This window comes from Ambystoma mexicanum, chromosome 4q (assembly GCF_040938575.1).
Source record: "Ambystoma mexicanum isolate Mex_15411 chromosome 4q, UKY_AmexF1_1, whole genome shotgun sequence".
NCBI classification, from domain to species: domain Eukaryota; kingdom Metazoa; phylum Chordata; class Amphibia; order Caudata; family Ambystomatidae; genus Ambystoma; species Ambystoma mexicanum.
The window spans coordinates 1,288,896,851-1,289,185,032 of NC_090928.1; the positions used below are offsets into that span (position 1 = coordinate 1,288,896,851).

A 288,182-nucleotide genomic window follows, 5' to 3' on the forward strand; every position below is an offset into this window, starting at 1 on the left:
CTGCCCTAGTACTGACTCTCCTCTGACCCTCTGTGTGCTTAGGTCTAGTCTAAGTCTTCCCTGGCAACCTGCCCTAGTATTGACTCTCCTCTGACCCTCTGTGTGCTTAGGTCTAGTCTAAGTCTTCCCTGGCACCCTGCCCTAGTACTGACTCTCCTCTGACCCTCTGTGTGCTTAGGTCTAGTCTAAGTCTTCACTGGCACCCTGCCCTAGTACTGACTCTCCTCTGACCCTCTGTGTGCTTAGGTCTAGTCTAAGTCTTCCCTGGCAACCTGCCCTAGTACTGACTCTCCTCTGACCCTCTGTGTGCTTAGGTCTAGTCTAAGTCTTCCCTGGCAACCTGCCCCAGTATATACTCTCCTCTGGACCAGCGGCTCTCTGTGTTGCATGGTACACCACCTTTCTAGGACACTGGTATTCCTCTGGAGTCAATAAAGAACGGAGACGACAAGCAGGAAATACATCAAATCTAAAAGTGTATTAATGTGAGCGTGATACACATCACAAAGGGCAAAGAGGGACTATACACAGACACTTGTGCAGCATGGACTGTGGCCCTCCCCAGGTCTGAGGCTCCACCTCCTGCGGAAACATCTGGCAGGTACTGGCATCACTCCAAGATCAGGCTCTGGTGTCTGTCGGAAAGTGAGGTGCTCCGAGGGTCACCCTAGAAGGGAGAGAGGAAGAGAGCTTAGCACCAGAACACAGCCCGCTGTAAGACAGAAAGCCATAACTGTGGAAACTTGTATGCATAGTAAGGTCAGCAGAGACTGTACTGGTGCACAGTTCAGTACGCGAGAGCCCCAGTGTTGCCTTCAGATCATGTATCCTTGTCATATGGCTACACCTTTTTGTCCTAGAGCGTGAAGTCTCTAGGGCTGTACCTGGGGCTTTGTTTGAGGATAGACTTAATATATGTATTACACAGCCACGGAAGTGGCTGTGTAGTTATGGTTAAGTTGCTAATCCCATAGGAAGAGCACTTTTTGGGCGCCTTATAACTTCGCTCCCCCGGACGAATCCTCACCAAACTTGGCCCACTCTGAATTGTTTTGCAAAGTTTGGTGAGGTTTGGTCCACGGGGGGCAAAGTTATAGGGGGGATCCCAAAATGTCTTTTTTTCCCATAGACTGAATGGGGAAAAATCTTTGCTCACGCCTACAGCCCAAACTGCTGGACGGATTTTCACCAAATTTGCGGCAGGAGCTGCGGCTTGGTCCCCAAAGCGTGCTTTTGTAAATTTGGTGAAAATCCGTCCAGTAGTTTTTAAAAAAATGACCAAAAGGTAGGTCATAAAAAATTAGTGATATCTATGTCCGCGTCACAGACACACTTCCCTGTCCGCTCCGCAGACAGGACACCAATTGGTTAATCGGCTTGCGTCATGTCTGCGGACATGCAACGTTTCTGCTGATTGGATGGTGAAGAGCGTGAAGTGTGTCAGATTTTTGGAAACGTCCACCATCTTGGATTCGCGGACATCTGCCGGTGTCCACGAACATCGCAGTAAAAACATATTAAAAAACCGAACATTGCACTTGTCAAACTTATCAAATAATCTCTGGGAAGGTGAGGGGTGTTTAGGATGGGATGGGATGGGATATGGCTGCAAGAAGTAAAAAAGCGGGTGTTTTTTGCCGAGAAAGTCTGCAAAGAGTTCAGATGTTCGCGAACAGTCCTGTGAAAGTTCGCGGACACCTCTGCATTACTGGTTTGGAGAAAAACAGTTCTTGGGTGGCTTATAACTTTGGCGCCACTTAATGGAACTGCATGTAATTTTGCAATTATATTCCTGACCTGATCCGGAATTAGTTTGTTAAGTTTGGTGGGATTCTGTTAAGAAGGGGCAAAATTAGAGGGGTGGTCCCAAAATAATGTAAAGGCTTATAAATGAGGTGCCATTTGACAAATATACACTTAATTTGGAAAACTGATAATACATATAGATATAAATGTTTTTGCGGAATTTGGTGAGATTTTGTCAAGAGGGGGCAACATTAGAGGGGGGTCCCAAAATAGTGTAAAGGCTTATAAATGTGGTGCCATTTGACAAATATACACAAAGGTTTGCAAAAAGATTAAAGATCTAGATGTAAATCTTTTCGTAAAGTCTGAATGGATTTTGTCAAGTGGGGGCTAGGTTATATGACGATTGTATGTGCATACATTTGGCACTTTTGAAAAAATAAAACGGGTGGATTTCCAGCAAACTTGCTTAAGGAGCATTGCCTAGGACCTACAAGCATGGTTTTGGAAATGTGTCAGTGTTTTATTTTTTGACAAGTGTCATAATGTAGCTACAAAAAATAGCAGTATACCTTTAGTGACTGAGGGGTAGCCTGTGGCCATGGGCAGTGGCCAGATTGTCTGGGTCATGGAATAAGGTCATGATCCGGACAATCTGGCTACTGGCCATGACCACAAGGAAAAAAAACATAGGATTAAAGAGGCCATGTCCACCTGGGACTGGCTTTGGGTAAAGTTATTCGAAATTAGGATAGATTTAAAAGGGTAGAAAATGTGCTTGTGGTAATATGGTCATAGGGTTCTCTTTTTGCCTTCTGCAGGCTGCCATGGAAAGCGAAGAGGGGCCCTGTATGGAACCCCCGCCTTCCCTTTCCATGGTGGCCATCTTCGAAAATGATGTTCCTTCCTACACCGGGACACCACAGGCCACAGGCGTCCCGGTGTAGGAAGAAAAATCCTCTTTTTTAGTACCCCGGGTTCCCGCTTTGGGAACCTAGGCTGCTAATGGCCTTCATCCCCCATTTCAGGGGCTGGAATGGGGGGATAATGGTCCAGAGACCTCGTTATCCACCCTCGCTTCGCTTGGGCTGATAACTTGGGCTGCTGGGCCGGTATCCACTGTTCCAGTCCCTGGAACGGAGGATGAACGCCACAATATTCCCATTAGCATAACACAAAATGCAAATGGAAATGTTGGAAAATCTTATTGAGTCCATGTACTTTACTGAGAAATATAAAGTAGATGGAGTCTATATGTTTCTTTTTTAGTTCTATTTTTTAACTTGAAAGGTGGTTCCTAAAGGAACATTTATTTTGCATTTATTTTGGCAGGAGAGCTTAGAACGAAAGGTGGGGAAGGAAATGAGGGAAGAGGCACCAAACACTAATATGGTGGGGCAGGTGGACGGGGGAAAATGTTGCGCGTGTGTTATTTCTAAGCAGTTTTGCTAAAAGTATGTACTATGTACTAGATTGTTAATGGATGAGTAGGAATAGGTGTAGGAGCTGTGCAAGGGAAATTTTGAATTTGAAAGTTCCTAGATCAGTAGAAAATGCAGTTCAGAACTGTCCGCGAAGCACAGATCTTATCGTGAAGTGCGTACGGGTTCTCGGACACGTCATCATGCCGCGCGCCAGCATATGGTCATGTGGCACTCTCCGGAAGGTCTGCAATGAAGTCAGATGTTCGTAGACATTATGGTTAAGTTGCACTAATAAAAACCTATGAAATTCAATGAAAAAACTTTAAGGGGACGTTATGGTTAAGTTGCACTTATAAAAAACAATGAAATTTACTAAAAAAACTTTGTTAAAGGGACATTATGGTTAAGTTGGACTCATAAAAACCTATGAAATTCAATGAAAAAACTTTGTTAAGGGGACGTTATGGTTAAGTTGCACTAATAAAAACCTATGAAATTCAATGAAAAACTTTGTTAAAGGTTATGGTTAAGGTGTGCTACTAAAAACCTATGAAATTCAGTGAAAAAACTTTGTTAAAGGGACGTTATTGTTCCAAGTAAAACCGAAAACCCCCTGAAATTCGCCAGTTATGGTAAGCTAAGCAACCATAACTCGCGCCACCACCGTATGTGTATATATATATATATATATATATATATATATATATATATTTCCAATCCTTTCACTCCGACTACGCGGAGTGATGTTGAGCCACACTCACGGAGTAGACTTCCGACTGCAGGCTCCCAGCTCAAATCCACAAACTGCACCAGAATCCAAATAGAATAAAAAGTTTGGCTTTATTTATCAAAAAAATTGGGTTTAAAAACAATTTCATAGGAGAAACCTCCAACCCTCGCCCAGCCGAGCAAAGGCGCTCCACAGATGAAGCGTTTCGCTACAACTTGTAGCTTGGTCACATGATATATATAGTTTTGGCTGGAAGAGCCTCCTTCCTCATCGGCCAGAGTACACGTCTGTGTATGTTGGGGAGAGCTATGTGTATTGAGACCCTTCACCCAGTATTACCAGTGTCCTACTGTTCCTGGAGGCTCGACTCCTGTTCACGAACTTTCAAAGTGCTAAATCGTCTGCGGTTTATGAGGCGCCGATGCAATGCACTACACCCCATGATGTTCCAATGCAATGCACTACAGCCCATGATGCTCCGATGCAATGCACTACACCCCATGATGTTCCAATGCAATGCACTACACCCCATGATGCGCCGATGCAATGCACTACACCCCATGATGCTCCAATGCAATGCACTACACCCCATGATGCGCCAATGCAATGCACTACACCCCTTGATGCTCCAGTGCAATGCACTACACGCCATCGTGCTCCTATACAATGCACTACACCCCATGATGCTCCAATGCAATGCACTACACCCCATGATGTTCCAATGCAATGCACTACACCCCATGATGCGCCGATGCAATGCACTACACCCCATGATGCTCCAATGCAATGCACTACACCCCATGATGCGCCAATGCAATGCACTACACCCCATGATGCGCCAATGCAATGCACTACACCCCTTGATGCTCCAGTGCAATGCACTACACGCCATCGTGCTCCTATACAATGCACTACACCCCATGATGCTCCAATGCAATGCACTACACCCCATGATGCTCCAATGCAATGCACTACACCCCATGATGTTCCGATGCAATGCACTACACCCCATGATGCGCCGATGCAATGCACTACACCCCATGATGCTCCAATGCAATGTACTACACCCCATGATGCGCCAATGCAATGCACTACACCCCATGATGCGCCAGTGCAATGCACTACACCCCATGATGCTCCAGTGCAATGCACTACACCCCATCATGCTCCTATGCAATGCACTACACCCCATGATGCTCCAATGCAATGCACTACACCCCATGATGTGCCAATGCAATGCACTTCAGCCCATGATGCTCCAATGCAATGCACTACAGCCCATGATGCTCCTATGCAATGCACTACACCCCATGATGCTCCAGTGCAATGCACTACATCCCATGATGCGCCAATGCAATGCACTACACCCTATGATGCGCCAATGCAATGCACTACAGCCCATGATGCGCCAATGCAATGCACTACACCCCATGATGTTCCAATGCAATGCACTACAGCCCATGATGCGCCAATGCAATGCACTACACCCCATGATGTTCCAATGCAATGCACTACAGCCCATGATGTTCCAATGCAATGCACTACAGCCCATGATGCGCCAATGCAATGCACTACACCCCATGATGCTCCAGTGCAATGCACTACACCCCATGATGCTCCTATGCAATGCACTACACCCCATGATGCTCCAGTGCAATGCACTACACCCCATGATGCTCCTATGCAATGCACTACACCCCATGATGCTCCAATGCAATGCACTACACCCCATAATGCTCCAGTGCAATGCACTACACCCCATAATGCTCCAGTGCAATGCACTACAGCCCATGATGTTCCAATGCAATGCACTACAGCCCATGATGCGCCAATGCAATGCACTACACCCCATGATGCTCCAGTGCAATGCACTACACCCCATGATGCTCCAGTGCAATGCACTACACCCCATGATGCTCCTATGCAATGCACTACACCCCATGATGCTCCAGTGCAATGCACTACACCCCATGATGCTCCTATGCAATGCACTACACCCCATGATGCTCCAATGCAATGCACTACACCCCATGATGCTCCAGTGCAATGCACTACACCCCATGATGCTCCTTTGCAATGCACTACACCCCATGATGCTCCAATGCAATGCACTACACCCCATAATGCTCCAGTGCAATGCACTACACCCCATGATGCTCCTATGCAATGCACTATGAGCCATGATGCTCCAATGCAATGCACTAGACCCCATGATGCTCCAGTGCAATGCACTACACCCCATGATGCTCCAATGCAATGCACTACACCCCATGATGCTCCTTTGCAATGCATTACGGCCCATGATGCTCCAGTGCAATGCACTACACCCCATGATGTTCCTATGCAATGCACTATGGGCCATGATGCTCCAATGCAATGCACTACACCCCATGATGCTCCAGTGCAATGCACTACACCCCATGATGCTCCTATGCAATGCACTATGGGCCATGATGCTCCAATGCAATGCACTACACCCCATGATGCTCCAGTGCAATGCACTACACCCCATGATGCTCATTTGCAATGCACTACACCCCATGATGCTCCAATGCAATGCACTACACCCCATGATGCTCCAGTGCAATGCACTACACCCCACGATGCTCCAGTGCAATGCACTACACCCCATGATGCTCCTATGCAATGCACTACACCCCATGATGCTCCAGTGCAATGCACTACACCCCATAATGCTCCAGTGCAATGCACTACAGCCCATGATGTTCCAATGCAATGCACTACAGCCCATGATGCGCCAATGCAATGCACTACACCCCATGATGCTCCAGTGCAATGCACTACACCCCATGATGCTCCTATGCAATGCACTACACCCCATGATGCTCCAGTGCAATGCACTACACCCCATGATGCTCCTATGCAATGCACTACACCCCATGATGCTCCAATGCAATGCACTACACCCTATAATGCTCCAGTGCAATGCACTACACCCCATGATGCTCCAGTGCAATGCACTACACCCCATGATGCTCCAGTGCAATGCACTACACCCCATGATGCTCCAATGCAATGCACTACACCCATGATGCTCCAGTGCAATGCACTACACCCCATGATGCTCCTTTGCAATGCATTACGGCCCATGATGCTCCAGTGCAATGCACTATGGGCCATGATGCTCCAATGCAATGCACTACACCCCATGATGCTCCAGTGCAATGCACTACACCCCATGATGCCCCAGTGCAATGCACTATGGGCCATGATGCTCCAGTGCAATGCACTTCACCCCATGATGCTTTTGGGGGGGCTGGAGAGGGGTAAACTGAAGAATAAATGGATGTGGGTGTGGAGTGGGGTTGGTGTGAAAATGTTCAAAACTGAGTAGAGCCCTCATCGGGTTGAGGCCATGGCTGCGCACAGGAAAGATCGGGCATTGTGCAAAGTCCACTGCAGGCGCCACCAGCTTTTTTATTATTAAGCGTATTCCTGGATCAAAATAAATCTTATACATAATAACATAACAATGTTCAATTCTATGTAAAAAAAGAAAATGTTCACACACTAGAGGCATATTACACTGAAGCCGTTCTCTCTTTCCATAAATACTTTTTGACATAAACAAATCTAGAATTGTAATCTAATTTGAATAAAAAGCCAACATGTTCCACAGCAGGAATCGGGCTAATTTGTTTCCCACACATACAGCGGGACCAAAATGTCTCAGCTCCCAGAAAACCCTCATCCTCCTGCAAACCTCCCAAAGCACTACTGCATAATCTCAGTAATCGCCGGGCACGACAACACAATGCGTTTCACTGACTTTAAAGCCGTTTGGTCTTTAGAAGGTCTACATGCAGGATTCATTTTAGGGAATTTTATTCGATTTTATACTTTAATCTGTTTTAGTGAAAGACTTTACACATAAAAGGAAAAAAGAAACACAAAAGAAATAAACAAAATAGATATATAGATATACGATATACTACAGTGCACACAATTTACAAAATTGCAGCATTTAAGAAATTAAAGAAACTTCCTAATTGTAAATACCATAAAACCATTACATAAATGTTAAGGAGGAGATTATTTGGGGGAAAGGATCCCTACTTTGGAGCGACTGAAGTGACGCCATAGACACCCAGAGGAGCAAGTTATGAGCAGGGTATGTATTTGGCATCGAGGGCGAATGAGATAGAAAACGCCAGTGTGGTCCTATTTTCTGTGTTCCCTCGCTTCACCCCATGTCATCCGGCCAGGGTAGACTTATGGCAACACTTGCCCAAATGATAACCATGCAGGATATAGGGCCAGCTGTGATTGGCTATTATTTGTGTTCAGGCAGCCAGCGGAGCCAGAAGGCACTCTGGCTGATTGAAGACAAACCGGGTACGTATCCAGCCAAATCTGATTTAATAGGCGTAGCCATGGAAGGGCGCTCGGCACCAGGCGCGGTAGAATCGTTCACTATGCTTCACTGGCCGTGCCAGTCCAATGTCGCCCAGGACTGGCAGCCTATTCATTCGGAGCAGCCACATAAACCTACAGAGATGTCTTGATGGGCATAACATGAGATAGCCCTGTGCTACTCCCGGGGTGTAAATAATACATGATGTAAACTGCTATTATTTCAACCTCTGTAGGTGTATGTGGTCTTTTATCCTGTCCCAATCTAGCATTTTGATCTTAAACTCCTTTCGGAGCTTCCAGTATGCAAACTCCAAGTTTGGTGATCAATTAATTAGCCCAAACTGGTCTAATATTGATTTGACATATGGAGAAGAGAATCCTCTCTATTCTCCATGTCCAGGCCCATGTGTTTTAGTAATGGACACTGTAAGGCCTGTATGTATAGCGGGATAGGCCTTAACAGGATGGATGTTTCCTTTGAACAGAGCCTCAGTTCAAGGCGTGTGACATCGATTGCGATACAGGTTGTTAGTCTGAGGATTTGTCGCCAAAAACATGCCCCACTCCTGGCGACCCAGGGCATATCCGTCAACGTAAGGGATTCCAGGCCATATATCACAGCAGGACAAACCATTCCCTTCAGGCCGTTCCCCGCGGTGCTCTCGCTGAAAGCAGCAATCAAGGCAGACAATTGCTCTGCTTTCCTTTCCCTGGCAGCTTCACACACCGGACAGGTCAGTTTGTGCTCCAACTCCACCCCCAGATATTGATAGCTGTCGGTGTAATCAGTTCTTTTTTTTAAACTTCTCTTTATTGAATTTAAAACATGTTAACAGCATAACGGAACTCCCACCCCCTGCCCCCTCCCCCCTGGGCGGTCAAAATTCATACATTTCAGAGTCTCTCTCGCACTGTGTCAAAAGGAGTGCCTCAATACAGGTCCAGTAGTTTCAGATGTTGGGGGCACCACGTCATCCTGAAATCATCCCTTGAAAAAGCCAGCATCTCCCCCCCAGTCCCCAGCACATTTCAGCAGTTCTCCTTTCATAGCATAAGACGCCCACTCCAGGGCCACCGTTTCCCACACTTTCCGTAACCAGTCATGAATTGAGGGCGTGTTGGAGCTTCTCCAGTTTTGGGTGATCGAGGACATGGCTGCAAGCGTCAACATTGTTCTTGCACGTTCTCTGCCACGTGGTTCCCCCAGTTCGTCACCTTCTTGCAAGCCCAAAAGTATCAATTTCGGAGGTCTGCTCCCTCCTACCCCGAATGCCTGGTTTTCAGACACCTCCAAATATGCTCAGCCGTCCCTTCGGGGCCCACACCCCCTCCAACAGGCCCCAGAGACATCCGGGTACATCCTATGCAATGAGGCTGGCATACAATGCCAACCATATATTATTTTATACCACCCTTCTTGCAACTGTGTGGCCTTGGCCAGTTTAGGGATTTTCCTTCATAATTTTGACCACTCTTCCGTCTCCATGACCCTTCCCAACACCCGCTCCCATCTTTTCACAAAAGGCCAGCTTGTACGAGGAGACGATCCATCGAGAATCCTATAGAAATTGGAGAGGAGACCCTTATCACCGGCATTTGTGAGCAAAAAGTTCTCAAAAAGGGTGACCTCTCTGGTGGCCGCGTATTTATTCGGCGGTTGCAACAGCCAATGGTGTAACTGGGAATAACGAAACCACTCCAAAGGCTTCCTTACACTCCCTAAAAGTGAGAATCTCGCCGTTCTGGAACATGTCCCAAAATCTCATGCACCCCCCCTCCTCCCATTTCGTAAATGCTCCCTTCTTGGTTCCGGGGGTAAATTCAGGATTATTAAATAGCGGGGAGAACGGGGACGGAAAGGATGTGATACCCTTCTGTTTAACCAAGCGATCCCAAGTGTCCGCCATTAACCCCGAGTTGGAGCTTTCATGCATATGCTTAGGCCTTTGTTCCCTCCTCAACCATAAAACCTCCCCTAGATTAAACTTAGTCACTGCTCTATCCATGTCAACTCATATCTGCCCCCCTGTCTCCGCAGCCACTCCTTGATAATCCGCAACTGGGCCGCCTCATAGTACTGCCTGAAGTTCGGCAAGGCTAGTACCCCCTTCCTCCTGGTGGCCTCTAATAGATGCCTATATACTCTAGCCCTCTTCCCCTCCCAGATGAAATCTTTAGTTATGGACCGAAGGTCCTTAAAAAACCGCGCCGGGACCGCTTGTGGTATAGCCTGAAAAAGATAAAGCAAGCGTGGCAACGTTACCATTTTAATAGCTGTGATGCGCCCCATCCACGACAGGCGTAGATTTAGCCATTTCCGAAGGTCCTTCTTTATCCCTTATAAAAGGGGGAGGTAATTTGCCACGTACCATCCCTTTAGCATAGGGGTAACCCGGACACCCAGATATTTTATCCCCCCAGGGGACCAGACGAAAGGGGTCTCGCTTTGGAGACTAACACTGACATCTTTCCCTAAGGATAGGCCCAACATGTCTGATTTACCCAAATTTATGCGAAGGCCAGAGGCCTCGGCAAACTCCACCAGAACTCCCTTGACCGCATCTATCGATTCTATGGGGTTAACCAAGGAGAGCAACATATCATCAGCGAATGCCGTTACTTTATGCTGCTTCACGCCAAAAGGGACGCCCCGAATCTTGTCCATCTGTCGTATCGCTTGTAGAAGGGGCTCTAAATATATCGCGTAAAGCAATGGTGAAAGGGGACATCCCTGTTTCGTGCCCCTGGTCAGTCTAAAGGAACGCGAAAGAGTACCGTTCACTAGAATCCGAGACTTTGGTTCTCGGTAATTAGCTCTCACCATTCAGAGGAAGTTACCGCCCAGACCCATCTCCTCCATGGTGCGGAACAGATACGACCACTCCACGCGGTCAAAAGCCTTCTCAGAGTCCAAAGAGAGTAGGACCGCGGGAGTATTCGTTTTTTGCGTTTGTTCAACCAAATATGAGCGATTCGCCTAATATTATCTGCAGTCTGCCTCCCCCTAATGCACCCGGACTGATCCCGATGAATCAGGTCCGGGAGCATTCCCTCGAGTCTATTAGCCAACACCTTTGTGTAGATTTTCGCGTTGGTATTAATCAACGTGATTGGCCTGTACGATTTCCTCTCTAACGGGTCTTTATGAGGCTTAAGAATCAGCGTCATCTTGGCCTCTTCCATAGATGGGGTTATGCGCCCTGAGATCTTGAACGCATTGAACAGGCTGGTTAGGGGAGATGTTAAAAAGGCCGCAAAGGTCTTGTAGAAAGCCGCGGATAAACCATCCGGACCTCGAGCTTTTCCTAGAGGAAGGTTAGATATCACACGACTGACCTCTTCCACGCTAATCTCTTGATTCAAGAGTTCCTGAGACGCCTTGCTGATTTTGGGTAGAGTGACTTTCCCAAGAAATTCCTCCTGAGACTGGGCCGTAGGGCACTGAGATGCGTAAAGCTCCTCAGAAGGTAACCAGAAGTTTCTGAATATCCTCGTTGTGTGTTACCGTCTCTCCCCCCTCCGTCCTAAGCCCTCCTATCATATTTCTTGCCACTTCCCACCTCAATAGGCGAGCGAGAAGACCTCCCGCTTTGTTTGCCTTAGCGTAGAACTTCTGACGCACGTAGCTGTCCCTCAGCCCTTCTGTACATCCTCAAAGTAGCTCTACTTGGTTTCAGTTCCGCCCCGTGCAGGGCCCTTTCCACCTCCCCCTCCAACCGCCTCTCCAGCTCACCCATCTGTCTATCACGATTGGCCTTAAGCGCTATAAGCTCCCCTCTGATTGTTGCTTTAAACGCGTCCCACCTTATACTTTCCGAGGTATCTTCTTTCTTATTTTCTTCCATAAACTGCTTCATTTTCCTTTCCACTACCTCCCTAACCACCGGGTCCCTCATAAGGGAAGCCGGGTATCTCCAACTCCACATCTCTCTTTTCCTCTCCTCCAGTTCTAGGTGCATGGAGACAACATTATGATCTGCTATACCAAGGGGTCCCAACTTTACCTCCTTTACCCGACCCAGAAGGGTCGCAGACACCCATATGTAATCTATTCTAGATTGGGTACCGTGCATCAAAGAGAAGAACGTGAAGCCATCCGCTACCCTGTTAGTTCCCACCAAACATTCCAGGCTAGGTTAAAGTCCCCCATAAGAATTACGGGGCCTCTCGCTGTGTTCAAGAAAAGATCCCAGAAACTGTTCCTGCCCAGTGTTTGGGGCGTATATGACCGCTATTGTGTGGACCGCCCCCGCACACCTGCCCCAGACAATGAGATATCTACCCCCTTTGTCTCGGACGAATCCCTCCGTCTTAAATTGTACAGAGTTCTTAATGCCCAAGGCCACTCCAGCCGTTTTCGTGATGGTGTAATCAGTTTTAATTCCCTCGATCAGAAGTGCAGGGTGGCCTACTCTCTTCTGATTGAATAACATTAGCTGCGTCTTTTGCAGATTGATTACTAAATGGTTTTCTGCAACATATCTCCATAGACCCTCAGCAAGCTTTCTCATACCAGTGAAAGTCATATCCATAAACACCAAGTCGTCGACGTAGGCCAAATATTTAATATGCGCAGATGCGATCTTAGGCGGGCATGTTTCCAGCCCCTCTAGATATTCTGGTAGATTTGCCAAATGCATATTAAACAGAAATGGTGCCAAGCCACACCCCTATTTTATCCCCTAGAGTTCGCCATAGGTCGAGACAGAGTCACCTCATTGTCTAACTTGACCTGTCCGGTGTTATTAGTATGAAGCAATTTTACAATGTATGGCCAGACTGGTGGACATACCAATACTTCAAGCTTTAACCAAAGTCTCGATTTAGGGACCAGGTCGAAAGCAGACGTGAAGTCCACAAGAAGCGCTTTCAGGCCATGGCCACTTTTATTCCTTGTGCCCTCAATCAGCAAGTCCATAGCCCTGAGGTTGTGGGTTGTAGAGGAGCTTGCTTCAGACCATTTTTGCAAGCGATCCAATATGAAGAAGGCAAACAGCTTCCCAGAGACGTTGAGCATGGCCAATAGGCGGTTAGTTTGTGACAAGCATTCTGTTGCATTTCTTAGAAACTGTAACTAATATTGCCGGGACCCTGCCTTCTCTCATCACTTTCTCAAACAGTATTTCTAGGATTATCGGCCAGTGTGCCTGGGCGTTCTGTATCACTACTGCAGCCAACCCATCCGGGTCCGGGGATTTGCATGGTTTACGTTTAGGTTAAATTCTTAATTTTAAGGGCTATAAAGCGACCGTCTCGCCAGTTCCCTCCTTCAGTGGACAGCGTTTCTATATGGCCAATCCATTGCGCTTCGCTCACTGGATTGCCAACGTTTTTACGTACATTCCCCTTAGCTGTCCCCAGTGCTTGCCAAATCTTCCTCGTATCCCCCGAGCTCTGTACTTTATCCCTTTTGCCACCCTTTCCGTTTTAAAGAGTAGCGCCACCATCTGACCAAACTTCGGTATCGGTTTTAATTGCTTTAATTTGCGAGAGAGCATTTAAGGTGCAGTTCTTATTTTCTACTTGACAGATCTCCCGTCTGATTCCTCTTTTCCGATCTCTAAGCCTTTTATTAAACTGATGGTGCTTATCAGAGTCAAATATTGCACATGGGCTTTTACTCTGCGGGGCCTTTAATATAGTAGCTGAAATCCACTCCTCTATCTCGTCTACCATCATATTGGCCAGATCTACAAATACTTAGTTGCTGATGGTATATAGGTCATTATTAACCCACTGAATGTTTCTCTCTGTCCAATTTACACGGTTGCCAGCATGGTTTACCCGCAACTCTCCAGCTGATGAATAGGTATTGACAGTGGCGTTCAAGGCAACCTCTAAGGTTAGGATGGCGTGGTCACTCCTGTCATTAAACTGTGTCCTCATTTGGGCAGCGTGTTGTGTTAGGGTTGGGTTAGCAAACAGGTAGTCTAAAGTGGCTTGTTTTCTGCTGCCCATTGTGCGACCATCCAGCATATACAAGCTCCAGTAACCATTTCCTACCTTGTACATTTCGCTTTTGGTTAGCCATTTTAGACTCACTGACAACATTATCATAAAGGGTAATGCTATAAGGGCAGCTACGTCGGGTGTTAAAATCCAGCCCCAACAAGAATGAGGCCACCCTTATTTACCCACTTCCAACCAGCGGAAACGTTAGTCAGTGCATTCAAAGTGTTATTAGTGTGTACTCCTGTTACTAGTGTGTAGTGGGGTTATATAGACAGACGGCCAATAAACATGTATCAATATCCCTCACCTTGACCTCAACCTCTACCACAAGGACGTGATCCAAACACTCAGTGAGCACAGTTCTAAGCAGTTTGAGAGGATGCCTAACGCCAATCAAGAGGCCCCCATATGGGCGCCTGTGTGTCCCTTTTTTCTTGCAAACACCTGACTGATGTCAAAGCCATCAACAACATATTGATCCTGCATCCAAGTCTCTTGTAGCATAAACAGGTGGTTGGCCGCTGGGCATTTCAATGAGTCTTCACTGAGAGGGAATATTAATCTAGGAACAGCCGCCTCTAAGGTGTCTAATAAACTACTTTCTCATGTAACATTTTTTGTTACCCTCACTACTTTAAATGGCTGATAGCAGTGGTTTAATTCCTACTAACCGTGTGCTTTTTTTTACCGCCGTCTGAACCCTCAGTGTACAGCACCCAGGGGTGTCCATTTTGTCAAAATTGCCCCTGTCTTCTTTTTTCACCATTTTCTGTTTGTGAGGTCTTTCTTGGCTTTTACTCTGTGTGTTCAGACAGATTTGAGCCCTTTGTGTGTTTTGCCTTTGGCAGGCTTCAGCCCTGAAGCCCACCCCTGGCTCCATTGTGTCTGGAAGGGCAGGAAGTGAGGGAGGTTTCCGAAACTCCCCTGTCCTTTGTCTCTAGGAGTGCCTGATCGAACTAGTCCTGATTGGCCTACTGGCAGTCCTTAAAGTACAGCCACCTTGCTGTGTGATTGACAGTCTAGGCTGTGAATGAATGGGAAACTGAATGGGAAACTTGTTTAAAAGGCGAGGGTTTTGGGACTAGAGGCTGAGTCGACCACTGGAAGAAACATCTGAAGCAGAAATCGTGAAGAGAAGCTTGCTGCAACCTCCTGGACCTTGAAGTACCAGTGAAGCCCTGCTGCTGTGCTGACCTCCTTTTTCATATTGACAGAAAAGCTCCAGATGGAACGACTTCCCGACTTGCTGCACCTCTCCATTGCTGCAGAAGCCCAATGCCAGGGGTCGAGTGTCCATGACCGAGTGCAGCGTCTGCTGCTGAAATAATCCGCCCAAAAGATCCAGAAGCCTCCTAAGGACACTCCAGAAGCAGGAAATCACAATCCAGAGTCCCCTCACCAGAGTCCAGAGCCGAGGGAGCAAGGAAAGTCAAAACAGAGATAGTCGATCTGCATCAGTGATGGTTGCGAGGCGCTCAAACCGCAAAGTGCCGCTGAATCAAAGAGAGCCCCTAGCTGCCAAAGTCCTTCCCGAGCACTGCCGCAGGAGCCCTCCAAAAATCCTCCCTCTTGTCCCCATGACCGAGGCTCAGGAACCAGGGCCAGCTTGGCTGTAGCATGACGACATTCAGCTGGACCACTTTTCTTCAAACCAGAGGTACTTTTTGGGCTTCGGGTACTTACCTTCTCGCCTGAAATTGTGCTTTCTCACTTGAAAATTGCATTTGCTTAACTTTCTGAGTTGTTTTCAACTCCCCTTGCACAGGCCTAACAGCTTGTGTTCCTTCAGTGATTCTATTTGTGAAAGAATTTTATCCACGAAGTGCATCAGAACTATAGACTTTGTCCAATTGACTTTGGCTGTCCTGGCTCCCTAAAGGCACCTTTCTGAATCCATTGAATTTGGCATTGCTTATCCCTCATAGGTTGTAATTTGTTGAACATTTTTACTGCTGGGAAAGGCTTACCTACATTTCATTCGAGGATTCCAACTGTCTTACTCTCATAGGAAAGTATGTTCTAACCTTTCTATTTTCCCTTTAACCCTTCCTTCCAGAAACCCAGATTCTAAAAGGTATACTGGTGTTATATATAAATGCAATACTTTGCTTGGTTTTGACGTCACTTCCGGGTGTAGGAGAAATGTATTAGCATATCCAAAGAGTATTCACCAACTGTATTGACTGCTGAAAAGTTCTTCCAAAGTTTGCTTGACTGTTACAAACAATTGCCTTTTTTAAAGAAGGCTTAACTAAAACTTGGTGTGCAAATAAATAAATATATTTATAACTGAAACCATGGGAGTGTCAGTGTTACTTTTTTACTTGTATTGGTGGATTTCATTGCTACAGCTCACATTTACCCCTCTTGAGATAGGCCTGGCTGCTCAGTCACACTACCAACGTGTGTAGTACAGACCTATACCAAAAGGTGGGCTATCTAATACCAAGCAGATAAGTCTTGTGTAGTCTCACACAGTGTGACTGCACTAATTCTTACCTAACACCCACACAGCTCTTCTTCCCCCATCTCACCCCTCCACCCCACCCATCTGACAGCATTTCAAACAAAAAGGGACATTTGAAAAGAACAAAGAGGAAACAGCAAAAAGAAAGAACGCTTTAGTCATCTATGGGAACCTCGGTGTGATCGCCTGCTACACTCTAGATGGCAGATTCACATGGTCACATTAAGAATGACTTTATTAATAAGTGGAGAAAAAGAGTAGTACTGAACATAATAATGTTCAGAATAATAGGTGATCATTGCCTGAGTTGGAAAAAATACATTGTTGCATCTTAACCAAAATCCAGGAAGACTGAAAAAGCCTGCAGGTGGGGAGACCACTACCAAACAATATGGCCACCTAGAAGAAGGGCTCCGGTGCCAGCGCACATACTTGCGGGAACAGCAGCCCTGAATCCCGAGCAATCGGTGCCCTGCCTACGGCAGAGGGTCCCGGAACGTCCAGGCCCCAACCAGAGACGAGTTGGGGTCAGAGGGTGACCTCCGAAGTGTGAATCCCTGGAGCCTCTCAGAAGGTGGGAGAAGGCCGCCTCGGGAGGAAGAGCACAGCGAAAGCAGACCACGCGGCCCCATCTTCATGGTGGGGTGTGGAGGGCGCCGGCAGGCCGGGAACAGCTGCCTGGAGCAGTTCGAATATAGTGGCTTGTGCAGGAGTGGCCCGGGCACCAGAGAAGTCCAGCGACTAGCGAAGGGGGCGAAGTGCGAGCTACAGTGCCCCGGCAAGGAGGCAGTGACTACTGGGCCAGATTGAGTCCAGAAATTAACAGTGCAAGCCATGCTGGAGTGAAGAAGAGAGGCCCCGCCAGGCTGGCCCAGGAAGAGAAGCAGGAGCCTGCGAGGAAGTGCTCTGCGGCGTGAGCCAGGAAAGAAGGGGCTTCTTGCGGAGAAAGGTGGGTTGGCTCCCTGTGGTTGCCCCGCCAGCACGATAAAAGGACTCGGCTTCCCCAGAAACAGTAGAAGTGAGAGCAGGCACAAGTAGGCCAAGAGACACCTGAAAATGTGGGCTTTGGGCAGCAGCAAAGTGGTTGAACAACGGGCCCGCGGGAAGGGCTAAAGAGGAGTGAGGCCGCCCTACCATCAACTGGAGTTAAAAACTGTGTATGTACTGTAGAAGTCCATGGAGTATCATTGGGGAGCCGCAACTGGTGGGGACTCACCTGAGCATCCCAGCGGCGGACTGCAGGTGAAGGGGAACCATACCACGAGCAGGTGGTGTTAGTTATCACAGCATCGCAGTGGGAAGGCCCCCTCCGCCGCCCACATAAAGTGGGACCCAGAGTCTGGAGGCACCAACAAGGCTATACTACGAAAACCGTAATGACTACGGAGGGGCGCACACCGGTGGAGGTGGGTGGCCTGGACGATATGCAGCAGGACATCCAAAGCATTCTAGCACAGCTGAAGGCATTCGGGGCAGAAGTGCAGTACTCTCTGGGAGCTATTTGAGAAAGAGTGGTAAAGGTGGAAGAAAGAGTGGAGGCCCTAGAAAATAATCAACTTTTGGCAGATGTGATGGAAATCAAGCTAGAGATGAGAATTAATTAACTGGAAATCAGAGCGAAGGAGGCTAGAAGGAAGCTTGGCGATGGAAATCAAGCTAGAGAAGAGAATGAATGAACTGGAAATCAGAGAGAAGGAGGCTAGAAGCAAGCTTGACGATGGAAATCAAGCTAGAGAAGAGAATGAATGAACTGGAAATCAGAGAGAAGGAGGCTAGAAGCAAGCTCGACGATGGAAATCAAGCTAGAGAAGAGAATGAATGAACTGGAAATCAGAGAGAAGGAGGCTAGAAGCAAGCTTGACGATGGAAATCAAGCTAGAGAAGAGAATGAATGAACTGGAAATCAGAGAGAAGGAGGCTAGAAGCAAGCTTGACGATGGAAATCAAGCTAGAGATGAGAATGAATGAACTGGAAATCAGAGAGAAGGAGGCTAGAAGCAAGCTCGACGATGGAAATCAAGCTAGAGAAGAGAATGAATGAACTGGAAATCAGAGAGAAGGAGGCTAGAAGCAAGCTCGACGATGGAAATCAAGCTAGAGAAGAGAATGAATGAACTGGAAATCAGAGAGAAGGAGGCTAGAAGCAAGCTTGACGATGGAAATCAAGCTAGAGAAGAGAATGAATGAACTGGAAATCAGAGGGAAGGAGCTTAGAAGCAAGCTTGACGGTGTCGAAAATAGGAGAGGAGAAACAATCTGCGAATCAGAAGGATGGGGAATCCCTAGGGAACTGGAAAATGTGTTGGGATAAGTCCTTAAGAAGCTCCTGGGCCCGACACATAACAGAGAAATACACTTTGAGAGGAGCGGGATCAGGAACAGATCTGTGCCCAGTCATGGTGAAATTTCACTATTATAGTGATAAGGAAGAAATACTCCGGAAAGCATTAGAAGTAGACATTGTAGGGTGGGAGCGGGCCTCTGTAAGATTGTTCTTCTTATACCCTGGATCAACTGTGAAAGTGCAGGTTATTAACAACATGAATGCAAGCGAAAGGTGTGAGATACCGATGGAGGTTCCCCTTCGCCCTTACATTTGAGTATGGAGTAGAACGGTATGATGAAAAACAAGGGTAGGAGGCGGACCTCCTACTCTAGACGCTGCAGAAGGAAGAGGCGGCCCAAGAACAAGGACAGCGTCAACTGCAGGAGCGGTTCAAAAGTGTATTTGCTCAGTCAAGTGGCCGAAGGAGGGACACTGGGGCCAGGAGGCCCAGAAAGATTACTGCCTCACAATCGAAGAGCTCATGGTGGTCTGTTTTTCTATTCTTGAATGCAAAATGACTATATTTCCGAGGTGTCTGTGATTATTTAAGGCCACTGTTGATCTCTCACAGCACCATTGTTGTTGCTGAGGCAATGGGTACCCCCGACTGCTTTGCCTAGTTCACACACTGATCTTCACCCACGCCCCAACAGTAATGCCATCAAGTTGGCCGGGTGGAAGAGGCACACCATCAGTGCGGTATTCATGTGCCAGTGTTGTACAAACCATCATTGGCTAACCACACTTCCACCATTGCAGCTGGGGGATGTTGATGGTTATGACATGGGAGTGGGCCAGTTGCATCATCTGGGTGCGCCGATTGGCAGATTGGTCATCTGTATATTTTACAGGTTGAAAGAAGTAGCTACATTTACAAGTCCCAGCCATTTCCGCTAGATTACAGAACTGCTGCCCAAATCTGCACTTCATGCTTAAGTAGCTACTATATAGTGTATATTTATGAAATCCAGCATGTGGCATATACGGCTTCACTGGAATTATTGTAACAAGCACCCCCAAGTAGCATTGCTTATAATAATGTATTTGCCATATAGCGCTGCTCACCCATAGGTCTCTGAGCGCTGAAATAACAGAAGACATTATTATCCCACAGAGTGGTACTCATTGTATCAACCTCGGAAGGATGAAAGGCTGAGTTGACCCTGCCGGGATTCGAACCTGCCAGAGCAGGCTGCGCACAGATATCAGGGGCAAGCACTTAGCTCACTGTGCTATTTGACCAGCTTGGATGGCAATGGCTAGCTGGCGTGTCTGTGGGCTGGGCAGTAGGAACTGAATCCCAGCACAATAGTAAGTGACGTCATTGAGGGTGTTACTGTATGGCTCTCAACAATTGGTTGGCTTTCACAAAATAACATTGAGAAAAGTAATCGGAGATCATTGAACACATGTATTCCTGTTTTAGGTGCCAAGTGTCATGGAACCAGCACCTCATCATTGAAGCCTGGGAAGTGTTTGCAATTGTCAAGAACCAAGAGTGGACCCTACGTGGCACCTCAAGAACTGCCCCAATTTGCCATTGTAGGTTTCCGTGTTGCGGATCTAGTGGCCACATGTATTCTATTAAGAGAAACATTTCTTCTAAAAAACAAGTGGAAGTCCAGCAAAGGACACAGAGACAGAACTCTCTGGTCCATTTAAATATTCCAACACAATTGTAAATTGCTATGCAAATGCAGCAATCAATCTTCTGTTCCAATTGCCACCAATTGTTCAAAGCATTTACTTGAACGGCTCAGACCAGTTGTGTTTGCAAATAGAAATGCCACAAATAATCCTGACGACACTTACAGTGTCTCAGGAATAAGGTAAGACTTGGACGACTGTGCAGGAATGATAAGATTCACCATAAACACACAGGCAGATCCACAGGAATTTCTAATGTACTTACTGCAAGTGCTTGAAAGCAAAAATATACCTATAAACGAAATCTTCCGGATTCAATACAGATGGAAGAAACATACAGGCACTCATGCAACCATGTTTCACAAGAACACATTCCTAATGAACGATTTGTGTATGTATCTATACCAAATTGTGAATCCATTTCCTTTCATCAGCTGGTGCAAAATGCAAGTCATGCCATATTATGCGCTTTTTGCAATTCAGACAATCGTACCATCTTGCACATAAACTCACATAGGCGGTCATTACGACCTTGGAGGTAACCATGCCGCAATTTGAGGAATGGTTACCCTCTTACCGGGTACCGGGTCCTATGAATGAGGAATTACCGGGCCATTCCAACCTTGGAGGACCCGGTAATTCCTCATTCAAGGAACCCGTACCCGGTACATCCCCATTCCCATTGAGCCCTTATAGGGCCCTCATAGGGCTCAATGGGAATGGGGAGGAAGCTGAAAACAGACCCGTTAATAACGGGCCTGTTAGCTCCCTGGTCTGCAAGCGGGACCCGCTAAGGGCACCTGGTTTTTACAGGCGCCCTTTGCGAGTCCCGCGAGCAGACTCCTAATGGGGCGGTAAGGGGTTGACGGCTCCGGCACCATTGCCGGCGCCGTTAACCCCTTACCGCCAAGGTCGTAATGACCCCCATAGCCAAAATGTAATACTAATGCTTTCAAGATACAATGCAGATGGTACCAAAAACAGCTGCAAGTTTACTAGCTTCACACACGGGAAAGTATCTCTTGGCAAGAAAACCTTCACAACAGTAGGCATAATCTACCGCACGGGCGCCACAACCACTGCAGGTCACTATGCTGCACACATTAAAAAAAGATGTGGTTGGTTTGAATGCAACAACACTTCTGTTACTATAAAACAGAGATTATCAGCAAATCTAACAAATGCCTACTTAATATTTCTTAAACCTAAATTGTGTTACTGACCTGTGAAACTATCAATTGTTAGTGCACTTTAAACATTCCCTTAAGTACTGTACACTTCTAACAAACATAATGTGAAAGTTAAACTCACATTAATGTAATACAGTTTATTTATGCTGTATAGATCTTATTTTCCCAATGATTATTCAAACAGAAACAAGAACTGTGCAGAACACACAGTAAAGTTGTTTCACACATAGTACTTCGAATGTACTGATTATGATGGTCTACAAAGTTTAGTCACTGACCTGTGAATCCACAGTTCAAATACGCCAAGTCATTTCTAACGGCAGCCATAGTACTCCAATGCTACTTTTGAATAGCAAAATAGCTAGAATGCACCAACAGGTATCGAACTGCTTCCAAAAATACCCTTCAAAAGTATAAAACTATCAACAGTTAGAATACGCCAACTGGTCTCTAACTGCATCCATAATACTGCAATGTTACTTTTGAATACCAAAATAGTTAGAATACGCCAACAGGTATCTAACTGCTTCAAAAATATCCTTCATTACACTACATTGCAAATACACCATTACGATTCTTACTACTGCAACACTGCTTGTAACAACAAATACACTTATTTCTACACTTAAAACAAACATACTGTGAAAGTTAAAGTCACATAAATGTAGTAGTTCTTTTTTTTAACCTGTATGGATTTCTTTTCCCAATGATTATGCAAACAGAAACAGAAACTGTGCAGAACGCACAGTAATGTTGTTTCAAACATACTACTTGGAATGTACTAATTATGAGGGTCTAAAAAGTACATGAATATGTGGGATTGTATCCAATGAGACATTGTACACTATCATGCCCAACATATTGTACTGTGGTTTTGTTTCACAGAGAAAGAAGCAAATATTACTTCTTCGTTACCATGTACAACAAAGTCAACCTGTACCCCCAATGGTACAGCAATAATAAGCACTATTTGTGCTTCAATTGTATGTCACCATGTTACAAATACTGTATACAGCCCGCACACTATCTGTAATTACTATACACGTATTATTATACTGGTTCTATGCAGTGGCCAGATTCAATTTCTATACCCATATTATTATAATGGTTGTGGTCAGTGGCCAGATTCTTGGGTGCATGGCCCTATTATGCTGTGGTGGTGGCCACAACCACCACAGCATAATACGCCCTTGCACCCAAGAATCTGGCCACTTGGCACAACCACCACAACACACTACACAACTTGCCCTGAACCTCCCAATTGAAATTACATCTGCAGACATTGAAATGGACTGCCAACCCTCTTTTTCACCTATGAAAATATCCCCATGTCATCTAGATTCCTGTCCCCTACCCTGACCAAGACCTTGTTCAGTCACCAAATAACCCCAAATGTGTGTCTCAAGGTGTCCACCCAAGACTCTGCCCGCTGTCTTCTGTGGTGTCTGCGGACTTCTGCGGTGTCTGCCCAAAATGTTTTTTCCAGACTTTCCCCCCACTGATCTGTCTGTGGTCATTGTGGCTGTCTGTGGATCCAACATGGTGGGCGTTTCGGAAAATATTACACACCTGATGCTTTTAAGCATCCAATCAGTGGGCGTGTCCGATGTTTGCAGACCTCACGCCGGCCCCTCACGCCACTTGGCAAATCAGAGGCACGTCCGCGGACCGAACAGGGAAGTGGGCCCGCCGACCGAACCCAGGTATCACAAATTTCTTATTACCAACTTTTGGCCCGTTTTAAAAAAACGACCAGACAGATTTACACCAAATTTACACAGGCATGCTTCCGGGACAAAGCTGCCACTCCTGCTGCAAATTTGGTGATAGTCCGTCCAGCGGTTTGGGCTATAGGTGCGAGTCTATGGAAAATACAGAAATGCTGGGCCCCCCTACAACTTTGCCACCACTTGACGAAACCTCATCAAACTTTGCAGAATCAATCCTACAGGCCATATACTTCTTTTGCAGAGTTTGGTAAAGAATCATCAAGGGCGGCAAAGTTATAAGCCACCCAAAAGGTGCTCTTCCTACGGGCTGGGAAACTTAACGATAACTACAGGGCCGCTAACGCAGGCCCTGTAATATATATATATATGAGATGAAACCCATGACCCCTAACTTAATCTTACCTAACCAGAGGGCGGGGCACCCTGACCTACCATGTCCACATACCGCTAATCCACAGAGGAAATTTAGGTAGATAAGGACCCCACAAGGGATGGGCAGGGAGGGATGAGAATCCTCTAACCTAACCATCGCCAACCCCAGGGCGGGAGAAACAGGCTTCCATCAACCATGTACACATACCAGTAGAGTACTACAGAGGAAAGCTGCCACCCCGCAACGTGCCTGCCAACTAGGCGGCCAAACAACAATTCCAATCACACAGGATAATCCTAGATGTTGAGCACAGAAACGCAAAGCTAAGAGGGAAGAAATAAACCTGCTAACCTAACTCTAAAACCTCAATTTTCTGCATACACCCTCATACAGAAACTCACACAACCACTTCTCTGCACAGCAATCCGCATGTACTAGACCACACTGCAACAACATACAAACAACACATGATCGGGTACAACAGTACATGGGAGTTCACACCAACCTGAAAACCACAATTAAGCCCAGCGAACGCTGCAAACCGAACTGAAGCTGCAAACAGGACATCACAACCCTTACTATTCCCACTACACCCTACTAACCCCACCACACCGCCCCCCCTTTTTTCACACCCTCCTTTTCAGATCCACCACAGCGCCTTGGGACCAATCCGGTGTTGATGGTGCGTAGATAGTCTTGCCACTTTTCAAAGTTCAGTTCCTGCTAGAGGATCAGCTCTCTTTTCCTTTTATTTTATGCAACTCTGTCTCCCCAACCATTAATAATATGAATTATTTGTTTACTATAAAGAGACCAACACCCATTCTGATACTTGCAGCCCTCAAATGATACTGGGAAAATCCATAGTACTAGTTGTTGCTGGACGAACCCCCCGAGAATGGAATGGGGGCATGTTGGCGTGTGTGGACACTGGCCTGCATGAGCACTGGCCTGCGCCCAAGAATGTTTTCATTAGTCTAGACTTGCAGATTTGCTCAGTTTGATAGTGGCTAGGTGACCGGTGCGCATGGGGAGCGCGCTGCGGCATGCACTGCAGCCCCTCCACCTGTTGAAAAGGACTGCTCCACCACCAGATGGTTGGTGTTCTTTTATTGTACAACCCCTCCTGTCGTTAATAAAAAGGCTTACTCATGTGTGTTTGTTTGTGTACTGCTGCTTCTATAGTGCTTTACAGCAACGGGCTTCACAATAGTTAACACAACAAACATGAAACGACGAGGAAACTAGAAAAGACAGAGCAAGAAGAATGAAAACCTTGTAGCAAGAAGAAAATGATGAGGATGAATCAATGAAGAGGTCAGCTGAAAGTCCAGCAATAACATGCGAGCGCAGGACCCAGATCAGGCGACCCCACACAAACCTAGGTGACCACTATGGTAGGGGGGGATCTAACAAATACTAAAATTCTGCAAGCCTGCACACCCGGACTGCAAGAAGGCCGACATTTAAGAATATCTCCAATGTCTGAGCATAAAAGTCCCAGCAGTTCATGCCCACATCAGAGGGGAAAAGTGTCCCGCAGACACCTGCAATGATGGACGCAACTCCTCAAGCCACTCGACTTCCACTATGCCAACCTGTAGGGAGGGCACACAACCCAGAGTCCAGCCAGTCCATGACCCTGAGGGTGCAACCCTAGGCAACGAGCACACAACGCAGACACAGCATGGTGGCAACACATTTCACTTCTCTTCCTCCACCAGATGGTATCATAGCAGCCTCCGGGCCCGCAGTCTGGTGAGACATGGTATGCGCTCTGCCAGCTCTTTTGGCAACTCCTCATAATCCATGCTGCAGCGCGGACCGCAGAGCGTCTCGCCAACACCACAACAGCACAGGGAGCAATTTGCTTTGTGCTGAAGCGGCACGAGGAAGATCAGCATGTCATCGGCTGTGGTCCTTCACATGCCGAGGTCCCTCAAATTGTTTTGTTTCTGACATGAGGTAGCATGAAGTGTAACGGGAGTACAGATGTAATAAAGCAGATAAGAGTAGATAAACCAGAAAACATCTATGCACCTTATACAAAACAGGGGAGGAAGGGTGGGCACATGTGAATCTAAGCAGATACAAGCATCAGAAATACGATTACAGAGAGTAATGTATCCCTTCTGAGGCTTGTGGATCTGCTTAGATCACATGCTATGCTTTTGCTTAGTGAGCAGTGTCTGGAGAAGGTGGTGGTTTGTGAGAAGGTACAGCAGCAAATAGATGTTTTAGCACCACTTGTCCAACCTGCGAATCTGCTTTAGAATGTGTGTCAATGCAGTAGTGCTGAGTAAAAGTATGTATAGAGCTCCATGTAGCTGCTTTGCAAATGGCGTCCAGCGGGACGTTTGCAATAAAGGCCACGGTAGCTCCTATACCCCTTGGTGTGAAAGGCAAAGTTGTGTTTGATAGAGAGTAGCAGAGCTGATGCATTTCACTATCCATTTGGAGATGGTGTTTTTTTAAATGTGATCATCTTCCCTGACAGGTGCTATGGAGACAAACAGTTGGTCGTTTTTATTTGTCGTGGCTTTGGTTTGTTTACATAGTAAAGAATCCCCCTCCTTACATCGAGTGCATGGAGGTTATTCTCAGCTGCGTTTGAAGGGTTTTGAAAGAAAGCGGGTAGTTCGTGACATGGACCTTAGATATGAATTTAGATGAAAACCTAGGGTGTGTTCTTAGTACCAACTTGTGTTTGTGGATAGCAAAGAAAGGGTCTTGCACTGACAAAAAGCTTGTAGCTCACTGACTCTTCTTATGGAGGTGATGACCACCAGAAAAGCGGTTTTATTTGTTAGCTGTTTAAGGCAGGACTTGTGCATAGGCTCAAAGGGAGGACCTATGAGCTTTGCGAGTACCACATTTAGATACTACCCTGGAGGCGGGTTTGAAATGGGGGGGTAAAGCCTTTTTACTCCTTCCATGAATGCCTTAATGACAGGGACTTTCCACCATGACACCTTGCTTTGAGAAGTGGTGTACGCGGATAGTGCCGCTAGGTGAACCTTGATGGAGTTGAATACTAGACTGGAGTCTAGTAAGTGGAGCATGTAATGAAGAATGTGTGATGGCATACATTCGATCGGGTTAACCTTTTTGGACTGAGACCATATTACACATTTTTTCCATTTGTTAATATAACAGTGTCTGGTGTTTGGTTTGCCTGCCTCCTTGAGGATTTCCATACACCGTTCAGGTAGCTTCAGAAGCCAAGCTTCCAAGTTCATGGATTGAGGATGTGGGTGTAACGTTGACCTCCCGTGCTGGGTGAGCATGTTGGAAGTGCACAGGAGTTTGATTGGATCACATATCGCCAGTTTGCACAGATGTGGAAACCAAGGTTGTCTCGCCCACATAGGAGCAACCAGGATTAGCGTCACTTGTTCCTGGTGTATTTTGTTCACTATCCTGCTCAGAAGCGGCGTTGGGGGAGGGGGAAGCATAAGCCCATTTCCCTGACCAGTTCATCCACAGGGCGTTCCCCTAGGATCCGGGTTGGATAAACCTGGATGCGAAGTCTGGGCATTGTGTGTTTTGGCTTGTGGTGAACAAGTCTAAGGGAGGATAGCCCCAGAGGGAGAAAATATCATCTGAGATGTTTCTGCTGAGCTGCCACACGTGCTATTCGGGTAGAGGATCTCTGCTTAATAAGTCTGGCATAGAATTGAGTTCCCCTGGATCATGTTGCGACCCTAGGAACATATTCTGCTTGAGTGCCCACTTCCACATTTTTTTTGTGCTAGCCTGGACAGACTTGGAGAGTATGTGCCTCCCTGCTTGTTCATGTAAAACATGGCAGTGGTGCTGTCCGTGAGGATTTGTACTGTTTGGCCTGCCAGATGCACTTGAAAAGCTTGTTATTTTGGGCTGTGATATGGGTCTACAGGCCATGCGCCATGTGGTGAAGGTAATGGGCTCCCCACCAGGTGAGAGATGCGTCTGTAGTCAAAATCACTTGCACTGTAGGGTTGTGAAAAGGTTTTCCCTTTAATATATTTTCCTTTGTCTACCAGCATAGCACTTGAACTAGGGTTAGCAAAACAACCACTAGATCGTCCCACTGACCGCTTGCCTGAGACCACTGTTTCGCTAACCATTCTTGCATTGGGCGAATGCGCAACCGTGCGTGCGGGACCAGGTAAACGCATGAAGCCATCATACTGAGCAAGCGCATTACTTTGCGTACATTTATTTGCCGACCGGCTAGATACTGAGGTATTTGCAGTAGTATGTTTTGCACTCTTTCGTTTCATGGAAAGACTAAACCTTCTTCTGTCTTTATGACAGCTCCTAAGAACTGTTTTGTTTTACTTGAAATGAGACTTGATTTTTTTCTCTTTGATTGAGAATCCCAATTGGAACAGAAGATTGATTGTTCTTTGGGTATTTTGATTTCAAATTTGGGGGGATTCCACTGTTATCAGCCAGTCGTACAGATAAGGGTACACTGGGATTGATTCTCTGCATAGGTGCGCTGCCACTACCGCTAATACCTTGGTGAATACCCGTGGAGCGGAGGCTATGCCAAAGGGTAGCACATGGAATTGGTAGTGTTGGTTCGCTATTTTGAAGAGCAGGAATCTTCTGTGTACTGGGAACATTGAAATATGAAAGTATGCATCTTTCATGTCAAAGGTTGCCATGTAGTCCCCCTGCTTTAGCAGTGGGATCACTTCCTGTAGCATTGTCATGCAGAGTTTTTGTGGCTTGACATAGATGTTCGCAGGGAACAGCTCTAGGACAGGGCGCATTGTTAGGTCTTTTTCCGGCACAAGGAAGTACATTGAATAAATATCCTTGTTTACCTGGTCTGTTGGGATGATTTCTATGGCGTCCTTTAGTAGCAGTGCTTTGACTTCTTCTAACAGGATGCATTGTTCTTTTCTATGTAAGTTTGTCTTGGTGGCTGATTGGCTGGTGTTTGTATTAGCTCTATGCAATAGCCCCCCGCCACTGTGGAAAGTACCCACTTGTCTGACGTTATCCTCTCCCATGCTTAGGTAAAGTGAGAAATGCGACCTCCTACTGGAGAGGCATGGGAGGGAAGCTATAGCGGTTGGTCATTGCTTAGGAGGGGTGGATCCCTATTTTTTGGAGGAGGATCTGCCCCTACTTCTGGACCTTCTTTGGCCCCTTTGAAAATTCTGTTGGGAAGAGTGCCACTGCACACCCTGGTTGTAACTGGAGGACCGCTGGAGTTCTGTTCTCTAAACCGGTGTGTATTTGAACCTCCTCTCTGCCCAAAGTGTCTGTTATTGAGTTGTCCCAGGGATTTGAGGGTGTCGTATTCCTGCTTTGCACTTTTTAGTGCGTCCACAACCGCTTTGCTGAATAATGCGTTGGGCTCAATTGGCATGTTTAAAAGGGTAGCCTGTGTCTCTAACTTGAAACCCGATTGACAAAGCCATGCATGGCGTTTGATGAGAGTACCTTCTGTTCTGCCACAATTCGCCCTGCATTGTCTACTGTGTCTAAGTTACTTTTAAGAATGCAGCTTGCTACTTGTCTCCCTTCAACAATAGTGTGTGAGAGCTGTGTCTTTAGGGGCCCTGGAAACAAGTCTATTTGTTGTGTGACCTTGTCCCACTTGTGGCAATTATAGCTGGATAATAGAATAGTGTTGTTAGCTATTCTCACTTGATAGGCAGCCGAGAAAGCTACTTTCCAGCTCAAGGTGTAGATCTTCTTACTCTCCTTGTCGGGAGGGGCTTCAGCAGAGGCTACAGGTGTCCCTGCTCTCTTTCTTGTGGTGGGGACTACTAGAGAGTGGGCTTTAGCTGCACCCTAACGTATAAAGGGTCCGAGGGGGCTGGTCTGAACATTTTTTCATTACGTGGGTTGACTGCCATTGTGAGATTGGGGGTAAGTAAAGAAGGCTGAATACGTGTCTGGACAGATTGAAGCAGTGAATGCACTGTGCTGCAGATCTCTTAACCCCAAGGATGTCCTCTACAAAGTCCTTATCGACTTGAGCTTCCTGGGTATCTATCTTAAAGTGTTCTTCAGCCTTTAAGAGCAAGTCATTGTACTGCAGCTGGTTGTCCCCCGGGGAATCAGCCACTGGTTGGTCGGTATGGTCTGGGGATTGGATGATGTATACCTCATCATCGTCATCATCATAGTATTGGTCTAGGTCCCCTGTGTCCCCTTGGTCTTCTGGGTCTGTAAATGAGCCAGAGTCTTGTAATCCTTGAGTGTCATAATAATATGTGTCCTGACATACGTCTTGATATGACAAGGTGCTTGTTTGTGAAGTGTCAAGGCGGGCTCTTTTGGCGTCGGGCTATTTGCTAGCAACTTCGCCTTGAGGGGGGCCTGAAGGCTGGGAAGTTGATCTGGATGTTGATCAAAGACATTTGCAAAACTAGACATTCTTCTCATGACCATATCTAACTGTTCTGGGTCCACATGGAGGAGCATTGCAACACTGAGGGAGCAGGTGTAGGTAGAGCCTCTGGAGCAGGGGCCTGTTTGTGATGCATTACCCCTGAAAGGGTGTCCTCAGGGGTAGAATAATCCCTATCTTTGAACCTTGTGATTTTGAGGCTTGGGGCGTCAAGGATTTTGAGTTTTTCAACATTCTGGCCTTCAGTAGTGTGTCAGGGATGTGTTTTTTAATTAAGTTGTTCATTTAAGAGCTTTTTGCAGGGGCCGTTGATCTACGGAACCCGAGGACTTTCCAGCTTTGGATGCGGTGTCGGAAACAGACTTTGGCATCTGTTTCGGGGGCCTGTCATGTTGTGATCATGACCAGGATGGCCCATAGGACAGGGATTGTTCTGACCTTCCCTTCCACTCTGCGTGTGGCTTATCGGTCGATGATGTGGTCGACTGTCGGCCATGGGGGATGTGCTGATGTGGCGTGTCATAGAGGTGCTTGAGCCACATGGCGTTGTCTCAGTAGCGGAACCGCCGGCCTGCCTGTTGGAGTCAGGGTTTCGCACGTGGGAATCCATTGGATTCCGATCGTCCTCAGCTTCACTTAGGACGCCGACGCAGCCATTGCTGGAAGTTCCCTCGACGTCCGGTGGGCCCAGTGTTTAGTCTTTCAGTCCTTTAAAGTTTTTGGCCTAAACAGTTTGCAAGACTTGCATGGTTTTTTCGGTGTGGTCCCTAGGGAGGCAAAGGTTACACACTTGGTGTGAATCTTTCCAGGGAAACTTCCTGTTACAGGAAGGACAGAATTTAAAAGGAGTATTTTCCATAGTGTATAAAGATGGCAGCCTGGTGGAATACAAGAAGGTATAGGGGAATATGCATTCTTTAAGTGAGATGGAATATGAACCTCCCCCCACTCTCCCTAGATAGGCCGCAGACAAAGTTTGTCGAGACGGGAGTCGTTAACGTCGACGGTTGTCCTCGAAAGCAGTTGCTGGAGATCTTACGGTGTATGGTTGTCGAAAGGACAGAAAGAAAGTCTAACTTTAAACTTTTTCTAAGTAATGGTGTCAGCCTAGAGGGAACTCTGCGATATGTGTCCGACTACGATGGCAGAAATAAACAATCTGAGGGGCCTCGACGCTTGAAGGACTATGGGTACAGTGGACCTCACACTAGGGATAGTATTACTGGCACGCCCTGTCGACATCCCTTTTCGAGTTTCGAAAAACAAAAAATGTAATACTCCACCGACTACCACTAAATGTCGGCCTATGCATAGCATGTGATCTAAGCAGATCCACAAGCCTCAGAAATATGTCTATATATTTTTTCCTTTTTTTTTACTATGTTTTTGTTGCTGCCTACATACATAATGGTAATTATTGTGTGATGTCACTTCCTGTGATGTTCCTTCCTGTGATGTTATCAAATGCAAATTAAGGGGACCACACTTAATTTGCCGCACTTGGCCCCGCAAATCCTAGGGCCGGCCCTGGAAAGGACCCAACACCTGCAAAAGTCGAAACGAAAGCAGCTGTCATGCTTCCCTGCATCCGCTCACCGTCTCCCAGCACCTCCCTTTGTGCCTCACTGCTAAGTCCAATATGTACAGGCCGGGCCTACATTTCGGAATGGCGTCCTTTTGAACACACTAGATAACACCCTGTTTTGTCCGTTCACATACCAACACACGCCATTGTCTCTGTTCCTGCACACCAACGGGTCCTGCTTTCCAACATAAAACTCCACCATGCAGGCAGCCCACTCCATTCTCCAGCAGATCTCCTGTTCAGCCTTTTAGCGTGTGTGGATATAGGCAGCGCAATAGTATCCAAAACTGTGCCGCTCACGCGTGATCCACCTCAGCACCCCAGTGAGTGTGCCCACAGACCCAGGTTTCACCGTCACATGTGAGTTTCGGCATTTAACTCCTCCTGCCTCCGACTCAGACAGACTCCATGGCGCCAATCAGCCCAGGCGTATCAGACACGCATGATTGTGCATTCACGTAGCGCTGCAGGCCTCGCACACAGGTCTGATTTCTAGGCCCCTACAGGCTTGTTTGCACCCAAATCCACACCAGCACTTTCTGGGAGTTTTATGCTACCCCCAAGATCCTCAGGTCGATCTCCCGAAGAGTGCAGGTGGTCACATTATGGGTCAGTTTTCTCACCAGGTCTGGATCATCACAGAAATCAGCCATATTCTTTGGGCTCAAGAGCACTCCCCTCTTAAATGTTTTGATATCCAAAAATCAGGTAGTATATAGGAGTCTGTTTTCTAAAATAAAATACCCAGCAAATAAATCAGCAGATGTTCGCGCCTTGGTAATGGGGCTTCATCAGGGCTTTACATATCATGGGGGCTGAAACTGACAACGATGAGCCGGTGACTCGCTTACTGGTAATCTTCATTACTCCTAGTCCTACCCTTCCCTGTCACAGTACTTACTTGTGAGGTCCCAGCCTCCCCATCCGCAAGCCATTCCATCTTTTCAATATGAAATACATGCCCCATCCCTTTCTACTGAAAGCATAACACTCCAGCCACCACAAAGTATCAGTAACACATCATTGCCTTTTTTACTCCCCACTAGGGTGGGAGAGTCCGGTGGCACATACTGTGACAAGGAACAGTAGGATTAGGAAGGATGAAGATTACTCCTTTTCCCTCTTCCTCATCCCAGTACTTACTTGTGAGGCATACCAAATATAGTGATGAAACATTATCCATGAATAAAAACACAGACCAACCAGAGTGCTGCGTCAACACCCCATCACCAATTTATTTTCAGGCACAAGAACAAAGCTTCCTTGAACATGTGTGCCAGCACTCAACACCCCTGCCTATTCAAGTGGAGTTGATAGTGTCTGATGAAAACATTCTGGTCAGCCCAGGTTGTCGCACTGCACATGTCCTGAATGGAAACACCCTGCACCCAGATACCACCATTCCTCTAATTGTGGCCGGCAAGGGAACCTGTGCCACCGAAAAGGCTAAAGCAATTGCTTTCCAAATCCATCGCTAACAGTAGGGATTGATGCCCACATGGCAGGCTTGAGACCTGTGATAATTCCGATGGTGTAATCACTACTTTCCCAGCAGTAAGCTCTCCCCATGTGGCCAGGGGATGGCAGCCACTATCTGATCCTGACCCTGGCGGTGGCTATGTGAGAGAGGATCACATGGGAGGGACAGCCTTCAGGAGAGTATTAGGGCACCATCGGACGAAACATGGTATCGTCCTTCTTTTGAGGATACCCCACCCATGCCCAGTGTCTTAATGGCAGGTTCTTCTACCTCCCCTCATCCACCTAGGAAGGGTACTGAAGACCTTTTCACAAGATCTGTATGCAAGCCGTCAAAATCTGACTTACCTTTTAAGACTCCTGAATACACCTTCTCAGATTCTACCTACAAGTCATCCAGAGCTCACTTGCCCTTAAAGATCACTGAGAACATTTAAGCAGACTTTACATGCTAATTGTCAAGAATGGACACCCATTCCCATAACTACAAGAATACTGTGATGAAGAAGATTAGCCGAGTAATGCAGATCAAATAAGGCCAAGAGCACAAATTGGGCTCTAGTGGTTGCGAGCGCATACCTGTGGCTGAAACAGGCAAAGTAGCTGACGGAAGTATGCTGCTGGCAGGAGAAAGCTGCTCCTCTCGGTACAGACCGAGAGACCGTGGGGTTGGAGACAGTTGCGTGAAACCAACCGGCTCAAAGAAAAAGGCAGCTGACCGTGAGTGAATATACAACAGAGTGAAGAGAAATCCAGGGGAAGGGAAACACCCTCTGGATCAAGGAACTTTATTCTTCTGGAATCTTCGTGTTGGAGTTACGCATTTTCCTTTTTGAACATTTAGAAACTACTCAAGGCCAAAGACATTACCCTTTTCACCTTAGAGTTAATTTGGTTTGAATGTGTGTTCCAGAATAGTACTTTGGACATGGGGCGGTTTTGCTTGGACATTCTGTAATTGACAGACCCTTCGTTTTGGTTGTAGGTAGGGAAACACCTCTTAGAGCAGGGACAGAGAGGCATTTCCCCATTTTAGTTTAAATAAGTCATTGACCAAAACCATGACTTCCCTGTGTCCGAGTCTCGTTCCTGCCTCCTCACAGACACCAAAGCTAACTAACTGTCCGACTGCCTAATAGAATCTGTCCTGTCCAGATAAGTCAAGACCGACCTCTTGACATCCAACTTCTGCCACTGCGCCTTCTCCAGAGATGCTGGATTGGGGGGGTGGGGGGGCAGAACAATATCCTGCGTCTGGTGAAACTTAGAGACAACATTTGGAAGAAACGGGCGGATAAGCAAATCCAACTGGACTCGCAGGAATGGAGCCGTGCCCCAACCTGCGGGCATATGAATTAGCTCCTAGAAACATGGGCTTCCATGCCAGGAACTTCATGTCCACCACTCCTATACGTGGAAGACGCTCTCAGAGCTGCAGGGCCATATCCCATGGCTATCTCCCTGCCTAGCAACATAGTGCTGGGCTGCGGTAGGTCCCCTAGTCTGGACACGCAGATATGTTTAGACACTCACCTCTTTCCTGTTATGAGCTGCGGTGCTCCAACCTTTGCTCGCTGATAGGTTCAACTACCTGCATGTGACTTTGCCTTCTGTTACTTCGAGTTAAACCTGACAGGTTACCGGAATGACAAACTGTATTATGTTTGTTCAACCTCCTGACCTAAAAGGTTCTCTTAAAGGGATGGTGTCGAAAGAGGTCCTCTTGGGGCACAGTCGAGGTAGCCATTCCTTCCCCCATGCCACCTCCAGCATCAGGCAGCTAGTGGCGACACCCAGGGCCCTTGGTGACCACACCATCCACCTCCAAGCTCAGGCAGGGGATTTCACCATAAGTGGCATCGGGACCCCTTTGAAGAAGATCTGAACGGCTGGGATCCACAAATTACTAAGAACGCTAAGAACAAGCAAAGTGCTTGATGCGATCTGCGATTCTATCACCCCCCAACTGATATGAACTTTCACAAAGGGAGAGAACTTGGTTAGCAAATGGCATATGATCCTCTGAGCACCTGAGAGAAGTCTACTGCAGTATGCTAAGAGTAGGCGATGCGTCTCTCTCCCCCCAACTGATGTTAGGCCTTACAGAGGAAGAGAACCAAGTAACATAGGTTTAGGTGTTTGACTGAAAAGAATTGACCTTTATCTATTTGACCGAATTCTTCGGGGTCGTTTTATTGTTTGAAATTGAGGGGGGGGGGCCTGCATGCCCCCCACCACTTCTCCCACCTCAACCTATTCCCCTTACCCCACCCCCCATATATAATTGTTTTATTTTGACAAGATTTCAACAAAGAAAACTATCAAAATAATTTGGTCAAATAGGAAAGGTCAATTTTATTTCGACCAAGTATGCTAATACTGTCAAATAAGTATGACCCAGTGATAACATGGAACAGCCTATGAAATAAAGTGGGGCACACTAAGGACAGAAGAAGTGCCTTGTCACACCCCAATGAATGCTAAGATGCATAGAGGAAATGAACAAAGTGAAAGATGCATGGCATGTTGATAGCCCGAGTGACGTCAGTGATGCACTGAGAAAAGGTGCACAACCAACAAATGCTTAGTCCAATTAGAAACAAGCGACAAGAGAGTGGAGGACTGCCAGTCTGAATGAACTATCTGATGGCGGTTGGGGTTCTATCGCTCCCCAACAAATGATCAAATCAAATAGAACCAAGAGTAAGGATGTGGTCCAGTGCCAGGCCAAGCGCAATACCCGATGAGAGCTGTGGTTCTAACACCCCCCCCCCAATGAATGGTGAACCCAAAGAGGAGCAAGAAAATAATATGGTGCAGAACCAGCCCAAGCGCATTAACCAAGGAGATTAGCAGTTCTAACACCCCACCAATGAATGGTGAACCCAAATCGAACAAAGAGTAAGGATGTGGTCCAGCCTCTGGCCAAGCGCAATACCCGATGAGAGCAGTGGTTCTAACGCCCCCCCCCCAATGAATGGTGAAGCCAAAGAGAACCAAGAGTGAGAATGTGGTGCAGCACCAGCCCACACGCGATACCCAAGGAGAGTTGCAGTTATAACACCCCCCAATGAATGATGAACCTAAAGAGAACCAAGAGTGAGAATGTGGTGCAGCACCAGCCCACACGCGATACCCAAGGAGAGTTGCAGTTATAACACCCCCCAATGAATGGTGAACCTAAAGAGAACCAAGAGTGAGAATGTGGTGCAGCACCAGCCCACACGCGATACCCAAGGAGAGTTGCAGTTATAACACCCCCCAATGAATGATGAACCTAAAGAGAACCAAGAGTGAGAATGTGGTGCAGCACCAGCCCACACGCGATACCCAAGGAGAGTTGCAGTTATAACACCCCCCAATGAATGATGAACCTAAAGAGAACCAAGAGTGAGAATGTGGTGCAGCACCAGCCCACACGCGATACCCAAGGAGAGTTGCAGTTATAACACCCCCCAATGAATGATGAACCTAAAGAGAACCAAGAGTGAGAATGTGGTGCAGCACCAGCCCACACGCGATACCCAAGGAGAGTTGCAGTTATAACACCCCCCAATGAATGATGAACCTAAAGAGAACCAAGAGTGAGAATGTGGTGCAGCACCAGCCCACACGCGATACCCAAGGAGAGTTGCAGTTATAACACCCCCCAATGAATGATGAACCTAAAGAGAACCAAGAGTGAGAATGTGGTGCAGCACCAGCCCACACGCGATACCCAAGGAGAGTTGCAGTTATAACACCCCCCAATGAATGATGAACCTAAAGAGAACCAAGAGTGAGAATGTGGTGCAGCACCAGCCCACACGCGATACCCAAGGAGAGTTGCAGTTATAACACCCCCCAATGAATGATGAACCTAAAGAGAACCAAGAGTGAGAATGTGGTGCAGCACCAGCCCACACGCGATACCCAAGGAGAGTTGCAGTTATAACACCCCCCAATGAATGATGAACCTAAAGAGAACCAAGAGTGAGAATGTGGTGCAGCACCAGCCCACACGCGATACCCAAGGAGAGTTGCAGTTATAACACCCCCCAATGAATGATGAACCTAAAGAGAACCAAGAGTGAGAATGTGGTGCAGCACCAGCCCACACGCGATACCCAAGGAGAGTTGCAGTTATAACACCCCCCAATGAATGATGAACCTAAAGAGAACCAAGAGTGAGAATGTGGTGCAGCACCAGCCCACACGCGATACCCAAGGTGCGTTGCAGTTATAACACCCCCCAATGAATGATGAACCTAAAGAGAACCAAGAGTGAGAATGTGGTGCAGCACCAGACCACACGCGGTACCCAAGGAGAGTTGCAGTTATAACACCCCCCAATGAATGATGAACCTAAAGAGAGCCAAGAGTGAGAATGTGGTGCAGCACCAGCCCACACGCGATACCCAAGGAGAGTTGCAGTTATAACACCCCCCAATGAATGATGAACCTAAAGAGAACCAAGAGTGAGAATGTGGTGCAGCACCAGCCCACACGCGATACCCAAGGAGAGTTGCAGTTATAACACCCCCCAATGAATGATGAACCTAAAGAGAACCAAGAGTGAGAATGTGGTGCAGCACCAGCCCACACGCGATACCCAAGGTGCGTTGCAGTTATAACACCCCCCAATGAATGATGAACCTAAAGAGAACCAAGAGTGAGAATGTGGTGCAGCACCAGACCACACGCGGTACCCAAGGAGAGTTGCAGTTATAACACCCCCCAATGAATGATGAACCTAAAGAGAGCCAAGAGTGAGAATGTGGTGCAGCACCAGCCCACACGCGATACCCAAGGAGATTAGCAGTTCTAACACCCCGCCAATGAATGATGAACCTAAAGAGAACCAAGAGTGAGAATGTGGTGCAGCACCAGCCCACACGCGATACCCAAGGAGAGTTGCAGTTATAACACCCCCCAATGAATGATGAACCTAAAGAGAACCAAGAGTGAGAATGTGGTGCAGCACCAGCCCACACGCGGTACCCAAGGAGAGTTGCAGTTATAACACCCCCCGACAGATGGTGAACCTAAAGAGAGCCAAGAGTGAGAATGTGGTGCGGAGCGAGCCCAAGGGCAATAGGCAAGGAAAGTTGCTGTTCTAACAGCTACCAAAGCATTAGCAACCCAAAGAGGCCCAAGAGAAAGGTTGTGCTGCGCTGCCAGTCTACTAGACGGGAGCTGCGACTCCATCCATTCCCAAAGGGTAATCAATGGTTGAAACCATAAAATAGAACCTGGAAGAAAGAGGGTGGGGCACCAGTCTAAGTGTACTGCGAGTTGGGAGTTGTGGTTTGAAAACTCAACAGTGAGCGCTAGAAGAGTCAGAACCCTTGAGAAACACTATAGCCACATAGACTCGAACCAAGACTTAGGGAAGTTTCCAGGCCAATGCAGCATTAAGAAGTTGCCCAGATTGTTCCCGAAATGCTTATCTATGCTGGATGCATACATACCCACAGATGATTGAATTACTTACCGGTAATCTTCCTTACTCCTAATCCCACTCTTGCTCGTCCCAATACTTACCTTGGAGCGGCCCCACCTCCATCCAGGAACGTTTTCCAAAGCTTTTCTCTTCCTGTTGGCTCTGGAGGTATAATCTTGAGGCTCCAGTTTCTATATTAAAGCTATGTCATGTGACCCTTCCCCACCCTGGGTGAAGAAGGATGTTTGTACTGGGGCGAGAAAAAGTAGGACTAGGAGTAATGAAGATTACTGGTAAGTAATCCAATCATGAACTCCACGCCCCTCTTCCACATCCCAGTACTCACTCACCTGTGAGATGTACCAAAGCCAAGGCCCTTGGGAAGGGGGCAATGACTTGAAGAAACACTCCAGATACCAAACATCCTGCTTAGTCAGCCCATCACCAATGTATTGTGCTGTGAGACCATAGTGAAAGTGCAGAGCCCTAGACTGCAATACTTCAACCTCAAATGTATAGACCTAGGACCCTCCAAATTCAATTGTTAGTGCCCGATAAATGTGTTGGGTTTGGCCCATGTGGCAGCCCTACAAATGTCCTGCAAAGACACACCCGGCACATTGGATCAAGGGGTATTCACCCGCTAGCAGATCTCCCCATAATCGGGCCACTTCCCCCAATCCCAAAAGTTTTTCGTTTTCCTATTGGAGTTAATGCAATCAAGGTATTCAGACTTGCCCTCTTCACATCGAGGTATGCCATGCCTGTTCCTCTGGAGAAGTAGGCTCATGAAAGAAGTCTGGTAAAACCACCTCTTGAGACCTGTGAAATCTCAAGGAAGCTTTGGGAACAAAGGAGGGTTCACGTCTCAAAACGAGAGACTTCTCACAGACCTTACAAAAAAGGAGTCCTGCACAGAAGTGCTCTGATTTCTCCTGGCTCAGGTGACAGTGACCAAAACTGTAGTTTTCAAGGTCAGACATTTTAAATCAATTGATTCATTAGGCTCAAAGTGAGCCCTCTGCAGCATGGTCACCACCAAGGTTAAGTCCCAGGGGAGGTCACCCGATGGTTCCACTGGCCTTGAGACTGTTGCGTTCCTAAGGAATCTTGATGCCTGCTCTCCGCTTCCTGGAGGAGGGGACCAATGTTCTCTAAATGCATGAATTGCAGCCCATTGTGCCTACAAGGGTTGCACCGCAAGTCCTATCAGAGCCCCTTCATGCCGGAACTGTAAGATGACTGGAATCCTAGACTCCAAGGCCGAAAGACTCTCCCTGCCACACCAGGCCACAAAGTTAGCCAAGTGACAGTCATATGACGGAAGTGCAGAAGACCTGCGTGCCCTCTGGAACACCTCTCAACCAGAAGGGAAAGTCCTAGTTTTTGCAAGCCCCTCCTTTTAGACTCCTCACCTGCCATTGAATTGAATGGACTGAGGACTGCACTATCCCTTCCCACCTGGATAGTAACCACGGGGAACTCGACTGTAGCTCGATCAGTACTTGGTACCAACCTCTCCTGAGCCAGAAAGACACCACCAATATTGTTTTGACTTGGCTCTTTCTGATCACCTGCAGAATGAGGGGAGTGGGAGGGTAGGCATACACCAGGTTCTTGGTTAGTCGATTATCAGGGCATCCACGCCTCATTCCTCCTGCATTGGGAACCTGAAGCAAATCCTGGAAATCTGCACATTTAGAGGAGACGTAAAGAGGTCTATCCATGGATTGCCGATTCTATTGCATATTTCCTAAAGTATGGAGCTTTAGATAGTCATTTCCCCTGCTGTTGGGAAGACCCGGCTGAGCCTACCGGCCCTTGCATTGTCCATCCCCCAGACGTGGATCGCATGTAGAGATGCCAGGTGAGTCTTCGCCCAGCGAACAATGGACAATGCTAGGTTCCCCAGAGACCGGGACCTTGCACCACTCTTACGATTCACATAGGTCAGAGACATGGTACTGGTTGTCTGAATTACTACCGCCTGGTTATGAAGCAGAGTCTTAAAGAACACCGGCGCCTTGCCAATGGCTGCAAGTTCTCTCCAATTGGAGGAGTGTCTCTGCTTTTGAGACCACTTCCCCTGATGGTCTTGGTCCAGAAGGGTTACCCCAAAGCAGGCTGTTGGCGTCAATAGTAGGAGTGATCTGACAGCTCTGGGTCAGGTCCACTCTTCTGCGTAGGTGCGATAGGCAGGACCACCGGAGGAGATCCCTCCTGGACGAGTATGTAGTTGGGATCCAGAAGTCATAACTCCCCGATGTTGGGTCACAAAATAAGTGACGATGTCGAACAAGAGGTTGCAGATAAAGTGTTGCCCCACGAAGGCATGAAAACACATGAAGCCTTGTGTTCCTGTCCGTCACATATTGCTTTCTTAGAATGTAGTGTAGTAAAGCCCATGACTGAAAGCCCTGTCCAGCAGAAGACAGACATTCCCTTCCTTCGTACAGAACTGTTCTCTGATGAATTGAAGAGGCCATGAGGAAAACAGTTGAGATTTTGGGATATTGATCCGAAATCCCAAGGTGGTTAGAGATTAGAAAATCCTCTGTAGGTGTGCACAAAAACTGTCTTCCTTTTTTGGCCCTGACCAACCAATCATCTAAGTAAGGGTAGAGCTGAAACCTTCTTGATACAGGGCTGCTACCAAAGCGGGCAATAGCTTTGTGAAGACTCTGGGTGAAGACTTTAGGCCGAACGAAAGGATTCGAAACTGATAGTGCATTTCCCCTACTACAAATTTCTTTAAGTGCAGTGATGACTTCTGAAGATAGGCATCCTGGAGATCTATTGACACTAGCCAGTCTCATCTTCGAAAACCCGGAATGATTTGTTGTAGTACCTTCATCCTGAATGTCCTGGTCGTCAAAGTTGTTCAGCGCCATCAGATCTGTAACCAGACTTTATTTGTTGTCTCCCGGATTGGGCTCCAGGAATATTCTGGAGTAAAATCCCAGACTTTTCAGAGACTGAGGCACCCCCACGATTGCCTTCTTGTGCTGCAGTTCTTGAAAATCTGAAAGCATAGTCTCCTTCTTGTGGACTTCAATCAGCTTGGTCCATAGCATCTCTGATGTTGGTGAAGGAGAGCTGAACTACACTCTGTACCCCAGTCGTACCGTGCTGCGTGCCCAGACGTCTGAGACCAATTGACCACATATCTTTGAAAAGTAAAGCAGCATTCCTTACACCGGGTGACAGTGATTGCCAGGACTTCTGTCCTTTGAGCAGGGATCTGTGCTTCCTGACTGGAATTAGAAAGCCAGACATCTTCGGCTCGTCTCTTTTGGTTTCCTAAATTGCCTTCATATATCCCACCCTCACTGACCTGATGAACTACCCGGATTGATTTGTTATAGTCGAGGTGGAACCGGTACAAAGAGGGGCACATGACTTCCCGGGTCCTCCGGTGAAAGAGGGGACTGGTGCCAGAAGGAGCCTTGCATTCCATCCATATCTTGTATTATTGTTATCACTGAAACACACAAGATTTCTGTAGATACAGGTTCCTCCCAACCCATTGCCCCCAAAATGGGCGAAAACAACCTAGGAAGATGAAACATCTGAATTTGAAGAAAGTCGATTCAAACTCATCTAGAAAATTCCTTAGGAATTTGAGTTTACCTGAGAAATCTATGGTGGTATTTAAGAAAGTTAAGGGGGGTCAGACCAAAGGAGATCGGGGAGACCCTGGAACAAGTACCTGAGAAAGAGATGGGCACTATGATACACTTAATGGGGAGAAGCTACAGCAGGTCTGGCTTAGATTTTAGAGAGTCAATTTAAACAACATAAAGTGCTAATTGAGGAGTCTATGAGAGCAGTGGGGAGGGCACATTTGTGTAATGAGGGGTTGTTTGGGGGACAGGGGAGTGTTGAGGTGTCCATCCCTATAGATACAGTGGAAGTGGTTGGAAGAGTAGGAGGGTTGTTGGATCATTTCGATGGTTGCTCCTCCTACAGGACCCTCCCATTCAACATACAACAATTAAGGTCACCTCCCTCCCTACAATTGGGTTTAACAGGGAGAGAGGGGGGCAAGGTCGGATGATTCTGACAATCTGAAACAATGTCCATCATGTGTAGCACATTGTTTTAATCAAGAGGGTCCGGCCCCCAAATGTAAGGATACGGTCAAGGTATTCAGTGTCCGGAACATCCACGAGCCCAGACTGGTGGAACGGACTGTAAAAGGGTTAGTAATCTGTCCTGATACAAATGGGTCGGGTAAAAGGGTTACCTCTTTACAGGGCAGAATAAACTGTTGTTTGAATTTGTTGGGAAGGGTGGAGGCTCTTTCCAGCTAAATAGAAACAATATTTGTCATGATGCCTGCCCCCGGGAAACCAGACCAGGCCCAGCAACCCCAGAAGCAGGCATCATGCCATTTGGAGCAAGCCCAAAAACCCCAGCTAGGGGCTGTTTGGGTGCAGTCCTGGCGCCTATGGCGCCAGGCTCATAGTAGAAAACCTACCTGATGCAGACCATGCTGCAAGAAGCCACAAGCCAAATGAGGCTTAGGAGGGACTATTTTACCTAAGGGACTACTTTTTACTCGGGTGGGGCTGTGGAAGAATACTTACCTGGGACTACTTCCAAGGCTATTTAAACCACGCCAGGACAGCAGCACACGCTTCGCGTTATTCTGCATCCAGCAGCGTAACGCTCACCGTGCCTGCAGCAGCTTCCAGTCTTCAGCCACGCCCGCCTCGAGTCCGGAGCTCCTGGAAACAAGAAGAAAGAAGAAGGAAAGGTCAGAACAGGAGTTTTACCTTTAATCCTTACCTGAATCCTGATCCATCACGCCACGGAGCTGGAGAAGAAATCTTTAGAAACGCCCTACTTCGCATCCTGCAGCGCTGCGCTATTCTCACCTGCCTTGCAGCACTTCAGCATTCCATCACGCTCTTCTCCATCTCGCGGCCGCTCTCCGACACCTAAGGAGACAAAAACAGCAAGGTGAGCCAAGGGGATACTCTAAGACTGTACAAGCTACCCCCCAAGACTTACCTGATTTACCATAGGGGGTACTTACCTCATTTCGGGTCGGCGCAGCCTCCGCTGCATCTCCACTGTGCCCCGGCCCCTATGGGGAAACAACCGAACAGCAAGGCGCAATAAGGGGAAACCGATTTTTTCCCCAATAGACTTACCTGGTTTTACCGCTGGAGGCATCAATCCCCCAGACCTCATACCACATCAGCGCCTGAATGGCGAAAAGCCACATGTTATACATTGACACCATTTTATCGAACTGAGCCAGATAATATTAACCCTTACCTGCATTTTACCGGTGGAACTCTTCATAAGGGCAATACAGCAACCTAAAAGGAATTGGACAGAGTGAAGGTCAGACGTGTTTTGAACTCTTAAGAACTACAGACTTACGGCGTCTCGCCGGCATTCTTTGAATCAATACCATTCTGGAACTCCCCAACTCCTCCACGCCAGTGAAGAAACTGGTCATCTACGCGCCCCTGCGCTCGAAGCAGGATGGAGAGCTCATCTTTCCAAACCATCAGGTGGGAGCATAGAGGGAATCCAAAAGTGGCCTGTGGGAAGAACTACGGGAGAGGGGAAGGTGGGGTAGCGCTCGAACTCCACAGGTGGTTAATTCCCTTTCTCCATTACAGAAAGATATTCCTAGGAGTCAAACAAACGAAGCTGGGTGGGCCAGTCCAGTCCATCATCTCGGCACTACGCGTCTCACTGGTGGAAACAACAGCTGGCCAGTTCAGATCGACGCCCCGTGGGAGCCAGGTGAGCGTAATAATATTCTGGCCTTATTCGCTGAACTGCTCAGGCTGAGACCCATTATATCCAGGGATTTGGAGAGGATACAATTTGCAGATGAAAATAGAATTGACTTAGTAAGGCTCAAAACAGTATCAGGGATCGTAAAAATGAGTTAATTCTCTCTGAGACTGAAACACTCAGTTTGGAATGTTAGTCTCAGCCTGTTCACATAGTGGGAAGGGATCCCGCGGTTTGGAGATAGGTAAACAGAACTGGGGCTGTGGCAACGTACCTATTAGTCTCAATAAATGGAATGAGGTTGGGCACAAGGTCTCATGGGCTCCGACTAGTATTCCCATGCAAAGGGGGAAAATTGACTGGTCTTGGATCGGGTCTTCTCTAAACAATAAGGGTGAGGCTCATTGTCTTTGACACTTCCAGTTCTGGGGATAAATTGAACTTGATTTCTTGGAGTTCTAGGGGAAATCGACAATTATTTACAAATCCAGATCTGGGGAACTATTTAAAGGATTTCGTTATTATTCTTTTACAAGAAATGTGACTTTTGAATAACCGTGCTTTTGACTGCTAAACGTTTTCTTCTCAATGTTCCATGATCCGTCAGCAAGGACGCCCGTCGGTGGGTCGTTTAATTGCTATTAAGTCTAGCCTCCTGGTCTCATGCTAAATAAAATTGATAATCCAGACAGGGGCCATGGGGGTGGTGATCCCTTTATTAGTAGAAGGTACGGCCTCCTGTTGCATAATTTTACATATTTATTGCCATGCGGGTATCACCCCTCTGTCTGAGTTGTTAGATAAGCTTGATACTTGGGTCTTGGATTGGTTAGATGTGGAGGGGAATACATTTATAATATTAGCAGGCGATATAAACTGTGATTAGATCCGGACGGATTGTTTGTGAAGTGTCCTCCCTCTAAGAAAGCGATTCAGGGGTTGGCCTGGAATCATTTGATGGAATCCTGGGGTCTGACCATGTTAAATGGTCAAGTCAATGGGGATTTTCCTAAACCCCCCGCTCCTCTGTCCCCAGGCCACCTGGGTAAATGGTGTTGTAAACTCAATTATTGATTATGTATTTGTGGACCTTGTTTTACTTGAATGTTGCATGGGTATTAAAGTTGTAGGTACTATTTTGAGTCACCATAATAATATGTTGATGGATGATTTTATGATTTTTAATATTAGCTGTGAAAAGATGTTGGTTGCACCTGTAAGAGTGAATATGGCAGGAACCAGGGTGTACATGTCAAACCATGCGAGGGATATTCTTAATGATAATCATCTGTGCCACTGGCTCACAACTTCTTATGAATGGAAAATGTCTACCTTTGATGATATTTTCTTCAATGAATATGTGAGGGAGAACATAGACAAGGTAGTGAGCAGTTGTATGGCCTCTGTTGGGACAAAACCATCAAGGGAGAGGCATACGCAGCACTTTGATCCCCTTTAGGCATTAGGTTCCTCCATTCGGAGAATAAAGACAAGTGGGATTAGGCTGTTGACCAAGCTAGAAGAAATCGGAGTAGCTAAATGTAACTATAAAAAGGGTTCTATAATGCTGCAATATGATGGTGGAGCCATCTTAAAACTATTGAAATCGGAGGACCTCATCTGCTTTCTGGCAGGTTGTGAATGCCTTGCAGAATTCTCAAGCCTCTATTCAGCTGACTGCTATCCCTGAGATACAATGGGTAAAACATTTGAGACCATCTATAAAAGGGAAGGGGAGGTGTATGCCGCCCAGAAGGGGGGAGGAGGTTGAACTAATAAAGAATGATTAGGAGTAAGCTTGTCAAGGGCAGCAGGGCACAATGGGTCGAATAATCATTTGTTTAAGACTCCCCTGGCCCTATGGGCGAATATATTGAAAATTTTGTTTTCACAACTTCTCGATTCTATTGTGATACCCAACTCCTGACATACTTCTTATGGTTTACCAATTTATAAAAAATGGGGAGCGGGTGAATCCTTAGAATTACAGGCCTATCATGATTATGGATACTGATCAAAAAATATTTGCATCCATAATCTTGCAGCACTTGGAGGCCTGGTCAAAGATTTTAAAAACCACAGGTCGCCTTCGGAAATTTCAAGGGACGGCCATGAATGGATTCATAATTAGATTACTCCAAGACTTTGCACTCATATCTTCATTGCCTCCATGGATCTCTGGGCTGCCTTTGATTCTGTTAAAAGAAATCTTCTTTGGCATAAATTGGCGAGCCGGGGGATCTCGGGGGGACTGTTGAGACGAATTGTACTTCTACCTACTAACACGAATATCCAGGTCAGGCTAAATAACAGGGGCTACTCCCAAAGAAGAGTGTGATGGATACAGGCTTCAGGCAGGGGTGCATCATTGCCCCCTGCCTTTTTAACCTCTATCTGTCAGATATTGAGGAAGAGATATACTCGGCTGCTTTCACCTGGCCGAGAATAGCTACAGTGACGTTTTTTGGGAGGGTGTATGCGGATGATATATTGCTGTTCGATTGTACGCAACGAGGGCTGCAGAACTTACTCTCTGCATTCGCCATCTACACCGAGAAAAACATTTTAGCCATTAACCCTCTGACGACAAAGAAAATAAACCGGAAAATTATTCTTTACACAAAAGTTGCAAGTCTCAGACAGTTTTATATATTTGGGTTTCCCTGTCTTTAATTAGAGATGAATGGTATATCTGAAAAATAAGGCAGCGTGTTTAGGCTCTCAGATGCACCTGATCAATAGAAAATATGGGACATTTTCGGTTAAATCTTTGATTTGTTTTTATGTGGGTTAAGCGGTGCCAACATGATTGTACTGTTTAGAGGAGATGCAGCAGTGTGTAGTCAGAAAATTATACTACCTGGTGGGTATAATTTGGAGGAAGGCATTAAATATTCAGAATTGTGTCCAGATACATCGGGCCTCATTATGACTACGGCGGCAGCCGTGCTGGTAAAAACAGCAGGCTGCCGCCGGAGTCCAGTTTTTTTTCCTGGGGCTGAAAAAAGAAACTCCACATTCCCATTGATTCCCATAGGACTCAATGGGAATGGGGAGGACGGATGCACCGGCAATGTGTGCAACAGTGCCGGTGCATCCGTCAAAGTCTGCGGACGGGTGCCGTTCTGCTGGCCAGGGCAGACCTGCCGGGCGGGAGGCCATCCCGCCCGCAACTGTTCTCTGCCGGTCCAGTAACAACGGTGCCGGTAGCTCACCAGCACTGTTGTTACCGCGACTGGCAGGGTTATAATGAAGCCCATTGCATCAGACATGAGTTGGGCTTAATTCTCGAGTGGAAATATTTGTCTCTAATATGGAAATGTTTAGATCCAATGAAACATTCTCTATATGAGGATTTGGGTTATCTGATAGAAAAGGGTAATAATCATAGCCTGATCCACTTTGTGAAACTGCAAAGGAATAGTAGAGAAACTGGGCTATATATTTGAAGATATTCCCTCGAAAATAATGTTAATTAAAAAAGCCCTGTATGTTGGGGACTGGAGCAATACAATAGAGAAGCTTCACAGTTATGCCTCTTTGAAACAACTTGGTCTCGAACATAAAAAAAGTTGGCACCCTCCCTACATATTTAAGTTTATTTCCAAATAGTAGAGGGCCAGATCTGTGTTCAAGGTTCCGCTTAAATATTCTTTTAACAAAGGAAGTTTAAGTTCGAAGGAGGATGTTGCCAAAGGAACTTAGAAAGTGTAGGTTTTGTAATGAGATTAATAATGGAGAAACACTAAGGCATCTTGTGGTAATTTGTCCAATGCTGCATTGTAAACCATAGTTGAATTTTAGACATCTCATTTATAATACGGATTTGATAGATTATAAGATTTAATGTTTTATTTGCCGTCTGGTCACTCAAATAATGGAATTCTCTCACTTTTACACTTTTTAAATGCTGTTAACTTAGGTGGGGGTGGTCTTTGTGTACTGCAGATGTTGGGTTTTTGTTGAGTGGACACACATTTTACCAAGTTTCTTTGTCCCCTTTTCTTTTTTAGTTTCCTTCTCTATGTTTCTCCTACTGATGTGAATTCTTGTTTTTCCCTGTTCTTTATTATGGAAATGTTTTTCTCTTTTTTAAGGTGTTATGTATTAGTGCATGTTATGTACTATATACAATTAATAAAAAAATAAAAAAAAATATTGTCTTCATTGCAGGGAACTAGAGGAGGAGGATTTTTTTCTTCAACTTATCTGCATGCTTGTTTGCTTTGAAACCCTTATGGAGCTTGTTGTCCAAAGCATCACCAAACAGTTGACAGTCTTCGAAAGGGAGATTTAGGGGTGCAGAATTCCCTATTGCTCATGTGGCACCTCCCTTAGATGGTAGCTCCCATGGCCATCGCAGTTCCTCGGACCTCATCGTAGAACAGGTCATACATAAATTCCACCTGTTTTTGCATGTCCATCAGAATCTGTCCACAGAGTGCGCCTCCCTCTGGGACTGTTGGAGTTTCCTAAAGCCAGCCAACACCGTGTCAGCAGCATAGGCCTGATCGGTGTTGCATCTAAGGGCCAGGTGAGATCCTACATAGGACTTCTTCGGGGCCAAGACAGCCATTCCGTTTACTGACTCATTGATGGCTGCTTCTTCTGCTGACAATAAGGAACGTCCTACTAGACTGGCTAAGATATCCTCCACTTTCACTGCACTGGTAGGTTGGTCTATTGTCCCTTGAGTGGGTACGATTTTGACACGAACCTTGGCATAAAAATATTTTCCTTCCTTCCCTTCTTCTGTTTACACACTAGGAATTCCTTGAAGAGAAACGTCACCTCTTTCCTGGCCATAGAGCCCTTGTCCTCCTCCGTGGAATGCATATTCTGTACTGCTCCGGAGACACACACCCTGCACCCTCGCCCTTTGTTGACAGCCTTTAAAGTGGGGGCAATTTGTTGATGATGGCTCATTCAACAAGCCATTGTTCTTACAGAATATGTGCTTAACATTTTAGTGTTAAGCAATGAACATGGGGATTTTTTTTTCTGAAGGCCAGCACAACGCATCTGTTAGCTGACCAAACCCATGCATTCTTCCAAGAGAATGAATGTGCCACACAGAAAAGGTTTTAAACTATGTTCTTTGTTTTCATGTCTTTTTATTTGACACACCAAAACTTTTTTTGTATATACCTTTTTAGTTACATATGGCGCATCCCTGTCATTTCCTTGCTTCAGCATTCTAGTGGCGGCTTTGGGATATGGACTAAATGCATCCGCTCAGCCTTAAAGGTCTTTTCATTTTCTTAACAAGCCACTGCCTAGCGCACATACCAGATGACTCCTCAATGTGACTTGGCACACGATTAGGAAAGCATGGGTCACCATGCAGACAGTAGTCCATGGCAAATCAATGCAGGGATTTGTGTGCAGCAATGATGTCTGCGCTGCACAATTCACCACCCCGTTTGGTAATGGCATCTATGTGGTGCTCCTCTATGTGACAGTACCTAGGCCTGTTTTTGTCTCATGTGCCTCATGTCATACACAAGCACACTGGAAGGCTAGCATGCTATAATGTGTCCACACTTAAAACCATAAAGCAATTAAATAAGTTGCCTCCAGTTGTAAATGCACTAGGCCAAATGTCCTTTCTACACTGCCACCCCATGATTCTCACTAGCTGCAGACCAGCACTAATGAGAGATGCTAATGCCAGCTCTGTTAGATAAAGCATGGGCCCGCTCTTCGCTCTTTTTTTTGCAGAAATACCCCCTGAGGCCTGCATAATGGCGAGGAGGTAGTGGTTGAGGAACTGGGGATCCATTACCATGCATTAGAAGCTAGCTTTGCTAAAAACACTTAATCAGATTATTACTGGTCAGGCTAAAATTTGTAAGAGGTACGATATTTTCTGTGTATACTTCCTGTGTACTGTTTATTGGGTGTCTCTTGTAGGGTGTCCTTTCATGTCTATAGATATGATTCCCTAAAGATGTTTCTGTATTGGGGAGTGTGCATGCTCACAATGAGACTCAGCCCCTCCTCATCTAAAATTCCCCAGAAACAGCCCCATGTGAGTGGCTGATATTGCAGCCCTTTTATACTTGCATCCAAAAACGTAAGCTGTCCGAATGAGTATGTATGGTTCATGGTTACAAAATGTCAATGTTAGGGTGAGTGTTGAGAACAATGATGTGAGCACCAAGCCATGTTTCCATTATGTATTTAGAGATTCACACATAAAACCTTTTTATTTAAGACTTTTTTTTATCAAATAAAGAGATCTCTGATCACTGTTATATTCTGGAAATGCTCTGTAATTTAATGCAAAGCAGACAAGAACACTCATTGGTGCTATTTATCCTATTTCCCACTCTCACAGAGGTATTTTGAAAGAGCACAATAAGCATGTACCAGACTGTCCACCTTGGAATGATAACCTTCTATTAGAAAATAATGCATATGGTTAGTCTAGTATGGCCCCTTGCGAAATACAAGATAGATGGTACAAACAGAATTCCTGAAACATAGGGCCAGTGGTCCGTGGGCCCTCAGACCCCGCTAGGCTGGTCACACCGCAGTATGCCAGTACTGACAGTTTGAAACTGCTTGCTCTCCTCGCTGAGGAGTCCCTATTGCCAGGAGGTTGTTGTTCGAGACTGGTCCCTTTGTCCAACCTGACTGTTCTTCTGCTTTTCGTTGCATAATCTTTATAGTATGTGCGTGTTACAATTATAATGTATAAATTGAATTGTTTATGGTCATGTTTTGCTAAAGGTCTATCCGCATAAAGCTTTCAAAAGGAAAATGAAACTGCATTCAGGCAAGGCCTTCCCTAAGAGCAGGTGACAGAAGAACCGTTTACTTGGGCAGCAACAGCTGCGTTTTCACATTAGATTTCTTCTGTAAAGCACTTAAATTACAATGTAATGAAACCAGTTTAATTGGTATAGCAGTGATTTATTCATATTGAGGAGGGGATTTGTTCTGCGACAGAGATGTGTAGTTTGGTAGTGACGTCTGCCAGTAAGGGGGGTGGCGCATTCTAGAGTTTCACCCTGGGCACAAAGTTGACTAGAAAATGCACTGTGCAGGGTAACCTAGCGGACAAGGGTCAACAACTGGTGCTCCTCCATGCCTTGCACGGAGAGGAAGCTTGTCTCCTTCCTTCCGGGAGGAACGAAGAAAGACTGGAGCATCATGGGAATGGAGGTTATACTTCCAGATGAGGGATGTAACCAGCAGGAATAGAAAAGGTTGGAAAAACGTTCCTGGAATGAGGCAGAGCCTCTCAAAGGTAAGCATTGTGATGAGGAAGATGGTCGCAGAATGGCGCCAAGTGTTGTGGCCTCTCAAAGATCATTCTGACACCTTTCTGGTGTGACACTGCCTTTATTGCCATCCGAGTAATACAGCTGACACACAGTTGCTTCAATGTGATGTTTCTAGTTCATGGCTTATTTAATGAGTATCTATGAGGTTTATAATAGGGGGTGAAGGCTGGCATAAGGATGGGGCCAGACTTGCTGGTCAGAGCACTGGGGCTGCGGTCCAGTCCTTAAGCAGCCGGTGCCCTGAATGTCTCTTGCGTGCCCCACGCTTTTTTTCTCGTTCTGTCTTCTCGCGAGATGTCGGGTGATCTCTTGCGAGATTACGCTCCACATAACTCCTTTTGTTAGAAGACGAGAGCGTGTGGTGTTACTCCATGACATAGTCTGCATATCGTGTTAGTTTCTTTTTCTCCCACTGTGGTCGACCTTCTCAGCTCTCTTTTCTTTCTTGCATGACTTCTGCTTCCTGCTTCTTCCCCACGGGCCGTTCGCGCATCCTGGGTTGTCTGGCTACATTCTTTCTGTTCCTCCCGACTCCCTGTCATTTCCTTGCCCGGCGTTTGTGGTCCTGTGTCAGTCCTTCTTTCTTCTCCCTTCTCCTTACTCTCGTGCACCTGGTCTCGAGCAGTGGGGCCTGGTGTTTCCTTGGAACTTCTCTCAAACAACGCCACTCGTTCCAGGTTCCACCTTCTTTCGCCCTGGGTGTGCACGTGATTAGTCCCCCTTTTGCACACCTGGATGGGTCTGCTGAATTTGGACCCTGTAACTGGGTCTCTCTGTGTCATCTTTATCTTTACCCAGTCTTCTTCTCGAATTCCGCTGCCCTGGGGCGCCCTTCTGTTGTCATTCCACTCCTTCATGAGAGCCTTGCTCTTCTACATTCTCCATACCAATACTTCCATGTTGACTTCATCGTCTTCCCTTAATTGTGGTATCCAGGGAGGGACCAATGTGGACGCTGCCCTGCATCCTCTTAACATCCCATTGGGGCTGCTACTGCTTCCGTGACTGTAGAAAAGGGATCCATCCCTGACGCTGTGGCTAGTTGCATCATTCCCTTGATGAACCTTTAGGCCGTTCCACCAAGCCATTTGCTTGGGGGTGATACAGTGCCGCTTTTACTTGATGGATATTGTTTTCCCTCAGGAGTGGGTCCATCTCGTGAGAGACTAGTTGGACACCATTGTCGGTGACCAATTGGTTTGGGCAGACCTTCTCTCTGGAGGATGTTCTTCAACACTTCTATTACTGTGGAATGCGTAATGTCTGGGCCAAACTCCACTTCCACCCACTTTGACAGGTAGTCTATTAGCACAATGCCATTGGTTCCAGTGGGCCTATGAAGTCAAGTCCTAGCTTCTGCTACACTCTTTCTTGGATCTCTGTTGGATGGATAGGTGCTTGCCTCACTTTCAACCTCTTGACGCTGTTGAGACACTCATGGCATCTTTCAGTCATCATTCTTATGTCGGAGTCCATTCCCGGCCACCAGTACGACTCTCTCACTCTTCTCCTTGTCCTGTTGCTCCCCTCAAGTGCCCTGCGTGGGACCTGCACATGATATTTCTATTCAACGCAACAGGCGGGATGGCTTGGTCGCCTCATATCAGCATGCCTTGATCCTCAAATATCTCATCTGATACTTTCCAGTACGGTCACAGGCCTTCTGCGATCACTCTTTCATCCGGCCAGCCATTTCACACCCATCGTGTGAGTTTTGCAGTGGTGGCATCATTGGCTGCTTCCTCTCGCAAGTGTTTCTCGCTTATCTCCAGATATTCTTTGCTCCGGAGATCTCCCAATGAAGCTATGGCACACTCATCCTTCAGGAAGTTCTCGTTTAAGCTGTTCCGCTCTGGTAGTCAGTCTGGACATTCAGTCCGCTTGTGCATTTCACCATCCGGGGATATGTACCACTTTGTATGCATATTCTTGTAGTTTTGCTGCTTCTGCGGGCAAGGCGAGGGATGGCCGTTCTCGTCCATCTGGGCTAAGCATGTGTACCGATGGCTTTTGGTCCATCACCAGTTGGAATTGGTGCCCCAGACGTATGTCCTGAAGTAATCGGCAACCCATGCACAAACCAGCATTTCTTTTTCAATTGTCGAGTAGTTCATCTCTGCTCGTGACAGTGCCTTGAAGGAAAACGCTACTACCTGCTCCACATCGTCCTACCTTTGAGTCAATGTCGCTCCTAGGCCATAGGAACTGGCATCTGTGGTTATGATGGTCTTCCATTGTGGGTTGAAAGACTGTAGGCAGGGGGCATGTGTGATGCAATCATTCACCGTTTTAAATGCCTTGTGCTGCTCTGCCCCCCACTTGTACTCAGACCCCGAGGTACACACCCCGAGGCGGACGATGACACCTTCCAAACAGCATGCGGGTGAACTGGCATGTGCCGAATGGGGTTATGAATGCCGCCAGGCACCTCGACTCTTTGTGTATGCCAATTTGATGGTATGCATCCCTCATGTCAAGTTTTGAGAAAACTTTGGCCTCTTTCATTAGGAGGAGTAATTAATTGATGCTGGGGAGTGGGTAGCTGTTTGTTACCACCTTGACGTTCAGGCTGCAGAGATCTATGCATATGCGCAGGTCGTTTGAGTGTTTCTTGATCAGGACCACCGGGCTCAACCACTCGGACAGCTCTACAATTTCTATTGTCTCGTCTTTGAGCATCTTGGTTAGCTGTTCCTGTAGTGCTTCTCTTGCCGGGGCAGGGACTGGCCTCACTTTATGTCTGACTGGGACGGCTCCATGCTTCAGCTTTATTTTATGCACAAAGTTCCTGTTTTTTCCTGGCTCGTCAGAGAACTGCTCGCAAAAATCTTCTCTGGATACTGGTGGGCCTTCTGCGGTGGTCCATGCGCGCTGGCATCTAGTCGCATCTGCAAATTTGCTTAATTGTCCCAACCCAGCACGGCTCGTCCTCTTTCGGAAAGGTATACTTTGCTCTTTGTTGCCCTCCCTTTAAATTCAATGGCACTTCTTATGTAGCCTAGCAAGTTTACTGTTGCTCCACCAAAGACAGTTGGTCTGTGCTTAGTCATGCGCACTTCCACTCGGTCTTTCCCTACCATGTGTCCAAATCTGTGGCACTTTGAGCACTCCTTGTTCCTGGTCGAACACTCCTTGTCATTGGCATGGTGACTGGTGCTAGCACATCTGTAGCATTTGGGCGGTTCTCTTCTCCCTGATCTGATGTCTTTGGTGTCTGGCTGCCATCGCTCTCTTCTCCCTTTGAATTGTAGTGTTTGTACTTCCGGCTCGGGGCAGCTCCTCCCCAAATTCTTTTCAACTGCTGGAGGTTCCTCCACCGCTCTTGCTAATTGTATTGCCTTATCCAGTTTTAGTGTATTTTCCAAGATGAACTTATCCTGTAGGTTGCAGCTGTTGGTGTGCAAGATGAACATGCTGCGTATTCTTTCCTCCGACGCATCCCCAATGGCACACAGTGCAGCCAGTTTCCTCAGCTTTGTAACATAATCATACACTGGCTCAGCCGGCTCTTGCTTCTTACTGTAAAACCTAATTCTGTGTAGCATGACATTCTCGCTCTGTGAAAACCTCTTTAGGATTCGCCTCACCGCCTCTTTATAGACGTTGTCGTCATCACCTCCTTCCGCCTTGGTATTCAATCCTGCAAAGATTCTCTAGCCTTCCACCCCCAATACGTTCAGTATAATGGCCCTCTTCCTGGCTGCTGCGAAGTTGGCACCACTCAATGCCTCCACGTACGTCACAAACATGGGTTCCCACTGCGGCCATGGTTTGTTTGGCCTACCTGGGGAATGGAGAAATGCTGGTGTTGGTGTGACGCCTTGCAGGATATCTGCTGTGGGTCTTCACTTCTGTCCTGGTCGCCAATTTATGTTGTGGCCTCTCAAAGATTACTCAGACACTTTTCTGGTGTGACACTGCCTTTATTACCAACCGAGTAATACAGCTGAATAATAGAGGTTGAAGGAGGCTGGCATAGGGATGGGGCCAGACTTACTGGTCAGAGCGCTGGGGCTGCGGCCCTGTCCTTAAGCAGTCCGCGCCTTGAATGTCTCTTGCATGCCCCATGCTTTTCTTCTTGTTCTGTCCTCTCGTGAGAGGTCAGTGAACTCTTGCAAGAGGTTGGGAGATCTCTCACGAGTTTACGCTCTACACCAAGGCTTGGCAATCAGCTAGGCAACTGTGAATTCCTAGACACAAGCGGCTATGGGAAGGGCTTGGTGTTTGGATGGTGATGGGTCCAATGTGGAGATTGCGAGGTGCATCTGTGCGCTCCGGGGCACCAGCATGGTAGTGTGGGGGTATCAGAGCTGTATTTCTAGGAGCAACCACAGAAGGGGTTTGTGGCCCTGAGTGTGAATGGGGAATGCTAGGTGTCTTTTCAGTGATAGAAAGAGGGCATGATGCTGCAGTGAAACGCTATCTGTCATTTCGGACTGATACCGTTCCATGATGGCCAAAGTATGTGACGTTGTTACAACTATTGCCTGTTCTAACATGGCTGCTTTTTGCATACACCCTTTCCCTGTCATTGGCTTTTGTTTCATTTGTGATCAGCCAGTGATGGGACAGGGGACATTGCAAGGCTATCGCTTCTCCATGTTGCTGTTGGTTGCCGGCATCATGACCCGGCTGTAAACATATCATCCACCTCTGCTGGAGCACTATGAACCCTCTACCTCTAAGCGCCATATGTCACCCAGTTTGCTTCACTCAATGATACATGCTGAGTGCTTTGTGTTCTAGCTGTTAAGAGTCTCTCGCTGTAGATCCCAAGGATTGTCTAGCATTGCATGCTCTTATGTGGTCCTGCTTCCTCGCGCAGATTCCTGCTTCATAGTCTCTGTTCCCTTTCCGTCACAGTACAAGTCAATGATTGTGGCTCTGGGCCGGTCCTGGGGAGCTCTGCTTGCTCCCTTACTCTTATGAAACCCCCTGTCCTGTGGTGCCAGGGGATAAGCTAAACTTTTTGAAGCCTGAGCAGAGATTCCATGTGTTTCCTTGGGCAGAGTTGTATCCTACCTTCTGTACAGGGTCTCCCCTTGTATGACTTCACCCACCTCCTGTGCCTAGTATTCTACAGTGATGCTGATAAGGCCCCTTAGCCTGGTATGTGCTGGCCCCTCACACTGCATAACTGTTCTGTCACTCGTAACTGTACTCCAGACCTGGTGGATGGGTGTCCGGAGTCCTTTGGCTTGTGCGCAGAGTATCCAGCCTTTTATATTCCGTGGTAAGGCTTCTTGGAGTCACCACGTGCTTGTGTGCGTGCAGGTTTGCTTGTGGCTTGCTCTCAGTGTATGTGATGGATCCAGTGGAGTTATCACTGATCCCACGGTGGTCACCTCGTCCCATGTGGCCAGGGGACGGCAGCCGCTACCTGATACTGACCCTGGGGGCAGTTATATGAGGGAGGAGACAGCCTCCAGGGAGATGCCGTGGCTCCATAGGATGAGACAGTGTATCCCCCATTTTCCCTTGAAGATAACATCCCATGTCTGAAACCCTTATGGCCTATTGTCATATATCCACTCCTTTCCCTATAAAGAGCAGAGAAACCCCTTTTTACCAAAAACATCGATCAATCTTCCAACCTTGGTCTACCTTGTCCATGTGATGAAATCACCTTTTTCAATTCCACTTGTTAATCAATCATAACTGACTTGCCATCAAAACCTTTTAAAACTACTCATCCCAATTCCATAAATCAATGCTTCACAATGGACTTCTGTTCCCAGAAATCACAAAACACTGGGGCGAAGAAGGATAGAGGAACGTGGACCAAAAGAAAATGCAAACCCAGTAAGCACTCTAGTGTTTTCTGGCACACACCTGTGAAATTGTGGGAAATGTAAGCAGCCCAAACAGAGAATGGGACACAGCTACTGTGGTGACTGGCGAGAGAGGGATGCACCACTCCAGGAGGAGCGGTGAGCCAAGAAGCCAGGACTGGCGTGGTGGAGGAAGAAGAAGGAACTGCTGAACCGAGAGACACTGCGGAAATGCCAGGAACCAGTGAATTCCGGGGCTTTTGCAGATGAAGGAAATCAGCATTTCGTTTACCGAAGCCGAGTGAACAGCAGGCGTGTCGAGTGGAAGCAACAGAGGTCCAGCAAATGACAGAAAGGGGGCCGCGAGAGAAAAGCAGACGAGAGTCCTTCACCGGCCGACTGCGACATAAGATACCAATGCCTACAGAAACCGGTGACCCCTCCGAAAATCCACAAGGACACCGGGGCACGACAGTGAACACGGCAAATGCGGACAATTGAAAGCTGCTTACCTGAGATAGAGAAGAGAAGAACAAGTTACTTTTTACCTTGTAACGTTCTTTCGATGGGATGTTCCTCCGACGTATTCCTTATCTTTGATGTTATCCATTCCAGCTTGCTGGCCTCAGACATTTTTTCAGTAGAGGGCGCTGCGCATCGACGTCCCTCGAGTTGGTGTCCCTCGACAGCCTCCATATCGGCGCCAACGTCATTGTGCATATAAATAGACTTGCACAACGTCTGTTGCTCATTTCAATTTTGAAGCTTAAAATTAGCTGTGCATTAATTGGTTATTGACCTTGAAGGAGAGTAAGCTGCAACTACAAGGGAAGTTTTACTGCGGGGATGGATGGCAGGGACGATACAGAATACGTCAGAGGAACATCCCATCGAAAGAACGTTACAAGGTAAGAAGTAACTTGTTCTTCGAAGGGATTGTGTCCTCCGACATATTCCTTATCTTTGATAGCCTCCCATAGCAGTGATGTAAAGAGGAGGTGGGAGTAAAATTGGAATATTTCCCTTTAAGAATGTACAGAATGTAAAACAGCTTTCCCAAATCTTGTCTCTTGGCTAGAGTAGGAATCCAGGCTGTAATATCTTGTAAAGGTATGTGCGGACGACCATGTGGCAACCGCACACATGAATCGAATCGGAACCCCTCTTTGGAGAGCCGAAGAGGCTGCAATACCTCTTAGTGAATGAGCACTAGGATGTTGAGGGGGTTCTTTCCCTGCCAATTTGTAGCATTCTAGAATGGTTAAAATAATCCATCTTGAAATGGTTTGTTTCTTGATTGGCAATCCTAATTTGAGTCCTGCATAACCTACAAACAATTGGTCTGCTTGCCTTATCCTAACAAGTCTGCTGATATAAAAACTCAAGGCACGCCTTGGATCCAGCCTAAGTAACCTCTTTTCCTCTTTCCGTGGGTGGGGAGGAGGATAGAATGAAGGTAAAGTTATTTTCTGCGTATTATGGAATTCAGAAACTACCTTTGGGAAAAAATTAGGCTTCACTTGTAAAACAACCTTGTGTTTATGAAAGGTTGTATGAGGAGGTTTGCAAGATAGAGCTTGTAATTCGCGGACTCTTCTGGCAGATGTTAAAGCCACTAAAAATATTGTTTTAAGAGTCAGAAACCTTAATGAACAAGAATGGAGTGGTTCAAAAGGAGTATCCATCAGAAAATGTAAGACTAGATTTGGGTCCCACAATGGAACTTGAAAAGGCTTTGGGGGATAAACATTAGTTAATCCTTTCAGAAATTGGATTACCAGGGGTAATTTGAAATATGAAGGCTCCTCCGCAGTGCGCTTAAAGATTGACAGCGCTTCGAGGTAACCCTTGATTGTAGCAACTTGAAGACATGAATTTGCTAAGTAAAGCAAGAAAGATAACACCATTGGTGTACTGCATGAGAAGGGTTCGATATTCTTTTCTCTACACCAGCTGCAGAATTTGTTCCAACGGCAGCGGTATAAAGTCTTTGTTGTTGGCCTTCTAGCTGAAAGCAACACCTCCATGATGTCATCCGGGAGATCCCAATCCTCGTATCTTAACCTTTCAGAAACCAAGCGTGAAGGTTGAGGGTTCTGATATCTGGATGGAGAACCTGACCTTCCTTCTGCGAGAGAAGATCCCCCCTTTGCGGTAGACGAATTGGAGGGCAGATGGAAATGTCCAGAAGGTCCGGGTACCACGTTCTCCTGGCCCAATCCGGGGCAATTAGGATAATAGTTTTCCGGAATCTTCTCAACCTCCTGATCATTTGAGGAATGACAGGGACTGGAGGAAACGCGTACAGAAGTGGAAATTCCCAGTCTACTACGAACGCGTTCCCTAGAGCTCCTCTCGGGGGAAATTCCCTTGAACAGAACTGAACGTACTTCCTGTTGATGCTGGTGGCGAACAGATCCACTTGAGGGGTTCCCCAAAGGGCGAAGATCTCTTGAAGGACTTCTTGAGCTAGCTCCCACTCGTGGGAGACTGTTCTCTGCCTGCTCAGAGAGTCCGCCGTCAAGTTCTTCTCCCTGGCTAGGTGAATTGCCGATAAGATTCCTTCTTGAATTGCCCAAAACCAAAGCTGCATTGCCTCTCTGCACAGTGGCAGTGACCCTACGCCTCCTCTTTTGTTGAGGTAGTGCATGGCCACTGTGTTGTCCATCATTATCAGAACATTTTTCCCCTGTACTGATGGCAGAAAAGCTTTCAGCGCTAGTCTGATTGCTCTCCGCTCCAATAGGTTGATATGTAGTCTGGATTCCGATGGAACCAACGACCGCTGATGGTCAAGTTGCTGGCATGGGCTCCCCACCCCGGGAGTGAGGCATCCGTGACTACTATTATCTCTGGCCATGGTTGCCAAAACTGTTCTCCTTTCAAAATGTTCTCACGAGAGGCCTACCACTGAAGGTCTCGAGCCACTTTGTCCGGGACTTGAAGGAGATCTGTCATTCTTCCTGAGAATTTCCACCTCTGGGTTCTTGGATCCCACTAGAGGGATCTCATTCTCAGGCGAGCCTCTGGCACTAGGAAGATGCAGGATGCCATGAGGCCTAGCAACCTCAAAAAGCCAAAGGCTGGGAGACGTTGGGCATTTTGAAACTGTTGACCATCTGCAGAATATCTTGAGCCCTCACCTCCGGTGGCGAGGCTTTCCCCAGGGAAGTGTCCAGGACTGCTCCAATGAACTGGAGTCTCTGTGATGGTATCATCTGTGACTTCTTTAAGTTGAGGGAGAAGCCCATCTTGTGAAGGAAGTGGCAGACATAATCTAGCTGAATCTGAGCTTGTTCCGAAGATACTGCTCTGATCAACCAATCGTCCAAGTAGGGGTAGACATGGATCCCTTCCCTCCTTAGACTTGCCGCCACTACCGACATTAGCTTGGTGAAGACCCTCGGGGCGGAGGTCAGCCCAAATGGCAGAACTCGAAATTGATAGTGAGAGTTGCCAATTGCGAACCTCAAGTATTTCCTGTGTTTGAGATGGATTGGCACATAGAAATAAGCATCCTGAAGGTCTAGAGATACCAACCAGCCCTGATGCTGGAGGGCCTGGAGGATCTGAGAAAGAGTTACCATCTTGAACTTGTCTTTCCTGAGGGAGAAGCCCATCTTGTGAAGGAAGTGGCAGACATAATCTAGCTGAATCTGAGCTTGTTCCGAAGATACTGCTCTGATCAACCAATCGTCCAAGTAGGGGTAGACATGGATCCCTTCCCTCCTTAGACTTGCCGCCACTACCGACATTAGCTTGGTGAAGACCCTCGGGCGGAGGTCAGCCCAAATGGCAGAACTCGAAATTGATAGTGAGAGTTGCCAATTGCGAACCTCAAGTATTTCCTGTGTTTGAGATGGATTGGCACATAGAAATAAGCATCCTGAAGGTCTAGAGATACCAACCAGCCCTGATGCCCTGATGCTGGAGGGCCTGGAGGATCTGAGAAAGCGTTACCATCTTGAACTTGTTCAATTCTCGCAAGTCCAAAATGGGTCTCAGTCCTCCGTCCTTCTTTGGTACTAGGAAGTAGAGGGAATACCAACCCTTGTTCCTCTCTGCTACAGTTGTTCCCCGGTGGATGACTCTGAGGGGTGTGTAGGAAGGGCAGGCAGTAACCTTGGGCAACTTTCTCCAATGCCCAAGCATCTGACGTAATAGCCTCCCATTCTTCCAGATGTTGAGTTAACCTGCCCTCTACTGGTATCTTGTGAGGGGAGACCTCAGAGGGGTTTTGAAGCGGCTGACGCAGATGCTGCGGGTAAAGTGGCACCTGCTGCTGCGGCTTTTGTATCTTTTCCCCGTCCACCACAGGTGAATCTTTTCTGGCCCCTTTGAGCTGGCTGTCCTCTGCCTTTTCCGAATGTGGATTAAAAGCGAAAGAACCTACCCCTGCAAGGAAGCTCCTGAGGGGCGATTCGGAGTCTGCCGGATTGCAGCCCCAAGAGATTTCGCTGCTGCCTTGGATGTTTGTAATCTGTCCAGGCTGTCATCAGCCTTCTTACCAAATAAAGAAGTGCCGTCAAAGGGCATGTTCAAAAGTCTAGCCTGTACATCTGGAGAAAAACCAGACTTCCGCAACCACGCAAATCTGCGGATTGTGGTACTTGCCGTCATGGCCCTGCTGATACTGTCAGCAGAATCAGTGCCTGTTTGAAGGGATTTGCACATTGCATCCTTTCCATCCCTGATGATGTTTAAGAATGTTTCCCTTTCCTCTCCTTCTGGGAGGTAGTCAGCCGCAGATGAAGTACACTCCCAAAGTGTATGGCTGAATCTTGCTAGCGTGCAAGTGGCGTTAATAGATTTAAGCGCCATGCTACATGCCGAGAAGACCTTCTTTGACATGGCATCAAATCTTTTATCATCCCTGTCCTGTGGAATAGTAGGGTATGCAGACCTACTATTTGATGAAGTTGCTGCCTGTACAACTCACACCGTGGGTAATAATAAGCAGCGCTCAGATACCTGAGGGTTCGTAGTGCTATATAAATGCCAAATTATTATTTATTATTAACTAAATCCTATGGAGTTGGATGCTTGCTTAAATATTCTGGATCTGAAGCAGATTCCCTGTATTTAGCAGAAAGTTTCTTATTCACTGCCGGGATAACTTCAGGAGTTTCCCAATTGCAGAGATTTTTCTCTGCAGGGCAGTATGAAAGGGAACTACAGGATCCTCCTGAGGACCTTTATCTAAAATATCAGTAAGGTCATCCTGTTGGAAAGAAGATGTAGGTGTAGCCCACCCGATGAATTCAACTATTCTGGTCATCGGAGCCTTATAAGGGGTCTCAGCATGCTCCCCAAGGTCTGGTTTAGCAAACTCTACTTCTGGAGAAGTATCTAAACCACTTGCCTCATGTAGAGAGTCCTGTAGGTCCTTTAACCTGTTCTCTTCAGAGATTAATTCCTCTGGCATGGGTGTTGTAGTCCTTTGTAAACCAAAGGGTCTCTCATGGTCGGAATCCTCCCCTTCCTCATATATAGAGGACAAGGCTCTAAAATAGTCAGACCTAGGATATGGTTTAAAACCCATTTCTAAAGCAGAAGGAGCCAAACTCGTTATCACTGGCTGAGAAAACGTTGAGGTTGTCGACGTGGAAGTCAAAGGCTTCGACAAACCCGAAAAGGGCGTTGAAAAAGTTTGAAAAGACCTCGATGTACTAGAGAGGATCGGGATCCTACTCAGTGTCGTCGAAATTGTCGACGGCATCCTCGATGTAATGGTCGAAAACCTCAACACCTCTAATGTCTGAGATGTAGTGACAGTTGTAGGTCTGTCTTTCATTAGAGTCGACAGTGGCGTCGAAGACGGCGTCGATGTAACCGATTTATGCGTCGAAGGGCCCTTCGACAAAGGCGTTGATGGCGCAGATATATGCGTCGAGGCAACCTTCGACGATGACATCAATGACGCGGTTTTACTGCCTTTACTCGAGGGTTCATGACGCCCACGGGCAGTTTCTCTCGCCGGGTTCAACGGCTCGCGGCGTTTTGACTTTTTGGGCTTTTCACCCAGGGTATCACCTTTAGACATCTCCGAGGGGGTCGAGGCCACTTTCTCGAAGACGCTAAGCATTTTCTTATGGAATTCCTCCCACTTAGCTGGAGAGCTGTGTTTCGTGGGGCAGGTGACCCTTTCTGGGGAGGTAGAGAAAGAAGAAGAAGAGGGAGATCTACGACGCCTCTTCTTAGAGTGTTTTGATCTTGAAGACTGATGGGAACCGCTTCGAGACCTTGAACGGGAATGTTTCTTGTGACGACGAGGAGACGAATGTCTCGACTCTGCCGAAGAAACTTTCGAGGGAGTAGAAGCTTTAAGAGTCTTACCTCTTTCTAGCTTCCACTTACGCTCCTTCAAGGCTTTTGCCGTCATAGAAATACAGTCCTCGCATTCCGAACAGTGAGGCTCCGATCCTAGTCACCCCAAACAGATCCTGTGAGGATCCGTCAACGACATTTTCTTCCCATAGTCATGACACTTTTTGAAACCGGACCGTGGGGTCGATGGTTCGGATGAAGGAGCCATCAAAGTATATGATATCTTCGAAGAATAAGAAGAATCTTCCTGAGGAAAAGAACTGAGCGACACATTTCCGTGGCCCACGAAGCGCGGAAAAACGGAACTGAGCAACGGACGCTGCGCAAGTCTATTTATACGCACGATGACGTCAACACTGATACGGAGGCTGTCGAGGGACACCAACTCGAGGGATGTCGACGCGCAGCACCTTGTACTGAAAAAATTTCCGAGGCCAGCAAGTTGGAATGGATAACATCAAAGATAAGGAATACGTCAGAGGACACAATCCCTTCGAAATGGACATTTTGGGAAAAGGGAACTTAAGTCACAAACAAACACTTTTGTAATGTGTAATTATAAACAGTGCCAATACGAGGAAATCAGAGAGAAGATAATACATCAGGAAGATACATTATCCAATACTATATACAAGCAACCATTGGAGCGGGCGAAAACCCCAAATTAACATCAGGGGAGTATACCAGTCAGTCACAAGTGTGTGGACATTAGAATTTCTGGCAGGGGAATACACCAGGCAATCTCATGTGTATAAATCAGGCGTCTTTGCAGGAGAGTACACCAGGCAATCTCAACTGTGCAAATCAGAAGTCCGTGCAGGAAAGTACACCATGTAATTTAAACTGTGTAAAACTGAAGTCCCGGCAATGGAGTATACCAGGCAATTGAAAAGGATTGTGTTAAACAAGAAGGATTGTGTTAAACAAAAAAGAAGACAAACATGGTTTGTGCGCAAGTGTTGCACTTGGCCAAGAGAGGCCCAAAGAGCTGTTGTGTTGAAAACCTCAAGGAATAAAGAGAATCCAGGGGAAGGGAACTACCCTCTGGAACCAAGAACGTTATGCTTGAATAAACTTTTGTTTAAGTCATTTATTCCTTATTTATGAACACTGTTTCAAATCACTCTAGGTTAAAGACACTTCCACTTTTCACCATTGAGTTAAGTTTATAGTGTGATGGTCAGAATTTAACTTTGGACACAGAACAGTTTTGTTTCTGACATCCTAACACGGACAGAGCCTTCCTTTTGGTTTAGATAGGGAAACACCTCTAGAGTAGGGACAGAGAGGCATTTCCCCAATCCCCCTTTTCTTTAATAAAAGTCTTTAATCTAAACATGGCAAACCTGTGTCCGAGTTTCATTCCTGACTCCTCACATATAGCACAGCCGCGTAAGGATAGCCCAAGCAACAACGTGCTCGCCTTGGAAACAAGACGGCACGAAGCAACACAGGTTCGATCCCTGGGTCCGCGCTTAGAAACCTTTGGGTATTAAGCGCGTTATAAATACGCAACTAAGACATGTTCCTGTAACAGCGCCTCGATGCCCCCAGGCTGTCTGAGCACTTTAAAAATGCAAATAAATAAATAAATGACTAGAGCGTGTCACGCTCTCATAGGCAGGTCTTTTAAACTGTAAAGAAGTACACCATCTCTGACAGCTCTTGGTGGCTACCTTTGCAGTTACACAACCTCTTTTACCGCTTACGTGGCCTTTGCTACTTTGGTTCGCTTCATCCTTTTCCTCCTCATGAGAGTGACCTGCGGCCGCTTTAACCCTGCGATGAACAGGAGCAATCTGGGCCTTGACTTCGTTAGCCAACTCCGCAGTAGAGTTCCTTTAGGCAACCTGCAGATAAAAGAACAACATTTAATATACCGACCAGAGAAGATAGGCCATTTCATGCGATCACAGCGTGAACCACAATGGCATCATCTTCTTATATCAAATGTATGTCGCACCTCCAGCACTCCCAACCCCAACACTGTTCTGTACAGTGCTATAAAGCCCACGTCCAAGATTCCTGCACCCTTCTGTACAGTGCTCCTTCCAATATTAAACTCTGCGGCTCCCATACACCTACCACACTATGGGATATACAGAGCCATTTCCTTCACTTCTACACCCTTCTGTACAGTGCTTGGGATCCTGATCCTGCCTCCCATACACCTACCACACTATGGGATATACAGAGCCATTTCTTTCACTTCTACACCCTTCTGTACAGTGCTTGGGATCCTGATCCTGCCTCCCATACACCTACCACACTATGGGATATACAGAGCCATTTCCTTCACTTCTACACACTTCTGTACAGTGTTTGGGATCCCGCCTCCCATACACCTACCACACTACGGGATATACAGAGCCATTTCCTTCACTTCTACACCCTTCTGTACAGTGCTTGGGATCCCGCCTCCCATACACCTACCACACTATGGGATATACAGAGCCATTTCCTTCACTTCTACACCCTTCTGTACAGTGCTTGGGATCCCGCCTCCCATACACCTACCACACTATGGGATCTACAGAGCCATTTCCTTCACTTCTACACCCTTCTGTACAGTGCTTGGGATCCCGCCTCCCATACACCTACCACACTATGGGATATACAGAGCCATTTCCTTCACTTCTACACCCTTCTGTACAGTGCTTGGGATCCCGCCTCCCATACACCTACCACACTATGGGATATACAGAGCCCTTTCCTTCACTTCTACACCCTTCTGTACAGTGCTTGGGTTCCCGCCTCCCATACACCTACCACACTATGGGATATACAGAGCCATTTCCTTCACTTCTACACCCTTCTGTACAGTGCTTGGGATCCCGCCTCCCATACACCTACCACACTATGGGATATACAGAGCCATTTCCTTCACTTCTACACCCTTCTGTACAGTGCTTGGGATCCCGCCTCCCATACACCTACCACACTATGGGATATACAGAGCCCTTTCCTTCATTTCTACACCCTTCCGTACAGTGCTTGGGTTCCCACCTCCCATACACCTACCATATTATGGGATATACAGAGCCATTTCCTTCACTTCTACACACTTCTGTACAGTGCTTGGGATCCCGCCTCCCATACACCTACCACACTATGGGATATACAGAGCCATTTCCTTCACTTCTACACCCTTCTGTACAGTGCTTGGGATCCCGCCTCCCATACACCTACCACACTATGGGATATACAGAGCCATTTCCTTCACTTCTACACCCTTCTGTACAGTGCTTGGGATCCCGCCTCCCATACACCTACCACACTATACAGAGCCCTTTCCTTCACTTCTACACCCTTCTGTACAGTGCTTGGGATCCCGCCTCCCATACAATTACCACACTATGGGATATACAGAGCCCTTTCCTTCACTTCTACACCCTTCTGTACAGTGCTTGGGTTCCCGCCTCCCATACACCTACCATATTATGGGATATACAGAGCCATTTCCTTCACTTCTACACCCTTCTGTACAGTGCTTGGGATCCCGCCTCCCATACACCTACCACACTATGGGATATACAGAGCCATTTCCTTCACTTCTACACCCTTCTGTACAGTGCTTGGGATCCCGCCTCCCATACACCTACCACACTATGGGATATACAGAGCCATTTCCTTCACTTCTACACCCTTCTGTACAGTGCTTGGGATCCCGCCTCCCATACACCTACCACACTATGGGATCTACAGAGCCATTTCCTTCACTTCTACACCCTTCTGTACAGTGCTTGGGATCCCGCCTCCCATACACCTACCACAGTATGGGATCTACAGAGCCATTTCCTTCACTTCTACACCCTTCTGTACAGTGCTCGGGATCCCGCATCCCATACACCTACCACAGTATGGGATCTACAGAGCCATTTCCTTCACTTCTACACCCTTCTGTACCGTGCTTGGGATCCCGCCTCCAATACACCTACCACACTATGGGATCTACAGAGCCATTTCCTTCACTTTTACACCCTTCTGTACAGTGCTTGGGATCCTGCCTCCCATACACCTACCACACTATGGGATGTACAGAGCCATTTCCTTCACTTCTACACCCTTCTGTACAGTGCTTGGGATCCAGCCTCCAATACACCTACCACACTATGGGATGTACAGAGCCATTTCATTCACTTCTACACCCTTCTGTACAGTGCTTGGGATCCTGCCTCCAATACACCTACCACACTATGGGATATACAGAGCCATTTCCTTCACTTCTACACCCTTCTGTACAGTGCTTGGGATCCAGCCTCCAATACACCTACCACACTACGGGATATACAGAGCCATTTCCTTCACTTCTACACCCTTCTGTACAGTGCTTGGGATCCTGATCCTGCCTCCCATACACCTACCACACTATGGGATATACAGAGCCATTTCTTTCACTTCTACACCCTTCTGTACAGTGCTTGGGATCCCGCCTCCCATACACCTACCACAGTATGGGATCTACAGAGCCATTTCCTTCACTTCTACACCCTTCTGTACCGTGCTTGGTTTCCCGCCTCCAATACACCTACCACACTATGGGATCTACAGAGCCATTTCCTTCACTTTTACACCCTTCTGTACAGTGCTTGGGATCCAGCCTCCAATACACCTACCACATTATGGGATTTCCTTCACTTCTACACCCTTCTGTACAGTGCTCGGGATCCTGCCTCCCATACACCTACCACACTATGGGATATACAGAGCCATTTCCTTCACTTCTACACCCTTCTGTACAGTGCTTGGGATCCCGCCTCCCATACACCTACCACACTATGGGATATACAGAGCCATTTCCTTCACTTCTACACCCTTCTCTACAGTGCTTGGGATCCCGCCTCCCATACACCTACCACACTATGGGATATACAGAGCCCTTTCCTTCACTTCTACACCCTTCTGTACAGTGCTTGGGATCCCGCCTCCCATACAATTACCACACTATGGGATATACAGAGCCCTTTCCTTCACTTCTACACCCTTCTGTACAGTGCTTGGGTTCCCGCCTCCCATACACCTACCACATTATGGGATATACAGAGCCATTTCCTTCACTTCTACACCCTTCTGTACAGTGCTTGGGATCCCGCCTCCCATACACCTACCACACTATGGGATATACAGAGCCATTTCCTTCACTTCTACACCCTTCTGTACAGTGCTTGGGATCCCGCCTCCCATACACCTACCACACTATGGGATATACAGAGCCATTTCCTTCACTTCTACACCCTTCTGTACAGTGCCTGGGATCCCGCCTCCCATACACCTACCACACTATGGGATCTACAGAGCCATTTCCTTCACTTCTACACCCTTCTGTACAGTGCTTGGGATCCCGCCTCCCATACCCCTACCACAGTATGGGATCTACAGAGCCATTTCCTTCACTTCTACACCCTTCTGTACAGTGCTTGGGATCCCGCCTCCCATACACCTACCATAGTATGGGATCTACAGAGCCATTTCCTTCACTTCTACACCCTTCTGTACCGTGCTTGGGATCCCGCCTCCAATACACCTACCACACTATGGGATCTACAGAGCCATTTACTTCACTTTTACACCCTTCTGTACAGTGCTTGGGATCCAGCCTCCAATACACCTACCACACTACGGGATATACAGAGCCATTTCCTTCACTTCTACACACTTCTGTACAGTGCTTGGGATCCCGCCTCCCATACCCCTACCACAGTATGGGATCTACAGAGCCATTTCCTTCACTTCTACACCCTTCTGTACAGTGCTTGGGATCCCGCCTCCCATACACCTACCATAGTATGGGATCTACAGAGCCATTTCCTTCACTTCTACACCCTTCTGTACCGTGCTTGGGATCCCGCCTCCAATACACCTACCACACTATGGGATCTACAGAGCCATTTCCTTCACTTTTACACCCTTCTGTACAGTGCTTGGGATCTAGCCTCCAATACACCTACCACACTATGGGATGTACAGAGCCATTTCCTTCACTTCTACACCCTTCTGTACAGTGCTTGGGATCCAGCCTCCAATACACCTACCACACTACGGGATATACAGAGCCATTTCCTTCACTTCTACACCCTTCTGTACAGTGCTTGGGATCCTGATCCTGCCTCCCATACACCTACCACACTATGGGATATACAGAGCCATTTCTTTCACTTCTACACCCTTCTGTACAGTGCTTGGGATCCAGCCTCCAATACACCTACCACACTATGGGATATACAGAGCCATTTCTTTCACTTCTACACCCTTCTGTACAGTGCTTGGGATCCAGCCTCCAATACACCTACCACACTATGGGATATACAGAGCCATTTCTTTCACTTCTACACCCTTCTGTACAGTGCTTGGGATCCCGCCTCCCATACACCTACCACAGTATGGGATCTACAAAACCATTTCCTTCACTTCTACACCCTTCTGTACCGTGCTTGGGATCCCGCCTCCAATACACCTACCACACTATGGGATCTACAGAGCCATTTCCTTCACTTTTACACCCTTCTGTACAGTGCTTGGGATCCAGCCTCCAATACACCTACCACACTATGGGATGTACAGAGCCATTTCCTTCACTTCTACACCCTTCTGTACAGTGCTTGGGATCCAGCCTCCAATACACCTACCACACTATGGGATGTACAGAGCCATTTCATTCACTTCTACACCCTTCTGTACAGTGCTTGGGATCCCGCCTCCAATACACCTACCACACTATGGGATGTACAGAGCCATTTCATTCACTTCTACACCCTTCTGTACAGTGCTTGGGATCCTGATCCTGCCTCCCATACACCTACCACACTATGGGATATACAGAGCCATTTCTTTCACTTCTACACCCTTCTGTACAGTGCTTGGGATCCAGCCTCCAATACACCTACCACACTACGGGATATACAGAGCCATTTCCTTCACTTCTACACCCTTCTGTACAGTGCTTGGGATCCTGATCCTGCCTCCCATACACCTACCACACTATGGGATATACAGAGCCATTTCTTTCACTTGTACACCCTTCTGTACACTGCTTGGGATCCTGATCCTGCCTCCCATACACCTACCACACTATGGGATATACAGAGCCATTTCTTTCACTTCTACACCCTTCTGTACAGTGCTTGGGATCCAGCCTCCAATACACCTACCACACTACGGGATATACAGAGCCATTTCCTTCACTTCTACACCCTTCTGTACAGTGCTTGGGATCCTGATCCTGCCTCCCATACACCTACCACACTATGGGATATACAGAGCCATTTCTTTCACTTCTACACCCTTCTGTACAGTGCTTGGGATCCTGATCCTGCCTCCCATACACCTACCACACTATGGGATATACAGAGCCATTTCTTTCACTTCTACACCCTTCTGTACAGTGCTTGGGATCCAGCCTCCAATACACCTACCACACTACGGGATATACAGAGCCATTTCCTTCACTTCTACACCCTTCTGTACAGTGCTTGGGATCCTGATCCTGCCTCCCATACACCTACCACACTATGGGATATACAGAGCCATTTCCTTCACTTCTACACCCTTCTGTACAGTGCTTGGGATCCCGCCTCCCATACACCTACCACACTATGGGATCTACAGAGCCATTTCCTTCACTTCTACACCCTTCTGTACCGTGCTTGGGATCCCGCCTCCAATACACCTACCACACTATGGGATCTACAGAGCCATTTCCTTCACTTCTACACCCTTCTGTACAGTGCTTGGGATCCTGATCCTGCCTCCCATACACCTACCACACTATGGGATATACAGAGCCATTTCCTTCACTTCTACACCCTTCTGTACAGTGCTTGGGATCCTGATCCTGCCTCCCATACACCTACCACACTATGGGATATACAGAGCCATTTCCTTCACTTCTACACCCTTCTGTACAGTGCTTGGGATCCTGATCCTGCCTCCAATACACCTACCACACTATGGGATCTACAGAGCCATTTCCTTCACTTCTACACCCTTCTGTACAGTGCTTGGGATCCTGATCCTGCCTCCCATACACCTACCACACTATGGGATATACAGAGCCATTTCCTTCACTTCTACACCCTTCTGTACAGTGCTTGGGATCCTGATCCTGCCTCCCATACACCTACCACACTATGGGATATACAGAGCCATTTCCTTCACTTCTACACCCTTCTGTACAGTGCTTGGGATCCTGATCCTGCCTCCCATACACCTACCACACTATGGGATATACAGAGCCATTTCCTTCACTTCTACACCCTTCTGTACAGTGCTTGGGTTCCCGCCTCCCATACACCTACCACACTATGGGATATACAGAGCCATTTCCTTCACTTCTACACCCTTCTGTACAGTGCTTGGGTTCCCGCCTCCCATACACCTACCATACTATGGGATATACAGAGCCATTTCCTTCACTTCTACACCCTTCTGTACAGTGCTTGGGATCCCGCCTCCCATACACCTACCACACTATGGGATCTACAGAGCCATTTCCTTCACTTCTACACCCTTCTGTACAGTGCTTGGGATCCCGCCTCCCATACACCTACCACACTATGGGATATACAGAGCCATTTCCTTCACTTCTACACCCTTCTGTACAGTGCTTGGGATCCTGCCTCCCATACACCTACCACACTATGGGATCTACAGAGCCATTTCCTTCACTTATACACCCTTCTGTACAGTGCTTGGGATCCCGCCTCCCATACACCTACCACACTATGGGATATACAGAGCTATTTCCTTCACTTCTACACCCTTCGGTACATTGTTGGGAACCCACCTCAAACATTCCTACAACCGTCAGTGCAGGTTTGGTATCCGGGCTCCAACATTCCTACAGAATTCTGTACTGTGCCAGAGATGTAGGCACCAACAAATATACATCATTGTTTACAGAGGCCCGGGTCACCGCCACCACTCCAACACTGTTCTGTGCACTTCAACCTACCTACACATCACTCCCATACTATGTGGGGTATTATCTGCAACCTCATGTAGTAATACTTTTGGAATCCTGCCTCCAACACTCCTATGTCGTTCTGTGAAGTTGTGATGCCTCATTCAACATTCTGACACTACCCGGTACAGCACTTGGGCGATGCCGTCTCCAGCAACCCTTCCCCAATCTGTACAGGGACCTAGCTCGAGCCTTCAACAGTTCTACAACCATTTTACCTCCACCTCCCCTGCACTATTCGGTACAGTGTGCTATGGCTCCTACCTCCGACACTCCTGCACCAATCCAGGCAGGGTTTGGGATCCCACCTCCAACAATTCCACACTCTGCTACAAAGTGCTTGAGATCTTGCCTACAACATTCATACAGTGCTTGGGTTCCCACCTGCACCATTCCTATCCTGTTCATTCCCTTCCAACACTATTCTGCACAGTGCTTGAGATCTTGCCTACACCATGCCTACAGTGCTTGCTATCCCACCTGCACCATTCCTATCCTGTTCGTTGCCATGCTCGGGGCACTTCCAACACTATTCTGCACAGTGCTTGAGATCTTGCCTACACCCCTCCTACAGTGCTTGGGTTCCCACCTGCACCATTCCTATCCTGTTCAGTACCATGCTTGGGGCACTTCCAACACTATTCCGCACAGTGCTTGCGATCTTGCCTACACCATTCCTACAGTGCTTGGGATCCCACCTGCACCATTCCTACCCTGTTCATTCCTTTCCAACACTATTCTGCACAGTGCTTGCGATCTTGCCTACACCATTCCTACAGTGCTTGGGATCCCACCTGCACCATTCCTACCGTGTTCATTCCTTTCCAACACTATTCTGCACAGTGCTTGCGATCTTGCCTACACCATTCATACAGTGTGTGGGATCCCACCTGCACCATTCCTATCCTGTTCGTTGCCATGCTTGGGGCACTTCCAACACTATTCTGCACAGGGCTTGAGATTTTTCCTACACCCTTCCTACAGTGCTTGGGATCCCACCTGCACCATTCCTACCCTGTTCATTCCTTTCCAACAATCCGGTTATGCTATGTGATGCTTGTAGAGCGCATCATTCAGCCAAGGTGGGCCTCTTGGCACTGGTATCCAGGTTCAAGAGAGAGGTAGGAGCCTGTCGGGTTGAGCTGGGTTTGGAGTTTTGGGGGGAGAAGACATGGATCTGAGTTCCAAGATGTCCAGGAGGGAGGAGAAGGGTCTCCAGCCTGACCGAGTCTGATTGCACATGGACATTTCCAGTAGAAAGGAGTTTGAGGACATGGGAAGGAGCATAACAATGGAATCGATTTGCTATGAACGAGGGAGCATTGTCATGCACAGACTTGAGAATAATGCACATTGCCTTGAAATTAATTGAATTACTCACCGGAAGCCAATGGGGGCTGTGTTGGGATCCTGTATGAGAAGCTTGGCATGGACTCTTTGGAGTATTCTGGGCTCCCGCTCTGGAAAGGATAGGATGTATTTCGGGAGTCCACGATACACTGCATTTGCTCTATCAACCCTGAATGTGACCAGTGCCACACGTTGTGGTTGATCCAAATAGTAGAACAGTGTTCTTAGGTAGAACCACATGTTCGGACCTCAGTGTTGGGGTGCATTTAGCACTCCTGCATCGTTCTGTAAAGTGTTTGGGATTTCACCTTCATACAGGGCGAGGAACCCCACCTCCAACACTGTGCTTGGGATGTCTCATCAACACTGCTTCACCATTATGTGTAGTGCCTGGGCTACCACTGCAACACTCTCCCATCATTATAACCAGCCCTCCCAACAGTGTTGCATATTCACCCCCTAAGTTTTAATTTATATTTGTCAGATTTAGAAGCAATGCTTAAAAAAGATCCCAGGCTCCCACATAAAATGGGGGATAATCATTTGTTATTTTCATGCTATGCCGATGACCTTATACCTTATGAGAGAACTCCCATCGTTCCACAGCGGGCCCTAAACACTTTGGAAAGCTATGCCAGAAAAAATCATTTAATTATAAATTCTTCCAAAACTAAATTATTATGTTTTCAAATAACTCATACAGAAGCCTAAATCTATCTGGTTTGTGAACAGTTATCTATTGGAGTTTGTAAGAGAAATAAATATTTGAGCTTAGAGACATTCTCTTCTTTCTCTAAACTGTTGGCCTTTTTTGAAAAAGCTATGGTCCTCGGGGCGTGTCTCAGTGAACTTGAGAGGAAATGGGGTGACTACCCTCTAATTCCTATTACCCCATATAAACATGAATTCCTGCAGTTACTTATAGCTTGGAGGTTCTCATATCATCGATTGAAGGTTCACTTGATTTAATCAGGGGTAGATTCTGGCGACCTATATTCAGTGTTCCCCGGAATACCTCCATGCCTTTCATCAGGTTGGAATTTGGTTCAATAAAGCAAACAACGGTCCTACTAGGGTGTGGGGTTAAGTGCTATTAGGTCCCCCAGGGGGAAGTGCAAGAGGTGGCTATTGAGAGGGAGGGCAGCAGGTAAGTGCATGGGTGGAGGCCCCAAGTGAAGAGGTAAAGTCAACCGCTCAACAGGTAAGTGCAGGAACAACACTCTCTGAGGTGGGTTTGGGCCCAGAGGGCAGTTCTGGGGGTCAGGGAGGCAGGAGTGGAGGAGGCAGGCGACAGTGCAGAACCACCAGACAGGTGGGTGTGGCCTTTGAGGGCTGTGAAAGGGGGGTGTGGGTGGAGATTGGGTAGAAGGCCTGGACCCAATTGGACTCTTGAGGGACCGGGCCGCCAATCTCAGCGACAGAGGGCGACAGAGGGGAAAGGTTAGCAAGGGGGGAGGAGAGGGAAGGAGGAGGAGGAGGAGAGAAAGGTGGTGATTGGGTAGAAGGCCAGGGCCCAATCGGACTCTTGAGGGACCAGGCTGCCAATCTCAGTGACAAAGCAGAAGATTAGCACGGGAGAGGGAAGGTGGAGGAGAAGAGAAAAGTCTGGAGTTGTTTGCGGAACTTGAGGTGGTCCAGTTCAAGACAGAGAGAGGAGAGGGAGACTGTTCCAGAGGAGGGAGACAACTGAGGAGAGAGATCTGCCACCAGCTCTCTGCTTGGAAAAGATTTGATCAGTAGAGAGTCAGAGCCAGAAGATCGAAGGGATCTGGAAGGAGAGTTTTTAGTGAGAGAGTTGCAAGTAGCGTGGTTCCAGGCCCCAGACAGCCTTGTGGAGGATGCACAGGGTCTTGAATTTCATCCTTGCAGACACCTGGAGCCAGTGGAGAGATTTTAGAGCTGGAGAGATGCGGTCCCAGGGCTTGAGGCTAAGGATAAGTCTGTCAGCCCTATTCTGGATTAGTTGAAGAGGATGGAGTGTGGAAAGAGGAAGGTTGAGGAAGAGGCTGCTACAGTAATCCAGCCTGGAGAGGGCCAGGGGAAAGGTGAGGAAAGGGAGAATGCCTCTGAGACGGTAAAGTTGAAAGTGGGCCTTCTTGGCAAGGTCCAAAATGCGAGTGACGAAGGAGAGGAGTCGAATATGACCCCGAGGTTTCTGGTTTCAGTGGAGGGAGAAGCAACAGAGCCCATAGAAGGTGGCCAGAGTGCAGGGGGAGGGGTAACAGGTGTTCCGATAGGAAGAATCTCAGTGTTACTGGCATAAAGACAGAGATCATTGGAAGTGCACCATGACTGGATAGCAGACAGGCAGTCAGGGATGATAGAGGAGGAAGAGGAGGAGGGGAGCTTGAAGAAGAGTGGAGTGTCATCTGCGTAACACTGCAAGGCAAGAGGATAGAGCTCTGGGGAACACTACATGTAGAGAGAGTGGTGGTGGAGAAGGAGAAAAGAAGCACCTGAGAAGGACGATCAGTGAGTAAGCAGGTCAACCAATCCAGTGCCAGTCTGCAATGCAAAGGGTATCTTGGAGCCGCTTTATGAGGAAAGAATAGTTAACCGTATCAAAGGTGGGGGAGAGGTCAAGGAGAATGAGAACAGCAGGAGAGTTAGAGTCAAGATTTGCGAGCAATTCTTCACAGGTGTTCCTGGGAGCAGTTTCTGTGCCTCTAGATGCTTGGAACCCAGATTGATGGTCATGTAAACAGCCGCAAGCTCAGTGTGTTGGGTCAGTTGGGGCAAGACCAACTTCTCCAGGAGTTTCCCATGGAAGGGTGTAGTACAGATAGGACGGTAGTTGGCCGAACACGAGGGGTCAGCTGAAGGCTTTTTTAGGAGTGGGTACACCAGGGAGTGCTTGAGGAAAGCAGGGAAAGAGCTAGATGTTAAGTAGTGGTTGCAGAAGTCAGCAAGAGCCGGAGCAAGGGAGGAGATGTTGACTTTAATGGCTCTGGAAGAACAGGGTGAAACCTGTTTGGATGAGACCTTCATAGAGCGGACTACTGTGTCCGGTTAAAGTTGAGAATTCAAAAGGTTCAAATGCAATAGGACCGAGTACATTTGCTCGAAAACAAAAGGTTTGAATTTCCTTTTTTAATTATATTTTTTGGGGGGGTTTTCGTTTTGGCAAAAAAAGTGGATTTTACCACAAAAACAGGGGTTGGGGGGGACCCCACCCCCAAAAAAAAAAATGTAAAAAAAAACATTTTCGAACCTTTTGTTTTTGAGAAAATGTACTCGAACCTATTGTATTTCGAACCTTTTGATTCGAAACTTTAACCTATAACCGCGGACTACTTTAGAGATCTCGTCTGTTGTGATGCGTTAGGAGGAGAGAGTGGGTGAGTGTGGAAGAGAGGCCAAGGGAGGAACCGAGGAAGGGGGACAGGGGGTCAAGTGGTCAAGTGGAGGAAGGGGAAGAAGAGAGAGAGGTCAAAATGTCCTGAGTTTGGGAGTTGAAATTGGTGGCCAGTGCAGTGCAGAGGGCCTGAGAAGGAAGAGGTGAGGTGGAGACTGCAGATGGACTGGCTAGTTCCTTGCAGATTTTGAAGAGTTAGGCCGTGTTTTCAGAGGCTCCAGCGATACAGGTCTGAATGTGGGGCCTCTTTTTGGAACGGCTAGAGAGACGGTATTGCATTTGGAGTAAGGCGACAGGCCAGTTTGTCAGAGGATGAGCCTGAGGCCTGCCACTTCCGTTCAGCAACTATGCACTTGCGTTTCAGAGTGGCTAGATCGGAGTCTCACCAGCTGTTACTACGCTTTGAGGCAGGTACCGAAGGGGGGTGGTACACCCATCGGGGATGGTGAAGGAGGTGCAGAGAGGAAGGAGGAGTAGCAGAAGAATGGAGGAATCTGATGAGGGCTGGCAGACACTGGTCAAAGAGAAAGAGATTGGGTTGAGGACCCTGGGCCATGACAGCGCCATTGTGATAGATGTTCATGATGCACCTGGAGGATGAGAAGGCGCCAAGATTACTTCCCATCTAGTGCCGCCATTAATTGGTGAAGACGAAAAAGGGCAGAGGGTTGAGATCAGATGTGAGGTCCATAGGGCTGGAGAGGAGACAGAGAAGAGGATATCAGTGATAGTCTGTCTGGAAGTAGCACTAACATAGGTGTCAGCGATAGGTAGGCCAGGATTAGAGGCCAGGAGATCTTTGTGTAATTTTTTTCCAGGATTTTTGAGGGAGGAGGGATAGGTGATAGAGTAACAGTTACAATAGATGGGAGGGATAGAGTGCCATTGAGGTGTCAGAAAAAGAGATAGTTGGACAGGCTGCACAATGCACGGGCCAACTCACCAGGCAGATTAGCAGCCGAGGGAGGTAGGAAGATGCACAGTTGTGAGGCACACCTAAATTCGACTTTCTCAAAAAAACACTAAAAAGCAGCACCAATTGGAGGATGCACAGTTGTGAGGCACACCTAAATTCACAAAAAACACAAAAAAGCTTCACAAAATGGAGGACGCACAGTTGTGAGGCACTCCTAAATTGTACCGATTGTATTTTTTGTACTGTAAAGTATGTATTTGTATTAACATTCTTATGTTTTTTCCTGCGAAAGCATTAGGTTGCATTTTTTTAAAATTGAGATTATGGGCTTGATTCCTGGAATTTTCGGCGCTGTAAATTGGTGCTGTAAATAGGGATTTTGTGCACCAAACGGTGCACGAAATTCCATTTGTCAATTCATGGAATCGACTGCGCAGGACTTTTCGTACTCTGCGGGGAATTTGCACAGGCTCGGCATGTCTCAGCGAGACACCTCACAGAGCAAAGCTTGTGCATAGACCGGAGTAGAGGCAGAAGTTGCAAAATGGGGAAGAACAAGGGAAAATGTGAGCGTTTCGAGGGATGCTCTACGCGAGGCGATCACACGCCCACAGCTACGCTGGTAAAATCGTATTCATTGATCTGACCACGCAACGCCACATCGGGGAAATGACCACGCAAAGCTCTCGATGTAACCGCTACTCGAAGGCAGGCGTATAGATACTTGCGCATAGGAATCACTGCGTATAGGAATCACTGCGTAGAGGTAAGATAGAATTTTGTATTTAGGGGTGCGTGGACGTAGCCAGGGGTTCTGATAGAGGTTAGGGGTGCATGTAAGCAGTGTAGTGGGGCAGGGACGGTTTACCAGGACATTTTTACTTTCACGATACATGCTACGTATGTTGATGGGGTGCTGGGAATAGTTATGGGCGACCCTGTGCAGTGTCTGCGAGGTGCAGACCTGGTTGCTGGGGACCCCATGCGCTGTTTCAAGGGTGCATGTGTTCACGCCCGAGGAGCACGCAAAGCAAGCTGTCTCTCGCTCTTTTTGCTTTGCAAGGGGGCGTGTCTGTCGAAGGGGGGGGTGTTCTGGGCCTTTACAGTATATGCAGATGGAGTTGGCTGTATTTCGCAATACAGCTGCAGAGTTGCCCGGCAGGGGCTCTGCTAACCTGGGCTCAGGAGGGACAGTGTTGCCCAGCAAGGGCACTGTCATGGTAGAGGGCCTTGCAAAGAAGGCCCTGAGCCTGCAAACGTAGTGCCAGGACTGCGCTGCAAGAACCTCACTTGAGGCATCAGTTTGGTGGTGCTAACTGGTGTGCGGGGAAACCGCTCGTGCCTTTTATTAACATGGGCACGTGGTCAAAGACATGTGACCTGTGCACGAGCCCTCTTGTCCTTAAAGGGGCAGCCCATCACACTACTGGCTATAGCTTGTTTTCGGACATATATTTTCCGAAGACTTAATCAAGTACTAATATGAATCTTGGGTAGGAAAATGGGAGCATCTTTGGGTGGGTTTGGTATTTTACTTATGTAATGAGCGTGTTTAAGCTGATTGGTTGTCAGACTAGATGCCAGGGGAGTAGCTAGGTCTGGAAAAGACCTGGGGTTAAGCTGATGTCGGAACTGTTGGGACTGGGGGCTAGCTAGTCTTTTGGCTGTAGCTCCTGAGATTCTATCCGAGGCTACAACCAAAAGATCAGGGGCTATAGCCCCCTTACCCGCCCCCCCTAGCAACGCCCCTGCTAGATGCCTTCGGAAACGCATTACTGGACGGGTGAGAATAGGCGGTGTCCACTTACAGAGGGACCGTGGCAAACCACAGATGGTGGAGCCTGTAGGGTGAGAATGGAGATGCACCCATACCCCCCCTATATCTTGCTGGGAGTGACTATGTGTAATACATGAGTGGAGATGCTGACACGGCAGGGACTGGTGACATGGGAGGCCTATTTGTCGGCGACGATTTTAAACATATGATGGTTTGAGCAGGGATCGGGAGCTGGAGAAAGGGCGTTTCCTGCACTATGCGGGATGGACGGGTAGAAGATGCAGGATGTGGGAGGGCCTTCCTGATTACCCTGAGAGTAGTCGATTATTGGGATGCTTGTTGCACTGCATGGAGGATGGGAGGAGACCGGTTTCCATGACATATAATGTCCTTTTGGAGAGCAGAAGAAAGATACAGATTAAAGTGAGAGGGGACTGGGAACGCAGGACGTGGTTGTACCCCCGGAAGAGGACAAATGGGAGACAATTTGCAATTATACAAAAGGTGTGTCGCGTAATGCATCTCATTACAACATACTGCATAGAACATGCCTCCCCCAGTAAGGTGGCGTAGCATGAACTCCGCCAGAAGCAGAGTCCCACATACTGCATAGAACATGCCTCCCCCAGTAAGGTGGCGTAGCATGAACTCCGCCAGAAGCAGAGTCCCACATACTGCATAGAACATGCCTCCCCCAGTAAGGTGGCGTAGCATGAACTCAGCCAGAAGCAGAGTCCCACATACTGCATAGAACATGCCTCCCCCAGTAAGGTGGCGTAGCATGAACTCCGCCAGAAGCAGAGTCCCACATACTGCATAGAACATGCCTCCCCCAGTAAGGTGGCGTAGCATGAACTCTCCCCCCAGTAAGGTGGCATAGCATGAACTCAGCCAGAAGCAGAGTCCCACATACTGCATAGAACATGCCTCCCCCCAGTAAGGTGGCGTAGCGTGAACTCTCCCCCCAGTAAGGTGGCGTAGCATGAACTCAGCCAGAAGAAGAGTCCCACATACTGCATAGAACATGCCTCTCCCCAGTAAGGTGGCGTAGCATGAACTCCGCCAGAAGCAGAGTCCCACATACTGCATAGAACATGCCTCCCCCAGTAAGGTGGCGTAGCATGAACTCAGCCAGAAGCAGAGTCCCACATACTGCATAGAACATGCCTCCCCCAGTAAGGTGCGTAGCATGAACTCCGCCAGAAGCAGAGTCCCACATACTGCATAGAACATGCCTCCCCCAGTAAGGTGGCGTAGCATGAACTCTCCCCCTAGTAAGGTGGCGTAGCATGAACTCAGCCAGAAGCAGAGTCCCACATACTGCATAGAACATGCCTCCCCCAGTAAGGTGGCGTAGCATGAACTCCGCCAGAAGCAGAGTCCCACATACTGCATAGAACATGCCTCCCCCAGTAAGGTGGCGTAGCATGAACTCCGCCAGAAGCAGAGTCCCACATACTGCATAGAACATGCCTCCCCCAGTAAGGTGGCGTAGCATGAACTCAGCCAGAAGCAGAGTCCCACATACTGCATAGAACATGCCTCCCCCAGTAAGGTGGCGTAGCATGAACTCCGCCAGAAGCAGAGTCCCACATACTGCATAGAACATGACTCCCCCCAGTAAGGTGGCGTAGCATGAACTCCGCCAGAAGCAGAGTCCCACATACTGCATAGAACATGCCTCCCCCAGTAAGGTGGCGTAGCATGAACTCTCCCCCCAGTAAGGTGGCGTAGCATGAACTCTCCCCCCAGTAAGGTGGCGTAGCATGAACTCCGCCAGAAGCAGAGTCCCACATACTGCATAGAACATGCCTCCCCCCAGTAAGGAGGCGTAGCATGAACTCCGCCAGAAGCAGAGTCCCACATACTGCATAGAACATGCCTCCCCCAGTAAGGTGGCGTAGCATGAACTCCGCCAGAAGCAGAGTCCCACATACTGCATAGAACATGCCTCCCCCAGTAAGGTGGCGTAGCATGAACTCCGCCAGAAGCAGAGTCCCACATACTGCATAGAACATGCCTCCCCCCAGTAAGGTGGCGTAGCATGAACTCAGCCAGAAGCAGAGTCCCACATACTGCATAGAACATGCCTCCCCCCAGTAAGGTGGCGTAGCATGAACTCAGCCAGAAGCAGAGTCCCACATACTGCATAGAACATGCCTCCCCCAGTAAGGTGGCGTAGCATGAACTCCGCCAGAAGCAGAGTCCCACATACTGCATAGAACATGCCTCCCCCCAGTAAGGTGGCGTAGCATGAACTCAGCCAGAAGCAGAGTCCCACATACTGCATAGAACATGCCTCCCCCAGTAAGGTGGCGTAGCATGAACTCCGCCAGAAGCAGAGTCCCACATACTGCATAGAACATGCCTCCCCCCAGTAAGGTGGCGTAGCATGAACTCAGCCAGAAGCAGAGTCCCACATACTGCATAGAACATGCCTCCCCCAGTAAGGTGGCGTAGCATGAACTCCGCCCGAAGCAGAGTCCCACATACTGCATAGAACATGCCTCCCCCAGTAAGGTGGCGTAGCATGAACTCTCGCCCCAGTAAGGTGGCGTAGCATGAACTCCGCCCGAAGCAGAGTCCCACATACTGCATAGAACATGCCTCCCCCCAGTAAGGGGGCGTAGCATGAACTCAGCCAGAAGCAGAGTCCCACATACTGCATAGAACATGCCTCCCCCAGTAAGGTGGCGTAGCATGAACTCCGCCAGAAGCGGAGTCCCACATACTGCATAGAACATGCCTCCCCCCAGTAAGGTGGCGTAGCATGAACTCAGCCAGAAGCGGAGTCCCACATACTGCATAGAACATGCCTGCCCAAGTAAGGTGGCGTAGCATGAACTCAGCCAGAAGCGGAGTCCCACATACTGCATAGAACATGCCTCCCCCCAGTAAGGTGGCGTAGCATGAACTCCGCCAGAAGCGGAGTCCCACATACTGCATAGAACATGCCTCCCCCAGTAAGGTGGCGTAGCATGAACTCAGCCAGAAGCAGAGTCCCACATACTGCATAGAGCATGCCTCCCCCCAGTAAGGTGGCGTAGCATGAACTCCGCCAGAAGCAGAGTCCCACATAATGCATAGAACATGCCTCCCCCAGTAAGGTGGCATAGCATGAACTCAGCCAGAAGCAGAGTCCCACATACTGCATAGAACATTCCTCCCCCAGTAAGGTGGCGTAGCATGAACTCCGCCAGAAGCAGAGTCCCACATACTGCATAGAACATGCCTCCCCCCAGTAAGGTGGCGTAGCATGAACTCCGCCAGAAGCAGAGTCCCACATACTGCATAGAACATGCCTCCCCCAGTAAGGTGGCGTAGCATGAACTCAGCCAGAAGCAGAGTCCCACATACTGCATAGAACATGCCTCCCCCAGTAAGGTGGCGTAGCATGAACTCCGCCAGAAGCGGAGTCCCACATACTGCATAGAACATGCCTCCCCCCAGTAAGGTGGCGTAGCATGAACTCAGCCAGAAGCGGAGTCCCACATACTGCATAGAACATGCCTGCCCAAGTAAGGTGGCGTAGCATGAACTCAGCCAGAAGCGGAGTCCCACATACTGCATAGAACATGCCTCCCCCCAGTAAGGTGGCGTAGCATGAACTCCGCCAGAAGCGGAGTCCCACATACTGCATAGAACATGCCTCCCCCAGTAAGGTGGCGTAGCATGAACTCAGCCAGAAGCAGAGTCCCACATACTGCATAGAACATGCCTCCCCCAGTAAGGTGGCGTAGCATGAACTCAGCCAGAAGCAGAGTCCCACATACTGCATAGAACATGCCTCCCCCAGTAAGGTGGCGTAGCATGAACTCTCCCCCCAGTAAGGTGGCGTAGCCTGAACTCCGCCAGAAGCAGAGTCCCACATACTGCATAGAACATGCCTCCCCCAGTAAGGTGGCATAGCATGAACTCAGCCAGAAGCAGAGTCCCACATACTGCATAGAACATGCCTCCCCCAGTAAGGTGGCATAGCATGAACTCAGCCAGAAGCAGAGTCCCACATACTGCATAGAACAAGACTCCCCCAGTAAGGTGGCGTAGCATGAACTCTCCCCCCAGTAAGGTGGCATAGCATGAACTCAGCCAGAAGCAGAGTCCCACATACTGCATAGAACATGCCTCCCCCCAGTAAGGTGGCGTAGCATGAACTCTCCCCCCAGTAAGGTGGCGTAGCATGAACTCAGCCAGAAGAAGAGTCCCACATACTGCATAGAACATGCCTCCCCCCAGTAAGGTGGAGTAGCATGAACTCCGCCAGAAGCAGAGTCCCACATACTGCATAGAACATGCCTCCCCCCAGTAAGGTGGCGTAGCATGAACTCCGCCAGAAGCAGAGTCCCACATACTGCATAGAACATGCCTCCCCCAGTAAGGTGGCGTAGCATGAACTCTCCCCCCAGTAAGGTGGCGTAGCATGAACTCCGCCAGAAGCAGAGTCCCACATACTGCATAGAACATGCCTCCCCCAGTAAGGTGCGTAGCATGAACTCCGCCAGAAGCAGAGTCCCACATACTGCATAGAACATGCCTCCCCCAGTAAGGTGGCGTAGCATGAACTCTCCCCCTAGTAAGGTGGCGTAGCATGAACTCAGCCAGAAGCAGAGTCCCACATACTGCATAGAACATGCCTCCCCCAGTAAGGTGGCGTAGCATGAACTCCGCCAGAAGCAGAGTCCCACATACTGCATAGAACATGCCTCACCCAGTAAGGTGGCGTAGCATGAACTCAGCCAGAAGCAGAGTCCCACATACTGCATAGAACATGCCTCCCCCAGTAAGGTGGCGTAGCATGAACTCAGCCAGAAGCAGAGTCCCACATACTGCATAGAACATGCCTCCCCCAGTAAGGTGGCGTAGCATGAACTCCGCCAGAAGCAGAGTCCCACATACTGCATAGAACATGACTCCCCCCAGTAAGGTGGCGTAGCATGAACTCCGCCAGAAGCAGAGTCCCACATACTGCATAGAACATGCCTCCCCCAGTAAGGTGGCGTAGCATGAACTCCGCCAGAAGCAGAGTCCCACATACTGCATAGAACATGCCTCCCCCCAGTAAGGTGGCGTAGCATGAACTCAGCCAGAAGCAGAGTCCCACATACTGCATAGAACATGCCTCCCCCAGTAAGGTGGCGTAGCATGAACTCCGCCAGAAGCAGAGTCCCACATACTGCATAGAACATGCCTCCCCCCAGTAAGGTGGCGTAGCATGAACTCAGCCAGAAGCAGAGTCCCACATACTGCATAGAACATGCCTCCCCCAGTAAGGTGGCGTAGCATGAACTCCGCCAAAAGCAGAGTCCCACATACTGGATAGAACATGCCTCCCCCAGTAAGGTGGCGTAGCATGAACTCCGCCAGAAGCAGAGTCCCACATACTGCATAGAACATGCCTCCCCCCAGTAAGGTGGCGTAGCATGAACTCAGCCAGAAGCAGAGTCCCACATACTGCATAGAACATGCCTCCCCCAGTAAGGTGGCGTAGCATGAACTCCGCCAGAAGCAGAGTCCCACATACTGCATAGAACATGCCTCCCCCCAGTAAGGTGGCGTAGCATGAACTCAGCCAGAAGCAGAGTCCCACATACTGCATAGAACATGCCTCCCCCAGTAAGGTGGCGTAGCATGAACTCCGCCCGAAGCAGAGTCCCACATACTGCATAGAACATGCCTCCCCCAGTAAGGTGGCGTAGCATGAACTCTCGCCCCAGTAAGGTGGCGTAGCATGAACTCCGCCCGAAGCAGAGTCCCACATACTGCATAGAACATGCCTCCCCCCAGTAAGGTGGCGTAGCATGAACTCAGCCAGAAGCAGAGTCCCACATACTGCATAGAACATGCCTCCCCCAGTAAGGTGGCGTAGCATGAACTCCGCCAGAAGCGGAGTCCCACATACTGCATAGAACATGCCTCCCCCCAGTAAGGTGGCGTAGCATGAACTCAGCCAGAAGCGGAGTCCCACATACTGCATAGAACATACCTGCCCAAGTAAGGTGGCGTAGCATGAACTCAGCCAGAAGCGGAGTCCCACATACTGCATAGAACATGCCTCCCCCCAGTAAGGTGGCGTAGCATGAACTCCGCCAGAAGCGGAGTCCCACATACTGCATAGAACATGCCTCCCCCAGTAAGGTGGCGTAGCATGAACTCAGCCAGAAGCAGAGTCCCACATACTGCATAGAGCATGCCTCCCCCCAGTAGGTGGCGTAGCATGAACTCCGCCAGAAGCAGAGTCCCACATAATGCATAGAACATGCCTCCCCCAGTAAGGTGGCATAGCATGAACTCAGCCAGAAGCAGAGTCCCACATACTGCATAGAACAAGACTCCCCCAGTAAGGTGGCGTAGCATGAACTCTCCCCCCAGTAAGGTGGCATAGCATGAACTCAGCCAGAAGCAGAGTCCCACATACTGCATAGAACATTCCTCCCCCAGTAAGGTGGCGTAGCATGAACTCCGCCAGAAGCAGAGTCCCACATACTGCATAGAACATGCCTCCCCCCAGTAAGGTGGCGTAGCATGAACTCCGCCAGAAGCAGAGTCCCACATACTGCATAGAACATGCCTCCCCCAGTAAGGTGGCGTAGCATGAACTCTCCCCCCAGTAAGGTGGCGTAGCATGAACTCTCCCCCCAGTAAGGTGGCGTAGCATGAACTCAGCCAGAAGCGGAGTCCCACATACTGCATAGAACATGCCTCCCCCCAGTAAGGTGGCGTAGCATGAACTCAGCCAGAAGCGGAGTCCCACATACTGCATAGAACATGCCTCCCCCAGTAAGGTGGCGTAGCATGAACTCTCCCCCCAGTAAGGTGGCGTAGCATGACCTCCGCCAGAAGCAGAGTCCCACATACTGCATAGAACATGCCTCCCCCCAGTAAGGTGGCGTAGCATGAACTCAGCCAGAAGCAGAGTCCCACATACTGCATAGAACATGCCTCCCCCCAGTAAGGAGGCGTAGCATGAACTCCGCCAGAAGCAGAGTCCCACATACTGCATAGAACATGCCTCCCCCAGTAAGGTGGCATAGCATGAACTCAGCCAGAAGCAGAGTCCCACATACTGCATAGAACATGCCTCCCCCAGTAAGGTGGCGTAGCATGAACTCCGCCAGAAGCAGAGTCCCACATACTAGCATGAACTCCGCCAGAAGCAGAGTCCCACATACTGCATAGAACATGCCTCCCCCCAGTAAGGTGGCGTAGCATGAACTCAGCCAGAAGCAGAGTCCCACATACTGCATAGAACATGCCTCCCCCCAGTAAGGTGGCGTAGCATGAACTCAGCCAGAAGCGGAGTCCCACATACTGCATAGAACATGCCTCCCCCAGTAAGGTGGCGTAGCATGAACTCAGCCAGAAGCGGAGTCCCACATACTGCATAGGACATGCCTCCCCCCAGTAAGGTGGCGTAGCATGAACTCAGCTAGAAGCGGAGTCCCACATACTGGATAGAACATGCCTCCCCCAGTAAGGTGGCGTAGCATGAACTCCGCCAGAAGCGGAGTCCCACATACTGCATAGAACATGCCTCCCCCCAGTAAGGGGGCGTAGCATGAACTCCGCCAGAAGCAGAGTCCCACATACTGCATAGAACATGCCTCCCCCAGTAAGGTGGCATAGCATGAACTCAGCCAGAAGCAGAGTCCCACATACTGCATAGAACATGCCTCCCCCAGTAAGGTGGCGTAGCATGAACTCCGCCAGAAACAGAGTCCTACATAATGCATAGAACATGACTCCCCCGGTAAGGTGGCGTAGCATGAACTCTCCCCCCAGTAAGGTGGCGTAGCATGAACTCCGCCAGAAGCAGAGTCCCACATACTGCATAGAACATGCCTCCCCCAGTAAGGTGGCGTAGCATGAACTCAGCCAGAAGCAGAGTCCCACATACTCCATAGAACATGCCTCCCCCAGTAAGGTGGCGTAGCATGAACTCCGCCAGAAGCAGAGTCCCACATACTGCATAGAACATGCCTCCCCCCAGTAAGGTGGCGTAGCATGAACTCAGCCAGAAGCAGAGTCCCACATACTGCATAGAACATGCCTCCCCCAGTAAGGTGGCGTAGCATGAACTCAGCCAGAAGCAGAGTCCCACATACTGCATAGAACATGCCTCCCCCCAGTAAGGTGGAGTAGCATGAACTCCGCCAGAAGCAGAGTCCCACATACTGCATAGAACATGCCTCCCCCCAGTAAGGTGGCGTAGCATGAACTCCGCCAGAAGCAGAGTCCCACATACTGCATAGAACATGCCTCCCCCAGTAAGGTGGCGTAGCATGAACTCTCCCCCTAGTAAGGTGGCGTAGCATGAACTCAGCCAGAAGCAGAGTCCCACATACTGCATAGAACATGCCTCCCCCAGTAAGGTGGCGTAGCATGAACTCCGCCAGAAGCAGAGTCCCACATACTGCATAGAACATGCCTCCCCCAGTAAGGTGGCGTAGCATGAACTCAGCCAGAAGCAGAGTCCCACATACTGCATAGAACATGCCTCCCCCAGTAAGGTGGCGTAGCATGAACTCAGCCAGAAGCAGAGTCCCACATACTGCATAGAACATGCCTCCCCCAGTAAGGTGGCGTAGCATGAACTCCGCCAGAAGCAGAGTCCCACATACTGCATAGAACATGACTCCCCCCAGTAAGGTGGCATAGCATGAACTCCGCCAGAAGCAGAGTCCCACATACTGCATAGAACATGCCTCCCCCAGTAAGGTGGCGTAGCATGAACTCCGCCAGAAGCAGAGTCCCACATACTGCATAGAACATGCCTCCCCCCAGTAAGGTGGCGTAGCATGAACTCAGCCAGAAGCAGAGTCCCACATACTGCATAGAACATGCCTCCCCCAGTAAGGTGGCGTAGCATGAACTCCGCCAGAAGCAGAGTCCCACATACTGCATAGAACATGCCTCCCCCCAGTAAGGTGGCGTAGCATGAACTCAGCCAGAAGCAGAGTCCCACATACTGCATAGAACATGCCTCCCCCCAGTAAGGTGGCGTAGCATGAACTCAGCCAGAAGCAGAGTCCCACATACTGCATAGAACATGCCTCCCCCAGTAAGGTGGCGTAGCATGAACTCCGCCAGAAGCAGAGTCCCACATACTGCATAGAACATGCCTCCCCCCAGTAAGGTGGCGTAGCATGAACTCAGCCAGAAGCAGAGTCCCACATACTGCATAGAACATGCCTCCCCCAGTAAGGTGGCGTAGCATGAACTCCGCCAGAAGCAGAGTCCCACATACTGCATAGAACATGCCTCCCCCCAGTAAGGTGGCGTAGCATGAACTCAGCCAGAAGCAGAGTCCCACATACTGCATAGAACATGCCTCCCCCAGTAAGGTGGCGTAGCATGAACTCCGCCCGAAGCAGAGTCCCACATACTGCATAGAACATGCCTCCCCCAGTAAGGTGGCGTAGCATGAACTCTCCCCCCAGTAAGGTGGCGTAGCATGAACTCCGCCCGAAGCAGAGTCCCACATACTGCTTAGAACATGCCTCCCCCCAGTAAGGTGGCGTAGCATGAACTCAGCCAGAAGCAGAGTCCCACATACTGCATAGAACATGCCTCCCCCAGTAAGGTGGCGTAGCATGAACTCCGCCAGAAGCGGAGTCCCACATACTGCATAGAACATGCCTCCCCCCAGTAAGGTGGCGTAGCATGAACTCAGCCAGAAGCGGAGTCCCACATACTGCATAGAACATGCCTGCCCAAGTAAGGTGGCGTAGCATGAACTCAGCCAGAAGCGGAGTCCCACATACTGCATAGAACATGCCTCCCCCCAGTAAGGTGGCATAGCATGAACTCCACCAGAAGCGGAGTCCCACATACTGCATAGAACATGCCTCCCCCAGTAAGGTGGCGTAGCATGAACTCAGCCAGAAGCAGAGTCCCAAATACTGCATAGAGCATGCCTCCCCCCAGTAAGGTGGCGTAGCATGAACTCCGCCAGAAGCAGAGTCCCACATAATGCATAGAACATGCCTCCCCCAGTAAGGTGGCATAGCATGAACTCAGCCAGAAGCAGAGTCCCACATACTGCATAGAACATTCCTCCCCCAGTAAGGTGGCGTAGCATGAACTCCGCCAGAAGCAGAGTCCCACATACTGCATAGAACATGCCTCCCCCCAGTAAGGTGGCGTAGCATGAACTCCGCCAGAAGCAGAGTCCCACATACTGCATAGAACATGCCTCCCCCAGTAAGGTGGCGTAGCATGAACTCTCCCCCCAGTAAGGTGGCGTAGCATGAACTCTCCCCCCAGTAAGGTGGCGTAGCATGAACTCCGCCAGAAGCAGAGTCCCACATACTGCATAGAACATGCCTCCCCCAGTAAGGTGGCGTAGCATGAACTCTCCCCCCAGTAAGGTGGCGTAGCATGAACTCTCCCCCCAGTAAGGTGGCGTAGCATGAACTCCGCCAGAAGCAGAGTCCCACATACTGCATAGAACATGCCTCCCCCAGTAAGGTGGCGTAGCATGAACTCTCCCCCCAGTAAGGTGGCGTAGCATTAACTCTCCCCCCAGTAAGGTGGCGTAGCATGAACTCCGCCAGAAGCAGAGTCCCACATACTGCATAGAACATGCCTCCTCCAGTAAGGTGCATAGCATGAACTCAGCCAGAAGCAGAGTCCCACATACTGCATAGAACATGCCTGCCCAAGTAAGGTGGCGTAGCATGAACTCAGCCAGAAGCAGAGTCCCACATACTGCATAGAACATGCCTCCCCCAGTAAGGTGGCGTAGCATGAACTCCGCCAGAAGCGGAGTCCCACATACTGCATAGAACATGCCTCCCCCCAGTAAGGTGGCGTAGCATGAACTCCGCCAGAAACAGAGTCCTACATAATGCATAGAACATGACTCCCCCAGTAAGGTGGCGTAGCATGAACTCAGCCAGAAGCGGAGTCCCACATACTGCATAGAACATGCCTCCCCCCAGTAAGGTGGCGTAGCATGAACTCAGCCAGAAGCGGAGTCCCACATACTGCATAGAACATGCCTCCCCCAGTAAGGTGGCGTAGCATGAACTCTCCCCCCAGTAAGGTGGCGTAGCATGACCTCCGCCAGAAGCAGAGTCCCACATACTGCATAGAACATGCCTCCCCCCAGTAAGGTGGCGTAGCATGAACTCAGCCAGAAGCAGAGTCCCACATACTGCATAGAACATGCCTCCCCCCAGTAAGGAGGCGTAGCATGAACTCCGCCAGAAGCAGAGTCCCACATACTGCATAGAACATGCCTCCCCCAGTAAGGTGGCATAGCATGAACTCAGCCAGAAGCAGAGTCCCACATACTGCATAGAACATGCCTCCCCCAGTAAGGTGGCGTAGCATGAACTCCGCCAGAAGCAGAGTCCCACATACTAGCATGAACTCCGCCAGAAGCAGAGTCCCACATACTGCATAGAACATGCCTCCCCCCAGTAAGGTGGCGTAGCATGAACTCAGCCAGAAGCAGAGTCCCACATACTGCATAGAACATGCCTCCCCCCAGTAAGGTGGCGTAGCATGAACTCAGCCAGAAGCGGAGTCCCACATACTGCATAGAACATGCCTCCCCCAGTAAGGTGGCGTAGCATGAACTCAGCCAGAAGCGGAGTCCCACATACTGCATAGGACATGCCTCCCCCCAGTAAGGTGGCGTAGCATGAACTCAGCTAGAAGCGGAGTCCCACATACTGGATAGAACATGCCTCCCCCAGTAAGGTGGCGTAGCATGAACTCCGCCAGAAGCGGAGTCCCACATACTGCATAGAACATGCCTCCCCCCAGTAAGGGGGCGTAGCATGAACTCCGCCAGAAGCAGAGTCCCACATACTGCATAGAACATGCCTCCCCCAGTAAGGTGGCATAGCATGAACTCAGCCAGAAGCAGAGTCCCACATACTGCATAGAACATGCCTCCCCCAGTAAGGTGGCGTAGCATGAACTCCGCCAGAAACAGAGTCCTACATAATGCATAGAACATGACTCCCCCGGTAAGGTGGCGTAGCATGAACTCTCCCCCCAGTAAGGTGGCGTAGCATGAACTCCGCCAGAAGCAGAGTCCCACATACTGCATAGAACATGCCTCCCCCAGTAAGGTGGCGTAGCATGAACTCAGCCAGAAGCAGAGTCCCACATACTCCATAGAACATGCCTCCCCCAGTAAGGTGGCGTAGCATGAACTCCGCCAGAAGCAGAGTCCCACATACTGCATAGAACATGCCTCCCCCCAGTAAGGTGGCGTAGCATGAACTCAGCCAGAAGCAGAGTCCCACATACTGCATAGAACATGCCTCCCCCAGTAAGGTGGCGTAGCATGAACTCAGCCAGAAGCAGAGTCCCACATACTGCATAGAACATGCCTCCCCCCAGTAAGGTGGAGTAGCATGAACTCCGCCAGAAGCAGAGTCCCACATACTGCATAGAACATGCCTCCCCCCAGTAAGGTGGCGTAGCATGAACTCCGCCAGAAGCAGAGTCCCACATACTGCATAGAACATGCCTCCCCCAGTAAGGTGGCGTAGCATGAACTCCGCCAGAAGCAGAGTCCCACATACTGCATAGAACATGCCTCCCCCCAGTAAGGTGGCGTAGCATGAACTCAGCCAGAAGCAGAGTCCCACATACTGCATAGAACATGCCTCCCCCAGTAAGGTGGCGTAGCATGAACTCCGCCAGAAGCAGAGTCCCACATACTGCATAGAACATGCCTCCCCCCAGTAAGGTGGCGTAGCATGAACTCAGCCAGAAGCAGAGTCCCACATACTGCATAGAACATGCCTCCCCCAGTAAGGTGGCGTAGCATGAACTCCGCCCGAAGCAGAGTCCCACATACTGCATAGAACATGCCTCCCCCAGTAAGGTGGCGTAGCATGAACTCTCCCCCCAGTAAGGTGGCGTAGCATGAACTCCGCCCGAAGCAGAGTCCCACATACTGCTTAGAACATGCCTCCCCCCAGTAAGGTGGCGTAGCATGAACTCAGCCAGAAGCAGAGTCCCACATACTGCATAGAACATGCCTCCCCCAGTAAGGTGGCGTAGCATGAACTCCGCCAGAAGCGGAGTCCCACATACTGCATAGAACATGCCTCCCCCCAGTAAGGTGGCGTAGCATGAACTCAGCCAGAAGCGGAGTCCCACATACTGCATAGAACATGCCTGCCCAAGTAAGGTGGCGTAGCATGAACTCAGCCAGAAGCGGAGTCCCACATACTGCATAGAACATGCCTCCCCCCAGTAAGGTGGCATAGCATGAACTCCACCAGAAGCGGAGTCCCACATACTGCATAGAACATGCCTCCCCCAGTAAGGTGGCGTAGCATGAACTCAGCCAGAAGCAGAGTCCCAAATACTGCATAGAGCATGCCTCCCCCCAGTAAGGTGGCGTAGCATGAACTCCGCCAGAAGCAGAGTCCCACATAATGCATAGAACATGCCTCCCCCAGTAAGGTGGCATAGCATGAACTCAGCCAGAAGCAGAGTCCCACATACTGCATAGAACATTCCTCCCCCAGTAAGGTGGCGTAGCATGAACTCCGCCAGAAGCAGAGTCCCACATACTGCATAGAACATGCCTCCCCCCAGTAAGGTGGCGTAGCATGAACTCCGCCAGAAGCAGAGTCCCACATACTGCATAGAACATGCCTCCCCCAGTAAGGTGGCGTAGCATGAACTCTCCCCCCAGTAAGGTGGCGTAGCATGAACTCTCCCCCCAGTAAGGTGGCGTAGCATGAACTCCGCCAGAAGCAGAGTCCCACATACTGCATAGAACATGCCTCCCCCAGTAAGGTGGCGTAGCATGAACTCTCCCCCCAGTAAGGTGGCGTAGCATGAACTCTCCCCCCAGTAAGGTGGCGTAGCATGAACTCCGCCAGAAGCAGAGTCCCACATACTGCATAGAACATGCCTCCCCCAGTAAGGTGGCGTAGCATGAACTCTCCCCCCAGTAAGGTGGCGTAGCATTAACTCTCCCCCCAGTAAGGTGGCGTAGCATGAACTCCGCCAGAAGCAGAGTCCCACATACTGCATAGAACATGCCTCCTCCAGTAAGGTGCATAGCATGAACTCAGCCAGAAGCAGAGTCCCACATACTGCATAGAACATGCCTGCCCAAGTAAGGTGGCGTAGCATGAACTCAGCCAGAAGCAGAGTCCCACATACTGCATAGAACATGCCTCCCCCAGTAAGGTGGCGTAGCATGAACTCCGCCAGAAGCGGAGTCCCACATACTGCATAGAACATGCCTCCCCCCAGTAAGGTGGCGTAGCATGAACTCCGCCAGAAACAGAGTCCTACATAATGCATAGAACATGACTCCCCCAGTAAGGTGGCGTAGCATGAACTCTCCCCCCAGTAAGGTGGCGTAGCATGAACTCAGCCAGAAGCAGAGTCCCACATACTGCATAGAACATGCCTCCCCCAGTAAGGTGGCGTAGCATGAACTCCGCCAGAAGCAGAGTCCCACATACTGCATAGAACATGCGTCCCCCAGTAAGGTGGCGTAGCATGAACTCAGCCAGAAGCGGAGTCCCACATACTGCATAGAACATGCCTGCCCCAGTAAGGTGGCGTAGCATGAACTCAGCCAGAAGCAGAGTCCCACATACTGCATAGAACATGCCTCCCCCCAGTAAGGTGGCGTAGCATGAACTCAGCCAGAAGCAGAGTCCCACATACTGCATAGAACATGCCTGCCCAAGTAAGGTGGCGTAGCATGAACTCAGCCAGAAGCGGAGTCCCACATACTGCATAGAACATGCCTCCCCCCAGTAAGGTGGCGTAGCATGAACTCAGCCAGAAGCGGAGTCCCACATACTGCATAGAACATGCCTGCCCAAGTAAGGTGGCGTAGCATGAACTCAGCCAGAAGCGGAGTCCCACATACTGCATAGAATATGCCTCCCCCCAGTAAGGTGGCGTAGCATGAACTCAGCCAGAAGCGGAGTCCCACATACTGCATAGAACATGCCTCCCCCAGTAAGGTGGCGTAGCATGAACTCTCCCCCCAGTAAGGTGGCGTAGCATGACCTCCGCCAGAAGCAGAGTCCCACATACTGCATAGAACATGCCTCCCCCCAGTAAGGTGGCGTAGCATGAACTCAGCCAGAAGCAGAGTCCCACATACTGCATAGAACATGCCTCCCCCCAGTAAGGAGGCGTAGCATGAACTCCGCCAGAAGCAGAGTCCCACATACTGCATAGAACATGCTTCCCCTAGTAAGGTGGCATAGCATGACCTCAGCCAGAAGCAGAGTCCCACATACTGCATAGAACATGCCTCCCCCAGTAAGGTGGCGTAGCATGAACTCCGCCAGAAGCAGAGTCCCACATACTAGCATGAACTCCGCCAGAAGCAGAGTCCCACATACTGCATAGAACATGCCTCCCCCCAGTAAGGTGGCGTAGCATGAACTTAGCCAGAAGCAGAGTCCCACATACTGCATAGAACATGCCTCCCCCCAGTAAGGTGGCGTAGCATGAACTCAGCCAGAAGCGGAGTCCCACATACTGCATAGAACATGCCTCCCCCAGTAAGGTGGCGTAGCATGAACTCAGCCAGAAGCCGAGTCCCACATACTGCATAGGACATGCCTCCCCCCAGTAAGGTGGCGTAGCATGAACTCAGCTAGAAGCGGAGTCCCACATACTGGATAGAACATGCCTCCCCCAGTAAGGTGGCGTAGCATGAACTCCGCCAGAAGCGGAGTCCCACATACTGCATAGAACATGCCTCCCCCCAGTAAGGTGGCGTAGCATGAACTCCGCCAGAAGCAGAGTCCCACATACTGCATAGAACATGCCTCCCCCAGTAAGGTGGCATAGCATGAACTCAGCCAGAAGCAGAGTCCCACATACTGCATAGAACATGCCTCCCCCAGTAAGGTGGCGTAGCATGAACTCCGCCAGAAACAGAGTCCTACATAATGCATAGAACATGACTCCCCCGGTAAGGTGGCGTAGCATGAACTCTCCCCCCAGTAAGGTGGCGTAGCATGAACTCCGCCAGAAGCAGAGTCCCACATACTGCATAGAACATGCCTCCCCCAGTAAGGTGGCGTAGCATGAACTCAGCCAGAAGCAGAGTCCCACATACTGCATAGAACATGCCTCCCCCAGTAAGGTGGCGTAGCATGAACTCCGCCAGAAGCAGAGTCCCACATACTGCATAGAACATGCCTCCCCCCAGTAAGGTGGCATAGCATGAACTCAGCCAGAAGCAGAGTCCCACATACTGCATAGAACATGCCTCCCCCAGTAAGGTGGCGTAGCATGAACTCCGCCAGAAGCAGAGTCCCACATACTGCATAGAACATGCCTCCCCCCAGTAAGGTGGCGTAGCATGAACTCCGCCAGAAGCAGAGTCCCACATACTGCATAGAACATGCCTGCCCAAGTAAGGTGGCGTAGCATGAACTCCGCCAGAAGCAGAGTCCCACATACTGCATAGAACATGCCTGCCCAAGTAAGGTGGCGTAGCATGAACTCCGCCAGAAGCAGAGTCCCACATACTGCATAGAACATGCCTGCCCAGGTAAGGTGGCGTAGCATGAACTCCGCCAGAAGCAGAGTCCCACATACTGCATAGAACATGCCTGCCCAAGTAAGGTGGCGTAGCATGAACTCCGCCAGAAGCAGAGTCCCACATACTGCATAGAACATGCCTGCCCAAGTAAGGTGGCGTAGCATGAACTCCGCCAGAAACAGAGTCCTACATAATGCATAGAACATGACTCCCCCAGTAAGGTGGCGTAGCATGAACTCTCCCCCCAGTAAGGTGGCATAGCATGAACTCAGCCAGAAGCAGAGTCCCACATACTGCATAGAACATGCCTGCCCAAGTAAGGTGGCATAGCATGAACTCCGCCAGAAGCAGAGTCCCACATACTGCATAGAACATGCCTGCCCAAGTAAGGTGGCGTAGCATGAACTCCGCCAGAAGCAGAGTCCCACATACTGCATAGAACATGCCTCCCCCAGTAAGGTGGCATAGCATGAACTCCGCCAGAAGCAGAGTCCCACATACTGCATAGAACATGCCTCCCCCAGTAAGGTGGCGTAGCATGAACTCTCCCCCCAGTAAGGTGGCGTAGCATGACCTCCGCCAGAAGCAGAGTCCCACATACTGCATAGAACATGCCTCCCCCCAGTAAGGTGGCGTAGCATGAACTCAGCCAGAAGCAGAGTCCCACATACTGCATAGAACATGCCTCCCCCAGTAAGGAGGCGTAGCATGAACTCCGCCAGAAGCAGAGTCCCACATACTGCATAGAACATGCCTCCCCCAGTAAGGTGGCATAGCATGAACTCAGCCAGAAGCAGAGTCCCACATACTGCATAGAACATGCCTCCCCCAGTAAGGTGGCGTAGCATGAACTCCGCCAGAAGCAGAGTCCCACATACTAGCATGAACTCCGCCAGAAGCAGAGTCCCACATACTGCATAGAACATGCCTCCCCCCAGTAAGGTGGCGTAGCATGAACTTAGCCAGAAGCAGAGTCCCACATACTGCATAGAACATGCCTCCCCCCAGTAAGGTGGCGTAGCATGAACTCAGCCAGAAGCGGAGTCCCACATACTGCATAGAATATGCCTCCCCCAGTAAGGTGGCGTAGCATGAACTCAGCCAGAAGCCGAGTCCCACATACTGCATAGGACATGCCTCCCCCCAGTAAGGTGGCGTAGCATGAACTCAGCTAGAAGCGGAGTCCCACATACTGGATAGAACATGCCTCCCCCAGTAAGGTGGCGTAGCATGAACTCCGCCAGAAGCGGAGTCCCACATACTGCATAGAACATGCCTCCCCCCAGTAAGGTGGCGTAGCATGAACTCCGCCAGAAGCAGAGTCCCACATACTGCATAGAACATGCCTCCCCCAGTAAGGTGGCATAGCATGAACTCAGCCAGAAGCAGAGTCCCACATACTGCATAGAACATGCCTCCCCCAGTAAGGTGGCGTAGCATGAACTCCGCCAGAAACAGAGTCCTACATAATGCATAGAACATGACTCCCCCGGTAAGGTGGCGTAGCATGAACTCTCCCCCCAGTAAGGTGGCGTAGCATGAACTCCGCCAGAAGCAGAGTCCCACATACTGCATAGAACATGCCTCCCCCCAGTAAGGTGGCGTAGCATGAACTCCGCCAGAAGCAGAGTCCCACATACTGCATAGAACATGCCTGCCCAAGTAAGGTGGCGTAGCATGAACTCCGCCAGAAGCAGAGTCCCACATACTGCATAGAACATGCCTGCCCAAGTAAGGTGGCGTAGCATGAACTCCGCCAGAAGCAGAGTCCCACATACTGCATAGAACATGCCTGCCCAGGTAAGGTGGCGTAGCATGAACTCCGCCAGAAGCAGAGTCCCACATACTGCATAGAACATGCCTCCCCCAGTAAGGTGGCGTAGCATGAACTCTCCCCCCAGTAAGGTGGCATAGCATGAACTCAGCCAGAAGCAGAGTCCCACATACTGCATAGAACATGCCTGCCCAAGTAAGGTGGCGTAGCATGAACTCCGCCAGAAGCAGAGTCCCACATACTGCATAGAACATGCCTGCCCAAGTAAGGTGGCGTAGCATGAACTCCGCCAGAAACAGAGTCCCACATACTGCATAGAACATGCCTCCCCCAGTAAGGTGGCGTAGCATGAACTCCGCCAGAAGCAGAGTCCCACATACTGCATAGAACATGCCTCCCCCAGTAAGGTGGCGTAGCATGAACTCAGCCAGAAGCAGAGTCCCACATACTGCATAGAACATGCCTCCCCCCAGTAAGGTGGCGTAGCATGAACTCCGCCAGAAGCAGAGTCCCACATACTGCATAGAACATGCCTCCCCCAGTAAGGTGGCGTAGCATGAACTCTCCCCCCAGTAAGGTGGCGTAGCATGAACTCTCCCCCCAGTAAGGTGGCGTAGCATGAACTCCGCCAGAAGCAGAGTCCCACATATTGCATAGAACATGCCTCCCCCAGTAAGGTGGCGTAGCATGAACTCAGCCAGAAGCAGAGTCCCACATACTGCATAGAACATGCCTCCCCCAGTAAGGTGGCGTAGCATGAACTCCGCCAGAAGCAGAGTCCCACATACTGCATAGAACATGCCTCCCCCCAGTAAGGTGGCATAGCATGAACTCCGCCAGAAGCAGAGTCCCACATACTGCATAGAACATGCCTCCCCCAGCAAGGTGGCGTAGCATGAACTCCGCCAGAAGCAGAGTCCCACATACTGCATAGAACATGCCTCCCCCCAGTAAGGAGTCCCTAATATGCTGTGTTCAGGTGTGAAACTGAGAGTTTTGGGAAGGAGTAGTGGACAAACTGCATACGATGGGAGCCACATGGCAAGAACCAAGGCCAATGTCGTGTCTCTTGGGGGCAATTCTCTGGGGAAAAATAGGAAACAACTAAATACAATGTTTGATCTGGCACTGGCCCGGGCAAAAAGACGCATAGCAATGTGCTGGTTTAAAACAGAGGGCCCCAGAATAAAGGAATGGAATAATGGCATGGTGAAATGGGCTTCTGCAGAACTGGTGGGACTAACTAGACTGGGCATGATGGTGAAATGGGCTTCCGCAGAACTGGTGGGACTGGCTAGACTGGGCATGATGGTGAAATGGGCTCCTGCAGGACTGGTGGGACTGGCTAGACTGGACATGAAGGTGAAATGGGCTTCCACAGAACTGGTGGGACTGGCTAGACTGGGCATGATGGTGAAATGGGCTCCTGCAGGATTGGTGGGACTGGCTAGACTGGACATGATGGTGAAATGGGCTCCCGCAGCACTGGTGGTACTGGCTAGACTGTACATGATGGTGAAATGGGCTTCCGCAGGACTGGTGGGACTGGCTAGACTGGACATGATGGTGAAATTGGCTTCCGCAGATCTGGTGGGACTGGCTAGACTGGGCATGATGGTGAAATGGGCTCCCGCAGCACTGGTGGGACTGGCTAGACTTGACATGATGGTGAAATGGGCTCCCGCAGCCCTGGTGGGACTGGCTAGACTGGACATGATGGTGAAATGGGCTCCCGCAGCACTGGTGGTACTGGCTAGACTGGACATGATGGTGAAATGGGCTACTGCAGAACTAGTGGTACTGGATAGACTGGACATGATGGTGAAATGGGCTCCTACAGCACTGGTGGGACTGGCTAGACTGGACATGATGGTGAAATGGGCTCCCGCAGCACTGGTGGTACTGGCTAGACTGGACATGATGGTAAAATGGGCTCCCACAGGACTGGCGGTACTGGCGAGAGTGGACATGATGGTGAAATGGGCTACTGCAGAACTGGTAGTACTGGCTAGACTGGACATGATGGTAAAATTGGCTCCCACAGGACTGGTGGTACTGGCTAGACTGGACATGATGGTGAAATGGGCTACTGCAGAACTGGTGGGACTGGCTAGACTGGACATGATGGTGAAATGGGCCCCCGCAACACTGGTGGTACTGGCTAGACTGGACATGATGGTGAAATGGGGTCCTGCAGAACTGGTAGTACTGTCTAGACTGGACATGATGGTGAAATGGGCTCCCGCAGCACTGGTGGGACTGGCTAGACTGGACATGATGGTGAAATGGGCCCTCACAACACTGGTGGTACTGGCTAGACTGGACATGATGGAGAAATGGGCTACCGCAGAACTGGTAGTACTGGCTAGACTGGACATGATGGTGAAATGGGCTACCGCAGGACTGGTGGGACTGGCTAGACTGGACATGGTGGTGAAATGGGCTCCCACAGTACTGGTGGGACTGGCTAGACTGGACATGATGCTAAAATGGGCTCCTGCAGAACTGGTGGTACTGACTAGACTGGACATGATGGTAAAATGGGCTCCCGCAGAACTGGTGGTCCTGGCTAGACTGGACATGATGGTGAAATGGGCTGCTGTGGAACTGGTAGTACTGGCTAGACTGGACATGATGGTGAAATGGGCTCCCACAAGACTGGTAGTACTGGGTATACTGGACATGATGGTGAAATGGGCTGCTGCAGAACTGGTGGTACTGGCTAGACTGGACATGATGGTGAAATGGGCTCCCGCAGGACTGGTGGTACTGGCTAGACTGGACATGATGGTGAAATGGGCTACTGCAGAACTGGTGGTACTGGCTAGACTGGACATGATGGTAAAATGGGATCCTGCAGAACTGGGGTACTGGCTAGACTGGACATGATGTATGTAAATGCGTCAAATAGGACGGAATGGGTGATTTTACTTGAGGGATTGTTGTACCCTTGGGACACTCGACCACCTTGAGGATAGCGTGGAGGTGAGAACACTGTATGGGTGGAAAGAAGAACTATTGTGGAACCACGAGAAAGTGGGGTACAAGGTCACATTTCAGTGTTCTGGAAGTTGTAAAATATGCGTTGAATGTATTCATGTTATTATCATTGTTTTAGTGTGTTATGCTTTTGTATTAAAACCTTTCACAAATACAGAAAATTAAAAACTCTTCGAAGAACACAATACATTTCATAAGCAGTAAAGAATAAAAATAATCACACCTGCATATTAAAACAGGAAGCGTCCCACTTTAACCAAACAGTCTAAAACATAGTACATAATATGATCATTATAAAACCATCCTTAATCACCTATGCTCAAAAATTCATTTAGTTAGACTCGGGATGTCACCTAACAATTTAAAAGTCTCAACTGAAAATGCAACCACGGCAATAGATAAAGATCAAGGTTTTGTGCTCATCAAACGGTTCCATACATTATCAGAAAACCCAGCTGAGGTAGAATGAATGAAACCCAGCTGAGGCAGAATGAATGAAACCCAGCTGAGGCAGAATGAATGAAACCCAGCTGAGGTAGAATGAATGAAACCCAGCTGAGGCAGAATGAATGAAACCCAACTGAGGCAGAATGAATGAAAACCCAGCTGAGGCAGAATGAATGAAACCCAGCTGAGGCAGAATGAATGAAACCCAGCGGAGGTAGAATGAATGAAAGCCCAGCTGAGGCAGAATGAATGAAACCCAGCTGAGGCAGAATGAATGAAACCCAGCTGAGGTAGAATGAATGAAAGCCTAGCTGAGGTAGAATGAATGAAACCCAGCTGAGGCAGAATTAATGAAACCCAGCTGAGGTAGAATGAATGAAACCCAACTGAGGCAGAATGAATGAAACCCAGCTGAGGCAGAATGAATGAAACCCAGCTGAGGCAGAATGAATGAAACCCAGCTGAGGCAGAATGAATGAAACCCAGCTGAGGCAGAATGAATGAAACCCAGCTGAGGCAGAATGAATGAAACCCAGCTGAGGCAGAATGAATGAAACCCAGCTGAGGTAGAATGAATGAAACCCAGCTGAGGCAGAATGAATGAAACCCAGCTGAGGCAGAATGAATGAAACCCAGCTGAGGCAGAATGAATGAAACCCAGCTGAGGCAGAATGAATGAAACCCAGCTGAGGCAGAATGAATGAAACCCAGCTGAGGCAGAATGAATGAAACCCAGCTGAGGCAGAATGAATGAAACCCAGCTGAGGCAGAATGAATGAAACCCAGCTGAGGCAGAATGAATGAAACCCAACTGAGGCAGAATGAATGAAAGCCCAGCTGAGGCAGAATGAATGAAAACCCAGCTGAGGCAGAATGAATGAAACCCAGCTGAGGCAGAATGAATGAAACCCAGCTGAGGCAGAATGAATGAAACCCAGCTGAGGCAGAATGAATGAAACCCAGCTGAGGCAGAATGAATGACACCCAGCTGAGGCAGAATGAATGAAACCCAACTGAGGCAGAATGAATGAAACCCAGCTGAGGCAGAATGAATGAAAGCCCAGCTGAGGCAGAATGAATGAAACCCAGCTGAGGCAGAATGAATGAAACCCAACTGAGGCAGAATGAATGAAAGCCCAGCTGAGGCAGAATGAATGAAAGCCCAGCTGAGGCAGAATGAATGAAACCCAGCTGAGGCAGAATGAATGAAACCCAGCTGAGGCAGAATGAATGAAACCCAGCTGAGGCAGAATGAATGAAACCCAGCTGAGGCAGAATGAATGAAACCCAGCTGAGGCAGAATGAATGAAACCCAGCTGAGGCAGAATGAATGAAACCCAGCTGAGGCAGAATGAATGAAACCCAGCTGAGGCAGAATGAATGAAACCCAGCTGAGGCAGAATGAATGAAAGCCCAGCTGAGGTAGAATGAATGAAACCCAGCTGAGCCAGAATGAATGAAACCCAGCTGAGGTAGAATGAATGAAAGCCCAGCTGAGGTAGAATGAATGAAACCCAGCTGAGCCAGAATGAATGAAACCCAACTGAGGCAGAATGAATGAAACCAAGCTGAGGTAGAATGAATGAAACCCAGCTGAGGTAGAATGAATGAAACCCAGCTGAGGTAGAATGAATGAAAGCCCAGCTGAGGTAGAATGAATGAAACCCAGCTGAGGTAGAATGAATGAAACCCAGCTGAGGCAGAATGATTGAAAGCCCAGCGGAGGTAGAATGAATGAAACCCAGCTGAGGTAGAATGAATGACACCCAGCTGAGGCAGAATGAATGAAAGCCCAGCGGAGGTAGAATGAATGAAACCCAGCTGAGGCAGAATGAATGAAAGCCCAGCTGAGGTAGAATGAATGAAACCCAGCTGAGGTAGAATGAATGAAAGCCCAGCTGAGGTAGAATGAATGAAACCCAGCGGAGGTAGAATGAATGAAACCCAGCTGAGGCAGAATGAATGAAAGCCCAGCGGAGGTAGAATGAATGAAACCCAGCTGAGGCAGAATGAATGAAAGCCCAGCGGAGGTAGAATGAATGAAACCCAGCTGAGGCAGAATGAATGAAAGCCCAGCTGAGGTAGAATGAATGAAAGCCCAGCTGAGGTAGAATGAATGAAACCCAGCTGAGGTAGAATGAATGAAAGCCCAGCTGAGGTAGAATGAATGAAACCCAGCTGAGGTAGAATGAATGAAACCCAGCTGAGGTAGAATGAATGAAACCCAGCTGAGGCAGAATGAATGAAAGCCCAGCTGAGGTAGAATGAATGAAAGCCCAGCGGAGGTAGAATGAATGAAACCCAGCTGAGGCAGAATGAATGAAAGCCCAGCGGAGGTAGAATGAATGAAACCCAGCTGAGGCAGAATGAATGAAAGCCCAGCTGAGGTAGAATGAATGAAACCCAGCTGAGGTAGAATGAATGAAAGCCCAGCTGAGGTAGAATGAATGAAACCCAGCTGAGCCAGAATGAATGAAACCCAACTGAGGCAGAATGAATGAAACCCAGCTGAGGTAGAATGAATGAAACCCAGCGGAGGTAGAATGAATGAAAGCCCAGCTGAGGCAGAATGAATGAAACCCAGCGGAGGTAGAATGAATGAAACCCAGCTGAGGTAGAATGAATGAAAGCCCAGCTGAGGCAGAATGAATGAAACCCAGCGGAGGTAGAATGAATGAAAACCCAGCTGAGGCAGAATGAATGAAACCCAGCTGAGGCAGAATGAATGAAACCCAGCTGAGGCAGAATGAATGAAACCCAGCTGAGGTAGAATGAATGAAACCCAGCGGAGGTAGAATGAATGAAAGCCCAGCTGAGGCAGAATGAATGAAACCCAGCGGAGGTAGAATGAATGAAAGCCCAGCTGAGGTAGAATGAATGAAACCCAGCTGAGGCAGAATGAATGAAACCCAGCTGAGGTAGAATGAATGAAACCCAGCGGAGGTAGAATGAATGAAAGCCCAGCTGAGGCAGAATGAGTAAAAGCCAGCTGAGGTAGAATGAATGAAACCCAGCGGAGGTAGAATGAATGAAACCCAGCTGAGGCAGAATGAATGAAATCCAGCTGAGGCAGAATGAATGAAACCCAGCTGAGGTAGAATGAATGAAACCCAGCGGAGGTAGAATGAATGAAAGCCCAGCTGAGGTAGAATGAATGAAAGCCCAGCGGAGGTAGAATGAATGAAACCCAGCTGAGGTAGAATGAATGAAAGCCCAGCGGAGGTAGAATGAATGAAAGCCCAGCTGAGGTAGAATGAATGAAACCCAGCTGAGGCAGAATGAATGAAAGCCCAGCTGAGGTAGAATGAATGAAACCCAGCTGAGGCAGAATGAATGAAAGCCCAGCTGAGGTAGAATGAATGAAACCCAGCTGAGGCAGAATGAATGAAAGCCCAGCTGAGGTAGAATGAATGAAAGCCCAGCTGAGGTAGAATGAATGAAACCCAGCTGAGGCAGAATGAATGAAAGCCCAGCTGAGGTAGAATGAATGAAACCCAGCTGAGGCAGAATGAATGAAAGGACCAAGTGGTGCAGCGGTCCTACCTGTGATGTACAAGGCCTGCATGTCCTGCTGTTAGTATGCACAAGCCCCCAGTACCTCCAAAGTCAGAAGACCATTCAGCCGAAAACTAAATAGGGCGGACCTAAAAGACTGTGATGGTCCCTTAACAACATACGGTTGGGCACCATACACAGTGCCCTCCGCACAATACACATATGCCCACACTGCTTCAATTTACTAAGATGGATCACATTTTCAACTCGATCCCACGCTCTTCATTTTATCTGTATTGTGCGTGGGTCTAAATCCACAGATATAGACCCCGCCCCCCAGTAGGCAAGCACTCACACACATTCATAAAGTCAAGGAGCACTCTGTCTGTCTTGCCACTCAGGGAGTGCCCAATTTTGAGAACAAACTCTGAACAGCCTGCACTTTAATCTTAAAATACAGTGCAAGTTTGTTCCACTTAAATAAAAATCACCATGAGCTCAGACTCAATTCACAGCAGATTGCTTCAATAGGGACAGACGGGGTACATTTAAAACGTTATGCCATATTTTCCCTTTGTAAGTATCTAACCCTTTCCTTATAGAGATTGGAAGGACCTCCAGGATATTCAAGACCGCAGGAGTAACTTTAGCTGTATAAAAATGGAATTACAGGGAGTAGTGAATAAAAACGGAATTACCTTCATATGGAGAGTAAAGGCTTCAATTTTAGCATCGAGTTTCCTCTTCAAATATTTCAAGTGGCTCTTAGCAAACACATACTGAAATACATACAATTATCAACCACTTCAATTCTCTTTGTGTTAATACACCATTCTGACCTTTTACCCCTAGTAGGGGCATTATAACACAAAACATGTGATTTGTCCGGATGTGTTGCTAAATTATTTTCCTTCACATAGACAGCAATCCTCCCTAACCTCCTTTGGAGCCCAATGGGTGTCGCATCAGAGAGGACTAGGTCATCAGTGTAAGATAGCCACCCTACTTCTATATTTCCAGGATTAGGTCATCAGTGTAAGCTAGCCACCCCACTTCTGTATCTCCAGGATTAGGTCATCAGTGTAAAATAGCCACCCTACTCCTGTATCTCCAGGATTAGGTCATCAGTGTAAACTAGCCACCCTACTTCTATCTCTCCAAAATGAGTCATCAGTGTAAGCTAGCCACCCTACTTCTGTATCTCCAGGATTAGGTCATCAGTGTAAGCTAGCCACCCTACTTCTATCTCTCCAAGATTAGGTCATCAGTGTAAGATAGCCACCCTACTTCTGTATCTCCAGGATTAGGTCATCAGTGTAAGCTAGCCACCCTACTTCTGTATCTCCAGGATTAGGTCATCAGTGTAAACTAGCCACCCTACTTCTATCTCTCCAAAATGAGTCATCAGTGTAAGCTAGCCACCCTACTTCTGTATCTCCAGGATTAGGTCATCAGTGTAAGCTAGCCACCCTACTTCTATCTCTCCAAGATTAGGTCATCAGTGTAAGATAGCCACCCTACTTCTGTATCTCCAGGATTAGGTCATCAGTGTAAGCTAGCCACCCTACTTCTGTATCTCCAGGATTAGGTCATCAGTGTAAGCTAGCCACCCTACTTCTGTATCTCCAGGACTAGGTCATCAGTGTAAGCTAGCCACCCTACTTCTATCTCTCCAAGATTAGGTCATCAGTGTAAGATAGCCACCCTACTTCTGTATCTCCAGGATTAGGTCATGTAAGATAGCCACCCTACTTCTGTATCTCCAGGATTAGGTCATCAGTGTAAGCTAGCCACCCTACTTCGGTATCTCCAGGATTAGGTCATCAGTGTAAGCTAGCCACCCTACTTCTGTATCTCCAGGATTAGGTCATCAGTGTAAAATAGCCACCCTACTTCTGTATCTCCAAGATTAGGTCATCAGTGTAAGCAAGCCACCCTACTTCTGTATCTCCAGGATTAGGTCATCAGTGTAAACTAGCCACCCTACTTCTGTATCTCCAAGATTAGGTCATCAGTGTAAGCAAGCCACCCTACTTCTGTATCTCCAGGATTAGGTCATCAGTGTAAAATAGCCACCCTACTTCTGTATCTCCAGGATTAGGTCATCAGTGTAAGCTAGCCACCCTACTTCTGTATCTCCAGGATTAGGTCATCAGTGTAAGCTAGCCACCCTACTTCTATTTCTCCAAGATTAGGTCATCAGTGTAAGATAGCCACCCTACTTCTATCTCTCCAAGATTAGGTCATCAGTGTAAACTAGCCACCCTACTTCTATCTCTCCAGGATTAGGTCATCAGTGTAAGCTAGCCACCCTACTTCTATCTCTCCAGGATTAGGTCATCAGTGTAAACTATCCACCCTACTTCTATCTCTCCAAGATTAGGTCATCAGTGTAAGCTAGCCACCCTACTTCTATCTCTCCAAGATTAGGTCATCAGTGTAAAATAACCACCCTATGTCTATCTCTCCAAGATTAGGTCATCAGTGTAAACTAGCCACCCTACTTCTATCTCTCCAAGATTAGGTCATCAGTGTAAGATAGCAACCCTACTTCTATCTCTCCAAGATTAGGTCATCAGTGTAAACTAGCCACCCTACTTCTATCTCTCCAGGATTAGGTCATCAGTGTAAGATAGACACCCTACTTCTATCTCTCCGGGATTAGGTCATCAGTGTAAGCTATCCACCCTACTTCTATCTCTCCAAGATTAGGTCATCAGTGTAAGCTCGCCACCCTACTTCTATTTCTCCAAGATTAGGTCATCAGTGTAAGATAGCCACCCTACTTCTATCTCTCCAAGATTAGGTCATCAGTGTAAACTAGCGTCCCTACTTCTATCTCTCCAAGATTAGGTCATCAGTGTAAGCTAGCCACCCTACTTCTATCTCTCCAAGATTAGGTCATCAGTGTAAACTTGCCACCCTACTTCTATCTCTCCAAGATTAGGTCATCAGTGTAAACTAGCCACCCTACTTCTATCTCTCCAAGATTAGGTCATCAGTGTAAACTAGCCACCCTACTTCTATCTCTCCAAGATTAGGTCATCAGTGTAAACTAGCCACCCTACTTCTATCTCTCCAAGATTAGGTCATCAGTGTAAACTAGCCACCCTACTTCTATCTCTCCAAGATTAGGTCATCAGTGTAAAATAGCCACCCTTCTTCTATCTCTCCAAGATTAGGTCATCAGTGTAAGCTAGCCACCCTACTTCTACCTCTCCAAGATTAGGGTATCAGTGTAAGATAGCCACCCTACTTCTGTATCTACAAGATTAGGTCATTAATGTAATCTAGCCACCCTACTTCTGTATCTCCAAGATTAGGTCATTAAAGTAATCTAGCCACCCTACTTCTGTATCTCCAAGATTAGGTCATCAGTGTAATCTAGCCACCCTACTTCTGTATCTCCAAGATTAGGTCATTAATGTAATCTAGCCACCCTACTTCTGTATCTCCAAGATTAGGTCAACAATGTAAAATAGCCAACCTACTTCTGTATCTCCAAGATTAGGTCATCAGTGTAACCTAGCCAACATACTTCTGTATCTCCAAGATTAGGTCATCAGTGTAAGATAGCCAACCTACTTCTGTATCTCCAAGATTAGGTCATCAGTGTAAGATAGCCACCCTACTTCTGTAGTTATCTCCAAGATTAGGTCATCAGTGTAAAATAGCCAACCTACTTCTGCATTTATCTCCAGGATTAGGTCATCAGTGTAAAATAACCAACCTACCAACCTACTTCTGTATTTCCGAGATTAAGTCATCAGTGTAAAATAGCCAACCTTCTTCTGTATCTCTATGATTAGGTCATCAGTGTAAGCTAGGTAACCTACTTCTGTATCTGCAAGATTAGGTCATCAGTGTAAGCTAGCCAACCTACTTCTGTATCTGTAAGATTAGGTCATCAGTGTACGCTAGCCAACCTACTTCTGTATCTGCAAGATTAGGTCATCAGTGTAAACTAGCCAACCTACTTCTGTATCTCCAAGATGAGGTCATCAGTGTAAGCTAGCCAACCTACTTCTGTATCTCCAAGATTAGGTCATCAGTGTAAGCGAGCCAACCTACTTCTGTATCTCCAGGATTAGGTCATCAGTGTAAGCTAGCCAACCTACTTCTGTATCTTCAAGATTAGGTCATCAGTGTAAGCAAGCCAACCTACTTCTGTATCTCCAGGATTAGGTCATCAGTGTAAGCTAGCCACCCTACTTCTATCTCTCCAGGATTAGGTCATCAGTGTAAGATAGCCACCCTACTTCTGTATCTCCAGGATTAGGTCATCAGTGTAAGATAGCCACCCTACTTCTATCTCTCCAAGATTAGGTCATCAGTGTAAACTAGCCACCCTACTTCTATCTCTCCAAGATTAGGTCATCAGTGTAAGATAGCCACCCTACTTCTATCTCTCCAAGATTAGGTCATCAGTGTAAACTAGCTACCCTACTTCTATCTCTCCAGGATTAGGTCATCAGTGTAAGCTAGCCACCCTACTTCTATCTCTCCAGGATTAGGTCATCAGTGTAAGCTATCCATCCTACTTCTATCTCTCCAAGATTAGGTCATCAGTGTAAGCTAGCCACCCTGCTTCTATCTCTCCAAGATTAGGTCATCAGAGTAAGCTAGCCACCCTACTTCTATCTCTCCAAGATTAGGTCATCAGTGTAAACTAGCCACCCTACTTCTATCTCTCCAAGATTAGGTCATCAGTGTAAAATAGCCACCCTACTTCTATCTCTCCAAGATTAGGTCATCAGTGTAAACTAGCCACCCTACTTCTATCTCTCAAGGATTAGGTCATCAGTGTAAGCTAGCCACCCTACTTCTATCTCTACAGGATTAGGTCATCAGTGTAAGCTATCCACCCTACTTCTATCTCTCCAAGATTAGGTCATCAGTGTAAGCTCGCCACCCTACTTCTATCTCTCCAAGATTAGGTCATCAGTGTAAACTAGCCACCCTACTTCTATCTCTCCAAGATTAGGTCATCAGTGTAAGATAGCCACCCTACTTCTATCTCTCCAAGATTAGGTCATCAGTGTAAGATAGCCACCCTACTTCTATCTCTCCAAGATTAGGTCATCAGTGTAAACTAGCCACCCTACTTCTATCTCTCCAAGATTAGGTCATCAGTGTAAGATAGCCACCCTACTTCTATCTCTCCAAGATTAGGTCATCAGTGTAAGATAGCCACCCTACTTCTACCTCTCCAAGATTAGGGCATCAGTGTAAGATAGCCACCCTACTTCTGTATCTCCAAGATTATGTCATTAATGTAATCTAGCCACCCTACTTCTGTATCTCCAAGATTAGGTCATTAAAGTAATCTAGCCACCCTACTTCTGTATCTCCAAGATTAGGTCATCAGTGTAATCTAGCCACCCTACTTCTGTATCTCCAAGATTAGGTCATTAATGTAATCTAGCCACCCTACTTCTGTATCTCCAAGATTAGGTCATCAATGTAAAATAGCCAACCTACTTCTGTATCTCCAAGATTAGGTCATCAGTGTAAACTAGCCAACATACTTCTGTATCTCCAAGATTAGGTCATCAGTGTAAAATAGCCAACCTACTTCTGTATCTCCAAGATTAGGTCATCAGTGTAAGATAGCCACCCTACTTCTGTAGTTATCTCCAAGATTAGGTCATCAGTGTAAAATAGCCAACCTACTTCTGCATTATCTCCAAGATTAGGTCATCAGTGTAAAATAACCAACCTACCAACCTACTTCTGTATCTCCGAGATTAGGTCATCAGTGTAAGATAGCCAACCTTCTTCTGTATCTCCATGATTAGGTCATCAGTGTAAGCTAGGTAACCTACTTCTGTATCTGCAAGATTAGGTCATCAGTGTACGCTAGCCAACCTACTTCTGTATCTGCAAGATTAGGTCATCAGTGTAAACTAGCCAACCTACTTCTGTATCTCCAAGATGAGGTCATCAGTGTAAACTAGCCAACCTACTTCTGTATCTCCAAGATTAGGTCATCAGTGTAAGCGAGCCAACCTACTTCTGTATCTCCAGGATTAGGTCATCAGTGTAAACTAGCCAACCTACTTCTGTATCTTCAAGATTAGGACATCAGTGTAAGCAAGCCAACCTACTTCTGTATCTCCAGGATTAGGTCATCAGTGTAAGCTAGCCACCCTACTTCTATCTCTCCAAAATTAGGTCATCAGTGTAAACTAGCCACCCTAATTCTATCTCTCCAAGATTAGGTCATCAGTGTAAGATAGCCACCCTAATTCTATCTCTCCAAGATTAGGTCATCAGTGTAAGATAGCCAACCTTCTTCTGTATCTCCAGGATTAGGTCATCAGTGTAAGCGAGCCAACCTACTTCTGTATCTCCAGGATTAGGTCATCAGTGTAAGCTAGCCACCCTAAATCTATCTCTCCAAGATTAGGTCATCAGTGTAAGATAGCCAACCTTCTTCTGTATCTCCAGGATTAGGTCATCAGTGTAAGATAGCCACCCTAATTCTATCTCTCCAAGATTAGGTCATCAGTGTAAGATAGCCAACCTAATTCTATCTCTCCAGGATTAGGTCATCAGTGTAAGCTAGCCACCCTACTTCTGTATCTCCAGGATTAGGTCATCAGTGTAAGCTAGCCACCCTACTTCTGTAACTCCAGGATTAGGTCATCAGTGTAAGATAGCCACCCTAATTCTATCTCTCCAAGATTAGGTCATCAGTGTAAGCTAGCCACCCTAAATCTATCTCTCCAAGATTAGGTCATCAGTGTAAGATAGCCAACCTTCTTCTGTATCTCCAGGATTAGGTCATCAGTGTAAGATAGCCACCCTACTTCTGTATCTCCAGGATTAGGTCATCAGTGTAAGCTAGCCACCCTACTTCTGTATCTCCAGGATTAGGTCATCAGTGTAAGCTAGCCACCCTACTTCTGTATCTCCAGGATTAGGTCATCAGTGTAAGCTAGCCACCCTACTTCTGTATCTCCAGGATTAGGTCATCAGTGTAAGATAGCCACCCTACTTCTGTATCTCCAGGATTAGGTCATCAGTGTAAGCTAGCCACCCTACTTCTGTATCTCCAGGATTAGGTCATCAGTGTAAGATAGCCACCCTAATTCTATCTCTCCAAGATTAGGTCATCAGTGTAAGATAGCCAACCTAATTCTATCTCTCCAGGATTAGGTCATCAGTGTAAGCTAGCCACCCTAAATCTATCTCTCCAAGATTAGGTCATCAGTGTAAGATAGCCAACCTTCTTCTGTATCTCCAGGATTAGGTCATCAGTGTAAGCTAGCCACCCTACTTCTGTATCTCCAGGATTAGGTCATCAGTGTAAGCTAGCCACCCTACTTCTGTATCTCCAGGATTAGGTCATCAGTGTAAGCTAGCCACCCTACTTCTGTATCTCCAGGATTAGGTCATCAGTGTAAGCTAGCCACCCTACTTCTGTATCTCCAGGATTAGGTCATCAGTGTAAGCTAGCCACCCTACTTCTGTATCTCCAGGATTAGGTCATCAGTGTAAGCTAGCCACCCTACTTCTGTATCTCCAGGATTAGGTCATCAGTGTAAGATAGCCACCCTAATTCTATCTCTCCAAGATTAGGTCATCAGTGTAAGATAGCCAACCTAATTCTATCTCTCCAGGATTAGGTCATCAGTGTAAGCTAGCCACCCTACTTCTGTATCTCCAGGATTAGGTCATCAGTGTAAGCTAGCCACCCTAATTCTGTAACTCCAGGATTAGGTCATCAGTGTAAGATAGCCACCCTAATTCTATCTCTCCAAGATTAGGTCATCAGTGTAAGCTAGCCACCCTAAATCTATCTCTCCAAGATTAGGTCATCAGTGTAAGATAGCCAACCTTCTTCTGTATCTCCAGGATTAGGTCATCAGTGTAAGCTAGCCACCCTACTTCTGTATCTCCAGGATTAGGCCATCAGTGTAAGCTAGCCACCCTACTTCTGTATCTCCAGGATCAGGTCATCAGTGTAAGCTAGCCACCCTACTTCTGTAACTCCAGGATTAGGTCATCAGTGTAAGATAGCCACCCTAATTCTATCTCTCCAAGATTAGGTCATCAGTGTAAGATAGCCACCCTAAATCTATCTCTCCAAGATTAGGTCATCAGTGTAAGATAGCCAACCTTCTTCTGTATCTCCAGGATTAGGTCATCAGTGTAAGCTAGCCACCCTACTTCTGTATCTCCAGGATTAGGTCATCAGTGTAAGCTAGCCACCCTACTTCTGTATCTCCAGGATTAGGTCATCAGTGTAAGCTAGCCACCCTACTTCTGTATCTCCAGGATTAGGTCATCAGTGTAAGCTAGCCACCCTACTTCTGTATCTCCAGGATTAGGTCATCAGTGTAAGCTAGCCACCCTACTTCTGTATCTCCAGGATTAGGTCATCAGTGTAAGCTAGCCACCCTACTTCTGTATCTCCCGGATTAGGTCATCAGTGTAAGATAGCCACCCTAATTCTATCTCTCCAAGATTAGGTCATCAGTGTAAAATAGCCAACCTAATTCTATCTCTCCAGGATTAGGTCATCAGTGTAAGCTAGCCACCCTACTTCTGTATCTCCAGGATTAGGTCATCAGTGTAAGCTAGCCACCCTACTTCTGTAACTCCAGGATTAGGTCATCAGTGTAAGATAGCCACCCTAATTCTATCTCTCCAAGATTAGGTCATCAGTGTAAGCTAGCCACCCTAAATCTATCTCTCCAAGATTAGGTCATCAGTGTAAGATAGCCAACCTTCTTCTGTATCTCCAGGATTAGGTCATCAGTGTAAGATAGCCACCCTACTTCTGTATCTCCAGGATTAGGTCATCAGTGTAAGCTAGCCACCCTACTTCTGTATCTCCAGGATTAGGTCATCAGTGTAAACTAGCCACCCTACTTCTGTATCTCCAGGATTAGGTCATCAGTGTAAGCTAGCCACCCTACTTCTGTATCTCCAGGATTAGGTCATCAGTGTAAGCTAGCCACCCTACTTCTGTATCTCCAGGATTAGGTCATCAGTGTAAGCTAGCCACCCTAAATCTATCTCTCCAAGATTAGGTCATCAGTGTAAAATAGCCAACCTTCTTCTGTATCTCCAGGATTAGGTCATCAGTGTAAGCTAGCCACCCTACTTCTGTATCTCCAGGATTAGGTCATCAGTGTAAGCTAGCCACCCTACTTCTGTATCTCCAGGATTAGGTCATCAGTGTAAGCTAGCCACCCTACTTCTGTATCTCCAGGATTAGGTCATCAGTGTAAGCTAGCCACCCTACTTCTGTATCTCCAGGATTAGGTCATCAGTGTAAGCTAGCCACCCTAAATCTATCTCTCCAAGATTAGGTCATCAGTGTAAGATAGCCAACCTTCTTCTGTATCTCCAGGATTAGGTCATCAGTGTAAGCTAGCCACCCTACTTCTGTATCTCCAGGATTAGGTCATCAGTGTAAGATAGCCACCCTACTTCTGTATCTCCAGGATTAGGTCATCAGTGTAAGCTAGCCACCCTACTTCTGTATCTCCAGGATTAGGTCATCAGTGTAAGATAGCCACCCTACTTCTGTAACTCCAGGATTAGGTCATCAGTGTAAGCTAGCCACCCTACTTCTGTAACTCCAGGATTAGGTCATCAGTGTAAGCTAGCCACCCTACTTCTGTATCTCCAGGATTAGGTCATCAGTGTAAGCTAGCCACCCTACTTCTGTATCTCCAATTCGAGATGGAAAACAGGAAACCTTCTGAAATGCCAATGGTAAATCTCAAACGTGTATATTAAAAACAGTAGGGGGCAGAACGCAGCCTTGTCTGAGCCCAATCTCAACAGGCCCATCCCTAGATAGCGAGCCCTCCGAATTGAGTCCCCCCTTACTTTGCTGTTAGTATAAAAGAGCAGAGGCATATTTAATAAACCCAACGGGATGCCCCAGGTCCTTAATTTATACCCCAGCCCTCCTCGATCTACTTTCTCTAAAAGGCTGAGGACACATCCCGACTCTCAAGATAGAGTGGATTGTTACTATTCATTTTGATTTTTGACTGTAATAAGGCCATAATTAAGCCATTCAAAGATGTACTTTGACTCCATCTAAAACCTGTCTGGAATATGCTAAGTCTATCAGACATTCCATCCAATGGACTAAAACTAGCCAGCACCTTATATGAGGTTCAATTAGAGAAATAGGCCTATGATTACCAGGCAAAGCCCTGCCCCCTGTTTGTAATAAATGGGAACCACTCTAGTGTTGAAAGTACCGGTGTAACAGGGAGTAAGTTGTGGTGATAGCTGGGGGCAGGACATTGAGAGTATACCAAGTACACGGCAGTGATGATTGAACTGTACTTATAAACATTGTGGAACACTGTTTAATGTAAATGCTAATAAATACATTTAAACAAACAATGATATCCTGGCCTATGGAAAGTGATGCCTGGCAAACCAAGAGATGTGCCTATGCATGGTGCAGTCCATCGCTATGTGGTACAGGCATGTCCCGTACCATTGGAAGAGGACATTTGAACTTGAGTTGTAGAAGCTGAAATCACAAAGGTTGAAGGTTGTACACCCTTGGTGTCACCCGTTCTGTTAGCAAATAAACCTACATATAGACCGTCTGGTGGGATCTGCGTGTGGGTGGCCATGAAAATTGCAAAGACATCCGTCAAACATGGCAGACACCCCACTCCTACCATCAGTGTCAGCGTGGTGGACTTGCAATGCTTCAAGACCTTCTCTAAGCTTTACCTCAAGGCTGGCTATCATCGCGTGCTGTTACATTCAGAAGTGAGGTGCTGTCAATTCTTAGTGGGGTCCACAAAAGTCCTTACAGGTTTTTATGAAATGCAAAAACATTTCTCAAGTAACACTAAAGCAAAGAGAAATGTCGGGATAGTCTTTCCTCAAGAGTTGCACTAGTTTAAAGATCTCTCTTTTAAGTTCCCAAGAGTTATGGTTTCACCCTGGCACTAAGACCCTGTACTTCCTTTTCCCAAATGCCCTTCTGCTTGTCTCCACTCCAATTCATCCTGTACGTTCTGTAGATGTCACTGTGTCTCTGCCACTAGCTGGAGACACAGCTAGAGCTTTTCCTTTGCAGACAGACAGAGCCAGCGGGGTTGCCGGACCCAATTTTCACAGAGGAGTTACAAGCGCCTTATAAACTCTCTTCCTTGGATTCCTGATTTGTACCCTCGATACCTCCTTGCTACTTATACTCTGGACCTAGGCCTGCTCAATGCCACATGCTCGTTCCTGCCACTGTGGATTTCGGCCCTTCAGGTTGAGGTCCTCACCATACCTTCTGCCATGGGCAATGCATGTCCTCTGATGGCGTTCTGCTCTCACTCTCTGGCAGCTCTCTAGCACTGGATGCCATCTCCTGATATTCATCTCCTGTCACCACTGGATTGTCATCTCCTGCACCTCTTGATGTTCCCCTTCTCCTCCTAGCACATGCAACTCCTCCACCACTTGATGTTTCTCCTGTCACCACCATATTTACACCTCCTGCACCTCTTCATGTCCTCCTCCTTACACCTCTAAATGTTTGCCTCCTTCCACCTCCAAATACTCTCCTCCTTCCACCTTCGGATGCTCTCCTCCTAACGGTGGTCAGTCATAATCTCGAATTTACAAATCTCGAAAAAAAAATGTCGAAAAAAAGGCCGAAAAAAAAAATGTCGAATTTTTTTTTTATATCTTTTTTTTAAATAAAATAGATAACAGCCTTTTTTTTCGACATTTTTTTTTCTCGAGATGTTCTTCTCCTGTTACCACCAGATTTTCACCTCTTGATGTTTGCCTCCTTCCACCTTCGGATGCCCTCCTCCTTCCGTCGCCCGATACTCTCCTCTTCCACCACCTGATGTTCTTATCGTGCCACCACCTGAGCCTTCGTCTCCCCCCTTTTGTCTCAAAGGAGTTGGTTTCCTGCCTACACTGGTAACAGTCAGTGTTCAGTGATGTATCTACCTTTGTGTTGACATGCTATGTATGTGCTCTGGCCACATCCAAGGCCCACAGGGCTGCTATGGGTCTTCTGAAATCTTCTTTTCTTATTGTGGCACACCATCTCCACAGACTATCACTGAGGGTCACCCAGTTATGGTGACAGTGGATTATTTTACTAAAATGGGGAATTTAACTCCTTTGAACAAGGTGTCTACATCACCCCTTGTTGCACAGCCCTTCCTTAACTGACATTTTGTACAGTAACAAGCTATCCAGCTAGACGGTAACAAGCTATCCAAGCTATGAAGCCACCTTCAGCCACCCCTCCTCACCCTCTTTCTCGTCCATTCCTCTTTTCTCCCCTGACAAGATCGCGAGACAAGTCCGATCAATGAAAGTCTTGCCAAAACAGGGTCATCCCTGTTCTTCTAAAACCATCAAGGACCACATTGACACCCTCGCTCCGGCCCTGGCCGATTTCTGCAACCTCTCCTTTGCCTCGGGAGCCTTCAGCTCCCCTCTGAAGCACTCTCTTGTGCATCCTCTTCTCAAGAAACCCACAGCCGATCCGTCTTGCCTGGCTAACTATCGCTCAATTTCCATTCTCCTTTCCTGAGCAAACCCCTGGGAAAGCTGGCCATCTCACAGCTTAAACTTGACTCTGATTATGTTGGCTCTCTCCACGACCATCACTCTGGATTTAGAGGTGCCAGAAGCACAGAAACTGCTCTCCTGAACATCCGTGAAGATCTTCTCTCCAACCTTGACTCTAACATTCCCTCTGTCCTCATCCTATTCGATCTCTCTTCTGCCTTCGACACGGTCAACCATACCATCCTGCTCAACCATCTCTGTGACAACATGGGCATCACTGATCAGGCTCTGGCCTGGCTGACCTCTTTCCTCTCCGATCAACCCTCCCAGTTCCAGCTTGGGCCCTTACTTTCTTCTATCTCACTTTCTACCTGCAGTGTTCCCCAGGGGTCTAACCTCTCACCCTGGCTCTTCAACCAATACGTGGCAACTCTCGCCCACCGCATTCACATTTTCTGTTCCAATTTCCAGTGCTATGCTGATGACACTCAACTCGTTTTAAGGCCTCCCTCGGCCACCTCCTCTCCTTCTCTCATCTCTGATTGCTTATCTGCCATTCAGGACGGGTGTGCCGCCAATGATCTCTGCCTGAATGCCAGCAAGACGGAGATCCTCCTCATCGGCACACCTTCACCCTCCTTTCTCCTCACTCTCTGGCCAGCCTCCCTCGGCCCTCCTCCTACTCCCACCTGCGAGACTAAGAACCTTGGGGTCACCTTTGATTCCACGCTTTCCTTCTCTGCCCACATCTCTGATGTCTCTAAAAAGTCAAACTTCCTACTGCACCTCCTCAGAGGCACTCTGCCTTTCCTCTCCTTCCCCCAGAAGCTCACTTTCTCCCGACCCCTGGTTCTCTCTAGGTTGGACTATTGCAACAGCCTCTTTCTAAATCTACCTGCCTCTACTCTCCGCCCTTTGCAACTCATCCAGAACAGGACTGCAAGACTTGTCCTTGGCCTCAAGCCCTGAAATCTCTCCACTGTCTCCCAGTGTATGCAAGGATTAAATTCAAACCCTTTGCATTGTCCACAAGGCTTTCTGGGGCCTGGGTCCGAAATACCTTCATCTGTCCCTCCATAAATACCTCCCCTCTCGAGCTCTTCGCTCCTCTACCTCTAACTCCCTCCGGGTCAGTCATTTTTCAAAGAAACAAGCTGGGGGCAGATCTCTGTCCTCGGCTGGGTCCTCCCTCTGGAACAGCCTCCCTGCCACTCTGAAACTTGAGGAGAACCATCTCTGGTTCCGGAAGCACCTCAAGACCCTCCTCTTTGCTTCTGCCTTCGTCCCTCCTCTCCTCTGCTGATCTGCTATCTCTCGGCACTGTGCACCTGGCCTACCCTCTGACTTCCGGGCTCAGGTACCTGCTCACCCTGCCACCGTCCTGCACTGCCTCCTGGCAATCCCTTACACTGGGGTCTGTATATGTGACCATACAGACCCCCTTTTTTCCTGCACTTACCAGACATACCCTGTCTGTTGCCTTAGCCCAGCACTTACCACTTGCTGGCTGCACTACCACTATTTGTTGCCTTTTATTATTTATTTATTATATATCTGATTTTCCGTTGCTCAGCACTTTTCCACCTTTCACCCCTTCCATGCACTTTTGCCCTTTCCCTCTTCCTTGGTCCTCTCCCTTGCCTTTTCGTGCTCTGAAACACTTGTGTATGAGCGTGATACAAATAAAATATCGATATCAATATCAATATCCCACATAACATCATTTCAGACATATGACCACAGTAAATTGCTAATTTCTGGAACGATTCATGTAAAACCTTAAATATTAAAAGGACACCAACATTGAGATACCACGCCCAAAGAAATAGACTTACTGAAACTTGGAATCGGACGCTTGCGCAATACTGCCGTGTTTTTCCAGTGTCACTCACTCAAATTCAAAAACATTGATACCAAGCACAGAATTTCTGTATAATAATGCTTGTCACTCAGCTAGGGTCTCTTAATTTTCATTAACTTTGATAATCAACAGATTTCACAGTGCCTGCTGCTGACCACACATTATGTCGCCTTCACCAAACTTGATATTGGTACCGAAGTGTCTTCAAGAAGCACAACAACCTATGAAAAGAACTGCAGACAAACATTGCCCCTGCTTAATGTGTAGATAATAATGCGGGTCATTACGAGTTTTCCAGTATTCTGGTGGTAAATCTGCCAGAATACCGGCAAATGGACTTACCGATACTGCCACCCGGTCCGGTGATATTTCTGTCACGGCTCGCTCCCTTCGCTCCCGTTCCCGCCACTTGGGGGCATGTTTTGGGGTTTATTCCCTACTGGACATTTCCTCCGAACCTTATGCTACAGTGTCCTGATGAATTCAGAGCGCTAAAACCTTATTTCCCAAATTACTTCCCTTCCGGATCCATTCCAGGTTTTTGGCAGCCAGCATGCTACTGCTACTTTAATCAAATGACTATGCTTCCCAGAATGCCTGGCTCACTGCTTCACCTCCTCCCTTGCAGGACAAGGCTGGGTGGAGGATAGGCAACACCTGTGGCTGCAGGTGCAGCAGGCGGCACACCTGAGGGGTGTGCTCGTTAAGCAGCTTTAAAAGCCTCAGTTTGCTTCAGTCCAGCGCTGGTCATTGTTGCTGTGTTCCTGTTGTGACTGGTCCCTTGTTCCTTGTTCCTAGCTTTTGTGCCTAGTACCTAGTTCCTGTCCCTTGTTCCTAGCTTTTGTGCCTAGTGCCCAGTTCCTGTTTCTTGTTCCTCTGCCCTGGATTTCGGATTCTTGTGCTTAATTGATTTCTGCTCACTGGATTTCCCTTTCTGTCTTCCTCTGTCTGCAGGCAGCCTGTCTCTGTGCTTTACCCTTTAATGCTGCCCAATTCGCCTGTGTTTTCTGTTTCTTTGTTGCTGTCCTTTGCTACTGAAAAACCTGATGCTTTAGTCTTTCCCTTTATAGATTCAGCTTCCTGCCTCAAGGTTTCCTTTTGTGATATCATTTTCCCTGCTCCTGATCCTTACTTTCTATTGGGATCCATTCCATGTTTTCCATCTCACTTCTGCATTCATTTCCCATGGATTATTAGGTGTTGGTGTTATTGTAACTAGTCCCAGTGTAAATGCCCTTTTTGTTTCCTCACTATTTTATATCACTATTTCTACTCGCCCCTTGACTAGGGTCTTATGTATTTAGTTTCCTCCACCCATTGCTGTTATAGCCTTCAGGGTTCCTGTTTGATCAACTGGGTTCGTGAGTTTACTGACATTCAAGTGGTCTTTCCGGTCCTCGTGAGTACAGTTTCTAAGTTCCTTATTCTGTATCATCCAGAGTGTCAGCTCACAGATCCTGTCCTTGCTTGCCCTCTACGTGGGTTTAGTGCTGTCAATATCTGTAATAGCATAGTGGGTAAGGAGTTTGCCGACTTTCCTTTCAGTCATAAGGAGGTTCTAAGTGCTTACCCCACATTCCTTTTCATATATAGGTATTATTGTTTTTCCTGGGTTTTAGTATACACAAGTCTTGGGTTTTGTATGCACATATTTAGATTCAAAGTTGTACACTGTGAGATTCCGTGCACATTGCCTTCTTCCTTTCTTAACAGAATGACCAGCCATTATTCCCGTCTGAATATGGCCAGTTTAAGAAAGAAAGGCAGCAAGGTCACTAACAAGTTAGTACAGAAAGTTTCCCCTAAGTCTACCTGTGACAATCAAATCATTGATCCTGACTTAAAGGAACTCCTTGATACAAATGGGTATTTACGTGCTGAGTATTTTACCCACAGGATGGCCCATCGTACATTGCCTGATCCTAGTTCTGTCTTTAATTTTGATCCAGATTCTATGTCCGCACAAGCCTTAGCAGCGGAAAACAACACACTGTTAGATTTATTACACACGAGAACGTCTGTTGTTGAACCCCATGATTCCGGTTGTGCTTTACCTCAGATTGAACAGTTTCATGATTCAAACATAAAGAATGGAGGGGTTCATTACATAACTTCTGTTTTCAGCCCTCAGTCAACTGCTTACTCCTCTGCACAAGTACTTAATGTAGTCCCTAATGTTAAGACGTCTGATGTCAGTAGTCTGCTTAAGGGTAACACAGACCGAGTCGGTAAGAGAGGGTATAGATCACAAAACCTGCAAGCAGCAAACGACAATGTACAATCAGTGCACACCCAGATGGCTAGGGCAGGATCCAGCCCTGATGCCACCATGCCTTCCCCTGTGCCTACTGATAGGGATGTACAGTTAAGGCGGGGCATGCTAAAAGCTGAACTTGAGGAGTTAAAACAAGAATACATTACTTTACTAGAGGAGAATAAGACTTTACGGTCTTTTCTGAATACACCTCAAACTTTATCCGTTGATGAAGTGAATACTGTTCAATCCCTGAGTGCGGAGGTTTTTGTAGGTCATGATACTTGTCAATATGAAGATTATATTGGGAGTGAAAGTTCTCTTTCTAGCACAACACGTATTCAAGGCACAGGTTCTGACAATTGTTCTACCGTTTGTCAGGAATTACTGTTAGCTGAAGATTTACAAGTCACTCCTTTACCTAAGATTTCCTGTGTAGCAGTCTGTCATAATTCTGAGCTTGAACACATACATGCTTCTGATTTCCAAACACAATCCACAATGGTGGCATACACAGAATCAGTCACTCCTGTAGGCTTAGGTTCAGCCCTTGATCTAGCTGCTGAGACTGAAGTAGACATTCAAGCTGATGTGGAAAACGATGATACCTCTGTGTTCGCTCCTTCTTCTGCCAATTTTTGTCACAATGAACAGTCAAAGACAGTACATAATTCTTGTTTTGATGGACTCATTCCACAGTATACTGAACCAAAGACCCGGCTGGCGATTCCTGAACTGTTGATTGATAATCTGCCACCTTCAGAAGCTAAGACAGAGGAATGGACATTTGATGAAATCCTGATTAACAGAGACTTTACTATGGTGATTCCTCTGGTTGATTTTGACTTTTACAAAGGAAGAGACTCTGTGTCATCCACTAAGGAGAGGGACGGCATGGTTACAGCTCAGTCTTTGGTTACTGGTGCCAAGGAGTCAACCGCCCTAAAGGTGCATTCCATTCCTGAGCCACAAATGTGTCTGTTGACTTCTGGGACTTCTGTTTGTCCTCCTACAACCATTGACTCTTCGATTATCCAGTCCACGGCTCTGCAGTCATCATTGTCTAACGTGTCTTCAATCAATGAACAATTGCTATGTCTGCCAATCACTCAAGAGCCTTCACCATGTACGTGGTCAGAGTCAAAGACCTTGACAAGTTTGTCATCAGCTAACGAGACGGCTCCAGCTTGCATGCCCTCAGCCTCTGAATTTCCTCTGGCATGCCTGTTTTCGGCTACAGTGACTCATCCAGCGGATTATCCTTCAGCCATGGAGCCTCCGGTAGCACATCCTGAGTGCCTGTCTTCGGTCCCAGAGCCTACTGCTAGTTTGGCTTCAGTTCATGAAAAACCTGTATCCTGTTCAGCCTCGCTGCCAATATCGGAGGTGCACCTGTCTGCTCTGTTTGATCGTGTTGCAGATTCATCTACTTCAGAGCTACCTCCTAAATCACAACCATTTATTACGGATGAACGTCCAATCTGCCCTTCTTATGCTTCAGGAGGATCACCAGAAGGCCTGCCTCTTACACAAGTTAATTCTCCCAACTGCTTGACTGTAGAATCAGCACCTCCCGCATATGCTACATCTGAGTCTGAATCTTCTGCCAGAAACATCAAGCTGGATCACGACTCGGGAGGGCCTTACATGCAAGGCCGTTGGACTTGCCTGGAGTGTTACAAGTGGGAGACGGATACCATCCGCCATGGCCCAGACATCGAACAAGTAGCCAACCAGGATAACGGGCTGGACGGTTCACATTTGGGGGCCGGTTTGGATCAGCCGCTTGACAGCCTTTTTGTTGCCGGATCCCACATGAGCCTGAAGGAAGGGACGGGCACGGCCCCCCAACTGCTGCACCATTCGGGTGCTAGTAGCCAAAGGAAGGATATGACTGCTGCAGTTCAAAATGTGCCCGTTATTGCTCCTGCTGCGAATGTGCCTGATGTGCCAAGTACTGCGTCTATCACTCCTATCGGTATGCCAAACGTTCCTGCGGTTGTATTCCATCTGCAACAAGGTGGCTACATGACTGACACCAGGAGTGCCAATCTCGTACAACCCATTGGACTTCCAGGCCCCCAAGGCGTGGGACAGATGCAGTCGAACCTTGGTCACCCTCAACCACAGGCCTTTAATCAAATGGATGATGAGAGAAGATCCGAACCTCTACCTCGGCCGCCACCTTCTTTGTCTGAACATGAACATTTCCTGAAACCTGCTGATTTCTCACCTCCTGTGTGTCCGCTCTCAGCAGGGGGGCTACCAGAGCATCAATCATTGTCCAAAGCATGTTGCACCAGCCTGCCTCCCTCCTCAATGATGTATGAGTGTTCGCTCCCAGAGACTGAGCTTCCTGGACCTTCCAAATCTGCTTCAGGTCCTGCAAGTCCTTCATGCCTTTCTTCGACCCATGAGTCTCTTCCTCACCGAAAACCTGCCTATGGCTCTTATAGACTTCGGCCTGATTCTATTCATTCCAGTCCTTCTGCTTCTGCCCGTGGGTCATCGTTTCCGTCAGTGCCACTTCTGAAGACAAAGCGCTCCTGTCATGGAAAGAAGATGTTTTGTGCGAGTAACGGCCGCCTGGAGTCGGCCGTGGGAGGGGGTATAGTGTCACGGCTTGCTCCCTTCGCTCCCATTCCCGCCACTTGGGGGCATGTTTTGGGGTTTATTCCCTACTGAACATTTCCTCCGAACCTTATGCTACAGTGTCCTGATGAATTGGGAGCGCTAAAACCTTATTTCCCAAATTACTTCCCTTCCGGATCCATTCCAGGTTTTTGGCAGCCAGCATGCTACTGCTACTTTAATCAAATGACTATGCTTCCCAGAATGCCTGGTTCACTGCTTCACCTCCTCCCTTGCAGGACAAGGCTGGGTGGAGGATAGGCAACACCTGTGGCTGCAGGTGCAGCAGGCGGCACGCCTGAGGGGTGTGCTCGTTAAGCAGCTTTAAAAGCCTCAGTTTGCTTCAGTCCAGCGCTGGTCATTGTTGCTTTGTTCCTGTTGTGACTGGTCCCTTGTTCCTTGTTCCTAGCTTTTGTACCTAGTTCCTGTTCCTTGTTCCTAGCTTTTGTGCCTAGTGCCCAGTTCCTGTTTCTTGTTCCTCTGCCCTGGATTTCGGATTCTTGTGCTTAATTGATTTCTGCTTTCTGGATTTCCCTTTCTGTCTTCCTCTGTCTGCAGGCAGCCTGTCTCTGTGCTTTACCCTTTGATGCTGCCCAATTTGCCTGTGTTTTCTGTTTCTTTGTTGCTGTCCTTTGCTACTGAAAAACCTGATGCTTTAGTCTTTCCCTTTATAGATTCAGCTTCCTGCCTCAAGGTTTCCTTTTGTGATATCATTTTCCCTGCTCCTGATCCTTACTTTCTATTGGGATCCATTCCATGTTTTCCATCTCACTTCTGCATTCATTTCCCATGGATCATTAGGTGTTGGTGTTATTGTAACTAGTCCCAGTGTAAATGCCCTTTTTGTTTCCTCACTATTTTATATCACTATTTCTACTCGCCCCTTGACTAGGGTCTTATGTATTTAGTTTCCTCCACCCATTGCTGTTATAGCCTTCAGGGTTCCTGTTTGATCAACTGGGTTCGTGAGTTTACTGACATTCAAGTGGTCTTTCCAGTCCTCGTGAGTACAGTTTCTAAGTTCCTTATTCTGTATCATCCAGAGTGTCAGCTCACAGATCCTGTCCTTGCTTGCCCTCTACGTGGGTTTAGCGCTGTCAGTATCTGTAATAGCATAGTGGGTAAGGAGTTTGCCGACTTTCCTTTCAGTCATAAGGAGGTTCTAAGTGCTTACCCCACATTCCTTTTCATATATAGGTATTGTTGTTTCTCCTGGGTTTTAGTATACACAAGTCTTGGGTTTTGTATGCACATATTTAGATTCAAAGTTGTACACTGTGAGATTCCGTGCACATTGCCTTCTTCCTTTCTTAACAATTTCTGCCGGATTTCAAGTGGTGGTAGATGGTGTAAGTCCCCATTTCAGGGAGTCCCATTGGACTCTGCTTGGGATTTTGCCATTATTACAGGCACTGGTGTTACTGGCGCCTCTAATACCAGTTATTGACCTTCAACTCTTAGCTGGAGATCAATCCGCCACCTTACCAGCAAACTCGTGGTTGACTGGTGAGGTAATGTGCTGGCATATATTAATACCACCACTTTATTACCACACCGGCCAACTCATGGGCCTCATTACGAGGAAGGAGGTAACCATGCCGCTTTTTGCGGCATGGCTACCTCCATTCTGGGTACCGGGTCCTGCTTCCCTGAATGGGGAAGTACCGGGCCATTCCAACCTTGGAGGGTCCGGTATTTCCCCATTCAGGGAACCCGGACCCGGTACATCCCCATTCCCATTGAGCCCCTGTAGGGCTCAATGGGAATGGGGAGCATGCTAACAACGGGCTCGTTAATGAGGGCCCGTTGTTAGCATGCTGGGCTGCTCACGGGACCCGGTAAGCATGCCTGGCAAAACCAGGCGTCCTTAGCGGGTCCCGCGAGCAGACTTCGTTATAGGGCGGTAAGGGGTTAACGGCTCTGGCACCTTTACCGGCGCCGTTAACCCCTTACCGCCCTCCTCGTAATGAGGCCCATAATGACCCCCTGGCTTCCTCCTTGTGGGTCGCCATTCAAGTTAGGAGCAAGATACCTGGGTCTTTTTTCTATTTTTAAACTGATGAACCCTTTGGTGATGTGCTTAACTCTCTCAAATGCCTGATACATGTATCCTTTTTCCACATCTCATAATTTAAACCTTTTTTTCTGAGCATTCCCCAGGTCCATCCAACACCCACCTGCTACGGCTATTGAGAATGATGAGCAGGAATGGGCAGTGGGTGGCATATGTGACTCTGGCATTCATTGTGGTTGCCTGCAGTCTCTTGTCTCCTGGAAGGGCTGTGGGTCTGCTGATGGATCTTGGGACTCTGCCACGCATATGACCACTGCAGACCAGAAGGACACTTCTGGGTCTATTACATTGAACCGTGGGGTGCCAGCATTGTACTCTGCCACACGCCACACCTGGCAGTCATCGTGCATCTCTCACTCGCTGGCATCTTCCTTGTTTCTTCTGCTTTATTCATCTTGCTCTGTTTTCTCTGGACCCCCTCTTATACACTCTTGATTCTGGTTCTTCTGTGTTCTTTTCTTGCTCCTGCCTCAGCTCAGCCAGGCTTTTTGGGCCTCTTTGTGCGAAACTCAGTTGATGGCGTGTTTTTCTGCTGGCTTGGTGGCGTTTGCCTTCTTCACACCTTGGCCTGCCTTTACTTTGGTCACTTCTTATGCTATATACGATGTTCAGTGTGGCAGAGGAGAGGAGCAGTCGTACCTACGGCTCCTCTGCATCCTGAACCTGACAGATTCTCTGGATATATCCTCCTGAAAGAAGGCGTGTTGGGTAGGTGGTAGAGACTCCGCTGCAGTGTGCTATGATGGCTGTTTGCAGCTTCCAAATGTCGCCCAATCCTCCGGGTGGGAGCTTGTCACCCTGTGCCCAGATCATCAAGCCAATATCCTGGCCTGACATTGTGAAGAACCCCTGATGTCTATCTAGCCACTGATTGCTCTCTTGGGAAAGTTCGACTTGGCTCCCCCTTCTTTCCATTTATCTCGGATGCAGGTGGGAGTCCCTCCCAATGCGAGGACGCTCCTTTTCTACTTAGCCTTCCCTTTCTCCACATCTTACATGCCCAGACCTCTAATCCTGGCTGCTGAACATCCGACTAGACTGTAAAAGCAGTACATACTACAGTAGGCCCTTTCAGACCAGTGTACCCCACTTCCAGGACTTCAGGGACATGTAAGGCATATACTGTTAACATTTGAGCTCAACTGAGTTTGGCCCCATAGTTATCCATTGACTCCACTGACTCAAAACATTTAGGGTTGGTATCTCGGTGCCACACTGAAGAAAAAGTGAATACAAGGTTGAGATTCAACTAGCCCATGTGTGCAAGTTCTCCATTTCCATGCTCTCTGATTACTTTGCCAGTGGGCCAATCAGCGCAAAAGGTCTTACTAATTGCTTGCCAAGCTCTTTACAAGCGAGCGTTGGGTGACTGACTTCCTGGCTACAGGCCTGCTGACGCTCTGTGACTCCTACTGAATCATACAGAAAAGGTTATCCCTTCTGCCAGTCATACAGAACAGGGGGCCCATTCTCCCAGTCACACAGGAAAGCTGGTCCCTTCTACCAGTCACACAGAAGAGGTGGCTCCTTCTGCCAGTCACACGGGACAGGTGGTCCCTCTTCAGTCACACAGAACAGGCGGCCCCTTCTGCCAGTCACACAGGACAGGAGGCCCCTTCTGCCAGTCACACCGGACAGCTGACAGCTGGTCCCTTCTGCCAGTAACACAGACCAGGTGGCCCCTTGTGCCAGTCACACCGGACAGCTGGTCCCTTCTGCCAGTCACACCGGACAGCTGACAGCTGGTCCCTTCTGCCAGTAACACAGACCAGGTGGCCCGGGGGGCGGGGGCGGGAGGGGGGGCGGGGGGGGAATGTGCAAAGATGGCTGCCTGATCTGTGAGCTCCCACTCCAGTTCAAAATCCTGAAACTATAAATCCTTAATGGAGCCGCCGTATGCCTTATAAATCCTGGTATAGATGCACTAAATACCCGTCCTTGGTACCTGAAGATCCTGGTGTGTTGCGGTGAAAGGCACCTTCATCGTGCGACTGCTGCAGAGCCCCAGAGACAGCCCATATCCTGCGGCGCCCCGTCGGGGAGCGGCAGAGTGGCGATTCAACAGAGGGACACACGAGGACCAGGCTGAGCGAAGACACGCTCCGCCGTACACCAAGTAAGGAGATCTGCAACGCGGCGGCCGAGGTAAAAGGCCCGACGGGGGGACCCTCAACCATGTCCAAACAGCCGTACTGTTACGGGCTAACGCTCGTAGGAATCCTAGCGGGGGTGCGGCCCTGACCCGCCCCTAGACGGCGGCGGACCGTGCCTTCCGCCACCCTCGATTGTCAACAACGGCAGGGGGGCGACACATATAGAAGCAGGCATCCTTCGAAATATTGGAACCTGCTGACAACTCTGCGAAGCTGACGGCGCGGAACATCAAAGATATGAGCATATTGCCGCAGGGACTGAGCTGGCGGTGAACCTACATATAGGGCTTGGTCTGTGACCCACACCCGACCTACACATCCCAGGAGAAGGAGGTTCGTGTGGTGGATGGTGGGGAGGAGGGAGGCTGGTGCTCCTGCTAAACCAGGAGGCCACCCAATAAACTAAACCGCCGCTGTAGTGCGGGCCGCGCCGGCCTGCCCCGCTGGATACACTCGGCCCCGGGCCCAATCAACCTATCCTCCATTGACTAAACATTGGATGTTACCTGGACAAGATGCAACATTGAACATAAGGGCACGGCGAGCAGGAATCCCGCCCTGGCTGTTTGGCTGACCCGGACATTGGAAATTCTTGAAGGACCCTCAGAGGCATACTATTATGTATTGACGAATTAATACGTGGGAGAATACAGTCCATCAGAATTGGTGAGTCTTCTACCCTAAACACCGGGATCTAAGTAACACGGCGGAATACTGCAATATACCCATTAGAGGAAAACACGGGCTACGGCCAGGAAAAGAGAATTATAGCAAAAGCGTATTATGGGCAGCAACAAGGGCGAACCCCAAAAAACAGGGAAAGGGGGCAAGACCCCCAGCAATAAGAAAAAAGGCCCTATGGACATATACACTGCCAGCCAAACACAAACCACCACTGCAGATTTGCCCATCAACGACAATGAAGCTCAGAACCCAGATAATGGTGATAAGGAGGATAGACTAACGACAATCGTACAAAATGGATTTCGGGCAGTCAATACGAAGCTGGATGACATAGTGTCCACCATTGGCTCCCTAAAGGCCAGGGTTGAAAAAGAGAGTGCGCGTGTAACGGAAACAGAACATAGAATAAGCATCAACGAGGATACGATTGCACACCATAGCCGTGATATCACCCAACTCAAAGAGGCTATGTCCAAAATGCAGAATAAATGTGAAGACCATGAATCCAGATCAAGACGAAACAACATCCGAGTGGTGGGCATGGCGGAAACATTCGGAAAAGGCCAAATGGAAAAACAACTTGAACTGCTTCTTAAAACGATATTCGGCCAGGAAGCATTCTCCAAGCACTTCTTGGTGGAGAGGGCGCACCGCACACTGGCTCCGGTCCCCAAGCCAGCGGCACCTCCTCGTACAATAATTGCGATACTCCTTAATTATAGGGACAGAGACTTAATCCTGCGTATGGCTAGGGAGGCTGGAACACTCCAACATGAAGGAAACCGGATACATATATACCCGGACTTTTCGGCCGGGGTTCAAGCAAGTAGAAGATCCTACGAACCTGTCAAAAGACTCCTAAGAGAACGACAAATACCATACGCTCTAATGTTCCCTGCCAAGATGAGGATTCAACATGCGGGTAGGGCGCATTTTTTCGAGTCCCCAGCTGAGGCCACACAATATATTGAGGCTACTATATCCCGTCCACCCAGAGGAGATAGACCGGCACAGAACAACAGACCCAGACTAGAGGATTAAAGTACATTCGTAGTCAAAACACTTTCTAGACTACCGCACCATCAGGGCTACAGTCCTAACGCTTCAATGATCAAGGCGGTTCCACTCCATATGGTTATCGGAGTTGCGGAGGCGATTGGGCGGTCATGTAAAGCAACATGGCTACCCCTGGAATGACCCAAGGGTTATTCTGGGTACATCGTCAAGTTGGGGGTGATGATGAGGGTGGGGGGAGGATGGGGGAGTTGGATGACTTGTGGAAATGATCTCACAGAAGGGAGAAGTTCTGGTCACTGGGGAGAAGTTCTGGTCACTGGGAGAAGTTCTGGTCACTGGGAGAAGTGTGACCTAGGTTATAGTTTGACTATGGTTAATAGTTTGTTTGATGTTAAAAATGTGGTCGCATTGGGAATGGCGCTGATCGGCTGGTACCGATGGCACAACTTTAATGGTCATGACTTTGGAAAAATGTGTTATTACAAAATACTGGTGACGGGATGAGAATAAAACTGCTTACGTGGAATGTAAGGGGACTGAATAACCATTTGAAAGTCAAGAAAATTGCTAATTTTGTTGCTAGACATGGCCCTCAGGTACTGATGCTGCAAGAGACACAAACAATGGGAAGCAGTAACTTACACATGATGCCCAAATGGGGGAGCCAATGTTTCTACACTGACTATTCTACTCAGGCCAGAGGGTTAACTACTCTTATCCACCCAAGCTTGGGGTTCGGGCTGGAGGGCCATAAGGTGGATCAACAGGGAATATATGTGGTTGTATGGGGCAGGATCGCTGGACAACAACTGCTTCTGGTTAATACATATGGGCCCAATATAGACGACCCGGCGTTCTATGTGAATATATACCAGTTGATCACTGCCTACGGTTTGTCTAATGTGATATGGGGAGGGGACTTTAACGTGGCGCTGGACACTGTGCTGGATATGTCTTCCAAGGTCATTAGAGCTCCTAGCAAAACAGCTCTCACCCTCAGCAGCATTCTTTCACAGTTGTCTGTGGTGGACGCCCGGCGTGTGATACACCCTGGGGTCAGGAGATATACATATTACTCTTCAGTTCATGACTCCGAGTCCAGGATTGATTACTGGTTTGTTGCATCGTCATGTCCTCTACGCTGCAGAAATGTGAAATCTTGCCCCGCACATTCTCGGACCACTCCCCAGTGATGTTAGAATTGAAGCTTCAGGATACCCCCTGTCCCGCTAAAGGATGGAGAATGCCAAGTGGAATGTTGGGTGACCCTGGGGTGGTGGAAAGACTACATGTTGAGATAGCAGAATTTTTCACCAATAATGTGGGAACGGTGGGCAAATACTCTACTGTGTGGGAATCTTTTAAAGTATGGATCAGAGGGGAGTACTGCTGTCTAAGCCCGTAGGTATGCTAAAGAGCGTGCGCGCTGAATTAACAGAAATTGAAAGTAAATTGGCCGTATTAGAGGAAACTATACCCGAACACAGAATAGGGAACTATTAGCGGACATACACACACACTTGCAGGAGTTTGACAAACTGGCCGCTAGAGAAGTGCGTTACGTTGCGGCCCCCATGCACGTACGGAGAAGGCAACAAGGCTGGCAGGACACTCTCTAATCTTCTCAAGTATGATAAACAACCTAACCAAATAACTAGTATACAAACACCACAGGGGGAGGTACTCTTAAGGGAAGAAGAGATAAACAAAGACTTTGTCAAATTTTATACAAAGTATACTCTAACCAAGATAAAAAATCGCCCGTAGACATTAAAAACTATCTTGCAGCTCTCAACCTTCCCACACTCCCAGAGGTTGATCGTCTAGCGTTAGATCAGCCGATATCGGCAGAAGAGGTCACAGAAGCTATTAAAACATTGTCATCAGGTAAGGCACCAGGGTCAGATGGGATAGGGGCAGAATTTTATAAAGAATTCCGGGAAGAGCTTGTCCCGGTGCTTCTCCAGGTGTGGGAGGAATCCCTCAAATGCAATATACTACCCCCATCCCTGAAAGAGGCGGCGATCACGGTGCTTCCCAAGCCGCGGCGACCACCACAGGATGTATCTTCCTACAGGCCCCTGTCACTTATAAACACAGATGCTAAAATATTTGCAAAAGTAATGGCCAATAGGCTCTTACCAGCGGTTCCCAGACTGGTCCACCCCGATCAAAATGGGTTTATCGACGCCAGGTCCACAGCCCTGAATCTCCTTAGGCTCTTTGGTCTAATGGCACAAATAGACCCCAAGAGAAGCGCAGCTGTCATATCCTTAGATGCTGAGAAAGCCTTTGATTCGGTTTCCTGGGTCTACCTTCTTACGGTACTAGAGACATTCGAAATGGGGCCTAATTTCATTAGATATGTAAAACTGCTATACACTGAACCGGGGGCTTGAGTTCTGACCAATAGGTCCATCTCTGAACTATTCTTGCTGGGCAGGGGCACCAGGCAGGGGTGTCCGTTTTCGCCCCCTGCTATTTGCACTGACTATAGAGCCTATGGCAGCTGCGGTGAGACTGAGACATGCTGACAAAGGTATAAATATAAAGGGGTCCATCCAATTAATCTCACGGTACGATGACGACACGCTATTATATATCCGTGAACCTAAGACAAATATAGCACCCGTAATGGCAGAAATACAAAACTTTGCAACTTATTCAGGATACACAGTGAACAGAGCCAAGTCGGAAATATCCCCACTCACGCCGACCACCGAATGCCCTGATGTGCTGCACGGACTTAAATGGTCGGATCAACACATCAGGTACCTTGGGATCCTTGTGTCTAGGGATAGGAACACACTATACCTGGACAATTATGAGGCCACACTGCAGACGATTACCACAAAGCTCCAGATGTGGGGGCGTTTGCCGATATCACTGTATGGCAGGGTGACGGTCCTTAAAATGATAATTCTGCCCAAGCTGCTTTATCTGTTTGTTAACATTCCCATATGGCCGGGTAGAACTTTCTTCGCCAAGCTCCTTTCCATAGTGGTGACGTTCCTTTAGAATGGGAAAACTGGCAGGATAAGCTGGGAAAAGATGACTGAATCATACTCCACTGGAGGTATAGCAGCTCCCGACTTTGAGCTATATTACCATGTTGCTCAAGCACAATTTGCAAATAATAGAAGAATACACCACACACCCCACGAATATACAATCAGTCATTTTTGATACACAATACAGGGACACGTGCAAATGCAACCCAGTTAGTTGTACGGTTAAAGCATGGGAGGCTATATATAGAAGATTGAAGTTAGAAGCATCCTATAATCCAGAGATATCTCTTTGGAATTACCCGGGCATACCCCCCACACATGACAGCACAATACAGGAATCCTGGGACCCTAATATGGAAATGGAAATTGGAGATATGTTCATGAATGGCAAATTTGCGTCCCTAGAGGCACTGTTGAGAGCGCTGGGAGGTGGGCCACTCAGGACACTTCAATATTACCACATGCGGTCAGCATTTCAGAAAAAATGTCCGCTATTCCCGGACGAGCCCCATCCACACCCATGTGTACAGTTGGTGACCGCTGCGGGAGGCCTGGGAATTTCTAGACTGTATGGGGCGGTGCAGGCCCAAACCCCCACAATAAACAAAATAAAAGAAAAATGGGAGAGGGATTTACGGGTACCCATTGAAGATGAGAAATGGAATAGATATTGCTTATTGACTAAGAAGGTCTCCCTGAACTCTGGCCAGCGGGTAATCCAATTCAAAATACTGAACAGATTACATTATACGCCAATTAAAATAGCGACATTTACCCCTGAGGTTTTGTATGCATGCCCCAAATGTAATATGCGTTTACAACAAAGCAAAGTCCTGGTGTATCTAAGGTTGGCCCGTATGGGGTGTGAATAAATTAAAGTTATTCATCCGGTCCCAAAACCTTTATATCTAGTATAATTCATAGATATTGCATGCAGTCAGAAATTAAAGTCATTCCTTCAAAATGAGACATAAACATTATGGAAATTGCAAATTAAAAGCTTTATATCAAAGAAACAGAAAATGATATACAAAAGTAAGGTCTAACATGTAACAGCATGTAAAAACAATGGTTTAAATGGTACATACACGAATTAGGTGTAGAATCATTAAAAAAAATTGAGAATACGTAATGAAAAAAACTTTTTTAACATAAGTTAGTTAACAGTCACAGTTGGTTGACAAATGAACTCTTACCAAGTGAAAGTATGAAATTGAAGAAAATGAAATAAAGAAACAGTAATATTCATCGTAAGCTGTAACCTTATTGAGGAAAACACGTGCCCCTTGTTGTGGGGCAATTGTGAAGAAACAAATAAGTTAATTATTTTTCGTATCCCAAAATCGAAAATTATTATGTATTGGGATTGGGTCTGCCTACGCATCAGGGGGACAAAGTAAAGGAGACAATGCAAAAAAGGGGAGAGAGCTAATTGGTAAGGTGTCCTTGTCCTTTGATTAATTGTTTCAGAAAGGAAGGGATCCTAAATGTTGCACTGTGAGGTGATGAACCTTGTGTCCCCTCTGGTTAGCACTGCGTTTCGGCGGTACAGACTCCAAAGAATAATGATCTTCGTATCTGAAAAGAATACTCCGCCTTCATCAGGGCAATAAGTAGCAGGACCCACACGAGGCTGCCATCGAGTGAGAGTGAAGCCAAGGTGGCTATTTAGTATGATGCAGTATCTTTGTAGAGTCCGTGAAGATAGTTATTTGTTTAGAATCACGAGGAAAGGTGTTATTGGAGAAATTCGCGATGTTCGTAGGTTCTCGTCATCGGACCGGTGAACCGGCTGAGACCTCCTGGAGGTTCAGCTCCCTCTGCACAGTGCAGTCTCCTCTGGACTCACAGGGCCAGTGTCAGTGCAGCTTTATCTTCCTCCAGGTCTCCTAGGGTCTCTACAGCTCTTCTGATCTCCCTCCAGCTCCCTGCATCCCCAGTAATATGCCACAGGCAGGAGACTTGCATATGTATTGGGAATGTCGGGTGGTGGCGGGCTTTTGGAAAGAGGTTGCTGAGATGTTGGAAGAAATTACACAGATGCCCCCGGACCTGAAGCCCCAAAAATATTTATTTGGGGACATAGGCAAATGTCCCGAGGAAACTAGAAGATTGTTTAATGTTGCATGTGCGATTGCCAAAAAATGTATCCTACTGAAATGGAAAAATGCGGGCCCACCAAGTATGAACCAATTTCTTTGTAAATTAACTAACGTATGTAAATGAATCGGAAGAACAGTATGTACTGACCCGACCCCCAACCTGCAGACCCAAAGATATATGGGGCCCATTCAGAATTTACTTATGTAATATGTCCTCTGATGATGATGAATCCGTGTAATTCTATGTAAATATCATGACCTTGATGTCTATATTTTCTGAATATGCAATCGTGGAAAAGCTAACAGAGGAGGAGCAGGGCACGGCCCTGAGAGGGCTCATGCAATCGTGGAAAAGGTAACAGAGGAGGAGCAGGGCACGGCCCTGAGAGGGCTCATGCAATCGTGGAAAAGCTAACAGAGGAGGAGCAGGGCACGGCCCTGAGAGGGCTCATGCAATCGTGGAAAAGGTAACAGAGGAGGAGCAGGGCACGGCCCTGAGAGGGCTCATGCAATCGTGGAAAAGGTAACAGGGGAGGAGCACGGCACGACCCAGAGAGGGCTCATGCAATCGTGGAAAAGCTAACAGAGGAGGAGCAGGGCACGGCCCTGAGAGGGCTAAAACGGAAAGGTGCTGTGTATCCCGATGTTGCCATTAATAAACAAAGTTTGAAAAAAAAAAAAGAACAGGTGGCCCCTTCTGCCAGTCACACAGAGCAGGTGGCCCCTTCTGCCAGTCACACAGACCAGGTGGTCCTTTCTGCCAGTCACACAGAGCAGGTGGTCCCTTCTGCCAGTCACACGGGACAAGCGTTCCCTCTTCAGTCCCACAGGACGCCCCTTCTGCCAGTCACATGGGACAGGGGCCCCTTCTGTCAGTCACAAAGAACAAGTGGTCCCTACTCATTCACACTGAACAGGCGGTCCCTTCTACCAGTCACTCAGAACAGGAGGCCCCTTCAATCATACAGAGCAGGTGGTCCTTTCTGCCAGTCACACAGAGCAGGTGGCCCCTTCTGCCAGTCACACAGAGCAGGTGGTCCTTTCTGCCAGTCACACAGACCAGGTGGTCCTTTCTGCCAGTCACACGGGACAAGCGTTCCCTCTTCAGTCCCACAGGACGCCCCTTCTGCCAGTCACATGGGACAGGGGCCCCTTCTGTCAGTCACAAAGAACAAGTGGTCCCTACTCATTCACACTGAACAGGCGGTCCCTTCTACCAGTCACTCAGAACAGGAGGCCCCTTCAATCATACAGAGCAGGTGGTCCTTTCTGCCAGTGACACAGAACACGTGGCCCCTTCTGCCAGTCACACAGAACAGATGATCCTTTCTGCCAGTCACACAGAACAGGTGGCCCTTTCTGCCAGTCACTCAGAACAGGAGGCCCCTTCAATCATACAGAGCAGGTGGTCCTTTCTGCCAGTCACACAGAGCAGGTGGCCCCTTCTGCCAGTCACACAGAGCAGGTGGTCCTTTCTGCCAGTCACACAGAGCAGGTGGTCCTTTTTGCCAGTCACACAGAACAGGTGGCCCCTTCTACCAGTCACACAGAGCAGGTGGTCCTTTCTGCCAGTCACACAGAGCAGGTGGCCCCTTCTGCCAGTCACACAGAGCAGGTGGCCCCTTCTGCCAGTCACACAGACCAGGTGGTCCTTTCTGCCAGTCACACGGGACAAGCGTTCCCTCTTCAGTCCCACAGGACGCCCCTTCTGCCAGTCACATGGGACAGGGGCCCCTTCTGTCAGTCACAAAGAACAAGTGGTCCCTACTCATTCACACTGAACAGGCGGTCCCTTCTACCAGTCACTCAGAACAGGAGGCCCCTTCAATCATACAGAGCAGGTGGTCCTTTCTGCCAGTGACACAGAACACGTGGCCCCTTCTGCCAGTCACACAGAACAGATGATCCCTTCTGCCAGTCACACAGAACAGGTGGCCCTTTCTGCCAGTCACTCAGAACAGGAGGCCCCTTCAATCATACAGAGCAGGTGGTCCTTTCTGCCAGTCACACAGAGCAGGTGGCCCCTTCTGCCAGTCACTCAGAACAGGAGGCCCCTTCAATCATACAGAGCAGGTGGTCCTTTCTGCCAGTCACACAGAACAGGAGGCCCCTTCATTCATACAGAGCAGGTGGTCCTTTCTGCCAGTCACACAGGACAGGTGGTCCCATTATGCCAGTCACACAGGACAGGTGGTCCCTTCATTCACACAGAACAGGTGGTCCCTTTCTGCCAGTCACACAGAACAGGTGGTCCGTTCTGCCATTCGTACACTATCGGTGGTCCCTTCTGCCAGTCACACAGGACAGGTGGTCCGTTCGGCCAGTCGTACACAACAGAGGGTCCCTTCCTTGCAACAAAAGGTTTCTGACGGCACAATGGCCTTCTTAGGAGACGTTGCACCGCTTGAATCCTATTAGTTCAGGCTTGTTGCGGCCAAACGCTACTGGACATATGTCAGAGAGTATTGTATGTTCAGGGCCACAGTGTGTGTTATGAACTCTGTTCAAGGATAGGTCACACGGTGGATATGTCACAAGCGTTGTCTGGTGCAAGCAATCCGAGCCAATCACAGCAGCAGTCTTGTGTCTATCTGTGCATGCAGTATTCATAGGGTCACCTGCACCTCGGTGACATTCAGTAGCACTGATAGGGGTAGACTTCAGGGCCAGGCCGGAGGGCAAATGCAAGAGCACAGGAGCAGGGGTGTGAGAAGGGGAGGCGATATTATAGTATGTTACAGAGTTCAAGACTGGCAGAGCCAAGCCTGTGTGCAAGGGTGAAGCCACTGGCAGCTCACGCCATCTTTAGACACAATGCTGCAAAGCTCCCCCATTGCTCGATCTCTCTGCAGCTCTGGACAACTGCCTGTGCAGCAGAGTCAGACAATGGCGGCGGGCTCTGCTCTCAGAATGAGCCAGAGGCTGGGGCAGGAAACAGAGATAGACAGGCAGGCAGAGGAGGAGTGCAGGGCGGGAGCCTTGTATGCATGGAATAAGCTACCAGCTGAGCAGCCTCAGTGATCCCTAATACACATCTTTACCAAGAAAGGACACCGAACGACTCACGCAAATGGCGTGTCACTCTATACAATGTGCAGACGTACGCCCAGTCGCTGCCGTCATGTGACAAGTGCAGCCTCAAATGCCAATGAAACGCCACTTAGATCATAGTGTTGGCCCTTAGTTCATTATGTGAACGATATGTTTACCCTCAGGGGCCTGCAGCCTGTGGCTAATCAGAAGTGATGGCCCTTAGTTCATTATATGAACAGTATGTTTACCATCAGAGGCCTGCAGCCTGTGGCTAATCAGAAGTGATGGCCCTTGGCCCTTAGTTCATTATATGAACGGTATGTTTACCATCAGGGGCCTGCAGCCTGTGGCTAATCAGAAGTGATGGCCCTTAGTTCAGTATATGAACGGTATGTTTACCCTCAGGGGCCTGCAGCCTGTGGCTAATCAGAAGTGATGGCCCTTGGCCCTTAGTTCATTATATGAACGGTATGTTTACCATCAGAGGCCTGAAGCCTGTGGCTAATCAGAAGTGATGGCCCTTGGCCCTTAGTTCATTATATGAACGGTATGTTTATCATCAGAGGCCTGCAGCCTGTGGCTAATCAGAAGTGATGGCCCTTAGTTCATTATTTGAACAGTATGTTTACCATCAGAGGCCTGAAGCCTGTGGCTAATCAGAAGTGATGGCCCTTAGTTCATTATGTGAACGATATGTTTACCCTCAGGGGCCTGCAGCCTGTGGCTAATCAGAAGTGATGGCCCTTAGTTCATTATATGAACAGTATGTTTACCATCAGAGGCCTGCAGCCTGTGGCTAATCAGAAGTGATGGCCCTTGGCCCTTAGTTCATTATATGAACAGTATGTTTACCCTCAGGGGCCTGCAGCCGGTGGCTAATCAGAAGTGATGGCCCTTAGTTCATTATATGAACGGTATGTTTACCCTCAGGGGCCTGCAGCCTGTGGCTAATCAGAAGTGATGGCCCTTGGCCCTTAGTTCATTATATGAACGGTATGTTCACCATCAGGGGCCTGCAGCCGGTGGCTAATCAGAAGTGATGGCCCTTAGTTCATTATATGAACGGTATGTTCACCCTCAGGGGCCTGCAGCCGGTGGCTAATCAGAAGTGATGGCCCTTAGTTCATTATATGAACGGTATGTTTACTCTCAGGGGCCTGCAGCCGGTGGCTAATCAGAAGTGATGGCCCTTAGTTCATTATAAGAACGGTATGTTTACCCTCAGGGGCCTGCAGCCGGTGGCTAATCAGAAGTGATGGCCCTTAGTTCATTATGTGAACGGCATGTTTACCCTCAGGGGCCTGCAGCCGGTGGCTAATCAGAAGTGTTGGCCCTTAGTTCATTATAAGAACGGCATGTTTACCCTCAGGGGCCTGCAGCCGGTGGCTAATCAGAAGTGATGGCCCTTAGTTCATTATATGAACGGCATGTTTACCCTCAGGGGCCTGCAGCCGGTGGCTAATCAGAAGTGATGGCCCTTAGTTCATTATATGAACGGTATGTTTACCATCAGAGGCTGGGGCAGGAAACAGAGATAGACAGGCAGGCAGAGGAGGAGTGCAGGGCGGGAGCCTTGTATGCATGGAATAAGCTACCAGCTGAGCAGCCTCAGTGATCCCTAATACACATCTTTACCAAGAAAGGACACCGAACGACTCACGCAAATGGCGTGTCACTCTATACAATGTGCAGACGTACGCCCAGTCGCTGCCGTCATGTGACAAGTGCAGCCTCAAATGCCAATGAAACGCCACTTAGATCATAGTGTTGGCCCTTAGTTCATTATGTGAACGATATGTTTACCCTCAGGGGCCTGCAGCCTGTGGCTAATCAGAAGTGATGGCCCTTAGTTCATTATATGAACAGTATGTTTACCATCAGAGGCCTGCAGCCTGTGGCTAATCAGAAGTGATGGCCCTTGGCCCTTAGTTCATTATATGAACGGTATGTTTACCATCAGGGGCCTGCAGCCTGTGGCTAATCAGAAGTGATGGCCCTTAGTTCAGTATATGAACGGTATGTTTACCCTCAGGGGCCTGCAGCCTGTGGCTAATCAGAAGTGATGGCCCTTGGCCCTTAGTTCATTATATGAACGGTATGTTTACCATCAGAGGCCTGAAGCCTGTGGCTAATCAGAAGTGATGGCCCTTGGCCCTTAGTTCATTATATGAACGGTATGTTTATCATCAGAGGCCTGCAGCCTGTGGCTAATCAGAAGTGATGGCCCTTAGTTCATTATATGAACAGTATGTTTACCATCAGAGGCCTGAAGCCTGTGGCTAATCAGAAGTGATGGCCCTTAGTTCATTATGTGAACGATATGTTTACCCTCAGGGGCCTGCAGCCTGTGGCTAATCAGAAGTGATGGCCCTTAGTTCATTATATGAACAGTATGTTTACCATCAGAGGCCTGCAGCCTGTGGCTAATCAGAAGTGATGGCCCTTGGCCCTTAGTTCATTATATGAACAGTATGTTTACCCTCAGGGGCCTGCAGCCGGTGGCTAATCAGAAGTGATGGCCCTTAGTTCATTATATGAACGGTATGTTTACCCTCAGGGGCCTGCAGCCTGTGGCTAATCAGAAGTGATGGCCCTTGGCCCTTAGTTCATTATATGAACGGTATGTTCACCATCAGGGGCCTGCAGCCGGTGGCTAATCAGAAGTGATGGCCCTTAGTTCATTATATGAACGGTATGTTCACCCTCAGGGGCCTGCAGCCGGTGGCTAATCAGAAGTGATGGCCCTTAGTTCATTATATGAACGGTATGTTTACTCTCAGGGGCCTGCAGCCGGTGGCTAATCAGAAGTGATGGCCCTTAGTTCATTATAAGAACGGTATGTTTACCCTCAGGGGCCTGCAGCCGGTGGCTAATCAGAAGTGATGGCCCTTAGTTCATTATGTGAACGGCATGTTTACCCTCAGGGGCCTGCAGCCGGTGGCTAATCAGAAGTGTTGGCCCTTAGTTCATTATAAGAACGGCATGTTTACCCTCAGGGGCCTGCAGCCGGTGGCTAATCAGAAGTGATGGCCCTTAGTTCATTATATGAACGGCATGTTTACCCTCAGGGGCCTGCAGCCGGTGGCTAATCAGAAGTGATGGCCCTTAGTTCATTATATGAACGGTATGTTTACTCTCAGGGGCCTGCAGCCGGTGGCTAATGTTAGGGAGAATTCTCAGTAAAGGCTAATTTCCCAAACCTAGTGAGTACCCCAGCAGCTTTGCTGGATTTTTGGGGTTTATTTTTTTCTCCTGCTAAGAGTGAGACTCTATTTCTCCCACTCTTAGGCATGATTTGAGAATGTCCTTTGACTTTTTAATGTGTTTTATGGGCTATGGGGTCTTTTACTCCATAGGGCATCATGTGTTTTTGGTATATGTGTTACACAGCACCCTCAGTGCAGTAACACAGGGGTGTCATAGTAACCCCCAAACATAGAGTCCATATCCTGGGACTGACTACTGTCTCCCAGGGCATTAAAGTCGCCATTGACTTTACTAGTCTTAAATTGTGAACAGAACCAGTACAAACCATCATATTGTGGAAGTACTGGTAGGGGTAATTCGATTGCCCCTGGGTCTGTTTTTCAAGGGGGCACTGTCCAGTCCCCCCTTGCCGAGTTTCTGGCTGGTGGCAGTGGTTACCACGCGAAATATTCCACCAGAATATTTCCTATGGGGTTTTCCCATTCATTTTAAACGCACCACATTTTTGGTGCAATGTTAAAGATACCGCTGGGTTATTTATTTAATATTTATTCCCCGGTTGGGTCTTTTTGCCAGGACTCGGTTTTAAAATGGCGTTTGTGTTCGCCTCTGTAACTCCAACCCAAGTCGAGCCCTTTGTTCCACTTTTGGCGGGCTTCTGCACAGAAGCCTCCAAAAGTAGTGCCACTCTGACTGGGTCTACAGGATGTGTGGGAGGGGGGAATAGGCACCCTGGACTGAGTTGCCTTGGCAACTCAAGTCGCACTCTTGTGTGATTGGCCCAGTGGTGAGCCGCCCGGCTCACCACTTAGCATGTTTGATTGACAGCTAGGCTGATGAATGGGGGTTTTGCTGCATAAAAGCAGGGCTTTGGGGACTGGAAGTTCAGAAGTCGCCACAGGACCTAAAGAATCCGAAGAGGGGAGAAGCTTAGCCATCTACAACGACGACACCACCGGTGGAGCCCTGCTGTACGAAACTCACCACTTTCCAGACGACAGAGAAGATCTTCTTCCAGGAGAGTCTTCTTCCCTTTGAGCTGGTGGGACCAACCAGTTTGCCTTTTTCGCCTTCCTGGATCGTCTCGTGGTCGAATCGCCCATGCCAAGCACCCCGGCGGCCGGATAGCCACGCTTCACCACTACCGCGAAAAAAAGGGTAATACCTTTTAACAGGGAAACTCCGCGGCTGGTTTCTTCCCTGGCAGTGCAACGATCTCCAGCTTTCTTCCACGTGGAGATCTTCTCTTCCCCTGGACGAAGCACCGACTTGCACCCGCTGCCAGGAACAACTGCCCCCGCTGGAGCTATCTCACCATTTCAGGTACTGTGTCCCGCCTGGTCTCCCTTGCAACAGACTGTCCAAGGTGTCCCTTAAATCCTTGACTCTCTTCCTGGGGTGACCTCGGACCTGTTAACATTACCTTTCTAACTTGATCCAACCTCTTTTTGACTTTCCTGCAAAGACTTTTAGTGCAATTCCACTGTGTGATCTTGGGCACATTCCGCTTTGCTCTCTCCAAGAGTGGGCCTGGCCTATGAACTTTTTGCTCTAAAGTAGACCCTGCCTTTCTTGACTTGCTGTGGTTCTTTAAAAGTGTTGGTATTGTGTGTTTTTCCTATTTTTGCCTTTTCTCTCCCTTTTTAAATAATTATTGGAGTGCCATCTATGGTTATGCGCTCACCTCTGTTTTGCTAAATAAGTGGTGTATTAACCTAGACTTGTCAAATAATTAATTAGGGAGGCGTATATATTTCTAGTGACTGTGTTTGAACTTTCTTGACATATTAGTGCCAGTGTATTTTTACAAGCGTGTTTTTTAAATAAATAATTATAGACTTTTATACCAAAGCTCTGGTCAGTGTTTGCTTGTACTACTGTATTTTTAGCCCTATTGTGTATACTCTATATACTGCCTAACTCTTCTTGAGAGAAGTCTGACTGCTCAGCCACAGCTACCAGGTAAATCTGGGTGGTACAGACTGCTACCAATTGGGTTTACTGCTAATACCTGTAGTCTTAAACTTTTTGCAGTGGTCCCTAAGGGAACTGCACAGATTTCTGCCTAACACTGGTGTACAGCGGTGGATTTGTATTGAGTATACATTTTAGTGTGCTTATAGATACCTTAGTGCAACTAACCACAAAGCTTAGCACTAAAAAGTTTATTTTCTAACCTGTCAACTATGGAAAGTTATAGTCAAGAGTCCCTTGCTACAAAAACTGCTGATTGTTTAAGAGTTCTCTGTAAGCATAAGAATCTCATGACTAAAGGCAAGAAAATGGAGCTAATAGAAAGGTTGTTAGCAAACCAAAGTCTGGGTGCTGGTTCAGAGGAACCCACTCTCCCAGAGAATGTAGATAACAGTGATGATATTGATATTGATCAAAGCATTGAAAATCTTGAGGCAGAGTCAGAAGAGGAGGGTGAGGCTGCTGTGACTGTCCCCCCTAGGCCTCTGTCTGCTCTACCAGCTGTACCTACTGGGCCTTTACCAGGTCCCACACTTAGTCCTCAATGTCTTGAACTAGAGAAAATGAAACTTGAATTAGAATTCAAGAAGCTAACTGCCCAATCTGAACTAAGACACCAAGAACTGAATCAAGAACTAAGGCTCAGGGAAATGGAGCTCAAGCATGAGCTAGAGATGAAGAAATTGTCTGTTGAAAATGCTTCTCTCTCCGGATCCTCTAGGAGTACCAGTCCCAAAAGACCCCGGATGCCTAAAGAGATTGTGGGTATGTATGAGCCTAAGTTGGATGTGTTGGATTGGTTGGCTATGTTTGAGTATAATCATGGGCTCCAGGACATCTCAGGGAATGAGTTACTTCCCTGGTTGTTCTCTAGGCTCCCCCCTGTTGCATCTGATATGGTAATGGGGTTGGGGGAGGTGGATAGAAGGGACTATGAATGTGTGAAGCTAGCTTTAATAGCTAGATTTGGGAAGACCCCTTCCCAGTACCTTAAGAGGTTTAGGACCCTCAAAAAGAATGATGGTACCTCTTGGGCTACCTGGGTGAATGAGTGTTTGAAGAACTTAGAGGGATGGATTAAGGGTTACAAGGTGAACACTTATGAGGGAATGAGAAATCCTGTAATGTTGGAGTCAATGTATGATGCCTGCTCTCCTGAGCTCAGACAGCACTTGGCTGATTCAAAGGGATTAGATTCCAGGAAGCTAGCTTAGGCTGCTGACTTGTGGGTTGCCAACAGGGCCACTCACAAGGATTCTGGGGCTACTCAGAAAAAGGATGAGGGAAAGTAGCCACCAAAAGGGAACCAAGAGACTTCTAATGCCTCCCAACTCAAAGAGGGGCCCAAACAACAAAATAACCAGGGTAAGCCCCAAGGTAAACCACAACAGGCTAGTGTACCTTCTGGTCGACAACCAGAAGGAGGTCAGAACAAGCCACCCTTTCAGAGAGCATTTGGAGTATGCTATGTCTGTAAGGCAACTGACCATATCAAAGGAGATCCAAAATGTAAGGGTAAACCTACAGGAATCAGCACAGTCTCCTTAGCCTTCATTCCTGAGGAGGAGGTCAAAATGGCTAGTGCTCACTTTGAAGTCTTTGCTGAAGAACCTTTGGGTCTTCAAGCAAGTGTAACAGTAGCGTCCATGGGTCTGGTTAGTACTCAGAATAGGAGTGTGTACAACTCCATACCAGAAAACTCTAAAGTTTATTATATGGACAGTGTTCTTGGCAATGGCCAGGATACTCCTGCCAGGCGAGACTGTGGGGCCAGCAGAACAGTAGTGGATGAAAGCTTTTTCAGTCCTTGGGATGTTGCTAAGGCACCCAAAGGTCCCACTAAGGTGTCTGGAGGCCCTGTCCAAATGGTTCCAATTCTACCAGCCCTCATACAGTGTAACAACATGACAGTGATGATTGCTGTCAGTGTTCAAACTGAGGTGCCTGGGAGAGTCCTGTTGGGGACTTTGGGGACTGGAACTTCAGAAGTCGCCACAGTACCTAAAGAATCCGAAGAGGGGAGAAGCTGAGCTATCTACAACGACGACACCACCGGTGGAGCCCTGCTGTACGAAACTCACCACTTTCCCGACGACAGAGAAGATCTTCTTCCAGGAGAGTCTTCTTCCAGGAGAGTCTTCTTCCCTTTGAACTGGTGGGACCAACCAGTTCGCCTTTTTCGCCTTCCTGGATCGTCTCGTGGTCGAAACGCCCATGCCAAGCACCCCGGTGGCCGGATAGCCACGCTTCACCACTACCGCGAATAAAAGGGTAATACCTTTTAACCAGGAAACTCCGTGGCTGGTTTCTTCCCTGGCAGTGCAACGAACTCCAGCTTTCCTCCACGTCGAGATCTTCTCTTCCCCTGGACGAAGCACCGACTTGCACCCGCTGCCAGGAACAACTGCCCCCGCTGGAGCTTTATTACCATTTCAGGTACTGTGTCCCGCCTGGTCTACCTTGCAACAGACTGTCCAAGGTGTCACGTAAATCCTTGACTCTCTATCCTGGGGTGACCTTGGACCTGTTAACATTACCTTTCTAACTTGATCCAACCTCTTTTTGACTTTCCTACAAAGACTTTTAGTGCATTTCCACTGTGTGATCTTGGGCACATTCCGCCTTGCTCTCTCCAAGAGTGGGCCTGGCCTATGAACTTTTTGCTCTACAGTAGACCCTGCCTTTCTTGACTTGCTGTGGTTCTTTAAAAGTGTTGGTATTGTGTGTTTTTCTTATTTCTGCCTTTTCTCTCCCTTTTTCAATAATTATTGGAGTGCCATCTATGGTTACGCGCTCACCTGTTTTGCTAAATAAGTGGTGTATTAACCTAGACTTGTCAAATAATTAATTAGGGAGGTGTATATATTTCTAGTGACTGTGTTTGAACTTGCTTGACATATTAGTGCCAGTGTATTTTTACAAGTGTGTTTTTTAAATAAATAATTATAGACTTTTATACCAAAGCTCTGGTCAGTGTTTGCTTGTGCTACTGAATTTTTAGCCCTATTGTGTATACTCTATATACTGCCTAACTCTTCTTGAGAGAAGTCTGACTGCTCAGCCACAGCTACCAGGTAAATCTGGGTGGTGCAGACTGCTACCAATTGGGTTTACTGCTAACACCTGTAGTCTTAAACGTTTTGCAGTGGTCCCTAATCTAATCAGCAGTGATGGCCCTTAGTTCATTATATGAACAGTATGTTTACCCTCAGGGGCCTGCCGCCGGTGGCTAATCAGAAGTGATGGCCCTTAGTTCATTATATGAACGGTATGTTTACCAGAGGTCGAAGTGGGCGGGAGCGGTGCTCTTATACTTTTTATTTTTAAGTTTCACCGTTCCTATACTTTTATTTTAAAAAGAAACCTTTCTGGAATGGTTTCGTTTTAAAATAAAATTATAGGAATAAGTTGAAGTTTGCACTTCAGTGCACTGCACTGAACATTCCCATAAAGTGCAGGTGTGTTTGTTTGAGGGTTTGGATTGTGTGTCGGAGGGGGTGAGGCGATGGGGTTTGTGGGGAGCGGGGGCAGGCCAGCGGGGAACATAGTTCCACAAATTCGTTTCGTACACTTTGACCGCTGATGTTTACCATCATGGGCCTGCAGCCGGTGGCTAATCAGAAGTGATGGCCCTTAGTTCATTATATGAACGGTATGTTTACCATCATGGGCCTGCAGCCGGTGGCTAATCAGAAGTGTTGGCCCTTAGTTCATTATATGAACAGTATGTTTACCCTCAGGGGCCTGCAGCCGGTGGCTAATCAGAAGTGATGGCCCTTAGTGCATTATATGAACGGTATGTTTACCATCATGGCCGGTGGCTAATCAGAAGTGATGGCCCTTAGTTCATTATATGAACGGTATGTTTACCATCATGGGCCTGCAGCCTGTGGCTAAGCAGAAGTGATGGCCCTTAGTGCATTATATGAACGGTATGTTTACCATCATGGGCCTGCAGCCGGTGGCTAATCAGAACGGTATGTTTACCATCAGGGGCCTGAAGCCGGTGGCTAATCAGAAGTGATGGCCCTTAGTTCATTATATGAACGGTATGTTTACCATCAGGGGCCTGCAGCCGGTGGCTAATCAGAAGTGATGGCCCTTAGTTCATTACATGAACGGTATGTTTACCATCATGGGCCTGCAGCCTGTGGCTAAGCAGAAGTGATGGCCCTTAGTGCATTATATGAACGGTATGCTTACCATCATGGGCCTGCAGCCGGTGGCTAATCAGAAGTGTTGGCCCTTAGTTCATTATATGAACGGTATGTTTACCATCAGGGGCCTGCAGCCGGTGGCTAATCAGAAGTGATGGCCCTTAGTTCATTATATGAACGGTATGTTTACCATCAGGGGCCTGCAGCCTGTGGCTAATCAGAAGTGATGGCCCTTCGTTCATTATATGAACGGTATGTTTACCCTCAGGGGCCTGCAGCCTGTGGCTAATCAGAAGTGATGGCCCTTAGTTCATTATATGAACGGTATGTATGTATACGATCAGGGGCCTGCAGCCGGTGGCTAATCAGAAGTGTTGGCCCTTAGTTCATTATATGAACGGTATGTTTACCATCAGGGGCCTGCAGCCTGTGGCTAATCAGAAGTGATGGCCCTTAGTGCATTATGTGAACTGTATGTTTACCCTCAGGGGCCTGCAGCCTGTGGCTAATCAGAAGTGATGGCCCTTAGTTCATTATGTGAACGGTATGTTTACCCTCAGGGGCCTGCAGCCTGTGGCTAAGCAGAAGTGATGGCCCTTAGTGCATTATATGAACGGTATGTTTACCATCATGGGCCTGCAGCCGGTGGCTAATCAGAAGTGTTGGCCCTTAGTTCATTATATGAACGGTATGTTTACCATCATGGGCCTGCAGCCGGTGGCTAATCAGAAGTGTTGGCCCTTAGTTCATTATATGAACGGTATGTTTACCCTCAGGGGCCTGCAGCCGGTGGCTAATCAGAAGTGATGGCCCTTAGTTCATTATATGAACGGTATGTTTACCCTCAGGGGCCTGCAGCCGGTGGCTAAGCAGAAGTGATGGCCCTTAGTGCATTATATGAACGGCATGTTTACCCTCAGGGGCCTGCAGCCGGTGGCTAATCAGAAGTGATGGCCCTTAGTTCATTATATGAACGGCATGTTTACCAACAGGGGCCTGCAGCCGGTGGCTAATCAGAAGTGTTGGCCCTTAGTGCATTATATGAACGGCATGTTTACCATCAGGGGCCTGCAGCCTGTGGCTAAGCAGAAGTGATGGCCCTTAGTGCATTATATGAACGGCATGTTTACCCTCAGGGGCCTGCAGCCGGTGGCTAATCAGAAGTGATGGCCCTTAATGCATTATATGAACGGCATGTTTACCCTCAGGGGCCTGCAGCAGGTGGCTAATCAGAAGTGATGGCCCTTAGTTCATTATGTGAACGGCATGTTTACCCTCAGGGCCCTGCAGCCTGTGGCTAAGCAGAAGTGATGGCCCTTAGTGCATTATGTGAACGGCATGTTTACCCTCAGGGGCCTGCAGCCGGTGGCTAATCAGAAGTGATGGCCCTTAGTTCATTATGTGAACGGCATGTTTACCCTCAGGGGCCTGCAGCCGGTGGCTAATCAGAAGTGATGGCCCTTAGTTCATTATGTGAACGGCATGTTTACCCTCAGGGGCCTGCAGCCGGTGGCTAATCAGAAGTGTTGGCCCTTAGTGCATTATATGAACGGTATGTTTACCCTCAGGGGCCTGCAGCCGGTGGCTAATCAGAAGTGATGGCCCATGGCTCCCCGGGTCCCTGACTATTGACTTTGATGTATAAGGCAGATGGGTGATGTAGTCCAAATCATCAGGAGAGGCAAAGGGCCCAGGCTATCATGCTGCTATCATATGCCAAGCATGGAGAGAAATGCCAGTTCATGAGAGCGTGATGGAGGAAGGGGCAGACACGTGCCAAAGGAAACTAAAAAGGAGGTCTAGAGTGGAGGGAGAGCACACAGAGAGATGATATGGGGCAAGAGAAAGGATGAGAAATGGACGGCTGCCGTGATGGGAGAGTGAAGGAAAGAGGGAGGGAGAGGGGCAGAAGAAACAGAGAGAGAAGCAAAAGAGGCAGAGGAAAGGGGCTACACAGACTCCAGAGGGCTGAGCAGAATGGTGGGGCAAAAGAAACAGAGAGAGAGAGAAGCAAAAGAGGCAGAGGAAAGGGGATGTACAGACTCCAGAGGGCTGAGTACAATGGTGGGTGCACAAGAAACAGAGAGAGAGAGAGAGAAGCAAAAGAAGCAGAGGAAATGGGCTGTACAGACTCCAGAGGGCTGAGTAGAATGGTGGGGCAAAAAAAAGAGAGAGAGAGAGAGAAGCAAAAGAGGCTGGGGAAAGGGGCTGTACAGACTCCAGAGGGCTGAGTAGAATGGTGGGGCAAAAGAAACAGAGAGAGAGAGAAGCAAAAGAGGCAGAGGAAAGGGGCTACACAGACTCCAGAGGGCTGAGCAGAATGGTGGGGCAAAAGAAACAGCAAGAGAGATAAGCAAAAGAGGCAGAGGAAAGGGGCTACACAGACTCCAGAGGGCTGAGCAGAATGGTGGGGCAAAAGAAACAGAGAGAGAGAGAAGCAAAAGAGGCAGAGGAAAGGGCCTACACAGACTCCAGAGGGCTGAGCAGAATGGTGGGGCAAAAGAAACAGAGAGAGAGAGAAGCAAAAGAGGCAGAGGAAAGGGGCTACACAGACTCCAGAGGGCTGAGCAGAATGGTGGGGCAAAAGAAACAGAGAGAGAGAGAAGCAAAAGAGGCAGAGGAAAGGGGATGTACAGACTCCAGAGGGCTGAGTAGAATGGTGGGGCAAAAGAAACAGAGAGAGAGAGAAGCAAAAGAGGCAGAGGAAAGGGGCTACACAGACTCCAGAGGGCTGAGCAGAATGGTGGGGCAAAAGAAACAGAGAGAGAGAGAGAAGCAAAAGAGGCAGAAGAAAGGGGATGTACAGACTCCAGAGGGCTGAGTAGAATGGTGGGGCAAAAGAAACAGCGAGAGAGATAAGCAAAAGAGGCTGGGGAAAGGGGCTGTACAGACTCCAGAGGGCTGAGTAGAATGGTGGGGCAAAAAAAGAGAGAGAGAGAGAAGCAAAAGATGCAGATGAAAGGGGCTGTACAGACTCCAGAGGGCTGAGTAGAATGGTGGGGCAAAAGAAACACAGAGAGAGAGAATCAAAAGAGGCAGAGGAAAGGGGTTGTACAGACTCCAAAGGGCTGAGTAGAATGGTGGGGCAAAAGAAACACAGAGAGAGAGAATCAAAAGAGGCAGAGGAAAGGGGCTGTACAGACTCCAGAGGGCTGAGTAGAATGGTGGGGCAAAAGAAACACAGAGAGAGAGAATCAAAAGAGGCAGAGGAAAGGGGCTGTACAGACTCCAGAGGGCTGAGTAGAATGGTGGGGCAAAAGAAACAGAGAGAGAGAGAAGCAAAAGAGGCAGAGGAAAGGGGATGTACAGACTCCAGAGGGCTGAGTACAATGGTGGGTGCACAAGAAACAGAGAGAGAGAGAGAGAAGCAAAAGAAGCAGAGGAAATGGGCTGTACAGACTCCAGAGGGCTGAGTAGAATGGTGGGGCAAAAAAAAGAGAGAGAGAGAGAAGCAAAAGAGGCTGGGGAAAGGGGCTGTACAGACTCCAGAGGGCTGAGTAGAATGGTGGGGCAAAAGAAACAGAGAGAGAGAGAAGCAAAAGAGGCAGAGGAAAGGGGCTGTACAGACTCCAGAGGGCTGAGTAGAATGGAGGGGCAAAAGAAACACAGAGAGAGAAGCAAAAGAGGCTGGGGAAAGGGGCTGTACAGACTCCAGAGGGATTAGTAGAATGGTGGGGCCAAAAAATAAAATATGGGGGAACGGAATGTCCCCTTGACTAAGTTACATTTCCCTCTTTTGCTCAATCCCTCAACCCCCAGCAGAAAACAAGCTCAAACCTCATAGAGGTATTTTGACAAACCTGTTTTCTCCCAGCATTTGTTATTTATATAGCTTTTTAAATGATCCAAGGTTAATGATGGTGGGTACATATTTCAATAGAGGGGTGTATCTATTCACCTGCGTTAGCATGAGTGACCAAGTTGGGGGTCTAACCCTAAACATTTTAAAAATAATAATAGAATGAAATGGTGAATTGTAAACTACAAGTTGTGAGGTAAAAAGTCATTCAGCCGCATTACAAGTTTGGTGGCATCTCTGCTGTAAATCTGCTCAGATACCACCAAACGGATTAACTGTTACCGCCACTTGGTACGGCGGAATTGCCGCCAGATTACAAGTGGCGGTGTGGCTGTGTTAGTCCCCATTTATGGAGTGCATAGGACTCCATGGGGTTTTCGGTGGAATTACCAATGGCTGCAAATACGCCAAAATGGCTGTTTTTTGGCGCTTAGTTGGCAGAATTACCTCCAGAATTTTGCTGACAGGTTTTCCTCCACCTGACCTTCAGACCCATAGTTCGGCGGTACAGAAATGTGGCAGTAATGCAGTGGTAACTACCACTGCATTACCACCGTTTTTGGCCATACCGCCAAACTCATAGTGCGCCCCACAATTCATTCTGTAGGGTAACTCATGGATAAAAGCAGACAGCTGCCAGGACACCAAGTGTATGCCGGAGTATTTGAAACAAGTTACATGATGCTTCACCCACAATATCTGCCATCATTACCATTGTAAAATCCTTTCTTGATTATGCCCAGGATATATGCCAGCACGGCCACTGTTAATAACATGTTCATGCTGGTTAGCCTGTAGCCGTGATATACGCCAGCACGGCCACTGTTAATAACATGTTCATGCTGGTTAGCCTGTAGCCGTGATATACGCCAGCACGGCCACTGTTAATAACATGTTCATGCTGGTTAGCCTGTAGCCGTGATATACGCCAGCACGGCCACTGTTAATAACATGTTCATGCTGGTTAGCCTGTAGCCGTGATATACGCCAGCACGGCCACTGTTAATAACATGTTCATGCTGGTTAGCCTGTAGCCGTGATATACGCCAGCACGGCCACTGTTAATAACATGTTCATGCTGGTTAGCCTGTAGCCGTGATATACGCCAGCAGGGCCACTGTTAATAACATGTTCATGCTGGTTAGCCTGTAGCCGTGATATACGCCAGCAGGGCCACTGTTAATAACATGTTCATGCTGGTTAGCCTGTAGCCGTGATATACGCCAGCAGGGCCACTGTTAATAACATGTTCATGCTGGTTAGCCTGTAGCCGTGATATACGCCAGCAGGGCCACTGTTAATAACATGTTCATGCTGGTTAGCCTGTAGCCGTGATATACGCCAGCAGGGCCACTGTTAATAACATGTTCATGCTGGTTAGCCTGTAGCCGTGATATACGCCAGCAGGGCCACTGTTAATAACATGTTCATGCTGGTTAGCCTGTAGCCGTGATATACGCCAGCAGGGCCACTGTTAATAACATGTTCATGCTGGTTAGCCTGTAGCCGTGATATACGCCAGCAGGGCCACTGTTAATAACATGTTCATGCTGGTTAGCCTGTAGCCGTGATATACGCCAGCAGGGCCACTGTTAATAACATGTTCATGCTGGTTAGCCTGTAGCCGTGATATACGCCAGCAGGGCCACTGTTAATAACATGTTCATGCTGGTTAGCCTGTAGCCGTGATATACGCCAGCACGGCCACTGTTAATAACATGTTCATGCTGGTTAGCCTGTAGCCGTGATATACGCCAGCACGGCCACTGTTAATAACATGTTCATGCTGGTTAGCCTGTAGCCGTGATATACGCCAGCACGGCCACTGTTAATAACATGTTCATGCTGGTTAGCCTGTAGCCGTGATATACGCCAGCACGGCCACTGTTAATAACATGTTCATGCTGGTTAGCCTGTAGCCGTGATATACGCCAGCACGGCCACTGTTAATAACATGTTCATGCTGGTTAGCCTGTAGCCGTGATATACGCCAGCACGGCCACTGTTAATAACATGTTCTTGCTGGTTAGCCTGTAGCCATGATATACGCCAGCAGGGCCACTGTTAATAACATGTTCATGCTGGTTAGCCTGTAGCCATGATATACGCCAGCAGGGCCACTGTTAATAACATGTTCATGCTGGTTAGCCTGTAGCCATGATATACGCCAGCAGGGCCACTGTTAATAACATGTTCATGCTGGTTAGCCTGTAGCCATGATATACGCCAGCAGGGCCACTGTTAATAACATGTTCATGCTGGTTAGCCTGTAGCCATGATATACGCCAGCAGGGCCACTGTTAATAACATGTTCATGCTGGTTAGCCTGTAGCCATGATATACGCCAGCAGGGCCACTGTTAATAACATGTTCATGCTGGTTAGCCTGTAGCCATGATATACGCCAGCAGGGCCACTGTTAATAACATGTTCATGCTGGTTAGCCTGTAGCCATGATATACGCCAGCAGGGCCAATGTTAATAACATGTTCATGCTGGTTAGCCTGTAGCCATGATATACGCCAGCAGGGCCACTGTTAATAACATGTTCATGCTGGTTAGCCTGTAGCCATGATATACGCCAGCACGGCCACTGTTAATAACATGTTCATGCTGGTTAGCCTGTAGCCATAATATATGCCAGCATGGCCATGTAAAACGTGTCTCATGCTTCCTGCGCCCAAATATGTGCCAGTAGTACATTGTAAAACCCTTTCATGATGATACCTATAATATATGGCAGCATGGCCCCGCAAAACACATTGGACCTCATTACATGTCTGCCAGTCTGGAATTACCATGACGGTAATAACGTTTACCGCCACGTTTTCGCAAACTACACGTTTTCCGGTATTACTGCTAGTCCCGCAAGCAGGACTACCGTAGTCCTGCTTGCTGGACTCCTAGTACTGTGCCCTCGCCAAATAGGAGGTCCTGTGCCTCTTCCCTGGCTTCGTATGAGGCTAAGTCTCCCAACTTGTCTATTTTCAACAAAAGTCCTTTTCTCCTTTTCGAGGAAACGGCACAGTTTGCTTTACCCAACAGGCATACCGCCCGCCCTCTAGGGTATCCACATCACTGGCTCTCTGGTATCCTTGAACTTTTCCACCAGATACATAATGCTGGCTATCGGTCCCGCTAAATCTAGGACCTTCTCCTGGCAGCTCTTCCATGCTCTACCCATGCCTTTACCGATGTCCTTGGACGCCTTAGTCATGAAGGTCACCATCTTCGGATTGAGCACGACCTTGCCCGTTAGGTCTGGCCTTGGGCACTCCGACCTTGGAAACAAACTGTGAGCTTGAGCTGGAGAAGCCCAGGAGTGTGCTGTGCTCAAGAGTCCCGCCTTGTCCTGTGCTAAAACGTGGGGAAGGGAGACCCCGGCCATAACATCCTGACTTATCATTTGGTGAACACTTCTTTCTTTTCTTGTGAACATTATCCCACACTATTTTGTAGCATAGTGGTAAGGATTGGCAACAGGTGTTTTAGTATAGGCCCTTTTTACGACACCACTAGGACTGTGCTATTATTTTTTGATGGTCGTAGCTTGCTCCCATCTTAGATTTAGGTTTAGATTAGGCGTTTACCTCACCCATCATACAGTTTAATAAATACCCTTGAACTGTGATCACTTGTGTCTGTCTTTACTGTTGCAGTCTCCAGCGTTTCCCGGCAGTCTCCGGTAGCTGGAGCCAACATGTCAGGCAGAAAAGAAGCGGGACGCCGAGACTTATTTCAGGTGACTGTACAAATATGCAGCTGTAAATTTGAGCGGATTGGGTTTGTTTGTTTGTCTGATACTTGTTTGCGGTGAACTGTCTGCAATAAATCTGCTCGCATTAGAACAATTATTAGACGAACAAACAACCCACAAAATATGATCTCAAAATGCGGCCGCCCCCACCCAGCCTCCCCTACTTACCTGTTTGCTCGCCTCCACGTCATCTGCACCCCTGTGGTGCCAGATCTGTCCCTCTAACACAGTCAGACCCAACACGACAGGGACCCCTTTTCTTTTTTTTCCTTTTCCAGTCCCCCGCCTCCCTTGTTGAGGAAGCGGGGGACACCGCTGCATCCCCCAAGGCCAGAAATACCGAACATGGGGAGCAGGGGACACCCCCGCAATCCCTGCTCCTCATGTTCAGTATGTTTTATAATCGATCGAATGGTACTGGCTGAATTCGGTCAAATGTACCATTCGATCAATTATAAATGAACAATTAGGCTAATATCCATTCGAGCAGCTGAATGAGAGAGCACCCAAGCGAAGGGTGAAGGGAGCTGGTAAATGCAGGCACTGGTAAAATCCAAGACAACATTGTGCTTGTGTGACACTGGCCTTTGTCTGGGCATAGGGAGGAGTCTGCTTGGCGCAGCCCTATTCAGATCCTCGTAATCTAATTAATATTACAATAGTACATAGTAGATAGCGCCCCATATACCGCTGTCGTTTTCTGAGTGAAGGACTATAAGCAAATCACAAGGGGCGGTTGCCTGTTGAATACAAACACCTGAGGCTAAGAGAAAGCCCTTAGGGCCAAAGAAAGTACCAAATGGAGAGAAACAGCTACCTAGCTGTCTCACCCTGAATAACTGATGGAGGCGGCCACAGAGGAAAGGTGACTGCCGGTGCAGGCCTAGCTGTCTGAACCCTGAATAACTGATGGAGGCGGGCGCAGAGGAAAGGTGACTGCCGGTGCAGGCCTAGCTGTCTGAACCCTGAATAACTGATGGAGGCGGGCGCAGAGGAAAGGTGACTGCCGGTGCAGGCCTAGCTGTCTGAACCCTGAATAACTGATGGAGGCGGGCGCAGAGGAAAGGTGACTGCCGGTGCTGGCCTAGCTGTCTGAACCCTGAATAACTGATGGAGGCGGGCGCAGAGGAAAGGTGACTGCCGGTGCAGGTCTTTGTAAGTCTGTACCTTTCAGCCCTTTATGCCTGTTATGCTAACACAGTTATAGAGCCAATACTTCTATGGACTACTCTCTCTGAATTACTCTGAGTGTTGTTGAATTTATGTTGGATTTAACTAATTGGCTCTTACATCCTATACACCCCACTCTTAAATAGAGTGCTCGTTCCCAAAACAAAACCATATGTCCCAGCTGCGAAGTGGCAAACAGTGGGACCGAGGTCTTAAGCACCCGAAAACAGCACTGGCACTGGGAAAACAGATGCCGGCCTAAAAGGCGTGGCAATTATGATGGAAAAAGACCAATTGGAGAGCCAGCGGGTGGAAGGATCAGTGGTAATAGCGTTTTGATAGTGCAAACGATTCATAAAGATGCAAAAATATTGAAAACGCCGTCCCTTGCCCAAATGGCAATTTGCAGATGATACAGGGGGAGAATGAAGTCCTGGTAACTCCAGAGTTGGGAGTGCTGAAACCACCTGAGAAATTGAAGGTGCAACTAAAGGAAGTGATCGTACATTCCCCGATGGCAAAACGGCTTCCCAGTCAATCTCACCCTCAGCACGGAGTGAGTGCTAGGAGGCAGATTATCTTCCGAATACAGAGCCTGGCATCGACGCCGAAAGGAGTTGGGACGATAACACCTGGGCACGACCCAGAGAGGGCTCATGCAATCGTGGAAAAGCTAACAGAGGAGGAGCAGGGCACGACCCTCGACCCTGAGAGGGCTCATGCAATCGTGGAAAAGCGAACAGAGGAGGAGCAGGGCACGACCCTGAGAGGGCTCATGCAATCGTGGAAAAGCGAACAGAGGAGGAGCAGGGCACGGCCCTGAGAGGGCTCATGCAATCGTGGAAAAGCGAACAGAGGAGGAGCAGGGCACGGCCCTGAGAGGGCTCATGCAATCGTGGAAAAGCTAACAGAGGAGGAGCAGGGCACGGCCCTGAGAGGGCTCATGCAATCGTGGAAAAGCGAACAGAGGAGGAGCAGGGCACGGCCCTGAGAGGGCTCATGCAATCGTGGAAAAGCTAACAGAGGAGGAGCAGGGCACGGCCCTCGACCCTGAGAGGGCTCATGCAATCGTGGAAAAGCTAACAGAGGAGGAGCAGGGCACGGCCCTGAGAGGGCTCATGCAATCGTGGAAAAGCTAACAGAGGAGGAGCAGGGCACGGCCCTGAGAGGGCTCATGCAATCGTGGAAAAGCGAACAGAGGAGGAGCAGGGCACGGCCCTGAGAGGGCTCATGCAATCGTGGAAAAGCTAACAGAGGAGGAGCAGGGCACGACCCTCGACCCTGAGAGGGCTCATGCAATCGTGGAAAAGCGAACAGAGGAGGAGCAGGGCACGACCCTGAGAGGGCTCATGCAATCGTGGAAAAGCGAACAGAGGAGGAGCAGGGCACGGCCCTGAGAGGGCTCATGCAATCGTGGAAAAGCTAACAGAGGAGGAGCAGGGCACGGCCCTGAGAGGGCTCATGCAATCGTGGAAAAGCTAACAGAGGAGGAGCAGGGCACGGCCCTGAGAGGGCTCATGCAATCGTGGAAAAGCGAACAGAGGAGGAGCAGGGCACGACCCTGAGAGGGCTCATGCAATCGTGGAAAAGCGAACAGAGGAGGAGCAGGGCACGGCCCTGAGAGGGCTCATGCAATCGTGGAAAAGCTAACAGAGGAGGAGCAGGGCACGACCCTGAGAGGGCTCATGCAATCGTGGAAAAGGTAACAGAGGAGGAGCAGGGCACGACCCTGAGAGGGCTCATGCAATCGTGGAAAAGCGAACAGAGGAGGAGCAGGGCACGACCCTGAGAGGGCTCATGAAATCGTGGAAAAGCTAACAGAGGAGGAGCAGGGCACGACCCTGAAAGGGCTCGACCCTGAAAGGGCTCATGCAATCATGGCAGGGCAAGACCCTGAGAGGGCTCATGCAATCGTGGAAAAGGTAAAAGAGGAGGAGCAGGGCACGACCCTGAGAGGGCTCATGCAATCGTGGAAAAGGGAAGAGGAGGAGCAGGGCACGACCCTGAGAAGGCTCATGCAATCGTGGAAAAGCTAACAGAGGAGGAGCAGGGCACGACCCTGAAAGGGCTCATGCAATCGTGGCAGGGCACGACCCTGTGAGGGCTCATGCAATCGTGGAAAAGCTAACAGAGGAGGAGCAGGGCACGACCCTGAGAGGGCTCATGCAATCGTGGAAAAGGTAACAGAGGAGGAGCAGGGCACGACCCTGAGAGGGCTCATGCAATCGTGGAAAAGCTAACAGAGGAGCAGGGCACGACCCTGAGAGGGCTCGTGCAATCGTGGAAAAGGTAACAGGGGAGGAGCAGGGCACGACCCTGAGAGGGCTCGTGCAATCGTGGAAAAGGTAACAGGGGAGGAGCAGGGCACGACCCTGAGAGGGCTCGTGCAATCGTGGAAAAGGTAACAGAGGAGGAGCAGGGCACGACCCTGAGAGGGCTCGTGCAATCGTGGAAAAGCGAACAGAGGAGGAGCAGGGCACGACCCTGAGAGGGCTCATGCAATCGTGGAAAAGCTAACAGAGGAGGAGCAGGGCACGACCCTGAGAGGGCTCATGCAATCGTGGAAAAGCTAACAGAGGAGGAGCAGGGCACTACCCTGAGAGGGCTCATGCAATCGTGGAAAAGGGAACAGAGGAGGAGCAGGGCACGACCCTGAGAGGGCTCATGCAATCGTGGAAAAGCTAACAGAGGAGGAGCAGGGCACTACCCTGAGAGGGCTCATGCAATCGTGGAAAAGGGAACAGAGGAGGAGCAGGGCACGCCCCTGAGAGGGTTCATGCAATCGTGGAAAAGCTAACAGAGGAGGAGCAGGGCACGACCCTCGACCCTGAGAGGGCTCATGCAATCGTGGAAAAACTAACAGAGGAGGAGCACGGCACGACCCTGAGAGGGCTCATGCAATCGTGGAAAAGCTAACAGAGGAGGAGCAGGGCACGACCCTGAGAGGGCTCATGCAATCGTGGAAAAGGTAACAGAGGAGGAGCAGGGCACGACCCTGAGAGGGCTCATGCAATCGTGGAAAAGGTAACAGAGGAGGAGCACGGCACGACCCTGAGAGGGCTCATGCAATCGTGGAAAAGCTAACAGAGGAGGAGCAGGGCACGGCCCTGAGAGGGCCCATGCAATCGTGGAAAAGGTAACAGAGGAGGAGCAGGGCACGACCCTGAGAGGGCTCATGCAATCGTGGAAAAGCTAACAGAGGAGCAGGGCACGACCCTGAGAGGGCTCGTGCAATCGTGGAAAAGGTAACAGGGGAGGAGCAGGGCACGACCCTGAGAGGGCTCGTGCAATCGTGGAAAAGGTAACAGAGGAGGAGCAGGGCACGACCCTGAGAGGGCTCGTGCAATCGTGGAAAAGCGAACAGAGGAGGAGCAGGGCACGACCCTGAGAGGGCTCATGCAATCGTGGAAAAGGGAACAGAGGAGGAGCAGGGCACGACCCTGAGAGGGCTCATGCAATCGTGGAAAAGCTAACAGAGGAGGAGCAGGGCACGACCCTGAGAGGGCTCATGCAATCGTGGAAAGGGTAACAGAGGAGGAGCAGGGCACGACCCTGAGAGGGCTCATGCAATCGTGGAAAAGGTAACAGAGGAGGAGCAGGGCACGACCCTGAGAGGGCTCATGCAATCGTGGAAAAGCTAACAGAGGAGGAGCAGGGCACGACCCTGAGAGGGCTCATGCAATCGTGGAAAGGGTAACAGAGGAGGAGCAGGGCACGACCCTGAGAGGGCTCATGCAATCGTGGAAAAGGTAACAGAGGAGGAGCAGGGCACGACCCTGAGAGGGCTCATGCAATCGTGGAAAAGGTAACAGAGGAGGAGCAGGGCACGACCCAGAGAGGGCTCATGCAATCGTGGAAAAGCTAACAGAGGAGGAGCAGGGCACGACCCTGAGAGGGCTCATGCAATCGTGGAAAAGGTAACAGAGGAGGAGCAGGGCACGACCCTGAGAGGGCTCATGCAATGACCCTGAGAGGGCTCATGCAATCGTGGAAAAGGTAACAGAGGAGGAGCAGGGCACGACCCTGAGAGGGCTCATGCAATCGTGGAAAAGGTAACAGAGGAGGAGCATGGCACGACCCTGAGAGGGCTCATGCAATCGTGGAAAAGGTAACAGAGGAGGAGCAGGGCACGACGTGGATGCAATCATGAAAAAGCTAACAGAGGAGGAGCAGGGCACGACCCTGAGAGGGCTCATGCAATTGTGTAATTGTGGAAAAAGTAACAGAGGAGGAGCAGGGCACGACCCAGAGAGGGCTCATGTAATCGTGGAAAAGGTAACAGAGGAGGAGCAGGGCACGACCCTGAGAGGGCTCATGCAATCGTGGAAAAGCTAACAGAGGAGGAGCAGGGCACGACCCTGAGAGGGCTCATGCAATCGTGGAAAAGGTAACAGAGGAGGAGCAGGGCACGACCCTGAGAGGGCTCATGCAATCGTGGAAAAGCTAGCAGATGAGGAGCAGGGCACGGCCCTGAGAGGGCTCATGCAATCGTGGAAAAGGTAACAGAGGAGGAGCAGGGCACGGCCCTGAGAGGGCTCATGCAATCGTGGAAAAGGTAACTGTCCGCTTTGGCCGATTCCGCTGACTCCCGTTCCTCCCCACTCTCCTCACCTGATTCAAAGTCCTCCGGTTGCAGTTGCCTGTGAGAGAGATAGTCCTTCTCCTTTTTATGTTGAAAGTATCTGTCTCGAGAGGAAGCCACAGTGAGTGCTAAAGTATAGCAAACCTGGGGCCCCCTTCCCGAGGCGAGACAGTACGAAGGGAAAAAGCCTGTTCAGGCAGAAAAAACCCTCCGAGGAGTGCAGCGGTTCGAGAGGATCTGGAGCAAGCAGTTGTAGTGGAGTTCTTGAGGCAGTTAGCTGATGGGAGCAGGCAAAGCCGGACATCCGAAGCAAAGAAGGTTCCGGAGAGAAAGATAGCCGCCGGAAAGGGTACCAGCAGAGAAAACAACTCCGGAGCAACAGGAACCAGGGCGGCTGAATGACAGCGCAGCCGAAAGGTAAGGCAGAGGAGGCGGGCGTGGAGAACAGCGCACCGTAGAGCTGAGGGAAGGAAGAGAGAGAGAGATAGTCCGGAGAGGGCGGACCGAAAGTACAGAAAGTGACCGAGGAGGTCAAGGCTGGAAAACTAGCGTGTAAACCCAAAGCAGCGAGCTAGCGCAGTGAAGGGGGTTGCAACGCCGCGATCGCTGGGAGAGGAGGAAAGAAATACTACCAGCGACGCCATGTTGGAAAACCACTAGACCGTAGGGTGAGTAACAGAGAAATCACGTAGTGGAACCTCCGCACGCCCTTCCAGCGCGTAACCGCCAACGCGGATACAAACGCCAAACAGGACGGCGAATGACAGTAACAGAGGAGGAGCAGGGCACGGCCCTGAGAGGGCTCATGCAATCGTGGAAAAGGTAACAGAGGAGGAGCAGAGCACAGCCCTGAGAGGGCTCATGCAATTGTGGAAAAGCTAACAGAGGAGGAGCAGGGCACGGCCCTGAGAGGGCCCATGCAATCGTGGAAAAGGTAACAGAGGAGGAGCAGGGCACGACCCTGAGAGGGCTCATGCAATCGTGGAAAAGCTAACAGAGGAGCAGGGCACGACCCTGAGAGGGCTCATGCAATCGTGGAAAAGGTAACAGAGGAGGTGCAGGGCACGATCCTGAGAGGGCTCATGCAATCGTGGAAAAGGTAACAGAGGAGGAGCAGGGCACGACCCTGAGAGGGCTCGTGCAATCGTGGAAAAGCAAACAGAGGAGGAGCAGGGCACGATCCTGAGAGGGCTCATGCAATCGTGGAAAAGCGAACAGAGGAGGAGCAGGGCACGACCCTGAGAGGGCTCATGCAATCGTGGAAAAGCGAACAGAGCAGGAGCAGGGCACGACCCTGAGAAGGCTCATGCAATCGTGGAAAAGGGAACAGAGGAGGAGCAGGGCACGACCCTGAGAGGGCTCATGCAATCGTGGAAAAGGTAACAGAGGAGGAGCAGGGCACGACCCTGAGAGGGCTCATGCAATCGTGGAAAAGCTAACAGAGGAGGAGCAGGGCACGACCCTGAGAGGGCTCATGCAATCGTGGAAAAGGTAACAGAGGAGGAGCAGGGCACGGCCCTGAGAGGGCTCATGCAATCGTGGAAAAGGTAACAGAGGAGGAGCAGGGCACGGCCCTGAGAGGGCTCATGCAATCGTGGAAAAGGTAACAGAGGAGCAGGGCACGGCCCTGAGAGGGCTCATGCAATCGTGGAAAAGCTAACAGAGGAGGAGCAGGGCACGACCCTGAGAGGGCTCATGCAATCGTGGAAAAGGTAACAGAGGAGGAGCAGGGCACGACCCTGAGAGGGCTCATGCAATCGTGGAAAAGCGAACAGAGGAGGAGCAGGGCACGACCCTGAGAGGGCGCATGCAATCGTGGAAAAGGGAACAGAGGAGGAGCAGGGCACGACCCTGAGAGGGCTCATGCAATCGTGGAAAAGGGAACAGAGGAGGAGCAGGGCACGACCCTGAGAGGGCTCATGCAATCGTGGAAAAGGTAACAGAGGAGGAGCAGGGCACGACCCTGAGAGGGCTCATGCAATCGTGGCAGGGCACGACCCTGAGAGGGCTCATGCAATCGTGGAAAAGGTAAAAGAGGAGGAGCAGGGCACGACCCTGAGAGGGCTCATGCAATCGCAAGGCGTAGATTCAGTAAGGCCCTCACACGCGATTAAAACTATAGCACAAGTTCACAATGACCTTAACTTGTGTACCCCTTCCATAATGGGCATGCAAAACGATAGCATATCAACTGGAATTAAGTCGCAAAGAAACATGAAAGACTTTTCCTAATGTTGGTATCCTAGTCGACAACTGTTAAAAATGCAAAGAGACAATTTAGACCTTCTATTTGCAGTGTTGGATAGAAGTATCGTGGAAGCTCTCCCTTTAGTGGAAAGAGAATCGGGAATCGGGGATGACAGGAACTCTGCTATAATTGATCCAAGTGAAATCTAGCCAATGGGGGATAAGGGCCTAGATCTGGTGTGTGATGTAGCCTCCATAGTGACTGAACATTTAATGTGTGATTCAATGCATGGACAGGCTATTTCTAACGGGGGCGAACTACATGAAACGCTGAGAGACATTGATGAGAGAATAAAGCTAACTGCGCCAACTATATCGACACAGAATGTAGTGCTAAGCTCTTTTGTGAATCTATATGGAATTATTAGAGATACACTAAAGTTAAATGTAATAGAAATTGAAGATCACAAACAGGGGCTGGAAGCAATAGTGGAGATGTTGGTAAATGAAATTGGCAGCCACTATAGAAACTTTGAATCAGAAAGTGGAAACACTCTTAAACATGGCAGAATTACAACACCATTGTACCGGGTTGCAACTCGTTCTCCAGTTAACATAGTGAGAGTTGAACCTACTGATGTAGTAAATGAAACCTCGGAAATGCCTTGGGAACAAATGCCAAAGGACGGAGGAGAAGGCTTGGCTGCTACAGGACCTGCTTTGCAAGCCAACCAAAACGATCCCCCGGACATCGCTTCATTACAGAAAGGGACCGGGAAAGAAAGACAACATTATGCCCAGTAAGTAACAAAAAAGACAAATGGAGAAGCTACTCCAGTGAGATATGGGAAGAAAAAGAAAAACAAAAGAAAGAACAAGAATCTTTGAAGAATCAGAGATTGGAGGCCCGGTTCTAGGAGGAGATCAACATGCTGTAAGGAAAGGGAAGAAAGGTACTCATTGAAGGAAGGTCGAGACAGAAGTGCACATTTGGACTTGGAAACAATTGAGAATTCCCCAGGGCAATCTGTAACCACTGTAGTGATTGACAATCTACAGATAACTTCAGAGGCCAATTTAATTGGGGGAGATAGGAGAAACCTACTGTCTCAACAACTAGAAAAGAGGACTCAAGTCCATGACTTAAGTGGATTGGAGGAAATTAAATCTACAACAAGCGCAACCAGAAAAAGGCCCATCGACTAAATCCAAACTAGCAGTGGAATGCTGGGCGCCTTTCTTCCTAATGGGGGAGAAAAAACCCAAGGCAGGCTTGAGTGTAGAAACACAGACAACGGCTGATCAGATTTCCAATTGAGTGACTGACTCAGGGTAAAGAGTTCAAATGCCTTGGAGGTGAGGAACCGGGAGTCTACTGTCTTATTATTTGGCTCTCAGACAACAAGCAAAAGACAAGAGCCTAATAAAGGAGAGGCTATAGAGAACAAAGAAGACTTTTCATATTCCTTTTATCGTTCGTCCCCATGTGTGGCTGAAACATCTTTTGAATACTGGAGTCCAAAGGATCCCGAACAGACAGTCAATTCTGAAATTGGTGAAAGCGGCTCCAGAACTGTACCTGTTCTCCTCTTATGAGATTGAGTATATTCACTTCCCATATGAGAATGTCACATATGTTGTGGAGATTGGGTTGCAATCTCGGATAGGGGTGAATACTCTTCTGTCAGCAGGTGCAGTATTTTTGGAGAAGAGTTTCCGAATCCCTACCAGAAAACCGAGTATTAAGCCGAACGGGGAATGCAAGAGGCACAGGCTTGTCCCTTGCAGAGAGGAGTTAGAGAAAGCAGGAGAGACAAACAGTGCTGCCAGTCGCAAAAGCTAGTGAGGAGATGGGGAAAGGAATAAGTAAAGTGTGAAGCCTTTTGCTGGAGGTTTGTCCCAGGTTTTTCAGAAATTAGAAGAAAATATGCTTTACTTTAGTCAATGATGGGTAGGATATCCTGTGTTGGAACACAAGGGGCTATAAAAGTGTTATTGCAGAGAAATTTGGTTGGTGATAACATTTTTAGCACCTTTTATTGGGTCCTGTTCCAGGAAATGTGGCTGTTGTCGGAATTGAGTCTGAATGGTTTGACTATTGCGAGTCAACTGGCGACGAATAGTAACGGTGGTCAACCGGCAGGGGGATTAATAACTGTCTCACGTAATTCCAAAATAGTAAATATGGAAAAAATAGCCAATTCCGACTATGGTATTTTAGCCACAAAAATTGAACATAAAGGGAACTGCTATAAAATAACAAATGTGGTGATCAACCTTACTATGACTTTTTAGAAGAACTCACTGAAATCTTGTCAGAGGTGGTGAGTTTAGGTGAGGGCTTAAGCAATCTGATAGCAGGGGATCTTGCAGGAGTAAATGGGAGGAAGTGGTTGAGGTTCTTTAATGAATGGGACCTGATTGTTTGCAATTGTAATCTATCTGGAGATCTATCTGGAGATCTTCATCTGGCATACACCTGGGTAGAAAATCAGGGAAAATCGGTCATTGACTACATACTTCTCTCTAGAGATCTGTAGAAGGATAGTGCATGGATGGAAGCGAGACCTACTAAGAGAAGTGACCACAACATGTTAACTCTCTGAATGATGAATGGAGTGCTCCTTGAGGTGGGCAGATATTAATCCAAACAGGTGGTGAATCAAGGAGGAAAATAACTGGTAAAGTTTTGACAAGATGGGAAAGCATTACATAACAATCTGAAAAATTCTTTAGTGGTCACATCACAGGAACAATTGAAGCTTGAATGCCAACCGGATATGTTTAGGCACTTCCTCTGGGAGCTAGACCAGCTGCAACCGGGAAGGTGTGGGAAGGCCCATAGTCACATGTACCAGTTTAATGAAGTAATGTGGAATAGGGGAATAAAGAAGACAAATAAGAGCTTTGAGAACTGGGGACGAACGAACTGGGGGCATTTCCTAAAGGGGAAAAAACCCTGTGCATTGTACACAAGGCCTTCTGGGGTCTGGGGCCGCAATACCATCAACACTCTCTTCCTAAATATCTTCCTTCTCGAGCTCTTCGCTCATCTGCCTCGAACTCCCTCAGGGTCAGTCGCTTCTCCAAGTAACGAGTTGGTGGCAAATCACTCTCTTCGGCAGGAGCCTCTCTCTGGAACAGCCTTCCTGCCTCCCTGAAACTCGAGGAGAACCATCTCCGGTTCCGGAAACACCTCAAAACCTTCCTCTTTGCTTCTGCTTTCTCTCCTCCCCGTCCTTGCTGAATTCCTGACTGAAATTGCACTGGTTACCTGGCCACCGTTTTCTTATCTCTGGCCCAGGCCCCGTCAACTGCCTGCCTGCACTGCCTCCCTGGCATCCCCTGCACTTGGGGACCGTTTTTTCTGTATCCCTTCAGTCCCCCTTCCAGCACTTATGTCTGCACTTCCTTGCACTTGCCACCAGCTGGCTGTTTCATTTATCTTATTCCACTTCCCATGTACTGCACTTTCCCCTCCCCCCCCCTTCCCATGCACTTGCCTGATCTGAATGACACCTGGCCTAGTAGGATCGTTGTCTGTCCTCCCTTTGCCCCCCCCTTGCCTCGTTGCGCCTTGAAACACTTGTGTATAGGCGCGTTATAAATGCCATATCAGATCATATCTTGAAGAATGAATTTCGCAATTGGAATAGGGCTAATCGATATCTGAAAAATGTACATCAGGGTGAACCTATGGTACAACACTGTATCACTAAAAATACACGCAATTTCTGGTCATTAGTTAATGGTAGTAGGTTTTCACAGCTAAACGCTCAATCAAATTGTGTGTCGGAAGACCGATGGAGAATATATTTGTAATCTTTGTTTGGGGAGTCTGCTAAAGATAAAGTCACTATCCACTTGGATATCCCCTGGGTACAATGCATATCCCTTGAGGGAGTGCGAAATGTAATAATAAAATTGTCTAGCTCTAGAGTAGCAGGGCCAAATGGGCTTTCCAACTCTAACTTGAAGGCAGACGTGGAGTCATGGTCTCGGACTCTATATCTTCTGTTTAAAAGCATAATTGGGAAGAGACAATGCCCAGATAGCTGGAAGTCAGCTATAATAATTCCAATTCACAAGAGGGGTGATCGGGCGGATGTATGCTTGCCCCATGTCTCTTAAACCTATACCTGTCAGATCTTCCCACCACCTCTGCCCCCTCTCCCCCTGCATCTCTGCCCCTGATGCCTGCGGGCTCCGGCGCATTATAAATGGACAAATACAAATATCTGAAGGACCCCTTAGATAAACAGGCATTGGCTAGTCCAAAAATAGGTGGGCGGAAGATCAGCTGGATAGCATAAGCCGATGATGTCCACCTAGTTGATCTTACTCCCAGAGGCCTGCAGCAATTGTTGGAAGTCATGAGTCAATATGCCTTGGCAATTAACCCTAAAAAAACAAGCTAGTTAGATTTAGTAATGGGAAATAGAAGGAGAGTAAGTACAGCTGGTTTATGGAATCTAAGACTATCAAGCCCGTCTCAGAATCAACATATCTGGGCTTTAGAATGGCTGCCCATCCCAACATGGGCTTGGTGGAAGAAATACTGAGAACCAAAATAGACCAACTGGTGGATCAGATGAAAAGTCTTAAAGTAAATTACTGCTGCTTCTCTCTGGTCCCCTAATAACATTCTACAAGGGTAAAATAATCCCCTCCATGTTATATGGTATGCACATCAAATCACAGGCATGGAATTTGAATTGGGATTGTCTGGAGGGAAGGGTATGGAAAAAGGTTCTACGCCTGCTTCTGTCCTTGCCCATTGTGGCGCTCCACCAGGAATTGGGCCTTTCACCCTTGAAAGGTAGTATGGAGTGGAGACTCCTGCAAGTATATAGGCTCATCAAGCTGTCTAGAGAAAACTCATTGTATGAGGACATCTATCAGGAAGACCGGAGACAGATCAATTCCTTCGTACGAGGCGTAACAAAGGTTGCCAATGATATTCTGACAAATATCTCTAGATCAGTGCAGGAACTAATGGTCAATCTGAGTAATGTAAGGAACAAGTTACTTACCTGCAACTGTTGTTCTCCAGCATGGGTCTGGCATGGATTCACATGCTCATGAATATTCCCCGTCTTCAGGCTGGGAATCCTCGGTAAAGAAAAAATCAGTATCAGTTTCGTTTCTGATCTGTCTTTCGTAGTAGTAACCAATCACTGATCTCTGCGTCATACTGACCACAGCCAATGACTGCCCTCTACCTAAGCCCCGCCTCTGGCAGCCATCTTCAGCAGAATGACCAAGGGAAGAGCCGCAGAGGGGTAGGCGGGAGGGTTCGCATGTGAATCCATGCCAGACCCATACTGGAGAACAACAGTTACAGGTAAGTAACTTGTTCCTTCTCCAGCATGGGGTCTGGCATGGATTCACATGCTCATGAATATAAGAATAAATAGCAGTACACACATGCACAACCACGGGGGGTGGCAAAAGGCTCAACATTAAGCAATACAAAAAAAACTCAACATTAAGCATCTCTTACCTCCTCACCAGGCTCACCTTAAGCGAACAGGTTGCGCAACACTGCTTGGCCGACCCTGGACTCCTCCCTGGAATCCCGATCGATGCAGTAGAATCTCTTGAAGGTGTGCGTCGACCTCCACGTAGCAGCCCTGCAGATGTCCAGCAGGGGCACACCAGAGAAGAACGCCGTAGTGGCAGCGATCGCTCTGGTCGAATGGGCTCTCGGACGGCCTGGCAGCGGTCGGTTAGCCAACCGGTGACAGTGCATGATGCAGCCGGAGAGCCACCTGGAAATAGAAGACTTCGAGAGAGCCTTCCCTTGATTCACAGGTCCAAAGTTCACGAACAGCTGTGATGTCCTCCGGAAACTCTTCGTGCGGTCCACGTAGAACTTCAGCGCTCTAGCCACTTCCAGCGAGTGCAAAGTCCTCTCGGCCAGCGACGAAGGAGACGGGAAGAAAACAGGTAACACCAAGGGCTCGTTAAGATGGAAGTCCGACGGCACCTTGGGGATAAAGGAGGGGTGCGTCCTAAGCACCACCCTCGAGGCATGGAAAGTCAAGTACGGTGCTTTGCAGGATAGGGCCTGGATCTCTCCCACTCGTCGTGCGGAGGTAATGGCCACCAGGAACGCAGTTTTCCACGACACAAACTTTATCGGTGCGGAGTGCATCGGCTCGAATGGGGGCCCCATGAGCCTGGTCAGCACCACGTTAAGTTCCCACGCTGGGGCCGGGGCCTTCACCGGCGGGAACGACCGGAACAGTCCTTTCATAAACTCTTTTACCAGTCGATGGGACCACAGGGACGTCCGTCCTGTGGATCTGGTATATCTGGAGATCGCCACCAGATGAATCTTAATGGAGGCATGGGCTAGCCCAGCCTTTGCCAGCGATAGCAGGTACGGCAGCACTTGAGAGGCCGTAATCCGTAGGGGGTTGATCTTCTGTGCTCGGCACCAGATTGAGAACCTCTTCCACTTCTGACCGTAGCATTTGAGAGTCGAGGACGCCCTGGCCTTTGCAAGAACCTCTCTGCAGTCGGCCGGTATATCGTAGCCTCCAAACTCTAGTGCTGCAGGAGCCAAGCCTGCAGGTTCAGCGACGCCGGGTCGTGGTGGAAGATGGCGCCTCCTTCTCTGGAGAGAAGGTCCGCGTCCGCCGACAGCTTGATGGGAGGGGACGTTGACAAGTCCAGAAGGTCCGGGAACCAGATCTGCCTCGGCCACGCCGGTGCGACGAGGATCATCCTGCACCGGGACCTCTTGAGCTGGCTGATGAGTCGAAGCAGCAACGGCAACGGAGGGAACGCATACAGGTATAGGCCGTCCCAGGGGAACGAGAACGCATCGCCCATGCTTCTCGGCTGGGGAAACCTGCTGGCAAACCTCTTGCACTTCGAGTTCGTCGCTGTTGCGAACAGGTCGATTTGGGGTTTGCCCCATCGTCGGAAGAGTTGATCCACCTGATCCTGGCACAGTTGCCACTCGTGACACGCGCGCAGCTCCCTGCTGAGCGAGTCGGCGATGGTGTTTTTTTCTCCTGCCAGGTGGAAGGGAACCAGGAACATCCCCTGGGCGACCGCCCAGTGCCACAGATCCTGTGCCTCCTTGGATAGGGCTGGGGATCTGGTGCCTCCCTGCTTCCGTATGTAAAACATTGTCGTGGTGTTGTCTGTAAAGATCCGCACCACCTTGCTCTTGAGCGACGGGAGGAACGATTTGAGAGCCCAGAACACGGCTCGGAGTTCCAGGACGTTGATGTGCAGGAGCCTCTCCTCCGGGAGCCAGAGGCCTCTTGCGTGGAGATCTCCGGTGTGGGCGCCCCAACCTTCCAGGGAGGCGTCCGTCGTCACCGTCTCCTGGTGCGCCGGCATCTGAAAGTCCTTGCCCGCCATGAGGTGCGCTCGAACGCCCCTCCACTGGATAGCCCGTCGGAACACCTCGTTGAGGGGGACCCTGTCTTCGAGGGTGCCCGTCGCCTGCATCCAACGGGCGTCGAGAAATTCTTGAAGAGGGCGCATCCGTAGTCTGCAGAGGCGCAGCAGGTAGATGCAAGAGGACATCATCCCCAGGAGGGACTTTATGGACCTCACCCTGGCCACGTCCGTGGCTAGCAGGCGCTGCACTTTGCCTAGAATGGTCTTCGTCCGTTCTTCCGACGGCGCCGCCAGGCGCCTCACTGTATCGAGCTTCGCTCCCAGAAACAGGGCCACCTGCGACGGCACCAGTAGTTTATGGCGAATCCCAGGTCTGTGAGTAGCTGGACGGTCCTCGCAGTGTGTTCGACGGCGAGTTCCCTCGTCCTCGAGCGGATGAGCCAGTCGTCCAGGTAGGGGTAGACGTGAATCCCCTGCAGGCGCAGCCACGCCGCCACTGGTGCTAGGCACTTGGTAAAGACCCTGGGGGCCGACTTCAATCCGAACGGCAGTGCTCTGAATTGGTAGTGGCGTCCCTGGACGACGAACCTGAGGAACTTTCGGTGACTTTTGAGGATGGGAACGTGGAAGTATGCATCCTCCAGGTCCAACGACGATAGAAAGTCGCCTTCCTCCAGCTGTCCCAGTACGTGCTGGAGGGTGACCATCCTGAACTTTTGTGATCTGATGTATTTGTTCAAACGACGAAGGTCCAGGGTGGGCCGCCAGCCGCCCGTCTTCTTCCTGACGAGGAAGTACCTTGAGTACACCCCGGAGCCCCGGAGCCTCTTCGGGACAAGTTCGATGGCGCCTTTCCTGAGCATCGCCCGTACTTCCAACAGCAGTTGCGGGACGTGATTTTCCTTCCTGGCCACAGGTGGAACGTGAGGGCACTTCTTCAGGAATTCGATAGAGTGTCCTCTTGCCAGGGTATCCAGCACCCAACGGTCGGTGGAGATGGACTTCCACACGCCGACGAAATTCGCCAGCCGGCCTCCCACCGGGGTGCTTCGGTGGGGGCCCGAGACCACGGCCGGTTCAGTCCTGCTTGGAGGTGGTGGCCTTGCCACCCTGGCCACCTTGCCGACGGCGGCGAGGCGCTCCCTGCTTGCCGCGACCCCTGTAGGCCTCCTGAGACGAGGAGCGTGCCGCCTGGCGGTAGGACGACAAGCCACCGCTGGATCCCTTGGAGGCACCCTGTCTGCCTCCGGAGCTCCGAAAGGACCGTCGTTGCTGAAGGGCTCCTAGGGCGCGGGCCGTCTCCGTGTCCGTTTTTATGGCTTGGAGGGATTCGTCCACCGCCTTCCCAAACAAGTTGCTGCCGTCGAACGGCATGTCCAACACCCTGTTCTGGACGTCCTGACGGAAGTCGGTCGCCCGAAGCCAACCTCGTCGTCGTAGGCAAACACCGTTGCCCAGGAGGCGGAACCCGGTATTGGCAATATCGGTTGCCACCGTTATGGTGTGGTCCGACGCCACCTCGCCCTCTTGCAGTATTTCCAGGGCCTCGGACCTCTTGTCGTCCGGCAGGAAGTCCAATATGGGGGCCAGCTTAAACCGGAGCTCCCTGTCGTAACGGGCAACGATCGCCAGGGCGTTGGCCGCTTTGATCGTCGTCGCCGCAGACGAAATGACCCGCTGCCCCATGGCGTCCAACTTCTTTCCCTCGCCATCCGGCAGGGAATTCGACGTTGAGGCTCCTGACCCCGCCGCTTTCTTCTTAGCCGCCGCCGAGACGACCGAGTCTGGCGTTGGCTGGGCCCTGAGGCACAGGGGAGCGGTGTCGGGGACCCGGTACTTCTTCTCGTACCGGTCCCGTTTGGCTGGTGCCGTGGAGGGGTTCTTGAGAACCGACAGGCCCTCCTCCCAGATGTCATCGATTAGGGGCACCGCGATGACCGTCTTCCTCTTGGCCTCCCGGCGCTGATAGAGGAAACCTTCCTTTTTCTGCTCCTCCGGGCAGAGCTGGAACAATTCGGACGCCCTGGCGATCATGGCGTGGAATGAGCCAATCTCGTCGGGCGGCGAGGCCCGTGCGACGGGAGACGGGAGACCCGTTCCGTCATCGTCGCGTCGCCCTCAGAACCCGTCATCGAGCCCAACGCACCGTCATCTCCCGACTCGTGGGAGGATGAGGAGGGAACTGTAGGCCTCACGGGGGCGAGCGGAGGAGAGGGTTGGGTCCTCCGTCGTTTGTTCCGAGGACTTCCCGACGGGCCAGGTTGCGGGTCCTCCGGCCTGGGCCATGGGAATCTCGTCCTTATCTCAGAGCATAAGGACTGGATGGCAGACAAAATGGCCGCCGAGCCATCCTGAGGCCTAGGATCCGGCCGCGCCCGAAGGGAAGGCCGCTCTTCCTCACCATCGTCGTCTTCTTCGGTTATCTCCCGAGGATCTTCCTGACGGGATCGAACCTTCTCGAATTGGACTTCGAGGTTCCTCACGGCCTCGGTCAGTTCCTCCTCCGAGGCTGACTCCGAGCTCGAGGAGGGCACCGTGGCCCCCCTCGCTTCTTCCATCATGGCGGCCACGACGATGGGCTGAAAAGAGGATTCCCTCCTTGGCGGCAGGGAAACTCTAGTCCCAGAGGCAGTCTCCGCTGGCGGTGTCTCTGCCGGCTTGGCCAGAGTCGCCGCGATAGCCTCGATAGAGGCCTTTGCCTGCTGGGTAGGGGCCTTCACCACCTTAGGTGCGTCGCAGGCCTTCTCCTTCGGGGGAGGGGCGACGCCTCGCTCCCCCTCTTCCGAGATCGGACGGGGCTTCTCCCGAAGCTTACCCGGGGTCTCTGACTTTCTCTTCCCCGAACCGGAGCGTTGGCTCATGGTTGACGGTGCCGGGGAAGGTGCGCCCTGCCTGGCGACCGAAGAGCCCGACCTTTCGGCGCTCCCGGAGCCAGCGGACTCGCGGCGTTTGGCCTGGTGTTGGGCCCCCGTCGCCGGGGCGCCCGCACAGGAATTAGAAGCCCGCTCTGACCCTTTCTATTTCTTCTCACCCGTCGAGCCCTTCTCCAACCAGCTTGCGAGACGGGATCGGCGGTCCCTCATGGTCCGCTCCGACAAGTTCTTGCAGAACTGGCAGTCCTTCTCTACATGAGTCTTGTCCCCATGAAGACAGTAGAGGCATCGCGAATGTTCGTCTTCCTTAAACACATTCTGCAGCCCGCATCCAGGGCAGCTGCGAAACAGCTTGGGTCCGGGTGACGAACTCGCATCCTGGGCAATCTCGAAGTAGGCCGCAAATCTTCTGGAATCCTCCAAGAAGTTGATTCGACGAAATCTTCGCCCTTGAGGGGCGTAGGAAAATCCGGCAACGGGTAGCCGTTAACGGGAGTAGAAACGGTGGAGCTTGAGGCTCGATTAACCGAAAAAATGTGAAAAATCACCTGAAAAAACGCGAAACACGCAGTAAAAGCTCGAGAGCTAAGCACGAGGACTCCCAACACTTGAACGTGCGGTAAAAATCTGAAGATGGCTGCCAGAGGCGGGGCTTAGGTAGAGGGCAGTCATTGGCTGTGGTCAGTATGACGCAGAGATCAGTGATTGGTTACTACTACGAAAGACAGATCAGAAACGAAACTGATACTGATTTTTTCTTTACCGAGGATTCCCAGCCTGAAGACGGGGAATATTCATGAGCATGTGAATCCATGCCAGACCCCATGCTGGAGAAAGAAAGCCCTAAATGACTACGACTGGATAAGAACAGTAGAAGCAATGCACTTGTTAAAGCGCCACGGGAGCTTCTACTTTATAGATAAGGCTAGGGGAGTTCTTCCGAGATACCTACATCGATTTCCGGATGCAAGATGTTGTGATAGTAGGCTAAGATTCCAATTAAATGTGTTTTATACTGGATAAATAAAATCTAAGAGACTAAAGGATAGAGAAAGTGGGTATGAAGGCATTTGCCCCATGTGGAAACAGGAGGCAAGCCAGTCATCATATCATATCTTGATTGAATGTGAGGGTACAAGACAAATGGCCAGAAAATACTTTGCTCGTTTTCTGTCTGATAACAGGTGGCTGTGTAAAGTAAGGGCGGGGAGTCCAATGTTCCCTCTAATTATTTTTTTCTATGTATGGATCTGGTTTGCTGTTGTGCGCACATTATTTTCCATGTGCGCAACGGACTAATGAGGTAAGCCACTTTGTGAGCATGTGTGTTTAGTGAACTACCGTTGCAGAAGAGAGTTTGGAAAGGAATTTCCTCTTCCCAGCCACTGCAATTCTTGAAAAATCTTACAACCCGTTTTCCAAACGCATAGGCTAAAATAGAATTATGTCATATGTGATTAAACAGAAAACTCCTCAACCAGTCCAAGACTGTAACATCTGCCACAGTACCTTGCAATCATTTTATGCCACTGAAAAATCACTCATGTGTACTACAAAACACAAACATCTCATATCATAAACTGATGTGGTTGTCAAGAAATTCAGACAGAATACACATTTGTCGATGGATTAATGGCAATTAAAAGCAATGTGTCAAAAAACATGCCGATAGGAGTTCAAGCGCCACTTTAATGAAGTAATTCAAGGGCCAGGAGAACATGCTTCTAATAATTTGTGTAAGGATGATAATTGCATCAGAATAACTGCACCTCAGAATATGAAGATCAAATATTCCTGTGCCTCTGCTTACTATCCACATTACGTTGTCCTTTGGGTGTTAACGCCAGCCTTCCAGCTAATAGACATATACACCATCAATTTATACTCCCTAAAAAATGAAAATGTGCTCAACAAAAACAAGAAACAATGAACATTTTGTTGCTTCAACCCAATAAACTCTAAGGATATTTTTTCTAATTAGTGACCAGTAGAGCAGTGGCATAATATTAATGTCTGATCTCAACAGGAATGTTGAGGCGAAGAACATCTTTTAATAAGCAGAAAGTATCCCTATTGGCAAAGCTAATTACTTTTTTACTCCCTGAAAAATCATTTGACTCCAAGTAGGGAGCAACATCTGATTAGAGCCCTGCTTATACCCTTTACATAGGAAGTTAAATGACAGGGCACATAATAAAGTCTATAGTTTTGCCCACCCTTCCACACCACAGAATAGATAAAATTAAATAAGAGCCATACTGAGGTTTATTATGGAGCCCGGCTGAAGAAAATCACACACATATATAAATATATATATATATATATATATGCCTTTTAAGTTAATAGCATTAATTCATTAGACATACAACTGATTGAGTGCTTTCTTCTGTAACTATGAATCACTCTTCTGTAATTCTTTATCAGTTAAATAAGATGCAGGGGGATGCTAGAGACGATACACACAGAACACATGGTTATATTGAAAAGCCCTGAGCGTAGAACGAAAAAGAAGGTGCTGTTGTCTAGACGGGTACTGGAATTTCCTATCCTTTAGCAAACAAGCAACACATTTCTTTCAGTGTACTGCCGAAACCTCTGACTTGGTTTTTGAAATGTGCTACTTTGTTCATCAACTGTAAGGAGTGTTGACCTGTGCTCCTCCACCCATACCCTTCCCTTGTGGTAGCCTCCAATACTAGTTGATAGAGCACTGTAAAAAGTGAGGGATGGTAGCAGTAAACACTCACTGGGATATTTGCACACCCACAATTCTTTGCAAGCAAGGCATATTTAATGCCTCGACCTATTATGTGCATTTTGAATGGCATACAAGATTGTTTGCAACATACCCCGACCTTATATCATTGTGTAGGATTACACAGTACTCAGTAAAACCGTTTTTGCATAGCAGCGAGTTACCAAATAATGTGTAAAGGTCTATGCCCAAAGGAACTCTGAACACTTGGAAACGAGGTAGATTGTGTGAAAAGCATTCTCCTGTCTGAATATCTGGTGCCCTGATGCCATGGACGAGTAATCCCAGGCATACACCATACCCACTATCCCTTGTAGGCAAAGTAAATGATATTGCAATGTTGCTCTCCACTTATGGGGAAACGTTAGTAATGCTAAAGTAGGACATACTGAGTATCACATTTGTCTTCTCAATATCCTTACGGGGCAAATTAATATTTGAGTTTTATAATGCGTTAACTTGTAAAGGGGCAGCTTCAAGGCACTTGCGTGACATATGTACAAAAAAAGAGGAAGCCTGGGATAAGGTTACACACCCTGGGAGCCTGCTTGCTTACAGTCAGGATCCAATATTTTAGCTGGTAGTTCTATTGTATCGTGTTGGTGACGCTTTTGGTAAGGCACAATGAGTAACAGAAATTCTGGCACGTGAACGTTATTCATATTACAACAAACATAAAACAAGTGGATGTAGGTACACGCCTGCTAACCTTTCGCAAGAGCAAAGAGAGGAAGAGTCAAGGTTGTCCGGTACTATCTTAATGTGTTCTGGGGCAGAAGTTCGAGTCATGAGGTAAAAGTGTGGTAGAATCAAGCTCACGAGTCATGGGTAGGGAGGGAACATTGGGCCTCATTATAAGTTTGCCGGTCAAGGAACAAGGTTGCTGGTAAGCTCACCTACAAGTCTGACTGCCGGGGTCACTGTGCCCGACAGGCCTGACCCTGCCGGGTGCAGCGGTCATGGTAGGCAGACTTATCATGGGAGCACCGACACCGTTAGCAACGGTGCCAGTGCTCCCGTGTCCCCAGTCCCATAGGACTCTATGGGAATGAGGATTTACAAATATACCGGCACCTGACTTCCCGGCCGCTGGACTCGGAATGAGCCAGTGGCACTGCGAGGTTAGGTGTCGGTAAATTATTCTGAGTCCGGTGGCAACCCACCAGTAGCACCGGCAGGGTTACCGCTGGACTCGGAATGAGGCCTATTATTTGATTAATGTGTGCAGGCATATCTTGGTTAGATTCTTCTGTTCATGGAGCCAGCTTTTCATATTAGTTTTTAACCGCTTATGTGTGCATTTTTCTATTAGGGATTTTAGGTGTTTACATTCACCCTTGCACAGTAGTGTAATGCAAATTATCAGAATATCAAGACTATTTGCTTATTTTAAGAGAAAGCTCATTTCAATTAATTGCTGTGGCTTGTGCCTTATTCAATATTTTTGAATAGGTGAGAATTGTCTGTGTGCGCTGCTAAAATTCTTCTGAGCGGCACCCAGAAGGAAGCTGGGCAAGCGCACATGCGCACAGCTTAGAGGGAACACTGGCGGGGACCCCCTTTTGTATGGGGGCCTGACTCCAAAGGGTTGACCAAGATTTGTGAAAGAGAGAGAGGAGTCAAAGGCTACCCTTGTCATTGACACACAGGCTGTCAACTATTTTGCAGTGGGGCTAGTTCAACATGGATACTAGCTTATGCACTCATAAAGAGAGATCACCAGCAAGGTAGCAGTGTTTCCAAAAACAAAAACACAAATGTTTATTTTGTACATATAACAAGGTTTAAAAGGGCAATTTGTGCCTTTTCAGGTGCAAAACAAATGCATAACATAAACAAAACACTAGATATGCATGTACGTGAGTTAGTAAATAGTAGGTGACTTTTATTTCAAGTATTGCTGAAATGCTAACAATACATAGACATCGTCGACACATAAGGTTCAGGTGTTTCTGGTTCGGTCAGTTGATGGGACAAGATGCAGTGGCTAGGCGTAGGGCCTTACTGCTTGGGGACCGAACTGTCGTCAGGACTATAGAACCTTGATTGGATGCTGTATCTTAGGGAAAGACGGGCACCTACAGGAATGTAAGAAAAGGGAGGACAGGTAGTTGTTTAGGTGATAAGAGAGGCAAAAGAAATTGCACAGGAAGGACACTGCAAAAGGAGACCTAGCTAAATTAATTGAGGAGCATCATGACTTGTATGTTGATCGGGGGGCAGGTGTCTTTAATGTGCCTGGCGTGGTTTGTGTCTGGGAGCCAGACATGGGTCTCTGTAAAAATGGAAGAGATCAATATAACTAGGAACTATTAAAAATCTGTGGTTCAGAATCCGAAATGAAAAGGTTTGTAGTCATTACCTGTTCAAGAATGTAATCAAGAGATCCAATGCATGGGGTGCTATCCGTAAGTGCGTGATGGCGCACGAAGATTCTGAAAGGAATCAGAGAAATATAGTAAGCACAAGGGCTGAAAACAAGCCTTGTGCTGGTAATGACTACACACCTTTTCATTTCATTTGATTCAGAACCACAGACTTTTAATAGTTCCTAATTATATTGCTAGGCACATTAAAGACACCTGTCCCCCGATCAACATACAAGTCATGACGCTCCTCAATTAATTTAGGTAGGTCTCCTTTTGCAGCAAAAATGTTGGCTGATGCACATTAAATAAAAAATAAAAAAAGGGATTCATGGGAATGAAAGAGTAGGTAGGTTTGGGAAAGACATAAGGAAAGTAAGAGAACAGCGGTCTTAGACAGCAGGGTGGAGAAGGTGCCCCAATGCACGGATGAGGCGCATAAAGATAGGCAAAAGGAAGGGTGCTCAGGTTTGACCCCCTCAAGATGGTGAGTATGTAAACTGGTGGGAGTTGAAAGAGGGTGCAATAACGCTTCTGAAAAAGTGACATAAGTAAGGCGTGGAAGCTAGGCTTAGAAGGAGGAACTTAGCATGGGACAGCTGAAAAGTTAACCCCATATACCTATCAAGAATTCTCTAGACACACACCCGATGGCACAGTTTGGGTGAGAGGTAGAGAAACCATGGTGGGTTGGGTCGCGCTGCTGAGCTGCTCAATCCAAATTTGAGCAAAAAAACGAGCAACTCCACCCCCTCCACCGCCATCCCACCTCTTACTACTCCAGATTGCCCTCTTTTCTCCTTCTCACCGGTCTCGGCCTATGAAGTAGAAAGGATCATGAAAAGTCTCAAACCCTCCAAATGCCAGGGTGATCTTTGCCCAGCAGCAACCATTCAGGAAGGTGTGAGCGAGCTCGCCCCTTTCATGTCAGTGCTAAATAAACTCCTCCTTCGAAACCAACACGGTACCTAACAACCTTAAGGAGGCCTGGGTCATGCCCCTCATTAAAAAAAAATAATCTAGATCCTAATTTTCCCACAAACTATAGGCCCATCACCACCGTCCCATAAATTCTAAAAATCCTAGACAGAGTGGCCTACCTCCAAATACAGAAACACCTGGAGGACCACAACTTACTAGGCCTTAGACAATCTGGCTTCAGGCCCAGACATGGAACGGAAACAGCCCTCCTGGATCTCAAAATCCAAATGGATGAGGCTAAGTACAACGCTAAGCTTGCCATGCACCTGCTGTTAGACCCTTCGGAAGCTTTTGATCTTGTCGACCACCAGATCCTCACTGATCATCTGTCCACAGCAGCCGCCTTCTCCAGCAATGCCTCTACCAGGATACAATAATTCCTGTCCAACCGCACCACCAGGGTCTTTGCACCCTCTGCCTCAGCGGACCCGATTTCCATTCACTGCAGCGTACCACAGGCTTGTGCGTTTCCCCAACGCTTTACAACATCTTCACCAAGCTCCTCTTTGACCGTCTCGACAACTTGGGTGTCACATACACCAACTATGCTGACAACACCCATGTTCTCATCACCCTCTCGGGGAGCTATGATGATGATTGTAAAAGAATTAACGAGATTTACCTGGAAATCCAGGCGTGGATGGCAGATCACTGCCTATACCTCAACGATGAAAAAACTGAGCTCTTGTTCGTCGGCTCCCAAACCCGCCAGAACAAACTAGACCCCCGCTATCTGTCCATTAACACTGATGGAAACCCAATTAAAGTGGCCAAAGAGATCAAAACCCTGGGAGTATACTTAGACTCCACACTTTCCCTCAAGAAGCAGGTGAACTCAATTGCGTCTTCCACAGCCTACTGAACGCCTGCAAGCAATTCCTTTCACCCAGTAGCTACATCACGCTATCCAGGGCTCTACTGCTATCCAAGATTGACTACTGCAACACTCTCTACCTAGGCACTTCCGAAGGGAACCTCAACAAACTCCATGTCCTTCAAAATAACACCTTAAGAGCAGCGCTAAGTATACCAAGATCCATGCACATCACTAGTTTCAGGCAGGACGCCCACTGGCTTCTGGTATGGGACAGAATCGCCCTCCGCACACTTGTCATCACCCACAAGTATCTCTCAAACACTGCCCCCAAATACCTAGTAGATAAACTCAACATATGCCAATCCACCAGACCAACTAGGAGCATCTACTCGCGCTGTCTAGTCGTGCCAAGATTCTGACTAAAAAGAGCAGGGGGGCGAGCTTATCAGTTCTAGCTGCCAAAAAGTGGAATGCCCTTCCCCTTAGCCTCAGAACGGAACCCGCATTCTGGACCTTGAGAGCTAAAGTAATGAGTTGGCTCTTCGGAAAACTCCACGACTGTCCAGTCCCTGGGCAAGCAGGATTGTATCCACCTTGCAACATCCCTGCCTGACAATGTATCATGTTCACTCCCACCCTCGTCCTCACCCCGCACTTATCTCTGTTGTTGTATTCTGTCTTTGCGTCCAAAACTACCTGTATTTACTGTAAAATTACCTGTATTTCCCGTAAAACTACTGTATTAACTGCTGATCTTCATGTTCAAAATTCTGTAACCTCTGTATAAGCTTTAAGCGCCCAGTTACCCAAGGGTTCGGTGCGCGGTACAAATAAAGAAACTAACCTAAAATAAACTAAGCTGCTTGTTACGCGATTCTAGTCTAAGGGCAAGTATAAGGATGCTCCCCTGGCTTACCCCACCACACCATGCTAAGGTGTCAGAGGCTTGTCACATGGATTCCAACTCTGTGCCGGTCCATTTAAGATGGGCCTCTAACTCTGTGAGGGCCTATAAAGTCTGTAAACCCTGGCATAGTGAGCGAGTAGCTATCAATGTAAATTAGCAAGACGAGGCCTCCATCCAGAGCGAGGTCCATTACCCATACAAATGCGACTTCCAAAGTAGGACACTGGCATCACAAAATAAGGAATTGACAAATCTTATTTTGTTTAGTGTAAAAGAACTACTTTTGTGAGAAAAATCTTTACCCATGAGGCTGTGCAGGTATGTGAGTGATCGCACACTGGAAATCATGCCCTGAGATACCATGGAGCAGCGCCATGTCCAGGACCAGAACTGTGGAGCTTCATGGCAGTGCCCGCAGCTCCCCACTTGCACCTTCCATAGACTGGTGAATCAAAATGGTAGCTGGCCTTGATGAAAGCTTGGTTGGCCTTGCCGGCCCTATGTGGGCGGGTCTAATAGAGTGTCAGGAAAGCTGCAAACCTTTTCAAACCAACTAATTCAGTTTCAGAATTAATAATCACACACAGGTTGGGGTGTATCACAAACATAGCTCTCACATCACTCATCCCATCCCCTATCCCATCATACCAACCCCACCTTACTCCTCAACAATGACAACACCACAATCACCCAAGCACTCCAGCAAGTACTCCCTCAAAAAATAGAGACCCCACAACCACAAGCCATGGTTCAAGGGCTCCCTACTCACTATCAAACAGACAGCCAGGCTCCTAGAAAGAGCCTGGCAAATGCCCCTGCCATGCCTCTGCACTAGGAAACTCCTATCAGACCACTGATCCAAATACAAGAGGGCCCGATGCAGCGACAGAGCCACCCACTACCTCCATGAGCTTAGTCTAACCACAAACGCACACAGAAACTTTTCACCATCAAGTCAATCTCAAAACTATCTTCCACCCCCTAGCATACCCTCATCCATCTCAGTATATAACTCCCGCATGAACTACGTCAACTTCAAAATACATATCAGACAGCCACTCCCACCCTGTACTCTCAATCCCTCAAACAATTGGAACACATTCCACCGAATCCCTCGGACAAACATTTAGCAACCACAACATCCACTTTTACCAATATGCAGATGACATGCAAATATACTTTCAAATCTCCTACCCCTCAGAACTTCACCCCTCCCCCTCCCCCCCCAGAAAATTGTTCTCCATCATCTCCAACTGAATAGTAACCCATGCCCTAAAACTGAACCCATTCAAACCTGAATACTTCTCTCGTCTATGGATCAAATAATTAATTACTGAAACCCTGCACGCCTCCCTCTCCACGTCAATAAAGCTCCCTGGGCTTCACCATCCTCCTCCACCCACCCTGCACACACTGCATAGCTGCAAGGTAAAGAAGACTCTAGCGATCCCTATTAACTCACAAAGAGTGACTCGCAAACAGCAGGGAAAAAACACTAACATGACAACACAAAGCTTTTCATGGCCACTAATTGGCTTCACATAGTTAATCAATTATTGTTACCATGAAGTTGATCTACAAACATAAACTGTCTCAGAATACAATCATGGAGAGCGTTAATCATATAACTCGTATACTTATTTATTTATTTGTGTGTTATAGTTACATTAAATTTATCACAAATAAGAAAAAGAGAAAAACTCATATACAACATCTAAGACATATTGATAATCTTCATACAAAGACTTAAAACTCTTCATGTCTTGACTTTTAAAATTACAATATATACATATAACAATTACAATTTAAAATGAATCATTCTTAAATAGTAATTTAAAAAATCTCATGGCTGCAATACACAAAGCAGTCTCTGGTTCACAAAGAAGTCGATGCCAAAATCCCACGAGGGACACCTCCTCCAAATTTAATACAAATTTCCCAAACAAGTTGAATTCGGATATCAACCAACTCACTACACTCAACGAATAAATGTTGAAGTGTTTTCACTGACATCTTTCCTGCGTGAGAATTTCTGTCCGAGCTCCTAATACATCATTTGTGGGAAAGAGATGGGGGGATGCTTCACCATATACATCGAAACTGAATATAAGGATTTAATATCATAGTTAAAATTATTATAAACCTTAACATTTAAAAGCATCTCTCCATTTAAAATCCAGTCTCGTTCAAATAACTTGTTCTTAATTTATTGATATGCAAGAATTCTTACAAGAAGTCAATACCTTACACTTCTTCCGCAGCATCTCCCCCCTCAACCTTACAAATGGTGTCCCTATTGGGGGCGCAAGAAAGCCTCTAAATAACTGTAGGAGACACCAGTCAATGCGGGCCTGCAAAGAGACAAGCCCCAATTTGTGCCGGCACCCTCTGCAGAAGAGCCAATACTTTTTTCCATAGTTTGGCCTGTAATTTGGCTCTCTCTCCACTGTATTCAAACGTCTCTGTTCCATAGATCAGCTCTGGAACTATGTTTTCCTGATAAAATCTTACAACATGACACAAAGAGAAACACTGAGATGTTCTAATTGCCGCATTTGGATGGCTGCAACCACGACCGCGGTTCTTGAAGCTACATTTAAAACCTGTTTCCCATTGTTAGCACATAATAAAGCTCCAAATATGTAGGAGTGCCCACACTCTCCAATTTCCTGTCCCTTAGTGACCCACTTAAAATAATTCTTCAATGCTCTCCCCCTGAGTGGGTTAATAACTAGGATTTTGGCTTTGTTGATAATAAACTCCAAGTCCAAATTAAAATGAATATTCATTCTCTGCAGCCAATGTCCGCTGCAGCCCTATTGGAGGGCTGTCAAATAGAACGATATCATCAGCATAGAGCAGAGAGCGTACTGGGACAGTACCCATTTTAGGTGCATTGGCCCTCACATCTTGGAGAGCTGCATTCACGTCAGATATATGCATGCTAAGCAAGTACACATCCCTGCCGTACGCCCCCCAGGGACTCTATCCAGCTTGTGTACGTGCCCCGCTGATCCAATCTGATGTTCAGCCTGGTATCAGTGTGCAAAGCTACAAGCATATTCAAGAGGGCCCCAGGACAATCTTGCTCTCGTATCTTCTCCCATAAAACAGATCTTATGACAGTCAAAAGCCTTTGTAATGTTGAGAAAAGCCACAAACAATGGTATAGGCCGATTTGACCGACAAAAAATGGTCACAATGACCAAAAGTTATAAAAATGCTACCACCAAAGGTTCGAACCTTTGGTGGTAGCATTGTAAAAAAGAAAACGGGGGCTGCAGGGGTGTCCCCCGCATCGCCCCACTCACTATACTTCATGGTATAGTGAGCAGGGGCTGTGGGGGACACCACTGCAGCCTGCCGTTTTAAAAAATAAATAAATAAAAAAAGAACCCTGCAACGCCGGATCCCGATCACGGAAGTGAAAGGGAACTGGTGCTGCAGGAACCCAGCGTGAAGATGAAGGTAAGTGGGGTTTATTTATGTTGGGGGTGTGCTGAGGGTGTGGGTGGGGGTGTTATGGGTGTGTTGTGTGTGTGGGTGTGAGTATGTATGTATGTTCACATGAGAAAGGTGCAAACTTTTAGTAGTTTGCACCTTTCTCATGCAAACGTTTCGGCCGCAGTAGTTTCTGCCGCAACCAAATCCCTTAGATTCACAAACCACTGTCTTTTTGCCATTCTCGCCTGCGTTGCTAATAGCTGGATCGTTGGACAATTCAGTGAGGTACTTATGCCCTTCGTAAAACCAGACTGATAATCATCCATGCAATGGTCTGATGCAGCCCAACACTGAAGTTGCTTCAATAGAAAGGTCATAAAGATTTTGTACGAAGAGTCCAACAAAGAAATTGGTCTATAATTATTGGGATAAACTCTATCTCCTTTTTTTGTAAATTACTATAAGAGCACCCGTTCATGAAGGTGGTATAAGTTGCATCCAAATTACATAAAAAAAACAAATCTAGTGGAGCTATTGCCCATAGATCCAGCGCCGATTTAAAAGTAACATTGGACAGCCCATCCGGTCCCACGGCATCTCATGTTTTACACCTCTTAATCGCCATCTGAACGCCATCCATATCCATACTCGAGCACTCCTTCCATGTGCTACACTGTAGACCTATTGCAGCATTTGTTAGCGCCGTGCCACCTACAATCGGAGGAGAATATAAATTACAAAAAAGATCTTCCCATTCTCTTCTCGAAATTGGTTGTGCCTGCAAAATGTTAAGTTTCAGGTGAGATGTCTGAGCAACCCTTGAACAATGGGCTCAAATTCCAATGGGTCGCCCTTGAAACCATCCCCAAATGTAACGTTCCTCATTAAACCACTGAACTGCTGCCCCATAGACGGTCTCCAAATGATCTCTTTGTCTAATTTCATCTTTTAATGGGGCTGTGTCTCAATTGTAACATACATTCCAGGCTAATGACAGCACTAGAAGCAGCACTAGAAGACTATGATTACTACTCCCCAATTGATGTACTACATTAAAATATGTACAGGAAGCGAATAGATCGATTGAGACAATAATGTAGTCCAAAGTTGATTTGGAAACAAGTATGACTAGGCGGAACATTTCCCATAATACTGCCATTTACTAATACCATATGCCATACGTCCAATTCTTCTCAGGTTTGGTTGCCTCGTTCTCTTAACCTCTTTGAGACTTTGTCTATTCCTCTCATATTGTAATATCCCACGTCTAAGCATTCACTATTTAGAACACAAAGGCCACACTAAGGCCTGTTGGGTGCCTGTTCGGAGCCAGGGACCAGGAACTCTGCCCCTACCGCTCCAGAGCCACCATGAGCAGGAGCTCCTTCCATCTACTGCTGGAGCAGTAGCCAGCCCTGCCTGACACCAGGTATGTCACGAGTCCCTAGCCGCAGCACGAGCGTGCGTCTTGAAGGCAACACGCGGCGGATTATTTAATAATATCCGCGCCGCTCAAGCGTGTGGCCTTCTCCAGCCAGGATCTGCCCCATTATTGCACTCAGAGTGCATCCAGCCACCAATTGAAGCCCCTAGGTCCACACCATTTAAAGATGGCTGACCGTCGCATCTTCAGCCCTCCACCCGGCCCCGCAACCCTGCAAACATTGTGATTGGCCCCTCTCCTCTACTGGGAGCCTACCACAAGACAGCAGGCTTCAAACCGGCCCACCTCGAAGGCACTGTACACGGTGCCTATCTCTAGCCTGTATACGCCATCGAGCATAGGGCTAGATCCCCTGCCCATCTCCTCTGAGGCAAGCATACTGCCCCTTACAGCAACCTTTTTTCCACTGCTCCAGCCAGCAACCTGAACTGCTTCAAGCCTTCACTGAACCCTGTTTTTGCAGTACGGTCTAACACAAACTACTTTCACATTGTGTTGTGCCTTATGGTCGCTTAGAGACCACTGTGACATTGTGTTGTGCCTTATGGTCGCTTAGAGACCACTGTGACATTGTGTTGTGCCTTATGGTCGTTTAGAGACCACTGTGACATTGTGTTGTGCCTTATGGTCGCTTAGAGACCACTGTGACATTGTGTTGTGCCTTAGGGTCGCTTAGAGATCACTGTGACATAGTGTTATGCCTTAAGGTCGCTTAGAGACCACTGTGACATTGTGTTGTGCCTTATGGTCGCTTAGAGACCACTGTGACATTGTGTTGTGCCTTATGGTCGCTTAGAGACCACTGTGACATTGTGTTGTGCCTTATGGTCGCTCAGAGACCACTGTGACATTGTGTTGTGCCTTATGGTCGCTCAGAGACCACTGTGACATTGTGTTGTGCCTTAGGGTCGCTTAGAGACCACTGTGACATAGTGTTGTGCCTTAAGGTCGCTTAGAGACCAATGTGACATAGTGTTGTGCCTTATGGTCGCTTAGAGACCACTGTGACATAGTGTTGTGCCTTATGGTCGCTTAGAGACCACTGTGACATAGTGTAGTGCCTCATGGTCGCTTAGAGCACACTGTGTATTAGCACTGTGTATTAGAACTGTGTATTAGCACTGTGTACTAGCATTTCTCTGATTCTCTGCGTCAGTACCCTCACTGCAGCACCATTGTGCACTTACATTGCGTACCAGCTTCTCTCTGATGATTTTGTGCGCCAGTTCCCTCTAAATTCAGATATGATAACCTGGACCTTCCTCATTATGTTCCCATTCTGCCTGGTCCCCCATGACACCCCTTGTACAGGGCCACACTTTCGCTTACACCCCAATGGCCTCAGCAGACTAGCCTGCCCCAGACATTATCCCATACCCTGCCCCACCCCCTTCCTACCCAACATCAACCCCTTCCAACCTACCTCCTCCATCAACTCTCATCGCACAGCAGATACCTCCAGCCCCCAAGAAGCATCACAAACTACTCCCATCGGCCAATCCACTATCACGAACCTCACTACCAGCAAATCCTATCCCTGCTCAGGCTTATCGAGACTCACCCGACTCAGATCCAGAACACACACACCCGTATCCTTCCTCAATCTAGGCAACAAACAAAATATAACCTTAACCAAATCTGCCCCTTCCTGCACACGCCCTACACTTCCGTCAGACCAGATATCACACGGCCTGAACGCACCCTCCCCCCGCACCCACATCAAAAAATCACGCATCACCACCGAAACCATCAAAGGTGCACTCATCAATGCAAGATCTGTAGTCGCCCATGCCCTAGACATAGCCGACATTATTTCCTTCAATGATCTCGACTTCATAGCTATTACAGAGACCTGGCTCCACCCAGCGTCTGGCCCCTCTCTATCACTTGCTATACCCAATGACTATACCATCTACCGTGCAGACAGACAAACAGCTAAAGGTGGTGGAGTAGCCATTATTGCAAAAAGCTCCATCAACATAAGACACATACAAAACCAATCACTGCCATCAGCGGAACTACTCACCCTCAAACTACACACAACGCACACAAGCACTATCACCATCCACCTCATTTACAGACCGCCAGGCCCTATACTATCCTTTAATGACGACATAGCCCTTTTACTCTCTGACAATATCAAACCTAATTCTCGACTACTCATCCTAGGAGACTTTAATCTAGGTCTCAATGATGAGAAAGATGACAAAGCTCACACTGTCGCCAACACAATTTCAGAATTAGGACTCACCCACCATATCACACAACCCACACACAACAAAGGCCGCATCCTTGACTGGATAGCTGACCTCAACTGCAACACTACCATCCTTTCCAACACTCCATGCGCTTGGACTGATCACCACCTTATTACCTTCACCATCAACAAAGGCACTCAAACACCAAGGCCTTCCTCCAATGCCCCACCCACACTCACAAGAAACAACAAAAATATCACACTAGAGAAACTCCTCCCGTTACTCCAACCCATCATCGACTTCTCACCCACCATGACCAACCCTACTGAACTAGTAGAGTTATACAACACAACTATCCTTAAGGCCATAAACACCATAGCACCACTCAAGCTTCGGAAAGCCAAACCATGAGCACACCTCAATTCTTGGTTCACCCCCAAACTAAAAACACTCCGCAAATCCAAAAGACAAGCTGAATTAGCATGGAAACAATCACCATCCACTATTAATAAGACATCTTACGCACTGGCATCGCACATCTATAAATCAGCCATCATCCAGTCTAAAAAAAAACATGTACAATTAAAGAATCAGCAACGCCAAATCTAATACCAAAGAGCTATTCAATATCCTGAGAGAACTCGAATCACCCTCCCCCACTCCAGACACTTGTAACAAAGACATCCACTGGTGCACGAGCATCCAGGAAGCACTCCTAGGCAAAATTGCCACACTACAAGCCAAAATCCTGACAAAGAAAGAAAGCCTCACCCTCACTGATAACATCACCCCCTCTACACACACCCACACCACCCCCCAAAATGATGACAATAACCTCTTTGAGTTTTCCACCATAACCATCAAAGAGGTTGAAGAAATAATCTACTCTCTTAAACCGTCCAAATGCCAAGGCGATACCTGCCCAGCCCCAGTCATTAAAGATGCAGCCAAACAACTTGCTCCCTTCATCACTTCCCTCATCAACTCATCTTTCACCTCCAACATAGTGCCCAACAACCTCAAGGACTCCTGGGTTCTTCCTTTACTTAAGAAGCCCACCCTTGACCCTAATGTCCCCACCAACTACAGACCCATTACGACCGTACCCTTCCTACTAAAAATCCTCGACAGAGCTGCCTATCTTCAGATACAGAACCACCTTGAGAAAAATAACTTACTAGGACTCAGACAATCAGGATTCCGCCCCAAACACGGCACTGAGACCGCCCTGATTGACCTTAAGATACAGATGGACAACATTAAAGACAATGGTAAACTAGCCATCCTTCTCCTTCTTGACTTATCGGCCGCCTTCGACCTGGTCAACCACGACATCCTCTGCAAACATCTATCCTCAGCAGCCAAATTTTCAGATAACGCCAACGCATGGATCCATTCCTTCCTTAACAACAGATCCATGAGAGTCTACGCACCCACAGCCTCTGCCATCCCAGCCCCAGTCACTTGCGGTGTCCCCCAGGGCTCCTGCGTCTCCCCCACTCTATATAATGTGTTCACGAAACCCCTCTTTGACATATTGGACCGCTTGGGTGTCATCTACACCAACTACGCAGATGACACCCAAATACTGATCCCTTTAACAGGCGACTACTCCACCGACCTCACTGCTCTCAACAACATTTATTCCATTATCCAAGAATGGATGGCCAAGCATGGCCTATGCCTCAATGACGACAAGACCGAACTTCTTCTCCTAGGTTCCCAACCCAGACTTAATAAACTCGACAAACTCTATCAAGCATTCACTATAGACGGCAATAACATCATCGTCTCTAACAGCGTCAAAACCCTAGGAATCTACCTCGACTCCTCCCTCACACTGACAAGACAGATCAATTCCATATCATCAGCCACTGCTTACGCCTGTAAACTCATTAATGCCACCAGACCTTACCTCTCACCATCCAACTGCATCACCTTAGCCAGAGCGCTAGTCCTTTCCAAAGTTGACTACTGCAATGCGTTATACTTAGGAACCAGTCAGAAAAACATCAACAAACTACAAGTCATACAAAACAACGCCTTGCGAGCAGCCCTGAACATACCCAAACATGAACACATTTCGGACGCCAGACGCACCTGCCATTGGCTATCCATACCACAAAGAATTGAATATAAAACCATCTCACTCACACACAAATGCCTAGCTAACCAAGCACCCAGATACCTATCCGACAATCTCAATCACCACACCCCAGCGCGCCCTACCAGATCAGCTCAAACACATTGCTTAAATATCCCAAGATTTAAGCTCCAAAAAGCAGGTGGCTCCAGCTTCCCCGTGCTTGCCTCCAAACTTTGGAATTCACTTCCACTCGAGCTGAGATCAGAACCTTCCTTTCACAGATTTAGACACAACACCAAAATTTGGCTTCTATCCAAAGAAACGTAAACTGCCTAGCCCTACCTTACTAGCATGCACCAAGACTGTAAATCTGTAAATATGTAATCGGTTTGTACATTTCTGTTGTATTATTCTTGTTGTATTCATCGCAAGCGCCTGGATGCCCTAGGGCCAGGCGGCGCTATACAAATAATAAACTAAACTAAACTAAACTAAACTCCCGACAGGAATATCGGCGCGCCTTCATCTGAAATATGACTTGCCAAACCCCCTGACATAGCATTTAAAAAGCTAATCTGGTCCGTAGAGAGGGGATTCAAATACACATTAATTACCAAACGATTTGACAAGCCTTCTGTTTATCCCACCATTTCAATATTAGCAAAGAACATCATTTCTATCAAGCAATATCTTCTCCATTGAAATGCCCATGTCGAGTCTAATTGCACATGGTCTCCCTCTAACCCCCCTACTGGCAGGCTCATAACAGACCAAAAAGCCACCCAGTACTGGTGAGCCCACTGACCAAATCTCCTGTAGGGAAATAAAATCATAGTTAGTCCACATATCGTAGTCACTGAAAGGGTGCGTGAAGCCCTGCCCATTCCACAAGGCCGATCTTAAAATAGAGCTTCAGTTCCCAGATTGCCTCATTTCATGTCAAGTGCTTAGAATATGAGACCAGTCATACGCTACTAATCTCAAACTTGCCACTGGCGGTTTCGATTCACTGCCCGGATTTTGAGTCATCCCTTGGCTCCCCCCTTTTTTCACATTTATAACCAATGGGTCTCATGGAATAGGCGGGGATTCACTCATCAACGCTTTTGAAGGGATCTCCTGACCAACCACAGCAAAATTGTCCCTTGTTTTAGTGCCAGCGCTTCTGACAAAATTATATTTCTAATCAGTTTGAGAAAAAAAAACAGTTTGACAACATCAACGTGTTAGTTATTAATGAACTCGCCCTGTGCCAAGTCCACTGATGATATCATACTCAATCTAGGACGGTGATTCCAAAAATAATGTCAGAATATAATGTCTATTCAAGGGGTAGACTCCATTCACTTTAAACCTGAATTCCACATACAGATGAAACATCTCACTATGCCTTAATCATTTATCTTTTTGAGGGATATTACCGACCAAGTCCTGCCCCGGACTGTCTGTAATTTTAGGCAACCTAAACGTTTCTCTTATTTGGATGTCTGGCATGGGAGAGCCCTTTGGGTCTCGAAGTTTACTAAACTTGTTTACGTCAATATTCCTTTTCTTTTTTCCTCCAGGGATAGAAAACTGGATAAACTTTATCCTCCTCCCCTGGTTTAGACTGAATCGGAATAAAATAGGCGCTGTTGCCACGAACCGGGACCCTCCCACAGGGTTTATAGTGTTTGCATCGAAACAAAACCATCGAAAATAACATCCGAAAAAAATGTCACGAAAACAAATGCATCGAAATGCTGTCTTTTACATGTAAAAGTACATATCCATCGAAACTTGTCCATCGAATATAGGAATAGACACATTTTGATGGATAAAAGACAGCATTTTCATGCATTTTCCTTTCCACATTAAAACGTTACATGGAGCTGTCCAGTGCTGAAATCTTCAAAGTAGTTTGGCACTGGCCAGCTGCATGTAACGTTTTAGTGTTTATTATTTAATGGGGGGGTTGCCTCCTAAACCCCCCCCCCAACCTCCGTGGGCACCCTGCCTAACCCTAACCCTAACCCAAACCCTAACCCAAACCAAAACCCTTTCCCCAACCCAAACCCTAACGCAAACTCAAACCCTAACCCTAACCCAAACGCAAACCCTAACCCTAATTTTCGATTTCAAAAATCCATCGAATTTCGTTCAATGAAAATGCATTTCGATGAAAAGTATTTTCAATGAATAAAATTCGATGGGTTTGAATTTGATGAATCCATTTTCGATGGATATACTAGATACCCTCCCACAGACACCAGGTTAGATACACTTTTATCTTGTATCATGCAAGCAGTTTAATTACACAAAAAATCCTCTTCCTGTACTGTTTTAGAGCCTGTCCATCTCAGAGTCCATTCCACCTGAGTGCGTTGTCAAAATAGTACGGTCCAAGGAGATGTCCTGACCTATACCTGGTTTCAAGAAGTGTGTAATCCCTCCTTTGCCTTTTGTTGGTATAATATGCTTAGTTTTGCTTTTTGACTTTGTTTTATTTAATGCAGGCCTATCCTGGGTCATTTGTTTGTCCATTTCCCCTTTTGCCAGGGTCTTACTAGAAATGTTGTAAGCTTTTTTACCTGCCTGTGCTTTGACTTGAAACTCTCGCCCCCGCGTAGTTTGACTCGCCTGAAATTTCAAGCCACGCAGGAATTTACTTGAGCCTTTAGTACCTTGCTTGAAAATGTTCTTATAGTTTTTCGACTTAATATTTTGCTCATCTTCATCTCCTTTATTAACCAACTTCGTTGCTCTTGGCGGCCTTATCTCAGCAATAAATTCTCAATTCACCTAGCATCCCTGAGTCCATTGTAATTGCAAAAATTAGACTTGGAATATAGGTAAGGCCCATCACCTGTACGATTGTCATATATCATTTTTAATGTTTGTTTTTTCTAATATCTACTAATGTGGTTTTTGTTTTTTGTACTTACCTTCAACCTCCTCCCTTTTCCCCCTCCTACTTTTCTGTGAACTCATTACGTGTTGATTATTTTATTTCATTTGTATTCATTATGCTTTGTACTTGTATATGATTTATGTTCACATTATTAATGGTTAACATATACCTATTCTGTGAACTCAACCACGAGAACAATATACTTATTTTTGACTTAGCTACGTTATCAGCCCTGATTTGAAAAAGACACTGGTGTGTCGAAACACGTGTCATCCATGAAGGGCAAATACATTACAGATACTTTACCTTACTAGCATCATCACGTGTGGCGCAATCACAGGCGGACACTTACTCGTACTCGGTGATTTGTCATCTGCCGTAGGCCCACCAGACTGCTTCACATGCTCTTATTTACACCGCCTTATAATTATGTCTCATGGAACTCATCTTTAAATGTACATTACCTTACTTAGATACATAAAAAAACAAATGTTATAGAGCTGACCTTTACAATATAAATACGTCACATTATCAATATATTTTCACATACCACATGTCGCGCTAAATTAAAACATGAATTACTACAACACAACACAAACAAAATAAATAAATAACCAGTCATAATGCCGTAATTGACAATCTGAGCAATGCACTCACTTTTACTAATGCCACATTATGGGCAAGGCAAGACATGTCTTTCCCCATGACTACCTCCGTACCACAGTCCAAGCTGGACTATGACAGCCCAGTCCTCAGTCCCCTGCAGTCCATACAGACGGCAGCAGCCAGACTCACTCTGCTTACCCAAACACTCAAACAACACCTACAGGTCTATCTCTCAGCTCCACTGGGTCCCTCTACACCAAGGAATTGCTTTCAACAGGCTCCGCATCCTATACAAGGCCATCAACCTGAAAATCCCTTCTGCTTTCCAAGAACACTTCTACTTTCTAGTTATAGTAAGAATAGTAAGTGTTTCAACAAGGACACTGATCAAGAATTGTATGTAATCTTACAATGCAAGTTTCTAGGTTGTGAAATTAGTATACAGTTGATCACTTGACTCACAATTACTAGCTTAGCCGTCTGTTCATACATTTCCAGGATCAGCACAATCCGCTTTTCATTATGATTATTTGGCATTATGTTAAAATACTTCCAAAATGGCAGCCGCAACTATGCAAACACTGTAAACCACGCGACAATGAGACTGCAGTAAGAACCTACAGGCTCTTTTGCATATATTAAATGATATACTAATCTGCAATAACTGCGGTTATATCTCAGTTATTTGCTAGAATAATGACATTTAGAGTACTACCAACATCGAAAATTTAGACTCATCAATTTTATATTTATTGTAGAAAATCCCAAGAATAGTAACTGCTTGAATAAGAATGAAATGCTAATTTGAAAGTTACACACAGAACAAATTGTTTGAAAGTTAAATACACTATCTGAGATATCAATTTTTCAAAAATAACAAAGAAGATGTAAACTGTCGACTTTTTAGTCTTATTCATGTTAGTTTTTGGATCTTACTCCAACTAATTGAATGAGTTTCTTCTTCAAAGTAAATAACCTAAGATTAGGTAAAATCATATGACATTGCGTGAATGATAATGTATTCGCATTTGTGAACACATTAAACTAATAGGTTGTTAGTTCTTCCTCAGCACTATTTGGGGAAAGGGGGGGCTGGTTGGTCGGGGAGCAAGGAAAATAATATGAACCCCACTGGCAATGTTTTGGTAGGCGGTATTATGACTGCATACCAATCAAGTTTATCATCCTCTGAGAGAGCAAAATGCTGTGTCTCCCCTGACAGAATGTGGTACAGTGATCTCTGCAACAAGTGTTTAACACACTGAGCTATCTTCGGAACCATGGCGGCACTCACATGATCAATATACTCCCTAAAGAATTGTGAAAATGCCACACAAGATATTTTTGTGTGGCAAACTGTAAGTACTATTTGCAGGGAACAAAAAATTAATTACAAGATTAATCAGGTCGGAAGTTGGTTTTCAACAACAACTATGCAGCATGCGCAGGTCCTCAGCAGTGCACTGTACTATATTATGACGTCTTATGTTTTGTAAAAAATATTCACTTGGTGGGCGACCAACACATGCCCTGGTTGACCTCACATTAAGCCTCTGAGATCAGTGAGGAGGGGAGAGATTGTAGAGTGTGTGGCAAAGTTGAGGACTTGGTCATGGGGAGAATGTGAGTACCCGTGGAGACCCAGGAGAAGACAGGAGCAATAGACAAGGCGGACAAGACCATGGCAGATATGAGGGTTTTGGCAGAGTAATAGGGGATGAGGAGGTGTATATTTAAGATGTTGAGAAGGTTTATTCTGGCAGAAGTGGCTGTGGAGGTGATAAAGTGTTTGAGCTTAAGATTCTCGCTGAAGAGAGAACTCCAACGCTGCAGGCCTTGGGAGCAGGTGAAAGGAGATCAGAGAGGAACGTTGGGTAAGGAGAGAAGGGTGTTGAAGGTCAGAAGACTTTGGTTTTTTAGGAATTAAGCATTAGACAGAAGAGATCTGTCCAGAGATGGCTGACAGAGGTTGAAGATCCCCAAAGAGAGGGTGGGGGGAACGAGACAAAGATTTGGATATCCTCTGCAAAGTACAAAGAGATATATTTGCCATGGGAGGTGTGAAGTGGAGAGGTCCCATATCAGAGCCTTGAGGGATACCTACAGTTAGAGGATCAGGATCACGTTCCAAGAAATACAGAAGGAATGGTCAAAACAGTCTACCCAGAAGACAGTGCAATCCTGGATTGAAGGTTAGAGAGGAGTAATAGGAGCGCGTGGTGGCCAACAGCATGGAAGGTAGCGGATAGGCCCCGGAGGATGAGGATGGAGGAGAGCATGGAGTGGTGAGTAGAAGAGGTCTGTGATATGGGTCAGTGATGCCTTGGCGGAGTGACAGCTATGGAATCCAGATTGAAGATATGATATGATAAGTCATGTATAACGTGCCTGTACACAAGTGTTTCTAGGCGCGACAAGACAAGGGAGGGAAGACAGAGGGAAGACAAAACAAACAATCTTACTGGAACTTGCGTCATTCAGATCATGCAAGTGCGATATACAAAGTGCAGAGGGGAGGGAGAGGGTAGGTGCCAGAGGGAGGGAAGGGGGATGTGCAATCAGGGCGGCATTGCTCTTAGTAAGTGCAGCCAGGGCAGTGCGGCTCTGAGTAAGTGAATGGAGGTAGGGGATTGTAGGGTTCCAGATACAGCCACCAAGTGCATCGTAGGCCCGGAGGCAGGGCAGGAATTACTGCTCGTGGAGGAGCCTGGTACCCAGTGAGACTCTGAGGGTAGCCAGGCAACCAGTCAGTGCAGCAGACAGGTAGGTCAGCAGGGGAGAGAGAGAAAGCAGAATTGAAAAGGAAGAGGGTTGCAGTGATATTACTGATCCTGTCAAAGACTAGTGCATGCTGCAGTATTTTGGAGATGTGGGCAGGAGAGAAACAGGCTGTTAAATGACATGCCAGTAACGGTGCGCAAAAAAACCTCTTGAGGTCAGAAAGTACTATGGTAAACTTGAAGCATGCAAGAGAGGCTGAGGGGAGATAGATAGGAGCAGGTGACTGGTGGAAGTTCTTTGATGGTTTGTGGGGAAAAAGGTCAGACCAATGCATGAGGAATTGAAAGTCCTTAGGCCTATTCAGAAGGTGATATGGGGAGAAAGATCAAATGGTAGGATGAGGTAGTAGGGATAGGAGGTTGAGAGAAAGAAGGTGGAGGATGGTGAGGCAGGAGGGTAGATATCGCATCCCAGATTTTGGAGATTTTAGAGGATAACTAGAGATCACATGCGTTAGCAGATGGGGAGGAAAATATACTTTGATGATGGGGGCATGGCCTGGTGTATACGAGGGGGAGAGAGGAGGTGAAGTGGGTGGATTAGTTAGATATTTGAGTAACTAGGGCAGATGTGAGTTTAAGGATGGCCTTTTGTCTTCTGCAGGATTTATGCCAGCGGTGATGGTGAAACTGATGGTGGTTTTGAGTTAACAGATTTTAGGGATTATCCTGGGTTGGGGGTAGAGGGTGAGAAGATGTGGAAAGGGCTGTGGTGTTTAAATGGGGAGCTCAAAGGTAGGTTAGAGGCACTGAATGCGTGTTGAATAGATGAGGCCGGGGGAGGAGAGAGCCCAGAGGATCAGATGTCAGAAAAAGGCAAGGAAGTCAGGTTTCACTTTACTCTGGGAGGTCAGGTGAGGTAGAAGTGAGAGAGATAGTAGAGTTACTCAGGTAATGGACTGGATAAGGGAGTGGTCAGATGTGGAGGGCACTACAGTGAGGTTAGATGGGGTGGGGGAGGGGCAAAGGCAGACAAGGTCAACAGAGATTTCTTGGGTGTGGGGGGAAGGCTGTGGGGAGAGGTCTAGGTCAAGTTGGCAGCAGAGGAGATTTTGGAGGGTTAAAATCACCCATGGGGGCAATCGGGTCTTCAGTGGGAAGGGAATGAAGCTGAAGACCAATTTTGGGAAAGAGGTAGTGGAAAGGGCCATATTACCAACAAATAAGGGGGGTTATTAGGGAAATGGGGGATAAGAGCTGAGTGGCAGCGAGTTCAAAGGATAGAGGAGAGAAGTCAAAATGCAGGGGCCAGAGAGGTTAGCACTGTTCATCATCAGGTCAGTCCCCCCAGGGGGTATGGTGTCATTGGAGGTAACAAATGTTTCCGTTTTGTTCATGACTATAATCAGTGAATTATTAGAGTCCAGAAAGGAAGGAGGTTGTAGCCCTTACTGATTGGGCGTTCCAGAGACCCAGGGTAATAGCAGTGGTGAGGGGGAGAGTGAATGGTGCTTGAGAGGCATGAGAGGGATAGGATAGGAAGGAGGGCAGCGATGCACAGGTTCAGGGATGGGATACATGGTGGTGTGGGAGAAGTGGAAGGGCCAGGAGTGGATTTTACAGGGGGCGCTACAAGGCATTGGGAAACTGGTAGCGAGAGGCTGCCAATCAGCAGCAGCCACAAGTGAGGAAAAATGTATCGATGGTGGGGATTAGGAACAGTAGGTGCATATGAGCCATTAGGCCGGTAGTGCCCAACAGAAAAGTAGATATGTTCCATAAGGCAAGTAGCAACCAACATAAAAAAAAGATGCATAATTCGGCCAATAGGGAGTACATACAGTGATATGAGTCGTAGACCTGGAAGCTGTTTGGCCTGATGGTGGGGGGCAGAGGAGCAGGGATCATTAGGAAAGGTGCTCAAGGGGCTAGTGGCTGGGGTCCAATGCATTTTCAAGCCTTAAAATGCTCTTGGCCTAGATGCCATGTGCTATGGAACGTCTGGCACAGGGATGCCCGGCACTGAGACGCCTGGGGCAGCTTCTAGTGAGGTTAAAAGAGGGTCTGGTCATGTTTTCAGGGACTAAAATGAGACAGCAAGGGGGCCCAACCTGATTTCACGAGGGCTGCCACTTAGCTTCTGCAATAGGAAATGCTGGTGCGAGAGGGAGGGAGTCCCAGCACCCAGGTATTGGTTAGTAATGAGGTACTCTGTTTTCTATCATTGAGTTTCAGCCAGTTGTTGTGCACTCAACCATATATTCCTACCATGAAACGGCAATGGTTCTCAGTGGCAGAAACAGAAAGGAAATGTGTCTGACCAAACTAGAATCTGGGTTTTGTCAGCATAGGAATACAATGCGAGTCCAAACGAGAGGATGAGTAGAGCAAGCTTGCATAGATATCTTGAAAAGAAGAGGGAGGAGTATCGACCCCAGAGAAGCAGCAGCACAGAGGGTTTTGAGTTGGAGTGAAGAGGAGGGAGGCAGATGACTTCGCTTTTGTTGGAGAGAAAGGTAGTGATGCAGGAAATTGCAGATGCTTGGATATCAGCGTCTGTGAGATGGTTGAGAAGTATTCAATGATAGACCTTTTCAAAAGAGGCAAAGAGTACAGCAAAATTCCAACACCTCTTCCACCTTCATTAGCAATCGTTCGCAAGTTGAAGAGGCCAGAAGGGATTACAGATTCTCTGCCACTTAATGGGTGGCCATCGGCTTGCTTGTCATCATGGTAGGATTGGGAGCTAGTGGCAGCAATGGTTTCCAGGGAAATTAGCTGATAGTTTCCAAGGAAGGGCGGGTATGGTATGATATAAGTCATTTCTAATGGGCCTATACACAAGTGTTTCTAGGTGCGACATGACTAGGAGGGGGAAACAGAAGGAGGACAAACAGCGATCTTACTAGGCCCTGTGCCATTCAGATCGCGCAAGTGCAGGGAATATGGGAGAAGAGAAATTCCAAATGGGTGTGGGGGGGGGTGAGGAGAAGTGCATATGACTCAATAAGTGCTTGCAGAGGGTGGCTCTTAAGTGCAAAGAGAAGGGACTGTAGGGTTACAGATACAGACTCTTAAGTGCTGGGGAGCCCGGAAGCATTGCAAGGGCATCTGGACATGCTGGAGTCTGGGCTCGAGTTCAGGGGTGGCCAGGTAACCAGTGTGCGGAACTATCAGGGACATTAGCAGGGGAGAGCAAGAGAGAAAGCAGAAGCGAAAAGGAAGGTCCGGAGTTGCTTCTGGAACTGGAGGTGGTTCTACTCAAGTTTGAGAGAGGCAGGGAGGCTAGTCCAGAGGGAGGCCACAGCCAAGGAAAGAGATCTGCCCCCCATTCTCTGCTTGGAAAAGCATCTGACCCTCAGAGAATTGGTGGTGGATGAGTGGAGAGCTCGAGTAGGAAGATGTTTAGGAAGAGAACGTTGGCGGTAGTGCAGTTCCAGGCCCCAGAAAGTCTTGTGGATGATGCAAAGGGTCTTGAATTTGATCCTTGCAGCCACAGGGTGCCAGTGCAAAGAATTCAAAGCTGGAGAGATACGATCCTGGGCTTGAGGCCAAGGACAAGTGTCGCAGTCCTGTTCTGGATGAGTTGTAAAGGTCGAAGAGTATAGACAGCCAGGTAGTGGTTGAATGGCCAGGGAGAAAGGTTAGACCCTTGGGGAACACCACAAGTAGAGAGAGAGATAGAAGAGAGGAAAGACCCCAGTTGGACCTGGGAGGGTCAGTCAGTGAGAAAGGAGGTCAACCAGGACGTGGCCTGACCAGTGATACCCAGGTTGTCATGGAGGCGATTGAGCAGGATGGCATGGCTGATTGTGTCAAAAGCAGAGGATAGATCGAGGAGAGGGAGGACAGAAGGAAGATTAGAGTCAAGATCAGACAGCAAGTATTCACGGGTGTTCAGGGGAGAAGTTTCTGTGCTTCTGGCAGCTCTGAAGCCAGACTGGTGGTCGTGGAGACAACCAACAGATTCAGTATGCAGATTAAGCTGGGAGATGGCCAGCTTTTCGAGTAGTTTGCCCAGGAAGGGAGTGATGGAGATCGGGCGATAGATAGCCAGAGAGGAAGGATCAGCAGCAGGCTTCTTAGGAAGGGGTGCACAAGGGAGCACTTAAGGGGGAGGGGAAGGTTCCAGTGGCAAAGGAGTTATTGCAGAAATCAGCCAAGACAGGAGCCTGGGTGTCGATGTGGGCCTTGATGGTTCTGGATGAGCACGGGAGATCCTGCTTTGATGAGACTTTCATAGATCAGACCTGTCTAGATACACTGTCAGAGGTGAACTGGGGAAAGGAGAAGAATGGAGAGGAAACAGCCGAAGACTGGTCAGGGGTGGCAGAGGAGGGGAAAGAGGAGGTAGAGGAAGAGAGAGTGGACAGAATGTCCTGTGTTTTAGTGGTGAAATGAGGTCACTAATTAAATACAGCAGAATGTCTCCAGGTGAGAGGGAGGTGTAGATAAGGAGAAGGGGGTGATTGATGAAAAGAAGGGACATTTCTTTGAATAAGGCTTAGAGGACAGGAGTCCAACAGGGAGCCCGAGATCACGTTCAGAGTGGGGCTGAAAGCAAGAAAGTGTGTGGAAGGAAGAGTAAGACTTGCCCTTGATACAGAGGTGGGGCTACAGTTGAGGGACTCTGGCTCAGAAGCAATGCCATGATGCACAGTAACAACTTTATCAATAATGATGTTGGACAGCTTTTCCTAAACATATCCCTAGAGGAAGCTTCGTTAGTGAGTTTGGAGAGTCATCTCGTGGCTTTGATGAGCTCTTGGGAAGTACCGAGGACATGACAGATCTTAGAAGTGCAGTGCCTTTTTTTCCTTTAGAAATTTGGGATTAACCTTTTTGCGATCTGCTAAATTGGGAGAAGTAAGAGGTTTGGCAATGGTCAGTAGGATAACCGCTATTTCTATTCAAGGAACCACAGCTGTAGCTTGGACTGAGGATCTCTGGTGTAAACCATCTGGCGTGAAACCTTTTGTAGGAGAACTTGATTTGTTTGCAAATGTTTATCTTGTTGATGCCATGTTTCGACTTATATGTATTATACATATTTGAAAAATGTCAAGTATGCATATATATATTGTACAGGATGTCCTTGAAATGATTGAATGTAAAAAAACAAATCATAGGAGAAATGACCTAATTGTTTTTTTTTCTAATATAGTGCGGGCGAGCACCCCCCCACAACCCCTCTCACACCCCCACCGTAACTAATACCCTTGCCCCAACCCACACCTATATTTTAACAAAAACGTCCCAAAACTTCGAACATCAGTAAAACAATTCAACCATTTCACCTTACAATTTATTATATTCGACCATTTATATGAACATACATATGGCGGCTAAAAACATTTGGGTACAGGCACGTTATAAATGCTATATCATATCATACATATATTGCATGCATGTTATACGTGAGATGTTTTGTGTGGAATATATGGGTTGCTATTAAGCATGTTCTCTATTGGCATAAAATACATCGGACGATTCAGTGTGATGCGTAGGATTGCATGCATTTAGCCCCATGTTAATGTAGAATACAATGTATGGTGGGAAATCTTCAAGGCTGTCAGCCTTAGGTCCTCGCACTACCCCTGTGATGATCTTTCAGATGGCACCACTTCTCTCCAGTGGAGAACCCTTTTCCATGAGGCTAGGGAGGTGAGGTCACTAACTAACAGTCCCACAAAGGGTGGTGATATGAGGGACGATCTCATGGAGAGGGGCTTCTCTTCTGGGTATAAGGACGCGATTGGGAGGCACAACCCCTTTACACTCCAACCCATTAGGCTGACGGTAGGAGCTGATCCTTATGGGTCTAATCTCATGTCTAAAATCATGTGTTACTGTGAAACATCAAACTACCCTGATGGTTTAGGTACTGAGACGAAGAAAATCCTGAGAATGCTACAAGTGAGAGGGAGAAACACCAGAACAGCTTTAGGCAGACCCTACAATATCAGGGCATCAGAAACAAACTAAGGCGGAAGGGTATCGGGATGGATAGCAGATCGAGTACTAGAGCGCGAAATAGAGAGAGCAGTCGATATGAAGAGAGAAATCCAGAATCAGAGAGAGATCAAAGCCAAGACAAACATCGGAAGGCAGCCCCGTGAACCTTGAGCAAGAGACGTGGAGGGTGTGGATCAAGGGAATGCACAAGGACATCTCATAGGCCGGCGGGGTGTTGGCCATGGAGAAAGCAGAAATGAAAAAGGGAATAGGCGTCCCGCATGGAGGCAGTACATCAAATTCTATAAAACTGAAAGCGAGTGGCCGGTGGGTGAGAGGTGGTAAGCCTAACAAGAGAAGGAGTGGTAGAACACTCTGGTTGACTAGAAGTATATTGTTCGTAAGACGAGAGAGTCAGCCCTACAGAAGGATGGAAATTGGCTTGTGGTGGCGTGCCCTGTTGTGGGTGGACCGGGAGGTGCAACAACTGCGCCAAAATCGCTAACATTATCCATTTGCACAGCTACCTATACAATCCTGAACAGTATCCAGAGAGGTGGTGGCAGGACGTTCCCTACAGGGAAGGAAGGTTGAGTCCCTGGTTCGCTGGGTCCGTAGCTGTAAAGGGCCTAAGAAGCGAACCCCGGCGAGAGTGGGCGAAGGCGATTGACTGTCATCCAAAATCATACCCCAAAGACCAGCTGTAAAGGGCCTAAGAAGCAAACCCCGACGAGAGTGGGCGAAGGCGATTGACTGTCATCCAAAATCATACCGACCCGGTGAAGAATCCCGACCCCAATACAGGTAACTGGAGTTAACGAAGGTCCGGGAGCGAACTGGTGAGGTATTTAAGAAACTCTTGAGACATTCCATGAAACTTAAGGCAACAAGGGAGAACAGTGAATAGTGTGATCTGAGAACACCTACATCAGCAGTTGAGAAGATACGTTGTCCGTGAATCCGAGACCCAAACTCCCTGAACCGCCACCAAAGGGGGTTATCTTATCAACCCTGGAATGTACAAAAGAGGGGCCTAAAAGGGTTGGAGGCGCAGGGATGGTTAATGCTCTCCTCCTCTATCCGAACACTGAATAGCTGGGGAAACCTCTGCCAAAGGAGAGAATAACTGTGCACACCCCAGAATCATCAAGGGCTGGTCCTTCGAGCCAAACCCCAATCAACTTCTGTTGACACCACTGTTATCCACCCCGACTGGTCACCACCAGATCCTGTCAAAAGTCCCATCTTTTCAGCTCATGACCTTAAGCATGCCTTCCTCAAAGATAAGAAGAAAAACGTTAACATTGTCATTTTCTTTGCACTTAAAAAGCCAGGAAAATAGAAAACTCTTTCGAGACTGTAACCTATAAAGGAACAGACAAAACCATGAACCAGTTTGTGATTCAGTTCACAGTCTAGTCCTACGTGAGTGTGGTGCTGGACAGTCGGAAGGGACTCTGGGGAACAGCCTCATCATCCCAGTGGGGCGGATCAAGAATTGTGCAAAATCTGTGAGATTGTGAAAACCTCCATAAGGGAGCCCAAATCTTATTAAGAACTGTGTAAGACATTGGCGAACCACATAGGAGAAGGTAGTCATTCTCCTAGCCCCACGAGAACTTTTATGCAACGGTTTATCTTCTGTTGGGTTACAAGAACTCTGAACTTTGGTGGAACGTTTGCTTTGAACAACCTGAGAGCCATTCAGACGCTTTACATCCAGGGCAAGGGAGTCATTCTCCTGTATTACGAGCAGTAGCTTGACTTTATGGTGTTTTGTTGTAGTGACAGGGATAGAGTAGGAGCCTTTGTGACCAACGCAGTGCCTTTTTGTTTTGACTCACATGGACTTCCTGACGAGCACCCGAGTTTCTTTAGTTTTGCTAGGGAAACCCCCTTAGAGTTAGGGATAGACAACCACTATTGCACCACTTGATCAGTCTCTTCATTCCTTGTCGCCACCCCTCAACGAGAAGCTCAGGATCTCTGCCAGTCATTGATCCACTAGAAGCCAGGACATGTGCAGACTTTAACTTTACTGACGCAGAAAGGAAAGAACAAGAACACAGGCATTCTCTGAATACATTCCCAGACTCTGAAAACTCCTCCCTGTCAGCATCAGATTCACCCACATGCTTCTACAATTTAGAAAGGAGTGCATGACCCTCCTCTTCAAGGAATAGCTCCTCCACAACACTCAGCTCAACTCCCCCTGCTCACCCGTGGACTGTATTCTACCTCCCCGAGACCCTCTGTTGGTTCTAAAGTTCCCTTTTCTTGTTATAGTCCCCCCTTTGCTAAAATGGCCTTGTGCAGGGCCTCGTTGCTTCCCACAGCTAGGTTTGCTCTCAATAAATACCCAAATAATAATATGTTAAAGGTAGCCAAAGTGTCATTGCTGCTCATGTGATGAGGGAGACCAGAGAAGCTTGGGGAAGCCATGTTGGATCATGTGATACAGGTGCCTGGGAAAACACAGAACCTCTAGAAAGTGTTTCTTGCAACTATTCCCAGACCTAGAAGGCAACTTTTACGGAACCGAAGTATAGATTCTTCCATTCATGTGATGAACAGCAGCACTTTCTAGATGCATCAACACGGATGCACTGAGTATAGAAAGAGCCCCTGGGCCCGGACATGGGGACCACTCAGCTTGAGAATGGGTGCTCTGTAGAGAGTGGGGCATTTCCCAAACTTAAAATTGGCCCTTTGCCAATATTTTTAAAACTTCTATTTGTGTGCCTGCTTCTATAGTTTGGGGGCTGAATGTTTGCACATATTTTGGTCTTGGCTAGACACTAAAGAGCACGATGCATTTTTCATCGATTAACTTCCAACTATTTTCTAGAGTGCGGGAAAGAACTGAGTTTGGTTTGCAGTAAGGCTGTGCCAAGTGCATCTAGAATCCTCTGCTCCTACTTGCAATTCTATGGCAAGAATAAGTGAACCCAAACATGGTCGAGTGCAAGGAAGGAATCCAGCAGCGGTTTCGACATGGCTTTAGATTGTTTGTTAGCAACTGCCCTTAGAATGAATCTATGGGCTTCTGATAGACGTTTGTTTTAGCACTTTTCTATTTAATGGGTTTATAGTGGTTGGTAAAGCCTCACCTGTCTACTGACTCGTCAATCCTAACAGCACTACGGTGAGTATACTTTTAGGTTTCACTGTGCCCTATTTTATATGGCTATACACATCTTTCATTGTTTATAGACTTTACTTTCTAGAAGTCACCCATGGGGTAAATCGGGTCTTCAGTGATGAGGAGTCAAGCTGAAGGTCAACATCGGGAAAGAGGGAAAGGAAAGGGTCTTATTATCAATAGATAAAGGGGGGTGATTAGGGCAATGGTGGATACAGGATGAGTGCCAGTGAGCTCAAAGGATAGATGAGAGAAGTCAGAATTGAGGGGGCAGAGAGGTTAGCACTGTTCATCATCAGATCCATCCCCCCCCCAGGGGTTATGGTGTCATTGGGGGTAACAAAGGTTTCAGTTTGGTTCATGACTATGATCAGTGAATTATGAGCCAAAGTGGTCAGAAAGGAAGGAGGCTGCATCACTTGCCGATTAGGTATTCCAGAGACCCAGGGTAATAGCAGTGGTGAGGGGGAGAGGGAGTGTTGCTTGAGAGGCCTGTGAGGGATAGGTTAGGTTGGAGGACATGTTTATTTCCAGGGAGTGAAGCACAGGTTCGTGATGGGATGCACGGTGAGTGTTGGAGAAGTGGAAAGGTGAGGAGTGGATTGTACAGGGGGTGCTACGGGGCATTGAGATACTGGTAGAGAGAGGCTGCCAATCAGCAGTAGCCACAGGTGAGGAAGCATGTATCCATGGTGGGGATTAGGAACAGTAGGTTTATATGAACCATTAGTGACCAACAGAAACATATATTGCTTATGGCTTCGATGAGCTCTTGCTAAGTATTTATTTGGTAGAAATACAGGAAAGCAAATGCATTTTTGGCACAAAAACGCTTTGAACAAGGTAAAATAGTTTTTTAACAGAGCAGAGGATGTGAGTCCTTGACAATGGGGGTGAGAATTTGATTTGAATACCGGATGTTGTAGGGGAAGGTAGGAACATAAACCATGGATAAGAACAGGACAGACTACTAAAGGAAAGGGAAAGTGGAGGAAGTGAAATTTTAAGGATTGGGGGGGGGGGGGGAGTGCAGTATGATTATCCAGGATGAGAGAAATAGAGGGAAGCTGGGTGATGGGAATGACGTGGGTGCTAGGCCATCAATTATTCCAAAAGGTGGAGGGCTCTGAGGTTCGATTGAAATGAAGGTAGAGAAGGAGTAGAGGTAGAGGAAGAGCATTCCAGCGTAGGGGCGCGAGGAGAGGGAGCGCAGGGGGCTCAAGTAGTGGCAAGCAGGTGAGCCAAGGGGGACTGTAGTGTGCAATGGGGAGAGTAGAAAGTTAGATGAGCTGAGAGGTAGTGTGAAGCAAGTCCCTGTATAGTTTTAAAGATGAAAGGAAGGAGTTTGTACTTGGCTCTTTGTTTCATGGATAGCCAGCCGATATGATATATTTTATTTATAGCGCGCCTATACACAGGTGTTTTAAGGCGCGACGAGGCAAAGGAGGGGAACAAGGCAAGACAAGACAACGATCTTATTAGGCCCAGTGACATTGAGATCGCGCAAGTGCAGGGTAGAGGAAAAGGGAAAAGTGCCAGGGGAAGGAGAGGAGGAGCAAGTGCAGGACATAGGATCTAAACACAGAGAAAAAAAACAGTAATGCGGCCAGTAGGTGGCACTCAGGGATGGACTGGCCTATAGGGAACTCTGGAGATTTCCTAGTGGGCCTCTGCACCCTGGGCCTCTTTTCCATGGTATTTCCAAATTTACACATAGGAAAAGCATTGAGCTTGCTGAAAATGTGTCCTATGGGGCCACTTTTCAAATTATTTCCAGGGCCTCTTTTGGTCCCCAGTAATTATTTCCAGGGCCTCTTATATTTCCCAGTCCACCCCTGGTGGCAGTGCAGGGATTAAGTGCAGACAGCAAGTGTTAGATAGTGCAGCTAGGGGGACTGTAGGGTTGCAGATACAGCCTCAAGTGCAGGGTTGCCAGGCGGCAGTGCAGGTGTGCAACTGGGAGGGCAGGGACCTGGGCCCGTGGTTCAGAGGGTAGCCAGGTATCCAGTGCAGTAGCAGACAGGAGATAAACAGGGTAGAGGAAGAGAGAAGGCAGAAGCAAAGAGGAAGGTCTTGTGCTGCTTCTGGAACAGGAGATGGTTCTGCTCAAGTTTCAGAGAGGCAGGGAGGCTGTTCCAGAGAGAAGCGCCAGGCAAAGAGAGAGATCTGCCCCCGGCTTGTTGCTTGGAAAGCGACTGATCCTCGAGGAGTTGGAGGTGGAGGTGCGAAGAGCTCGAGTAGGAAGATACTTCATAAGAGAAAGCTGGAGATATTTTGGTCCCAGGCCCAAGAAGGCCTTGTGGACGATGCAAAGGGTCTTGAACGTGATCCTCGCAGCCACTGGGAGCCAATGGAGAGATTTCAGTGCTGGAGAGATACGGTCCCTGGGCTTGAGGCCAAGGACTAGTCTCACAGTCCTGTTCTGAATGAGTTGCAGAGGACGGAGAGTAGAAGCAGACAGATTTAGAAAGAGGCTGTTACAGTAGTCAAGCCTAGAGAGAACCAGAGCTCTGGAGACAGTGAGCTTTTGGGGGAAGGAGAGGAAAGGAAGAATACCTCTGAGGAGGTGCAGCTGGTAGTTTGACTTCTTAGAGACGTCATAGATGTGAGGAGAGAAGGAGAGTGTGGAGTCGAAGATAACCCTGAGATTCTTAGCCTCAAAGGTGGGAGAAGGAGGAGGGCCAAGGGTGGCCGGTCCGAGGGTGCAGGGAAAGAGGGGTGCAGGTGTGCTGATGAGGATCATCTCCGTCTTGCTGGCATTCAGGCACAGATCACTGGTGGCACACCACGCTTGGATTGCAGACAGACAAACCGGGATGAGAGAAGGAGAAGAGGCGGCAGCGGGGAGCCTGAAAGCGAGCTGGGTGTCATCCGCATAGCACTGGAAGTTGGAGCAGAGAGCAGCAATGCAGTGGGCGAGAGGTACCCGGCATTGGTTGAACAGCCACGGAGAAAGGTTGAACCCCTGGGGAACACCACAGGTGGAGAGAGAGATAGAGGAGAGGAAGGACCCAAGTTGGGCCTGGGAGGGTCGGTCAGAGAGGAAAGAAGTCAGCCAGGCCAAAGCTTGATCAGTGATACCTAGGTTATCACTGAGCCGGTTGAGCAGGATGGCATGGTTGACCGTGTCAAAGGCAGAGGAGAGATCAAGTAGGATGAGGACAGAGGGGAGGTAGTGGTTGAATAGCCAGGGAGAAAGGTTAGACCCCTGCGGAACACCACAAGTAGAGAGACAGATAGAAGAGAGGAAAGACCCCACTTGGACCTGGGAGGGTCGGTCAGTGAGAAAGGAGGTCAACCTGGACGTGGCCTGACCAGTGATACCCAGGTTGTCACGGAGGCGATTGAGCAGGATGGCATGGCAGACCGTGTCAAAAGCAGAGGATAGATCGAGGAGAATGAGGACAGAAGGAAGATTAGAGTCACGGTTAGAGAGCAGGTCTTCACGGATGTTCAGGAGAGCAGTGTCCGTGCTTCTGGCTGATCTGAAGCCAGACTGATGGTCATGGAGACAACCAACAGATTCAGTGTGAAGATTAAACTGGCAGATGGCCAGCTTTTCCAGGAGTTTGCCAAGGAAAGGAGTGATAGGGATCGGGCGATAGTTAGCCGGACGTGAGGGGTCGGCAGAGGGTTTCTTGAGAAGAGGGTGCACAAGAGAGTGCATCAGGGGGGAGGGGAAGGTTCGAGAGGCGAAAGAGTGGGCACATCTTGTCGTCAACACACTGCTCATCTGTGAGTGGGCACATCTTGTCATCAACAGACTGCTCATCTGTGAGTGGGCACATCTTGTCATTAACACACTGCTCATCTGTGAGTGGGCATATCTTGACATTAACACACTGCTCATCTGTGAGTGGGCACATCTAGTCACTAACACACCGCTCATCTGTGAGTGGGCACACCGCTCATCTGTGAGTGGGCACATCTTGTCATTAACACACTGCTCATCTGTGAGTGGGCACATCTAGTCACTAACACACCGCTCATCTGTGAGTGGGCACACCGCTCATCTGTGAGTGGGCACATCTTGTCACTAACACACTGCTCATCTGTGAGTGGGCACATCTAGTAACTAACACACCGCTTATCTGTGAGTGGGAACACCGCTCATCAATGAGTGGGCACATCTTGTAATTAACACACTCTGTGTAAGTAGCGTGCTGTTGCAGAAACCACATGCGGCTTCAGGGAATATGCAAAAGAATTCATAGCTTCACCAGCAGTGCGGATCCCAGTCAACCTTATAATTGGTCTCAATTAGATACGTCTCAATTTAAGTCCTTAAACATATCAGAAAAAAGTGGGCTATTGTTTCACATAAAGGGCATTGACCTTTGCCAGTGCCACTCCATGAAGGATGCCGGCCTAAGGTGGACAATCACCTTTCAAAGGGTGGCACAGTTATATATAAGTAGTTTTCATATCCAGCTCCTGTTTTATAACTTAGCTATACTAAGCTGGAGGCCTTCTCTACCAGGGGCTCTGTTAATCTATCGGTAGCCAGTTTTCTTTACCTTGGTGAGGACCTGACCATCTAGTCCCTGGGGGTTATCCCAGGCTCCACTCTCCCGCAGGGCAAACAAAATATTCTTTACATGTGAGACCCATCTTAAATTCCACAACCCCCCAGGGTCAAAAGATGTTTCAGTGCCTCACGGTATTTGTCCAGGCCCTCTGTGCGCTATAGTCTAATGCAGTACAGAACTGGCTTCAGAGAACTTAACTCACCCACCGGGAGTATGCCAAGCTCCAAACAAACAATTGTAGATGGGGAACTCTGTGGGAGTAATACCAGCTGTGTCAGGAACCTATGTTCCACATTGTCTAGTGCCCCGGTACTCTCACACTCCTATCATTCTGCACCATAGATGGAAGCAGGAAGGGCCTGCTTTTTATAATATAAATCAAGTGCTGGGGATATGGCACCACTGACATGTTCATTAAAAGACTTGGTGGCACCACTGAATTTCCCCAGAGGGATACTTGCCTTTACATTCTGGGCACACCAGACCCCATTCTCCTGAAATCCGACTCCTAAATAATCCAAGTGCTCACTTGTTCTAAAACGGCATTGATCTGCAGGGGGTAGCGCTTGGTGACCATCACCTGTGTCTTCCCTGTATTCAATTTCAGCCTTAATTCATTGCTCTTGCTCAGCAAGGCATCCAGTGTGGCCTTCAGTCCTTGTGGGGAATTGGCAAGGATGACCGCATCGCCAGCATAGAATAGGGCACCCATCTTTGGTCAGTCCAATAGTGCATCAATGATCTCCTGTACATATATGCTGAAAAGCAGAGGTGCCAACGCACACCCCTGTCTCGCGCCCATATTGACGTGAACTGGGAAAGTTACTTCTCCACGAAGGCCAAAACCAACCCAGGCTGGTTCTCATAAGTTCCTTGAATTATTCGAACGGGGGCCAGGGGTGGGGGAGGACATTGCGTGTTGATAATATATGCCATAGGGTGTTCCTAGATACCCCATTGAACGCTGTCCTGAAGTCCAGAAATACCGCCTACAGCTTCATTTGCTTTAGAGCTGCATACGTTAGTACCACCAAGAGCATAAAGAACAGACCATCGCGCCCCTGCTCCTCCTAAAGACATCTTTGGAATCAGCCCATTCTTGCCAGTGATTCAAAATGACCTTTCCGAAAATGTTGCCTGAGCTGTCCAATAATGATATAGGATGATATTTGGCTGGGGAGTCCCTGCCGCTTTTTTTATAGATCGGAACAATGACGTCTGTTTGCCAAGAGGGTGGTACTCTCCCTAAGTCAACTGTGGCATTAAGGATCTTGCACAATACCGGGTCCCACACCCCCTCCTCATCCTTGTATAAATAAGTGGGGATAAGGTCTGGTCCTGCTGGCTTCCCCCCTTTTTGGGACCTCAATGCTTTTTCCACCTCTTGTACTGTTGAAACAACATTTCTGTTTCCTATTGTTGGCAATGCCTTCCTGTCTCTCTCATAGGGCATGTCCTGTTCGATACAACTGTCTAACTCTGGGGGGCGTGGCCAAGCAGCCATGGAATAGGCTGTGATTCCTTGGAGCTCCATGATCCGACCTATTGATCCGAAGCAAAGCGCATGTGTTGACGGCTGATTCCAGCATTAAAAAGATGAGCAAATCGGCAGGAGAAGTTGGACACAGTAACGAGAGTTAAGCTAATTTGTGTCCTGATCCGGGAGCGGTGTAACTGACACCAAGATGGCGGCGTGCCAACACAAAGAAACCCTCGGCGACACTTGAAATCGGGCACTGGGTGAGTAGTGAGCGGGCTGCAGGCGTGCAGCTGCTGCTGGAACAGTGAGCGGCTGACTACCCGAGAGAAGCTCACGAACAACCCGGGCTGACAAGGGAAAGTGTGCAGTGTTGGGCTAACTGGCCATGTGGTCAGCGGCACGTCCTCGGAGCTCCCGCTGATCCGGGAAGATTGTGTGTACACACGGAACGAAAATGAAGCAAGAGGAATGACAACGTACCCACAATAGCGTGAAAGTAACGGGCACGCAGTGATTGTATCCCGGATCCATACCGAGGAGTAGAAGAGCAACTATAGGCAAAACAAGCAACGCTGTGATCTGCGTCGTCCGAAACAAAATGGCAACCGATCCTGAACAAAGGAATTGCAGTGATGGACCGTGAAGCAGCCTCATAAGGATTGGGACGCACATGCTGCACAAGTCAACCACTGCGGCCTGCAGACGCAGCAAGTAGGCATAGACACCGTGTATGTCCCACCAGCCTCTGATAGACACAGAGACCAGAAAGAGGCACCGGGGACGCAGAAGCCAGACCCTGCTGAAGATAGGCACGGACACTGAGAGGAAATTGTGCCCGACCTGAAGATCGACACTGGTGGCGATCGGGGGCTCCAAGCCACAGCAACCCCCGAATCAGGATCGGAAGCGCCGGCACATATAGACGGGGCTGAGAGAGCAAAGGGCAAGTCATGCGATCGTAAGAGAAGATTAGACGAACGGCACAGCCAGCCAGCACGTACCTGCGGCAGCGAAAAGGGAGACGAAGCGGAAGACATGTGTGGAGACAAATGGCCCTTACTGAGATAGCAAGGCGGTTTACTGGCAGCTGAGCCTGCGCTCTGACCGAATGGCCTCAGTGGCGGCACAATGAACACAACAAAGTCATCTGCTACAGTTGCCTCAATGATCGTATGTAATTATGAATCGGTGAGCACTGCATGAGCCCAGACACCCAGGTTTTACATACCGCAGGCTAGATCGTGAAAGGACCCAGCAGATTCAGGGACACTACACAGGGTGGGATCCAGATACTGTGGGAAGCGCCAGTGAATAGGACATGAGGTGCTGTATCCTATGGGACAATGGTACTCCTATGGAAATAGGAGATAACACAGACGCCCATGCAGGATGCCGGAAGCGAGGAAGCAATTCATAGCCTAAGCGGACCCTGCAGAATGGCGGTGGTGTTGGATATTGTTGTGACATAACTAAAATAGGCTCTGAGAACCGGAGCCGCTTGCATCTGTGTGCATAGGCAGCCGGACCTTGCTGCTCAAGTGAAACGGAGGACAATAACTGCCGGCAGACAATATCAAAAGCTTTCTCTGCCTGGCACCGACAAGGCAGCTCTCCTGGGACTCGCTGCAAAGCTCACTTTGGACTCGACACAATGAAGCAGATGGGAGCGGCTACATGCAGGGTAGCCGCGCTTGCGATGTGAGAACCACGAGATGATAGAAACGGACAGCGGCACTGGGTAAAGCTGTATGTGCTCACGAGCAGGAAGTCCTTACAATACTGACGGCGGAGGCTTTTATTGGCGCGGGCTGCGCAAGCGTTGGGTGACACTCGGTACTCAGTGACACTGAGGGTAAGCAAAAATCAATAAGTGAGAGTGCTTATTACAACCTCAAAAGGACGCCCAACATGGCTTACACTGTTTGTGCCTAGGTAACATGACCACAGGGGGAGGTGTCGGCGAACACGTGTGTTACGAGAATTATGTGCAGAAAGTAATACGTGGGAAGCTACAATCCACCCAAATAACAATTTCACGTGCCATAATAGATGTAGGTTGGTAGACAGAGACCCCAACGACTCGAACAACAACAACAAAACAGCACTGAGCCAGAGCCAGACACGTGTGCAAGGTTGCAGTATGTCGGTAAAAAGTCTAAGAGCCAAGACCAAACAACCCACAATGGAGGTCTTCGCGAAAACGCCGAGGAACCCTACAACATCGGCGCAGAGCACGGCTGCGACTACTGCAGAAGAAGCCCCAGAAGGAGATAAGCACCAGATCCTGGAGGCTATAACGGAGCTGAGCACTAAATGGGGCACGGCAATGGCGGACCTACGAACAGCCCTAGAGAACAAAATGTATGCAGTGGGAACTGAACTTACCCTGTTACGGCAAGATGTCAGGGCGCTGGCGGAGAGAACGAGTGGTCTGGAAAGTGCTGTAAAGACCAATACAGATGTCAGCACAAATAATGCAAAGGAAGTTCATGTTAACAGCAGGGTGCCAACTTTGAAAATCGGGTGGAAGAAGCGGAAGGAAGAGCGAGAAGAAATAACATATGGGTGGTCGGCCTGCCGGAGGGGGAGGAGGGCCAAGACCCTACAAACTACGTGGAGAACATGATCCTACAGGAGATAGGAGCAGACAAGCTTTCGCAGGGATTCACGGTGGAGCGGGCGCACCGCGCCTTAATGAGGAAACCACGACCTGGGGCTCCGCCGAGACCGATCATCACGAGGATCTTGAATTATAGGGACAGAGAGAAGATCCTGGAATATTTTCGTAAAGGCGGAACAATACAGAAAGCATCCGCCAACATTACAGCGTACCCGCATTACACGATTCTGGTGCAGAGACAGAGATACAGCTACGTGGCCGTCAAGAGGAGGCTGCGAGCAGCAGGCATCAAGTACATGCTTCTGTACCTGGCAAGGCTGAAGGTGCTACATAAGAACATAGCGCTTTTTTTGACACTCCTGATGAGGTGGTGACGTGGCTGGATCTGCAAGGCTGCCCCGAACAAGAAGTGGACCGTGACCGGCAGGAACAGGACAACTGAAGAACTGGTGTCACGGACATTGAGGGGGTAAGTGGGAGGGTGTACCGGACTATACCGGGAAAGTGGGACCGGTTGAACACTGGGTAACATTTGCGCCTTATGCTCAGCATGGACTGGAATATAGTGGGTAAAATGCAATTGGAAGCTGCATAGCGTTAACACAAAGCGTAATAAATTCGAAAATAGGAGCAACAGGATGGAAGCAACCCACCCCCGAAATACTAATAGTTAAGTGGCCATTAGGGCGACTTCATCCTACTGAGCCCTGAGCATAAGCTTGTGCTGGACAGGGCTAGATGTGGGGGAGCCTGAGATCCAGGGATGGAGCTGGGCAACAGTTGGGGTGGGTGTTGTTGGGGAAGGGATAGGTGGGGGGAGGGGAGGGAGGTGTGAAGTTTGTGGTGTACATAGTTATGGGGAGTTTAAGTTCAAACATGAGCCTACATGGAAGAGCCAAAGTGTTGTATCTGCATAGTGTGACTGGGAGGGTTCGGTTGGAAATAAGGGAGGAGAGTATTAACGAGCTATGGGAGATCTCAAGATAATAACGAGGAATGTCAGGGGACTTAACAGTTATATGAAGAGGAATAAGGTCATGCTGTATTTGAGAAGGCAAAAGATAGATATTGCACTGTTACAAGAGACGCATCTGACGCGAGAGAAGTTGGAGCTAGTGGGGACAAAAAGGAAAGGGATTGTGGTGGGTTCATCATACTCTGCTTACGCTAGGGGAGTGCTTGTCTGGGTTGCGCCGCACGTCCCGTTTCAGCTAAGACAGGAAGTGTCGGAAACTGATGGGAGGATGGTTATATTGAGAGGGCTGGTGGAGAATAAAGAGGTATGCATCGTAAATACGCATGCCCCCAACTAAAACACGGCGGCATACTTCAGAACTCTGTGCACCAACCTTAGTATGTGTGTGGGAAGCGCGGTTATTTGGGGCAGGGATTTCAATTGTGTAATGAACCCCAAGGTAGACAGATCCGATAGCAGGATTGATAGGCCCACCCCAGCGCCTAAAGCATTGCAGGTGTTACTAGATGATTTTGGCTTGGTAGATGTGTGGAGAACAAAACATCCTAATGGAAGGCAATATTCGCACTACTCAGCCCCGCTGCAGCTACACAGGATTATGTCTTTGCCACGCCGGATGTAATGACAGAGAGTACTCAAATAGAATATAAGGCGAGGGTCCTCTCAGATCACTCGCCCCTGGTCCTCGGGTGGCAATACTGCCCCCCGAGGGTGCGGATCCCGACATGGCGCCTCCGAGCAGAGGCACTCAAAGATCTAGTCTTTAGAGAGGACATAAGAGATGAGATCACTAACTATTTTGAAGTGAATACTGGTAGTGTTGACTCGGCGGGTACACTATGGGAAGCTTTTAAGGTGGTGAAGCGGGGGGTTGCCATAGCTAAGTCAAAGGGCCTGCAGGGCGGGGTTTTGGCTGACCTACAAAGAGCAGAAGTTAACTAGAAAGAATATTAGAAAATGGCAGTGTGGATACAGAGCTAGTACTTAAACTACAGCAGAAGTGTGCGGAACACTGGGAAAGGCTCTGCAACCTCAATTAGAAAAAGTATGTAGAAAGACTGCATGCGGGAGGGGATAAAAAGGGGTAGGCTCTTAGCGTGGCTGTACAAGAGCGAAACCCCTAGGCCCCCGATTAGGACAATAACTAGAGAAGACGGTGATATAGTAGACAGCCAAGAAGGAGTCAACAAGGAATTTGCGGATTATTACAGGGTGCTATACGGGGACAAGGACGGGGGCAGTCAAGAGGAGATAACCGAAACACTAGAAGATATAGGACTGCCCAAGATAGGTGATGAACAAAGAGAAGAGCTTGATGCACCAATTACCTTGGAGGAGTTGGAGGAGGTTGTGAGTCAGTTGCCCACCAGTAAGACCCCAGGAGCAGATGGGTTCCCTAGCAAATTTTATAAAGTATATAGAGAAGAAGTGCTCCCCCCAATGCTAGAAATGCATAACACATTGTTTGAGATGAGAAGGTTGCCGGAGTCAATCAGAGAAGCGATCATAATACCGCTCCCTAAACCCAACAAACCAGGGCATAGCTGTAGCTCCTACAGGCCATTGTCGATGCTGAACCAGGACAGCAAGATATTGACGGCTGTCCTGGCAAACAGATTGCGAAGAGTAATTAGCAAATTAATCCACCCAGACCAAACGGGCTATGTCCCGAATAGGAATATAACTCACAACCATGGGCGACTCCACCGGGTGATCGAATGGGCGGGTAGGAATGAAGGCGAAATGGCGATTGTATCCTTAGACGCAGTATAAGCTTTCGACTCGGTTAAGTGGCCATGGCTGCTGGCGGCCCTGGGAGGATACGGAGTAGGGCCGGGTTATATCAGGTGGGCGAAAATGCTATATAGTGAGCCGCTAGCCAGAGTTCGAACGGGATCAGTGATATCCGAGAGATGGCAACTTAGTAGAGGCACCCGGCAGGGGTGCCCCTGGTGCCCAATGCTTTACATTCTAGCCCTGGAGCCCCTAGTAATATACCTCAGGCAACAATATGATACGATAGGTATTGAGGTTGGGGGGGGAACGGCACCTAATATCCTTATATGTGGATGATTTGTTATTATCCTTGAAATACCCGGAGGAAAATCTTCAATATATTCTGGAAGTGATGGAGAGGTATGCGGGGTTGTCCGGCATAGCGGTGAATCCTCAAAAATCTAGTATATTCCCGCTAGGTAGCTATAAGGGGACCCCTGTGGAAAGGTTACCGGTGTTACAGATACCATGGGTGGTTAGTTCTTTCCGTTACCTTGGAATAGATGTGTATCACAAAGCAGAAGAGGAACATAAGCACAACACCGAGATAGCTATTGAGAAAATCCGGAAATGCATGAAGTTTTGGGAGAAGTTGCCCCTAGCAATGATGGGACGTGGGGCAATGCTTAAGATGGTGGTCATGCCTAGGCTTCTACATTATTTTAGTAATATCCCACATATGATACCCAAGAAGTTTTTTGCTAAACTGAATAGTATGTGTAGGGACTTCCTATGGCATGGTACCCGGAATAGAGTGGCGCTATGGAAGTTGCAGAACTTCTATGAAAAGGGGGTTATTAAACTGCCTAATTTTGAGGTTTACTATGTAGCAAGTCAACTACAATATGTGGCCAAGTGGCTCTCCGACGAAGTGACCCCTGAACTTAGGTTGTTTGGGAAGGACTGTACCCTATTTTACTTAAGGGAAATGATATGGTTGTCTGAGTCAGAAATGAAGGAGCGCCCTGGGCTGATGATGCTTGGGTGGAAAATGTGGCGTCGAGCATGTCAGATGATGGAGGACCCATTCCCATGCTCCCCGCAGGTACCGCTGGTGGCTTTAGCAGGAGGAGATAAGCAGTTGAGGGTGATTATCAGAACCTACTGGGAATCGGTGGGGCTGGTAACGTTAGGGGACATCTGGCAAGAGGGGACCATTAGGGATTTTGAAGAACTTGGGGAGGAGGTGGGATTACATACGGGTCAATATGTTACATACCATAGGATGGTTCAGAAAATTTGGAAAACGTGGCCTGAAACAGTATTGACAGAGGAACCAGACGCTATTATGGGGGTAATATATGATATATCAGTGGGAGGGCATGCGATTTCTAGATTGTATGAGATGGTGATGACTAAGGTTGGGAAGGAATTGACACATTTGAGACTGGATTGGGAAGCGGAGGTGGGGGCCCCAATGGAAGATGGGATGTGGGAACGCGCCCTGGGATATCACAAGAAGGTGTCAAGAAATGCCAGACTAAAACAAATACAGCTGTATATAACGCATAGAGCATACATGACCCCTCTGAGGATATCCAAGTTTGGAAACGCTGGGCGACAGGCGTGTCCTAAGTGCGACATGGAAAACGCTGACATGACACACATATTTTGGTCATGCCCAGTAATTGAGTGTTTCTGGGGTGAAGTGGCACAAAAATTAGCAGAGAAGGGGATCACGCTTGTCATAGACACGGTCGGGGCTTGCTTGCTGGGAGGATTCCCCAGACCACGGAAACTTAAACATGTTGGGATATTGAAAGATTTGGCATACGTGCTACGAAAACGGAGGATTGCCATGGGATGGAAGAAGTGCCACAAGCCACGGGTGGAGGTATGGTGGAAGGAGTTGCAGAAATGGGTGGAGGCTGAAACGATAGTATGGCAGGAGGCGAGCAGCATGAGTGGGGAGGAAGAAGTGGGTACCCTGATATCATGGAAATTATTATAGCGGAACTGTTCGGATCTATATCGGACCCAACGGAATCCGAGGGTAGTGAGACCCTGCCACATGTAGCAGATACTGAATGCGAAGTATAAATAGGCTCATAATGGAGGGTGGGACTAGGGGAGCAGTGGCAAAAATGAAAAAACAAAATGGTGTCTAATGTAAATTGCACTGAGTGTTGGGTTTGTTTGTATTGTTGTTTGGTTTGAATAAAATTAATAAACTCTTTTCTTTTAAAAAAAACTGTCTAACTCTGCAAAGTGGGACTGCCAAGTATCAGCTGGGATACCCCAATGTATTATCTGGTCCCAGTTCAGAGTCACTCATGATGTTCCAGAATAGGACATGCTCTCCATCCTCAAGAGCCTTTGAGAGAGTGCTCCCCTGATTGGTGGCAAATTCTCCCTTTTTAGTGGCTATAAGCATTTTGTACTCAGCCCTGAGGAGTCTGAGGTTGACTTTGTCCACTTTAGAGCCGTATGTAACACAGGACACTATTTTTTGTTTTGCCTCACTACAGGCATTGTCACACCAGCTTCCCTTCTACTTATACTTATCCCTTATACAGCTTCCCTTCTACTTATACTTATCCCTTATACAGCTTCCCTTCTACTTATACTTATCCCTTATACAGCTTCCCTTCTACTTATACTTATCCCTTATACAGCTTCCCTTCTACTTATACTTATCCCTTATACAGCTTCCCTTCTACTTATACTTATCCCTTATACAGCTTCCCTTCTACTTTACCCAACCTGTTAGAGACAAAATATATGGGATCAGATTGTGTTTCAGGCATTTAAACTCTCGTACCATTTCCAGGGCTGAACCCCCTTTCTCACATATAACACCCACATTATCTTGCATCGCACCATATATAGCAGGTTTTACCGATTGTTCAATAATTTTAACTCACTCAACTGACCTATGGGCATGTCCCGAGAAGGTGATTGTTGTGATTTTAGCTCTACGTGGGTGAACACCCCCGTGAGCCTTGGTCGCTAAAATTCAGAGGCACAGAGGGTTGTAATCACTTTCAAACCTCTCTAGTTCCTCAAAATGTCCTACCCTTGCCCAGTCTTTGCCCGTGATCAGTATGTAATCGATGTTTGAAGCACTGTTGCTACCATTAAATGTATTCTTTGCCGCTGTTCCTTCGGTGAAGCCGCCATTACATGCCCTTAAGTTTAAGCTGTAAAATACACGGGCAGTGTCTCTCGCTAAGTGATGGGCTCTTTTAAGGTGGATGGCTGTCAGGTTTGGTATGTCCCATGTCAAATCTTGATCTCTCTGAAGGCTGCCCAGATTACTGATTGGCTCAAACTGAAGGTTTACGTCACCCACAACTAGAGTATACTGATTTATGGCGTCTTGTTTACCCTGTACGAGTACTAGTTCCTGCAGTCTTTCCAGCGTTGCCATCCCCCGTATTTTGGCGGGCCTGTTGTAAAGATTACATAGAAAGAGAGTTACACCCTCGTTTGTTCGTATGGATAGGTGCTGAAGATTTAGTGTATTTGTATGGCCTTCTTCCACGTCCGAGCCTAAATTACATCTAACAATATTAAAAGGCCACCACTTGGCCTTCCTTTAGGGCCTTTGATGGCTGGGGTGAAGAACAATTGATGCCCCTGAAGCAGTGTCTTTTTTCTGTTGCCCACGTTTCCTGCTAAATTACAACCTGTTGGCCTCTAATAAAGGTGCGGCTTCAGGCTTCAAACATCTAGGTATCCACCTTAGCTTTATGCCTGTCCGACTTCATCCGGCTCAATCTCTCCCTAGTGGTAAACAGCTTCGCACCGGATATCACACACTGGCAATCACCCCCACTAACCTTGCTGGGTAAAGCAGTCCTTTTTAAGATGTTTGCGCTACCTACATTTCTCTATGTCCTGCACGCCCGGCTCCCAATCCCGAAGAAAGTTTTTGTAGAAATTGAGGCAACCATTTGGCACAACACACACCTGTCAGAGCTGCTGAAGATGGGGTACATTGAGAGTTGGGCAGGGAAAGGAGTATACACCCTGGCGGATATAACACACGAAGGGCGCCTTTGGCCGTTTCCTAGAGCTGCAAGGGCAATATGGCCTGCCGACAAGGGAGGGATTCCCTTATATGCAAATAACACAAGCTGTGAAAGCCCAATTTCCTACACTGGGAGAGGTCCCAAAGAGTTACCTGCTGGAAGCCAATCTGTTCTCATCAGGCTTCCCCGCCAAGGTCACGTCTACACTGTATGAAGTGCTCATGGCATTTAGGACCACAGAGCTCACCTGACTGAGGGAGAAATAGAACCGGAGGATTGGGTGGAGGCCCTGATGTTCCAGAGGGAGGTGGGAAAAGCGGCTTGGCTGCGGCTAATACAATTCAAGATCCTCCCCAGGGTGTACTACTCTGACCAGCTGCGGCACAATGACAGTGACGCATGCCTTACATGTGGTCAGCAAGGCGGCACATTCTATCATACACTCTGGGACTGCATTCAGATTCAAGTCTGCTGGGGGAAATGCATGCAAGAACTGTCCACTGTTATAGGCGCTCAGGTTCCACTGGAGCCGAAACTGGCATTGCTGGGAATATGGGTAGACACTGGGTTCACGAAATGTGAGAAATCGCTCCTGGCTGTGGCACTACGGCTTGCTTAGAGACAATTGCAGCATCCTGGGGCTCTGCGGAGCGTCCGAGACTAAGCCAGTGGGTCGCAGAAGTGGACTGTTGTATGTCCCAGAAGAGGAGAGTGTAGAGGGCTAGGCGCTGAAAATATGGGGGAAGTGGGGAGTGCAGATGGATAAGGAGCTTGACAGTATGGTTTGCTATAAACCCTGAACCTTCTTGCTGCCAATGTAACTTGTTAGTATCCTATGTCAGTTGCTCTCCCATGCTAATGCAAATACTGTTTTATGGATCCTACTGTGTTATACTCAAGGTGTACCAATGCTTGCGTTTGTTCTGTTATTTTATGAAAATAATAAACAGATTGGTTTAAAAAAATAAGCGTCAACCTGATGGCCTCTAATAAAGGTGTTCCAATCAGGGTCATCAAAAGCACTTTCCAACCCTGCCATATTCCATGATAGAGGTTTGAGTCCCTGTTGCGTGGATGGACTGTCATTTCCTGGGTCCAGTCAGTCTACCCCACCAGGGTCACATGGCTGCAGGCCATGCCCACCCCCCCTTTTCGGGAGGTAGTGGTTAATAATCCAGACTGGGAGCATTCCGTTGCTATGGGGACTATATTTACATTCTCTGGGCAGTCCCATGATAATACTATCCCACATCATCAATGACCACTCCTTGTGGAAATGGTACCCCCTCCCCCACAGGATTACTTACCCTCTGACATCTATCCTGGATAGGGAGTGTGAGGAAGAGCAAGGAGTGCAGGCCAAGATGCCAGCTCACAGGCAGAGCCTGGCCTAGGCATCCTGCCGAGGATGGGCCCATCCGATGACGTCACTGGACCAATGCAGCTCCAGGAGGTGGTGCTGAAAACATGTTCCACTGGTCAGATGAGAACCTGTAGGCCACGCCCCAGCTACCCAGATGAGGACCAGGGGGGCCTTGCACCCACATCACCCTGCCACTGTAACTAAAACACTTGGGGTGGGGGCGGGGATCAAATCCGGACGCATCAGCTGCAATCAGCGCCCAAATGACCTCAACCGGTTAGACACTGGGTGAAGGCCTTTGGGATCCCAGTTGACTGCTAGGAGGCCTGCCCTGTTTGAAGAGATCAGGAGGGAACTCTGAGAATAACTCGGAAATAGCCAGCAATGTGTGGCCCTTAGGCAAATGTGCCTGCCGGGGAAGCAACATACAGACAATATAGCTGCTGCAAACAGAGCAGCTGCAGCCCCAGAAGCCTTAGTTGCAGTGATGAACACTGCATCCAGCAGGGGCTCGAGTCTCAGCGTGTTATCCTTCCACCCATGTGCACAAGCCATTCCACCCCAGCATGACTGACCATGTATGTCAACACTGAGTGGTGATTTCCACAGCAGTCAAGGCCACTCACTGAGGCACAGCCAGCGCCATGCACGCAGGTGACAGATTTGCAGTCATTTGGCCTTAGCTTCTAATTGGGACATAGACGGGTTGCTTAAATTGTTGTACATAGCAGGTCGGCCAATACACCAGAGTACAGTTTTTTAAAATCATCTGTGCAGTGAGCCTGCCTTTTCATTTAGAATAATTGCAAAGAGAGTAGGTCTCACCGGTGGTAACGTAACCACGCCATTCATGGCCTAGGTGATCTGTCGGTGTTGATGATCTCAGGATACCGCAAGGACGTGTGCATGTGTCTGCCACAATGCAAGTGACCTCCCTTATGGTTTCATCCCATTTCTGTCACCGCTCATTATCACTCTTGGTGAGACCTAGGGCGGGGGGAGGGGTGCGTATTGGCAACAGGTATTGGCATATCTTCTCAATTGACACTTGCATGTGAGATACAGTTCCAGGCCAATCATCTGAGGCGGTTTTCATCATGCATGCACATGCACCAACGGCACAGAATGAGAATATGTCAAATAGCATGCCACCCACCCCGCCCTCAGGCCTGCTTCCACTCACCTCAGTCCACCTCCTGCAGCATGTGGGAATGGGTGGCTGAGGCTGCATATCTGGACACTTCTCAGTGTGCAGGCACTCCCGAGTGCACTGTTATGCAGCATAGAACCGACAGATATGATGTTGCACATTGTCACAGGGTTGTGTACTCTTCCCGAGAGGTCTGCGCACTTGTACCGTGACCTGACACCGAGGTCCACACACTGTCGACTCCCAACACTACCTGAGACTGGATGGTTGGCTCCCCACTGCTTCTTCCCCTGGTTGCTTGTAGATCCCTTGGTGCAAAATTGCCGGCCCTCCCCCTCTCCTGTGGCTTGCTCCCTTCTCTCTTGTTTCTCTGCTTCCCTCACCGCGTCCTTCCCCCTATGATTGTAAAGCACTGTGTTGCTTCGCGAAGCCAGGCCTGCGCTCAGTGAATACCATAATAATAATTATTATTATAATTGAGTGTCCCAAATGTATGATCCATGGGATTCCTCTGCCCACATGGTTCCTGAAAGGGGTGAATAGGTACCGCCTCATGAGATAATAACTGTCACCTGTGGCAACATCATCACACCATGTGTAATGCCACATGCATTTGTATTTATTTGAAGAACAGGGATGTCCATTTCGAACAGAAATGACTTACAATAACACATTTACAGGTGGCAGAAGCATTCCCACAAAGGATGCCTGTGCAATAGCATGAAGACGAGAACAAGCAGTGAGCCAGTTTATGAGGGTGTAAAAATATTAGGACATATACCAGGGACAAAACAAAACGAAACAACATGCATATAAGATAACAGGTGACTAACATTAACCAAGGGGGCACATGCCAAGTGTATGCGTGTAGAATATTTTGCGCAGGTGCTTACCAAGCAACCATCTTTTGCCATACTATCCTGCCTCAAGCTGCTGCACATTAGCAGAGTGCTGGTACACTCAGCGGTCCTGGAGGCTCATATCTTCAGGCTGGTGTTCTGGCGTTCAGAGAATATTGCCTACAATGGTGTGGGATGTACCAGCCCACTCATCCAAGCCCTGCAACATCACTGTGCATTGCTGGCAGCAGAAACATCAGAATGGCCACTGGAAAGCATGCTGCGCACTCAAAATCACCAGAAAATGCGCAGTGAAAACCTAAAAAATAGGCCACCATCCTCTTTTGCCTAACTTAGTGAGCACAGGAGACCACTGCCAAAACCCACCATTGGGCTACCCACAAAGTAGCCTGAAACCACTTGGTAATAGTAATGCTGATTGCCAAAAGAAACACAGAGCTGTTTGGGAATCCATTTTCTTGATTATCAAAAATGTGCTAAAATCATGGCTCGCAAAGCACCTAAAAGATCCAACCTCTTTGTTGGGTGCTCCACATTACTCTACTGCAATAATCCGCATCAATACAATGTCAGCAAGAATCATATGCTATCAAGCAAAATCCCCTTTTAAAGATACTGATGGAAATGCAGCTTTCAAAAATGGGTGCAATTCCGTTACTCGCCTCTACCAAGAAGCCAGCGTTTTAAAACCATTCTTTGTTAAGTTGAACATGGAACCCCAAACTATGCCAAAGAAATACTTGCTATCAGAAGCCTATGGGGTGGAGACAATTTGAAACTATATTCTGAAAAGGCTTGAAGGAAGCAATTGTTTAAAGTATGTATTAAAAATGTGAGTTATATTGTAAGAAAAAACAATTTGTAGACATTGTCTGCACAGTTAAAAAGTTTCCCACACTGGGATCAAACAGATTCCACACCTTCCCCCTGGACAAAAGAAGCTTTCCCCAGCCTTTGGCCAAGAGATTGACAGACTGGTGTGAACAGGGACTAGCCAAGGCACCCTGGCATGTTGCTCTCACTCAAGACAATGGATTCTTTGGGATGAATTGCAATATGCTGATTTGGGTGTGACTGGTCAACAACTGCTCAGGGAGAGACAGGACATGTGACCTCTGAGGCAGCCAGCTCTAGGGGCGCAGACAAACCATTGTGGATTCAGATGGCCCAGCACATATATGTTTTAGAAAATTGCTTATAACAAAAAGTGTACCAAGCTGACAAAAATGTACAACTTTGAGACGGTTAAAATGAAAAATTCACTCACAGTTTGAGACTAAGCTGAACTCCGTGCGATGTTCCGGAATTTATTCATATTGTAGCTGCAGTGTTGTTGCTATCAACCTAAAAACCTACAGTAATATGCCCAGAGAGGATCTGCATGCATGTAGCAAATTTGGTGCAGAACCAATATTGGGAAACTCACCAATAGCGCAAATAATTGGTCATTTCTGAACCCAAGCTCGTAGGAACATGGGACTTGAACAGAGACATGCCTTAATTAATCTGTGATGTGTATGTGTATTATGAACAACTTGTGTATCTGGGAAATATGTTTTTGGGGAAAAATTGATTTTCTATGAAAAAGCAATGGGGAGGGATTTCAGCTAAGCCATAAACACAGCATCACTCTGACACGCTGATCCTTTCTCCAGTCAGGGAACAGGGAATTCTCTAACCTATCAAATCCTTAGAGGGTTGGGCATTGTAGAATCAGCCTACCCATCCCCTTTGGAAACACATAAATAGGGACTGCTGAGACCCGGAGAGAACACACACTTTTCCACTTCTCAACTGAATTCTTGCAAAGCACCCTGCCGGAAGACTCCAGAATCCAGATAGATCCAGAGACCAGACAGATAGAGCCAAACTCTAGAACCTTGAAGCAGAGAGGTCTAAACCAAAAGCTGAATCCTTTTCAGCAGGCCTCAGGATCTTTTGCAACCTGATTCTAACATCTAAACTTCCCAGGGGCATCTCAAAATCCAACAGCCGGGCTGAGCTGTTTTGCTTCTCGCTAAGAACCCTGTGCTAGAACCAAGATCCAGACCCAGAAAGCAGTGCTGTATCCAGAGCCCATCAGATCCAGTTTAAGAGGCCGTCCAGACCGTCGTGCAGTGCTGAGAGCAGAACCCAGAGTGCCCGAGACCTGTCCGGTGGCGAGAGTGAAGTCCATACCCTTGACCAGATCTGTGACACGGCCCATTCCATCCCAAAGCCTAGGAGTGAGTATCTCGTCTAGAACTGTCCATAACCAATCTCTACGTTTAAGGTAATCCTCGCCCAACCATTTTTTCCTGTCCAGAACTACATTATAGAATCTTGTGTCCATCCTGTTGATTCCAAATCTGTAAAGTGCAATCTGTCATTTCTGAAATCTTGATTCTATTTTTGAAAATCTACCTTCACAAAAACCTCCGTAACTTTTGAACCGCACGTCCTAGAAGCAAAATTTAACTGTCATTGTAAAGCTATGATCCTAAGCTTTCCAACAAAACGACATTCCAATTCATTATAGTTTTTCCGTAATCGCGATTTACGCACTCAGAAAAATTGCCGCAAATTGCAATTTAGCTCCATTTCACCACTTGTAAAAATAGCTGTTTCTTGTTTGCAATTGCTGAATTTCGTTTTCAATTTGATAATCATTCATGAATCATTGCTTGTGTTGACCTGAACCAATCTAAAGTAATTCTCACTATTGCTGAATCTCCTTAAGTGAATTAAAATCCATTTAGCATATTTTCACTTTCACTGCAATCCCATTCAAAAATATTTTTGCCTGTTTTAAAATCATACCTGTTTCTCTAAGCTTGCTGGGGGAACTGGAATTGAACTGCCATCTTGATTGTATCCCGGAAATCTGTGTGCCCTCATTTCCATCTCTTCATATTGCACAGGGGGGGAGTGAGTAGTCACAGGGGAAAAAGTGACCATATTATCTTTTGATTGAAATCATATCGAGTCTATTTCTGTGTTGCATTCTTTCCCATTATTGCATTTCCTTGAATCACACAAGTATTCTCTGCTACCGTATCCTCCATATTCATAATCCTAAGTGATTAAAGAGATTGTTAATTTTGTAATATTACCCATTGTTGATTACCGTCCATATTCATAAGTGTGCTATTCAAATATTATTTTGTTCATAAAAGTGTGATATATTCGCAAAACAAACCTACTTCTTGGCTCAGTGAGGTCAGGGGGATTCAAAGAGAGGGGCGTTATATAAAGGTTCATCATCCAGATTTAAAGAACTTTGACATAAAAATATATAAATAAGGGCTTCCATTGGGCATCCCAGACTAGGCATTGACTTAGTTGGAGTGCTGCATTGAAGTAACTTACAATGGGCACATATTCCGTGCTCATCTTATATAAATTAAACCCTTCAGTTTATTGATCTCATATATGGGGACACATTCTCAAACCTTTTTGACACAAGTCTGAGATGTGCAATAAATGGATGTGCGCGATTCTCAGAAGTTTGAATCTCAAAAGGGAGACACAATATGCGCTAAGTGTGCGGAAAGCATGTTAATCAACCAAAGTAAGCATGCCAGAGGGGAGGAGTGCCTCGCAAAAGTAGGCCCAAATCCCCTTAAACAAACTTCACAAAAATGGAGCCAATTATTTGGTCCAAAGATGCCTTTCACCATTTATTCAGTCAGAAAGTGGAGGAAGTGGGCCAAAAAGTGAGCAAATAATTTGCACACCCAAGCAATGGACACTATGCTCCCCTAGCACTGCCCACCACACAGTATAAGGGCTAGAAGATTTCAGCAGCGACACTATTCCAATGTGGCAATCCTGTGGGCATCCTGATGCTGCATTGAACCATGAGGAGGCGTTGTATAGATAGAGGGTTACCCTATAAGAACTTGCAGGTGAAGAGGTCCCCCAGGGTTCTGTTTCCTACCCCATGTAATAGTGGAGATGCTCAGACAGTGGAAGGGGCACCTTTCCTCGCTTCCGGTGCAAGGCCATGGCACACTAGCACTAGTGGCCTCTGCATCTGATGTCAAGTGGCCTCTATTCCCATAGGACTCTGATCACGGAAGGACTGAAGCTCTGAATCCAGCATCCTTTTACACTCCATCATGTTATCGGTAAAGCTCTCCCTCTCCAAGATGACCAAAATGAAGCACCTGCAGCGCTCCTTCCCTCAGAGCCGGTGGGGACAACTTGATCGCAACTCCTGCTCACTGGATCCAGGAGTGAGTGCCCCTGTGCTGCCAGGACCCTGAAGTCTCTCTGTACCAAACCGACCTGAGTGTCTTCAGCCCCAGACATTAGGCAAGCACCCTGGTTCCATCTCAGGATTATACCATCACTGTGACCATTTTACTGCAACCACCTAAAATATTGACTTTTCTTTTTTCTTTTGACGCCCTTTACATCCCATATTTAGGTGAGGAAGTGGGTATAGTATAAAATTAATGTATTTGTATTTATTTTGTTTATATAGCGCTTTCATCCAAAGCGCTTTACATTAAAACAACAGAATACATAGAACAATATAACAGTAGAAGCAATTTACAATCATGAATCGAACCAATAAAAACAGTAAGTATAGCAATTAATCTGTAGGGGAAGGGGTGAGGAAGGAAGGAGGAGGGAAGAAACAGGAGGGGAATAGGGTGAAAGTGAAGGAGGATAAGGGGAAGGGGGAAGGAAAAGAGGATCATAGGGAAGATTCAAGGGAAGGGGAGAGATTGAGAGGTGGGGAAGGATTCATGACGGGGAATGGAGAAGGAGAGATTTCAGGGAAGTGCGGAAGGAGGAAAAGGTAGGTATGGAGCGGATTGAGAGAGGTAAGGCATTCCAGTGCAGGGGGGCTCGGGGCTGAAAGGAGCGGAAACGGGAGGAAGCACATGGGGAAGGGGGGACGGTGAGAAGGAAGTGGTCGGCTGAACGGAGGGAGTAGGAGGGATTATAGAAAGAGAAGAGAGATAAGGGGGAGCCAGGTCATGGAGAGACTTAAAGACTAGACAGAGGAAATGAAATTTAAGTTGGGAGTGGAAGGGAAGCCAGCCAAGGGAGGACAACAAAGAAGAAATTGACTCATGCAGGGCAAGGAGACAGAGGGTATGGACGGCTGAGTGGTAGGTAGATTTGAGAGGGGTAAGATGAGAAGCAGGTAGTCCAAAGAATAGGGAGGAGCAATAGAAGAGGCAAGAGAAGATAAGGGAGGAGATTAAGAGTTCTGTTGCATGGAAGGTAAGGGAGGAGCGGACTTTGCGAATATTGAAGAGGTGGTAGCGACTGGGGTGAGAGGTAAGAGAAATATGGTGGGAAAAGGAGAGGGAAGAGTCACAGTGAATGCCTAGATTGCGAGCGTGGGCAGAGATAGGAATATTAGAGGGCAGAAAGTGAATGAAAGGTGGAGGAGAGGGAGGGGGAAGAGTATTGGAGGGAAAGAATAAGACTTCAGTATTGAGAGAAAGAAAGCGGGATGACATCCAGTTTTTAATGGCACATAAGACAGGAAGAGAGTTTAAGGTGGAGGTCAGAGGAGAAGAAAGAGAAAGAAAGGAAGAGTTGGGTGTCATCAGCATAGAAATGGTGAGAAATACCTAATGAAGAGATGACAGGGGCAAGGAGAGAGGTGTAGAGAGAGAATAGGAAAGGGCCAAGAATGAACCTTGGGGTATGCCATATTCCAAGGGGAGGGTAGGCGAGGAACGGCCCCCCCACGAGACAGTGAATGAGCGGGAGGAGAGGTAAGAGGAGAGCCAGTTGAGAACAGAGCCTTTGAAACCAAAGGAAGAAAGAGTATTGAGAAGTAGGGAGTGATCAACAGTGTCGAAAGCAGCAGAAAGGTCAAGGAGAATAAGGACAGAGGTTTGCTTAGAGTATCGAGCGGAGAGGAGGGCAGTTTCAGGAGAGTGTTTAGGCTGGAAACCAGATTGAGAGGAGGGTAGGAGAGAAAGACTAGTGACAAAGGCTGAGAGCTGGGAATAGGCGAGGAGTTCAAATAGTTTAGAGAGGAATGGGAGAAGAGAGATTGGACGAAAGTTAGAGGTAAGAAGGGGATCAGCAGAGGGTTTCTTCAGAATAGGAATGATGGTGGCATGCTTAAATGCAGTGGGGAAGGTGGCTGAGGAAAGGCAGGTATTGAAGAAGGAGGTTAGGTAAGGAATAAGAAGAGGGTACATCTTGGAGATAAGAAGCGAGGGTAGAGGATCAGTAGGGGCAGACGTAGGATGGGCTTTGGACAGGAGGAGGGACACGTCAGAAGGGGAGACAGGCGAGAAGTCAGACATGCAGGCTGAAGGGGAATAGGGAGGGGGGAAAGGGAGGGAGTAGGAAGAGCAGTACATTTTTTGACAAGGAGAAAGAATCTTAGAGGAGAAGAAGTTTGCAAAGTCAGAAAGAGAAAGGGTAGAATGTAAGGGGCATCTCCCCCTGCATATATATTGGGTAAAAAGGGGGGTCAAAATGTAAAAGGTCAGCATTATAGGGGTCGCAGTAATCACATAGCTCCTTCCATCTCCACATCTGGGAAGCCCCAAGGTCCGGTGCTGCTCTTCGTTCTGCAATTGCACCTTCAAACTCACCACCAAGTCCTTCTTCTGTGGCTGGCTCTGCTCCGGTGTGACTTTGTTTGCGAGAATGTCTTCATAAGTCATTCTTCCCTGGGGTCTTCTCAAGCCCATCTTGCCCTCAGAATCTAAATCATGTACTCGAATCTGATGGGTGGACATTGGTCGCGACTACCGCCGACCGCATCTCTGCCTTTCAGCTACTCTGGCTTAGACCCTTTACCAGGGAACTACCAAAACTCGAATCATCGTCCTGCCACAGGTGCATTTCTGCAAATTAGGACAATTGGCATTTGAATAGTGAAACCCCTATGCCTAAAATGTGAAATACCTTTAAAAGCATAACCCCAGAAGTACATTTCTATAGTGTAATAAATTATAAATATGGACTGCAGTTGAGGTACTTATAACTTCCCTCAAAGACCCAGAGGGAAGTCATTGCCTATCAGCGACATAATGTAGCCTGAGGCAGGGGTGGACTAGGAACCAAAAGAGGCCCGGAAAATAATTTTTCAAAGTGGAACCATATTACACATTTCCAGCTAGCTCAACCCTTTTTCTATGGGAAAATTGGGAAATTCTACACATAAGAGGCCCATTGTGCAGGGGGCTACCAGGAAATCTCCAGAGTTCCCTATAAACCAGTTGTTTAGGGATATTTTGTTCCTGTATGACGTTCCTACAGAAACCACATGTGTACTCAAATCATACTCTATAATAACTGCCTGATATCCCAGTGATTGTCCATTATAAACTGCACACCCGGACAACGTTGGGTGTTGTGTTTGTCGTTTATACTGTGGCCATGACCGCGGTCGCAAAGTGCTGAGCCTTGTCTGTATGGAGGCGAATTGTGACACTGAGCAGGGTGGAAGCCACACCGTGGTCTATGGGAGAAAAGGGGAAACTGGGAGAAGCTGGGAGGGGAAGAGTGAGAAACGTCTGGGAGACCAAAACACACCGACGTTACTCACCACATGCAAGGAAATTAAAACGTGATAGTGATTGCTGGGGTGAATATATAGATTTCAGTTTTTGATGACAAGAAAATGTAAACAAAAGGATGGACGAGAGCTTGCTTTATTGGTCAGCAGAACCTTTATGGAGGCTGTTACTAGTGGGATGGTGGGATTACGTTTGCTGTGGATGCGTGATGGACTTGAGGTGTGCTTTAAGAGTTCTTAGGAGTTGTGGTGACTAATAACCAGATAATAATATTGGATTCCCTCATGATGATGACTGGGGGGTGGTGGGGTTCTGTAGCAGAATACATACTATGGTTAAAAAAAGGAGAGTTTGACAAACAGATCTCCCCCACCCGAGCCACGTAGATTGAGTTGAGGGTTGAGAAGAGACAATGAGTGTTGCCCTTGAAGGTAGTGAATTGGTAAATAAGCTACTGCAATGCAGTTGGAGGAGGATTACCGAGAAATAAACGAATGGAAGAAATGATCAAATATTCGTTTTTTTAACTTAATGCGGGAGGAGGAGCCTCCCCTCTCCCCCTTACTTTAACTATTACCCTTTCCCCACCCCATACCTATATTTGACAAAAATGTCCCCAAAATTCGAAATTTTTCGGTATAACAATTCGGTTATTTCTCCCATTCGTTATTGTATAGTCGATCATTTCTTCAGATTCCGTTGCAGAACATTACATTTGAGGTAAGGCTGTAAAATAATGCACGGCCGGCTACTTAGGTGAAAGATGGCATTCACATTTAGGACAACACTGTAGGTGGGCAACTGTCAGCTACAAGGCCTGTTTGTGAAAGCTGCCTGGCACCTAAAGATTTGAGGCCTTCCTACACTGCCTTGGTGTATTCAACACAAACTTTTCCACTAGATTCCTAGGCCCCGAACAGCCAGTTTCTATAGTCAGGGAACCTGAGAGGAAATACGGGCACACTTAAACCAGGGTGGCTTTTGGCATGTGACTCCACTGGGACCTGCCTTGGCCTTCTTGAGTCTGTCCTGTCACGTGCTTCATGGCGATCTAAAGGTGGCGTGGGAGGTTGTATTCCTCTAGGTCTGAGGCTGGGCTCTTCTGGAAGTTTATTTGCCGAATCCAGCCTTGCCTACCTTTCTGAACCGGAGCCATAGTTATCTGGAGCCATAGTTATCTCGTCCTGCAAATAGAATACTGCAGGGTAATCGTAGGTTCAGAAGGACTGCAGAGCTCTCTTTTTGCAGGTTAACAATATTGCACTAATCCCCCGTTCCAAAGTCTGGAGCACGGGCTAATGGCCTGGGAGCCCAAGTTAACGGCCCGAGCGAAGCGAGAGCAGATAACGTGGCTACAGGCCATTACCCCTGTTCCAGCACTTGGACTGGGGGATTAAACCTAGTGGCACCCCGGGTTGACAAAGCAGTAACCCGGGGTGCTAAAACAAAAGAATTTCCCTTTGTTCAACAGGACACTGTGCACGTCCTGTTGAAAGAAGGAAAATACTTTTCCAAGATGGCTGCCAAGGAAAGGTAAGGCGGGGCTCCGTACAGAGCCCCTCTTCCCTTTCCATGGTGGCCTGCGGGAGGCGAGAAAAAGGAGCGGCTGCAGCGGCGGCCCTGAGCGCCGCAGAAATAAGGTAAGTGGGGGGGTGGGAAGGTGAGAAAAAACTCTTAAAAATGGATGGAGGATAAGGCCGCCAGGCGGCATGGAATGCGGACTGAGATTGCCGGTTTCAGTCTGTGTTCCTAGCCATCTGATTGGCTGGTGTTAGGGAGAATTCTCTGTAAGGCTAATTTCCCAAACCTAGTGAGTCCCCCAGCAGCTTTGATGGATTTCTGGAGTTTGTTTTTTTCTCCTGCCAAGAGTGAGACTCTTTTTCTCCCACTCTTGGACATAATTTATGGTGTTCCTTTGACTGTTAATGTGTTTTATGGTCTATGGGGTCCTTTACTCCATAGGGTCTCATGTGTTTTTACTATGTGTGTTACACAGCACCCTCCGTGCAGTGACACAGGGGTGTCATAGTGACACCCCACCATAGACGCCATACCCTGGGACTGACTACTGTCTCCCAGGGCATGTAAAGTCACCATTGGCTTTACCAGTCCCAAATTATGAACAGAAACCAGTACAAACCATCATATTGTGGACATACTGGCTGGGGCAATTTGATTGCCCCGGGGTCTGTTAGTCGAGGGGGCACGTCTCCGTCCCCCCTGATCGAGTTTTGGCTGGTGGGAGTGAATAATACTTTTTATTTTCGACCGAAAATATATCCCTATGGGATTTTCCCATTGTTCGAGGCTACCAACTTTAATTATTTAATTCTCATAGCCTCGAACATACCGCCGGTTTATTTCTTTAATATTAATTCGCCGGTTGGTATTTTTTGCCAGGACTCGATTCTAAAATGGTGTTTGTGTTCTCTTCTGTGACTCCAACCCAAGTCGAGCCCTTTGTTCCACTTTTGGCGGGCTTCTCCACAGAAGCCTCCAAAAGTGGTGCCACTCTGTCTGGGTACCACAGGGGGTATGGGAGGGGGTTTAGGCACCCTGGACTGAGTTACCTTGGTAACTCAAGTCGCACTCTTGTGTGATTGGCCCAAGTGTTGATCCGGCCGGCTCACCACTTAGCATGTTTGAGTGACAGCTAGGCTGAGTGAATGGGGGTGTGCTGCATAAAAGCAGGGCTTTGGGGACTGGAACTTCAGAAGTCACCACAGGACCTGAGAATCCGATGAGGGAGAAGCTGAGCCGACCTGCTACGATGACACCACCGGTGGAGCCCTGCGGAACCGACTCACTACTTCCCGACGACAGAGAAGATCTCCCTGCTGGAGAGTCTTCTTCCCCTGACTGGTGGGCACAACCAGTTTACCTTCTTTTTCTCGCATCCCAGGACGTCTTGTGGTCGAATTGCCCGTGCCAAGCAGCCCGGCAATCGGATAGCCACTTACCACTGGACCGCGAACTAAAGGACCAATCCTTTTAACTGTGAACTCTGCGGCTGGTTTCTTCCCTGGCAGTGCAACGGACTCCTGTCTTCCTCCCCAACGAGATCCTCTCTTCCCCCGGACGAAGCACCGACTTGCATCCGCTGCCAGGTACAACTGCCCCCGCTGGAGTATTCTCACCACTTTAAGGTACTGTGTCCGCCAGGCCTCCCTTTCTAAAGATTGCTACAAGGTAATAATAATCCCTTAAACTTCTGGACTGGGCTGGCCGCCTTGACCATCTAACTGGTCCCTTTCTTTTGGTCCAACTCTTTCTGAACCTTTTCAAGACTTTTGTGCACTTTTCAACCGTGTGACCTTGAACACATTTCATTCTGATCCTCTTAAAGTGGATCCGGCCTTCTGAACTCTAACTTCACGGTTTGACTCTGCCTTCCTCTTTTGCTGTGTTCTTGTGAAAGTGTTGGAATCTGTTTCAATTTATACTCTGCTTTTCTCTCCCTTTTAAAACGAATTATTGGAGTGCCATCTGCATTAAGCGCTCACCGCTGTCTGAAAATAAGTGGGGCTTTACTTAAGACTTGTCTTATATTCTTTTAAGGGAGTGTATATCTTTTAGTGACCGTGTTTGAACTGCTTAATATTAGAGCCTGTGTGTTTTACTAGATGTGGTTTTAAATAAATAATTATATCTCTTTTACACCAAGCTCTGGTCAGTGTTTGCTTGTTCTACTGTGTTCTTTTGACCTATTGTGAATACTCTGTATACTGCCTAACTTTTCTTGAGGGAAGTCTGACTGCTCAGCCACAGCTACCAAGTGAATCTGTGTGGTACAGACTGCTACCAAGTGGGTTTACTGCCAAACACCTGTAGTCTTAAATCTTTTGCAGTGGTCCCAGAGGGAACTGCACAGGTTTCTGCCTAACAGCTGGCTCCACCCACCAAGGTCTAATGGGCGCTGGACTTTTCCTAGACTAGCTTTAGTAATATTTATTTATTTGTGGGGCTGTGAAATGCTTCATGTCACCTTCTCACTGTTCCAGTTATTGTCGGCCTGGTCCAAAGGGACATGACGTTGGAAACACGAAATATCGAAACATGACATAACACAATGTACATAATGTGCTTGTACAACAAAACAAAGGTTGAGGTTGGGAGAAGGGAGATGTAAATATACAGGCAGATAAGTGAAAAATGACCAACACATCCTTAAAAACTATAATGCATGAAAATCAGGACACTGTGGAAAACGTCCCCGAGCACAACATATTCTACCACACTGTCCCTTTCTTGTCCCACGTTTTTTTTTTAGAAAAAAAGTCACAAATATTATAGGTGTGCTTTACACGATGCACTTAATGTGCCTTTGATTTTGCATTAATATATACAGACATCATCTGAGAAAAGTAACTTCTAATTAATAGTCCAAACAGTTTAAGAGTCCCCGTGTTAGAATTTCCAAACATTTTATACTTTCATGTTTGCAGACCTTTCTGTGTCTCCCCCCCTCGCACCCCCCCCCCCCCCGTTACTGTTCAGATGCAGTGCGGCCATAGCCGTTTACGCCCGCAGCACTAACTGATTACAGCAGTGCGCATTTGCGGTTCATAACTGCTGACAAAAAAACAAAGCGTCGTTATATAGCGCTGCCAGCTTCTAGACGCAGTAGGGACAAGCTTAATTATTATATTCCACCACAATGCATATTGACCAGGGCACAACGAGGGGCTGGATAGGCCCTGCCGGGACTCGAACCCGCTACTGGGATCGCTAGAAGTGAATCAGACTATCACGCATGGTATACTTGCACTGGTTAAAAAAAAAAAAAAAAAAAAAAACAACAGCATAACTCAAAAAGAAAGATCAAACTAATCCTTAATTGGACAAAATAACAACTAGATGTGAAGATTAGCCACAACGAGAGGCCTGGGAAATAATTCCCCAATTGTGATGTCATAACTAGGGGGCAATAATCGCCATATTGTGATACCATCACTAAAGGCATGTAACATGATGTCACGTGTGATGTCACAACTAGGGGACAACAAACGAACTTGTCAGTTGTGAGATCACAACTAAAGGGCTATAGTATGAGGTCAAGGGTGATGTAACAACCAGAGGACTGTTGTATAATTGTCTAGAGTATTATGCTGTGTTTCCTCTGTGTGTTATACAGATCTGGGAGTACTAGTGGACCCTACAACTGAAGGGTCAAAACAGATGCCGTGTGTGGGTCAGGCCCTATCCCAGCGCATATGGATGGATTGTACCATATGCACGTGGCAAAGGTGGGACATACCATTTCTCGACGACAGGGATGATTTACACAGGAGGCAAATAATGGATCATTCCATATGCCAGTGAGCAGAGATGCCTCATAATCAGGTGAGACATAGGTGGATTATCCTATGGCCTAAGCATATACTTGGGTCAACCCATATGAAAGTAGCAAATGTGGTACCCAACATATGCTGGTGACACAAATAGACTTATTTGTGTGTGTATTTCAGAAATGGATTGCTCATACCCTATATCAGTGAAAGACAAGGGGGCATACTGTGACTTGGTGATTAAGATGCATCCAACCATTTCTTGCTAACAGAGGTGGTCCATACCATTGCTCACTGACAGAGGTGGTCCATACCACTGCTCACTGACAGAGGTGGTCCATACCATTGCTCACTGACAGAGGTGGTCCATACCATTGCTCACAGGTGGTCCATACCACTGCTCACTGACACAGGTGGTCCATACCACTGCTCACTGACACAGGTGGTCCATACCACTGCTCACTGACAGAGGTGGTCCATACCATTGCTCACTGACAGAGGTGGTCCATACCACTGCTCACTGACAGAGGTGGTCCATACCATTGCTCACTGATAGAGGTGGTCCATACCATTGCTCACTGACAGAGGTGGTCCATACCACTGCTCACTGACATAGGTGGTCCATACCATTGCTCACTGACAGAGGTGGTCCATACCACTGCTCACTGACAGAGGTGGTCCATACCATTGCTCACTGACAGAGGTGGTCCATACCACTGCTCACTGACAGAGGTGGTCCATACCAAATTTCAGTGACTGAGATGGATCAACCCATATCTCAGTCACAATGGATCATACTATTTCTCACTCGATGAAGCAGGACCATACCAACCATCTTTCGCTGACAGAAGGCCTATTGCATTGACAGAGATAGATTATATGGTGACTGTCTCAGTGAAGGAGGTGGATCGATAACACCGTCTCTCACTGACAGATGCCTCACACCAGCTTTCAGTCACTGAGATGGGTCATACTATTTATCACTTGATGAAGGAGGCCCGTACCATATCCCACTGACAGAGATGGGTTATACCATTTGTCAGAACACATGAAAGGGTTTTATAATGACGCAATCCCGCAGGAAAACGTTCCATGAATCAGGCCTATGGACTATACCATTCGCTAGTAACAGAAACAAATAACTCGACGTCATAAGAGAAATGGCGCACGCGAAATCTTGGGGCCTTTGTAATATGGATCCTACCATCTCTCCGGGTCATACCATTTCTCAATGAGCGGGAAGAACGCGGCTAGGCTAGTCAGTCAGTCAGTTTGCGACGCAGGGGGGCACACAGACGAGTCTCTCGCGCCACACAACCCCCCGAGCAGAGGCGGCCCCTACCACATTCCAGAGGCGCGCTCTTGGATTACCACACGGTAGGGCGAGCAGGCTAATCCGCGCCACCGGCCGGCCGGCCAGCCAGCCAGCCGGGGGGTGCTTACCAGTTGGCCCCGCACATTGGTTAGGTCACTTCTCCCGCGGCTCTGTCCCGATACATATATGACGCCGGTTGAGCGCGCGCTTCCTGGCTCCAGCTTATGCAGAATAAGCAGAGGCGGGGAACTCTGCGCGCCACATTAGCCAGGCCCGTCCACTCAGCACTTCTCCCGCTGTTGTCTGCCTGCAGCCAATCCCCGGGCCCCGGCGGGCCCCACATGCCAGTGGCCAGGGGGGAGAGGGAGGCATTGGCTCCCAGGCCTCGCCAGCCGAGGGAACTTGACAACACAAAGTAAACAGTGCTGACAGAAAAGCCCAGAGCCTGGCATCAAATGAATGGGCGTGGAGAGTGGACCTGACAAACGCAGGCCCTCTAGAAACGAATAGCAGCAAAGTTTCCCTTAATGAAGCTGGGGCGTGCTGCATACCTAGCCGCACAAGGTGGGTATGCACAGGAATGAGGCATGACGAAAAGCATGCCTGACATTAACATTGATAATAAGTGGTCTCACCCAACCTTTCCTGGTACTGTGACAGAGTCCCCTGAATGACCTTGCTGGTCGGTTCCTCAAGAGGGCTGAGTGAGGCCACAAGCCACGTGATGCAACAGGAAAATCGACTAGGTAACCCCACTGCCAAGTGCGGAAGGCAGGGGGTCGTCACATTGCCAGCGTTGATGCTCCTGCCACTTTGAGATTATTGCTGGGAGCAAAACCGCACCTGCACCCTCTGTGCCCGTCGCGCGGTGTCAGAAACGTGGGACTGACTGGGATCTCACCAGAAGATCCCCCTCTCCCCAAGGCTCGAGAATCATACAGCGAGGACCGAGGGCGGGTCCAGGATGTGGAAGGCAGCAGAGAGAGGGCCACTCAAGAAGAGGGTTCAACCCCAAACCCCATATCAGAAGTGTAAGCAATCTAAAGATGAGGGGCCTGTAAGCCAATTCCCCATCCCAGCTACCAAATAGTGGCCTTATTATTATTATTAGGGCATGTATTAAGCGTGGATCTAGCTTCGCAAATGAACCGAGTGTTTTACAAGTCACATTGGGAAGTACACAGTGAGGGAAGCAAAAACACAACAGGTTGGGAGCTAAAAGAAAGAGTGAGGGTGTGCAATTTGGCATTACGGGTTATACACGCAACTAGGGGAGGAAAAGGGGGGAGCAGATTGCTCAGATCAGGTGGGGAATGTGTGCGTACTGAAGGCAAGCGTCCCCAACCAGCACGATCCTCCCCGCAATGAGAGACAATGATGGACTCTCCCAGAATGGGAATAAGGCCAAGACAAGTGCGGGTGAGCGTAAATGGGAGTTTATCAATCAGAATAGGGCATGCAAAGAACTCTGCAAACTCCGAGAGCGCTCTGTCTGACAATAGCAAAGACAGGCGTATATATTTACAAAAAACGTCATCAGAACCTACATACTATAGGGGACACAAGTTCAATGGGATTGGGTGGTGACAACTAGCTATAGGTGCTGCTGCGATGTGGTTGGCCTTGGCTGGTGGACGTCACTGGTCAGCCTCGTGGGTTGGGCTGGGCCTGGCAGGGCTGCTGGGTTTATCCGGGCGGTGTCGTTGTGCCACTGCGGCCGGTGTCAGAGATGAATGTCTTTTCCTGACTTATGTGCCCTAGGCCATGCACACCGCAGTCATTCGGTTATTGCAATATTATCTTCTTTAGTAAATCTTTCAATAGGTTATTCTACAGGTTAATGCAAGACAGGAGGAATGCACCTTTGAGAGGGGTTTGATGGCGATTCATCAGTACATGGTTACCAGTGTCCTGTTGACCGGGTACCATAGGTCGTGGGGCTAGGTCTCAGGGCATGGGACGGGCGGTACATGTCTTTTTGTCTTGTTAGAAGTCGTTATGAATGTGCTGCTGGATGTTGCCATAGTATTGGGTGTCCTAATGTTACAGGGGCCATAAACCTAAGGTGATCCGGTGGGTTGTGGGGTTTAAGAGAGGGCGCCTTGGATTTGTGTATTCAGGCGGAGGTTTACTACTGGGCTGTAAATAATGCAGGTGGCGGGCCGTGGCCTTGGGTGCCGCAGAGGGGACTACAAATCTTTGAAGCGGCTACAGCCTAGTTGGGGGAGGTGGAGCAGCGCGGCGCGGGCCTCTGCTCTCTCGTCTGGCAGGCTCCACTGGGTGGGAGGGGGAATGGCCTTGCATAAACTCACAAAGGCATCTTCCTCGTGTGTTGCCGATTTGAGGTAAAAGCATCATAAACATTCAAATAACACACAATACTAATTGAGTCATTTCAAAGCTCACATCTTAACATTGCTAATTCCTCTTGAATAGAGCCAGTTCGAGCACATTACTTGTACACTATGTTTTAACAACTACAACATTGTGTTATATGCATATACATCTGCAGTAAGTGAGGTAGTAGTGAGGTTGGTGGAACACATGGGAAATGACTTGCCACCGTACATGACAGTAGTGGCACATAAGGGGCTTGGACTTGTACACATGGAGGGTGCATTCTCGCGTGTCTTTCTCATGAGCCCTCAGTATGGTTGCATTTGTCTTTCCTTGCACTCTAGCAGCATTAGTTCGGTTATGGCGTGGGACCGTGGGGTGTAAGCTTTTCAATGATGCCCATAACAAATAACCTCCCGGGATGCTTTTATTATTTACACGCAACTGCAGTGGTGGGGGTGCTTCACTGCTTATGCCATGTGAACATCTATTCTGCCATATCTGTACGTTTTACAAATTTTCTAATCAAAAAAGGGGTCTGTGGAGAAAATGCGCGTATTGCAAGTAGTTTTGGCATTAGTATTTGGGAATGTTTGCTTCTGTCCGAGGGCCATTTTACAGGTCTCTTTTTCACCCAGGCTTCGCTGGCCGGGTCATGCTGGGAGCAGTGATACACTGCGGAAGGTGAAATGTTACAGTGTTGATATCTTACACTAGCTCATGTCCGTCTTGTTCGTGGGAACGGGCTCACAGCGGATCTGCCAGGGAGCTGCGGCTACAGGGATAATTGAAACTCTCCAAAGGTGGGGGCCGTGCTACAGTGCGCAGAGCTCACACCATTTTTATTAGACAAAATGGTTTCTGAGGCCTAGCTAAATTCAATACGTTTGGGCAATGTCTTCAGCAGGTGAGCCATCCACCACCTGGGCCCTGGTGGTAAGGAGGGGACGCCCGATGAGTCATGGCCCTCACCTGGGGAGGGGATGTAGGCAAGGGGGGTCTTTTGGACCAATCCTCCCCTACATTTCCCCCCTTTCGTTACTTAAGTAACAAATTCTTTAAACCTTCCAATCTCCTGCACTCCTCTGCGTCAATTATAGCTTCATCCCATGCAGGTGTGCCTTTTATGGGCATCCACGCTCTGCACACCCCCCTTAAGCTCTCACCTCTCCTAGCATACTCATCTGGGGTACAGGTGAGGTATTTTCATCCGCTCTCTCCTTCCAAGTCTACCCATACCTCCTCGTACCATTCTAGTATACAAGGCTCTCTAATGGTGGTATGCCACAAGTTGTCTACTATATCCTTGTTGTGATACCTAGGCACTAGCTGATATCTTGGTGTGTCATCTGTTCGTGTTTGTACCTGCACTTCCTGCATAGTTTGTATTGTACCACGGGTGTTGCCCATTGTCACCATCATCATTGCACCATTCGGTACTGCGTTAGCACAACATCGAAGACCCACCTGGCACAGGCAGAAAATAAAGAGGAGGAACACCACAGCCGGCATCAAAAATTTCACAGTCATTCCCAGCCATGAGGGTACCCAGGAGAAGATATTGTCAAACCACGTGCTTTCTTCTGCTCCACCTTCCATTTTCATTCTTACTCCTAGGTTGTGTACTGCTTCGATCACATGGGACAGGGAGCCGTTGTCTGCGTCTTCAGAAGGTACGAAAGTGCAGCAGGCACTTCCGATTTTTCGGCAAACACCTCCATCCATCACTGTCAACAGGTCCAAGACATACCTGTTTTGCATGGTCATCAGCCGTAATGCTCTTAGTTCCACTTTTATTACGTTGAACCCTTCTTCAGTGTCATTTGCCAGTTGGATCAGCTCCCAACGTGTTATCTGGAGCCATTTTGCGTTTGCTCTTGCCTGGATACTTGGGATCAGGGAGGCAAAGAATGTTTCTGCCGAGCTGAATAATCTGTATCTGTCTGGGATCTGTGCCAGCAGCTCTGATGATGCTTTTGATATGTAGTTTGATGCTCGTCTGTTTCGGGACAGCACCTCTTCCTTGTTCCCTGAAGACAAGACATAGATTTGTGACTCTGCAGTGGGCTGGGCCGCACTCTGTTGGGTGTCTTCTCGCGTCCTTTTACTCCCATCAATGTGGCTTTCTGGGATTACCATTAGTGCTGAGTGCAGGGTGGCCATTGAGCAGCTGCCACTCCATGATTGTGGGAGGTGCAGGTATGCCTGGTTGCCACATACCCAATACGTGTCCATCAGGGCCGCTGTCCCTTTTCTTAGATCTGGGATGGTAAGGGTCTTGTTACAGTTCTTGTTTGTCCCCATGGAGGTTTTCCCCTCTCCTTTAAAACACAGTTCATAGTCTATTTCGTTCTGCGGCTTGAAGGGTTTTTCAATGGCTGTTACCCAAGTTAGTTTTGAAATGTGATCCTTCCATATTGGTGTGCACGTTTCTTCTATCCACTGCAATTTCTCTGGTGCCACACCCCTCAGCGCTTCAGCTTTACACATTACTTCTTCGTCTTTCCACTTGTTGTCTGAAAAAAGTGTCCCTTGTATCACAAAAAATGGTTCTTCCAGACATACCACTCCTACCGTCTTTGGGTAAGATTTCTCGTTCTGCAGCATTCTAAAAGTAACTTCATGTGCCTGGAAGGTGTTCTTAATCCTGCACAACGTGAGATGGAGGAGACATTGGGCATCCACAATAGGCAACTCTTTGGGTAACAATACTTTCGGTGTGCCTGAAGCATGGGGAATGAGGGAGCAGACATAGCAGCTCTCATTTGTTGTTTGTCTAGCTGTTGCACTCATATCCGCATACCATTTATTTGTCTGGTGAGAGTGTCGTGGGTCTTCCAATTTATCTAGTCCTAACCCATAGTACTCATCATACTTTCTCCTCCCCGCTTCCCTTTTTCGTCTGTTATTTTTGTTCCTCATGTACTTTCCAGCTTCATGAGCGATGGACAAAGTGGGCCCCCCTTTCTCCTTCCCGCCCCCCTTTACCCAATCATCATATAATATTTCATGTGTTGCTATCATTCTTTCATTTTCTTCCTTTCTGTTATCTGACTGTGTTCTTGGCTACGGCAAAAACAAAGAGGTGATGGCTGGAAGGTTTAGAATTAATCTTAACCACTGGCAACACTCTGGGCAACCCTCCAGACCACCGTTCTTCGCCTGCCAAACCATTACAGAAGGGAAAGACCATATGCAAATCAGGCTTGGCCCCACCCCAAAAGGTGCAGTCCAGCCCGAACTGCTAGGCCACATCCCTTCTGCACGAGACCACAAGCATCCCCAAACATGTTTCGCCCTTGTTGGGGCTCATCAGTGAGGAGTAGCTTGGGTCTCTAGGCCCAGCAGGCACGGGACCCACGTCTGGGCATACCCGTCCCACTCGGGGTGACATAGCAAAAACAAAGAGGTGATGGCTGGAAGGTTTAGAATTAATCTTAACCACTGGCAACACTCTGGGCAACCCTCCAGACCACCGTTCTTCGCCTGCCAAACCATTACAGAAGGGAAAGACCATATGCAAATCAGGCTTGGCCCCACCCCAAAAGGTGCAGTCCAGCCCGAACTGCTAGGCCACATCCCTTCTGCACGAGACCACAAGCATCCCCAAACATGTTTCGCCCTTGTTGGGGCTCATCAGTGAGGAGTAGCTTGGGTCTCTAGGCCCAGCAGGCACGGGACCCACGTCTGGGCATACCCGTCCCACTCGGGGTGACATAGCAAAAACAAAGAGGTGATGGCTGGAAGGTTTAGAATTAATCTTAACCACTGGCAACACTCTGGGCAACCCTCCAGACCACCGTTCTTCGCCTGCCAAACCATTACAGAAGGGAAAGACCATATGCAAATCAGGCTTGGCCCCACCCCAAAAGGTGCAGTCCAGCCCGAACTGCTAGGCCACATCCCTTCTGCACGAGACCACAAGCATCCCCAAACATGTTTCGCCCTTGTTGGGGCTCATCAGTGAGGAGTAGCTTGGGTCTCTAGGCCCAGCAGGCACGGGACCCACGTCTGGGCATACCCGTCCCACTCGGGGTGACATAGCAAAAACAAAGAGGTGATGGCTGGAAGGTTTAGAATTAATCTTAACCACTGGCAACACTCTGGGCAACCCTCCAGACCACCGTTCTTCGCCTGCCAAACCATTACAGAAGGGAAAGACCATATGCAAATCAGGCTTGGCCCCACCCCAAAAGGTGCAGTCCAGCCCGAACTGCTAGGCCACATCCCTTCTGCACGAGACCACAAGCATCCCCAAACATGTTTCGCCCTTGTTGGGGCTCATCAGTGAGGAGTAGCTTGGGTCTCTAGGCCCAGCAGGCACGGGACCCACGTCTGGGCATACCCGTCCCACTCGGGGTGACATAGCAAAAACAAAGAGGTGATGGCTGGAAGGTTTAGAATTAATCTTAACCACTGGCAACACTCTGGGCAACCCTCCAGACCACCGTTCTTCGCCTGCCAAACCATTACAGAAGGGAAAGACCATATGCAAATCAGGCTTGGCCCCACCCCAAAAGGTGCAGTCCAGCCCGAACTGCTAGGCCACATCCCTTCTGCACGAGACCACAAGCATCCCCAAACATGTTTCGCCCTTGTTGGGGCTCATCAGTGAGGAGTAGCTTGGGTCTCTAGGCCCAGCAGGCACGGGACCCACGTCTGGGCATACCCGTCCCACTCGGGGTGACATAGCAAAAACAAAGAGGTGATGGCTGGAAGGTTTAGAATTAATCTTAACCACTGGCAACACTCTGGGCAACCCTCCAGACCACCGTTCTTCGCCTGCCAAACCATTACAGAAGGGAAAGACCATATGCAAATCAGGCTTGGCCCCACCCCAAAAGGTGCAGTCCAGCCCGAACTGCTAGGCCACATCCCTTCTGCACGAGACCACAAGCATCCCCAAACATGTTTCGCCCTTGTTGGGGCTCATCAGTGAGGAGTAGCTGGGCAGGGGCAGGCTGGCAGGCTGGCTGGTGGGGGTATTATACAACCAGGATATGGCAGAGGGGTTTCGGTCATTCAAACTGCGGGCATTGTAATTAGATACTTTCGGCGGAGACACTGTATTATTTTGCATTTCACCTTGTAGCCCTTCATTTTCTGAGGTGACAGCATTGGATGGTGTGGTATAATAACCCCATACAAGTTTAGTTCCGTCCCATACCAAAAAATCACCTTCTTTAGTATTTGCACGTGCTGTTGCATTGGTCACATTAGTGCTGTTAATCCCTCCCCCCTCGTTCATCTCGATAGAGATGAACGCTATGAACCAATATGTAACTAAGCCAAACATGATTGTAAAAAACAATGTAATGCACACAGGTAATCCACACTCATACGAATATCTGCATCTCTCAGTTAACAACTCTCTATATCTAATAAATCTATCCGTTGCAGGCTGCCCGTTAGATGCCATGGTAGCTCCTGTTTGAGATATAAAAGTGCATTAAGTGCATGAATGTAAACATTTTGTCAGCACTACTAGTGCCAGTATATATTGAAAGGGAATGGAAGCGGGTAGGGCTGTAGGGGTGGGGATACACAGACAAGGGAGTAGACACTGCACAATTGTATCTCATCATTAATTACATATAAGTACACAAGAGAAAAAATGTTGTTTTTTTTTTTTGTTGTTGTAATATCTTTAAAATGCAAGTATACATGTCAGCCACTTTCTCATTCAGGTGCATTTCTGCCACACACACACAAGTTCATAATCAGACATTCTCTTCATTTGCATTGTTTGCTGTTGTCTGTGCCTCCTCATCCACCTCTTCCTGCACATTATTATATGCCTTTCGTACATCTGTCAGATGTATCCAATACCTTAGGCCCTTTACTTTTACAGCTGTGGGCGTGGAAAACACTACTTCGTATGGGCCATGGAACCGTGGTGCGTTCCACCAGCGTACAAAACTCCTGACATAAATGAATTCACCCGGCATCAGCTGTAGCTGTGTTTCAGGCTCTGTAATAGACCCTGTTGTGTTTCCCCCCTCTCTCGTGAAAGGTGGAGAGAGCTGCTTTGATATTGCGCGCGCTGCCCTTGTTCATTTTTTCAAGTAATCTGTGAACTCGTCTCCCAATATCGCAGCGCTTCTGTGTGCATCTGAGTGTTCACGCAGTGGCGAGTGTGCTGTGTGCATTCGTCTCCCAGTCACTATTTCGTGCGGGGACAAATGGTGGTCCTTGCTTGGCTGATTTCTCAGCTCAAACAGCGCAAGGGGTAAACAGTAAATCCAGTTCTTTTTTAATGAAAAGCATAGTTTCGATAACCTTCCTTTTAACAGGCCGTTCATCTTCTCCACTACGCCATTACTTTGAGGATGATAAATCGAACACAATTTATGCTTTATTCCCAACAGTGTTGTTACTTCCTTGAAGAGCTCATTTACAAAGTGAGTGCCGTTATCTGAGCGAATCACGTCACAAATTCCCCAGCGCGGAAAGACTTCCCTCACTAGGAACTTCGCAGCGCTTTTAGCATCAGGTCGTGCACATGGGCCTGCTTCTACCCACCTTGAAAATGGGCATACAACCACAATCATGTAACGTGCTCCATTACACCTTTCTCCCATGTCCGCGTAATCGATATGTAACTCTCTGAATGGCCCAATCGGTTTTGGAATTGTTCCCCTGAGCGTACGCAATGTCATTCCTGAATTGTATATCTGACATGTTGTGCACTCTAGTGTCAATCGAGATAAGTGCTCCTGAAGACAGGGCACGAACCACTCCTCCTGTATCTCTGCTTCAATGTGTTGTTTCGTGTTGTGTGCTGGGAAGTGTAGTTGTTGGAACGCTATTTCTAATAACTTTACTGGCATTACCACTTTTCCTGAGTTATTTTGTCGCCACAGTAAGTCTGTTGCTGATTGGCTGCACCCTCGTTTCACCCACATCACCTTTTCATCTGCACTTGCTCCTTCCTGTAACTCTAGTATTTGTGATATCGGCATTGCATTGTACCCTTCTGGAAGCTCCTCGTTTGTCTTGTGCTGTAGCATGTACTCACCTACTTCATATTTTTGAAAGTAAGAGGCTTCTTTGGCCGCTGCGTCCGGTGCCGCGTTTCCTAAAGACACAACGTCTGTGTTTGACCTATGGGCTTGGCATTTCACTATTGCTACCACTGTGGGGTCTCGTAGGGTTTCAATTAACTCTTTCAGTAAGTCTGCATGTTGCACGGGAGTCCCATCTGCTCGTCGAAACCCCCTCCGCCCCCATCTGGCCAGACCTCCATGTACTGTTGTCGTCATATAAGCTGAATCTGTGTAAATTGTTACCGCGCACCCTTTAGCTGCATGTAGTGCTTCTATTAGGGCAATTAGTTCTGCTGCTTGTGCTGAGTAATGTGATGGAATGCGGTACTGCACTAGTGTCTCATACTCACCGTCTTCTAATCTCACCACTGCCATACCCACATGTTTCTCTCCCGTGTCCACGTCAATGGATGCTGACCCGTCAACAAAGTACACTTCCCCCTCGCTCAGAGCATTCTCACATACCACTGTGTCCTCCTCTCTTTCTCCTGTGTATGTTGCACAATCGTGTTGCTGCATGTCCTCTAGTGTGCACGCTTCCGTAATGAATGTTGCTGGATTCACTGTCCTGCATCGCACCACATGGATGTTGGCGCTGGACAATATTATTTCATAGGCGGTTGCCCGCTGTGTTGTCAGTGTGCTTTTTGACCTTTCCAGTATTGCAAATAATGAATGCTCCACAAACAACGTCACAGGACATCCCATCACTATTGTGGCACTTTTCTCAATTGCGAACGCGGCTGCAGCGAGTGATTGCTCGCACACGAAATGTCCTTGCATCATAGCATCCAAAGTGCCACTATAGTAAGCCAAAGGTTTGTGTCCTAGTGACGTCTTCTGTGTCAGTACAGCTGTCATCAGTGTCCCCTTGCAGTGTGAGAATAGGTAAAACTCGCGTCCATAATCAGGATTTGCGGGCACTGGAGCGCTTGAAATCAACTCTTTTAATGATTTGAAGGAGGCGCTCATTTCTTCTGACCATTCTATTTTCTTGTTCTCCTGTTGGGCCTCCTTCAGTGCTTGCAGTAAGGGTCTGGTGTATGCTGCATAATCTAATATCCATGCTCGGCAATAGTTGCACATTCCCAGGAATTTCTGCATTTCCTTCACTGTTGTTGGTTCTCCTACTGATCTTATTGCTTCTACCCTGTTGGGGATTATTCTTTTTCCATCTTTTGATATAAGCTGTCCCAAGTATAGACCTTCTGTCAGACAGTATTGTAGCTTTTCCTTGTCTACTTTATACCCCTTATTGGCCAACAGGGTCAGGAGTGTTATTGAATCTTTTCTGCACGCTTCTTTGTCCTGTGCACAAACGAGTAAATCGTCTACGTACTGAATAATTGTGCTCTCTACTGATAAATTTCCTAAGTCTTCATGTAGTATGCGGTTGAATATGCTCGGGCTCTCACAGTATCCCTGTGGTAATCTGCAATGTTCATATCTCTTCCCCCCTAGTGTAAATGCTGTCAGGTATCTGCTCTCTTCAGCCAGGGGGATGGAGAAAAATGCGTTTTTCAAATCGACCACCGTGAAATGTGATGCCGTTTTTGGGATGCTGGATAATATTGATGCAGGGTTCGGGACCAAAGGGAACTCTTTCTGTATTACATCATTTAGGGGGCGTAAATCCTGTATCATCCTCCAAGACCCTCCCTTTGCTTTTTTGATTGGGTAAATGCATGTGTTACATGGGGAGTTTGAAGGCACTATTATCCCTTGTGCTAGTAGTGCATTTATTGTCTCTTTTATCCCTTCTTCAGCTTCACAGGACAATCGATACTGTTTCACTCGGGGTAGAATTGCCCCTTGTTTGAGCTTTATTATCACAGGTTGTACTCCATGCAACAACCCTACATCATGGGGGCCTGTTGTCCACAAATTATTTGGTACGAGCCTCATGTCATCATCGAAGAATGACGGTGGTGCTCCCACCATCGCCATCAGCTGAACAGGGATTTCTCTAGCTTGAATCAAAATGTCACAGGGCATTGCTATTTCCATTACTATTTCACCATCCCCTTCCGAATCTGAAAAGAGGTCCTCATCAGTTAAGTCTCTTAGGGCAATATTGGCATTTGTACACAGTACTGTACGCCACTCACATCCTTCTATATCTATCCCAATCACAGAGATCCTTTTCGCAGATACCTGTACAGCGTGCAAATCTAATGATACCACTGATCCTGGTGCTGTGTCAGGGTACACTATTGGGCGGAAGAGGAACTCCGCTGGAATCCTCCAATCCATTCTTCTTAGCTCAGGAATTATGAGGGCCAGTGTCTTTAGTCCTTCAATAAACATTTCCTCGTTTACTGGCAATCCACGTATTTCTGGTGTGGTTGTGTGAGCCTGTACTACCAGCATTACGCGTAATGGGCATATTCCTGGTGTTGAACACACTATACCTCTCTCAGTGAATGATATCGTCATGTTGAGTTTGCTAAGAAGATCCCTCCCTAGTAAATTTATTGGTGAATGTTCATAATACAATAAGGGTGTTTTTACAGTTTTACCTCCTACTGTCACATCCAATGCTTCTGTGTAAGGAACTTCAATTACAGCCCCAGAGAACCCCTGCGTCTCTAACTTCCGGTTAGATAACGGGAACCGGCCCTCCCTTATACATGATTTCTCCGCTCCCGAATCCACCATGAATATGAACTGCTTGTCTCCTATCTGCGCCCCTACCAATGTTTCCTCTGCTGCATTGTAGGTGGTAGATAGAACTGGACACGCAAGTGTTCTCTGTGGGCTGTCCTATGCGGGGTGTCTCATTACCCCCCCTTGGTTGAACACACTCCCTGAAACCACTGACACGCCACTATAGGGTGCTGGTGCTCCATTTGATGTTGTTGCGAAAGGGTTGCCTGGCGTGTAGTGCATATTGTCATTATTTTGTGGGTGATTCTGTGTTCTGTATTGGTGTCCCTGCTGTTGCTCATTGTACCCCTGGGCGGCGTTTCTTTGTTGTTGTCCCATTGGGAGACCATACGGGCTCCCTGGATGGGGATGACCATAATGTTCTGCCTCTGGAAATCCGTTGCTTGGTCTACTTCTGCACTCTCTAGAGTAATGTCCCCACCTCCCGCAGTTCCAACAACTCCCTTGCGCACCTCTGGGACCCTGCCATCCATTTCCTCCTATTCCCCCGTACCCCGGTCCACCTCCTCTTTGGCCCCTGTACCCACCTCGTCCCCCTTGAGGGGCCCACTCTTGCCACTGCGGACCTCCGCCCTGCTCCTGCTCGTTCCACTGCCGCTGTCCTGCTCCTGCCCAATTAGTTGCCATCCTTCCCTGTATTGCTACCAGCCCCTCCTCTTCCTCATCTCCCTCCCTGCTGTGTGGGAGCGCGGCTACTGCTGCTGCGACCTTCACCAGCTTTGATTGCACTAGTTTCGCTTCGTCTGCCAATCTTTTTTGCGCCACCTCCTTCTCCCTTTCTTTTATTCGCTTACAGTGGTGCACTATTATGCTCTGAATTTCAGGCCAACCTTTCGCTTCAATACCTGCTATCTTGTCGAGTGCCTTTTGCACCTCTTTTGGGAGCCCCCTCTTTATAATGAAGTAGAATAACGATGTTGATTGGTACCAGGGCGTGCCCGTTTCTGCTCTCCACATCTCTTGGACCCGAAAAATGTAATCCATAGCATCTTCCCCGTCATTCATTGTACACTGCATCACTGACTGTAAGTCGGGTGTATCTGGAAACGTTTCCCTCAAAGCATCCCACACCCTTGCACGCACTGTGTTAAAGGAGGCACCATCATGGCGATCGCAGTCTAGCGTTACTCCCGGGAAACCAGCTTTAACCCATACTCTGTCAGCATGATCCCCTACTGCTGATACTAGCAAGCTCTTCACGTCCCCTATTGCTAGAGGTACCCTGGCTGTGTGTTTCTCAAAGGCATATATCCACTTGCTCGCCCCTCCTGACAACGGGGGCAATAACTTTAGTAAGTTAGCCTTATCCATCTGAGCCCAGGGTATGTAATTCGGCCTCCCTCCTCCCCTGTGTATCAGTGGGAGCTGCAACTTGCCCTTTGTCGTCGTATCTGGACTCCCCTTCATTCCCGATTTTCCTAGTGATGCCATTTTCCCCACTCGGTTCCTTAATCGCCCTGTCCACTCCTCATCCAGTGTTCTCATTGAGCATGCACCATCCAATCCTTCGCTTCCCCCTCCCATTGCCATACTTAACCTTTCGCTTTCTTCCACATCATCCCTCATATCAAATAGTAGCTCCTCCCTGTCCCCTATAGGCCTCTCTTCATTGTCAGTACATCCCTACATTTCCTCTAGTTCAATTATTCGAGTGTGTTCTACCTGTATTCTGAACAGTATCTCACCTTTTTTCCACCCTTCTTCAAAAGTTCTACTCCCGCTTTGTGCTCTAGACGCACGCTCTGAACCGGCTGCATTAAGTGTGGTCCGCTCACATATGCTTTTTATCCTCGAGAGCTCATCCTTGGCTATAGAGAGCCTTGATTCTAGATCGTCTGTTAGTTTTTCTATGTCCACCCTTGGTGTGCTCACCTGTGCTCGCTCCCTAGTACTCTCGTATGGCGGGGGTGCCGTTGGCCTTTGGGTTGTAGTAGTTGTCGGGGGAGGCACATAAGTGGGGTCGCTGTACCCTTCTGCGGGCACTGGCTTGTTTAGTATTGGGTATAAACTTATTATCTCTATTGGTGGCTCTTTGTTTGGCATTGCTTTATCATCCTTGGTTATCATTAGTGGATTGTCAGTGGTAGATGGCAGATCAGGATTTACTTCTCTTGCCTTAGGCGGCGGTATCTCTTCAAACAGCCTCTAGAGATCTAATATTTCTCTCCTATTATGCAACTGCTTCCCCTTGTATTTCAAACAAATACATGTGGCTACCATATCTAGGACACTCTTGTCAAATGATCCCCCTTCGGGCCATATCTGGGGCAACCCCTCTCCCTTTAACTCTGTGATCCATTGGTCATGATATTTCTTAATCCGCTCTGCGTACCCAGGTAGGTTCTTGCAAATATGTGATAAGGGTGATTCTGCCCCCATACTTTGTGCCCTCCCAGTACTTGTGTGCCTCTATGTATCTCAATATCTCAATATAAACGTATCACCATGGGAGTCCTTGTATTTTATGTCTTACTCAATCGCGGGGGCCTTCGTGTTTCTTCCCCCCGTCTACACCCCATAAGAATGGCTGCAAACAGCCTCTATTCTATTCTCTTTGGGGGAGGGGCACGTACAAGAGCAAACCAAATTGTAATCTCAACAGTGTTATCCCAGAAATCAGATAGGTACACACTCACTTCACCTTATTACTCTTTGTCTTTATAATGTTTGTCTGACCACACTTACCATGACCACTCAATGGCTATACATTTATGATCATTTTTACACTCCCATCACACCAAATTATCTCCCAACGCATACGATGTGCACACACCCCTCTGTAACACTCTATTCACAGTTCGATTTGCCCTCCCTTTCCTCCCTGGCCGGCTGTCCCTGTCCGTCTTATTCAGAGATATATATATATATCCGTTCGACCTTCAATTTTAGACTAAAACCTCTGTCTCCTATGTTATCTCTCTTGTTTTGTACTAACCCACTTTTATTTTTCCCGTAACCCTAAAGAATAGAAAGAATAGCAGTCACTAATATATTCTCCGTGTCTCCCTTTGCCAGATACCTTTATCTTATTTTCCACTTCTTCATATATTCCCAGTACTAGTCAAGATAGCACTATGCGGCGCCGCCTTCCACCCCCTTTCGGAGCTAGGTTCCCGTCACTTTTTATCTCTTAATCCTAATGGCCATATGCACAGAAAAAGCAAAGAAAGTTTAAGATGGTCCTTAGTAGACCCAATGTGCCCCTTTTTACCCCGCCTCGTTCCCTGTCCTAAATTTCCTCCTCTACTCCCTTTATGGTCGCTCGCACTCAATACTCACGTGCCCGTCTTGAACCGAGAGTCTCCGAAACTGGGTCCGTCCAGGCAGTGCTGCCATATGCTCAACAGCCAGCCCCGGCTCCAGCGAGCGGTACTCAAAGGGGATTTTTTCAACCGGGATCCCGTACCCTCTCTCTGTTGAGTGCGCACTTCTGAGCGTACCGGTCGCCGTTGGCGGGTAGCCTCCCGGAGCCGGCGCACTGTGCGTATCCCTTTTCGACCGGATATTTTCGTGCCAATGGGGACGGTAGGGATATGTTGGGAGAAAAATAATAATCACGCTTTCGGGGTCACCACTGAAGGCAAGCATCCCCAACTAGCACGATCCTCCCCGCAATGAGAGACAATGATGGACTCTCCCAGATAAGGCCAAGACAAGTGCGGGTGAGCGTAAATGGGAGTTTATCAATCAGAATAGGGCATGCAAAGAACTCTGCAAACTCCGAGAGCGCTCTGTCTGACAATAGCAAAGACAGGCGTATATATTTACAAAAAACGTCATCAGAATCTACATACTATAGGGGGCACAAGTTCAATGGGATTGGGTGGCGACGACTAGCTATAGGTGCTGCTGCGATGTGGTTGGCCTTGGCTGGAGGACGTCACTGGTCAGCCTCGTGGCTTGGGCTGGGCCTGGCAGGGCTGCTGGGTTCATCCGGGCGGTGTCGTCGTGCCACTGCGGCCGGTGTCAGAGATGAATGTCTTTTCCTGACTTATGTGCCCTAGGCCATGCACACCGCAGTCATTCGGTTTTTGCAATATTATCTTCTTTAGTAAATCTTTCAATAGGTTATTCTACAGGTTAATGCAAGACAGGAGGAATGCACCTTTGAGAGGGGTTTGATGGCGATTCATCAGTACATGGTTACCAGTGTCCTGTTGACCGGGTACCATAGGTCGTGGGGCTAGGTCTCAGGGCATGGGACGGGCGGTACATGTCTTTTTGTCTTGTTAGAAGTCGTTATGAATGTGCTGCTGGATGTTGCCATAGTATTGGGTGTCCTAATGTTACAGGGGCCATAAACCTAAGGTGATCCGGTGGGTTGTGGGGTTTAAGAGAGGGCGCCTTGGATTTGTGTATTCAGGCTGAGGTTTACTACTGGGCTGTAAATAATGCAGGTGGCGGGCCGTGGCCTTGGGTGCTGCAGAGGGGACTACAAATCTTTGAAGCGGCTCCAGCCTAGTTGGGGGAGGTGGAGCAGCGCGGCGCGGGCCTCTGCTCTCTCGTCTGGCAGGCTCCACTGGGTGGGAGGGGGAATGGCCTTGCATAAACTCACAACGGCATCTTCCTCGTGTGTTGCCGATTTGAGGTAAAAGCATCATAAACATTCAAATAACACACAATACTAATTGAGTCATTTCAAAGCTCACATCTTAACATTGCTAATTCCTCTTGAATATAGCCAGTTCGAGCACATTACCTGTACACTATGTTTTAACAACTACAACATTGTGTTATATGCATATACATCTGCAGTAAGTGAGGTAGTAGTGAGGTTGGTGGAGCACATGGGAAATGACTTGCCACCGTACATGACAGTAGTGGCACATAAGGGGCTTGGACTTGTACACATGGAGGGTGCATTCTCGCGTGTCTTTCTCATGAGCCCTCAGTATGGGTGCATTTGTCTTTCCTTGCACTCTAGCAGCATTAGTTCGGCTATGGCGTGGGACCGTGGGGTGTAAGCTTTTCAATGATGCCCATAACAAATAACCTCCCGGGATGCTTTTATTATTTACACGCAACTGCAGTGGTGGGGGTGCTTCACTGCTTATGCCATGTGAACATCTATGCTGCCATATCTGTACGTTTTACAAATTTTCTAAGCAAAAAAGGGGTCTGTGGAGAAAATGCGCGTATTGCAAGTAGTTTTGGCATTAGTATTTGGGAACGTTTGCTTCTGTCCGAGGGCCATTTTACAGGTCTCTTTTTCACCCAGGCTTCGCTGGCCGGGTCATGCTGGGAGCAGTGATACACTGCGGAAGGTGAAATGTTACAGTGTTGATATCTTACACTAGCTCATGTCCCTCTTGTTCGTGGGAACGGGCTCACAGCGGATCTGCCAGGGAGCTGCGGCTACAGGGATAATTGAAACTCTCCAAAGGTGGGGGCCGTGCTACAGTGCGCAGAGCTCACACCATTTTTATTAGACAAAATGGTTTCTGAGGCCTAGCTAAATTCAATACGTTTGGGCAATGTCTTCAGCAGGTGAGCCATCCACCACCTGGGCCCTGGTGGTAAGGAGGGGACGCCCGATGAGTCATGGCCCTCACCTGGGGAGGGGATGTAGGCAAGGTGGGGTCTTTTGGACCAATCCTCCCCTACAGTACCTAGTTGTTAGGGAGGAGCCATGCCTTGAGCAGGAGTGTCTTGAGCTCCTTCCTGAAATGTGGCAGTGAAGGGGTGAGTCTCGTGCACAGGGAGGTGGTTTCCGGAGCCTCGGTCCGTAGACAGAAGGCATGTCTTCTGGCTCTTTCCCTCCTGCACTGGCAGAGTGCAAGTCTGCACATGCCCTTACATCTGGTGGATCGTAGGCCTTTGGAGATGCTAACATTGTCAGCAAGGGGACTGGAGGGTAACAGCCTTGCAGATGAGCGGGCAAAGCAGCAGAGGTGTAAGAAAGAGTGTGGGAGCAGCAAGAAGAGAATGGATAGACCTGGAGGAAAGCAGAGACAGCAGAAAAGGACCTGGAGGAGAGAATAATGGTCAGAGGAGTGTGCACAGCATCGAGTGAAAGACCTGAAGCAAACAAGATAACGTTGTCCTGAAGCAAATAGAATAGATAATTAGTTTTTATTGGCATTTTATATTAATAACAATCAAACATTCCCACCACCCTATCCTCCTTTCCCCGATGTGCAAAAAACCAAATAATAAGTTGTAGAATAGGCAACACATCAAATTAAAAAATGCCTACATCCTCAAACTATTCCCAATATGCAAAGTTTTTGAGGACAATATGTAACATTGTGATCATCAATCAAAAAGTTCAACATCATACACCAGTCCTTGGCGAAATTCGAATGTTGCCCCTGTACAGAGTATGTTATCCATTCTAAAGCCAAGATGTTCCAGACCTTGGAGAACCAGTCACTAATATGGGGTGGTTCTTTCAACCTCCACTTTTGGGCGATCACCAGCAAAGCCGCCAACTGTAACATTACAAACACTTTTGACATTTGTTTGGGGCTTTGTCGAAAATGCTCTTCCATCACTACCAAAATACATGACCTCAAAGTTCTAGGTCCTTGCAAGCCAAACATTTGCACCACACATTTATTAATCTCTTCTCAATATTGCACCCGCCCTGAACAACTCCACCAGACATGTTTCCAAACTCCCACTTTTCCACACCCCCTCCAACATTTATCCGAAATAGAAGGGTTCATTTTCCTTAAGCGAGCGGGTGTATAGTGCCATTGCACCAGCAACTTGTATCAAAAGTCTCGGATTTTAATCAACCTTGTAAGTCTGGGTATTACTTTCCATAATTTAACCCAGTCTGCTTCCGACATTTCCTCCCCCAGTGTGAGATTCCAGCATGGTTTATAACTTATTGAAAACTACCATCAATTTGTGTAGGTTTGAAATGAGACCTTTATTTCCTGGGTTGGATGTCACATATTTTTCTTACTGCCGCCTTCCGTACTGGTGGGGCAAGGATCCAGGTCCTGATCTGGAAATACTGAAATCGGCTAGTTTCCGGAAGACCAAAATCCTGTTTACAGTGCAAAAAAGATTCCGGGTCATTTCCCCTGAAACATATCTCTCAGTCTCTCGCATCCCACACGTTTCCATTCCTTGAATGCCTTGGGATCCAAACTAGGGGTGAGTTGGGGATTAAAAAATAGGGGCGTAAGAGGTGAGACGAATGACATCAATTGGTATTTCTTGACTGCCGTATCCCAGACTTCCTCAACCAAACTCGTAATTAAACTTGCCTGCATATTAGGGGGTCAGTCGTGTTAAGGCAACCACAAATTATCCCCAAGCCGAGAGCCCCCCCAACGCCCTCTCCATCTGAAGCTACCTTTTCCCCATGTCACACGCGCACCAATCTTTGAGGACTCTAATGTGAGCCGCCTGATATTTCATGAAATTTGGGAGACCCAGCCCGCCCTTTTCTGTGGGGGTCACTAGCGTACTGAGAGCCACGCCATGAGAGGGCTAGTCAGATAACCTCTATATGTGCCGGCTATAGGTAATACCACTTCAACCACCCAATCACTCATGCTCTTAGGTTTTTGGGGAAGAACCATGATTTGTGATGTTGGACCGTAACAAAAAGCCCCCGACACGGGCTCAGGAGTTGCGATTGCTGGAGAATTCTGTTTTTCCTGTGTGATCCCTGTCGGTTATGGAAAATAAAGGACAGTTCTAACTTGCCCGTGGCTGAGTCCTGCGTCTGTATGCCATAGGAGGGTTTGTTGGGCCCTGGGTGCTCTGAACGGTGAATGCGTGGTGTGAACCCCGGTCCTTTCTGGCACACCAAATATACTGCGCTGGACTTTTAAGACATGATGTCGGGGCGCTCGCTGATAGAGTGCAAACTGTGGAGACACAAGTCAATGAAAAAAAGCAACATATTACAGGTGCCCTGTCGGAGGTGCAGAAACTGAAAATGAAGGTTACAGTGCTGGAGAATAGGGCTGAGGATGCCGAAGGAAGAGCGCGATGGAATAATGTACGACTCCTAGATCTACCTGAGGGGGCAGAGGGAAGTGACCCCACAACATATGTGGAAAACATTCTGCTGTTTGAAGTTGGGCCATTTACCAGGTCGCAAGGCTTTACGGTGGAATGTGCCCACCAATCCTTAACCAGGAAAACCATGCCTTGTACGCCCCCAAGGACAGTGATCGTGAAGTTCTTAAACTACAGGGAAACAAACCTGGCGTTCTCCAGACAAGGTGGGGTCATTGAGAGGGGGTCGGCTAAGATATCTGTGTACCCAGATTATACGTTGAAAGTACAGAGGCAGAGGGCAAAGTTTGATCCCATGAAGGAGCGACTTCGGCGAACAAGGGTGAAGTATATGCTGATTTACCCTGCCAGGCGAAAGGTCCTCCATAACGCAATTTCCCATTTCTTCGATAACATGGATGATGCGTATGCCTGGATGGACATGATGGGGTTGCCCCGCTGCTGGCGATCGGATTGGCAGCAGAGGCCCTGGTGCAATTTACCCCAAGTAGACCTGCAATAGGGCATCAGAAGGTTTGCAATATGGCGGGAGGGGAGGAATGCACCCTGCAGCAAGACCAATGGGGGGACCGGCTGCCCTTGATACTGCAGCGTGGGCAGCTCCACCGCTATCACTGCACTCCTTCTATTCACTTTATTCGTTTTTCAGGTACTAGCTACTAGTACCCAGCTGCTGCATGCGAGAAGGGTAAACTGGGACGTGGACCGGCTGAGTGTGAGAAGCGGCTGCACCTGAACAAGCTGGTAACCGTTGGGCAGTTGTTGGGAATGTTAGGGGTTTGAGTTAAGTTTTGTGTTGTTTTAAAGTACATGCCACATTGTCCAGTAATTTTGTCTGGCGCTCCGCCGCACTGTGCACGCACGCCCATGGGAAACCCTGGAAGGAGGTGGGGAGTGCTGTTGTGTGGTAATGCGCACAGGGCCCCTGTGCTGGATGGGCACCGACTGCTGGATTTTCCGCAGATGGACAAGGTTGGGGGAGCGAGTTCTGTGGGGTGGCGAGTAGGACGCCAGGGCTGGTGGGAACTAGAGCTGAGATGAGTAGCATTAAGATCATCTCCTGGAACGTAAGGGAGCACAGCAACTTCATCAAACAAAACAGGGTGCACGCATATCAGCGGGGTAACGGAGCACACATAGGCCTTCTGCAAGAGACATTTCATGGCGGCTAGGCAAGCCACACTTATTAAAACGTTGGGGGGACACTCGTACAGATCTGCCTATTCAGCATATGCCAAAGGCACCCTTATATGGGTCGTCCCTTTGGTGCCATTTAAGTTGCTTGAATTCAGGTGTGACAATGAGGGTAGGATTGCAATTGTGCATAGGTTTTTGGAACAACAAGAGATTTGCATCATTAATACGTACGCCCCCAACCATGATGCCAGCTCCTTTCTCAAGTCCCTGTACCCTAGACTGGCACCATATCAGGTAGCCTTGTGGATATGGGGAGGGTACTTTAATTGTACCTCAGACCCTGGCCTGGATAAGCCAGATAACAGACATAAGAAGCCGGCACCCCGGCGAAGTACCCTGCTGAGTGATTTGGGGGTGGGAGACATCTAGAGGCGGTTGCATGGGGACAGGAGGGGCTATTCTTATCATTCTAATTCACATGGGGTACATACATCGACTACATGCTCACCGGCACTGAATCCTTGGGTGAATTTGTCACTGCTGAATATAAAGCCAGGGTCCTCTCAGACCATGCGCCCCTGGCAGTAACATGGCAGAGAGCTGTAGGCAGACCCCCAATCCTGATGTGGCGGTTGAGAGCAGAAGCGCTGCTTGATGAGCCGTTCAGAGCCCAGGTGGGAGACAAAATCGAGGAGTTTTTCACCCTTAACTCCGGGAGTGTGGACAGTGTGGATGGGAATCCTTTAAGGTAGTGATCAACGGGGATGTGATCGGTAAAAGGGGTGGAATACCGAGGGACCTGATGCACAGCCTTTCCAGAAAGGAGTCAGAGATAGAGGAACTGGCGAATGTGGAGGGGCAAACAGCGGAACATTAGAGAAAGCTTACTGTGCTGAGACAGGCATGCATGGCAGACTGTGAGCGGATGGGTAAATATGACTACGCCAAATACATCGAGAGACTACATGAAAGTGGGGCCCTAATCTGTGAGGGTACTGGCCAGGCTGTGCCGCGGTGAAGAGAAGAGGGACATTATCAGCTTCATTAAGGATGAGTGTGGGGAGGAATGGTGGGCCCAAAGTGAGATCAACTTAGTCTTTAGTAGGTTCTATCAACTACTATATGGCACAAACACAGAGGGCAGTGCAAAGGACATACCCTGTTTCAGATTATACTGTCACAATGCTCAACGCCCCGGTCACCGAAGACGTATTGAAGGCAACCATACTATCGCTGCCTTCCGGTAAAACGCCTGGGGCAGACGGCCTTCCGGCAGAATTGGCCAAGGAATACACCGGCGAGTTTGCATCCAAACTCCTGGTGATGCTGGAGGAGGCCTTCGAGAAGAGCCAGCTGCCTGCAAGTTTGAGAGTCCATTATAGTGCTGATACTCAAACCTGGCAAGCCACCGCTGGACTGCAGCTCCTATGGACCGCTCTCAATGATTAACCAGGACTGCAATATTCTCACTGCTCTCCTGTGAAAAAGCTGAACCATTATTAGCGCCATCATACATCCTGATCAAACAGGATATGTTCCGGGCAGAAGCACGTCCTGCAATTTGCATAGATTGCACCATGTGATAGCCAAGACTGAATGGGCTTTGCTTGATGCGATAATAACATTTGAATAGCTACATGCCGCCTTGCAGCACTTCGGGATTGGCCTGTGGTTATTGCAATGGCTACAATTGAGATACAGGAGGCCGATTACCAGAGTACGAACTAGGAAGCATATCTCAGACAAATGGGAATTGCACAAGGGAACCAAGTAGGGATGCCCGCTTTCTCATTCATCCTGGCTTTGGAACCCTTGGCGGCTTTCCTATGGGCAGACTTCAGGGATGCGGACATACCGGTGGGAGGTGGCATGCTTATGGTCTCCCTGTTTGCGGATTACATGTTACTTTACGTACAGAACTCGGAGGTCAACCTACCATACATGCTTGAGGTTCTGGATGGTTTTGCACAGCTTTCAGGCATAACCATAAGCAAGGAGAAATCGAGGCTGTTTCCTCTGGTGGGGCTGCAGCAGGGGGTGTCTACTGAACCTAGAGATGCAGTGGCCCGTGGACACTTTGATATCGGGGGGTGGAAAATGAACATGTTGAGGGCATTTAGGGGGATTGAGAAATTCGTTGAGTTCTGGCGGAGGCTCCCCCTGTCCACGATTGGAAGAGTGGCGCTTCTCAAGATGGTGGTGTTGCCGCATCTATTGTACCACTTCGTAAATATACCCTACGACATCCCTGGGCTATTGTTCCGCAAACGCGACTCCACGGTCAGGGAGTTCATCTGGGGGGCAAGAGGTGCAGAATTTCACTGGGCACTTTATGCAGGGCCTTCAAGGGCGGGAGAATTAAACGGCTGCATTTCGAATCCTATCATCTCGCAGGGCAGTTGTTTATGACCTGGTTGGCAGATGAGACTTCACTGGACACCAGCCTACTGTAGGATGAGGCTAGACCATACTATTTGAAGGAGGTGCTCGGGGTGGGAGATTCCAGCTTGCAGGGAACATATATGCTACTAAAATTAGGGCGGCGGCTATGGCATAGACTATCAAGACTGGCTGGCAGGTTGGATCCGTACTCCACCAACATACCTTTGACGACAATAGGTGGGCCATATCACTGCGAGGTCCGTAGCTTCAGACTCCATTGGGAACCCAACTGGATAATCACTTTGGGGGATTTGTTAAATGACAGCGCTTTGATGGGTTTCCCCTGAATTGATTAAAAGGTATGATATCTCCAGGGGCCAGTTTTTAACATACCACAGGGTGATTAAGGCAGCAGAGGCCAATGGCTGGAAATCAGGAAGGGCATGGAGGGGGACACTGTTGGACTCTCTTTACGAAATATCGGAGGGAGGGCCATGTGATCTCCAGGCTCTATGAAATGTTACTGGACACACTTAAAACACTGGAACTCAGGGTACGGGCCAGGTGGGAGGAAGATGTTGGACGGGTCTTCACGGACGGGGAGTGGGCAAAAGCATTGATATACGCACGGAAGGTGTCCAGAAATGCTAGATGTAAGCTGACAACAATATGCGTCACACAGGGCATACTTGACCCCACACACAAGAGATGCCCCAGATGTGCATGGGACAGGGTGGACATGCTGATTATGTTCTGGTCCTGTCGGGTGATCAGGGTTTTTTGGCAGGAGAACGCAGATTGAATGTCAAAAGGGGGATTGTCATTCACAATTGGATGCCTAAAGCGTGCCTGTTGGGATTGTTCCCATGCAGACGTGCCGAGGCACACCTTACTAGGATGAACAATCTCATATGCGTCCTGGCCAAGCGCAGGATTGCGTTAGCGTGGAAGATCACTGGTGGTCCCCGCATAGAGGCATGGTGGTGAGACCGGAGGAAATGGGCTAAGGCAGAGACGTTGGTGTGGCACGGAGCGATGTATAGGGGGCAGAGGGAGGTCAGTTATGATGTTGCGGGATGTTATGGATTAACTGAGGCGATGTTCATACCCTCGGATGACAGACCTCCTTGACACCAGCATGGCGGTCTTAATGGTGGTACTGGAGCATGTAATTGAGATGGGCACGAGTGGGGCGATGGAAGGGAGAGGGGCAGAAGAGTGGGTGGATTGGACTACAGCATGCACAGGTTTTGGTTAAATCTCTTTACTCTATTGAGGCCCTTGGACCTGGTTTGGCTATATACAAGTGGGCTCACAAAGACTGTGGCAGACCTGGTCGCAAGCATGAGACGCACATACCTGATGGGAACATTAACGGACGGGATAAAGACCCGTGTAGAGGCATCGAGTATGGATGGGGACATTATGTAATTTCTCAAGTTATGCCATGCATGATGTATATTTTACTGTACGAGCTCTTTTACTTGTTGCTGGAAGCAAAATAAAAAGAAGTAAAAAAAACAAAAAAGGAAGTGTCTCAAGGAGAAGTGTCAGATCAGGGAGAAGTTGAGAGGAACAGGTGGTCGATAGAGAGCCAGAACAGAGAGGAATAGGAGGGAAGAGTTTTGAATAAAGGCATATTCAAGGAAGAGTATATGTCAGAGGGGGTAGAGGGGCCATGTTGAGGGCCTTATTGATAAGGCACCCCACACTGCCAACCTTCCCAACAGGTCTGAGAGAGTGGAAGAAGGTAGCTGTATCAGTCTTGCGAGCTGCTACTGTAGCAGAATCATGAGGGGAGATCCAGGTTTCTGTAATATCAAGAAGTGAAAATGGAGGGTGATAAGAGTCAAAGTGGTCAGTAATGTAGGAAGACGTGTTGGAGAGGGATTGTAAGTGCAGTCTGTGGCAGTTCTTGTTCGAGGTGGTCACATGGCGTTTTGGTGTGGCCGGAGGGACATACATGGACTGTGTCAGCAAAGGAGGAGACGCACTTCAAAAATACTTCTGAGCGCTTAGCGCGTTGTAAGTGCAGTCGCAGCCGCTACATCTTCTGACTCCTGGGTAAACCTCTTAACTTTTGTGAGCCTCTGTTCTGGGTACCGCAAGGTAGGTTCTTTCAACGATTTGGAAATGTACGCCTTGCAATGGTCAGCCAGATAAATCAAGTTCATTACATTGAGTTGCAGATACCCAAGCACGCCTACGACCTGCTAAATACCGCTCACTCCGGTGATGTTTAAAATCACCCGGAATTAAGGGTAGCCCTATTATCACAAACTCTTTTTCATACTATTGCAGAGACTGGATCAGGGCTGACTGGATAGTCTTACAGATGCCACAGAGGCTACGATTGCTACACCCGCCCAGATGATGGTGTTGCCCCAGTATCTTACTGCCTCAAACAACAAGGCTCTCATCGAGGCGAGTAATATGGAATTACTTGCTGAACGTCTAGTTTTAGGGGGCTCGCAACACACATCTTATTCATTTTCTTTTATTGTTCATTTATCACGCGCTTAATACCAGCGAGTGGTTTCTAAGCGCAGGATCGGGATTCGAACCTGTGTTGCGCCACGTTGCCTTGCTTCCAAGACAAACGTGTTGCCCCTGAGCTATCCTTCCTCCCCCATGGATAATTTACAAGATACCCCTGTTCTGTTTCAGGATCACGCTGCAGTGTAACCAGTCACTAAATCACTCCTTAAAGGGGTTTGAGTCCTTGCAGGACATGGACACTACACCTCATTTGCTGCAATTAAGTGCAACTGCAATATGGGTCCTTAACTTTCTCCAGCATGAGGTCTGGCATGGATTCACATGCTCATGAATATTCCCTGTCGTCAGGCTGGGAATCCTCGGTAAAGAAAAAATCTGTTTCAGTTTCGTTTCTGAACTGTCTTTCTACTAATAACCAAATCACTGGTCTCTGGGTCATACTGCCCCCGGCCAATGACTGCCCTCTACCTAAGCCCCTCCTCTGGCAGCCATCTTCAGATTTTTACCGCATGTTTAAGTGTTGGGAGTCCTCGTGCTACAGCTCTCCAGCTTTTGCTGCGTTTTCACGCTTTTTCAAGGAGATTTTCTCATTTTTCGGTTAAATCGAGCCTCAAGCTCCACCATTTCTTCTTCTGATCAACGGGGACCCGTTTCAGAATTTCCTACGCCTCTCAAGGGTGAAGTTTTCATCAAGTGCTGCTTCTTGGAGGATTCCGGAAGATCTGAGGCCCAGGGCAGGGGTAGCTCAACGCCCGGAGCCAAGCTGTTCAGGAACTGCCCTGGATGCGGTTTACAGAATGTTTTCAAGGAGGACGAGCATTCGAGATGTCTCTACTGCCTTCATGAGGACAAGACGCACGTGGAGAAGGACTGTGCGTTCTGCAAGAACCTATCGGAACGGACCATGAGGGATCGTCGTTCCCGCCTCGCCAGCTGGCTGGAGAAGGGCCCAGCAGGTGAAAAGAAGAAAAGGTCTGAGCAGTCTTCTAAGTCCTGTGAGGGCGCCCCGGCGACGGGGGCCCAACAGAAGGCTAAGCACCGCGAGTCCACGGGCACCGGGAGCGCCGATCGCTCGGGCTCTTTGGCTGCCAGGTAAGGCGCACCTTCCCCGGCACCATCAACCACGAGCCAATGCTCTGGTTGCGGGAAGAGGAAATCCGAGAACCCGGGTAAGCTTCTTGAGAGGCCCCGGTCGAGCTTGAAGGATTCAGCCAAGGGGGAGCGAGGCGGTGACCCTCCCCTCAAGGTGAAGGCTTCAAGCGCGCCCAAGGTGGTGAAGGCCTTGATTCACCCGGCTAAGACCTCTATCGAGGGAGTTGCAGCGACCCTGGCGAAGCCTGTGGAGGCTACACCAGTGGAGGCGACCTCGGGGCCCAGATTTTCCCTGCCACCGCAGAGGGAATCCTCTTTTCAGCCCATCGACAAGACCCCCATGAAGACCCCGGTGGAGAAAGAGGGGGGGGCCAGTGGCCATTACGGACACAGATTCAGCCTCTGAGGAAGAGCTGGTGGAGGCCGTGAAGAGCCTCAACGAGAGGTTCGAGAAGGTACGATCCCACGGGAGAGATCCCGAAGAGGTGGTCGAAGATAACGATGGTGGCGCCGACGAGGCCCCTGTGGAGGAGCGGCCAGCCCTCCCGTCGCAGCCATTGCCCGAGCCTCAGGACAACTCGGCGGCCATTTTGATGGCAATCCAAACCTTATGCACGGAGAGAAGGACGAGATTACCACGAACCCCGGCGGATGATCCAGAACCGGGCCCGTCGGAAAGCCCTCCGAACAAGCGGAGGAGAGTTCATCCCCCGCCGCCCTTCATCCCCCTCTCCGTATCCCAGGGATGACACGGGGACGGATGACGACGGTGGTGACTACGGGATGGACCTTCCATCACCACCCCCTCGGGCTTCCCCGCCCGATGAAATTGGCTCCTTTCACGCCATGATCGCCAGGGCGTCCGAGCTCTTCCAGCTCTGCCCCGAGGAACAGAAGAAGGAAGGTTTCCTCTATCAACTGCGAGAGGCCAAGAGAAAGACGGTCCTCGCGGTACCATTACTGGACGATATCTGGGACGAGGGACTTGCGGTCCTGAAGAACCCGTCCACGACGCCTGCCAAGAGGGACCGGTACGAGAAGAAGTACCGGGTCCCCGACGCCACCCCCTTGTGCCTCAGGGCTCAGCCGATGCCGGATTCCGTCTCAGCGGCAGCCAAGAAGAAGGCGGCGGGGGCGACAGCTTCAACCTCCACTTTCCCACCAGACGGCGAGGGAAAGAAATTGGACGCCATGGTGCGACGGGTCAACTCGTCGGCGAGGCACAACAATTAAAGCGGCCAACGCCTTAGCGATTGTGGCCCGTTATGACAGGGAGCTATGGTACAAGATGGCTCCCCTACTGGACTTCCTACAAGACGACAAGAGGGCTGAGGCCCTAGAGATTCTGCAGGAAGGTGAGGTGGCGTCGGACCACGCCATAACGGTGGCAACGGATATTGCCGACACCGGGTTTCGCCAGTTAGGCAACAGTGTTTGCCTTCGACGACGAGGCTGGCTCAAGGGGACAGACTTCCGTCAGGATGTGCAGACCAGGGTGTTGGACATGCCGTTTGACTGCAACAACCTGTTTGGGAAAACGGTGGATGAGTCGCTGCAGGCCATCAAGGCCGACACAGAGACGGCCCGAGCCCTGGGAGTCCTTCAGCAACGACGGCCCTTTTGGAGCAATGTAGGCAGACAGGGGGCCTCCAAGGGATCAGGCGGTGGTTCCTCTACGTACCGCCAGGCGGCCCGCTCCTCGTCCCAGTAGGCCTACAGAGGTCGCAGCAAACAAGGAGGATCTCATCGTCGTCGCCAAGGAGGCCAAGGCTGCCTTCAAGCAAGATTGAACCGGCCGTAGCGTCGGGCCCCCACCGAAGCACCCCAGTGGGAGGCCGGCTGGCGAAGTTCATCAGCATGTCGGAGTCCATCTCCACCGACCGTTGGGTGCTGGATGCCCTGGCCCACGGGCACACTCTCGAATTCCAAAAGAAGTGTCCCCGCATTCCTCCAGTGGCCAGGAAGGAAAATCACGTCCCTCAATTGTTGGAGGTAAAGGCGATGCTCAAGAAAGGTGCCATCGAGCTCGTCCCCAAGAGGCTCCGGAGTATACTCAAGATACTTCCTCATCAGAAAGAAGACAGGCGGCTGGCTCCCCATCCTGGACCTACGTCGGTTGAACAAATACATCAAGGCACAGAAGTTCAGGATGGTCACTCTCCATTATGTGCTGGGACAGCTGGAGGAGGGCGACTTCCTATCGCCGTTGGACTTGGAGGATGCTTACTTTCACATCCCCATCCTAAAAGGGCACCGAAAGTTCCTCAGATTCGTAGTTCAAGGACGCCACTACCAATTCAGAGCTCTGCCATTCGTATTGAAGTCGGCACCCAGGGTGTTCACCAAGTGCCTAGCACCAGTGGCGGCGCGGCTGCGCCTGCAGGGGATCCACGTCTACCCCTACCTGGACGACTGGCTCATCCGTGCAAGGACAAGAGAACTCTCCATCAACTACCCGAAATCCCATCTGGTTCCGTCGGAGGAAAGGACGAAGGCCATCTTAGGCAAAGTGCAGTGCCTGCTAGCCACGGACATCTACCTAGTGCGCCTGTGCAGGCTACGGATGCGTCCTCTACAGGAGTTCCTCGACGCCTGCTGGATGCAAGCGGCGGGCAGCTTCGAAGACAAGATCCCGCTCAATGAGGTCCGTCAGGCGATTCAGTGGTGGGGCACCCGTATACACCTCACAGCGGGTACGGACTTCCAGACCCCGGCACATCAGGAGACGGGGACGACGGACGCATCCCTGGAGGGATGGGGTGCGCACACCAGAGATCTCCACGCAAGAGGCCTTTGGCTCCCGGAAAAGAGGTCTCTCCACATCAACATCTTGGAGCTCCGCGCCGTGTTCTGGGCGCTAAAATCGTTCCTCCCGTCCCTCAAGGGCAAGGTCGTGAGGATCTTCACCGACAACACCACCACGATGTTCTACATCCGGAAGCAGGGTGGCACCAGATCCCCAGCCCTATCCAAGGAGGCCCAGGATCTGTGGCACTGGGCCGTCGCCCAGGGGATGTTTCTGGTTCCCTTCCATCTGGCAGGAATAAAAAACACCATTGCTGACTCACTCAGCAGGGAGCTGCGCTCGTGCCACGAGTGGGAACTACGCCAGGATCAAGTGGATCGGCTCTTCCAACGATGGGGCAAACCCCAGATCGAGCTGCTCGCGACGGCGACGAACTTCCAAGTGCCAGAGGTTCGCCAGCAGGTTTCCCCAGCCGAGGAGCATGGGCGACGCTTTCTCGTTCCCCTGGGACGGCCTGTACCTGTATGCGTTTCCTCCGTTGCCGCTGCTGCTTCGACTCATCAGCCAGCTCAAGAGGTCTCAATGCAGGATGATCCTCATCGCACTGGCGTGGACGAGACAGATCTGGTTCCCGGACCTTCTTTACCTCTCAGCGTCCCCACCAGTCAAGCTGTTGACGGACACGGATCTTCTCTCCAGAGAGGGCGGCGCCATTCTTCATCACGACCCGGAGTCGCTGAACTTGCAGGCCTGGCTCCTGCAGCACTAGAGTTTGGAGGGTACGATATCCCGGCTGACTGCAGAGAGGTTCTTGCTAAGGCCAGGACGTCCTTAACTCTCAAGTGCTACAGACATAAGTGGAAGAGGTTCTCTGTCTGGTGCCGTGCACAGAAGATCAACCCTCTACGGATTACGGCACCTCAAGTGCTACCGTACCTACTGTCGCTGGCCAAAGCTGGACTAGCTCACGCTTCCATCAAGATACATCTGGCAGCGATCTCCCGATACACCAGAACTACAGGACAGCCGTCCTTGTGGTCTCATCGACTGGTGAAGGAATTTATGAAGGGAATTTATGAAGGCTCCAGCCCTGGCGTGGGAGCTCAACGTGGTGCTGAACAGGCACATGGGGCCGCCATTCGAGCCCTTGCATTCGGCTCGGTTGAAGTTCCTGTTGTGGAAGACGGCGTTCCTTGTGGCCATCACCTCCGCACGACGCATGGGAGAGATTCAGGCCCTATCCTGCAAGCCTCCATACTTGACTTTTCACGATACGAGGGTGGTGATGAGGACGCACCCCTCTTTCATGCCCAAGGTGCCGTCGGACTTCCATCTTAACAAGCCCTTGGTGTTGCCAGTTTTCTTTCCGTCGCCGGCCGAGAGGACTTTGCACTCGCTGGATGCAGCTAGAGCGCTTAAGTTCTCCGTGGACCGAACAAAGAGTTTTCGGAAGACATCACAGATGTTTGTGAACTTTGGATCTGTGAACCAAGCGACGGCTCTCTCGAAGGCTTCCATTTCCAAATGGCTCTCCGGCTGCATCATGCACTGTCATCGGTTGGACAACCGACCGTTGCCCGGCCGTCCGAGAGCCCATTTCACAAGAGCGATCGCTGCTACTACGGCGTTCTTGTCTGGTGTGCCCCTGCTGGACATCTGCAGGGCTGCTACGTGAAGGTCGACGCACACCTTCACGAGATTCTACTGCGTCGACCGGGATTCCAGGGAGGAGTCCAGAGTCGGCCAAGCAGTGCTGCGCAACCTGTTCGCCTGAAGGTGGGCCTGGTAAGGAGGTAAGAGTTGCTTAATGTTGAGTTTATGTAATGCTTAATGTTTAGCCTTTTCGCCACCTCCCGTGGTTGTGCATGTGTGTACTGCTATGTATTCTTTTACACCCCATGCTGGAGAAGGAACAATTTACTTATCTGTAACTTGTTCTCCAGCATGGGTCTGGCATGGATTCACATGCGAACCCTCCCTCCTTCCCCTCTGCGGCTATTCACTTGGTCATACTGCCACTTTACGTGCTACCAAATCTGACGATGGCTGCCAGAGGAGGGGGTTAGGTAGAGGGCAGTCATTGGCTGGGGGCAGTATGACCCAGAGACCAGTGATTGGTTATTAGTAGAAAGACAGTTCAGAAACGAAACTGAAACTGATTTTTTCTTTACCGAGGATTCCCAGCCTGATGACGGGGAATATTCATGAGCATGTGAATCCATGCCAGACCCATGCTGGAGAACAACAGTTACAGGTAAATAACTTGTTCCTTATACTTAATTCACTAGTGCGATTGTACAACAATACAAGTTCAGATCCGAGAGAAAATACGGCGATGTTATCCATCATTAACTCAAAAGTGAGACCTCTGAAAAGGTTTATTCTCACACAGAATCAGACCAACTAACTACTCAGCTCTTTACAGAGCATACAGAGTACGAGGAACCCAGCCATTTATGCTCTCAATGTTATCCGATGGTGTTGCCGGTCAATAAGGTGGTGTATGAGTGCAATCTCAAGTGACTGAGGACATTTCGGGCGCTGCATGATCAGGCGATATCAATACCTGCCTCCAAATCTAGTGCACACAATCCCCCATTCCTTCACTCTATTAGCAAAAATAAAGTAACAAATACAAAGTAGACAACTCATAAATTCGAAAAATCTGAAAAACATACTGATGATTTAGAACAGAGGATCCCGAAAATGTCTACGAGCTTTGAGAACAGAAACTAACATGAATACCACAGAAGATTCTAGAACTAGCGAAGCGTCTGCATCTATCGCCAACGTACTGCTTCCCGTAAGGAAACAAAAAAAGTGACAGTTATGAAGAAATAAATAAAACACAATGACAATAGTGTTGAGCTTTCTAATGCTCCTATGAAAAAGGAAAACGGCACTATACTTCATTTTCTTTTCTTCCAAAAATGGGTTTGCATTCAACACCATCAAAATTATTTGTTGAACTTACCTGCATATTATGATCTAAGATCACCTCTCTCTCAACTAAGTATCATTGAACCCAAGAACTTCAATTGCAGTCCGAACCAGGAGCGGTTCTCGCCTAATGTAGCCAGGATTGATTCAGAGGAACATAGCAAAGTTGGTGTAAAATCCATGTCAGTATGAAGGCCCGCTGAACCACCCTTTATGACTCTCTTTAGCAAGATGGTAAAGAATTCTCTTCCCCAAAAGCACAGCAGGTTGTTATGTGGAAGGGTGGGGCTGGAATTTGTGCTGCAGAAAAACTCTAACAATATTTTAAATCAAATGAACATTTTGAATTTACTATCTGATGTGCCTAGCCTTAGACTATTGCTATCAAAGGACTTTGATCAAATTGAATTTATTGATCCTCATAGGACAGATACTGTAATAATTCATGTTCACTCCAAGAAAATATCTGATCTGCTATTATCAGAAAAAATAACTATGTTATCTATGGGATACAACTTATTTGAGACTCCAGAGGGATTGTATGAGGGGGTCATCTGTTTGTAATATTACTATGAGATGCCCACAGTGGGCTTACCCCCACAGCCAGTTTTAAAGATCCTTCTAGGGAGTGGGGAATCAGGACAGCAGTTGGTACATTTAAACCCCAGAGGAACTGCCTCCCAATCTAATCAGAAAGACTGGTCCTGGTTACCATGAATTCTTTGGCGGGAAAGGGCCTTCTCGGACAAACTTATACCATAGGTCTTGCGAATCAAACCTCCATCTTTGAATATGCATGGCTTCAATCATCTTTTTTATCCACAGAATTATACAATTTCCCACGAGGATTACCACATCATTATACTACAAGAAACATGGTTGCAGGAACCCTTAGTTTTTAATGGTTATTCAGTGTTCATTCAGCCAGCCACGAAGGGTCGCATAGGACGTCCATCTGGGGGTTTTACGACTGAAATTAGGAATGATATGGATGTACATTGTAAAAATTGGCATATTACACCCCTGGGCTACTAGTAGTAGAACTTTCTTTTTTGACCAATAAGTACTCATAATAAACATTAATTGGATCACTGCTTCAATGCAAGATGCAGATATCATGGACACACCATCTAGCATCTTGTTAACTTGGTATGGGGAGGGCAGCTCAGAATACATAATCATAGCTGGGGACCTAAATAGTGATTGCAAGAAGTATTTGCCTTTTAATCCTAATCATGTCCCAAATGTCAACGGACGTACTTGGTGCGATTGAATGAATAATTGGCAGCTTCTTTGCTTAAACAGTGAAATGACTGCTGGGAATTCTATTTCACCAACCTAGCACAGGGGAGCCCAGAGATCAACAATAGACTATTCGTACCCCAGTGTATTCTGGGGAAGTGTTCCAATTTTAACACATTGTACTCTGGCTCTAGCAATCCTTTTGCTTTAACTTGCACATTAAGTGACCTATATGACCACTGGAGGATTTGTTGTTCTAAAGCTTTTACTGTAAACAGTGGCATTCGTATAACCTGGACCCTCCTGCATGACTGCTACACAAGTGGCTCTCCACACAGACGCCGCTACCTTCTCCCACTCTCCCTGTCCTGTTAGGAAGGCTGGCGATATGGGGTTCCTTATCAATAAGGCCCTCAACACTGCCCCTACACCCATGTCCGACATCACCTCTTCCTCTTTAATATGCCAATATTAAACTCCGCTCACTGTTCTGGATCCCACTATTGACCCCCGGTGCCCAACTCCTTTCTGACCTCAACTTTACACTTACCTTCATAACACGAGCAGCTGTTTCTCTCTGCTATTCATGCCTATGCCATTGACTGTGATTTTTCTGACTTTCACTATGTGCTTATGACCTCCTTTGACCAACACGAACCATCCCGTTCGTGACTTCAGCCGTAGATTCAGGCCCTCAAAACAAACATGCGCTGTGACCTACGATGCTGAAGGGAAGGAAATGAAATGACAGACAACCACCCTACTCCTAGCCTACAAAAATTCTCCTTCCTACCGTCACTGCCACACTGGCTGCTGCAAACATAGCACTTTTAGCAGATTTAACAAGAATGTAGTGACGTTTTACTACTCCTTACATGAAGAAGAGAAATCTAGATAGTTTTGGGTATCGTCTTTCTCGAGTTTCTTTATTAAATTAACTTCACTCTCAGTAAGACACTGTTTCAATAAACTAATTCAAGGTAAAAATGAGTGCTAAAACAGAAGACTCAAGCTTCGTTCTGTGCCCAAAAAACTCTTACACAATAATTAAAAAATTAGCTTAAAAAATCACTAATTTATCCTCTGGAGAGAGAGAGTGTAATATAATTCTGTATGTTATATTAAATAACCATAGGCAATATTTTTGGAGACTTATTAATTCAATTAAGACACTCCCGAAACTAATTTAGTCAACGCAATCACAAAGGCTATATGGCTGAAATATTCATGGGTTTTGTGCTCTAATCCTAAATCAGCCACTCCATGCTGCATACTCTATAGTTTTTTTTATATATGTTATGTTATGTTATGTTATTTTGCACTTATATAGCGCCTTATATACCATTGGTATGGTCTGAAGGCGCTGGTAGGTTGAACGCCCTTGGGAACCGAAGTTCTTGTCAGTAGAGGGAGGAGAGAGGGTCCAAAAGGTGCGAGTGCGCAACTGGTATGTGTGCAGCTGGTGCGAAAATACCTGTGGAAGCTGCTTCATAGCGGTAGGTGTGGTGGCTGAGAGGTCAGGAGTATGTGTTCGAATCTGGCAGGAATTATCCAGACCGAGAGTGGCAGCGTAAGGCCTGAGGAGAACGCATGGCTGGGGGTGCGAGACCAGCAGTGATTCCATAGAGTGATGTGGAGTGAGCGGCGTCAGATGTTGATATGAGAACAGTTATACCGAATGGTGTCATAGTATCACTGTGTTCTAGTTGGGTGGTGGTGTAAGGAGAGAGTAAGCGTGGGGTGTGATATGAGGTATGACCTTTTAAGGATCCATGCATTCTAGGTATAATATGGACGTCATGCAGTTAAGCAATTCGTCCGTTGTGCACATTCGTCGGCCCTCCACACGTCCTCTCGCCACACACGTCCTCTCGCTACACATGTGCTCACGCCACACATGTCCTCTCGCCACGACACGTCCTCTCGCCACGACACGTCCTCTCGCCACGACACGTCCTCTCGCCACGACACGTCCTTTTGCCACAACACGTCCTTTTGCCACCACATGTCCTCTCGTCACCCACGTCCTCTCGCCACCGATGTCCTCTCGCCACACATGACCTCTCGCCACACATGTCCTCTCGCCACACACGTCCTCTCGCCACACACGTCCTCTCGCCACACACGTCCTCTCGCCACACACGTCCTCTCGCCACACGCGTCTTCTCGCCACACGCGTCCTCTCGCCACACGCGTCCTCTCGCCACACACGTCCTCTCGCCACACACGTCCTCTCGCCACACACGTCTTCCCGCCACACACGTCCTCTCGTCACAACGCGTCCTCTCGTCACTACGCGTCCTTTCATCACTACGCGTCCTCTCGCCACAACACGTCCTCTCGCCAGGCACGTTTTCTCTCTCCACACACGTCTTCTCTCCATACACGTCTTCTCTCCACACACGTCTTCTCTCCACACACGTCTTCTCTCCACACATGTCTTCACTCACTACACCCGGCCGCCCTCCATACCCGGCCGCCCTCCACACCAGGCCGCCCTCCACACCCAGGTGCCCTTCACACCTGGCCGCCCTACACACTCATCCGCCCTCAATACTCAAGGGCCCTCAACACGCATTCGCCCTCAACACGCATCCGCCCTCAACACTCAAGCGCCCTCAACACTCGTCCACCCTCAGCACTCGTCAGCCCTCAGCATTGTCCGCCCTCAGCACTCATCCGCTCCCAACACTCATCCGCTCACAGCACTCATCCGCTCCCAGCACTCATCCGCTCCCAGCACTCATCCGCTCACAGCACTCATCCGCTCACAGCACTCATCCGCTCCCAGCACTCATCCGCTCCCAGCACTCATCCGCTCCCAACACTCAATCGTTCTCAACACTCATCCGCCTTCAACATTTATCCGCCCTCGACACTCATCCGCCCTCAACACTCATCCGCCCTCAACACACATCTGCCCTCAACACACATCTGCCCTCAACATTCTTCCCCCCGATAGGTCGGTGTGATGGTGCTAGTTTGGAGGCCGGTTAGTTTTAGGGGAAGAGCCAGGTTTTCAGTAGTTTGCGGAAGGAGGTTAAGTCCTCAGTTAGGCGGATGTGGGGTGGGAGCGAGTTCCACTGAGAATGATGTTCCGCCTATCCTGATTGAGTTTGTCTTAGGAATAGTTAGGAGGCCGGCTGAGCTTGATCTTAGGGTGCGAGAGGGATGATATGGTATTAGTTTTTCTTGAAGATATTGAGGTCCAGTTTTATGCAGTGCTCGATGGGTGAGGCATAAGGTTTTGAAAGCCACCCTTCGGGCTACTGGAAGCCAGTGCAGTGTCTTGAGGGCTGGGGATACGTGGTCTCTTGGACCTAGCGCAAGTAGCATTTTGGCTGCTGCGTTTTGTGCTCTTTGGAGTTTATTCAGCTGGTAGGCATGGATTCCGAGGTATAGGGGGTTTCCGTAGTCCAGTCTGGATATAACGATTGATTGGACGGCAGAGACTCTGTTCGGAAATGAGAGGTATGGAAAGATGCGCCTGAGGGTTTTAAGGTGGTAGTGGCAGGACTTTGAGACATTATTGACTTGGCGCGAGAGTGTTAGGCCGGAGTCTAGGGTGCATCCAAGATTTTTCACTGTGTTGGAGGGGGTCGGTGAGTTGCCCATGGCGGGTGGCCAGGGAAGAGGGTGCGGAAGAAGATCGGAGTTGCCGCACACCATGATTTCGGTTTTGGCGGGGTTTAGCAGGAGGTGGCTTTGGGTCATCCAGCGGTCAATGTTAAGGAGGCAGGCTGCCAGGTCGGGTCGGGAGTTGGGTTTCGAGTTCAGGAATTTTAGGATTAGTTGGGTGTCGTCGGCGTAGTTGTAACATATGATGTTGTGTGAGCGAATTATTGGCGGGAGGGTGATCAGGTAGAGATTGAACAGCAGGGCAGATAGACATGCTCCTTGAGGGACTCCCGTGTCGACTGGTCGAGCTTGGGAGGTAAAGCCGGAGAGTGTAGTTATTTGGTGCCTGTCTTTGAGGAAAGAGGCTATCCATTTAAGAGCGGTTCCACGGATTCCTAGGGAGTGTAGGCGGTCTAGGAGGATTGAGTGATTGATCGTGTCAAAAGCAGCGGATAGGTCAAGGAGGATTAGTGCTGCGCATCCTGCGGCGTCTGCTGTCATTTTGAGGTCGTCCCAGATCGACGTAAGGGTGGTTTCGGTTCCGTGACGTGATCTGAAACCTGATTGAGCAGGGTCTAGGAGGTTATTGGCTTCGACAAAGGCATTTAGTTGGGAGTAGACGGTTCGGTCAATGAGTTTGGCAAGGAACCTGGTGTTTGAGATTGGGCGGTAGTTTTTGACCTCGAGAGGGTCGAGCGAAGATTTTTTTATTAGAGGTTTGACGTATACCATTTTGAATGCCTCGGGAAATATGCCGGAGGAAAGGGAGTCGTTTATGATAGATCTTGCGTGCTCCCCTGCGCAGGTGGAGGCAAAAATTCCTTTAAGAGTTTTGGCTGGGCAAGGGTCTAGTGGTGATCCAGATGGTTTGCGGGCAGATAGAAGTTTGAGAAATTGCTCTGGTGATAATGGACTAAAGGATTCGAACGTTGGTTGCGTTGAGGTCGCAGGTGAGGGGCTGACCGGTGCGGGCGGCGGAGTGTCAGTCGGTTGTAGGAGAGCCAATTTGGTGTTTAGAGTTTTAGTCCTTTCAATAGCCGTGGTGTAAAAGTGGAGGGAGAGTGAATCACACAGTGATTGTGACGGGGTCGGGATGGTTGTATTACAAGCTGGATTGGTGAATTCCGAGATGATTTTGTGGAGTTCTTTGCTTGGGTTTTTGGAGTTTAGGATTCGGGTGTTGTAGTGGGCTTTTTTTGCTTTCCGGATTTCGGCCTTGTACTGATACAATTGTCGGGCCAAGGTGGCCTTGCTCTCTTGGGTTTTTTCTTTCCGCCAATTGCGTTCAAGGTATTTGTAATGACGTTTAGTGGTTTTTAACTCAGGAGTGAACCATCTGGGAAAAGGGCCAAGGCGGGATGATGGTTTGCACAGGGGAGTGAGTCGAGCCAGAGATGCATTGAGCCATGAGTCAAAGGCTTCAGGCGTTAGATGGTTGTGGGGACGGTAGGTAGGTGGTCGAGACTGGAGGAGTGCCTCGGCTAGGTCTGGGGTGATTTTTAGTTTTTTCCAGCACTTGCGTAGATTCGGAGGCTCAGATGTGCGTATGGGAAGGGGGCTGGGAGAGTGGATGGTGAACGAGAGAATAAAATGATCGGACCAGATGACAGGGGTGGGGGGCTTTAGGTGAATCAGGGTATTGGAGCTAAAGATGGCATCGAGAGTGTGTCCTTTAAAGTGAGTCGGGCCGTTTATGTGGGGTTGGAGGTTAATTGCATCTAGACCGTCAACCAGGGCGTGGGACATAGGGTTGGTGAGGTTGTCGAGCCATATGTTGAAGTCTCCAAGGAGGGTGAGGTTGGGATGATTGATTTGGAGGGAGGCGATGGAGTCACAAAGGTTGTTTGCGAAATGTCTATCGTAGCCAGGAGGCCTGTAGATTATTAGGAAGCTGTGTGAGAGCGACGGGGAGAGGGATAGTTTAACGAGGAGCGATTCACAGGATGGAATGGAGGTTTGGTTGTCCATGATTGTGGCACGGAAGTGAGATTTGAAGACGAATGCTATCCCTCCTCCTCTGGACGGACGGTTCAGTGGGATGAGGCAATAGTCAGGTGGAAAGGCTTCATTAGCGATTGGGCCGAAGTCATCAGAGAACCAGGTTTCAGTGATGAAAACTAGGTCCGGTTTGACAGAGGTGAGGAAGTCAAAGATGCAGTGTCTGTTTTTAGCTACAGATCGCGCGTTAAAAAGGATACAGTTTACATCTGCAGGCAGGGTTGGGTTTGGTGCTTGGTTGGGGGGGGGCGGAGAGGCTGGAGGGAGGGGGTTAAGGTTGGTGATGCTAGGGAAAAGTGGGCGAGCAAGGAAGTATTTAGGCTTCGGGCACGGTTGGGTGGTTGCTTGTGATGGGTTGATCGGGTTCGGGGAGGGGGATTTGAGGAAGGGGAATGGGCGGTTGGGAGTTTCAGTTGCAGTCGAGGAGAAATCGAGGGAGAGGGGTTTCAGGAAAGGAGAGGCCACGGGGGAAGGAGGAGAGTGTGGGAGAGAGGTGCAGGGTCGAGATAGGGGAGGCGACGAGAGATGAGAGGTTGGGGGGGACCAGGAACGTTTCCTCTTTAGTTTCTTTGCTGCGACTGGTGTGTGAGAGAGGGTAGGCGGGTCAGAGGGGGAGAGGGAAGCGGCTTCGGTTCTTGCTAGTGCAAGGCGTGCAGTTTTTAGGGATTGGAAATGGTGCGGTCGGCCGGTGAAAGTGGTAGGGGTATGGGCGCAAGGAGGGGGTTGGGCGATTGGAGGGTCGGGTGTGCTAGATATGATAGTAAGGAGGGCGGGAGAGGGCACAGTGGGCACTGCTGGCAGGTCGGCGGTGGGGTTCAGGGGATGCGTGATCTTAGGGTGGGTTGCTCGCCATCGTGCACCCCTGGCTTGGTGTTTGGAGAGGGTGGTGGCAAGGGTTGCGGACGAGGGTGGGTTGATATGGGAAAGGGGGGGCGGGAGGGAAGGTGGATCGGAGAATGGAGGTGGTCCACGGGAGTCGTTTCTGACAGGAGTGGGGGGAGTGACTGTACTCATGATCGGTGCGAGCTTTGGGTTGATTTAGGAGGGTTTCTGATTGTAGTTCAAGGGTTGATGATTAACGCTTTTTAGGGAGACTTTCGGGTTCAACTGGTCGACGACTAATTTGGTGCTTTCTGGATACAATTGGGAATACTTCTAGTGCAACTTTTCTTAGAGAGCTGTTGGGGGCAGCTTCTAGATGTAATTGGGATCACTTCAAATTCAACTTTTTCAGGCTATTGGGCGCAACTTCTAAGTGCAGTCAAGTACACTTCTAATTTCCACTTATCATAGAGGCTAATGGGCGCAGTTTATAAATGCAGTTTGGAACACTTCTAGATGCAGTTAGGAACGCTTCTAATTCAACTTTTCCCAGAGAGGCTATTGGGCACAACTTTTAACTGCAATTGGGAGAAACTTCAGGGTGCAATTAGGAACACTTCTAATTCAACTTTTCTCAGAGAGGCTATTGGGCGCAGCTTCAAAAGGCAATCATTTACACATGTGATTCAACTTTTCTCAGAGAGGCTATTGGGCGCAGTTTCTGAATGCAATTGGGAGGACTTCTAATTCAACTTTTCTCATGGAGGCTGTTGGGCGCAGCTTCAAAATGCAATCATTTACACATGTGATTCAACTTTTCTCAGAGAGGCTATTGGGCGCAGCTTCAAAATGCAATCATGTATACATCTGATTCAACTTTTCTCAGAGAGGCTATTGGGCGCAACTTCAAAATGCAATCATGAACTCATCAAATTCAGCTTTTCTCAGAGAGGCTATTGGGCGCAACTTCAAAATGTAATCATGTACACATCTGATTCAACTTTTCTCAGAGAGGCTATTGGGCGCAGTTTCTGAATGCAATTGGGAGGACTTATAAATCAACTTTTTCTCAGGGAGGCTATTGGGCGCAGCTTCAAAAGGCAATCATTTACACATCTGATTCAACTTTTCTCAGAGAGGCTGTTGGGCGTAGTTTCTGAATGCAATTGGGAGCACTTCTAATTCAACTTTTCACAGGGAGGCTATTGGGCGCAGCTTCAAAATGCAATCATGTATACATCTGATTCAACTTTTCTCAGAGAGGCTATTGGGCGCAAGTTCAAAATGCAATCATGAACTCATCAAATTCAGCTTTTCTCAGAGAGGCTATTGGGCGCAACTTCAAAATGTAATCATGTACACATCTGATTCAGCTTTTCTCAGAGAGGCTATTGGGCGCAGTTTCTGAATGCAATTGGGAGGACTTCTAATTCAACTTTTTCTCAGGGAGGCTATTGGGCGCAGCTTCAAAAGGCAATCATTTACACATCTGATTCAACTTTTCTCAGAGAGGCTATTGGGCGCAGTTTCATTGCAAATCTAGATTCGACTTTCACTGTTGGTGCCTTGTTATATCAGTGGTAGGGTAGTATGGCGAGAAGTAATTGCTTCTGTCCCCGTCCTTGCCACACTTACTTATTGTTGGCTTCTTGCTTCTCCTGCGGATACCTGCAGATACGAAGTGGAGTCGACACTGTAGGAGCCGTCCTTTGCTTCAGGTCCTTACAAAAAGAAAGTCCAGTATTTCAACCGGTGTTGCTTAACACTCTTCCCCCATCAACGAGTCAATTATCCAAAATACTTTATTTAAATCTCATCTATTTCATAAAAAACAATCATAAAAATGATCATAGTACATAAAACATATATCATATATCATATGTTAAAACCACACAAGTAAGAACACCATAAGTGAAAAATGTTATAATCATTTCTTTAGGATCATACACTCTGATTCCTATGCCACACAATCCCCCAGCTCGAGTGTTAGACTTTTCCCATGACAATACCCTAGCTTTAATCCGGAGACTCCTTCTCAGACTCCTCCAAACTTGGAAAGAAAAACCGCAGCGTTTCAACACAACCGCGTTGTTTCTGCCTGAATATGCTTTACCATTTGGGGCTCTCGGGCTCCCCACGGGGAGCCCGAGAGCCCCAAATGGAAAAGCAGATTCAGGCAGAAAACGCGGCATTGCGGAAAACAACCGCGTTGTTTCTACCTGAATCTGCTTTCCCATTTGGGGCTCTCAGGCTCCCCACGGGGAGCCCGAGAGCCCCAAATGGGAAAGCAGATTTAGGCAGACAACGCAGCATTTAGCATTTCCCATTTGGGGGTCTCGGGCTCCCCACGGGGAGCCCGAGAGCCCCAAATGGGAAATCAGCTGCAGGTAGAAACACTATGCGGCATGTAAACATAACCGCGTGTGTTTCTGCCTGCTGTGGCTTTCACTTTGGGTCTCCGGTGCTCCCATGGGAGCACCGGAGACCCAAAGTGATAGCCACAGCAGGCAGAAACACACGCGGTTGTGTTGGAAAACGCTGCGGTTTTTCTTTCCAAGTTTCTCAGGCTCCTCCGAGCCGGAGGAGTCTGAGAAACTTGGAAAGAAAAACCGCAGCGTTTTCCAACGCAACAACGTTGTATTTATGTTTGCGGTCGCTTCAAAAGCGACCGCAAACATAAATACAACGTTTTTAAAGCTGCGGTTTTATTTCTAAGTTTTCCGGGCTCCTCCAGCCCGGAAAACTTAGAAAAAAACCGCAGCTAGTGCTTATTTTTTGTAAAAAAAATAAATAGCACTTACCGAGATTCAGCTGCAGCTTTCCTGCTCTGGTCTCCGGTCCGCGTCCTCCGAGTCCCGGCACTAATGAAGGGAAAGCCACCCAGCGGTAGACTTTGTTTACTACAGCTGGCTGGCTTTTCCTTCATTAGTGCCGCAAAAGCAAAAGCCAGCACAGGATGGCCTCCATTTCACAAAATGGCTGCGCCCCTGTGCTTGCTTTTTCGAATTTTGAGCTTGAATAGCTCAAACTTTTACATAGGAAGTTTTAAAACGGAGGATGCTAGTATTTTTTATGTGGCCTATCTATTTTTTAAATAAAATTTTTTACTAGACCATCCCTTTAAGGTTCGTGATGGAAATGTTGAATATGAAACTGGTATAATGGACGGATTGTACTTTTTCTATGAACATAAATAAGGAACAGTAACTTGTTTTGTTGATGAATTTTATATTGTGATTGCATCTTAGATGTGACCTTGGTTGGTTAATTGTGATTTTAGTATGCATATAAATCAATTTGTAATAAGGAGAATGTATTGAATGGTTACATTTTATTTTGTGTATTACATTAGTTGTGAAAGATTTATTTTAAACCAAAACAATCATTAAAAAAAACGATTGTGCATTCCAGAGGCCAAGTGAAAATGTGGTAAGAGGAATCGGGGAGAGAGGAGCACGTCCTGTGCTGTTAACGGTATAGATGATTTTGGAGATCCTGGTAGCACGGGATCATCCCATTTGAGGGGTGTGGGTGCAAGGAGAAAGCTGGGGAAAGCCAGAGACTGATGCAGAAGTTATACCACGTTTAGGCTGTGGGCTACAAGAGAAGGGAAGGAGATTGAGTAGAAAGAGGAATGGAGCGAAATCAAGATGCATGGTGGAGGGTGGAAGGAATAGGCAAGGGAAGACAATGCAGAAGGGGGTGCAGCCTAAGAGAGGGAGAGTAGGTGGTTGGGCATAAAGGGAGGGGGTGGATGGCTGGCTGAGAAGAAGCAAGTTAAGTTATGCGTTCGGCTAGAATGGGCATATAGGTAACCACATTGTTGTGTCTTGTCAATTGCGGTAATGAATGGTATTCCCTATGCAGATGTTCTGCTGGTCGTCCCGGTTTGCTTTGTTAGAATGTTGGATGAATGATGATGATGCACGAATCTTCTGAATGTGGCAGTCTAGACCAGAGCTGGGATGCTCAAGGATGGCCGGTGGGTGTGCCATGTTAACTATAAACTAAGTGTGTAACTGGAACCCTGTAGTGTGAACAAAGATGTTCTTTTCTACAATGGAATGTTGCGCCATCCGTCCTGATGACATACTGAGATGGTTATTTATAACACGCTTAATACCCAGAAGTTTCTAAGTGCAGAACCTGTGTTGCTCCATGTTGTCTTGCTTCCAAGGCGAGCACATTGCTCCCGAGCTATCCTCCCGAGACAGCTTTGTAACACTAATAACAGTTAACAGTCCCAATACAGCAATGTTCCTTGGTCCTATGCGATAATAGATGCTTTGTGGTCAATGGATAGTCAATGGGTGGAAGTATCCCTGTTCATGGATGCAGAAAGAGGGTGCTGCGTGAGCTTGGTGAAGTCCTGGCTGAAGCATAGGTTCTGGCCCTAGGCCCTTTCCATCCCTAAAAGCCCCAAACAGGGAGCTGACCTTTGCTGTTTTTTGACCTTGGCTGCAGATGCCCGGGCTGGATGCCCAGGGGAGACTGAACAAGTGATGCAGTGTGTCACATGTCCCAATGGGAGACAGCCACAATGTTCCAGATGGCGTATACACTTGCAGGCATAGTTCTTGATGTTTTAGACCCGGGGGAGCTTGGGTTTGGAGGCAGGACTCTCGGATGATGCGCAAGGTTCTCTGGCAAAGCAGGATAAGCCAAGGAACAAAACAACTTTATTGAAAAGCAAACCTCCAGACAGTCAATGTCTCTCTGGGGAGGTAGTCACAATGTTCCAGATGTCTCCCACAGTTACAGGCTGAGACCTGGGTGTTGAAGCCCCAGAGAGCTAGGTTTTGTAGGCCCTTTGTATGGTGCCTGTACAATAGCACAAAGATGTGAATCAGTTTGATGGTGTGAACAAAGTGGGACAGAGACCAAGGCCAAAATAAACAAAATATAAGCCACCATGAGTATACACTTGTAACATTAACAAAGGGGGGGGCAAGTGCTTTCAACTAAAGAAGAGTATTGTACAAATATACAGAATTGCATTATTAAGCGTCACTGGAGGCAGTGGTGGGGTGAAGGAGGGAGGATTGGGGGAAGAGGACAGGACCTCTCCCTCTTTAGCAAGTAAGTGAAATTTCAGCACAGCTTTGAAGAGATCCACGGCTGGGCTGGCTTTGATTGTGAAGAGCAGCGGGTTCTAAAGAAGCAGGGCAAGTAGGGAGAAAGAGCGGATACAAGAGGAAACATTGGGGTGGGGGCTGGTGACAGTGAGATGTAGTGCATAGGTAACAAGATAGTGAGTAGACCGAGATACCGTCAGTCAGGTACTGAGGAAAGACTATTGACAGCTTTGTAGATAAGGAAAATCAATTTGAAAAGGGAGCAACTGTGCATGGAGATCCAAACAACATGTTGTCGGTAGATGGACGTCGGGGAGGAGCTGGGTAGGTTGTAAAGAGTGTAGTTGAGGACTTTTTCTAAAGGAAGTAGTAGAGAAGCAGGCCAGGGAGAAAGTATGAGCAATAGTCGAGTTTAATGAGCACAAGAAATAACATTAAGGTTTTCATTGAGTGGTAAGAAATTGATGATTTTGCCAAATGTTAAGAAGTTATACAAGCAGCAGAAACAGTGGCAGTAAAAAATTGTTGCAGTGGGAGATCGCTATCAAAGAGGACCCCACGGTTGCAAGTCTTGGGTGAGGAAATAAGGCCAGGAGGAAAGAAGTTAGGGGAGGGAAGGAGGGATGGTGTTAGAAGCCAAGAGAAAGAGGACCTCTGTTTTTGAAGAGTTCAGCATGCGGCAGCAGAGAGCCATCCAGTGAGATATTGCAGTGGGACAGCTGGCGTTTGGTTTTGAGATGGATAGGATAAAGGAGGCAAAGAAGAAAAACATGAGTGCCTTCAGCAAAAAGGTGAGAGTGAAAGCCAAAGGATGAGAAGTGTTTCTAGGGCAGAGGTATATAAGGTGAAGAGCAGAGGTTCAAGGACTGATCCTGGGGGAATGCATACAGGAAGAGCAGCAGTGGGGTCAGAGGTGTGCGAGTTCCAGGAGATTTTAAAGGCGCAACCTTCCAGGGAGGAGGCGATCCAGGTAAGAGCAGATTTGCGAAACCCAAGGTTCTGGAGAGTAATGAGGATAGAGAAGTGGACCACAGTGTTGAAAGCGGCAGAGAGGTCCAAAAGGAGGAGCATAGAAGAGAGTTTAGAGTATTGAGCACCATAGACAAAGTTTGGGATATTCACAAGTATAGTCTCAGTGTAGAGTTTACTATGGAAGCGAAGTTGCAGGGGATAGGCATGCAAAATGGGGGTGTGCTGTGAAGGACGGGTGCTAATTTGGTAGAAGAGGTAGGGGAGAAGTAACTGAGAATAGAAGGGGGGAGCGAGAGGGGGTGGACAAAAGGTGGATGGGAAATCAAAAGAAGTGGCCTGTAAGAACACAACTTTTAGAGGACAAGTAGTGATACAAGTCATTTGCAGGAGAGGGAGGAGGTAATGGATATTGGCTTGCGAGTTGTGAGAAAAGCTTAGAGGGTGCCTCACAGTTTACAGGCTTGATTGTGAAGGGAGAAGATTAGGTTTGTGAGGTTTTTGCATCATCCAGTGAGGCAGTGAGAGTAGGAAGGAGACTTTTTGTAGGCTAGGAGTAGGGTAGTTGTCCGTAATTTCCTTCAGCATCGTAGGTCACAGCGCATGTTTGGTTTGAGGGTCTGAATCTCAGAGGTAATCTATGGCTGAGGGCATGAACGGGATGGTTTGAATATGCAAGCAATAGAGTGTTGGTCAAAGGGAGTTATAAACGCATAGTGAAAGTCAGAAAAAGCACAGTCAATGGAGGAGGTATGGAAGATAAGTGGAAAGCTCAGGTCAGAAAGGAGTTGAGCACCGGGAATCAATAGTGGGATCAAGAACAGTGAGAGGAGTTGAATAGTGGCATATTCAAAAGCGGAAGAGTTGATGTTGGACATGGGTTTAGGGGCAGTGTTGAGGGTCTTATTGAAAAGGAACCCCATATCAACACCCTTCCTAACAGGCCGGGGAGAGTGGGAGAAGGTAGCAGAATCAGTGTGGAGAACCACTTGTCTAGCAGAGTCATGCGGGAGGGTCCAGGTTACTGTGATAGCAAGATCTCAAATTTGATGGCCGATGAGAGTGGAAGTGGCCAGTGATATAGAAAGACTCGTTGCAGATGGATTGTGCACTCCACATGCCAAGTGAAGAGTGATCCAAAGTGGGTGAGAGGAGCAGATAATGTGTGGTAGGTGATGGGGGATGGATGAGATTGGTGATCCTTGGAGCCTCAGGTTTGAGGGGTGTAATTGAAGGGGGCGGGGGGAGAGGGAGATGGGGAAGCGAAAGAGTGAGATAGAAGTTGGACTTATTTGTAGCTGAAGAAAATGAGAGAAGGACTGGAAAAGAGAGAGTGCAAGGAGGAATGGAGTGAAGTCAAGGTGCCTGATGAAGAGTAGAAGAACTAGGTAACTGAAGACAGTGAAAGGCGTGTGCAGCCCAAGAGGGCAGAGGGATGAGCGGAAAGGGGAGGCAGACAAAGGTAGTGTGAAGGAGCAGGTACAAGTTCCGAGTCTGGCTTGAATGGGGCACTAGGCAAGCAAAAGAAGGTAACTTCCCCACTCACCCTAGTCTGTCGCAGTGGACAATAGAACAGAGATAACGATAAAGGGGGGACACTCAGGAATGACCCAGGCAGATTGTGGTTGGGGTTGAAGTCACCATCGGCTCTCTAAGGATTTGACCTCCTGCCTGCATCTTCACGAGAGTTACTCTAGGATCGGCTGGTCACTAGCCACTTCTCCAGTTCTCTTTGTCTGCAGGGATCGATCGGCTATGCAATGCCCTGCCAATCAGGACCCCATTGACCTATTGCTTCCCCAGCCTGGACCAGGTCTTCTGGAAAAAGAATGATGCTTTACTCCAGCATATTGGCAGACTATTTTGAAGAAAATGACCTCTCAGATACATCTGGGAAGCATTTAAACCAGGGGTAACATTCTGGCCATAGCTCATCACAAATCACATATTATGCTTCAAATATACCCTTGAACGGAATGTGACAGATCACAAACCCATTTATAAGCAAAGTAACAGGCAGGAACCGATTGTGTTGCCATGGTCTTGCAAGCTACTGTGCTGCCAGAACCACAGTCTGTTGAACGCTGGTCAGAAGATTCGAGCCATTAAAAATAACAATTCCATGTACCATTTGGCTAAAAACATTCCAATTTCACATGATAAAAGCAGAGTGTAAATGTCTTTGGTAGGTATTGACCACTGACTGACCTTCCAGGGAGCGGACAGGATTAAAAGAGGCCAGGTAATGCAAGTCACATAATTATCTGACTAACATGAACAACATCTCCTCCGGTTTGGCCACGCCGCCCCACCGACCCTCCCACTGGAAGTAATGACATCCTACTGGGGCGAAGCCCCAGACAAGTCTGGGCAGTCTGCTGCCGCCTGCAGCTCTTCTATACCGTCTTTCAGCAGGATTGTCTCACCACTTCCTTATTATTCCTGTCCTCCCTACTTTATGTTTATTTTTGTATTTCTTCTGCTAGTCAGGACTTGCGCCATCCCTGGAACCTATTGCCACTGTATCTCCCTGGAGGCTCCGGTCACCCGTT

General features: G+C 48.3%; 1 long non-coding RNA gene across 2 annotated transcripts; it reads right to left on the minus strand.

The window, feature by feature from the left end:
* Positions 1-462: 462 nt before the first annotated feature.
* On the minus strand, positions 463-239,367 carry LOC138468379 (uncharacterized). 2 transcript variants are annotated; one of them, XR_011268250.1, is made up of 3 exons: positions 239,206-239,365; positions 65,666-65,806; positions 463-667 (listed from the first exon to the last, which is right to left on the minus strand). It is a non-coding gene; the product is annotated as an uncharacterized lncRNA (long non-coding RNA). The 2 variants fall into 2 exon arrangements; XR_011268249.1 differs by having other exon boundaries at positions 469-667; positions 65,659-65,806; positions 239,206-239,367.
* Positions 239,368-288,182: the final 48,815 nt, after the last annotated feature.